Here is a 217,854-nt window from a genome sequence, read left to right on the forward strand (position 1 = left end):
CCACGGGTCTCACAGATTTATAACTGGACAGTTGTATTACTATTAAAACAATATTTAAACTACTACTAAACAGCTACCCGCTTCTTGCTGAGAAAACACTGTCGCAATTTTTAACTCTCCCCAGAGCAGGCAATCACTCTGACACATCACCTAGTTTTACCTTGCATTGTTTCATATTGTTTCAAATCCCAAATATCCCAATTTAATCCCAAGACAATTGTTTTTAATAAACCTAAAACTTATTAATTGCAGAATGCTAACACTACCTACCTTTGACATGTTCTGAAAGTTCCTGGCAGATTTCTAGAAGACCCTTAACCAGCTCTTTCTCATGGTTCACAGCCTTTAGTTCAGCTTTTCTTTGATTCAGCAACTTTGTAACATTTCTGCCATTTTTACAATGACCATCACCACACAGACCATCTGGAGGAACACAAATACTGTGATGAAAACAATTATATAAGCACAACTACTGTGAAGCTCAAAAATCATTAACACTCATTGACAATTTAAGCATTAACTTGTGATTTTCAAGGCCTGATTCAAAAATTATTATTTTCATTTTTATTAACTTTTCTAAATGCTTATTTAAGTGAAATATTCACTATTCCGAATTTTTTGGACATAAAAAGCTTAGATGACATCATATGTCTAGAGGACAACTCATTTCCAGCTGTCAGTTTTCACCAGAAAAAACACAAATTTCATTTGTTTTAGGGTTGTGTTAGGAAGGGCATGAAGAGCATAAAAAATTTGTATAATTGGGCAACTGAAAGTGGCTTTTTAATTGTATTTGAATTGCAGCACAAGTCTTACTACTGGAGATATCAAAACCTAAATAACTTAAATAAAGTTACAGGTATCTATATCCCTAAGTTCTGGACACTTACATTCCTGTATTACTTGAATATGACTGGAAACTTTTTAAATTTACTTTTTTTATACACGTGTTACACATGAGCAGGTAGCAATTTGACAAGAGTTGATATTAAAACACTACTTCAGCTAAAAGGGTGGTGAACAGGCACATTGTTAAGCAACAAAGAGAAAAAGGCCAACAAAGACATTAAAAGAAAAGAAGTGTACTCACCAGTTTTTAGCAAATTAAGAAATTCATATTTTTTCTCAAAAATTTGTGTCAATGTTTTGATCTGTATTTCTCCACAGAGGAGCTTGTCTGTTACAGATCTGAATGCTGAAGTTGCTGAAGTCATCCTGATTTGTGCTTTATCTGACAATTTATCAATCAGCCCACTCCCTGGAAAAGGAGAGAACAAACAAAAACAAAGTAAAATCATGTTTTATTTACATATAAAAATGAACAAAAATTGCTTAAGCCCCCAAAATAAATTGGAGACAGTACTTGAACAAAACATAGAGGTGTCATGCATGCCTCGGTGTCATGATATATTTAGCTCCTGGTTACAGTCTTTCCAGTCATCCATTTTCTCCTATCTGATTAGTGCTAGTGCTGATAAAAGTGCATATGAAGCTAGACCAGGCCAGAGAAGGAGACTAATGTTACATTATTTTGGTTGATTTATGTTTTTTGTCAGGGTCCTGGGTCGCTCCCTGAGCAGTTATGGACTTGTTATATTATATGTATTTTAGATGTTGCTGCCCCTCTTCTCCATGCTTGTAGATATGAGTGTGTGTGGGTGTGTGTATGGGTGCAGGTGCGTCTGAACACTTGTTTACAGGCGCCTTCAGGCCTGGTGGGTGTGGCCCTGCTAGGGGACTGGCCACACCCGAAGCCACACACCTGCTGCTGATCAGGGCTCGTCGGGGGAGCTACTTAGGAGAGTCTTGGAGCTCCCACCGACGCGGGATCATTGAGTTAGACTCCCAAGTCAGTGTGTGTTAGTCCAGGAAGTACAGATCGTGTTTGCCCGCAGGGGTCAGTGTCTAACAGCTGCTTCCATTGTTTTCCTGCAGGAGGAGCGTGGAGAGGAAGGACAGCACGCACAGGGTGTGCAGAGTCACGACAGCGGGGAGCACGAACACGGACGCCACTGGAAGACACACACGGGAGTCTTGCGGAGCACGGGGATTAATTGTGCATCAATATTTACCACACTGTAAATAAACGCACTGTTTACACACAGAGCTCCGCGCCTGGGTCCTCCTTCCCTACATCCCCACGGTTTGCTCTGCCGCACCGTGACATTTTTTTTCCTCCTTTGTTTGTTTTTCCTGTAGCTCCCTTGTTTTTAGTTCAATCATTGCAAGCACTTATTTCTGTATTAATCAGAATCAGAATACTTTATTAATAAACTTTGTGTGGGTTACAGTTGCTCCAAGACAGTAACAGACTAAACTATTTAAATGATACAATATGTTACAGTTTACAAATGTAAGAAATATCACTAATATACAGAAATTGCTCAATTATAAATATCAGTCGACTTTTTTCTGTCTTCTCACTTCTACGTTTTTGTCACTACTATGGCATTACATGGGCTAATTTCCTAAACTATTACTTATAGGGAAAGTGTTTGTGTTTGTGTTCCTAAAGTACTCATATTATTATTAATATTAATATTATTAATATGAGTACACGCTTGTAATACACATTATGTTAGAAAGTTATAATGCTTTAGAAATGAATGAAGAACAGTTTCACAGTCATTTTTGTTATACTTTAATATCTCAGTATTTACCTCGCATCTGGAAGAAGGTTTTGGTCAAAGGCCAGTTTATAAGGTGCTCAAATATCAAGTCATCACTTTTAATGTAGTCTCCGGTGCCATCTTTGGGCCATGACCTCAGCACAACAGCAGACATAAGACTCCCAAACTTTGTGATATCATGTCTTGCAAATAGAGTCTTTAGTGCTTCACTAGATTTATCCTGAGCAGAAAAAGACAAAATAAAATCAAACCAACTACAACTACCATTAAAACTACCAACCTCAAAATCCACTGTTGTTTGAGATAAACAACAGATTATTAGTCCTAAAAAGTTAAGAAGATAGGGGATTTAAAAAAAAAACATCTTGAACATCAGCATTTGTATAGATGAGCTTGAGGAGAGCAAAACATTCACTCATATACTAAAAATAGTAGAGATGATAAAAATACAAACCAAGACATCAGCTGTAAATTTTGTATAAAGCAAAATAAAACAACAACAAAGACTAACCAAGAAATATCAATAATTTTCCTCAAACTATGGTATGATTGGCTTAATCACTCAAGTCACAGTTCCAGTTGGAGAGGAAAATTAAGTCCCACCCCCTGTGTTGGTGGCTCTTTTGTTCTTTGTAAGAAGTCAAATAGAGTGCTGCTGAATTAGAAGCTCATTCAGTTATAACAAGCTGTTTTGGGTTAACTGTAAAGTGGGAAAACACCTATGCGGATTGAAAGAGGAGATTCCTTAACATGTATGTGAGGAGTGTTGGAATATTTCTGGGCGAGTTTAGCTAAGCCGAGTTAGTGTGGCTAATTAGCCTTGTTGTTTGTTGATACGTTTTTTCCCCCCAACCTTTATTTAAAGAACACTGTGTAAAAATGACAAAAAACAAAAAGTGAATGCAAAAGTGCATAAATATTTATTTTACGTGTTTGATGTGTGTGGCGGGGCGTGGTCTGCAGTGCCGCTGCAGGGGAGGTGGACCCACCTGAGCGGCATCTGCAATCATGCCTTTCAGGCGTAAAGTCTGTGCTCTCTCGGCTGTTTTTTGGGTGTGTGTCGGGCTGTGAGATGAAAAGCTACAGCCGGCTGTGTGGGTACACCAACCATGTGTGAAAAGTGGTCCATAAAGTAATGCTACAAAGCGTGTTCATGCAAACATCGTCGGCTCTGCCGTGGTACAATGGGACTTCTGCTCATGAACCTCTGCGCACAGCGTCTGTCTAATCTAATCGGCTTAGCTTAATTGAATTCTGTATCTCAATAAGTCATTTGAAATTCTTCCAAATGATATATCCTTATTGAATTAATATGAGTGTAAATAAGTATAAATAGTGTTTCCTGTATATTTTATACATTGTGCACTGGAATTATGAGATTTGTGAGGAGGGTGAAGTTTTAGGAAGGCAACTCTGCCACTGGTGAGAATTTATTTTGTTTGTGAGGTCAAAAACTATCAAAGCAAAATATCTTTTTATGTTCAATTCTGGACAAATTCCTTCTGCACAACCCTGGGAATTTTGTAAAACAAAAAACAAAACAAAGAACCAAGCACACTTCTGTTCAGGTTCCTAATAATGGAAACTATGATGTGAACTGAAAGTTGCTGGTTAATTGCTGGGACATAACCAGATACCTTGTTGCCATCAATAGTGATGGTTTTCCACAAAGAATATGATGCTTGCTCTCAGTGCAAGTTAGCAAAGTTAGTAACGCACACACACACGGCAGCACCAGAACAAGCTCTGAGCACAAGATTATAGAGGCCGGGGTCTATCACACCAGGCAGGACCCCAGGTGCAGGCTGTGTAAAGATGCCCCTGAGACAATCCAGCACATAACAGCAGGGTGCAAGATGCTAGCAGGCAGGGCATACATGGAACGCCATAACCAAGTGGCCGGCATAGTATACAGAAACATCTGTGCCGAATACGGCCTGGAAGTGCCAAGGTCAAAATGGGAGACGCCCCCTAGGGTGGTGGAGATTGACCGAGCTAAGATCCTGTGGGACTTCCAGAAACAGACGGATAAAATGGTGGTGGATAACCAACCGGACATAGTGGTGGTAGACAAACAGAAGAAGACGGCCATAGTGATATATGTAGCGGTTCCCAGTGACAACAACATCAGAAAGAAGGAACACGAGAAGCTTGAGAAATACCAAGAGCTTGAGAAAATGTGGAAGGTGAAGGTAACGGTGGTCCCAGTGGTAATCGGAGCACTAGGTGCTGTGACTCCCAAACTAGGCGAGTGGCTCCAGCAGATCCCAGGAAGAACTTTGGAGATCTCTGTCCAGAAGAGCGCAGTCGTAGGAACAGCTAAGATACTGCTTTTTAGCTAAGATACTTTTTAAATTTCCTACTAAACCGCTATAAAACTTTAAATGATTTTCACAATTTTCTAATACTTCACAGGGTGTATTTGTCATATTCAAACTCATACCTGGCAAATGCTTTCCACTGCATCCACTGCACATTTCTCCATTGCTCCGCATAATAATGGACTCTTCTTGCTCAGTTCCTCCATTATCTTACAGTATATTTTAATTTGATCCACAAGGCATTCCTAGCACAAGCAAACATCCTTACTATGTTTCTCAGGTCCATATATAATTGTGAAAAAGCAAATAAAAACCTTGTCTTACCTTTTTCAGTTTTCCTTCAAAATCATTCAGGAAAGTGGTTCTCCAGAAGGACGTTTGTTCTTCATAACTAAAAGATACTGAGAGTAAACTGGTCCATACCTACAAAAAACAAGATCACAAATTTTAACAGACCAGCACAGTGCCTCATTGTAACAAGCTGTTTAGTGATATCTGAACTAGGAGCATTATCATATGATAACAAAGAGACTGACTTCATCAGTGAAGTCACACATGAGGTTACTGTGCTTTTCCCTAGGAAGTTGGGAAGAACTACAGCGCAGATCCAGTGCTATGTGGATGGGGCAGCAGTAAGAGGCAGAGGCTTTGGTGAATTGTTGCTGAAATTGGTTCCTGAGACATGAAACATCGTAAGAATAAAGGAACCCAAGCCTTCAAATGTCTGACTAAAGGAGTCCTATGGAGTTTGGTTTGTGGGACTCTGGAGGGAGCTAACCAGTGTTGCCAACTCCTCAGTAAGGAAAATCGCTATTGGTTGTCCTAAAAGTCGCTAGAAGTCGCTAAATGACGTCATCACCTAATTTGCATAATTGGTCATGCTAATATAATTGTAACCTATGTTGTTGAGAGAGAAATAACATCGTGGAAGAGACATAAAGTGAGTAAAAACGTCCTAAATGCATTTAGAGTTTATTTAGAACTACAAATTAAATTTCTTTTAGCAATTATTGTTTTTTTAATGTCACAATTCCAACCCTGCTCCTTTACCCGGGCTTGGACCGGCAAAAGTGACCCGAAATAGGCACTCTGGTGGAGTTACTTTGTGTGTGTGTGTTTATAAGTAGTTTTAAACCTTGTGATCCACAAAACAGCATAAGAGTAAAAGAGTAAAAGAAGAACTGACTGTGTTACAGCACCCGCTGCTTGTTGAGAGTAAAGGGATACGTGCTTTCACGTGTTTTTTTTAGCGACTTTTTTAAGAAAAAAAGTCGCTAGGGGGTCTGAAAACTCGCTAAATATAGCGACAAAGTCGCTAAGTTGGCAACACTGGAGCTAACAGCCAACTGCCCAAACAGAGGAATCTCGGAGTTTTGTTTGTGAGTGGACTGACAGATGGATTGGTGCAGCATCTGCAGTGTTGCAGATGTTCTACTAGTCTGTTGTGGTGAAGACAGAGATCAGTATGAAATCAAAACTTTTGCTGTACTGGAATCTACTGGTACCATGAGCTGGGGATAGTCATCAAAAGAATAAGATCATACAAATGAGTGTTCTCTGAAGGGTGTCTGGGGTCACCCTTAGAGATTGCATCAGGAGCTTGTCCTTGTGAAGGGACTAAGAGTAAAGTTGCTCCTTCTCCACACTGAAAGGGGCCAGTTGACGGACCTCTGGCATCTAACAAAGATGCCTTCTGGACGCCTCATAGATATGTATTTGGCTGCTTGAAACACACCTGCAACAGATTTAAGACTTGCTGGAGACACTCTGTCTCTTGGCTAGCCTGGAATACTTCAGTGTCTCCCCATAACAGCTGGAAAATGTTGCTGTTGCAATCACACAAATATATATTACTTCTTACTTTTTGCTTACCGTTATTTCATTGGGTACAAAAAAACGAAAATGATTCCATTCATTAAGCTGTTTGTTGAAGGTGTCTCTCCGCCACTCCCTCATTATTTCTAATGCCTCCCCAAATGACTCTTCATGAATTCTCTTTCGTTTCTGTAATTATATAGTAGTTATAAGTTGATATAAATGTCTTTTTGAAAAAAACAACAACATTTTACCTAGTCAGTTTGATACATCTAAAACTTGGCTTGTATTTAATTTTCAGTAGCATTTAGGTAGTCTGTATTTGAACAAATAAAAGAAAGTATTCTGGACAAATGATCCCAACAGTTCAAACTTTGACTATAGCTTTGTATAGTGCCTCCAAAGTATGACCTGCCCACCAGACTTAGAGACAAGTCTCACCTGAGAATCAGTGGGGTCATTAGCTTTAGCAATCAGACAGACCAAACTGAGCAAGTTAAGAGGGACATCACAGTAGATTGGATCTTTGATGCAGCAGCAGACAGAACCAAGAAGCATTACTGCAGTTTTCAGGCAACACTCTCCATTTTTGTCATCAAAACTATGAGAATAAAATATACATGTTATTTTGTGAGTATGCATGAAGATTGCTTATGAGAATGAGGTCCTAGTATTCTAGTGACAGTCAAAATTTATTTTTTTTAATTTAACCTTTTACTGCAGTGGCTTTCTCTTTCCATGAGATGAGATGTCAAATCTTTCCAAATCTGTTATGAGAATAATAGCAAACATTTAATATGCAGACACAAGGTTAAAGTCAAGATATGTAACATTTCAGCATACTATAATTTAAGTGTTCTGAGAAAGACAGAAGCTCCCCATCCTCTGGTTTCTCCTTTTAGGCTTTAGATTCTCTAACCCATGATATAAGAGTTAAACCAGATTAGATGAGTCTGGATTTGGGGGCATTGTCATTCTAACTTCCTTTTATTTTAAACAATGACTATATGGGAAACCAACTACTTTTCATATTCTACTTCATACAGTTTTTTGTGTCTTTAAGGATACATACCCTGTTGTCAGAATGAGTTTTGTATGATTTGATTTTGTAATTTAAATACTGAAGAATATCTAGAAGTCCTGCTGGCACACTGGAAATGAAGCTCATGAGATCACTGATAGGCATCAGAGACATCCAAGAGTGCACAAGAAGAGGATCAACATCCACCAGGTATGAGTGTGTTTGCATGATCAGGTTCCTAATTTAAAGTCAACGGTGATTATTGAGCCAGATACATTTAAGCAAATTTCAACATGTTTATTGGAGAAACACACGTACTGTGCATGGTTAGTATAACTGTCCCAAGAAAAACCTGTGGCTTCAAATCCGCTTAAGCCAGTCCAGGAGTCAAACTGTGGATTTAAGACAGGTGGGACCGGCTCAAATGGTTTACTTTCGCCTTTCAGAAGATGAATCAAAGGAAGGACCAAGACCCACTTCTCAATACGGCGTTGTCTAGCAGATTGGCAAAGGGTCTCAACCACATCTGCAACTCTAAATAAGAGGTTGATGATCAGACAAGTCACTGAGAAGTTCACATTATATAAGCTACATCAAACAGACTATACAGGCCTGGATATCTGTTGGCTACACTGGAATCCCTAAAACATTGTTTCACCAAAATGTAGTTAGGTTGATCAGAGCATACATTATGGGATTCTGGATTAGGAAAAGGTTATCATTATTATCATTATGTTGACTTTACACTTAGAAATCGGTTACATATCAGGTACCTATTTTTATCAGCCAAAGGGTTTGCAAAATGTTCCCAGAAGGAAAGAAAACGATCCCGAGGCATTTCAGGCAGGCAAAGAAGATCACATAGATTAGAGAGTCTGTCTGCCATGTTTTCTTTCAGATACTTGTTGTAGACAAGCAAACCAATAAGTCCTGCATGCAGAGGTGGAAGAAAGGATTGTGTGTTTTCTTTCTTTTTTCTGTCCTTAGGAATGATTATTTCCTCCACAAATTTTTTCAGCAGCATTTTCACCTAGAAAACGCAAAGGGTGAGTGTGAGGAATGATATACATGTAATGCATAGTATGCTTGGTTAGGTGCAGATGCGTTCTGCTGTGACCTGTTGTAGAATAAAACACTTACCTGTTGGGAATCGTACGGTACTCTCCATGGTATTTCCCTACCATCATGAAGTACAGGGTGGCTGTATGTACAAAAGAACTGTTCAAGCAGGATAAAGAAGTTTTCCACATTTTTTGCATTCCAGGTTGTGAGAAGATCAAAGATTATTTTTAGCATTTCCCATCCAGCAAGATTTCTCCCGTCTAGCACAGTTTTTTCTGTAGTATTCCAGGTCCAGGTTCTCTTCAGTGTGAGATGGATCATATCATCATATTGGTGCCACTCACCTTTGAAACCCAACAGCACAGAATTGACAGAGGTTAGTAGTGATTATATTTATTCTTCTATTGTTCGCCACATACTATTTTTAAGTAGGTCCAGTTACTAATGATAGATTCATTCTTTGATGAAGGGAAGCTGAAGCTGCCTTTATAATAATTACATTATTGTTGAATGCTCATTGTGATATTTAGAAAAGACTAAAACATGATCATACTTATGTTTAGTCTTTTCTAAATAGCACAATCTATATAAACCTTGATTTATTAATGCTATTATCAGTGGATATGAAGTGTTTCATCAAAAGAATATTACATTAATGTATTTTTTAACCTAAAGTTAACATAAAATAAATTAAATAAAATTCGTTAAAAACAACTGAGCACATGAGTAGCATTACAATTCACCCTAACATTATCGAAACTCAATAAGCAAAAAATCTTGAGCTTCCTCTCATTTCTCTAAATTTTGCTTTCAAACAGCCAGAAGTTCTTAACATTTTTTAAGTGTTCTTGAGTAGGAGTTCTCCAGGCTTTCTGTGGATCTTTATTCTTTATTTTTTTAAGCCACTTAACAACAATCTAAAAATCATTCAAGCACCGAAAAGCAGTTAACTGAAGAGACTGACCAGTGTTTTGTCAACACATAATAGACAGCTTAGCAAATTTTTATCCATCATCCATTCATTTTCTTCCACTAATCCGGGGCCGGGTCGCGGGCACAGCAGCCCAAGCAGAGAAGCCCAGACCTCCCTCTCCCCAGCCACCTCCTCCAGCTTGTCTGGGGGAACACCAAGGCGTTCCCAGGCCAGCCGAGAGATATAATCTCTCCAGCGTATCTTGGATCTGCCCTGGGGCCTTCTCCCGGTGGGACATGCCCGGAACACCTCACCCAGGAGGCATCCTTGTCAGATGCCCGAACCCCCTCAACTGGCTCCTTTTGATGTGGAGGAGCAGCGGCTCTACTCCGAGCCCCTCCCGAATGGACGAACTTCTCGTCCTATCTCCAAGGGAGAGGCCAGTCACCCTTTGGAGGAAGCCTATTTCCACTGCTTGTATCACCAATCTCGTTCTTTCGGTCACTACCCACAGCTCGTGACCATAGGTGAGGGTAGGGACATAGATCGACCGGTAAATTGAGAGCTTCGCTTTTACACTCAGCTCTCTCTTCACCACAATAGACCAAGCTCTCTCTTCACCACAGCATCCGCACCAATCCATCTGTCGATCTCCCGCTCCCTTCTCCCGAGATACTTAAACTTCTCCACTTGGGGCAGGAACTCATCCCTGACCCTTAGTGGGCACTCCACCCTTTTCCCGCCGAGGACCATGGCCTCAGATTTGGAGGTGTTGATTCTCAGTCCCACTGCTTCACACTCGGCTGTGAACCGTTCCAAGGCAAGCTGGAGGCCATCACCCAGTGAAGCCAACAGAACCACATCATCTGCAAAAAACCGAGATGAGATCCTGAGACCACTGAAGTGAAAGCCTTCCACCACTTGGCTACACCTAGAAATTCTGTCCATAAAAAATATGAACAGAATCGGTGACAAAGGGCAGCCCTGGCGGAGCCCATCACCCACCAGGAACGAGTCCGACTTAATGCTGGCTATGCGGACCAAGATCTTGCAATGGTCGTATAAGGACTGAATGGCCCGTAGCAATGGGCCAAACACCCCATACTCCAGGAGGACCCCCCACAGGACCCCCCAAGGGACACGGTCGAATGCCTTCTCCAAGTCCACAAAACACATGTAGACTGGTTGGGCAAACTCCCATGCACCCTCAAGTGTCCTTGATCGGATGAAGAGCTGATCCAGTGTTCCAAGCCCAGGATGAAAACCGCATTGTTCCTCCTGTATCCGAGGTTCGACTAGCGGACGAACTCTCCTTTCCAGCACCCTGGCATAGACTTTCCCAGGGAGGCTGAGGAGTGTGATTCCCCTGTAGTTGGAAAACACTCTCCGTACCCCTTTCTTAAAGATGGGGACCACCAACCCGGTCTGCCAATCCATGGGTACTGCCCCTGATCTACACGCAACATTGTAGAGGCGTGTCAACCAAGACAGCCCTACAACAACCAAAGCCTTCAGGAACTCGGGATGGACCTGAGAAATAAACTTTGAAAGATCTACTCAAAACAAATTTTTAATAAAATTTAAAAATTTAAATTAGTTACTTGTTAGCAGCCTGTCACAATCACACATCGTTTTTTTTCCAATTTCTTTATGACAAATTGAAAGAATAATAGTTTCAAAGGCATAAAATAGCATTTTTGCACCATAACAAGGTGAGTCCCAAAGAGCTGTTGGTCAAAAATGTGGTATATCTAGGCATGCAGTGTGTGCTTAAAAAATGTAATGTAAATGTAATACCTAACAAAAAACACAAAGAAATGAGTGGTAGTTTTTTTGTGCAGTACTTTACAGTAAATGTGCCTTTAAGCATAACCATAATCTCCATCAATAAAGTTATTTTTGAATACCTTCAGGTGTTAAATCCTCCTCTTTGACTGACAGGCATCTGTTGATGTGTTGCTTTTTCTCATTCAGGTAGATAGTCTCATAGACAAGGTGCTGTTCACTGTGTTTGTAAACTACATATTTGTAGGGTATGCTTTCCTGAATTCTGTTTTTGGGAATCACAGAATGGCACTCGACAAGATATCTATTGTTCTCGAGAGTCCTATTAAGCAAAAGAAGTTACTGTTAGAGATGGAGAAGTGTGAAACTCACAGTTTAGACCAATCACTTCATTTAAGTTGTCATGCCGGCAGAAATAGGAATATGAGCAATGTTCCCTCTAATTTTTCATGTGTCTGAGCGAACACAAACTCCCTGAGCGATCCCTTGGACCACTGTGAGCGACATTAGACGTGTGCACTGTGGTCACGCCAGCATCTAATCCATCCAAGTTACATGGTTTATTAAAATCAAATCAAATTACAGCCGTTACATTTATGTTAGACTACTTTTAATTAACTGTTTTAGCCATTTACAATGAAAATGTAAAAAAAAATCTAGTCATTGCCCTGTGCAGTATGTTAACACTATTGGAAGTAAAAATAACTTGAACTCCAATTTCGAAAACACAACTTTCTTTTCTTTTTCTTTTTTTTTTTATAAAGCTCTGACTTGTATTATGAGTATGAGTCTGTGGTCTGGGAGAGTCCTGTAACTCTCTGTCTGCAAAATACAGTATATAATGACCAATGCTGGGCAATTAATTATATAGTTACTTCTTCAAAAAAGTAACTCACTTTGGCAAACAACAAAGTTTTTGCAGCTTTTTTTTTTAAATGCATGCAGGCGTTTTAAATAAACATTTCAAACTATTTGCAGAACAATCAGCTGTTCTGCATCAAATCTGATGCCACACAAATATATTAATATTTGGGTATATAATATTTGTGCCACTCGAAAAAATAATTTCTGTCCACTATGAGATAAAGGAGAACAACAGCCTGATACCTGCAGGCCTGACAACAGGAGATGTATCACTCCTGTAACACCTGTAACATTCAGCAGTCGCCTCATTGTTCTGACACACACAACAAAACTATCGACTACACTACACACTAACTACACACTAACTACACAAGATTTGCGCTAAACGTCTCAAATCTCTCACATCTCAGAACACCGCCGTCACTCCTAAAAATTCCCTTTTCTTAACAACTAGATGCCACGTTGCCATATCATTTTTTGATTGGTCGACATGGTACTTTTTTGGACGAATAGGAAAGGGGAAGTGGGGGGGTGGAGTTTGTTTTTGCTCACAGGCGGAGAGTGCTTTCGAGCCTTTTTTCTTATAAAACGCAGTTTTTACCATTTCGTCCCGCAGTAAATATAAACAACGATAATATTCAGGAAGAAAACCAAACATTGCATATTTTTTTTAATCACAACCCTGGTTTTACGTGGCCTATCAACACAATTTAAAAACTGGTATAAAGTCCACACTTTTTCCGTCAATTGTTCCGTCTGTCCTGCTCACATCTCCAATGGTTGTACACGTTGTCATTAATGTGGCTTCACTGCACATCAGCCACGCCGCTTTGCTAGCTAAAACACCGGTGTCGGCACATAAGGACGCTGTCATAGCCTGTCAACGACGTTGATTGGCTGCGTATATACGAATGTGAATCGCATTACTGGCTGGACTATAGGATAAGGTGGCATCGTTCTAATCCCATACGGGAGCAGCCAGTCACTTACTGACTAACACTGCAAAACAGAATTGTTAAAGTATTAATTCTAATTTCAATTCAGGTTAGATTTTTTTTTTGTGCGCAACGCAGATTTTCTGTGCGCAGAGACCATGCCAGCAGTGCGCAATTGCGCACGTGCGCAGCTTAGAGGGAACATTGAATACGAGTAAAAGTAATCGCTCTCACTTTGCAAAAGTTGTAAGGAATTAATAAGCTATACCTTGTGGACATTTTCTTAGAAGCATCCCAGCTTCCAAACAGTGCTTCAGATTTTAACATGACATCATCCTTCACAGGATCAAAATTGAAGTCTTTAGAAATGACAGCATGAAAATATGCAGATATTCCTTCACTGACTGATGAACTAGAAAAAAAGGAGCATTTGTAAATTAATGTTAATTTCAACAATATATAATATAATCTTTTAATTTCAATATATAGAGAGTTCATACATAAAGTGTCAAACACATATGAGTTTTGTAACTTACATTGGTTCAGTGGATGTCTTCAAAATATTTGCTGCCACTAGATGGGGTTCCTCCACATCATTATGACTGGGAGGGCAGGATAACATTTGTGGGCTGGAGACACCAATGTCTTTGTTGCATGAGTCCTGTTCCCGTCTTGAATTTGCATCAGTAGCCTTTGAGAAAAGTAGAGGTTACAAAATAAATTAAATCCTGATCCTAATCCTAAATTGAAAAACTAATATCTTCCTTTATATGGAAAATGGGATCAAATGTGGGTTTTTACAATGGGAATATTAAATTAGTGGACTGGCACTCCCAAATTTGAGAAATTATTATTGCGTAGCCAACATACAAAAAATGGACCTCTGGATTCGAAAGTTGACACTAAATTGGTGTGAGACCGAGGCTAGATCACATCCTTCCACTTCACTTTTGGGTTTGCTCACATCTAAACTACCCCTTCAGTCAACCCAATATACAGGCAACCCTATTGATATCACTACTTTAAGGATCTGGTCTCAAGTTAGGCTTATTTTTGGACTCAAGGGGGGATCTAACCAAAGCCCCATTTGCAACAACCACATTTTTCTTCCCCACTGTGTTGATGCAGCCTTTTCCTTTTGGCAAAGCTTGGGCCTTACAAATTTAAGAGACCTCTATACTGATAATTGCTTTAATAGCTTCACTAAACTCTGTGAAAGGTTTAACATCCCCCAGTCACATCTTTTTCGTTATTTCCAGATCCATAACTTTGACAAGCTAAATAATTCAGCTTTCCCAAACTCCCCACGTAATTCGGCAGTCGATTCAATTTTGAACATCCCTGCCAGTCAAAATGGCCTAATCTCAAGTAATAATCTCAAGTACAGTCAAAGTTCAAAGTCAAATAAGATAAGATATATACACAATCTAAACTAAGTAATAAAAATTTTCCTTTACTATGTCATCTTGGAAGGGTTTTTGACGTTAATAGCAGGCAAACCCTCCAGCTTCCAGCTCTCCTCTCTCTTGTCTTGTCTCTTTTTTCTCTTACTTCTCACTATCACCCTTTCTCACCTTTTAACATAAACCAGTGACACACTCTGGGGCCTGATCAACCTTGGCAGGGTCATCTTGGGTCAGGGTGTCCAGTGATAATGGCCGAAACACCCAATAAATCCAAAGTCCACTACTGATGATGTGTCTTAAAAATCTTAATGCTTTAAATATTATACTCTAGATCAGATTTCTAATGCCTAAACCTAACCAAGGAAGTAAAAAGAAATAAAAGTTGGTAGAATGATTAGTGATAAAAGCCTGAAAGACCGTGTGAAGTTGAGGCACAAAACTGATAAGGTGTCCCGCTGGTGAAGCTTCTGGGCTGCCTTTCCTCATAGTAGCTATCCCTTAAGACTTTCTCCATTTGAAGCAATGCATTAACAATGCATATTGGGATTGTAACATCTAGTCCTTTTATCGAATTAAACATTAATGCAATTGATTTCATATAATATTTTATATAATTTCACTGTCAGTCTGAAAAATATTACTAAATATTACTAACTCCCTGAAATTAATATGATCTAGTACACCCCATGGCCCCCTTTACACTCTCCCCTGCTTGTTGCAGGTATCTCTTCAATGTAAAACAGGATGGCTGCGGTCAGCTTTCAGCAAGCTGTATAATTTAACCAGTATGGTATCTGTTAGGTATTATAGTGAATAACAGCTTAAGAATTTAGATGTGTAGATGGTGCTTAATCAAAAATAATGACAGTAGACATTTCAAGGGAAAGGGGAGCTATCTTCTATAATAAGTAGGTCACAGCGGTGAGATAAGGACAGGGACAGCACCCAGTTTGCAATCGGACCCAAGGTCTATAGAACAACAAGTTATCAGTCAGTACGTGAGAAAATGGAAATAATCTAATACACGCGTAGAAGTGTAGGAGCCTTCAATGTTAGGAGAAGCTCCCCAAAATTGGAAAAGCGCTGAGAGGCTCGGACCAGCCTTAGCACCAGCGAAGGGAGGACTATGTCTAAACCACAGTTCCTCCTCACCAGTAGTTACCAATCAGATAGATGCACATTCTCATATAAAACTTGTGCTAAGATAGGTTAACCTCTTTTGGGAAGTTGGCTGCAGCTAGCTGCTTGCAGACTTCAGTTTCCTGAACAAAAGGGGTCCATGTACCTGCTCATTTTTGATCATCCAATGTTTTAATAAATACACCAAAAGATGAAGTGTCTGGTGATTCCTAAAGGTCAATAAATTATCATGCTAACATATCAGACTAAGTTAACAGTTCAGCTGGATATTTTAATAGAACTTCTGGAGGCTGACTGCAGATTTTTCTCTGTGTAAGATAAGTGGCGGTGAACAGAGCAGCTACAATTTGTGTTTATTCACATCAGAGTTTGTTGATCAGGTGCCTTTATGAAGAACCCCTGTTAGCTTTTTACCATTAGAAGTTTTAATTTTGATTACAGGAACAGTGCTGCTGTTATAGACACTTGAAGCACATTTTCTTTCACCCTACATGAGCTCACCGTCTCGGTAACAGCTCCACCTCTTTGCTCTTCGCAGTGTGTAAAGACTCCAAGCTGTTGTGTTGTTTTTTGTTTAAAGCTGGCAGCTGTGGGGCCTTAATGTTGTCAGACTTTTTATTCATATGCTACCCCTAAATACGTTTCTGTTGCAGGTCTGCGTTAGCTGCAAATGTGGAAAACTCATGTTTATATCTTTTAACACATCGGCGCGCTATGCACCTGTGCATTACATGAAGCATCGAAGCAAAGAATTTGAGTCGAGAACTTTTTATAATTGAATTATTCAAATTACTTGATGAATCATTGCAGCCCTACAGGAAGCACGCAACAGAATGAATGGGAGTGCATCTTGTGCAAAGCTTAGTTTAATGTTCAAGGTGATCCACCATTTTTATTTGACCAACTTTCCAAAAAGTAACCCAATGTCACAAACAACTGTAAGAGATGCCAGTTATTTGCAGATAAAAACATGACACACATGTTTTGGTCTTGTCCTTGCTTCATCATCACTGGGCAAGTATGTTCAATCACTTGTCCAAATTTCTAAACATTAGTAGAAGTTGGCATCTTTGGGCTCACACCAAACCATGAGAATTTCAGGAAGTGGACAAAGGACAGCATTGCTTTTGCATTGTTACTAGAACGTAGGAGAATACTAACTAGGCTTGCCCCCACTGCATCCACGTTATCATGGTTCTGGGTTTAGTGCTTTTCCTTTGTTATTGGACACATATGTGCAGAATTCACAGCTGTCTGTTTTTTGGGGGGTTTCTTTCTCTTTTTTTCTTGTTTTGATCTTTTGAGATGTGATAAGAGATGTGATCACTAACCACAATGGTTACATTGCATGATTGAAAAGTATTCATAGAAGCCATAACAGTTAGCCTCTCTTTCTCCTTACGTCTCTATGACGTTTGTGATGATATTGTCTAACATTGCCTGATTGGGGGATGAGGCTGTGGTTTTCCTTTCCACTGTGGCTGGGGTTTTTGTGTTTTCCCATTGTGTTGCACTGTGACGGCATCTACACAGGTGTCCCTGAAAAAATCTACATGTTGAAAAAAATCTACATGGCTTCAAAGAATTATCTGGAAGGTGAAATTACACCTTTTGTATTTTTGTGTTTAATGTTAACAATTTATTATTTGGTATAAACAAAGTCCACAAAGGGCACAAGTTGTAAGGCTTTTTAGATAAATGAAAAAGAGGACTGACTAAAACTCATACACACCCCATCTAAACCAAATAAACATGGTGGACATTGAACTTGAAAGTCCACTGAAATCTTTAGCCCTTCCTTATGAGCTTGTTTACTGACCTAGATAAGAATTTGTTTTATTTTCAGCAAGGCGAAGTTTTCTCTTAAATATTGCTTGATAAATTTAATTTTTACTACAATAACAATTGTTAAAAATACACCTAATTTCTTACCTGTTTTGGGGCATTGTTTTCTTGGTTTTCTTCGACATCTTTTGAAACTTGGTCTTGATCCTCCTTTTGTTTTTTCTCCTCTGTGCTGATTGAAGTCTGTTGTGATGATGTGGCACCATCTGTTTAATAATTACTGTCACATTAGTTACATATATCAAATCAGCATGAATAAGGGTGGGGTTTTTTGGGGGGGGGGAACATTCAAATGTATGTTATTCCATTAAAACTATTTATAACTTCATGGCAAACTGAATTTTTAAGGCTAATTTAGTTTTGTACTTAACAAACACTATCCTGGATTGCAGAGGACTATAACTTGTTCATTTTTTCCTCACTGTCATTCTGGTTAAATAACCATTTATAGTATTCCTTTCTGGTTGCACTAAGGTTAACATAAATCCATCCATTCTCTTGCACTTGTCCTTATTAGGGTCGTGGGTGGGCTGGACCTTATCCCAGTACAGGGTGAGAGGCAGGGTACACCCTGGACAGGTTGCCAGTCTGTCACAGGGCTAACATGGAGATACACAACCACTCACACCGATGGGCAATTTGGAATCACCAGCTAACCTAATCCCACTAACTACATGTCTTTGGACTGTGGGAGGAAGTCAGAGTACCCGGAGAGAACCCACACAAACACAGGGAGAACATGGAAACAAATCTAAGTAATAGATATAAATATTGTAATATTATATACACAGGAAATTTACCTTGGGTCCCATTTTGAGTCAAAACAGATAAATCGATGCCACATGAAGGACAGAAAAAAAATGATGGCTGGACTTTTATTCTGCATTTAGGGCAAAACATGATGTGCCTGTTTCAAAAATACAGAGAGTAAAACATTATAATGTCCATTTGCAAGTGAAATTTAAACTATTTCAAAATGTTATTTTACTAAATGAATTTGCTTATATTAGTTTCCTATATTATGTGTGTATATAATCTTGTAACATGCAAACTGTATTTCTGTACTTAGATATATTCACTTTAGTAAATGAAGGTGTGTGTGTGCATTTATGTCAATCCTCAATATACATACAGTATTTCATATGAACTTAGACAGTATTTTAATCTCAAGCATAACATATTGTTATATTATAGTCATTAAGGATAATCATTTAACCTACAGATAACCAGATAACCTACCTTGTTTGTTCTTCTCACTTACATGCTTAACACTGAATATCTGAGCAGACCATCGATTTTATATAACAGTCAAATACTTTCATTTTCATTTACAGCCACACCTCACGCAGCAATTAATAAATAACCAAACAGACTCAAAAACATCACCGTATACTTGTTTTTTTAAGCCTCTCAGCACTCCACTTTATCTAAAGGTGCAAATGAGGATTAATCTGAAAGGCTTAATCTGCTAGTTCAAAAGTCCACAGCATCATGATTTTGGAGTCTGACATAAAATTAAGGTATTTAAAACAACACTGTACACACAATTAAAATAAGACTAAAAAGATGAGTTTTTAGCTGTATCTTAAAGAGACTACTGAGCGCACAGATCCCAAACTCAAAGGGAGAGACAGATCCAGAGTCTGGGGCCACTGTGGCAAAAGCTCTGTCTCCTTTAGTTTTAGGCCTTGTACAATGTACAGTAAGTAGGTCCTGATCACGAAACCACAGGGATCTGATGAGGACGTATGGCTGCAAAAGTTCAATGATGTAAGTTGGTGCTTTTCCATGAAGAGGTCTAAAAGTCAGAACTAGAATCTTGAAATTGACTCTGAACTTTGTCATCATCAAATAGTGCTACGCCGTATGTGACCTGCAATACAACCTCAAAAAAACTTCACTACTGTCCAGTAGTCAGGTACTCAGGTACAGAGGGAGCAAAAGTACAAAAAGTACAGACATTCTGTTCTTAAAGTAGAAATGCAAATGCTAGTATTGAAAAATACTTGAGTAAAAGTTGAAGTACTGATTCAATTTCTTTATTCAAGTAAAAGTGAAATTGTATAGGATTTGTAATGTACTCAAAGTAAGAAAATAAAAAGTAGGTTTTTGAAGGATGTTTCTGGCAGCTATTTTTGTGCAAAGCTAACTGAACATGAATAATTAAAATAATAAAAAAAACACCAAAGCACTTGTTCATAGGGTGTCATATGATTATTGGGGTTTTCACTGTTCACTGCACTCTTTGTCTCATAAGGTAGGCACCAAAACACCCACAATACCATATTAAAAAAATAAAAAGTACCCATAAATGAATGAATGAATGAATGAATGAATGAATAAATAAATAAATAAATAAATAAAGTAAGTAATACTTTAAATACTATTCCTGCCATTATTTTTGTGAGAAATGTATGATTTAGGAAGTTGTGTTAAATTAGTAAATTACTTTCCCAAATAAAAGAAGGTGTGTGTGTTTTATTGTGTATTTTCCTTATAAGCTTATAATAATAATAATAATGGATTGGATTTCATATAGCGCTTTTCAAGGCACCCAAAGCGCTTTACAATGCCACTATTCATTCACTCTCACATTCACACACTGGTGGAGGCAAGTTACTGTTGTAGCCACAGCTGCCCTGGGGCAGACTAACAGAAGCGAGGCTGCCATATCGCGCCATCGGCCCCTACCGCCTGGTAGGGTAAAGTGTCTTGTCCAAGGACACAACGACCAGGACAGAGAGCCCGGGGATCGAACCGGCGACCTTCCGGTTGCAGATACGCTTCCCAAAGTTTATAAGCTTGATGTTTCCATCCTTTAAAACAAATGAAAAAACTCCAGTAACACCTCTTTGGTTTTAAATCATACACTAAGCGGTAAAACATATAAGCCGAAAGAATAAAAACATATAATATGTTTGACCGTAACTGTCATCTGTAAACTCTTTGTATGTACAAAATCAACTTTAACTTCAGACTCCACACAAATCAGTATTTTATAATGATTTCCTGCTTATTTAACCATAATCATGACTGTGTAGTCATTTGGTGTACTTGTGAGTTACATGACTTGTATGAAATTCAATGTTTTATTTAAATTCATATTATGAAGGTTATGGGAAGACTTATCCTGGAACACCTCAGACCCCTAGCGAACAAGAACAAGTCACAAGACCCTCTGCAGGTTGTATACCAGCCCCAATTGGGGGTGGGCGATGCAGGGATACATCTGCTGCAGAGAGCGTGCTCCTCCCTCGATAGACCCGACACAACAGTTCAGATAATGTTCTTTGACTTCTCTAGGGCCTTTAACACGATCCAGCCCAGACTGCTGAGAGAGAAGTTGGATGGCATGTAGGTGGAGGCTCCACTTGTACATCACAACATGTTTGCACACATAGTCATCCTTTTATATTTATATGTATATTTATGTTTATACCTATATCCCTATATTTATCTATTTATCTTAATATGTATCTATCACAACTCTGTTTCTACACTCATTTTATTTGAGTGCATGTTGTTTGTTGTATGTTTGCTGCTACGACAACTCAATTTCCCTCTGGGAATAAAGTTTCTCTGATTCTGGTTGTGCTCAAAAGGTGACGTTATTGTGATTGTTTATATAGTTATCTATGACTCTACTAATTAGAGGATTGCCAGAGAATCATACGGACAAGACTGACAAGCAATTTGACGTAACCAATCTTCCCGTAGACATTTTCAATTGTGGCCATTAGGTGGCGGCATTGATCAATCTAAAATCCCCCTCAACTGTGTAAAACATAAAAGCGTTCATATTCAGTAGTCATAAGCAATTCAAGTTACATTGCACAGATAGTTAAATTTCAGCTAAAAAACATAAAACAAAACAAGAATGATCACTGACCTCATCTTCAGATAGTTCAACACTTCATTTTTAGTTGAAGCTAAAAATCTTTTCCAACACAGTAGCAAACTACTGCAGAGTATTCTGGAGTGTCTCATTACCTTCTTCGTTATATTAAATGATGAGAATATAAAAACAAAAATGACACATCATTGCAAATCTCACAATGTTCAGCTTTTTGGCGACAGTGTTGGTTATTTGTAAATTCAATGATATGTCTATCACGTCAACATTAAAAGCATATTTATATTAGACTGTAATGAAAAGTACAAAAGATGAGGCTATCCTAGAAGAAAGGACGGCAAAGAATGTGACACAAAGCTTTGAAAAACTAACCATATTGTCAACGAGGTGAAATTTAGGAGGACTGAAATAGAACATCTGCATAGTTTGAGAGCATGTAATTGGAGTGTGGGGAATATTTCTTCCTAAATGTATGCATGCATAACATCCAGGATGGTGTTTGTGAGGGAGGGAAATAACACAATTTTCCTCTGCCTCTGAAGTCACTGCTCAAGCAGCGTGCTAAATCACATCATCTCATTCCTAGGCTGAATTGTTGACCGTGCTAACAGACTTGGACACTGAGTGTGTGTGTGTGTGTGTGTGTGTGTGTGTGTGTGTGTGTGTGTGTGTGTGTGTGTGTGTGTGTGTGTGTGTGTGTGTGTGTGTGTGTGTGCTAATCTCAATGCTGGGCTACTGAGTCCTCCTCCTCTTCTTTACCACCCACACATACACACATACACACACCGCAGCAGTTGCCAGCCAATCACTACCTCTTCTCCTTTCTATTGCCTTTACCTGCGTCACTCTGCATGTGTTGCCATGGTGATCACTGATGCTCCCCCCCCACACTTTGTGTCTGTGCTGTTCCAGTATGAAGATGAAGCCGACTCGTGGCTGGTGATGCAGGCAGGCTGCACACGTCATCACTTCCCTTGGGAAGAAGGCCTATTTTTACCAGTGGGCACAAAGTATACCAAGCTGCCCAACATATTTATGGAAGCGCATCTAATCCCAGCCTGCCAGGAAACATCTCTCCCCACGCTCTCCCTCGCGCTCCATTCATCTCTCAGAAAAGCTCTTCCTTTCAAGGCACAGTTTATCTATTGAGCTGAGGTGACAGTACCTGTGAAGGTTTTGAGTGATCTTGTTAGAATATCTGTTCTTTATCTATGAGACTAAGATGTGATGAAAATCAGGGGTCAGTAGAGCTCCAATCTCCTGTTTTGCTCAAGGTCACTTTAGCTTAAAAGCTTCCTATTTGCTGTGACAGGAAGGATAACTGTGATAACTGACTCGTCATTTTGAAACCAGGAGGCAGTTTATGCGGTTAGTTTTAGTGGAAGAACTGAAATAATGATGTGAGGAGATAAAGGTGAGTGGGATTAGAAAATGTTACAAAAATACCACAAATCAAGGACATGATGGATGCAAAAATGAAAAAGGTCAAAGCAGCCACATACCGCATCTTGCTGTTTATCTTATGTAGCAACAAAAGCTAGTGTGCGCACCCTAAACCCAGGGCGAAGCTAGTCATTTAACACTTTTATTTGTTTAGTCTCCCAACAACAGTAACTGGCAAATGTTATCAATTGTGGTCGCTCTGAATATGGTAAAGACATGATTCCTGTTATAAAGGACACACCCTGACATTCTTAGCAAATGACAAGTAACGCTTTTATGAGCAATACTTTCCAAAGGAGTAGGCGAACACCTGAAAGAGGAACCCTAGCATCATGTTTATGCAGAGGTTAATGTTCCTTTGATTTTACTACAAAATAATGAGTCTGTGTTTGCTCCATTTTCTCTTGTGTGGTTTAATAGTTGAAAAGCGGAGCACTGATTAAATTGAAGAATATACTATACTATACAAGATTATACTGTTATATACTCACAGCATAATTTAGTTATAGCTATGCTATGCTGGCCAAATTAAGGAGAAAAAAAATGAGCTTGCCTGCTGTGGTCTTTCTGTAATAACCTGGTCTTGGTCTGGACAAGTGCCAATCTACACTGCTTCAAAGGCAATCTACATGTAAGGACTTCATCAGTATTCAGATGATTCCTTTAATTCTTTCAAAATGATAAGTTTAAACCAGCACAGGCCCGTGTAAAGTCTTTTTAATTCATGTAAATTTTATAGCTAACTACCTACCTACATCAGTGGGTTTCTAACAAATGTTGGTTACTAACATTTAGATAAGGTCAACTCACCTTATTAAAAGCACAAAGACAAATCAATGCTGCTATCTTTACAGCCTACACAAAACATCCAAGTATAAAGAAGCTCATGGGAAACCAAGAGAACCGGTATGCAAATGTACAAAACAATTATAGCAAATTTGTTTTGCAAATTTCAAGTGAAATGCTTTGAAGTCAGCCTCATGAGCTAATGATGACCTTTTTCAGTAGCTAACTTCCTACTAAAGTCCACTGTGCTCTAAAATCAGTCATGTTGATATGATAGGTAAGCCTTTATTAACTGAATAACTAATATATGTCTGGCTGTTCCTACAGTATCGTTTTGGCTATTTAATATTTTATTTATTAAGCATGACATAAATTTACTTATATTTGTAAAAGTATGCCAGAAAAATCTGAGGGGGTACTGTAATAATCTATACTTCATTGATCCCATGGGGAAATTCCTCTCTGCATTTAACCCATTCACTCAGTGACGCAGCAGGCAGCCACCAATCTAGCACCCGGGGTACCTCTGGTTGGGATTTGAACCCCCAACCTTCACAATCACAGGGCCTTCACTCTACCTACTGAGCTATCGGTGCCCTATACTACTGTGACCTTTTTGGATAGGCCTGAAGCATCTGTCACAGCCACGATCATCCATACTGCACATGCTGGTCAGGTAAAAGCTATCCTGTGTACATGTTTAGAATTAAAATAACAGAAATACACAAACACATTTTAAACATCGGAAGGATAAACTGCAATAACCTGGTGCTGTATGCCTCACAGATCGGAGCAGTTATGTTCCTCTTTCAATGGTCCTTTCCCTTCTGATATACATACATATTTACACATACAGGGGTCAAAGTCAGCTGGAAAGATCTGGCACAACATTCAAGTAACTTCAGTTAATAAATTGTTAAATCTGATAGGTAGGTTTTATACAAATTACTACTGAATGATTTACAGTCCTGATAAAAAGTTTAGTACCACATGCCTTTAAAAGGCCAAATCTGTGCAAAAATGTGAATTCATTGTCATATTTTGTCAGGTAGTCACACTGTCATGACGTTCTGATGGCAAAGGCAAAAAACTTTCCCTTGAACATGGTTGGGTTGTTGAAATGCGTAAGCATAAACTCCATAACCATCCAACGGCAGCTGAGACTGAAGGGCTTCAAAAACAAAAAATGTCTTCAAAGGTCTCGTGTCCTTGAACGCCACAGAACTGACCGTTTGGACTTTGCAAGAGAGCACCAAACATGGGACATTGAAAGGTGGAAGAAAGTTTTATTCTCTGATGAGAAAAACTTTAACCTTGATGGTCCTGATGGTTTCCAATGTTACTGGCATGGTAAGCAGATCGTCAAACGGCTGCTGGATATGTCCAGATGTTGCAGAGAGCATCACTCATGACTGAGGGCCCTCGTCTGTGTGGTAACGACGGGGTTTTTCAACAGGACAACGGTACAGTACACAATGCCTGCAGGACAAGGAACTTCTTCCGTGAGAATAACATCACTCTTTAGGACCATCCTGCATGTTCCCCAGTTTAAATCCAATAGAGAACCTTTGGGGATGGATGGCAAGGGAAGTATACAAAAATGGACAACAGTCCAGACAGTAGATGCCCTTCATGTGGGCATCTTCACCACTTGGAGAAATGTTCCCACTCACCTCATGGAAACTAATTTTTGAAGTGATCAACAATAACGATGGAGCTACTCATTACTGAGTTCATGTTTGGAACTTTGATTCCTATTTTGGGGGTTTATGGGGTTTTTTTGAGATGTGGTCCTAAACTTTTGATCAGCTGTAAAACAGCCTGTTTCAGTTTAAGCGTTGTTTTCAATAAACTGCATGCTCAAAAAATGTTTTGTCTCACTCACAATTCTTCTTGTTGAATGTTGAAGCTCTACTTGGAACCTTGTTAAGGTCCAGCCATGCAAAAAGCGGTCTTAAACTTTTGATCGGGACTTTATTTCATGATATGCTCCAGTCTGGTGTTGTTTTCAGTATTACTTTCATTATAATAAGAAAATAATGGCATCTCAGAGCCGACTTCACCACATTCCTTTTCACTACTCATCCCTGTGATTTGTTCACAGTGCAGATGTAAAGTTGTAGTTGTTGTAGTACTTTGCCAACTACATAAAGGGAGTGAGCATAAAGGCAATAAGTAAACAGCCTAGCAAACATCACCAAGCACAGAAGCTGCTTCTGTGCAGTTTGTCACAAAATGTTAAAAGCATGTACAAATGTACAGCTGCTGTTTTTCACTAACTTTTTTTTTTAGTCACACATTTTACTAATGTGGGACTCTGAGATAAAGAAAGGTGTAAGAGAGAAAGGTGGCAGATGCTCGAGGATGTTCACACTACTTTGGAAGAAATTTTTATAAAATGGAAATTAAAATATTACACCTAAGGTTCACATTCACTTTAGTTTTTAAATCTGATTTTGGATCTATACAGGACATTTTCCTGTCTGATGTTGTTTTTGTGAAAAAAGAAAATTAAGAACTTTCTTTAGAAAAAAGAAAATTCAAGCAAACCAAGTCTGCATGAAAATAGTGGTTAGTTTGCAGTACTGTGATAACGTTTACAGTCATGCAGGATGTTAGACATACTTAATAGCAGACATTACTTAATATTTGTAATGATGCTGATTAGATTCACTCACTGAATCCTGCCAAACATCTGAGCATAAAAACGTGACCTTCAATAACAGAAATAAATACATACAAGTGAACTAAAATATCACTGATAAAAGTTTTGAGCATTTGCTTTTCTGCGTTTTTAGATATTTGAGTTAAAGTTAAATCAAATTTACTGTTTGTAACAAATATCAGGGACCTCAAGTCAGTCTCCTCTGATCAAGTCAAGTCCTGACCGTTTTATCGCAATACTAAAAGGAAAAGTTGTCAAAACCACGAACAACATGAAACTAAGATATAATTAATATAAACAGAAAAACATGCAACTTCTGCCAAAGGGAAGCTTTGCTGTTATCGTTCTCATTTATTGCTGAGAACCTGACTTTAAAATCCAAGATTCGAAACAACGCCCCCTAAATGTCATGATCGTGTCACACCTGATGAACAGCAGTGCACTCCCACTACAGACTGTTATCATGTCAGGCAGAGCTGCTGTACAGTAATGAGAGAAAACTGATTGACTGATTGATTAAATCTATTGTCATGCTCATACCACGTTATGATTGAACAGAAACATGCCAAGGGAAGCCTGCAGCCCTATAGCATCACACCAAATAACTCGTAATATATTATCAGTGTCAATGAATAACAGTTAGCCACCTGGAGTATGGATGGTGGGCCTTGGGGGGTTTGCTAAACTGCTACAATAGACTCTTATGAAAGGCCTATGCTAAATGGATCGGGCCGGTTATACTGTCTGTAAACGATAACTAAAGGCATAGATAGGCTACATATTGGGAATAATAGGCATTATTTTTAAGAAGCTGTGTATACTGAGGAGTGACATACTGAATGAACAGATTTAAAAAAATAAATAAATAAAGCAAAACACACACAGCAAATCGTCACTTCAGGTTGAGTTTTATTAACAAACATAGAAAATGGACCGGGAAATTTCTTGTAGGCTGATTCTGGCAGAGAGTGGGAGGATGTAACTACTTTCGTGATGCACTGTGATGTGAACCTATATGTGCCAGCCTGTGGGCGACTTAAAGTAGTCATATCACCTGACCTGCATGTCTGTGGATTGTGAAGGAAACCCACATGAGATGCCGAAACACAGAAACCATCTGGACCGATTCTCAAACCCAATGCTTTCTTGTTGTGAGGTGGCAGTATCAACCACTGAGCCACTAACACTGAGCAGTTGAGTTTCTGTTCACACGTGAGAGACAACCCGTTATCGTCCTACTGTTGTGCTTGAGGCTTTAATGATCTTTAAAGACAATCACGATAAAGACGTGAGGAGCAAAACCTGTTGCTGTTATTTTTAGAAAGCGCTAAATGTCTTTGGGCTGACATTCAGCATAAAAGTTTTGATTAAAAGCCTCAGCCTTAGATTATTTTTTTCACAGAATGCAATTTACATTTTTCAGTTTCAAAGCTGATCTGGAAAATGGATGGAAATCTCTGTCTGAGATCACTGAGACTCTTTGTGAACACTTTACCGCTACTAAGGGAAGCATCATCGAGAAAAACAGCAATGCTGTACCAGAAACATAATGTAATAGGACTGTTAAACTAAAAGGTTGAACCCAATAAGAACTGAAAAATATGACTGGTTTAGGGTTAAATGTTTTGTTCCCTCATAGCAGAAAAAAACATCCAGTGGAAAACAGTAGCATGTAGTGGAAAATAATAATAATCAAATATCAAATGCTACCTTTTTCTTCATCACCTAATGCATTACTATGAAAAGGTGTGGGCCCGTGAGGTTTTGTGGTTACCTGCTTGAAATTGTCAGAGCGTGTTTTTGTGGATGCTGGTGTGTTTTATGCCGAGCAGCGTTACAGACGCACGCACGCAGTTCCTACATCCCCCGTGAGTGTGGAACTTCACCTACACTTTGAAACTACGTCAGTAGGTTCAGAGGAGCAGCTTAGTGGAACTTGTATGCGTGTCTGTATTATTAAGGATTGTTACTGAACTCCATCTAATGCTGAATGTAGAATACTAAATAGACACTAAATAGATCAGTTTATTTCAGCAAATACTGGAAGCGAATCTTTAAGATGCTTTTAATCACATTGAAAAATCCCAGGTGCTTCAGTAGGGAACAGAAAAAAGTCAATATACAATTCTTAACCACTTCTCTAACTTTGGGTCATGGAGCGCTGGAGCTTATCGTCGTGTTCATAGGGAAAAACGTGGTGTTTATCCTGCATACATAACAGATTATTAGACTGGGGGAGGAAACTAACACGGGTACTGTGAAAACATGCAAACTCCACACAGAAAAGTTCCAGTTAATCCGGAGGTTTATACCAGGAACCTTGGTGTCGTTAAGCATTAGTGCTAACCACTTCCCAACACACTGAACCTTTGTTTCTGTTTAAGTGTAAAATATTTCAATCTATGATTTAAAAAAATAAAATAAAATGAAACAAAGCGTATGTGATAAGCTTGAATCCTGCTAACTGTTCACCTCCACATGCCTGGCTCATTACCGTATGAAGGGTTAAGGTATATTTGATGGTTGCTGGAAATTAAATTGCCTGCCAATTTTGACATTTGTGTAGGAGGAAGGCAAATGCTGTCACAGTACCACAGATACTAGTACAGTATATTTCTATGAAACCAGAATGATTATGCATGAAAGATAAGTGCTACAAAAGGAAATGAGATCTGAGATACGTTTTTTTTTAAACATCTGTTTTATTTTTGAACACAGATGCCCACAGTGTCACATGCAATGCAGGCAGTGTCGCACTTACAGAGATCAGCACGAGCAGCTACAAATGCAAACGTATGCATCGTTTAATAACATTTGAGTTAACTGTTTCCAGCAGAATCACGTACGTTTTCATTTATTCAAACTTTATAGCAGTAAAATGAAGAAGTTGTTGAAAACAGGAGGTTAACACAGATTTCTTGTAAGACCTTCAAAGGGCTCATATCTGTGCTACTCTTCTCCTTTATTCACATTTAATGTTTAAAGTGCAAACCACACATCAATCATATGTTGCTCAATGCACCAATGAGCTCTTTGGAGTACAGAGGAATCATTACAATACATAATACCAAGCATTCCTGACTGCTCATAGTGGTTTGCCTTAACATGCAGCCTTGAAAATTATTCTTGGAGACCTGAGTTTGCTCCACAGCGTCTCTGTTGACTCATGCTGAAACACTCCAGAACATTCAGAAATCATATGACAAGCATGTATTACAGTAAAAAGGCTCTCAGCCAAGTTCTGTTTACTGGAATACTTTCCAATGAGATGTGAGGAACCTGTATCAGAATGAGGTTAGTGTGTAAATCAATATGAGATTGGATCCTGGATCCTGCATGTATTTATCTATTCATTTATGGTTTAGTCTACACTATATTTTTTTGTTTTCCAATTTTTTATTTTTTTTTAGATCAATTTCTTACTTACCAACCTCCACATGGCAGGAAGTCGATGCTCCTTATCTGAACATACTGTTTTCAGCAGGCGAAACCAAATGACTTTGAGCTCAACAATTATTAAACCAGTTTTATCAAACCAGACATACAGATTAACGTCGGCTAGACGTCAATCCGTATGTCTAGAACAGCTTGTGAACAGACAGTGCTCCTTGTACAATACAGGTGAGATTTTAGTGAAACTTGCACACAATGCCACCCCAAGGATCAGGTCCCCCGACACAAACAGAATAACATAGTGTACGCTGTTAAGTGCCAGGAGGATCGCCATGATTTATACATCAGGGAAACCAAACAACCTCTGGCGAAGCAGTTGGCACAACACAGAAGAGCCACCTCGTCAGGCCAGGACTCCGCAGTCTATTTACACCTACAGGCCAGTGGACACTGTTTAAAGGACGAGGATGTACACATTCTGGACAGGGAGGAAAGCTGGTTTGAGAGCGGAGTCAAGGAGGCCATTTACGTGAAAAGGGAAAGACCATCTCTGAATCGAGGAGGGCGCCTAAGGGTACATCTTTCACCATCTTACAATGCTGTGATTGAAGCCATTCTCCAACTCTCTGTGAATGGTACTCATGGCCATTGATCAATGAGCTTTGATCAGTGGTTGTTGTTTAATGGTCATGAGAATTTGCATATTAATGATTAAGGAACTGACCTCCCAACCCATTGTTCAGCAGAGAATAGCTAAACACACTGCCTCCATGCAATCATTACACACGATGGATAAAAAGCTAACGTGTTATGTTCGGGACAAATTCACTTTAAATATGTCAGCATTTTTTTTGTATGTTTCTTTTAGATTAAAGGCAAGAGAAAATGTATGTCTGTGCGTGTGTACCATGTTTAGATATCTTTGTGAGGACCAAAACTTGTAATGCTACTACTCTTGTAGTGACCAACAGTCACTTATGGGGGCAAAATGCCCATCCCCATGAGTTTGAAGGCAATTTTGAGACTCAAAATGTGGTTTTAGTGTCAGGGTTACCCCTAGGCTGAGGGTGAGGGTTAGGCATTCATTTTTGTCCTCACTAAGATATGAAAACAAGTGTGTGTGTGTGTGTGTGTGTGTGTGTGTGTGTGTGTGTGTGTGTGTGTGTGTGTGTGTGTGTGTGTGTGTGCGTGTGTGTGTGAAAGAAAGAGCGAGCTAGAGAGAGAGAGAGGTACATCCTTTCCCAGCTAGCGCCTCCAGTCTCAGCACCCCCACTCACTTCTTTCATCCACGAAAATATCTCTCCTCTGTTGGTTTACTCCCCCCCCACCTCCATTTCCGCCAAGTTGAGAGATCTGACATCACAGGGTCCATCATGTGATCCACCCGCACAGAGCCTTGCAGAGATGGATGGGGCCTACCGGTGACGCACATACCCACTTTCTGTAACCCTTTAAAAGCCAGACAACTGTCGATGAGTGAAACCAGGGTTTCTTCATCAGCTGACTAAATCATGGTCGGTTCAGTCGCCCCTCTGTGTTTTTATGAACAAAGCAGAAACAATCACATCTACCACATGAAAAGGAGGGTAAACAATACAGGCTCCTTCAAGCCATAATTACTCAAACTAATTTATTGCATCGTTTTCAGTTGCTGTTGAAGTGGCAGCACTGTTGTTTGAAGTGTTGTTGCTGTACACAGTATTGATTTTATGGAGGTTTTTAAAAATTGTCTTGCTTTAAAAATCTCTTTACAAATAAAAAAAAAGAAAATTGGGGAATGTGTGTCAGAAAATGGAACCTCCTGAGTAGAGATGAAATGAACAAAATGCGAGACCAAAACCAAAAGTGGGAAACTGTTCACTGACCAGAGGAAATGTTGAAATTGCACCAGTTTCAGATTCAACTTCCCCAAATTGATGTGTCCTAAAATCGCCAACTGAGAGCACAAAACAGAAGTGGACGCTCTTTTCTGAGAAAAGCATTAAGTCTGAACACACACATTCACCAATGAGTCATAACAGCTCGTATCCAGAATTGTGCAAAGGGACATTTCCATTTTAATGTGCAGTGTTGCTGTTATCATTTTTTTATATATTTTATAGGAAAATGAACCTGGTACAATACGATCTTTAATCATTATTGGGTTTGCTTTACATGTGATTAAAGTTTAGATCATATTAAGCTTGAAGTGCCGTTATCGTCGAGTTACATTATTTGTTGTTTACTGTGGTACATGTTGTGTTTTTGTTGATTTCGTTTCACACGCAAGAGGAATGACGTGCACTCTGTTATTGCCACTGTTGCTGTGTTTTGGGAAAACCCACTAAACCCCTTTGCTCAGTGAGTGGTTTAAAGGCCTGTCCAGCTTCCTTTCTACAGCAAAAAACAGCAACAATTGCAATAACATTTAATCCAAGTTTTAAAAAATAATGTGGCATGATCACTTGTGGACAGCAGGGTTTCTGTAAAACCCCAACAAACTCATGGTTCACATGTTTAATCACATAAGTTGACTTTGTCCCTCACTGTGACTGGAGTTTATGGTAGAAAGCCAGAGTAAAAGCACTACATGTTTAACAGCATACATAAAATCTGGAATATTATATAAGGCTTAACATATTCTACTGTTTCTCTTGAAGACTGAGTTAAAAAAACAAACAAACAAAAAAAAAAAAAAAACGACCAATCGATCAACATTTATAGTTTGTAGACTTTCAGATATTTGTTTTGGAATTAAAGCCATTTTTACTCACAGTTCCCTCATTATCACAGGCTCAACATTCATTCAACAACTTAACGTGATTTTAAATATAAGGATTGTTTTCAGTGCGTGGATGAAAAATCTTTCCTCCCTTGAGGTGCTCTGTCAGACCTTCACTGCAGCCACTTTTTTTGCTGATTGGTTGTGGGTTTCTGTGCTTTCAGTTTTGTATTTAATAACTGAAAAGCATGTTGGGTTGCGATCAGGTGACTGACTTGGCCATCGAAGAATATCTCATTTCTTTTCCTTGAGCAACTCTTGGGTTGCTCTTGCAGTATGCTTTGAGGCATTATGTCCACAGTGTTTGACAGATAATGTGTTACTCTCCTGATCATGAGCTGTTTCTTTTCCCATCATTCTTGTCCAATTTAACTCTGGTTTCATGTGTCATGTTTATAGAACTGTGCAGGCTCTTTGTCTAAAAAGTTTGATCTGGCCTTCCTGTTCTTGAGTGTATTATACATACACACACACACACACACACACACATATATATATCTATATATATGCAAAGGCACCTACACACACACACATATATATATATCTATATATATGCAAAGGCATGTAGACCTTTACAATTGTGCGCCTACCTCCTCAAGTTAGTGTCCCTAACTTTTTCTTAACCTTCAGCTCTTTTGGTGGTGCCAGGTTGGTCAGTACATTCCTTCTTGACAAGAATGAACCAAATAGTTTGTTAGTTTATTTGTTTTTCAGCCTCATCCAGGCTTTTCTGACTTTGGTCCTCATATCTAAAATTACAATAAAAAGCTATAAAATGCAGTTAAAGCAAGATTTTTTAATCCCTCAAGTTAGAGCTGAAAGTCTGCTCTTCAGTCTTATATTGAGCATTTGATTTAATAATCCACTGTGGTGGTGGTGGTGGACAAGTGCACAACTATAAAAGAGTGTGCATTTATCTTATCCATCTAACTGTAATTACAAACTACTTCACTTTTAACAGGGTGACTCAGTCTGTCCACGGCACACATTTCTGAGACACTTTTGTTAGTGATCTGCTTTTAGGTGTGCGTAATGCTCGATTTAAACTGGATGACTCATAAATCAAAGTGGAGACTAAATAAACAGGAGGGGAGAGAAACTATTGAAAACAGCGCAGAGTGAGACCTCTGTCTGTATCCTCTGCTCGGCTCGTCCTTTTATTCAAATATAAGACTGGAAAACGTAATTTCTACCCAATACGCGCGCTCCGGCGTGACATAATGGAACGTGCCTGGCTAGAAAAGCTCGGGGCGGTGCGCGCGGGCGTGTATTCAGATCCTGTAGGAGCGGAGAAGAGCGGCACGGGGTGTTCGCACAAGTGTTGCAAAGTATTCATTTTAAGAGCAGATCATTCCCGGCGCGGTTCGTCTCTGTGAGGTTATGGGCAGGACACAGTTCTGAGGGAGTGTCGAGCAACGCCACTTGTCATTGTACCCACGGAAATAATGATGAAGAAGGATATTAACTTGAGCTTGGCGGACGACGCAGACCTCAAACCGCACCTCCGCGACGCTGAGAGCATCCTCAGCTCCCCGGACCTTGGGCTGCTCAAGCTGGCCTCTCCGGAGCTGGAAAGGCTAATCATCCAGTCCAACGGAATGGTCACCACGACTCCGACCAGCTCCCAGTTCCTCTACCCGAAGACGGTGACGGACGAGCAGGAGTTCGCCGAGGGCTTCGTGAAGGCGCTGGAGGATTTACACAAGCAGAACCAGCTGAACGGAGGCGCGCCGCCCAGCAGCACCCTGGATCTTGGGGCTAACATCGCCCCGGTCACCGTGCAGCCGGATCTACCGGTGTACACGAACCTGAACAGTTACGGCAGTGGGCCGCTGGGAACCACTGTCAACTACACCACGGACACGGTCCCTTTCCCGCCTCCTCCGTCACATCATTTAGGGGCAGCCCCGCCGCAGCCAGAGCTGTCTCGGGTCCAGCCGCTGAAGGAGGAGCCTCAGACGGTCCCCGACGTTCAGAGCTTCGGAGAGAGCCCGCCGCTCTCTCCGATCGACATGGACTCTCAGGAACGCATCAAAGCCGAGAGGAAGAGGCTCAGGAACCGAATCGCAGCCTCCAAGTGTCGGAGGCGCAAACTGGAGCGCATCTCCAGGCTTGAGGACAAGGTCAAAACGCTGAAAACCCAAAACACCGACCTGGCCTCGACAGCTAGCCTGCTGAGGGAGCAAGTGGCCCAGCTGAAGCAGAAGGTGCTCACCCATGTGAACAGCGGTTGCCAGCTGCTGCCACACGAGGTTCAAGTGCACTAGTCGGAGGGACTAACCTGCTGTTGGGCTACTGACCAGCTTATAAGCTCCTTGGACTTTGTTAATGTTGGGGTTTCCGTGTGTGTCGTAGCCCAGATGTGTGCTGTTACGCGCAAGGGATGAATGCCAGGCCACGTAGGCCAAAACTGTACATTCATGTTCGTCTGTTTAACAAAAAAACGAAAAGAAAACTGAACTTTTATGATTGGTCAAACGTAAAAGACACCTGGCACAAAATACATCAACACGATGGACCTCAGCGCTTATACCAGCCAGCAGCAAGTCAAACTGTGTTTGCGTTCCTCGACCATTTGTTCACACTCGCCCCCACTTGGCGGACAGAACAAATCAATATGATGTATTTGATTTTTAAGTCAAATTGGTGTATTTATTTTGGGGCTTAAATGAAGGGCATTTGCCTCTAATATATTCTACATAACTAATTCTATGTATGTTTACTGGTGAACAAGGCAGCTTTAAACTGCCAGTATTTTCAATGAAATGATGCCATAGGCTTTCCTAATGGGAGAAAGAGTCGCGTATACGTGTTTACTGACTGTTTATATGCAGTCTTCAGCTGGACCAAAAAGACAGACAGTCTTTCTACGATAATATACACATTTATGATTCAGATATTCTTAAAATATAAGGGATTTGGTTGTAAAAAGAAGAAGGGAAAACGCCAACCACACCCATATTTGATACATGAGAGCTGATCTACACTTACAGCCTACATGCTGTGTATTTCTGTAGGGAACAATTTGCATGTTGCTGACAAACTCGAATGTCGCCCGCTGCTGGGTTCACATGAGGAATTAATCAGTGTTTATTATCTGTAACCTTCACACTTGTGTATTTCTCTTTCTTTCTTTCTTTTTTTTTTTTTTAATACTCTACCGAGTCTTTACTCTAAATGTGTTCTTGTTTTAAATGTGAAGAAGAGTGTAATCTTTCTGTTTGCGCTGACTGTTGCGATCACCTCTAGCCTACAGTTATTTGGCTTTATGCGGTTGTGTTTGAAATAAATGCTGCTGGGCAATAAACACTGTTTCCTCCATATTTTAGTCAGCCTCACTGTTTTTTATTGGGGGGTTTTACCTGCACATTATGAAGGCCACATGTAGGCTGCAGTAAACAAGGTGTTAAACAGGTCAGGCTTCATGGTCAGTTTCATGAAGGGCAGTTACATTAAAGCGCCAATGCAGAGCTGAGATTAGAAGTCTTCGAATGATTGTGAAGCTACCTGTTGTTTACCTGTTATTTTTTTCTCTCCCACTTTATGGAAATGATCAGTTTTAAGGAGTGCAATTTTATCTTGCTATTCAGAATTAGTGAGTCAATGTTGCAATAACACATTTTTGGCAGCATAATTTCGTCTGTTGTGTAGATTTCTGTATAAAAGCATCAGGCTGGAGGATTTCTCCCTCTGCTGGTTATTTGTGCAATTACAAATGAAACAAGAGCATTTTAGGAAAAATGTTTTTGACCTTCGTGGCCATGGAAGAGATTCATCCGGCACATCTATTCAGTTCAGTTTAATCCAGTTTTATTTATGTAGCCCCAAATCACGACAGCTGCCTGAATCACTTATTTAGATGTTGTTAACTCCAGGGCCGAGCAGAATGCAACCAGCTGTTTTGTAGACTTTTGTACCAATATTTTATTCTATAATTATAAGAATCTCCCACGTCCCACAGGTGCTTCCCGTGAATGTTATGAGGCCATGTTCAGTAATGTTCAAGAAACCAGTTTAAGATGATTTGACCTTTGTGAAACGGTGTGTTATGCAGCCATCAGAAGATGAGTTCACTGTGGTGATGAGGGGATAGATGGTCAGAAACAATGCTCAGGCTGTGGTGTTTAAATGAGCCATCAGTATAAGGCAGGATGGATCCCTTTCATGTTTATTCTCATCATATCCTCTCAATCTTGCAGCAGAAACTGAGACTCAGTAGATCAGAGAACATTTTTTTGTAATCGTCTGTTTTCCTGTTTTTTTGAGCCTGGGCGAATAATAGCTTCATTTTAATGTTTCTAGCTGACAGAAGTGCAGTCTTCTGCTGCTGTAGTCCATCGGCTCAGTGTGTTGTGCATTCAGAGATGCTCCTCTGCATACCTTGGTTGTTTAAGATGTAATTGCTGTTGCCCGCTCATCTCAGTTATCATTAAGGCTTTTTGATAAGAGAACTGCTTCTCTTTTGGAGACCATTCTCTGTAAACCCTAGAGAGGAAGGCTGCATGGCAAAATCTCAATAGCTCAACAGTTTCCAAAAATACATCAGGCCAGCCTATCAGCTGCATTTACAGTCACTAATATTACCTTTCTTCCCTGTTCAGACGCCTGGTTTGAACTGTATGCCTAAAATGCATTGAGTTGGTTCTATGTGACTGGATGATTGCGCATATACGTTACCAAACAGTTGAACAAATGTACCTAATAAAGTGGCAGGTGAGTTGTTTAAAATGTAAATGTCCCCCTCTCTCTCTCTGGGTCTTTGAAGGACACTGACTAGTTTCTGAGATTTTCTTCAAATTTCTTTCAAAAATGAAAAGTGAAAGAGTGACATCCTGAGGATGTTGAAGCTAGTAGCAGCTAGATATTTGCCACCAAAATGACAATTTCATGCTAAATCCTGGTGACTCAAGCATGTCATGTTTTATTATTTTAAAGTAATCAGAATCTTAACTTCAGGGTAAAAACCTCACTGGATGTTGAAGAAGTGCCAGCTAAAAGCATTCACTGAGGGCAGAAACACTTCAAAAACCACAGTGAACTGATTGTTAGCAACTTTTTTTTTATTATTGTTTTACCACAAAGTACAGATAAAAACATCCACAGCATATTCTCTCACTTTAAATGGCCCAAACTGAGAGGGAATTGAAGAGGCAGTGATACAAGACCAAATCAAGTCACATGTTATTTCTGCGTGCTAGTAGAAGCTCTACAGTCGGCAACCTCTACCAAGCTGGATGGCGTTTGTTTTTGTGTACATACTGTAGTGTGTATTGCTTCGTAGCTGAGTGACACATTCATTCACAAGCAGGCCTAGAAATGAATGCAGGGTACAGTACAACATGGCTCTTTGGGGCATTTCAGGTCTTTTTTCCTCTTTTTTTTCTTCTTTTTTCAATGCAAGCCTGAGTCAATACAACACAATCCACACATATGACTCAAAGGTAGAGTATTTACAGACAGGGTTTATATGGAGAGGAAGACATATTAGAAAGGAGAACAGTTCAAAGTTTTGGATTTTACCAGAAACGAAACAGTCACAACCAGTAAGAAGAAAAATGTATGCAGGATCAAAATCATCTCCCCAGTTTATAGTCATATTTACTGGCCAAATCACTTCCTTTTCTAATAATAACACCACTCGGAATGGAGACTCAGTTTTTTATAGTATTGAAGTTCCTGCCAAACATGAGACACCAGCTTTACAAAGTCATTCATTACTGATTTTCATACAGTAGCGCTTTGCCCTCTCAGTCCGTAGATGTCATCCCATTCATCAATATGGGTTAACGATGATATGAAATAATTTTGATATGAACAGGATTCACAATATTTCCCTGTGAGGAACTTGTTTCATTACCTGTTTAAACGTTTAAAACTGGTGGCGCTCCTCGACCTGGCACCCCACAGCAAAAACAGCGAGCTGCTTCTTAAGCAATCTTTGGTGAAGTTTAAAGAAGGAATACCCGGTAAGCCAGTTTTAACTGTTAAAACTGTAATAAAACCAAAGTGCAAATACTTTCCCAGTACTGAATATTTAACTCCTGCATTGGCTCGAGCCTTCAGCTGCTTGACGCTTGCTTCATATTTAAACAGTGCGGTCCATAATTTACCTGAAGACTGAGATCACACGCAAACACACAAATAAACCGACGCCCACACAAGAGCCTGCATTTATCTCTAATACTGAGGTGTTAGTGGTATTAATCGCGTAGTGTTTGTTATTAAGCAGATAAACACGAGGAGTCAGCGTGTTCTTTGTTACGCTGTCCCGGTCCAGAAAAGAAACGAGGTCTCTTTCAGAATAATGCAATCAAACACATATAAACTGATATACACCCCACACATGTTGCCATACATGTTTTCCCTGTCTTGAATCTCGCTATGGTGCTGTACCATGTGTCAGCATGATCTCTACTCTCTGTAAGCCTCAACCAGCAAGACAGAAGCTCAGGGCTGTAGTTGTTGAATTATTTTGAAAGCAAGCCAGCATACTGTACTCACCTAGAGGTCAAAGATCAGTAGATCTGCCAAGTAACCACAACAAACTCCGATCTGGCCGTTTTGGGAATCATCCTAATCTATCCTGATGTTTCTTTCACTGCCTGCAGTCAAGCTACCAATAGAAAGCAAAATACCCCGGAATATCAAAGAAGCAACATCGCTCTTGTCCTTCAAAGATTGATGAAATGTTTCAGTGTCTTGATATTTGAGGACAGCAATCAAAGAGATGAAAGCCTGAAGTCTGAAGGTTTTAGCTGTTACATGACGTCAGCGTCAGTATTTTACAAAAAAAAGGTATCTGCAGAATTTTCTCCACCTGATGGAAAATACTTTCAACTGTGTTGCACAAAGATGCTTTTTAGACAGCCTCCTATTTTTCCCTTTATCTTCCAGTGACAAAGACAAAGACGCATTAAAACCTTTTCTATTATACGAACACTGAGAACCTAAATGGCTTTAAGACTATTCTGAAAAAGAAATGCATCTCCTTCCTCTAAAATAGAACTTATGCAACGATGCTACGCGTCACAGCAGTGAAAACCACACCAGACGGATTTAGACTTGTTAGTAATTTAGCAGAAAGTTTCGATTTATGATGGTGCATTATTTCTGAAAGTAGCACGAGACATAACCAAGAGGGAAATTCGGCAGCTCGCAGAAGACACGCTTCGACACGACCTCCAAACAAACTGGCCTTTTATACCAGATACTGTCCTCATAGAGCTTCGCACCGTCTTCATACCTATCCAGAAATGCATACCTTTAGATGTTATATATATAGATATATATATTGCACAACATTTATATGTACATTTGAAATAAATATAAGTAAATAAAATGTGTCTCTTCATTTTTTGCTATTTTTCACTTAGTTAGAATTTGTTCGCATCCCTCCCACCCCTCTAAGTGTTTTGCTGTATGAAAAGAACAAAAGGGGCACCAAAGTACAAAAAGAAATGTAAAAAATGAAAAAAGGCGAAACAGTCAGATGAACAACGGAAAGACAGAACGCTTGCTATCTGTTCTGAAACTTGGTGAGACAACAAAAAGAGACATTTAATGACATATATGAAATGCATTACATTGATACCGAGCAGATCTCAGCTGGATCACCACTCCCACGTAACTGAGCAGTGTGGCCCTCTTGGGCACCAAATCCAAGGCTGGCATCTTTTCCAAGATATTCAACTGACATGAAACAAAGAACTGTAAACATGGGAAGGATTTCAATGGCACTCTGAGGGTGTACGTTACGCCGTCAAATCCTTCTTGTAAAACCACACCGAGGATCAGGGAAACAACATAAGACGGGTTGAAAAGCTTCAAGAACCAGGCTGCAAAGAGTCTGAAACTGCAGTTTGATTTAAGGTGCTTTGGCATCATACCAGCACCTGCACTTTTTGAATGACCTTTTAGCTCATTTGTGCAGAGAAACTAGAAGCAACCACAGCAAAAATACTAATTCAAACACTTTTCAGACGCTTTTCAGCTTGATTCTTGTGACCTTTAGCCAATCTTCCTACAGAGACGAGCAGGAAAAGGAGTGAAACGGGTGATGAAGTACAGACCCAAGGACCTGGGGTCCAGCTGAAAGGAGGACAAGGAGAAGGACAGTGGTCAGCTTTAACATGCACAGTCCTGGTGAGGAGGAGCGGGTTGCTCTGTCAGCTGGGGCCCCTGTTTGGCCCCTGTGACAGCGGGATCGCCGGCATCCAGACTCTCAGACATCTTTTCACAGATGATGTCGACCAGGCGCTCAAAGGTCTGCTTCACATTGATGTTGTCCTTGGCGCTGGCCTCGAAGAACTCGAAACCTGGAGGAGAAACAGAGCATGAGAGAGGTCGCCAAGCCGTGTTCAGTCTGTCAGTCAACAAGGGATACACCTTGCTATCTGCCGGGCAGATTACATTTGGTGGTGCGGTCGGAGCTAATTCCAGTGACTCACAAAGCTAACACACAGAGACAGATAACCTTTTACAACAATTTGACCTAGCGTATTTGCCTTTGGACTGTGGGAGGAAGCCAGAGCAGCCAGAGAAAACCAACACGGGAACAGGGAGTAACATGCAAACTCTGCACAGAAAAGCAACAGCTGGCCGATAGGTTTGAACCCAAAGGGGCAGATAAAGTGCAAACTGCAAACTCCTTCCTGGCTTATCAGACGGTACCAGCCTCAGAGAAGACTCCACTCATGTTCCTAAAACATCACAAGCACTATTAGTCTGCAAAAGAGCTCTGAAAGCTTCCATTTGAATATAAAAAGTTACATATCTTGTGAACTCGCAAGGTTGAATTTTGTGCGTGTGTGTGTGTTCAGCATGAACTCACCGAGGTGTTCGGACAGCTGACGGCCTCTCTCTGAGCTCACCACTCGTTCATCCTCCATGTCACACTTGTTTCCCACCAGCAGCACCTGGGCATTGTCCCACGAGTACGTCTTAATCTGAGTCGACCTGAGGGCGGTCAGAGAGGAAACGCAAAGGCTGTGATGTCTGAATGCAACATTAAAGGGGTTTTTTCCCAAAAATTCAGGATCGCACTGATTGAAGGGGTAAAAAAAATGAATCTGAATCTAAAAACTCTCTTGTTTGCATGCAAATAATAAAAATCAAAGAATCAGTGTGATCTCTTTGATTTTACTGTAAGTCCGTACTGAAACTTAAAGACTGAATTGCCCATAAACACAGGCAATATCAACAACAAAGTATGACCGCGTAGGTGGAAAATAAATGGAATGGTCCTCTGTGATGTTATATAGCAAAACAAAAAGGCGAAGACACCATCTCATTATTCTGCAGAGACAGAAAGCTCATACCGTGGTCTATTAAAATAGACAGAAACCTGAACCGGATCAGTGGCTCTGTTCTTCTATCCCCCTGTATCCCTGCATCTATTTCTAGAGTGATGCTAAATCTCTAGATGCAGTTTCATTCATCATCTGCACAACTCTTCGTCTCACCAGAAAAACAGCGATAGAGGGTGATTTTTGATGCCCAAACTGCACCCAACAGAAACTTAAAAAGAACATAACAGCACTGTTTTTACACAGGATACAGCATCCAAATAATAACTTTTTTAGTGGTCTTTATCCTACTCGCTTATATGTTGTTGTCCCCCTTATCATCAGCACTACCCCAGCCAATGGCATACCAGTCCTGGACAGCATTGAAGGAATCCTCGTTGGTAATGTCATACATCAGAATGAAGCCCATGGCTCCTCGGTAGTAAGCTGTGGTAATGGTGCGGTAACGTTCCTGGCCAGCCGTGTCCTGAGGAAAGAAAAGAGCAATTTAATTACAGTGATTGTTTTTATCATGTTACTGCAGAGTGGCTCAAACAAAGAGAGTCTGGAGATTAAGATAGATTGGCTTTACACATGTGGAGAGGACAGATAGTGGACATATTGGGCAATCGGTGTTAAAGATGGAGCTGCTAGACAGGAGAAAAAAAAGGAACGCTATGGAGGAAATTTAGGGATGTAATGAAGGAGGACATGCAGAAGGTTGGTGTGAGTGAAGAAGATGGCAGGATGAGATAGATAGGGTACGATGGAGACAGAGGATCCACTGTGGCAGCTGAAAAAAGAAGGATTAAAGAAATAATTTGGGTACCAGAAGCAACAACATGAATTACATTTCCTCATACTTCACACAGCAGTTTAAATCAGGTAATGAAAAGCTCATAACATGCAATACAGTTACATCATCTATACTGCTGAATAAGCAGTGCCAAAATCCTGCTGACAATGCGACACAGTGTATCACTCAGGTGTGTGTTTTAATGTCACAGTGCGCTCCCACAGCACTTTCTACGCAGCAGTAGAAAAAGCAAACAGCAGCTCCGTGTGTGTTGATGTAATTGGGGAGTTTATCTGCAGCCCTCACTGCTGTTGGAAAGGTGCTGACGATTCAGAGCAGAAAGTATTAGAAAACGTATCTTTACTTACAGCTTTGACACATCAGGCAAGCACATAACTGTGTTTTAAAGGTTTAATTTAATGCAATCAGTCACTTTGGCGTGTAATACATGTAAACACTATCTTTAGATACACTCGAGCACACTAAGACCTGTTTAGTCCATTTATTTGATTATTTCTACCCTTTCTTTCTACATTTACACCATCCTTCCCCATCGATCTTCTACAATGACTTTCTATCCAGCATTTAAGATATAAATACTGAAACCTTTCAGCAGGTGACAGTTCATCACCTCTTCTCTCAGTTGTTTTTCCATTGTAATGTTTTCCACTTATCCTGCCTCTGCAATCCCCGCTCTCTCCCGTTGGCTGGAGATCCAGGTGAGGTTGGATTTCAGAGCTTAGCCCTGATTATTGCTCAGGGAATTAAAGCACAGTGTTTCTGCTAGCCAACACCCTGCCTCGCCTTGTAAGCTGAGCGGCTTCTGTTCCAACAGCATCCCTCAGCTGTCGGTGCGGAGATTAAAAAAACAAAAGTCTCATGCTGGTTTACACTTCACAGGATGAACTCTTTGTTTGACACTTTGGCATTCAAAACCATTTGGATAGTCATACAGCCAGTGCACACAATCAGAGATGTGTTTTTTTTCTGCAAGCACACATATGGCATTATGGGAAATGTGCTTATTTAGTTTCTTGCCAAGAGTCAGTTAAGGTGACCAATGCCTCTCTCTTGTCTGTTGGGTTAATGTGAAGGGTCATTAGCCAGACAAATGCTGTATTTGGTCAGGTTACAACTTCTCTAACCAAGCACTGACTTTGCCCAAATATTAAAAGTTCTCTCTGTGAACTTAACCATTACACACTTAAATGAAGACATATTTGGCCTGTTGGCCATGAGCCTGGTTCTACAGGAGATTTCTTCCTGCTAAAAGGGAGTTTTTCTTTCCCCCTGTCGGCTTTGGCCTTTATGGGTAGTTTCTGTCTGGGTAACAGCTGTACTATGGGCACATTTTTTATGGCTTAACCAGGAGTTCGACTTAAGGCTTAAATTTCTGACTGTCACTGCAGTCTGTAGCTGGTCACTATCTGCCAGGCGCCAATCCCAGTAAAAATTACCAAACTGTGTTTGTACTATTGTTCCTTTAGACATTTTTAAATATCAGACAAATAACATGTGACTCAGTGTCATGGACCCTGAGTTTTTGTATTTACTTATTGGCTTCTCATATTCACACCGTTCTTTGGGTTTTGTGTTCTATTTAACAAAGTATATATTTGGTCTCTTTATGTTTTTATTATTAGCTTCGCCTACAATCTCTTAGTTTTAGCTTTCAGATCTAGTTTTCTTTGTATTTATAGTTAACGCTGTATTGTCACATACTTAAATTTCTTAGACTTCGGTTTTCCTGCCTCCTGTGTCTCATTGTCAAGTTTCTAAGTTTCTTATGTTACTTCCTGTTTTGGTTTGTCTTTTGTTCCTTGTATTACGTTTTACTTCCTCTGTCTCTGATTATTCCACCTGTGGACTGAGCTGTCCTCTATCCCCCAAATTAGTCCTCTGGCTTCAGTTTGTCTTTGTTGTAATGATTGTTTATCTTCCTGTTGTTCCTCCCTATGTATTTGACAAATTTGGATTTTGTTCTATATTCTATTTCTCCAAATTCTTGAATTCTTGTTTCTTGCACAATTAAACATGAGCTGTATGTTGAACGTCCCTGCCTGTAAAGTCTGCTTTTGAGTCCTTATAGCTGTCTGTTAGTTAGTACTGATAATCAGGTACATGTGTTACCTGTGTTAAGTTTGCTAGCTGTAGCTGCTAACTTAGCACTCATCCTATGTAAATATGCTAATGTTGGGGGTTTAAAACCCTACAAATAAGTCCAGTAGTCTGATGTCATGGTGGCTACATCTATCTTTTAAACACAGTTCATAGGAAAATCATATCTCTTATTTACAAGTTGGTAAGAGTCCTATGTAAGAGTTTTCTCTCTAACATGAACACAATGATACTCCGCCGGATGCATCGAAGAGCAACTTGGAGTTAGGACATTTGTATTTATCTGTTTTTTTTCACTATGCTAAGCTAACCAGCTGCTACCTGAAACTTCAGCTAAACATATGATAGTGGTGTCAGATTTATCAAGAAAGTGAAAGAAAAGAGTGAATTAATCTTATTAAGTCATTTTAGGGGTTTACTTGAAAGAAAGACAAAGATAATTAGCTATGGAAGAAGCTGAAATTGTGTCAAAAGAACTGGTACTTTTAGCCATTATTGTTGCTATATCACACCAGCTCCTATAAACTAAATGCCTACCTTTCAATAATCTGTTGAAAAATTCCATTTCAAAAACACATTTTTAATTAAAGTTCTGACAAACAGATAAATACACACAAAAACAGCATAAAAAACTGACGAGTGCCATGAATATATCTATTGGCTCAGTCATACATTATCACTCTCGGGTCACTAGAAAATTGCATTTTCAGAGAGCTGTAGCTTTGATCTATGCTTTCCAAACTGATGGTTACTGTATAATGTTCTGCAACAGCAGCTTGGACCCTATTTTTGCTCACCCACTAAGTGTGTGCTGCAAGTTGTTCTGGATAAGTGCATCAGCTCTATACCTAAAATGTCAGTGTAGGTAGCACTGAGTGGTGTTATATAATGAACACTGGGCTATTCATATTTGAGCTAAGCATCAAATTTAGAGTGAAGGGCTTACTACGGAATATAACATGATAATCTTTCCAACTGGCAAGAGATAATGTAGCCTATAGCATGTTCATGAAGGAGAGAACAGATCTTTTTTTGTTAGTAGCTGCAACATTATCGTCTCTGCTGTTTTCCCCTTGTGTGTGTGAGCCTAGAGACATCTAATGGAGAAGGAGCTCCAACTAAGGAGGGTCTGAGCACTGGACGGTGTGTATATGTCTGTCTTACTGGATGTCAGCAAACAAATTATATTAGTATGATCATAGTTCATCCTCTCTGTCTACCTTTATAAACCTGGTAATTCTGTAGCCTTAACTTTTTAGAATTGGTCACGTTTAACCAGAAGTATTTACTTTGGACTGCAGCTGTCATGGGCGCTGTGAAAGCAGCAGCATGATTCTCCACACCGCATCTCAGGCCTTCAGTTTTATCTGCAACGTGACGCATTCTCAAACGTGGCCGTTTAAATAACATGTATAAGTATATGTCACGGGTCTGCCCAAATCAACATACACTGGAATAACTGCACACTGTCACACAAATATACGCACTGTGCGCTCATGCCAACATTTTCATTTTTACTCTGCTAGCTGAGCAGTGGGGGAGGAAGTGTGTGTGCGTGTGTGTGTGTCTGTGTGCGTGTGTGTGTGAGACAAAAACGAAAGGGAGGGGGGCATCTTCTGAGATGTGTAGTAATGGGGGAGGGGAGAGCGTCGCCCAGTCATCGGTTTATTCTTCTCCGATTGGCCGATTGTGTCTTTCTTACCAGAGACAAGACCTGTGAAAGGCTGACAACAGAGGCAGCCTTACACACATAACAGATCCACGTTTGCACAGCTACACACATGCAATGCTTTGCTCACCATCACAGCTCTGGTTGCTGCAGAACTTTGGTGCGAAGATGGAAATGATGTAATTGTCTACAGCATGGCACCTAAACACCAGTTTCCTGCAGCTCAGATCAGAGAGTCTGTTTTCCCAGGGCGCTCGTCTCTAGTCTGCAGTTTAGAGCTTCAGCTGTCTTTAACCCTCGCGCCCTCAGAAGCAAATGCACGACTGAGGAAACACCTTATTGTTTGCTCCCGGGGTCGTGTCACCGTAACCGGCTGTGTTTTGTTGTCTTGTCGTTGCTTCACTTCTAATCTATTCTGCTCTGTTGGTGTTCATCTGCACGTGCAGGCTGCAGCGAAGGCACCGGTGTGTGCAAATCAGTGTGTTCACTGGAATCTGACTTTGCATAAAACAGCACCACGGGGCAGTGTCTTACAACTCCTGTTTTTAATTTTTATTTGTTCTATTAAGAGAACCCATCGGAAAACATGAATATCTACATTCCTAATCTGACAATGACAATATTTTTAAAGGCAAGGTTAAAATCCTGACATCATAGACAGGGGCGAAATGGTCTGAATAGTGTGCACGTGCAGGACGATCCTTCCTGGAAGGTATTTGTGGCATTGCACTTGCTTTCAAAAATAGTTGGAGAATGGAGAAAAAAAAGACTTACAGGGAACTGAAACCCAGCTTTATTTCTCACATCCACACACCCTGTTTATGCATTTCACATCTCAGTGCAGAGGAAACATTTCATGTTTGTATGTAAGCCCATCTGGGCATTGCTGTGCAGAAAAGCTAAGCGGAGTAAAGGAAGCATAAATGCTTTTGCGGTATGGTGGGAAAAAACACAAAGTTTGACCAGCAAATGTTTGTGAAACGTGTGATGAAGTGCAGTGCTTCTTGCATTAGCTCATTCCTCACCACAAACACACACACTTCAGATGCATTTCCTTGGTGTTGCTAAGTTAACCTCTCATTGGACAGCATCCGCCATGAGTCACCTATATGTCCTAGTTTGAAATAACTCAAGGAAGTGATCAGATCAACACCATGTATACCAAACGCAAACCAGATGCATTGACTTTTATTTAGCAAATAAATACCTAAATATCAAGTGCCAAAAATTCACAGTCATACTAATTATGGGCAGATTTAGAAAACAATATGAGACAAATTCTCTGTCATCATCCTGGGCATTGGTGTGTCTGGGCTCTGAATCATTTTTGTATTTTTTAAGATCTTAAAAAACTTTATATAGTCTTTAGTTTTTGCTACCTTTGTTACCTGGCTTCTGTCAGTATTTATCACTGTTTATGTTCTGAGGTTAGTTAATCTAGCCTCCTCTTTGGCTTCATCCCCATGATGCCTGCTCCTCCATGAGCCTTGTTCTACAGGAGATTTCTTCCTGCTAAAAGGGAGTTTTTCCTTCCCTCTGTCGCCAAGCGCTTGCTGTTAAGGGAACGTCTGATTGTTGGGAATTTCTTTGTATCATTGTACGGTCTTTACCTTGAGGTCTTGAGGTGACTGTTTGTGACTGTTGGAATTCAATTGAAGTGAAAATTCATCTCTGCTAGCGATTCCATGTTTAGTTACTTCCTGTTTTATTTTGACAGAAGTTGCTCACTGTGTCTTATGTTAGGTTTAACTTCCTCCTGGCTTTAGCTGTGTTCTCACCACTTACCTCTCCCCATGTTACCTGGGTCCATATATATTGTCTCCCCATGTCTGTTGTTGTGTTTTCCCTCATAAGTGTGTATGTGTGAACCTGTTTTTTCTTTACACCTGTCAACCAGTATAATATAAACTAACCAGATACTAGTAAGCAAAGTAGGTATACTTTTTGGTTCGTAGCACTTTTTTTCTTTTCTTGTCATCTTACCCAGATCTGTAATTTGATCCTCTTGTCATTCCTGTAGATAGTCTTCACCTTGAAGTCGATGCCAACTGTGCTGACAAAGGCCGGCGTGAAGGAGTCGTCGGCGTAGCGGAACAAGAAGGAGGTTTTTCCGACGCTGCTGTTGCCGATGATGAGGATCTTGAACATATAATCAAAGTTTTGGTCAGAGGACTCCTTCTGCCCGTAGGTCGCTGTTGCCGAAGCCATCTGTGGACAAAGACAACAGAGAAGGTCTTTAACCAAACTCCTGGAGTGACCTCACTGTAAGATTACAGTAACGTTCTCTGAAATAGAAATGACATTTTTCAGTTTCTTCCATTTCTAAAATACGGTGACAAACTGAGCTTTCTGAGTAAGAGAGATCCACGCTGTTCAGATATGGTGCAAAAATCATGAGCAACAGAACAAGAAAGAGCAAAAATTGATATAAAGCAGGTGTAGATATGAAAATAGAAGATAGATATCAGCAGTCAGGATAATATCCAATATAAGATTTTCTTGTGGTTACTAGAAAACCAGCGTAGAAGATCTGATAAAGCTTTAGGGAAAACAATGCATATCATCTTTGGAGTAAAAAAATGCAGAGATTAGGTGATTAACAAGGAATTAATCAGCTTTAATTACTTTAATAATGTTTCAAGCAAAAATGCCGAAGAGTTATTATTTCCAAAGGTCAATGGGCTGCTGGCAAAACCTCAAAAGCGACAGTTTTAATTTCTCCTTTTACCAGCATTTTAATAAGAAAACCATACATGACTTGATGACACATTAAAAATAGCAACATGTAAGATGTGGAACGGGGTGGCCATCCTTCTTGGTGATGGCAGATGGACCCCCAAACTGTGGGGCCTCCATCTGCACAGTGCAAAGTGCAAAGAACCACAGTAACAATAAGAACAAGGATGGGCACTGCCAATTAGAGAAGGCTCTACATGCTACATTCTGGGTCCGAAAGATACACAGACTAGTCAATAAAAATGAAGGCATTCATTAAGACGCATTAGCAGCTTCTACTGTCAGCCAGGACATTGCGCTAAATTAATGAGCATCGATTTCATTAAACACACGCAGAAGAAGCTGCTGAAACAACAGCAGAGGAGCTGTTTAACACAGAAGAGGTCGTACGTTTAATGCGTGTTAGGACAAACGACGTTGTCAGCATCTGTTAGACTCAGCATAACAGAGGATAGTGATTAACTGGTATGCTTTACACACTGCACATTTGCTTCATGGGCATTAATCACAACCACATATTGCAATATTCTCATTGGTGGATGTACAAGTGTGGGGATGAACTTCATGCTAGCATAGAGTTTTGTACTCACTAGCTAGCCATGTAGTTTAAAGCCAGTCACGTCCATAATTTTCTATTTTAATTATTTATGTAAAACGTGTTTGATCAAAGTTACACTCTATTAAAAATCCCACCCAACATTTACACCAACAGCAACACCATTAAGAAGTAAGCATATGACAGCACACTGCACACCGCATACAAGATGGTAAGCCAAACAGAAGGTGGCTGTGCAGATTTGTAGGGGACACTAAGTCTATGTTAACCATGAACTATGTACAGCATGAGAGCCTTACGTGCAAATGGATAAACTTCAGATTTAATTAATTTCTTGTAAAGCTGTAGCAGGGTGTGGGCTTGAGTGAGCACCGAGCTCACTTGTAACGAGTCTTGTTCAGCATCTTGACTTCATCGGGGTTGTAAAGCCAATATAGGATCTGGTATGGTGCATTTGCTAATACTGAAATGCCGTGTTTTACCTTAAATGATGGATGAAAAAAAATGTAGTCATAATGGCTTTTTGTTCCTTTTGTCTGAAAGAGCCCGTGCAAGCTTCTTTTAAATGACCAACAAAGGCATTTCAAAAAAAGTCCACATTAGGATGCAGGCAGGCGAAGGATGCAGGGACAGATGTGTGGGACAACTTCTAGACATTGATTCAGTGTTTGCCTCCTTTTTCACTCAAAGTTTAGTTGGGTTTAGACACAAAAATTACGAATTAAGAAAATAACCTACTCTAGTCCTTAGATTGGGGTCTAACTATGATGCTGGTTAGTATCATAGTTAGATCACAGTTTAAGTTAGCATCTAACCTAAGGAACTGTAGACACCTCCACTTTCTTGGTTTCCAGTATAAGGTGCTAGGTTCAAACCCATCTAAAGGTGTAACATGCAGTTATTAATGAGACCACATTTCTTTTGAGGAACACAATCTCATAAAAATATAAGACTAGCACTCACTTTAAAATCCAAATTTTCCTCAAAGTTCCTTATTATACATTGAACCTTTTTATGAATCTTATACACTGCATTAGCTAGTTCTACATATTTATTCAGCAAGGTCAAACTACTGCTGTGTTTTAAACTGGGCTGCAGGTCTGCTCTAACAGTCAGCCAAAGAACAACAGCTGCTTCACTGAAACTCACACTGCTGTTACGTTACTGCATTAGCTGTCCAGGACAACAAAGATTCAAACCTACGAGACCTAAAAGGATTTAGAAAACAGAGTGACTCTTCAGAGCACGATGACTGTAGCCCACAGGACTCAGTCCCTTCACCCGCCTCTATATTTAGACTGTTATCTCGACTCGGCTGCAGCGGAACACTAGAACTCAGAGAATAAAGAACAAAGAAAACAAGTGCACCGTCCTCACAGCTCGGGCCTATCGGCTTACACGCAGGAACACAGAGATGCTTGTTAAATAATGGAGAAGCCCCGACCCTTCCTCAACACATTCTGTTATGCAAACGGGGGCTGAGCAGGTGGGTCGAGATGTGATAACCTACTGTGAGAACGCTGCACAGAGGATCACAGAAAACATTCATAAACATTCATAAAGCTGCTTCATGTAAATAGGATTTAGTCAGGTTCCTAAATTGAGAGCATCGGAAAATGCAGCAGCCACATGGCTGCCAGTATCTTTTTAGTTGATGACTTCTGCTCTGCCTGTGACGTCAATAGTTCCTCACAGCTTGGAGGATCTGTGAATACTTCAAGAGTGTGCAAAAATAAGACGTGCATACTCTTCAAAAGAGCCGAACCTAATCAATAATAATTATGGATATGCAGGATTAACTTAGAATTACTGAGTCACAAGTAAAGAAATATAAACTTTTACCTTACAGTATGTATTTTGCAAATATTACTTTAGATATTAAAGGTTTCTTTTAAAAACATACAGTATTGCGCAAAACGATGAAGCAGCCAACCATTTCTTTCTATTTTGCTGGGGAAACAGGAAATGGGTGCAGAGGTTTATTGAAACACATGAAAATATAGAACATATGGCAAAAAAAGATTTTGTACATTTTCACAAGCTTAGTCAGCTTTCTTGTAATTTCCTTAAATAGTCTACAGGAATAGTTCTTCAGGCTTCTTGAAGACATTCAAAGCTCTACTTTGGATTTTGGCCTCAACAAAATGTTGAGATCTGGGCTCTGGGGAGGCCAATCCATGACTGATGCGGTTCCATTGTGTGTGTTTTTTTCTATCCATGTTTGCTTTTACTGGATTGGGAGTGTGTTTGGGTTGACTATCATGCTGAAAAATCAGTACTGGCTGAAACATAGCCCCAAACCATAACAGAACCTCCACCGTGTTTTACCTTTCTCCTGATCCTTTTTCATGTTTTTACCCTACAACCATAACCATACTGAACAATGAACTCGAAAAACACTAACATATAAGACTGTGTTTTTAATGTGCAATATTTATCAGTTCTACATTCTTATTATTTACCTCTGCATGCAATTGTTTTCATTTATATTAATAGGCATGAGTCCAGGATCCTGACACTCACTGGAAATTGGTTAGGTACAAGGACCGGACTGAAAATCTGTGAAAAAGCAGCCAGTGTCCAAAGACAAACCTTCAGAAAGCCTGTAGGCCTGTGGCTCAAGACAACCTTAAAAAATGCCAAAATGGTCAGACTTCTCAGGAGAAAAAAGAAATGAGGGGTGCCTCAAACCGTTTTCACAGTATTGTAATTTATTGAAATGGTGTGTCCTGATGTTGTATTTTCATAAAACACTGTGTAGTCACACAGGACAAATAGTGTCATCTTAGGTAGCTCCCCTGAAACTGTCCTCTCATGTTTTTAAAGGAGATGACTGACTATATCCAGAAACAGTCACAAAAACATAATAAAGTGAACATTTTTCTTTTCCAAATAACTGACAAGCCCTGTCATCCAATGAAAGTCCCACTCACTGAACATCAGACAAAAGGCAGAAAATCACCAAACAAACAAACACAAAGGTAGCAGTCAGGAAAGACAAGGTGACAATTTAACTGAATAAACAAACTTCAAAGAATATGGAGCAAAAAAGGCAAACACTTTGGTTCACTTGTCAAACTGATTTTTGCCCCTTAAAATTGTGTAAAAAGGGTTGTATTCAAACTGAAATAGACATATAAGCACATTGAACTCAGAGCCATTTCTTCATTTGGACTCTATTCTGTAAAAGCCCACAGCTAATAAGTAGTTTAGGGTTCACTGATATCATCACTGTTACAGCTTAATCAACCCTGTTCACTCAATCTGGGATCAGTCAGCTGACTTCAGGTGAGATTGATGCTGCGCAGTTGTACCGTACACGGCTCAACTCTACCCTACTCAGCTGATGGTCAATAGTTGGAGTTTCAGTCACAGCAAAGGCACTGCAGTGTGACTCACTGAGTGTGATGAGCATAATCCACACAAACATTAGAAAATAAAAAGTAAACGTGCAGCTGAAGAGGATGAACAGCGTGTTGGAGTAACTGATCTGCAATCAGTTTGGTTTAGTGTTGCTTTTCCTGTCCCCATCCTGACAAACGGAGGTCCAACCTAAACAACAGGAGACGCTTCCATCCCAGAATTCCTTGCAGAGGTATTTAAGGGAAGATACACCTACAACTAACAGCATTTCATTGTACAGAGTGGTGTCGGTGAATTTCTCTGAGCGAGAAAAGCCCCAAAAATATAATTTATTTATCAGTCATATAATTGCATGCTCATAATGTTTGCTATGCACGCACTTCTGCTTAGCTCTTGAGGAAACTGAGTATTATTTGCAGGCTTAAGTCAACGCTCCGCCTCAGGATTGCCCCATATGTCACTACTTTGATCTTTTTTGTTTATGTGGCCTAGTTTGCATTAAGACCCCACCTTGGATCTGTGTGAGGTTTTCTTCCTGATTCCGGAGTTTTTACTCCCACAACAAGTGGACTTTTTTTGCTAGTTTTTGTCTTTACAATCCCGCATATATTTAATCTTACTCTTACTATGGTACAGTAGATGGTATTTATTATGATTTGGCACTGACACTAACCATCCCTGACTAAACTGATTGACTTCCTGGTTTAAAACTTTACATTTTACATGTATTATCTCAAAAAAAGAAAAGCTGGCTACTAGCATGCTTACTGACGCATCCGTGGGTGGCTGTGGCTCAGGTGGTAGAGCAGCTCAGCTACTGATCGGAAGGTTGGTGGTTCGATCCTTGGCTTCCCCAGTCTGCATGCCAAATATCCTTGGGCAAGATGCTAACCCCAAGTTGCACTCCGATGCGTTCATCGGAGTGTGAATGTAGTTTAGTTTGCACTTAAGTTTAGAAGTGCTTGTGTGAATGAGGAGCGCTTTGAGTACTCCGGGAGAGTAGAAAAGCACTATATAAGAATCAGTCCATTTACCATCAGAGCTGTGTGATATCAGCGTCAGGTTGGAAGAGTCTAAGATTTGACACCTATAACTCAACAGTTATCTTTAGGCTAAGCTCCGGTGAACCAGCTGGAAGTGAGATGGCACTTGATCACAGTCAGGGTTTGGTGTTTGATTTCCTCTTTGGCGAGCCTTATTAAAAATGTATCTGCTCTTGTTACCGCTGCACGACAGGGTCTGCTCAGCTCTGCAGATATTTCTGCCCACGTGTTCGTTATCGATGAGCTTCTCCGAGCCGAGTCAGCAGTGTTACAGTGACAGCGCGTCAGGCAATTACACAAAGTTTTGCTCTTAGAAACATTTGAATCCAGGTCTTGCAGTCCTGAGACCAAAATGCATTACTATACTTTCCTTCCACTGGCTGTACTGTAAAAACCCACGTTCACTCATATTTCTTTTTTCCCCCTCTGGAACATTTGCTACATTTATCCTAGTGCTGTGATTCGCAACCTCTTTTATAACCTTTTTATAAAATCCGGGCTCCAAAATTCTTATTGATTCTTTTGCAGACCTAAGTGTTGTTGTTTCCAGTATTCACAGCAAGGATTCAAGGAGTTTAAAAATGACCAGCCAATGCTGGAAGTGTAGGTCTTGCCAAACGCTACTGCAGGCTTTTTGCTTCTTTTCTGTGACGGTGCGTTGAGATTATTGCTGCCTTTCCTCTGCGTCTCCGAGATTAGCTGCTGAGAAGAGAGTTGGTTTAACCTTCACTAATTCGATACAGAAGCTTATAGAGAAAGGCCTTTGTGTTTAATCTCAAAGTAATTAACAAATTCTCATTATGCAAATGCCTTTCAGCCTCCAGAATGCCGCTGCTTTCTTTTGGCTTCGCTAGCAAATATCCAAGCAAGTCAGGTGTACGTGCACTGTAAGAGCTGCCTGGATATTTGGATTTCAACCTTTGGAGGTTTATAAGCCCATGCCGTGACCCCTGTTGTTATTGCAGCTGTAGTTTCTCCTAATACTGAACCATCAATTATCTGTTGCGCCTGTGTAGGAAATCAATATCTTCTACAGCCCAGAGTGACATCCTCGGATGTCTTGACCAACAATCCAGCAACAGTCTGAAAACTAAAAGAAAGAGGAGACGCTGGAGAACCGGGGACTTTTTTTCTGCCACTTTTGATTAAAAAAACCAAAGCTATAAATAATAATCAAACTTCACTTTGACCTTTATCTAGGTTATTGAGATGAAAGATGGTGACAACATCTGTTAAGCATATGCATCCCTTCCCTCTCACTGTTCCCTTTCCTTTTTTCTGGTACAATAATATTTCATATTGAATTTTTGAGCATATGTTCTTTGAGCTGCTGATTATGCTGACTCACATCCCTATTTCCCCACATGGATCAATCCAGTCTAACATGATGGTCATCGTCTGCATCATCTGTTAAATAGTATAGAAATATAGATAATTATCAACAGAAATGTGAAGCTAAATGGCAGAAAGTATGATATAATAATATCTGAGTCTAAGTCAAGGCTTCACACAGTGTTTTTTTGATGGAAAACTACAATAGCATGCCGATCCACACGGTCAGTACATTTGCACATTTAGGGTCCCATCAAAGTGGCTCTGAAATTTCCAAATCTTCCCCCACAAGCCGAAAAGTTGCAATGGCATTCGGTCTCGAATAAAAAGGAGATGAGACTGAACACCAGGAGGAAAAAAGGATTTCAGAGTTTAAAGATAACTCCTTCCATTGTGGAGAGTGCAGGGAAGATGGAGGAAGGGAAGCACGCTTTATCAGGCAGAGATGGCTAATAATAACCAAATCTGTTACCGCAGCGACTTCTAGTTTTAATATTAGATCAGCTGCTCAAGTCTCTGTTTGTATTTATATCCATGTAAGATCAGGATGAGTCACTAAGAAAACTTTGATATAAAGGAAGAGGATAAGTTTTCTTTATAAGTCACAGCTCTGGGAAGCTTGGTTTTCTGAGTCTTTCTGCTTTGCTCAATAGCACTTTGTCAATAGTTACACCTTAAGACCACAGGCAAAGTCTTTTCCATTTTTTTCCACACTAATCCAATCAGGACTAAGAGTTATAGGTTTCACTGCTGGACAATGACATCACTGTAAACCTGCCACCTAAAGGAGATTGATGTCCCTGCAGGAGTTAAGTGCTCCTGCAGCCAGCCAGTCAGGTTCATCTAATCAGGATTGGCTGGCTTAGTGCAGACGGACAGCTAATCCACAGCTGATCCCAGATCACCTAAACACCTTCCTGCTTAAGATGGTTACTGAGATGACTCACAGAGAGGTTTTCAACATCTCTTAACAACATCAGAGGACGGTTATGTGACCGAGCCTAACATCCCCAGTCGATTTCATTACAAATAACTAAATCAGAAACTTAAGAGTGTCTGTGATTTTTACAGAATAAAAAAAGTCGTCCTCCCTGCAGGTCCCTGTACCAGGACAGGTTCTATCTGTTATTAAAACGGCTCCCATTTTTCAAAGGTTGTCAAGCGCTCAATGAAGAAGCCACGTGTCACTGCTCTGACTGATAGCCGTCTGCTTTGTTTTATTTCTGTTCCATCAAACTGAATCAAGCTACATTTGTTTAGAACATTTTTGTGAGTGTCACAGAGTGATTGTTCTTGTAAGGCTGACATTCAGTTTCTGATTTGTGGCTTTGGCAGAAGCATAAATATCAGTTTTTGTTGGAGTTTTTCAAATCTTAGTCTGGTGTGCCGATGGGGACGAGGAAGCGGATATCAGAATCAGAATCAGAATACTTTATTGATCCCTAGGGGAAATTATCTTTCGTTACAGTGCTCCATTATAAACAAACATTAACAGAGACAGACAATACACTAACTAAGAATAGCACAATAAATGATATGGATATGTGTCACTTCTCCATGAAGCTAAAGGTTTTGACCTTTTTTCACCGAGGACATTTTCTCAGGTTTGTAAAAATATTGTCTCGTTTACAGGTTCACGGTGTTCTCCTCCATAAATCAGTTATTTGGATCTTCTTGTGTTTGGACTGGTACTTCAATAGTGGGGACGATGTTTAACAAATCTTCAAATCAAACTCTTATCTGCTCTGCTGCTCCGCAGTCCCCACCTTGCAGCATCCTTCTTCTTCTCGTCTTAGTACTCATCAAGCGCATTACTTTGAAATGGCGCCATCAATAGTTCTTAATCGAGGGGTCAATGCCACCTTCCTCTTTAACCTGATAAAAGCGGTGAGATCCCCATATCTGCAATAAGGCAAGCTAATGCAACTCCTTCCTTTCTTTATTAGAACAAACAGACAGTGATGGAAACTAATGAATTACATTTACTCAAGTGCTGCACTCAGTGACTTAGCTACACTTCTCCATTACTTACTTTTCAGATTACAGTGCATGACGCATTTATAAACGGACACATTGCTGTGAATCCAACAAACAGTCACATAATCAGCTCCGTATAGACCCAATAATCAAATCAAGTCAAATCTATAAATTAACTGATAAAAGAAGATCTTGTCTTAATGTAGCATTATTACTTTTACCCATAATCTTCACCTCCAGACTCACAACTAGGAGCAGAAGCATTTAATGGCTCCAGTGTTCATCCAGCACTAGACTGAATGCAGCGCGATGGGTGTGTGGATGCTGCAGCAGAACTCTTTCCTTTCACTCACTCGGTCCACACTGGCCAAGAGGCTTGTTAAACTCAAATCTGCGCGATCTGGCAGGATGATCACCATTTAAAAGTGAAGTCAGCAGCCTTTTCACCTCTGACCTCTTTAGCAAAACGCTGCTGTCTGCATCTTTCCTCCTGCACCGCCGTCTTTCTGTGCGATGCTTTTGATGCAGTGGCAGTTAAAGAGAAATCCAGTGTCTCGTCAGTGTTTCTCAGCCTAAAAACGCTGATGTTTACTAAAACCAATGTGACGCAACATTTACAGCTACTAACCAGCCTTATGTGTCAAACAATAACTAACAACCTAGTGAAACAGGACAGCAGTGGTGTTACTCCGCTGCTGTCCTGGCTCTCCTAGTTTTCCTGAGACAGCATTTCTCCCCCCTTTTTCCTCCAATCACGTGCCTCCTTTCTCTAGGAAGCGTGGAGATGCAGATGAGAGGAGGGGAAGCTAAAAATATCATCACTTCATTCTCCACCCCACCCCAACCCCCCGTGCACAGAAAACAGAAAGCAGCAATGAGAGCAGCCAGGATGTGAGAGATGCTTTTTGAGGTTAGAGTCTGCAGGTGAATCCGGGACATTAAAAATTAGTCACGTGTGTTTGTACACAAGTGCATTGCTTAATTTATAATGTTGATTGAAAATGCTTCTCCCCACTTAATGCTGAAAGATGTTATATTTGGATACATCTTTGAGAGCTTGTTACAGTCATTAAAATTGTCTCGCCCCCCTAAATCTGCTGAGCTGTGCTCTGCTTATATAGAGCTTTTGTTCTCAGACATTGTGTGCGTGTGTGCGTGTGTGTGTGTGTGTGTGTGTAATGTTCAAAAGCATCTATAATCATAGTTTAAAGCATCATAATCATGGATTAGCTCAAGAAATCCGATCTTTAAGTCTGTTTTTCTGCATATGTGTTCAGACAGGCACCTCAGACTACTGCTGACAAACTGACTGAAATGTAATAAAAAGGCATCCACCCTGCATATCAGTGGCATCTCTCCCAGGCAACATTAGTGTGTGTTTTGCCATGTGAAGCAGCAGATGCGTCATTTCTGCCTTCAGCCACTAAGTTTATCGTCAGCGAGGACCTTCAGATATGGTCTGCAGGCTGTGAGCTCACTTTGAGACTCTTTAAAAAAAAGCCTAAGAACATGCTTGCAGTCTTATTGTATTATACCTATTGATTATGCTTAAAAGCCAAAATGCTGGCTGATAGGCTGACACAATGCAACCCCACTGTACAGTTTTCAGTAGGCTCCTGTATAAGATTTGAAACAGCAGCTAAACCAGATGAAACTCTATGCATTTCATATGTGTGCTTTCATCCATATCCTTCATTAGCTGCACATAATTAAAATATATAAAAACAATATTTATGATTTAGTCTGTTTTTTTTTCTTGTGAATGAATGAACAGATCATTCAGTACTTACTCCCAGAGATCTGACTCAGTGTTTTACCTCGGCATGGGAACACAACAGTCCTCCATATGGCTGCCGCGTTTCACGGATTAAATACTCCTGTAATCCCGGTATTCGGATTGTTGAATGATTCTCTGTGCCGACCTTTAGTTATGTCATGATGCTTATTTAAATATTAACCTATTAAATGTGTAACCTATTAAAAAAAGGTTTAAAAACCCCCACAGGTTTCATATGTTTACTCTCGTGCAGTGTGCTCTACGTGTGTTTGTACTGTATTCCACTGATTCTGCCTCAGATCCATTCAAACCTGTTTTCTCGATTTAACCCATCGGACAGTGTGAAACGCCTTTTCCTGCAGGACAGGCCGTGAGTCAAGCCAGAGATCCAAGACAGCAGCAGCAGCAGCCCTCATCCATACACACAGATAACAACAATCAGCATGTTTTTTACGGGTTATTCTGACGCCGGTTTATGGTTTTCACAATGGAAACAGCTGTTAAGGCAGGCATCTCACGTCAATGCTTCTGTCATCTAAAATATTTTGCTGGATGATTAAAATAAACTGCAGTTGAGACACTAAATGTGCTAAATTTAATGTACGATTTTATGTCCATCATCTCCAAATTAAGAAAGAAAGAAAACCCACCTTTATAGATTTCTATCTGGCTGCTATCCTCCACGTCCAGCACCCGCAGAAACACCACCACTCACTGTCAAGTCGGAATGGTTGCGCAAAACAACATCCTGTTGGCTTTTTCAAAATAAAAGCAGATTGGTTTAAACGGCACAAAGTGCCTGAAAGATAAAGACGATTCTGATTAACTGATCCGATTGTATTTTTTCACTTAATCCTACAAACGTTAAATATAACTTCATTTTAATGTATTTTGATATATATATATATATATATATATATATATATATATATATATATATATATATAACACAGGAGCGTTTGTAAAGATTAAAACTTACAACAAAATGGACAATTCTTTGTAACGTGAAGAGAAAAACGTACAGTCCTACATCAGAACCGACATGCTTTTCTTCCTTTGCAAAACCTGGTACCCAGTGAACTTTTTAAAAAAAGGTTGGACAATGTACTCAGACCCTTTACACAGGCAAATACCTCAGCTTTCTGCATTAAGACTGTTAGATAAGTGTGTATGCGTTATGAGGTACATGTATTTGTAGCAGTAAAGGTCAAGATGCAGGAAAATAATAAGGAAACAACGAAATTAATTGACAGAAATGAGAAGCCACAGCTCTGGTTTTAAAATTTGTCTTTTTTTATTTCTATACCTCACGTGATTATCAAAATAGTTACTTACTATTTACTAGAATGCCTCAAAAACCAACTCATCTCATTTAACTGCGTCCATCGGTTGAAAAAACTGTTTCATACACGCAGTTGTAATCCCAACGATTGGTAAACAAATAAAGGATAGCCTATCTCACGGTCTTTTTGAATAAAACAACCTCTTTGAGCTTGGCTTTTATTTTGAAAAGGAAAAAAAGAGTTCCAGTCGTTTTGTAACTGGGGTTGTGAAGGCGACATAAATGAATGGCAAGTGGGCGGGGTTTAGGGGTACGAGAAGGATTGACGTCCTGTCTAACGAATCCGGATCCATAATCAGCGTCCTGAAATATTCCACCTCAAACACTGAAGCGGTCCTTTATTATTGATGAAAGCTGCCGGAGAGGCTGAATTATTGATTACGAGGTCTGCAGTAACCACTGAGTCCATTCCCACCCAATAAAAGACACCGGTCCCATAATGCACTGCAAAACCATCACACTCATATACGTTTCATACTGATGCGGTGTAAGGTACAGCGCCTGTTTCATAAGACAGCTGTAAGCGCTGCAGAGCGGATTTTCTAAAGTAACAAGAAACAGATTTTAAGCACAGCTGGATCATTTATACTGAAAGCACATCACCTATTATTAAAGAATAGCCTACATTTAGTAGGAAATTGCACGTGATGATGATGTCACTGGAATTAAACAATTGCCATTCAGTATTTTGTTTGTTTTGTTTTTTAACTTATTAATCATGCTTAGTAAACACAGGGAGAACAACGTAGTTTATCTTAGTGTTTAAGTGTTTGTATTTATGAGCCAGTGAGCTGAAATGAGACACAATAACATTTATTTTTAAAAAGATAATAAGGATTAAAAAAAATATAGAGAAATGTTGCTTTCCTTTAGTCATTAAAATGTGTACATATAGCATGCCACATAGTCACCTAATTGTTTTTTTTTAGTATTAATGCAAATGAAAACATTTTGAATACATTAAAGGTTTAACGACCGAACAGATTAAAACATTTCATTAAAATAGTTTGTAAGTTAAAATGATGCTTTGCATTTCAGCCCAACTAACCTTACTTTCTTAATGACTCAGATAATAAAAAGGTAATATAGGCAGGTAGGTATAGGTATCCTTATCTAACAACATACATTCACTCAGCGTGGCATTTCCATCTTCACATGAGATTAGTTTTGTAATAAATAGTCCCAACAGGCCTTTATGTGTGTCTAAGGCAAGAGAAAATACAGTTGTAGGCACAGTGTTAGTATTCTTGCCGCTGTCTGCCACAGTTTCTGCTGTGCTGTTATTATGTCAGCAGGTGACAGCATTTTACTGGGAAAACTTGTTTGCTGAAGAGGAGCAACAGCTTGTATCCACATTCTGTTTAGAGATGACCTGCTGCCTAAAACATGGTCAGCTGTAAAGTCGATTCAGTGTTATGGTCAGTGTCTCTTTATGAGCATGTATTAATGCACTTATGTTGCTGTTATTTTCTTCCTTATTAAATTCCACAAACACACTGCAAGTGTTCCTGAGCGCACAAAAGTGTCTTTTAAGTGACAGCTGTGCAACAACTGCATAAACAATTTTCAGCAAAGTGAAATTGCAGTTAATCGTCAAGTTTCAATGCTTTATGTATCTTATGATTCATTTGTTTTTAACCATCTTTAATTTTCATATTTTTGTATTTAGACACAACCATCAAATCAGAGTTTTTCCCAACAAGCTACACATGCTCATCTAAAATTAACACCTAATGTTCTCATTTATTTTACTGTATTTTGTTGTCAACTGACTGCTTGTCTGTGAAAAGTGCTTTATAAAAAACCTGCACTTTACTTACTTATTTATTTACTACTGTATGTAGTCTATATAATAGTAATATCATATATATAATAGTAATATAATAATACAATAGTAATTTACATCAAAGTTCAAAATATGGCTTTCATTTCACAATATTTATTTATTTATAAAAAAAAATAACTGGAGAACTCGAACAGTGTCCTGTCCTTGGTAACGGCTGAGTGAAATATTAATGTGTTTGTTATCGCTACTGTTTGCACCTGCAAGTGTTGCATTATAGCAATTTAAATGTTTACATAATGGTGTAATAAAAGGCTTTGTTAATGTTGTGTCTGTACTTAATGGGGCCATTGTCCTGTGTGGAGGTTCACAGACATTAGAATAAGGTGATGCAAGAACCATTCACTGCTGTTTAAAGAACTGGGAGCAGCTTGAGACACACGTTTTACTCTTCACAGCTTGTTCAGCCTGGACAGCAGTAGTATGTTGTAAAGGAGAGGCTGATAAAGTGTTTTAATAACACTATCAGACCATATAATAAAATATAAGCTATCTAAAGCAGTGGAGTCAAACATAAGGGCCAGAAGGTTCCCGTTCTCTATGGCTTTGCAAAGTGTGAATATTAACAACACATTTATGGGGGGTTTTTACTGTGGTGTTTAAACTATTTTTTCACAAGATGTAAAATATGTGGAAAGTTAAAAGCATTTTTAATCTACATCAGTTTGTTCAATAAACAAAAACATAAAATACTACTGTTGTTTCTGTATAGGCTTTTCCACTGTTGTCTGTACATTGTAATGCATGTGTCAGGGCAGTTGCTTTACAGAAAATCGATTTATTTTGGAAGCTGAAACATGTGCAAACATAAATAGAAATTACATATATATATATATATATACAGCATGTCAGTCTTGACTGAAAAAGTCACTTGGATGAGTGACAAAACATTTCTCCATCTGAAATCGCTACGTCCAGATGAACACATTCAACTTTTTGGGATTTCCTTACCAGGATGATTGAACATGCATCAAGACATTCTAAATAACTGCACATTTTTCTGTCCAGTTATGCTTTCATAGCACTGGCAGTGCTGTAGCGATGTCATTATGAAAAATGATGCTCCAAACTAATGACAGTCTTTTGTGCACGTTCAGTCCCCGCACATAGCACTGCTGTCACAATTTTTCATATTTTTTAAGAGCATGACTTTCAGGTGCTGTTATAATGGCTGTAGCTTTAGGCCTGCTACTTCCTCTTTTGTCCTCCACCTGTCCAGTTTGATCAAAACTGCAGAGTGTGCCAAGATATGCCAACCTTTCAGCTTATTGTTATTTGAGAATCATCTTATAGGCATAATAATACTATTTTATGCTATAAAAATGACTTTTTACTTTCGGGGATTCAACTAAAGCAGTAGTTCTTAACCTGGGTTCGATCGAACCCTAGGGGTTCGGTGAGTCGGTCTCAGGGGTTCGGCAGAGCCTCCGCCATGACATGCACGGCTCATTTTGTGCACCAGTAAAAAGCATATCTATGTCTTGAATTTGAAAAAAATCATATTTTATTTTTCACTAAAGAGGGGTTCAGTGAATGCGCATATGAAACTGGTGGGGTTCGGTACCTCCAACAAGGTTAAGAACCACTGAACTAAAGAAATGGGAATGAATGAATGTTATGCAACTAGATGTTTTTTCATTTCCTCCATTATCTCCCTAACCTGTGTTCACTTTTGAGAGCACAGGTTAGGGAGATGGTGGGGACAATAAACACGAGGCTAAATTTGACATGTGTCGGATCACTGTCTTTATTCAAGAATAATTCATCTTAAGTATAAAAACAAGAAATGGGTAATAGCTACATGTGTGTTTGTGTGTGTGCATAATATACATACTTTACTTGTTGTATCCAAATCAGGTAATTAGGAAGATGCAACACAGCTGGGCAAAACAAGGCACAGGTGAACTAAGTGAGACAAATGACAGGGAAAGCAAAAATGAACATAACACAAGCAGGACAATAGACTGTCAAAATAAAACAGGAAACTACCGTGGAGACATACAGACTTAACAAACACAAAGCGAGAATAAACAGGCTCAAAGAGAGTCTGTTGTACTTTGTTGTGCATGCCTTCTAACTGCTGATTTATCCTCTGGATTTCTTGAAGTGTACACTACAGGTCTTCCTGTATTTTCTCTTGTTGCTGTTTTTGCACCTGCATTTCAGTGTATTTGCTAGCCTTCGTTGTGTTTCTCGATGTTCTGAAGCTTGCAATCCATTTCTTTCTGTTTTAATTCCTGTCGCTCTTTCTCTTGAAGAAAAGCTTCATTTCTGTGCAGTGTTTTATCAAGCCTTATTTGCAGCACTCTGCATTTTGTCTCCGTGTCTTGGAGTTTGCACTGCATGTCTTTCTGTTTTATGCCCTGTTGATTTTCTTTGGGGGTTTTTTCCAGGCCTTCATCGAGCTTTCCTTGGAGCTCCTGATTCTTTCTGTACATATTCCTTGGAGATCCAACTTTATTTCCCCAGTAACAGCTTCCCTGTCTTGAAGCTGGTCGGACATTTCTTTTAATTCAGTGCTCTTTTTCCTCTTTTCTTTAATCAGGAACATAATCTGCTCTCATGCTTGACCAAACATGATTCCCCAGCCTTCATTAGTAATCTTTATGTTGGGCTGGCATTGCGTATTGTTAGTTTTTTGGTCTTGTCTGTTCATGAGAAATTCGTTGTGCATTTCTTCCAAGTGTTTATTTTGTGCCTCCATTTGTCTGCACTTCTCCTCTAGTTGACGTTTCTCTTCCTCAGTTTGTTTTTTTTTTCTGTTCTATAGATCGTAGTTTTCGTTCCTACTTTCCTGTAATGCCCTTTGGACGGATAAGACGCCATCTGGGAAAATTGGCTGGCCACTCCAAGAAGGACGCTGGCTGCTGAGGTGGAGCGTTTGTAAGTCTAACTTTGATTCTGATTTTCCTTTTTTGGTTAAACAAATGCAAATAAAATGTAATAAACTTTCCATCTCCCCATCATCACTGTTACAAAAGCACCGGTTTAATTAAGACGAACCTTTTTACTAGGGTTTAACACATTTTCACACACGCACACACACACACACACACACACACAAACAGACAGACACACACACACACACACACACACACACACACACACACACACACACACACACACACACACACACACACAGACACACACACACACACACACACACACACACACAGACAGACACAGGTCCCCAAAGTCAGGGTCCTGCCAAGGTGGCATATTTTGTTAAAAAAGTAAACTTTTTGGCTTAAAATGACGACAGCACAAAAATTGTTCTATAGTTTTAATTTTTATCTCAAGCATATTCATCATCCTATTCCATCACCATATTTTTATGACCATATATTTTTGGGGCATATGATTATTAATTATTACCTAATTATGAACTATCATAATTTTATGATATTCATAAAAAATATAACTGCCATTAACTTTTATTACTTCCTTTATTACTGTCCTAAGTCATAAATGATTTGACAGGGGGCCATAAATCACTGGTTTGACATAAAGTACCAATATCCCTCCTTGTGTGGACACAGCACTGGTTCATCCACTGAATTTGGTAACTTCTATGCCTGAATGATTTATATGTCAGTGTTAACTGGCTTAACAAACAAACAGCATCCCTCTGAAAATGGTCAGGAACAAGGACTCAAAATGGGTGAAAACACAGCCAAAATCCAAGAAAAGCTTTTAAAGACCATCATAAAGTCTGTAAAACGTTTGCTCACAACCACTTTAAAAAATTACATGAGAATCTGTCTCCTTGGAAGCAAAATATAATGAAATGAGGGGTGTCCAAGACTGTGTTGGTGGAGGGTATTCTTTGTACTACGAGTTTTCGTTGTTCCTCCCACCAGCAGGTGTCGCCATCACATTTATCACTGTGCTAATCAGACATTTGCTCACCCGTCAGGTCGTGGATGCAGTCTACGGATAAAAGCAAAAAACTTCTCTTTCCCGTAAGATTTTATCTTCGTATCGCCCTTCACGGCTGGTGGATTAGTGTGTTTGACTGTGGGTTTATTAATGTTGTGTTGTTAAGTCAGGGAAACGTATTATCTGCGCGGAAACGCACACACCGGCTCAGGTTCGCCTCATCTGTCTCCCTGTTGCATGTCGCGTTCACTGGTATCATTGTGAAACTGAATGTAAAATTTCATGTAAACGTCAGTGCCGACCGGGACTGGTTTGTTTCAAACAGAAAACATAAAATGTTCGTCTCTGAGCTGTTAGACCAGAAACTAGCTAACGAGCAGCAGCTGGAGAGTTGAACTTTGAACTCGGAGTTTTTCAGCACTTTCAGAGATTAATAAAGGCTGTAGTAGTGTTTAAACTACACATGTGGTATTTTTCTCACAGAGGTTCGCAGTTTGTGTATATATATAATATACTTTGTGCACATAAAATTGCTTTTAGGTTTTAAGTGAGAAAACAGTGCGGTGCAAAATCAACAAATAATAGGGACCAAGTAGTCTTCTCGCTAAATCTCACGATATTTTAGTATTTGACAAGTAATTTACACAGGCACGTGCATTTACACTCACAGGTGTCTAGCATTATATTTCCTCTCTCCCTGTGTTAGAAGATCAAGTTGTGTCATTTGTTTTACTCCTTTTATGACAGTTTGTTTAGTACAATGAATCTACCTATCCGCTGGCTTTCCCTGCATGAACCCTAACTGTTTATTGTCTTTTTCCTTCTTCTCCACAGATGATTGTACTTTCTCCTGTCTGAACATCATGCTTCCCCGTGCGGGTAAAGAGTTTCTGGTCCGCATACAGTTCTCCTGGAGGCCGTTCTTCCAGGGCCGCTACCTGCTGGTCACCAATATCATGAGTGGAGGGGTGATGCTGTCTCTGGGAGACATCCTGCAGCAGACTCGGGAGAAACACAGGGATCCTGGCAAAATCAGAGACTGGAGCCGAACAGGTGACAGAGTTTTGTGTGTTTAATGTCATACGTCATCTTCTTATTTTGGCTGATATGCAGGAGAGCTCCAGATCTGTACAGTTTCTAAAATAAAAATGTAATGAACTCAAGTAATTTTGGACAAAAGCATCTGCATTGTTGTTAGAATTATCTTTTGATTTTGGAATACAGAGGAGAGCATGCCAAAGAACATATGCAAAAACAAATGTAGTTGTCAGCAGTAAGGATTCTGCCAACAGGATTATGCATAAACACTTTTTAAAAAAATAATTCTTACAAAATAAAAAAGGAACTCCTACTCTTTTGTAATAATCTCATGTTGGGCTGTCATGATTTATTTCATGCACGGCTGTTCTCTGTTTGGCTTCAAAGCTCGCATGTTTGCCGTGGGCTGCTCCATGGGTCCGCTCCTGCACTACTGGTACATGTGGCTGGACAGAGTGTATGCAGGCAAAGCTCTCAAAACCTTGGTCAAGAAGGTTGTGGTGGACCAGCTGGTTGCTTCCCCGACTCTGGGCGTGTGGTATTTTTTAGGTGAGAAAGATTTTACTGGTACTAAGTACGCTCTTCTCCTCCTGCTTCTCACACATTGTTCAGGGTGTGAGCACCTGAACAGTTTGTCAGTGACGCGCACACACGCACACTTCAGAGATCAAGTACAGAGGCAAAGGTTGCGCATAAAGATGTGGATAAGGAAAAACCCCGCGTATGTAATAAGACGTATATGGAGTTCAAAGGGTATCTGTTTCGAAGAGGCTCAAGTTTAGCAGTTCATGTTTATAAGAGAGCTTATCTGAGGGTGGTTTTAATAAAGGGTGGCGCTGACGCACGTCTGACAGAAAACTGTGTTTATCGCAGGTATGGATCTCATGGAGGGGCGCAGTTTATCCGAAGGATGGGCGGAGTTTAGAGGCAAGTTCTGGGAATTTTACAAGGTAAGTATACCGGGAGGTTGAACATTAATTGTTCTTCATTCATCCCAACTGAAATTCTTCTTTGTCTTTAACTGAAGATGAGAATTTAGCGTTTAAACTGTAACTGAACATTGAATAACATAAAATATAACCGTGCTCTACACAGCGAACAGAGGAACTTTACGTGTTAAGACTATAAGTTTCATATAGAAATTTAGCTCTGTGCTCTTCTAGCTGTCTTAAATCTTGAGGTTGTTGTTGTTACTCAGAAGGTTAAAAAAAAACAACAACCCAGCAGGCCAGATAAAACCTCCCAGTCTCAGCTGGGAACCTGCCGGGCAGACGGAGCACACTTCCCTCCTCCTGTCTGTTTCTGCAGTGTTTGCTCTGGGTAATTTGTACCTGCTTGTTTATCTTAATGTGTGTTGTTCTTGCTGACAGGCAGACTGCTGTGTTTGGCCCGCTGCTCAGATGATCAACTTCTACTTTCTCTCGCCCAAGTTCCGCGTCGTGTACATCAACTTTGTCACCTTAGGGTGGGACACCTACCTCTCTTACCTCAAACACAGAGTAAGTCAACCACACAGGAAGTTTTTGGTTTTGTTACCTCTTATTTTACCAATGAACAGCTGTACAGTGCTGTGTGCAGCTCCTCCCAGCTGTGTGTGTCTGTCTGCATACACATTTCCACTGGGATGGCGAATGGAGCTGAAACTGTGTGTCGCTGGAAGCAGATGGTATGTGTCTGCTCTGTGCTGATTGGCTGACAAGTGGGCTGAAATATGGAAGAGCGTGACAGTGGAGTTCACCAGGAATGGAAGAACTATGGAGAAAATTTCAAAGATTAAGAAAAGCAGTATGGAAAGCGCAGGCAGCTACAGTGGACACTATTCATTGTTTGTAACAGTTTCACTTCAGCTCTTTGAATGTCAAATGAACTCTCTCTCCATGGCTGGTTGACCAACAACAGCACAAGAGAGAATGATCTACAGACCGGTTGCACCACATACTTTGTATGCTGCCTCCATCATACAGCAGAGCTCCCTGCAGATAGACAGGCCATCCCTGGACTGCCAACGCCGTCCCTGCTAAACCATAGGTTCCAGTATATGGGCAACCAGTCGGAGGAAAGCTGCTTTAAGCAGGAGGCTGACAGTGGGTGAACTGAGGGGCTCTACAAAGGCTCAGTATGAGCTCAAAAGGATTAATACGGTATATTGGGACTCTTACTCACCAGCGCTGCCCATGAGGTTTATTGCATCTCTGACTTGTCTAATCACTTATGTGCAAAAGTGAAGTGATGTTGATCATGTCAATGCATCCACTGATTAGTTTTGTCTTGACAGAAAGACGACCCCAATGCTGAGCTGGCATCAGACAGCAATGGTGCGGATGTACAGAAGGAAGTGCTGCCACAGTCCGAACCGTTGGAGGAGAAGGCTTAAAGAAGCTCAGTAGAGATGATACGTGTTGCTGTTTTTATGCATTTATACTCTTCCTCCCTTTGGAACTGCTGCGGGACTGTTGTGTGCATGCAACAGTGTGTGGTCCTGTGTTTGTCACTCAGATTTAAACTGATGCGTCTCTGGGAAGTTTGAAGTTAAAGTGCTGGTACACGTCTTCTTAACTCCCAAATAGTTTAAATGTGTCTGTTTATGTGTGAATGATGTGAGCATGGATGAGAAGCTGTTTCACTGCCCTCTGGTACAGCACTTACTGTCAGGGTGAATTGAGCGGCCATTAGGGTGAAGGTTTAAAAACTCCCAACAGTCATTGGACCCGAAGTTTAAACCTGACTCTAGTAATGCTTTTACTTTATTTTTTTAATATGCTTTATTTAAAAAAACAAATCAATATTGATATGAGAGAGCTCTACTAAATAACTGCTTCAACAATAAACCGTGTCTTTGAACATTGCCTTAAGATATCATCCAGTGCTGCGCTTGTTTTAATATCAATCGCTCCATTTAACTTGTCCCTCTGAGCTCCAATGAAGCATGATTCTGGATCTATCTGTATTTTGTCATATCACATAGAATAACTGTTGAAAATAAGTAATTTTTAACTGTGCAGTAGTTTTTCACTAGTTACTGTAAAATTGACTGTTTCTATCAGTTTAATTTATTGATGATTTTTTTTTTTTTAGCTTTGGCAGGTCCAGTGATGATTTAGTTTATGTGATGATGGGGGGAGAAAAACCATAAATGGTGTCAGCATAAACACTGTGAGGGTGGGGAGCGACACATATTTATTATATGAAATATTTTCCCAGAGTTCTCCACATAAAATGTATCATTGGTGTACTACCGGTGTAAAAGAGAAGCCATGTATCAGAGGTCTGCTGAGATTTCTGAATGCTGAAGAATTTATTTTCAAATAATTTCAAATGAAATAAAAAAATTTCTTTTGGCACTTTTGTGGCTCTATCCTAATTATCCATACAATTTAGTTTAGACACATTATGTTACAATGTATTATGAATATTCAACCAATTGAGAATTAAATAGGATAAAGAGAAAAAACAAAGAGAAAACTGAATATCTACAGCAGATGAATGGTGTTTGAAAGTCATGTCCTTTTGAAAAATGAAAACATCCAGAAAAGACCCGAAACGTTACCTGAGAGACACACCTGACCCTTCAGCTGATCACTACTGTTCACTGAGGCCTCATCAGAAATGGTCTCAGGTGAAGGATGGATGCCAAGAAGTCAAATTTACACAACAACTGGTCTGTATGTATAAAGTTTAAGTGATGTACACAATATCAAAAACCTTAAAAAGCAATGAAAGAAAGTAAAGTTGAAGACTGGACTTAAAAAGAATAACATGCGAGGCAGAAATAAACTCCACTGCACCTGATTCAACAAAAGTGTCAAACGTGCAGTGGACAAAATGATTTTCTTGTTGCATTGAAAATAAAGTGTCCAGCTGTGTGCTGCAGCATAAGCAGCCTGCACAGTAGCAGAGTGAAAGACCTGGGATAGCATGGGTCATTGCAGCTGGCAGCATGAGACAACTTTCATGTTTAAAATCTATTTTAGAAGTAAAAACTAATCTGCAGCTGCCTGCAGCAAGAATAGAAGCAAAAGCAAACACACACAACCTTGTTTAAATATTGACTGATAGTGTGAAGGGTTTAATGCTTGATATGCAACAGCCTGTGTTTGGAACACATCCTGCTGTCAAGGATGTAGTTACCCTGCGTGTATGTGTGTGCATGCGCGCGCGTGTGTGTGTGTGTGTGTGTGTGTGTGTGTGTGTGTGTGTGTGTGTGTGTGTGTGTGTGTGTGTGTGTGTGTGTGTGTGTGTGTGTGTGTGTGTGTGTGTGAATGTCACTGATATGACTGTCAGCCACTTCCCCTCTCAACATGCCCGCAACGATGCACCTCACTCTCCTGGTGTCTCTGTTAACAGCGATAGTCATCAGCGGTAAGTCAGCATTTTTCAACAAGTTTTCACTTCTCAAACTTTTGTGTTCAATATGTTTGAGAACCTGAACGTTAGGCTGAAGTCTTGTAAAAGTGCAAATTTATGCAAACAGGAAGCTTTGTGCAGTGAGAGACAGTCCGCCAGTTTGCCTGTGGCAGTGTGGCTCTGGCTTTTGTTTTAAGTGTAATAAGAAGCAACCGTGTGTTATCACAGAAACATTTGTATTCATCCTGTTGCTGTGCATTACTACAAAATTCATATCATAAGTAAAACGTGCAACTGTAAAACATAAGGGGAAGTTAAGGTATATGGGAAGTTCACACCTGGGTGTAGACTGGGGCTAATATTTGATCCGTGAAAGTGAGCCTAAGTCGAGCCTCCTGTAGCAAACACTTTACTGAACACACGTTGCAATTGCTTTAATATTACCTGACCCGCTGCTCCGCGTCAACACAATCTACTTTAAGACACTCGGAGCATGTAGATCATGTCGTACTTTTCTGAAATTTACTTTGTTTTTGTTCTTTTGTCAAGTTTAAAGCCGTTTCTTGCCTCAGAAAGTTGTCACAGCAATCTTACCTTAAGCTCCTCTGGATCTTTGCCCACATCGCTGTGTACAAGTACAGTTATGTGATTTAAAGCTCCTAAACGCTCATGTATTTACCACTTCAAATCTCAGCTTCATCACAGTTTGAAGGTTTTCCGGTGTGATTTCTTTGTACACAAAGCGGATTTTAGGGGTAAAACAATAACAGGTGGAGCAGCTGCAGTGTTGATCAGGACCCCAACCTGAACCCTAAAGTGCCTACACTCAAACACCTGCCAAACTTTGATCCCACACGGCTCCGTAAAGAAATCTGAAACCGCCTTTATAAACAGTCCGGAGCCACAAAGATGATGCACAGATAGATTGTTATTGTATCAGGGGTGTGAATCTAACATACGTAGCTTCCTTAAGATGATTTTATGATAAACGTGGTGTGAGTGGGTGTGGGCGGTGACTAGAAGATGAAACTTACAGAGTTCCACGATGGAAACGAGCTTTGGGTAATGCATCATTACTATCATGTTAATTATGTGTGACTTAAGTAATAGTGGCAAAACTCCAGAATAGTGAATTTAAAGGTGTAGCATTCAAAATTTCTAATCTGTGATAATAAAGCTTATATTTAGGTTAAGGTAGGGTTACTTGATTAAAATGAATCAAATGTGAAATAAGAGCCCACATGACCACTTCAGAATCTCGTGGGATTTATTTTTGTACAATATCTTGCACTCAATAAAACGATTGTTCACCCCTGTCAAGCAATAATTTTGAGTAAAATGCAGCTGAAATATATCCTTATTATAGAGTTTACCAAAAACTTAAATACCAGCCAGGTCCTGTTAGTCTGTGTCAGACATCAAATATGTATTTTGCTATTGAAACTCTGGAAAATTCAATGATCTAAAAGTTGGTTATAGAAAAAAATCATACAAAGCAATTATTTCGTGTCGGAACTGATGATTACAACAACACCATGCTCTGTCGATAGGAAGGGTTAGGGTTAGTGCACAGCGTTAAGCCATGCTTGCCTGCATTAGTGCTCTCATGCATTAAAAACATCCAGTGCAAATATGGAAAAATTTAATTAAAACTTTCTTTGTGGTTTGTTGGCACCTTTAAGATGCCAACAAACCACTTGATCATTACCTCGATAAGGTGTGAATGCAGCATCTTATAGTTATGTGCTGTTTGCTGCTCTGCAGAAACCCCCACTTCCTTCCTCTCATCCACTGCACAAACAACCGCCACCAAACCACAGTCACAAACAACAACACTCCAGACTACCAGTGAAACAACAACACATCCGACTACAGCTGAAACGACAACACTCCAGACTACCAGTGAAACAACAACACATCCGACTACAGCTGAAACGACAGCAGTGCAGTCCACGACCGTCATCACTTCGGCTTCACCAAAAACGCAGCAGACAGACGACACCACTCCCAGCCCACCTCCTCAAACCACAGCAATCAACCAGACATCAAATGAGACAGCTTTGCCAACTGAAACAACGCTCCCATCTGCGTCAGCATCACCAAACATCACTGCAACCACCACTGTGAACACAACCGACACAGGTCAAAAAACATCCAGTCTGCTCTTTTTTGCAATTTTAAAAGAAATTAATGAACTTTTTGGGGTTCAAAGCCAGTGAGAAACAATACAGAGAGACAAATTTATACATAACAGTGCCATACTTTATGACCTAAAGCAAACAAAATGCTTTTGCGTGCACCAAAGATTAAATTCATTCGCATGTTTTGGTGGATTTCTTCTCAGGTTTCACTGAAATCTTGATGACAAGATGCTGAGATAGTATGTGCATTAGATGAGTCTACGCACAGAGAACAGTCTTTTGGGCCAAAAGCAAGAGGTGCTCTTCATCTGCTGCTTAGTTGGACATTGACTCAAACATTTAACCTTATAAATGGGTTCAAATGGACAAGCCTACACGGGCCCCCATTTGGGGTCTGCATGTGGCTTTATTCTGCTCAGAAAGCCCCACAGGAGAGCCACAAGTACCCCACACGGGCATGTTTGCTTCAGTGCAACCTACAGCCGTCATCTGCTGGTACAGCAGTTAATTCACAAATAAATTCCCCTGGGCAGTTGTTTGTTTAAGTCCATTAATAAATGAGGCATAAAACCAATGGTGTGACTTGTGCAATGCAAATATGATTTCTTCTTACATTAGTATAATTTCAGTTGTGTCCTGCAAATATTGCATTTGTTTATCTCATCGTTTCTCTGTTTGTCTCCCCCTCAGGTTTTTCACCCGACTGGGGAAAAGATGACCTGGCGTCAAACCCCGGCCTAGTCGCTATCATTTGCATCTTCTGTATTGTCCTCGCCCTCGTTATCGTGGTATTCACAGTGAAATGTATCCGATCGCCGAGATCCAAATTTGAGAGGCTCGAAGATATGCCGATGGTAAGATAGAAAACGTGACAGATATTCACAGTTCCAGAGGGTGAATCCTAATCTTAATCTTACTGTAGGCCTGGTATACCTCTTAAAAATCAGCACTGAAACACACAAAATGACAAACTTCTTGAATATTGTTTCAAGAATATAATTCATGAGTGAAAGTATGAGGCTCTGCCTGCTATAGGTAACTTCTCCCAGCAGGGGGAGGCACATGCTGGTTATCACGTAGAAAACATGGATTTGCCCGTAACATGGATTTGGAGCTAGGCCAGCACGTTCCAGGATTTTGCTTCACGGGGATGTTAACTGTCAACCCTGCGCCATGAGTAACAAGTGGCACGTAAAAGTTTCCCAGCATTAAATGTCGCCTTCTTCCTGTTCATGTCTCCTTAGTAATGAGGACAGTGGTTTGCTGCATTCTCATTTACACGAACAGGAAGTGTGAGTGGATTGTCAGTGTGTGAAAAGTGTGGTGAGGCTGTCATGACTAATCATTTCTCAAGAGAAGCTTATCATTAGTCCCATCAGTGCGTCCCCAAGTACTTTTAAAATGTTGGCATCTCTCAATCTCTGCTGCAAAGGCCTACTCAAGAATGAGATTTCTGAAAAGCAAACCTTTTCTCCCACACTCACGGAGCACTTACAAGTTCATGTATGTACTCTTGTGTGCAGAGGAAATATCACAAAGGCTTTTCAGATGACCCACAATGAGGCTGCCAATAAGTGTGAAATAGAATTTTTGCTATTCTGGTAACCGCTGCAAAACTAGACCTGCAGCGCTGTACAGACCAGTGTTCTTTATAAGGTGCTCGACGAGTGTAAATCTTTATTGCTGCATGACTGGGCATTGTGCTAGAGTGTACTTTATACCGTACGAGCAACATATCCGACAACATGAGCTGAAAAACAACTGATCCTCCAAAATGAGCAGGTCGGGACTTAATGATAACTTGCAGGGTTAATAAATGACAAACAATTCCCTGTAAAAATGATCTAGATTATATCCATGCATGACCATATCCATGACGCCTTTTTTCCTCACACATTCTTAGCAATTTCCTGACATTATGAGAAAAGAAAATAAGATTAGTATGACACATTTAAGCTTCCCTTCCCTGGAGTTTCTCAACCTCGTCTTCACATGGTAATCCCTTCTGACATTCACCAATTTAACATTTTAAAGCGCGTAAAAAGACGATTTTTTTAGACGCTTGTGTCAGTCAGCTGATTGTCAGTCCTTAACGTTAATTACATTGAATGTGCCTAAAGCGGGACGGAAAAGACTTCACCTCCTGTTAAGCTGAACGGAAAAAATAAAAAATAAAAAAATATGCCTACAGGCAATCACTGTAATCAGATAAAAGAAAAACAACAGAACATATTGTACTGTAAAAGAACCACTTCAGTTCAGATGGTAAAGCAGGTACCGCTGGACATTCAGCGCAGGCACTTTATCACCACACTGACTGCTGTTTAACTGTGAATGGGTTGTTTGTTTTCTGTGAACTCTCAGGGCAAAGTGAATGAGGAGTCTCCGTTCGCCCACTACTCGAAATAACAGAATGCGCTTTGTGGACGCTGAAGGCCCGGGACGAGTCCAACCTGCCGAACGACTCTGACATCATCAGGCTCTTCTTTACGTAGCACTTTATTCAATGCCAGTGGAATATTTTGGCCTCAGCGTTAACCTTTGACCTGCTTAATTCATTTTGGTTTCAATTAAGTGTAATCAGCTAACTACAACTGTCGCTTCCTCCATAATAAAATTTGAAAATCAGCCCTGAAAGGTAAACCTTCATATATAATGTTTGCTAACATTATATATGAACATTATATAACAGAGCTTCTTCTTCTCATCAGTCCCATCGTTGAAGCGCTTCTTGTAAGCACACATAATCTTGTAAGCACTACAACTCAGAATTACACTGTTGATTTAATAAGAGTGCAGAAGTTTTCGATTTTACATAACGCTTTAACAAAGTCATAACTGGAATGCACAAGTCTACAAATGTGATCTTATCTGGAGTGTCATATATGACGTACAACTAATGGGGGCTGAGGTCTTCTGTGCAACCAAAGCTCAGACGCAGAAAGTCACAGTGCTTAGCACATGTTTTAGACCACCAGCCAGTGTAAGGTTTATGCCATAGCTGTCGTAAATTAACAGTTCTGGTACTTACCAAAGTCATTTTTTAATGTTTCTGTAATAGTTAAACCACCAGTGTGCCCAAGCTCTTAAATCAAGATCTTTTTTTTTAATGCTAAAATATAAATATTGTTGTCATGCATTAATTTTAAAATTTACTGGTATAAAAAATAGAATAAAAATAGTAAAGTCATTATTAGTTTAGATTAAATTAGATTAAATTACAGTTACTTACTTGCATTCCTGAACAGGACAATTAGTTTCACTGCATGAACGTCATGCTTGATTAATTTCTGACTTCCTAGAGACTTCCTCAAGTGTGGGTATTAAAAACCTGAATGCAGTTTTTCCATTTGCCTTAAAATACTTTTTTTTTTTTGATTTGTTTTAAATTTTGGCATATTTCTAAAATATTTTTCTTTTGTTTTTCTAATGGCAGGTGGTCTAATAAATGTGTTATGCACTGGAAATATCAGGAAAAACTGTGGGGCCACTGACAGAACCTTTATGGCTAAAAACACTAAACAATAGGCTTGTGTTCTTATTACTGATAAAAAAAAATAAACTTTGTGTATTTGTATGCACTAAAACACCACTAATTATTTCCTATGTTAACTCTAAAACTAATATCAGGTCGTTCACATTAGTCACATCAGAAATGTCTCCAGGTTCAGGACAATCTCGGGACTCTTTTCCAACAAAAAAACGTGCAATTCTGCTTTGTCTTGCTAATCTTGGTAAATGTAAACAGATTTGCTTATGCTTACAGACAGATTCAAATATAGAATTGGATCCTTTCTGCTTTAAATGCTTTAAATAATCAATAACCCTGAGCTAGCCTTCACAAAAATGATAAAAGTCATATTTCTAGACATTTTAATTGTGGCTCAAAGTAACTTTTTTCATGAAATGCTGTCACACTGAGTCTGTGTGGCAAAGCTGCTATCTTACATTAAATTTTGCAGTGACTTGAATGCTTTCCTGCCATTTCAACAAAATGATTTAATAAGTCAGTGTTTTGTAAATCGGGCGATCACATGCTGTGTGCCAAGTACATAATTGTGATGTTTTAATAAAAATAAAAACATTCATTTGGTGTTTTTCACTTTCCTGTAATGTGTCCCTTGTTGCTGCCTCAGGTTAAGATTGCATAAACCTTTTAACCAGCCAGTTATCAGGAGAACACCACAGGCAACTTCCTTTAACCTACTAACTGTTGTCTTCAGCCACGCACCAACATGCCAGATCTCCTCAGACACATGACTCACACTCCAAAGATAAAGAGAAACGTCTCCAGGGCTTGATGGTGAGGATTATCCAAAAAGGCCACGACCATTTAAGAGGACCGGAGATTGAGCCTAAAAAAATGAGTGTCTGGATAAGAGTGTGGTTGGGACCTCATTACCAGGACATGCTGCTGATGAAAAATGGGCTAAGTGAAAGTGTCACCACTCAAGCGGTTTTGTTTGTGTTAGAACTGTAAATATGAGTCATATTTTGCGAGGAAAGCCTTTAACCCTTTAAGAGAGACACAAAGCCACAACTGTGGGAATCTCAGATGTGAGGCGTTAACATGAAAGCCTTGTTTGGTTAAAGCATAAGACCTTTTAAGGATTCAAGTGTATGAGTGTAACTGAACTTTTTTGGATCTAAAGAGTTGCACAAGCTGACAGTGGAAAGTAAAAGAGAGGTTTAAATTCCAGAAAGAAAGACACACTCAGTGAAAAAGACTCTATGTGTGCGAGAGAACAAACACAGGGCAAATTAGGACTGGCTGAAAGATCGATCTTGTTAAATTCCTCAGATACCACTGCACTACTCTTGTTTTTATTGTTAATGCTGAGATAAGAACAGGGAAAAACAGCACTGCAATCAGGTCAGATGGCATATCAGGGAAAGAGCTATTTAAGTATCTCTTAAACTTTGATCTTTTGTTGTAATGACCCAAATCTGCTGATGAACTTACTTTGTGAAAAGTAATTTCCCATAATTTTCTGAGAACGCACACAATCATTAGGAACGCAAAACACACTTAGTAGCCTTGACGCAAACAAGTATTTAAAACTTTTTTCTTTTTTTTTTGTAAAATCTTCCACTTTTTTTCAATACTGGACTCAAACATAGACAAATTCACAACGATGGCTGATGGTCACTGGCCACTTTGTAAGGTACCCCACAAATTTAGCCAATCACATGGCAGCAACTCCGTGCATTTAAGCATGTATACATGCTCATGACAACCTGATGAAATTCAAACTAACCATATGAATGACGTAAAAATGTGATTTAAGTGATTTTGAACATGGTTGTTGGTGTCAGATGGGCTGGTCCCAGTATTCCAGAAACTGCTGATCTGCAGGGATTTTCCCACGCAGTCATCTCCAGGGTTTGATTGTGCAACAACCGTGTGTCACCCTCTCGTGTCAATACGGACCAAAAATCTCACAGGAATGATTCCAGCACATTATTAAATCTATGCCACGTATTAACTGAATTATGAACACGTGTTAATGCAAAAAAGAGTCCTACCCAGTAGGCCTACTAGCAAGGTGAGCGCAAACTGACAGAGTCCATAAATCGTAGTTTTAATAAAAAAAGTGGAGAAAAAACAGAACCATATCACCGCTGATAAGTTTAAGTGACCTAAATAAATGACAGATAAACAAAACGGAATCAGGTGTACGTGCCAGATCAATGGAGTAGTAAAAAGGTACAAAGGCGCTTCAGCAGCCAAGTGCAGCCACCTGCACCGGGCGTGAAGCTGGCTTGCTGAATCCAGGCTGCTACCGACCTCGTGGCCGGCATAGTGGGCTTGTTTACGTCTCGCGGCTTCGCTTCCTGCCATGTGATCCGCTGGCTGACGTCGCAGTGACGGAAGGGCACGGAGCTCTGCATGCAGCAGAGTTTGAAGTCTAAAAGTAAGTGACTAATTTGCAGCAATAAAAATGGAAACGGGCGATAAGTGCAGTAGTGTTACCTGAGCAGGTTCGAGCAGTATTTCACTGTAAAGGCAGACGAGACGAGACAAGACGGCGGGTCGCTGCGGTGAGTTTAAAATAAGACTTTAACTTCCAGACTAACTGTAACCTGCACCTCAGATGCGCTCAGATGGGTAACTCCTAAACAGCTTTTTAACGGAGTAAACGGACGTTAAAGACTTCAGGGCTGACAGTTTTCTCATGAGAGAGGACATTTAGAAGAGCACCAGTTTCCCTTTCACACTCAGACTCTTGCGGTGGCGATCAGAACCCTGCCCAGATACGCATTGATTTCAGAGCGATCATAAAGAAAATAACGTCGCCTCTGATCAAATATAACACACTCATCTACTTCTAATGATAGTAATTCTGTTTAATAAAAAAAAAGCAAACAAACAAAAGCAAATATAAAAAACCGTCTACTCCATAAATGTTTCCATAGACGTTCTTCATTGTAATCATGATAACATTCTGTTGTAGTAGTATAGTACTGCTCTGTTATATGTCAATAATACTGTGAAGTGCAGGATTTATTCAGCAGTTCGAGGGGTAGTTTCAACTGTGTGTGTTAAACTTTCTGAATAATTCATCTTCCCCAGCAAAGCCACAAGGAATGTTCCCTCCTCCCTCCTTCTACCTTTATCTCCTTCCTTCCTCCATATCTGCTTCCTTCACTCTCTCTGTATGACCCCCGCACAGACACTCAGAGCGTCTTCCTAGTTTTCACACAGATCTTCCTTTCCTTCTATCTGTCTCTCTTGCTTTCGCCCAAAAACTGAAAGCAACAGCTGAAATGCTATCTCGCCTGATCATCACCTGTCGTTATCTCCCTTTTCTTTCTGACTTGTTTTCTCACATACAAACGCATACTTTCCAAGCCACGAGTTACAAGGAAAGCAGTCTCGACATCCTCATGTCTCAGCATGCACACTTGTCTTTGCTGTAAGCTTCTAATTGGATCCTGCAAATGTGGGTGATTTCTTATTTCTCTGCTGCATTGCTTGTACTTTGTTTACTACTACCACTTTGCAGCATTTTGGTGCCTTCCTGTAAGTACTATTATAATTACAATGCTCATACAGATGCATGCAGCTGTTACCGATTAGGAATGACAGATCAGAAATTACTTTTCTAAATATTTGAGTTTTTAGAGAAAGCCATGTTTTCCGTGTTTAACTCTACTGGAGTATGTTTTGTGTTTCCTTTTTAAACACCACAAACAAATGCTCTACCTTTACAAAACCGATTTTTAACAATAAAGTCGTGTGCGCTTCCATTTTCCCCCATTTCTGTGAGAATTTTTGAGTTGGGATGAGTTTTTGTTGGGTCAGCAGTGATTCTCTCAGCCTCCATCCATCAACCCATTAACAGGAGTGATAAGGTCTCCCCAGTGAGACATGTGAGAGAGTTTTTCTCTGTTTCAGAGCTTTCATTCATACAAACGGCTGAGTTACATAATTCTACAGTTTTCTTCTTGTTCGGTCAGACCCGTTTTTCTGTCATGGGAAACTCTTGAAATCCTGCAGTATCATCAGTTTGAGAAACACAAACAAACAAGGAAGAAAATGCAGAGTGATCCGTGCCAGCTGGAGTCATTCGAAGCAGCTTAGGGTTCAGCGTCTTGCCTAAGGTCTCCTTGAATAAATGAATCCCGGGCCCTAAAGTTAGGGGGCTGTATGACTGGAGGCACAGCCACCCGAGTGAGACCGTTCTCTCTGCATCCATTAGATGGCAGCCTGCCACACTGCTAATCTTCCTGCCTCCTGCTCTCCTCCTCTGAGCAGACTCACAAAGCTTGGGCCTGAAACTGTATGACTCACACTGTTTGACAGAAAAATGAGATTTGTCTTGTCACTTTATTAGAATTGACAATGGTGAGAAGAAGAAGAGGAGGCTTTGGGGAGAAAAAAAAGAGTCACCGTGCCATTTATTGATATCTGACTAATGTACAGACTTAATTTTATCAGCAGCATTTCTTTCATGTAATTACTATTCTTAGGAATTACGTCGGTCATGACTTGATGGTGACCTATGTCACATTTATTGCTAGGATGTATTTGCGTCATTTTTCAATCATTTTAGATCAACCTCTTGATTTGGGTTATAGCGCAGTTTGTAAGTCATGCATGGTTATTGCACAGACTTTTTCTGAGTCTTATCAGCCTAGATTGAAAGAAGCCTGTCTGCTATCTGCTGTGCGTCACCACAAATACCAGCATCAGAAGACGCCTTGGGTGTTCACTTTATGGTAGCAAGATTGGAGGATGTATAAGAAGGTGCCGCCGCTCTTATAGTTAATCATTACATGCTGTGCTGTACAAGAGTGGGGAGTTCAACTAACGTGCAACGTGCGATCTTAGTGTAAAATGAGAGGTGTTGATGCTGGATTTATTTAAGCGAGCGGAGAAATGTGCGCAATATTTTTATGCATGATTGCACCGAGTAAAAAGCGTAACACTCGATCTTGTTATGCTCACTTTGCCTGATAGCAGACAGAAGTTGCAACTTGTTGCACTTCCACCTTCAGTCTGGCGTCGCTTCCAGTCTAACTGATGTCTGCATAGAAAGACGATCTCCTTACTCCTTGGCCCAACCCCACAGTTTGACAAAAATAGTGACGGGTAATCGTCAGCCGTCACCCAGCTTCCATTGGGTCAGCCATGTGTGGTTTCGGCCCAATTTTATCTGGCAATCCTGGACCATTAACTCAGTGGAGTGCAGCGATGCAAAGGTCTGGAATTAATTTTCAGCGTCTTTAAGTGGTTTAACCTTTCTACCACGCCTGCATTTAATGAAGCACTTATTAAACAGTCATCTGGGCTCTGAGAGTCTGCCAGCTACGCTTATAAACAGAACCATCTTCCAGCACACATTATAAATAGCCATTGCAGACAATTGCACACATAACTGAAAATGCTATTCGTGGTTCTATTCAGTAGTTTTGTCAGGGAGCCCAGCTTTTTAGAAAGTTGATAGCTAACACCTTACTTGGGGTCAGGGTGTTCCCAAGTAAGGATTCACAAGAGATTTGTGCCTGAGAAACCCGTCATCCTCTGAGCTGAAAGTCATCTCCTGGCAAGTAAAAAAGCCACCTGACATTATTTCAAGAAGTGACAGATTGCCACAAATAGACAGACCTTTGAGGAATTGTTTCTGCTCTCTACCAAAAAGCATCTTGAAACCAGAACATCAAAAAAAAAAAAGAGGAAAAAAAACCTCCTGTCGGGGTGCCTTTCAAAGGGCAAAGGGTTTTCAGGTCTCAAGAAGGTCATTTTTACCCTTTTGTAGGCAAAAGCAGATAAAGACTGCAGCATCACAGTGAGCTCTCCAAAGATTAAAAAATGTGGAAAGATCCACTTGCAGTTACAACCTGAGATGAGAATCCTTCTGTCACAGCGTCTATCTTCAGTGATTCTCAATAACAGGCCTTTTTCACAGCACACATATTCATTTGTCATGCAGTTGTAAAGTGGAAGCAGCTATTTTGAGCGTAAAACTCCCATTCATTTTTCTTTTTTCCAGTAGGTAGGATTTCATGACTCACACAGAGGCACCTCTGCAGCGCTCTTGGTTGAATCATCGGTGCAATTAAAAAATATATTGACTGTATAGGAATCTGTAAATTGGAGGTGGGGTTGGTAGTTGGGGGGGCATTTAACGATCTCTTCCAAGGTGCATTTTCATTGCAAACTGCTGCTTTTTAAACCTTGAGATGTGCCCTAACGACACGCACACGCTCACTTTATTGTGTTGTGCTATCTTTGGATGATGGCTTCCCCTCTATAGAAATTTTAACTGGATCTCCACACTTTCCTCATCTATCATATTTGTGGTTATGGTGGTGTAAAAAATACACTCAGATACAGCAAGTGGATGCAGGGATGATGAAGGGGTGGAATCAGCGGGCACACACGTCACAGGGAAAATTTACAGCTCAAATCGAGAAGTCGTGTTTGGTCTATTGTTTGAGGATAATGAGGCGTGCTACAGTTTGATCGGGCCATCTTATTTCTGGTAATAGTGGCTCTGTTTTATTCAATAACGAGGTGGCGTCTGTCATATCAGCACCCTACAACTGATCCGGTAAAATGGGATTCAACCTTTCTTGCTGTGATGTGTGAAAAAGGCCCATAAACAAGTTCTGGTGTACATCAAAACGAAGATCACATCCTCAGAACTAGTCCACATGCCCAGGCCCCTACTGCCTTGCTCATGTTGCTAATGACCCCAGTGCCTGCCCCTGTGGGTGGTGTCTTTCAGGGAGAGAGGCCTGGCTCCGGGCATGGTCAACCAGCTCCATTTCCGGCATCTGGTTAGGATGATTCCTGGTTGCCTGTTTTTGGAAGTGTTCCTGGCACGCTGAGAAGAGACCCTGGGGTAGAACCAGAACGCCTTGTAGTGGTTATATTTCTCTCAGGGGAAAGTGGAAAGTCTGGTGGGGAGAGAGATGTCTGGATTTCCCTGCAACATGACTGTGGATAAGCAGAAAATAATGGATGTGTGCATCAGAACAGATAGGGATAGGTCTGAGTTTCTGAGTAGTGTAGTGTAGTACTTTCTCTTAAACCGGTAAACTGAATACACCTACATTTTGTGTTTTTGTTAACAGTCATACCTGCTGCTTTATTACTTGTAGCTTTACACACAGCACACTTCACAGAATTACTGCTGTCTAACAAACAGGAAAGCCAGCATCACGGAAACTTTAGACATCATGCACTTTCTCCTTTTTAATTAAGTTTAAAGTGAAACTATCATACTATTGTCTGTGCAAAACCCACAAACTCTGATAGTACGTGTGTGTCTCAGAAGAGTTTCCTGTTTAGATTAATGATTAATATGCTGAGCACAGTTTGTTTTTCTCATTCTGTACATTCCCATCACTTTCATCTATCAGAATGCGCACGTAAGCACGACGGCCTTTGTAATGCTCCTCAGTCTAATGGCTAATTCCACGTCTCTGGCTCAGAAACTTCAGATGTGTATGCATGTTTTATGGGATTGCTAAAGGTGCAAGGAAAGAACAGTGCCTTGTGGACAGGAGGGCTGTTCACTGAAGCAAAGGTCCAGGCTGGGCTAGAAAGGAACATGCTGGTAGAGCATTTTGTCTGACATTGCCGCACTTGTCTTGTCTTGAGTAGCAGCACTGGAAGATGATGTAAAAATTAAAGGCATCCCGCAATACGATATTATCACAGTACTTTATTCACAACTTTTTACTTTTTGCAGTATGCAGAGTATTGCAGTATTGCAATAACACTCTCTATCTATCTATCTATCTATCTATCTATCTATCTATCTATCTATCTATCTATCTATCTATCTATCTATCTATCTATCTATCTATCTATCTATCTATTCATCTATCTGTCTGTCTGTCTATCTATCTATCTATCTATCTATCTATCTATATATATATATATATATATATATATATATTGCAATACTTTTTTTTTTTTTGCTGCAAATTGTATCCTGAAAGTTAAACTTTGTCACTGTTGGTTTGATCCAGTAAGATAAAGTTATCTCAATTTAGTCATTTTCCTGTTGTTCTAGCAAAATTGTTGTTGAGCTTGTCAGGCGTACCAACACTGTCACTAAAACCTGCCATAAATGTTGATATAAGATAGAGTTTATAGCTGCAGGGAGGGTGCTGTCCTATTTTTACGAGCGTGACTGAGCCATTAGCTTGGCAGCTCTGTCAAGCTAAGTGTGTCCAGTGTTGGATGGATGGTTTTTCAATTGAGTCAGTTTAATGTAAGTCTGCTCTGCTAACATTATGCACGAGATGAGCCCTCTGGTTTTGTAGTATTCCCAGAGTATTCTCATTTATTTAATAAAGTAAAAACATTTGGCATCCCTGCATAAATACAATATTTTCAATTCAATTCAATTTATTTTATTTATACAGCGCCAAGCCACAACAACAGTTGCCTCAAGGCGCTTTATATTGCAAGGTAGACCCTACAATAATATATACAGAGAAAAACCCAACAATCATATGACACCCTATGAGCGAGCACTTCGGCGGTGGCGGGGAGGAAAAACTCCCTTTAACAGGAAGAAACCTCCGGCAGAACCAGGCTCACCACACAAAATATTTGAAAAGTATGTTGTCTTGACTTATTTTTTTCTTCTTCCACCACTGGTAAAAATAGGCCATCTTGGATATAGAAAGGTCAAAATGTAAAACAATTATCTAAAAGTAACATAAAAATCATTTTTATTGGCAAGTTTGTAGACAAATCAGGAATTTCTGTGGTACAGAAATAGAATATGGAATATACGAAATTTACAGTGTATATGTAATCTATTCATCTCTATGTAAATATTAATATAAATGTACACAGTAGGAGTATGTACTAACTACTTCAGATATTAGAATGCAAAAGAAATTGTTGAGTGGGGTGCAAAATGTGAGAAGACCATAACGTGCAAAGCACTCATACTGAAGTTTAGTAAATGTGTGAAGTAAGTGTGAGCAGTGAGCGGGGTGATGTTGGGTTCTTGGTTTGAGCCATAGTGTCTTCACAGTCTCCCTCTGCTCATGTGAGCTTTCTCCAGCAACCTCTAGCAGTCCAGTGATGTGCATGCTAGGTTCCCTTGTGATGTGAGTATGTGGGTGTGAATCAGCCCCAGTGTTCCTATCAGCCAGTGTAAGCTCTATTCCCACTGTGACCCCAGTTAAACACGCTGTTAAGAAAATGTTGCACTGTGTTCATGTGAAATGCTGCAGGAACAGTCACCTAAAATGAGCCGCAAGAAGATTGAGCTCCATCTCTGTCGCCTCTCACCTACACACACCTGGCTGGTCGCAGTGTGAAGTGAGTGCCAATGCTAGATTGTCAGTTTGGGGGAAAATCATAGAAATAGTCAGACACAATCTGAAAAGCAGCTCAGACTGGCTTCCCAAATGTGGGCATGCAAGGGGCTGGAAAATCACAAGAAAACAAAAATTGCAATGCATGCTTTGGCAGGGCTAAAATTTGCAAATACGTAGTCTTTAAGCCAGAATTATAGTGCACATGTGCACTGATCAGTTTCATAATTCTATGAAATCAGCACAGGAACGTTTTCAGTTCTGTGGCAAATTGAAACGGAAATGTACGAACTTGAAACAGAGAAAACTTCTGTGTCATTGAAACAAAGAGCACAGAAGAAACAGTAGTTGTGACTCCAGTGTAATCATAAATTAGTCACATTTACCTGCAGAGATAAACCAGAATTTACTGTCATACTCAGCAAAGACAATTAGTCAGTTTTTACTTTATAACACTTAAAAGCAATAAAAAATGACAATGTTCAGCTAAAATAGGGTAGCAACACATATTTGCTGAGTTCAACTCAAAAGAGTTGTATACATTTATATGTGTGTATATATCTACATAGATAGATAGATAGATAGATAGATAGATAGATAGATAGATAGATAGATAGATAGATAGATAGATAGATAGATAGATAGATAGATAGATAGATAGATAGATAGATAGATAGATAGATAGATAGATAGATAGATAGATATGGTGCAATACTACTATATATAAGTAAACATGTGAAGCTCTTTGATGAAAGCTAGTCCATGTGTGTGAAACACAGTGTTTAAATTATATGTAGACCTGTGCTTTCTGGATCTTACAGTCAGCAGAAAATAGGACAAAAGTTAGACTGATGGGGAGAGTTAGCGACACAGAGGAAAGAAATATTCAAAATCTTTGGTATTGATTGGTTCTGACACCAGGAAAAAATGTGTTCATATTAGATCCTGGGTGTTCGCATGTGCCAGCTCCACTTCTTAGTAAGCTAGGTGCTACTAAACATTGGTACTGACAGTTTCTACACATATTGTCTGGACAAACATGAAGCCGAGCGGTAGATTGAATTTTCTATTACGGCCCAAAGGGAAGTTTAATAATCCATGATCTTCTTTCTCTCAAACCGACTAACAGCAGGAATTACAACAGCTCAAACTGGTGCTTGAAGCACAGTTTTCCAGTCCAGCTCTCCACATCTTGTCCCCCTGAGCTACTGCAGCTTGTAACTGACAGGCGTAATGGCAAAGCCGAGCGGCAAAGAGTAATAATCCGATGAACTCTAATCCAGTCAAACGCTGCTGGAGGACGAAATGGCTTGTGTGGCGTGCAACTTTAAAAAGGCAGCAGGATCCTCTGCTGAGGTGATGATTTTACCAATTTTACACATTATGAGGAACACTTATCCGTCTTATGGGCTCAGGAAGAGATAATGTTACAGTGATGGAGGAGCAGAGTTTAATCAGGAGATTTCTGATTTCATCTTTAACGCCCAGACTGCACTACAAACTGGAGGTTTGAAAGAGGCTCCAGAGGGTGAATGCCATTTATGCTGTGATATGTTATGGGGAGTGTAAAGACTCGGGGTTTCGGGAACTTGACCTAGACTCACTAGCCACTATACTGGGCCATTACTGACCACGACCTTCTTAGTAGTCAATAACGGACCCCCTGCATAGATTCATCAAGGTGCCACATACATTATTCAGGGAGTTGTGCTGCTGATTTGCCAGCTGCAAATCCATCATGTGAATCTCCTGTTCCACCACATCCCAAAGGTGCTCTGTTGGAATGAGTTCTTGTGACTGTGGAGGCCATTTCAGTACAGTTAACTTATTATCACGTTCAATAAACCAGCTTCAGATAATCTGAGTTTTGTGACATGGTGTGTTATCCAGCTGAAAGCAGCTATCAGACGATGGTTACACTGTGATAAAGAGATGGACAGCAACAATACCCATGTAGGCTGCCAAGTTTAAACAGTGCTCAAGAAGTCCAAAGTGTGCCAAAAACTTTCCGTCTTTACAGATCACCATCAACCTGAACATTTGACACAAGGCAGGATGGATCCATGCTTATATTTTGTTTACGCTAAATGTAGATCCTGCAATCTGTACATTACACCACAAATCGAGACTAATCAGAGGAGACAACATTTTCCAACCTTCAGTCAGCTGGTGTGGTCGAGGTATGGAAACTAGCATTCAGAGATGCTCGTTTCCATGCCTCGGTTCCAACAAGTGATTATTTAAGTCACTGTTGCCTTCCTGTCAGCTCAAAGCAGTCTGATGCTTGGTTCAAACTTTTGAGTTCTTGGCCTATGATTGGTTGATTGGGTGTTTGCATGAACAAGCAGTTGAACCGGTGTACCTAATAAAGTGGCCAGTGAGTGTGTACCACAGTAGAAAAGTAAAAGTATCTTACTTTAACCATTAACTAGAGTTTAGTTAAGTTTGAGGTACTGGGAGTCACACACACACAAAAACACTGAATCCCAACGCCAAATTAATGTTATCTTTTTTAAAGTCATGTATTTATTTTTTATTACCTCTTTACTTTAAGGCCGCCTGATTTATTTTAGCTGGTTGTGTACGTCCTCAGAAAATTAAAGCGCATGGCTGGAGGTGTTTTCACAAAGTAAATTCAGCAGCAGTTTTGAATCATTACAAGTTTTAAGAGAAGTTTAAAGTGCTCATCTGCCTGATATGCCATCTAAAGTGATTGCAGCGCTGTTTCCTCCTGTCCCTATCTCAACATCAACAATAAAACACAAGAGTAGGACAATGGTGTCTGTTTATGTGGTTTCAAAGCTGATTAGGCCTGTGTCACTTGCTAGATGTACTATTTAATCTTACAGGTAAAAAACACATTTGTTGTCTCCTGCACAGTGCATGAAAAAAAGGAAAAGAATCGGTGGCTTAAGAAGTACAGCAGAGTCATTTGATTGAAAAACATCTGTAAATACACAGTGTGTTCTCTTAACTGCGTAACTGGCAGTAATAAAATAACATTTGTCGGCCTGAATTCCACCCATAAGTTTATGTGTTGAGTCTAAATATTTATTCCTGAATATGAGATATTGAGAAGCAGTTTGAGTCAGTTAGAAACTGCACCCCAGCCCATTTCCAATTTTTTGATTTATCATAGTTTATATGAGGCGCTGAGGAATGTCCATGTCTGCTAATTTAATCGGCCTTTGAAGGGGAGACGGCACATTTTGTCCCTGCTGTTGTTTGTGTAATATTTTCTGTTTATTGTGCTAGGTTTTATTTTTACCGCAGCATCCTTGGAACCCACGTGGGCTGAACACTCTGCGAGAGAGAGAGTCAAGAGTAATAATACAAAAAATCAGCACTTCAAAGTAATAAAAGTGCTTTATCATGCTCTTTTCTGGCTGGAGAGAAAAGCTCATTAGGCCTTTTGATGCCTCTGGCATGCTCACCGATCATCAGCACGTGGTAATGCCAGGTGCTGTTAATGAGTCGCGTGAAGTTCAACAATATTTTTTTATGCTTTTATACTTTAAATCTCTTGTTTTTATTAATGGGCTACTATATTTGATTTCTCTCATCTCTCTTTGGAGCCGAACCCCTTCTGTTAATGATCAGCTTGGACTTATGTTGAATGTAATAACAAGTTTGATGAGTGTCACTTTAACACCGCCTCTCTATTGTTTGTTTCTTTCTTCCAGCTACTGTTTGGCTGTTGCAACGTTCAACCAGCATCAATGTCTCGGCTTGAGGTAAATAATTTGGCCCTTTTCTTTGTGCACACACAGAAATGCAAACACACCCTTTCTACTTGCCTTATCAAGTCTGTTGACTTTAGCGATAAGTGTATAATATCCAAACCTCATTGTGGCTCTGTTGCATGTGTGACACAGCACCTTCCTGTCAGATGATGACTGGTTTGGACTGCCCCACAAACGTAAAAAGGTTTATCTGTGCTTCAGGGCTTTGTTCGCAGTTAGTTAATAAAGACACTGAGGAGGGGGACCGCTAACAAACGCATGCACATTTAAAATCAGTTGAGCGTAGAGAGAATCAAAAAAGCGAGAGCTTGCTTCAAAAGATCTTAAACTGGATTGCAGCCACACAGAAAGGTTTAAAAGTTACACCGGTGAAAATTGTTAAACTCCACAGAGAGGTTGAGTTAATGCTGTGAGATTATTGAAAGGTGATTTTCACACTCACTAAAACTTCACAGCAATTCAAACTGAAACATTTCATATTTCCACCTACTGACCTACCTAACATCCGGATGATCTGTTGGGTTTGGATTTTAATGCAGAGCAATTTTACACCTCAAGAATAAGAACAAGAGTAAAAAGGTTGAAAACTGGTATTTTGTATGTTTTCTGAAGCTTTAGTTCCACCTTTGTCTAAATGACACCTGCAGCGATAGAAGTTAGTTCACAAAGCCGAAAACATGAAAGCAAAGCAGTAAATCCTGTTAGAGTCAGTAGATTGTAATGTAATTTGTCCAAGGACGTGGCCACGTGGCCACAAAAACAGGCACAGAGATGTCTGCGCGGACCCTCATGCTCACTGTCTGATAATGAAGTTTACTTAGTAACTCAGACCTGAGGTTAGAAAACGTTTGTTTTTTTGTTGTTAAGGGTTTTTTTGGTGAAGTTGGACGCTTTCAAATGAACAGAACACTTAACATGTCAGCTCTGACAGATAAAGTTGATTTCAGGTCGGTCCCAGGAGTATGCCTCAATTGTTGGTGCCCCATTTCCATCGTACTCTGTGTTTGCAGAGGGTGTTTTTCTAAATGCACCATATGTTTTCTGCAGTTGTCCTCTGCAGGCTCTCAGGAAAGCCACAGTAACATAGCACCTTTTACTTGAGGCTTTACAAGCAGTGTTAAGGTGTTTTCTGTGCGTTCATGTATACACACACACACACACACACCCAGCAGGGCAGCACTGTGCAAGGTGCTTTCCTGCCATCACTATCAGTATCCTGTCCAAGAATACTTTGGCACACTTTGAATTTGGAATTGAACCAACAATCCTGCAATTAAGCAACTGAGCACAGACTCCTGTGCTCAGTGCTGAACTGCACACAGGTACAGTTAGACACCAAAATCAGAGCTTAGTTGTGCTCACATCAAGTGATCTGTTACGGAAAGCACACACACATGGACACACACAGTTGCTGCAGAGCTGCACTTGGAATAAAACGACTCTCAACAACAAAAACAACAAAGTCTTTTTCCAACAGGTGGAGGTGGACATCTGTTACTGGCCTCCTTTTTCCTCCCGACTATCACTAAATCCTTATCAAAGAGTAAATTACTGGGCTTCTTTTGCTAAAATTGTAAGATTTTGACCTCATTATGCAAAGAGCTTTCAGATAACAGATGGTATCCTACTGTAAAACAAACTGCAACATCTCCCTGTGTAAGTGTTATTTAACCCTGCATGCAGTGCTTGCTGTAATATTTTTAACACTAAGCTTAGAAAAGTAAAATTGCTCTATGTTTGAATCCTGTTTACGGTTGACTAAATTACAGACGAACAAGCTGCAAAACACTAATCTCAGAAATGTAACCACCCTACAGCCTCTGGCTGTAGCCCCTGGCTCTCATGTAAGTTAATTTTTGAAGTGATGTCTGGAAAATTCCAGCTTTCATGAAAACATCATGTTTTTCTATCTGCCTGCAGAGTTAATCATGACATACACGCACCCTCAGAGGCAAAGAGAGGTGTGAGGGGGAGAGGTCTGATTGGCTCTATTTCTGGAGCGATGCTAATCGCGCTCTTTGCACCTCCAGGTGGCATTAAGCATACAGGTGAACGTTGCCAGTTCTGCATCAGAGGAGCAGATTTCCTCTGGCTTTCTGCAATGATGCACACATCACAGATCACACAATGGGAAGGTTCGCTGAGCTCCCCTACCCTCACCGTTATGATGGTTGGATTCAGTATTCATTTTCCCATTTTGAGAAACGGCATTGGCTGTGATTGCTTTCATGAGTGCAAGAAGGATCAGCGTGTCCTGATGACACGCTCTTGTTATCCCTGATTACATCATTGTGCTATTAACAGGATGTGATGTGCGTGTGCTGTTTCTTTATGTACCTGTGTTTCATGTGTGAGAGCACAGTGCATAGATGCTGTGCTGTGAAGAGCAGATGGGAGCCCAGTGAATCGTGGGATACCTGTGGCGTTAAGCATCGGATGCTTGTTGGTCCGTGGTCAGAGCAGCAAGGTGTCTGGCCTGCTACAATTAGCACTCTTAACACATGCTAATACACATTTTGAATATCAGGTCCTGCCTCCCTGTATGAAACCCCCCAATGTGAGATTATCTGACACTTCACAACTTTTGTTGCCATTTTTTAAAATTTTATTTGACCTGGGCATCTGAATTTGTTCAAATACTGTGGCAAATATACGTCCTTCAGTCAGTCATAAACAAAGCCTGCCAGATCCTAAATAACGCACAGCGTCCTCCTGATGAAGAATGACACGCTTGTTTGTTATGAACACCAGGAGATGGATTATGAACAGCATTCCAGTGTTTATCTGGAGGAAAGTGATTGGTTGAAGGGGTCCAGAGCCAAATTACAAGGAGCTGTCATGTGACTGACACGCAAGCTTTTGATTGACTACGGTTGATGCTGATTGCCTCATTTACGCAACAGGCTAATCAAGTCATTTGCCTAATCAAAAGCTAGACAAGCAGAGAGAAACAGAAGGGCCTAGATGTAGTTTCAGTTTATAAAACAAATTATAAGAGCATAAACCCAGAATAAAAGCCCACACAAACTATCACAATGGAAATAAATTTGCCAGCAAGACTTGCTCGAAAAGCCACAGCAGATTGCAGACAGTCTTTCTTTGGATCTTTCCACTTGGATCATTTTAACAACAGCACAGAGTGTAATACTGAGAAATTCAAGCTGTCCCAGCTCAGACTGAAAATGTTACTTCAATGTTCTGGGTAGATTCAAATTTATAACGTGTTGTGATATGTGTGAAACACCACATCATGAGCAACCATATGCATGAGATGATGTCAATGCAGCAGTATGCTTGCTGATGCAGTGGCGCAGCCAGTGGTTCCTCTTTTTTTTGAAGTGTAAATGACCAGAAAAGTCTTTTTTTTTTTATTCTTGCTGCATTGATCTAGAAGTGTGCCTCTCAGTTTGTCAGCTTACCATGACTACAGCTGGGTGGTAGTTACATTAAAGCACACTTGTTACTCCAACCAGCACTATGTGGGTCACATTGAGGTTCACAGATTTCAACTCATCACCTGCAGCTGTTTTTATAACCAGTCTGGTTTTAGCTATCAATTTTCATCATTCTTAATAGACAGGGAGACAAATTATCTTAAAGCGCTAAAAAAAATTCCCCAGTTCAAAAAGAAATTAGCTGGTGGTGACTCATTTGCTTTCTTGGCCTTACTGTACAGTGGAAGTCTTCAGTGGCTCTTTGAAGGCAATTATTGTGAAGAAGAAGTGGAAAATCTTGAGTTTTCTATAACAGCCGACAGTGACCAAACTTATTCTAGTACATACTGTATTGTAGTAGTACTAGAGTATTGCTTGGCCACTGTTGGACTCAGTTAAACTGAGAAAAGCAATGCAATTTTTGCAGGTAAAAGATATTCATATACCGTTTATATGCTAAAAAGGAGGTTATTTTAGCCTGTTGCTAGGCGGTTGCTAGGCATGAATCATAAAAATTTTTTATGGATGAGATGTTATAGGATGGCGTTGCAGGTGTATTAAGGCTAAAAAACATCATTTTTGCTAGTTGCTAGGTGGTTGCCAAGCAACGTGATGACATGATAATATCTGATATAGATGAGAACCTTCAGGGTCCTAAGTTGTACCTGTGTGCCAAGTTTGGTTGCTGAGTCCCTGAAGGTCTTGGCGGACTTCATGGACAAAGGTGAAAATACACAGATATATAATATTATTGTATTTTATATGATGCTTAATATTACTGTTTTCCAAGCGTCTAGTCATAAATTGAAGTGTAGACAGGTAAAAGGTTAGGTGATTTAACCTTTTAGCACCTTGAATGTCTGTAAAATTTCAACTACTTGAAAAGTTAAAAAGATATTTCAGTACGGATTCAAGTGGAGGGCTGGGTTCAGATTCGTATTGAGAGTTTTGCATTGTGGCAGGTTGGTATTGATCAATCACAGATTTGTAAATTTTAAACTATTAAACCAGTAAATAAATATTATTATATGAACTAGCTGATCTCCTTGAAAGATGAATAAGCTTGAGCTACAAACAAATCTGTATGTAGCTCAAGCTGCAGTTTTAGGCCCAGTAATTTTTTTTTGTACACTGGAAGCTTTAATGCACGACTGTTGATTTATCAGTTCTACTGTTCACTACACATCCATCTGTACTTAACACTGAGCTGTGTTGAAGCACTACTTGAGCACAGATGCAGTTGTGCTTTGGGTTTTGATTCTCGCTGTGTCCTCCCGCACCGCGCCGAGAACACGACAAGCACTTCCAGAGAATGGGTGAGTCATAAGTGTTCATTCGTACCCTTGATTAAAGGGAAAGCGTGGCGCCATTGGGATTCAGCTCATTGGTTCTTTAGCAGCAGAGGCCTGCTGAGAACCCACCATCCCATCTTATCACGCACGAGGCCTACCGCCACCAACTCATTTTCACTTCCTGTGTGTGGCGTGGCAGGAGATCGGCCAGGTGATAACAGAGCCAGATGCTTCCTCCCCGCTTCCGATTGGCTGTGGGACATGTGTGTCATGTCAAAAAACGTGTTTAGGAAAATCAGAAAAGAACTGCTGTCAGGGGAAATTTCACCTTTAGAAGAAAATATTAGATTTGTGTAAAACTGGCAAATGGCTGTGTGCAGGGACCAGAGAGAAACTTTGGTTTTGTTGATCAAAAGTCTCTATTTAGTAAACCAGGTTAATACGAGCAGTTAAATTAAGTATTGCATACAGGTGTAGATTTCCCAAACCTCTGTGGTGTGCTCACAGGCCCTTAGATAACCGGGTTACAATCGACCTTTTTTGAACATGTCAACACGAAACCACAGTAGACTTTATATTAAACAGCTGAGCACAGTCTGAACAACACTGAGTGTGCAAACACTATCAGAAATGTAGGACTTGTTTCTGATACCTGTATGTAACAGATTTCCTATAGCTGCTCGAAGAAAGTTAGGAAACAACAGAGTAACTGACAGGGAGGAAACTTGACAGGTATTTCTTTGGTACCCAAACCAATCGTCCGCCCGTTACCACGCATCCCGCGTCAGTAGAGGAAGGCAGGCAGTTCTTGAAGTTTGCATTTTTGACCACTGAACTGTGGTTTTAAAAGAGCCAGCAGCAAAACTTCTGGCAAAACAGCAAATGACAAAATGATTTTAATTCGAGATCTGTACTCGCCGGGCCAGCAGGCACAAAGAGACAGACCAGACTTTAGATGCAGCACCAGGTCCACATTCAGGAACATTTAAGCTGCCAAGATCTGAACAACTTGTCAGATGGTTGGGCAGCTTCAGAATCCCCCACATCTTTACAATCTCTGTATTCTGCCAAAATCAGCTGTTTAACATTCACGCCCGCAGCCTGTTGCAATCCCATAAATGTGTGGAGGTGAAAAAGGAGCCGTGGATTTGAACTCCTGATAAATTACATTTCCAACAGGGTCAGCTAATGCCATACGGGGTACATTTTGAGTACGAGATGCATCGGTTTCATGTCAGTCTGATACAAAGGTTGAAGCTGTTTGTTTGTATTGATTGGGAGAAAATAGGCGAAGGTGAGACAGGTGGAGAAAACCAAATCACTGGAGGCGAAGCAGTCTGCGATGATAGGTGCACGCTGTAGCCCGAGGTGGGCAGCAGGCCTGACAGTCATGTCATGTTTGATGCTTGACAGCACCGATCAGGGAAAGGAGACTTGCTGGATTGCAGATCAATATCCATCAGCTCCCACCGAACTCCACTCATGAACTCAGTCGAAGCGCAAATTACAGCAGCAGAGGCTCAGAGCGACCAAAATGGACATGGATTTTTGGAGAATGTATATTTCCCCGGGTGCCTCATTCTCATTTGACCCTTTAAAGGGGAGATTTGGTTATGTACTGTTTAAAGAAGACTCACAATCATATGTAGTTGTTTGTCAGGCAGAGCAAGCTGCTGTCTGCCTGCTCGCCTGTTGAGTAATCACTTTCCACTCATTGGATATTAAATGGTGAAAAAAAGTCAAATTAATGCTCGGTCTGAAACCTGGAAAGAGTTCGTGCTGTGCCTGCAGTATCCTCGGGGCAGATTGGGCAGATGCCACGTGTCCCTGGAAAAATACACATACATTTATTTTAGTTATTTATTGAACTATTTCTAATTGCGACAGTGAAATAATTTCAGCTTTCAGTCTGTCATGGGTACACGCTTATGAATCCTATTTTCCATCCTAAACTGTGTATATGTCCATGCATCAGCTGTGACGCATTGCAAATATATGGTAATTGTAACTGATGAGATGATATTTCAGAACATTTAGGCTATTGAAGTGTCGTCTCTGATCTTTTATTAATGAATCTTTGAGTGATTTGTTTGCCTAATTTCATAGAGTTCACTGTGGAGGCTACTCAGCGGGAACCCTGTGTGGCCATTTGTGAAGCAAATTTAAAGTGGTATACAGAAGGCTTTAAAATGTACATTTCAAACGCACTATGGGAGGTTTATCATGAGCAACAGCAAGCATCACCAGGAATATGTAGACTTGCACGTAGCTCTGTAAACGCTTTCAGCTGAAGTCTGTCAGCGGGCCAGGATGCTGATTTTATCATGTTTAATGATTACTTTGCAAATCATCATGAAACACAAAATAAAGCAAAGTGTGATGAGAGTTTGGAAAGGCTACTTTTTGGTTTTGGCCTATTTACAGCTTATTACAAAGTATTTCTAGGCAGGGCCAATTTTTTGCCAGTCCTCTCGATGGTTTCACTCAGAATCACAACTGCAGCCTCCAGCGGCTGTGCTCCAGTTAGCTACAGCATTAAAAACAATATAAAAAGTGAGTAAAATGATTATCTCATTATGATGACACTTTTTAAGGTCTCAGAGTTGTTATCCACCAAGTGCACAGTCAGTTCTTGTAGTTAATCTTTGAGAAACACAAGGATCTGAGTGGTGAATCACTGAGCCTCAGGCATCCATCAACAGTTCACTGGAAGCCCACCCTTGACCATCTTTGGTAGCCACTGCATAGGCTTCCAGTGAACTGCTGATGGATGCCTGAGGCTCAGTGATTCACATTTTAGCAGGCACCCTCTCACACTTTGGTCAGGACTGGATTGAGGAGCGTGAGAAAGAGTTAAAAGTCTCGACTTAGTCACCAAATTCTCTTGAACTTTAGATGATCTGGAAAAGCAGCTCAGCTCTATCGAGTCTTTACCTTTCAGCTGATAGGACTTAAGGGATCTGCTGCTAACATCTTATGCACACTTTCAAAGGGCCAATGTAGTCCATGTTTTGGCAGCACAGCACACCGTAATGGGTGTTTTAATGTTGTGACTGATTTATGATCAGCTCTCAAATAGCTTAAGTAAAATGGTTTAATCCTTTAAAGAGGCGTTCTGGACTCTTGTGTTGTGCTGCATTAGTTTTACTGGCTGTGAGTGATTAAACTTTCAGATGAGTGTGTATTCTGCTTGTTTCCACACATGTCACCTTGATTGGAGAATAACATTACATTGAAACTTACCAGTATGTTTTTGCTTTTTTCTTTGGGATGCAGCATTTTCGAGATTCTATACCAGTGGGCAACCATGTGGTACGGCGGCGTTTCTCAGGCCCACTGCTGCTGCCTCCGCTGTGGAGGAGACACTCCCATCAGGACCACTCATTCGAAACCCGGCGACCACATCCGGCACACGCACTACCGCTAGCCCGGCTAGAAGAGCTGTACAGTCTAGCACTGGCCACCCATGATGAGCACCGGTCAGTGACACACACTGTTTGTTTGTATGTTTCTTTGTTTCTTTGTTTTGCGTCTGAGGAATTCCTTCAGTGAACTGTGGATGTGGTTAAACAGGGAAAATTGCAGATCTTCCTTTTTCTGTGGGGCTTTGTTTATCTGTTAAGCTTCATCAGATGAAGCTTAACGCACAGATGATTCACACAGATGATGAACTCTGTGTGAAATGGAGAATAAGATTAATAATTTTGACACAACTTCTTTCTCTGTAAAAGTTTTAACACACCCATAATTTCATTTTATTTTGCTTCCAAGCGGCCTGACTTTCTTACATTTTTAAGTGCGCTTGAGCAACAGCTCTCAAGGCTTTCTGAAGGTCTTTTTCATTCATTTTAAGTCCTTTCCTGTTTAGTTGCTTTTTTTTTTTGGTTAAGCCACTTAACACTGACTCAAGGAAGGAACATGTTTGGTGTCTAAGCATAAAAGACAAATTGGGAAAAACTGTAAATTATATCTTTAGGAACTTGTTACAAACAGCCAGTAACAAAAAACACATCGACAGGCATGGCATAACACTTTTGCACCAACAAGTTAAAAAAGGCCATTTTAAGGAAGGGAAACAAAGAGAAAGGCTATCATGGTCTGTGTTGCATTTAGTCAGTGGTGATGGGGATCTTAAAGGGCAGAAAAGTACAGTGAGATTTTGACTCACCGTCCAATACCATCGGGAAAGCAATTCATTGGCAGCGGGTCATTTTTCAGCATGGCAAAGATCCCAAAAACACTGCCAGTGTATGCAGTAAAAGCATACCTGGATAGAAAAACACACACAGTCATGGACTGGCCCAGACCTCGGACCTCAACATTATTGAAGCAGTGTGGGATCATGTTGACAGAGAATGAAACAAAAGGAAGTGAACATTCAAAGAAGTCCTTCAGCATGGAGAACTATTCCTAAGGACTTCTTAAAGAAATGACAAGAAAGCTGCCAAAGAGAGTTCAGTCATAATGAATACTGAATTTCACGTTCATTAGAATTGCACAAACTCGGTATGTGTCTCTTTGCACGTTTTAACAAATCACCATAACTTTCCCAGCAAAATATAAAGAAATGAGGAGTGACTCCAGACTTTTGCATAGTACTTTAGTTAAGTTTTTTTCATTCTAATTAAAAGTTTTAAGAATCATGTTTTTCTTGTTCACAAAATGAAGTCTTGTGTGTTGCAGCTGTTGTTCCTGTTTCATTAACACAAATTATGTGAGTCAAGCTCAGCACATAGACATTTGCCTCGTTCGTCTGTACCACATTCCTGTCACATGGTCATGTTTTGGTGATTGTTTTGGTAGGTCAGTGCTTGTAAGCAGCAGACGGAGGCTGTCTGTGTGACACTGAGACAAAAATAGAAATGTGGACTGTTGTTTTGCGGTTTCTGGTGATAATGAAAGGCATCTCCTGTGTTTAAAAAAAAGAAGCCTAGTAATTGCAACAACAGTTAGAAACCTCCCACTGAAAGGTCATGCGTGTGGATGTGGGTGTGGGTGTGCACTTGTATCTCCCCTGACTCCCTTTTAGACATAAAAGCTGACCATTTTCATGTTTGAACATCTACAAACATGTGTGTGCTGTCCAGGCATTAATTACCAAAAAATAAATAAATAAAAAGGCTGATCTTTGTAACGTAATCGTGCTTTTTTCAGACTGAAAATCCTTTTTGGATAAACAGCTCGTTAGCTAATGATACAGCCCCTATTTTTCCTACATAATAAAAATAAGTGGGTTTGGTGACATCAGTAATTTGAACCAGCCCTGTGTTGTTTTCCTGTCGTGCCTATAAACCTGAATTTATTCGAATTTACAAAACGCAACCCAATCTTCCAGCTGGTAATGGGATGTAGGGTACAGAGTCTGACATATAAAATTTACTGCAACCTTATAGGAAGCTGCATTGCACATTAAACTATAGGCCTAATGATAGCTATATACCAACATACAACCACTCCTCCCTTCAGTTACACACTGGTTTGCCTTTGTTTGTTAGTTTGAGAGCTTGTACACAGTGATTTCCTGAGACAGGGTTAATGAAATATGTTAAACCAGTGCTGCTCTGACCAGTAAAGATATCTCTACCTTCATTATGTGAAAAATCTGTCTGACTGCTCTACATCTCTTATATGACGCAAAAGATAAAAGATGGATTTTTCCAAAAATCAATTACAAATAATGAACAGGCAATTTTGCTCTACCAGAGTAAATACAGTAAAGATAAGGCAATGTTGTGTAATGCTGATGATTGGCGCTTTGACAGATAAGACAGCGACAGACAGGGAAACAGATGGAGATGGCAGGAGGAAGCTGGTCGAGAGAGCCACAGTAAGAGGTGAGGATGGAGAGAGAGAGAGAGAGAGAGAGAGAGAGAGAGAGATAAAAGGAGGGAGAAACTGAGAGGGAGAGAGGGGGAGGAATCAGGAGGAAACAGAGAGATGGAGAGAGAGAGACGGGGGGAGCTGGTACTGACTGAGAGGCTCACAGTCGTTTCAGCACTCCGCCTCGTGGACAGCAGCGCACCATGACGCCGCGCGCGCCTCTCTGAAGCGCGTGCCTTCCTCCTCACAGTCCCCGCAGACGAGCTCTACGCTGTTCTCCGAGTCTGTTTGTCGCTCAGAAGTCGCTTTTTAAAAAAAAAAAACAGACAAAAACAAAAGCCAAAAAAACAAAAATCCAGCGAGCACGTAAAAGTAAAAAATGGAGTGCACCACGCTGAGCAGAGAGGGAGCGGGGCTCGCCAAGCCGCCCAAACACCTGTGGCGGCAGCCCAGGACTCACATACGCATAAAACAGCGCTTCAACTCGGACACCGAGCGCTACCTGTGCCGCAACCGGACCCTGGAGAAGCTCCGTCCCGGACTGAGGAAACCCCGGATGTCCTGGCCCTCCTCGCTGAAACGGTAACCCTCTTTAATCTCCCGAGTAACTAAAGTAAAAGCAGGTGAATTGTTTTCCACCGCTTCGGGAATGAGAGTCAATTTGAAAAGCCCAAAAGTTCAGAACACGCACTGGAGCGTTGCTTTGACTAATTACACGATGAAATAATGGCGTGACGATAGTTTTAGTTGTCAAGTTTCAGAAGAACCCGCAAACCAAAGCTCTCTGAAAGTCGATTAAGCTCGACGAGCTGTGTAGCTAAAGTGAAACTGTGTAACTTGTCATAATCTTTACACTTAAAAGTGCTCAGCTTGACAGCTCCCTGTTTATGTAGCTGAGCAGAGGAGTGGAGCGGTGATGGCTAGATGTTAGTGTCTGAGAGATGATGTTAGGCCATCAGTCTTTGCTGCCTGTTGCAGTCATGGGTGGTGGGGCTGGGGGTTAGGGGGAGGCTCTCCGCCCCCCTCAGTGTTGTTTCCCACCAAAACCTTTAATGCTGCTGACACAAACGGGTGATGACTGTCAGACCCTGAAGCACACAGTGCAAACATATTAAATGGGTTTTAGATTGTATGCAACACCGGGCCCTGAAAACTCCCTTTAACATCCGAAAAGGTTGATTCTGTTTATCTGGACGTTTTCAGTGGGAGAAATGTTTCATCCAGGTGACTTCTGCAGGTTTCCCCAAACTTATAAACAGTACATTTGCACAATAATTGAACCTAGAACACTGAACGAACAGTGGGCTGAGAGGTCAGTTCCTTGATCATCCCTGTAAGGTCATTATAGATAATTTTTCATTCACATGTAGAAAATATAAGAGCTGTGAATCAGTAATGGACCTGCAACAGTGTCTGTGTTGTTGAAGAGCTTGTTTTTTTTTCCTATACTGACTTGTTGAAAACCTGCATAAATTGTATCCTTGCAAACATTTCAGAGATAAGGCTCATATGACTTTTTAGTTTCAGGCTGTTTCTGACCTGTTACGCATTTCCTTGTATGTAGGAGGGTTTCAGAGGTGATTGCTGGGGTCTTTGATGCTGTATCCTCAGAAAACATGAAATTTTGCTATTTATTACAAGTTCATAAAAACACGTAACATGCAATTTTTGAATAATCTTCTCCCTTGATGGCTCATCTTAATTTGATTCTTAACATATAAGAAAATCAAACATAAAGCCTTTTGATCATGCCATGAGAGGTGTTTTGGATTATTCAGCCCACGAAATAACCCCCTGTGACTGAGTGGGTGTCTCCTGCACAGGCTGCCTACCTGTTCTTCGAGCTTGACTTTGTGTTCTGCACCTTTCACTTTTTAGGAATGATGGAGGAGGGAGGATGTAGTTAACGGTGCACTCTGAAAACCTGCTCAGGAAAAGGTTCTGACTTCCCCTCCCTACTTGTTTGCACCCAGAGATTGCCAGGCAAGAGATTGATGGCTGGTGTTTGTGCCTCACCCTTATTTGTGTGATTTTACTGTATTGAGTTTGAAAAGAGCCTCAAGGATGTGCTTTTAACTCAAGGAGAAGAAATGAAAAAGCACTAAACTTGAGAGCCTTGTAAATTGCATTTTATTTTAAATGAGTTTTGCGAAACTCATTTTTTGTTCATTACTATTCCATTTTCTCTGTTGAGATTTAGTGCCATGATAGTTTAGACCCCGGCTCAGTGTCTTTGCATTGCTAATAAGACTGTAGGGAAACATTGGCGTGTTTCTGTAACACGCGCTGACCCTCGGTTTTCGGTATTTCCTATAGGAAAGAAAAAGCTGAATTATAAAGTTCATAAAATATTTCGGTGATTGGATGCAGCAGAGCTGAACAGGCATGAAAACCACTGTCAGTTCTGCTCCGTTCCCCAGACGCTGTCAACAAGCAATGCGGCAGCTCGTCTCGCCTCAGAGCTTTCTCACACTACACTAAAGTGCTTTATTTTTGTCCCCTGGTAGTGCACCAAGAGAATAAGAAGAAGATAATCACCAACAAACAATTGTTTCTGTAACAAGGCAGAAAAAGGCCGGAGTAAGATGTGTATGGCATGTGCTGACAATATAGACTATGCATAAAGATGGCAGTAGCAACAACTGGTTTGTGGACTCGGGTTTCTGAAGTCTCGACTTTAGAGCTTCTTGTTTTCTGAAAGCAGAAGTAACAAGAGGGTGGAGTGCTAACTTGGTTGTACCCTTGGTTTGGCACTAATATCTGCCAAATAGTCAATTTTCAAGCATCAGAACTGAAGTATTTAGTCACTGGATAGTCTGAACCATACAGCAAGCCATATTCGTTTAACACCAACAACACAAATTCACTGAGAGGCTAGGTTCAGCCGTGCCCAAAATTCAAACAGGTAAGTATGTATGCACACATCTGCATGCATGCTTAGTGCAATATTTGGTTGGCGTGTTGACATAATGTAGCTGAACTGAGATTAATTCAGTGTTTAACATGCCTTGGGTAACACTGGGAAATTTCTCCCTGCACTTGCAATAATTTCAAACATGTCTCAACAGCTCCTGGCAATAATCATTAATGATTCAATTTGTTCCAACAGGTCATTTTTCCTTTTCTGAGTAGAAGTGCATGCTCTACACTTGTGTGCAGGTGTTGCATTCAATTCTCAAATTTAATTTGCTTCCAGTTCAGTGATCTAATGCGAGTGTGCAGTGTCTCAGGTCACAGGTCACATGAAGGCAAGCAACCAAATTAGAATTAGCAAACATTACCATCTAAACTGTGAGATAGGGATGTCACCAGAACTGATGCTTACGGCAGCATTCGATACAAAAATTCTGAAAACACAAGAACACTTTTTTTGCATGTGTGTCTGTTTTGTTTTGGGGGTCTTCACAACCATAGCATCATATGTACTGAGTAGGACTCCCAAAACAAAGTGTCATACTTGACTACTAGCTAGTTTCAGCAGGTTCTTTGTTTAAAGTGGGTCACTACAGTGGGTTGCTCCACATTTGAGTTGGTAGGCTTTTTATGCAGAATGCTTCTTGATACTAAAAACTACTGTCAGGTTAGATATTTGCAGGTTTGGAGATTTGACACCAACAGTGCTGTCTTCACCTTCTCTAGCTGGCACACAACCTCATTGCTGCTGATAGGTAGCCACACAGCCCCTCCCCTCACTAGCAGCTGAACATGTGAACAGCAACTCAGCAAAGTGAAGCATCTTAACATTATGAGGAATTCAGGAGGTCAGTAAAGCTCCTGTTTCAGCAGGATTGAATAGTTAATACATGTTAACATTAGCTGTTTAACTATTAGCAGTTACCCGCATTGACTGTTAAGTTACCATTAAGGTAGCAGCTAGAGGTTAATAGCAAAATGGTAACATTAATGTGGGAGCTAGGCAGCAAACGTGAGAGCAGCTAAACTGAACATGATCTATTATGAATCGACAGACAGAAAAATAAGAAAGGCCACAAGCCAGACAGAATTTCTTTTGGGTCACAATCTGACATTAAAGTGAAGGAAAGATGACAAAGGTTCAATAAAGACTCATTGTGAAACAGACGGGAAATTCTTTTCTGACTGTTCTCAGTGAAGCCACATCAATTTGTAAATGTCAGACCTCAGAGTACCAGAAAAACTAACCTGAAATGAAAAAAGACAATTATAGTAGAATATGTAAGAAGAAGGTAGTATGCGCGCTGACTGGCAACGATCTACTTTGGCAGCGATACCGTATGTGTTTGTGGAGGTTTCTGTGTATATACGTGTGTCTGTGAAAGCAAATTATAAATAGAAATGGATTGTCCAAGTTCACTGCGCTGTAGAGACTCATGGCACAGTGGACTGGACAATGAAGCCTGCTGCCGTCTTACCCTCAAGCTCTTTCGTCACCCTCACTGTAAGCCTGCTGCTTTTTCTGTATCCGTTCCCCATACGATCCTGCCAGTGTGAATGCCGGCTGCTCACTTTTCAATGATGATCGAGAAAATGCAAACAGTTCAAGGTGTAGGTAGGAGTAAGAGCAATGAGTCAGCCCGCTCTATAGCCACCAACGACAACACCGCTGGCACTGCCTTTACCCTGCTCTGAGTATGTATTTCCTTTTTTCTTTTTTGTCCCAGAATGCCTCTGATTGTGGATCATTCTGGATGACTCACATTATTTTTAAATATAAATCATCTACAACACACGTGGGCTAAAATTTTATGTAAGACCCAATATAAAACATAATGATTTATGAAGCCACCTGTTTTATAAATTTGAGTCTGCAGTTAAAAAAAAGAATAGAAGGATAATAATAAAAATGAGTCAGTAGACAAAACTTTAATTTTTGGTGACTCTCTCTATGCCAGAATCTCTATGGAATCATGGCCACTACAGCTGTACCCAAATATAATATTAATTGGATCTTTTTTTCATTAGGTATAATAATGTGGAGCTTAATACTGTGCTAGCAGATCTCTCTTGTGGCAGGAACAGCTCTTTCTTGGATTGCTGTACTCAGTCAATGACAGATAAGAGTGTTCCTCTAACTTTCTCTCTGCATCATAATTTTGCTTTTAAATACAGCCGACATCGGTGTACAGCTGTTATACAACCTCTTCATTAGGTACACCTGTTCCACTGCTGGTAATAGGCAAATATCTAGTCATCCAATCACATGACAGTAATTCAGTGCACTTAGACATGTAGACATGGTCAAGAGTACTTGCTGAGGTTCAAACCAAGCATCATCATGGAGGATTTAAATGACTTTAAACACGGCATGGTTGTCGGTGTTGAATGGGTGGGTCTCAGTATTTCAGAAATTTCTGATCTTCCTCGATTTTCCCACCCTCTAGGGTTTACAGAGAATGGTCCAAAACAGAGATGTCAGACCTTGAAGCAGATGGGTTACAGCAGCAGAAGATCACGCTGCTTTGTTGCTGCAGTGGATCGGGCTACTGGTGGTGTTATGATGTGGCACACTTTGTATTTTGGATTTGGTGAAAGAGGAAAACATCACTAACGTATAGCCAAAAAATCAGCAGCAACTTTGTCTAAATCTTTCCCTGAGAAATCTGAGTTTCCAGCACCTTGTTGAATCTACGCTAGGAAGATTTAACCTCCTAGGACCTGGCGTCCACACATGTGGACATCACATTTTGGGTTTTCTAGACCAAAATATTAAATTTTGCTCTACAAGGGCCTGATAACCACTTATGAGGACATTATACTGCCACTGTTCTTTCGAAATTTAAAACGAATGTCCTCATATGTGGATCTCATTTTTCTCAGAAACAAAAATGAGGTAAAAAAAAAAAAATCAGGTAATTCTTTTTTTTTTTACATTTATCAGGTCCCAATCAGCCCAAATAGCAAAAGAGTTCAGGTTTTAGGAGGTCAAGGCAATTTTCCTTTTGAAGGCAAAAGGGGGTCCAGCAGGATGATAACTCTGTTTGCCATCATTGTCCTTGGGACAATGATGGCAATGACAATAATTTTCTCTTTATTAATCAAAAGAACAAATGCCTTTCAAGGTTTTAGTCTTTTGGTGAAAGTGACAACTCTTTATCAAAACTGAAATTCACCTAATACTGTTAATAGGTGTAACTGGGGTCCTGCTGACTGGCTCACAAATGGCACAGAAAGACAGGGGCCAGATGGATACGACAGAGTGGATTGTTTGTCAGGCTGAAGGCCGCGCTTCAGGCTGAATTACAATGAATTAACAAATAGGGCTGCACTGTCTTCCTCGGGGGGTCTTCAGCAGCACAGTCCTGTTGATGCGAGCGTGTCAGCTCCCAGGGGGAACGGATTTTTGGCTTCGTGGCCACAGGATGTTCTCACGTCATTAGGTCTGCAGTGTGTTCATGCATTACCAGTGGCTCCACACTCCAGGCCATGAGTAGCGAGAAAAGAAACTGTGATCTGGAGAATTGGTCAACTTGAAATGGGAACGGGCTGCTTTGAAAGCACTTCTTATGGGGTGATACTGAAAAATTACACTCGTTGCTATGGAGCCCTGCTTTCCAGTGATAATGGCATGAAGGGTTACCCACTAGGTTATCAGAGAGTGAGGGGCAGCTTGCCTGAATGTTATCTAACCAGTCTCATGTTGACAAAAGACCCAAAGCAGACTGGCTCCGTCACTAAAGCGAGGATTAGTGAAAGTAATGTTGTCGTGTTTCATACCTGCTGTGTGAGCTGACCTGCAGGTGCCACTTATTATGTGCATGTTGCATTAATCAAGTTCCATTACTTAATCGACACCATTTAACCACTGCTACCCCTGCAGGGGAGGATTTTCCAGTGAAATTAGAGGGTGCTGATGGGTCGTGTTTTCACCATCCGATAACAGCTAATGTGTTGTCATTTCAAGGAAGGAAGCTGAAAAACCTTTGGGAATTTCAGTTTACTGAGCGTTTCTCTGCTCTTTGATAATGAATCTACTCTAACAGAAGCTATGATGGAAAGCTAGTAACTGTGTCTCTTTCGGGCCAAGACGTGAATTCATTAGTGTCTGATTTTTACAGTGTCAGTAAATGGTTAATTTATCAGTCAGCAGTGCTTGTGTTGATAGTCCAAGCAGCGTGGTGCTCCTTTTGGAGAGGCTTGGAAAAGATTTGTTATTGTAAAAGGTGAAGATGAGCGTTCAGTGGCAGGAACATCGATTCATTATCGCTGCAGTCTATTGAAAGGCTGACAGAGGCAAAGCGAAGCAGCCTGCATTTTTCCTCTACACTGTCAGCCAGACAATCAGAGTGTTCCATGGAGACACTGTTCAGTCTTTGAATTTGTTTTTCACCAAATATGTTAGCCAATAACAATTAGGGTTAGGATGCTGGAGCCTTCCTTTAGAGAAAAGACAGCTAAAAAACTACTTCTAACATTTCTGTATTCTTTGGTCTCCTGCTGTTATTTGGCTTCAGTAAAAGGCCGAGTCCAGCAGATAACTGAAACAATTTTCACAAGTGGATACGAGCACCAGAATCTGCAGGTTTGTCTTTTTGGAGTCAGTAATTTGAAAAAAAAAATCCCATTAGCCACTTGAATTTTCAACATTTAAAATTCCAATATGGCCATTATTTCCATGAAACAGCTCCAGAATTAAATTACAGAGATTTTACTTAACTTTTTAAATGCTTTTGACTATAAGTAAGTGAAATTAGTCACACAGAATAACTGTAATGACACATATGTTACATGGAGCTCCAACGGTTCACAGACAAAGTACTGTACAGCCATCCTTTTGAGAACATGCATACAGCTAGGTTTGGAGATTCAAATTTCAATTCAGTGACTCTTGATGGACTCCTCTACCTTTGGTTCAGCTCTATCATGCTGGCACAAATGTTCATCAGTTTTAGTTGTGACTGGAATAAAGTTCCACTGCTGATAGAACCGTTCAATTACATACAGGTGACGTATATTTAACCAGGCACGGTTAGGCGACACACAAAACATGCAAATGAAGACTGTGACATCGCATTTGTACAGGGGCGATGAAATGAACATATTATTTAAGAAATTCAAAAGAACTGAGATTTAAAATAATCTTTTTTAAAAGCTTATAGCTGTTTTTGACTTCTACGTGATGGGACATACATGATTTCACACTAAAATCATTCAAAAAAGGGTCGTCTAGGAAATAAAACAACATACATATATATATTTTCTTCCCTTTTTCGGCAGCCATCTTGAAAATTGCTAATAGGCTTTATCAAAAGATTAAGCATAACAGAGTATATGTACCAGTTTTGGCTTTTGGATCCACCCGTGAGTGATTTTCCTGTAATGCTTTCTTCTGCTCTAGCCACATTGAGTAGGAGTTGAATGAAATATTGATGCAGTAATGGATTTATGTCTTCCTCTTGCAAATATAGATTTTTGTTTTTAATAAAGCATGCAGGGCTTCTAAACCGACTTCTCTGACAAATGACTTAACCAGAGGCCCTACTTTATGACATCTGTGACAGAGTTTGTCAGATAAATGAGGTAAACTGACCTGAGCTGCAGTGAAGGAGTTATGTGACGGTGGGAAGCAAAATGAGCTAACAAATTCAGCCAGATATTGTCAGCAAATGTTTTTTCCTAATGTAGCTAGTCATCGTTTGTGACATTCATTCATTCATTGTTGGATCCATGTCAAAGTACAGTTTGTTGAGTACCTTGTCCTATATTTAATGCATTAATCCACTGCACAGAAGACAGACATTAAAAATCTATTTGAAAGGACACTGATGAATTAAAATGCCCTAAGAAGTGGAGGTGTACCTCTGTGCTTGCATTGCTTATTAAGTTTCTTCAAAAAGACTCAGAAGGTATAATGGATTTAATTTACGCTCGCTAGAATAAAGAAAGGCAAAGGCCCCTCCTCTTGCTTTGTCTCTTATGAAAGAGCCTCACATTTAATTGTTTTACCAGCAAAACAACCTGCCGCTCACAGAAAATCTGGCACATTTTCTGACATTTCGAAGTTGTCTCTGATTATGAAGACAAACAGTGGACACTGCTTCTGAGGTTTGCGATCCCATCTGTGCACTTCAAATGTTTACTTTTCTTGATTCCTGATGATCAGCTTTTATTTTATTCATTTATTTGTTTGGCTGCATTAATATGCTTTTAGCCACATTACATTTATATATTCATCCTTTGACTACAGTCTTTTTGACCACGCATGGCTTCTTATTTCATAAACCATAGATCTTTAAAACATTCATTTTACCGTTTCCCTACAAGGTTTCCAGAACAATGCTTGGTCACGTTCTCTTCCACAGGCACAGTTAGTATCTGTCAGAAATGGAGCCAGAGCATAATCAGACTGCAGAGATGTTTTAGAAAATTCTGCCCACCATTGACTTAAAGCTAAACAATTAGTGCAGTGTGCTTTGTTTATTTGTGCAAAAACATTAAAAAAATGAACATTGTAGACTGTGCACTGACTTTTGCCATCTTGTTGTCTTGCTATCACAGTCGGGCTGTTAGGACAATGGGTAGACTCATGTCAAGACATAATTAAACTTAGCAGCTAACTAAATCTAATTACATCCCAGGATGTCTGTTCACTTTCCAGTAATCTAACACTCATATCACAGGGTGTGGTACTTTGGGCCAGCGTAGTAAACACACAGTTTTACTCTGGGAGATCAAACATGTCGATGATTGGATCCTTAAACTTTCTCTGATTCCATGGGAAACACAGTTTAAACCTTCATTTCTGCACCTTCGCCTGATGTAGATTTGATTCTGGCAGAACTGTTTGTCCTAAACTCAGATGTATAGCTGTGATGTGAAGGCACATCCATTTAACAAACGATTGCTGCCTTCTTGCTTATGGTGCATTTGCCTACAGCTGGTGGCCGGACACACGCAGAGATGACAGTGCTTTTCCGTTTCCCAGTCAGTGGTGTCGCCTGTTTCAGAAACGGGTCAGGTGTTTCTCGGAAACCGCCGTTGCTGCCTTCTTGATGAACTTGTTTGTTAATTTTACTCAGGATGTAATGTTTAATGGTGCTCTAATGCTTTCAAAGATAAGTTAATCACTGTCATAATTTCCTGAAAAACAAAATTAACAGTCTGAGTTGCATTTTCATTTCAAGTGTCGAAAAATAAATTATCTTGAGGCCATACTTTGCAAAACTGTGGGTAAATATGACTCATACATTGTCAACAGATTGATTCAGTCAAGCGTGTGCGCTTATACAGACAATTAGGGCGGCTACATTTTATTTGATTAGGGAAATTAATAAATGTAAAGGAAAGGAAGCAAGGAAGCTTTTATTAAGTTACACAGAGAAAAGATAACATTTTCCATGAAGCCCTTATTTTCCACTAACAGACTTTGTTTATTGTAAATTAAAAATTAATCAAACATGCAGATTAGTTCATCACTTTCTCCATCTCAACCTACAGTTGGGTACAGAAAAGGATTAGAGGCACTCAAAGTTCTAACTTTGAGAATTCAGATTTTTTATTATTTTCATGACAACCCCAAAGATTTTCAGTGGCCTTAATCCTCATTTCTGAGAGAGAAGTGAAAATTATTTTTCATTTTCTCTAATCCTCTTTCATACTCATGGTCCTGTTTTTAAAAATCTCATCTGAATTTGTCATTTTCTGCCATTTGATCAGACATTCTTTGTAAACCCGGAGACTTCACAATAAAACAACCACATAATGCCCTGACATTTTAGACAGGGAACAGAAATGAGTGTCAGGCATGACATTTACACATTTTATCCCTTGTCCTCTTCCTGCCAAAACATAAACAGCCCTGTCACTGTGGCATATGTGTGATGCAGCATAACATTGAAATAGCGCTTTTATTGAAGGCTTCTATCTTAAAATAGCGACTTACCCACGGTGGCTTGCTTCCCAGTCAGCCTGCAACAATTAATTATAATTGCCAGACAAACAGAAAGTGAAAAATTAAATGAGTCAACAGATGCTATCTGTAATGTGAAGAATCTCTTTTATTAGTTCTCCAGTGACAGAAGACGGATCCGCAAGACACAATCAGGTGGTGAAATCTTAGAGTCAGCGAGCTCTGTGACCTCACAGTAGGAAGGATATGCCACACATACTGTATGTTTGCAGATTTCACATTAGAAGCATGAAGCCAAGGACTATAAATATTTAGAAATATTATTTGAGTCCTTAAATGACATGGCAAGAAATGGAAGTTACTTTCTCATCTATGTTGATTGTAATTACTAAGAAAACCTAAAGGCTGTTTTTCCCTTTATCTGCAGTAGTGTGGGTTGTGAGGTGACCAAGCATTTCTAAGTAGCTGGCAATCACAGTAGAAAATAGGGTTTCTGATCCATCTGGCAGGAGAGCAGCGATAGCTCAGCGATTGAGCTCTTGAGATGAGTAAAGCGGCGCTCGTCTGTGTGCATACAGTGCCCGCTGATTCAGTCGTGGTACAGCAGGTCAGAGAAATGAATACAGGAGCACTTGATAAACCTCAATGAATTACCGAACCATCCTCCCGCCTTTGTACTGACCTCGAGCTGAAGCACGTCCTGTTTCATTTATTTTGCCACCCTTGGTAGTGGTAGAGTAGAAGGAAAATTGCATGTCTCCCTTGTAGTTTTCATCTGTTATGCAAAAGAAAACTGTCAGATGGCACACACACCTGTGCCAACAGTTTCTAAACATGCCGTTATGTCACTGCATGACCATGCAACTTTTTTGGTTTTTACATTTAGGAGCCAATCTGTTATGCCAGTTTAATAGCACAGGCTAATAACTCTCTCATACAGAGAGATTAGAAATTATGGTAACAGCTTCCAAACTAATGTGGTCCATTATGACTTGCAACATTCATCTCCCAAAAATTATTGGATGGGACTGAGACGAGGATGCCACCATTTAATTAATGAGGAACCTCTTTCAAAACAAGTCATGCCATTTGAACTTTGCTTCACTTGAGATTGCAGCTGAGAGACGTTTTTTTCTCGAGTTCCAAATGCTGTATTGGGATGACTTTATTTTGGATGCTGTGGCTCTGGATCTCACACAATTTGAAAAAATTAAGAAGGAAATCACATAAACCATTTGATTTGGAAATTATTTTATCCCTATGCAAAGTCTAGCCTTGTTTTTCCAGACTGTTCCCCACTAAAACAATCTGAAGTTGAAGTTTTGAATTGTTACCCCACTAATTTCTGTTAATTTCTGTTATTTTCTTCTCAATATAACTGCACACTCCCTATATGCTCATGTAAATCTGAGGAGCACGAGCCAAAGAATTTCATTATGGATAAATGTGGCTACACTGTTTATCTGTACATGACAATAAAATTTGAAACTTGAAACTATGTGGCCATGTTGCCACCTAGTAATCACTGCCTCCACCAACTTGGAAACACCTACGTGGAAACACTGAAGCGTTCCCAGGCCAGCCGAGAGATATTATCTCTCTAGTGTGTCTTGGGTCTGCCCCGGGGCCTCCTCCTGATGGGACATGGCCGGAGCACCTCACCCAGGAGGCATCCTAGTCAGATACCCAAACCACCTCAACTGGCTTCTTTCGATGTGGAGGAGCAGTGGCTCTGCTCTGAGCCCCTCCTGGATGGCCTAACTCCTCACCCTACCTATAAGGGTGAGGCCAGCCACCCTTTGGAGGAAGCTCATTTTAGCCGCTTGTATCCGTGAATGAATTCACAAGCTCGTGACCATAGGTGAGAGCAGGGATGTAGATTGACTGCTTTTACGCTCAGCTGTCTCTTCACCTTGATTCACAGAGGCTATCTGAACCTGAGCGGTGTTCTGAATTGAAAATTAAATACATATACATAAACAATGATTTTGCAGCCCTTACACAGAGAGAAAACTATACAAAGGATGTTATAAAAAACAATCGAGACTGTCTGTATTGGGTTCTGTGAAAGCGACGTGTTACTGTGAGCTGTAGCAGCTGTATATTTAAATGAAGTTATTTTGGAGACACTTGCCACTTTGCCTTCTGCTTTCCTGTTAGCAGCTGTACCCTTCCTCTTTCACTCTTTGCCACTTCACACAGAAATAATCTGTCTAAATAATACATCTGTAATATCTGTAATTGTTTTAGTTTGACCGGTAATATGAGAAGCATGGACTACAGATCAGTTCTAGGAGCAAAACAGGAGGCGGTAAGCATAATGACTGTGATTCATCACAGCGATGCAGATCTGTTGGTGTGTTGAGTCAAGGGGAATCACTGTGCTGATTAGTCAGACAAAGCAGAACGGGATGATTTTCTTCTTCCTGTTTTAAGCTGGAAGGTCTGGGCTTCTGGCTGCAGACAGTAGTCCCCCTGCCACTCATAATGTTATGTTAATCATTTTTGTGCTATTGCTAAATTAACAGTGATGCATCCGTTTAATTGTCAGAAACTAAAGAGACCGTGGAGCAGACAATAAGTAGCCTCCAGCTCACGTCTGGTGTGCTCGGTTTTCTTTTTGTCCTGTAAAAATCAGATATGTAATAGAAAATATGAAGAAACAAAAGTTTCAGAGTTATGTCATTAGAAGTAAAACATGGACAGTTTAAAAAAAAAGTAAAACATGGTCAAAATGGTTTGCAATCTGTTCATTTCGGTTTATTGTCTGGCTATTGTACAGAAGCAATATGAAGCTGAAGACTTATTGCAATTATTAATTGGTTTTCCTAATCCAACTTAATGTCTCCTCCACAAGCGTCTGTGTTGTAGGAGGTCTGGGATATTTGCTTTGTGTAGCCAGCAATCGAAATCTTTGCCTCGGGAGATTTTTATTGTTTGATTAAAGTAATAATTTGTGCTTTCATTTATTGCAAACAGAATTAAAGCTGCATTGGAAGACTTGTGTGTTGAAATACACCCACCTAAATGGCCTAAATCACAAGCTGTTAAAAAAGAAGGCTGGTTGAGGGGTTGTTGATCAGATGTTATTTAATTCTGGTGTGGCATACGGAAATCTCTTTCATACACAGAAAGAAACTATGAAGCTGAAGAGCGTAAAACTACAAATAACTTGCACTCTATTATGTGTATACGTTGTCCTGACCCAGCTGCTGAGAGAATTACAAAGATGGCTGAGCTTTTTTGCAAGAAAGAAATTAATTAACACGTACATGCAGACTGTCTCTTAGTTCTAGGAGGGGGTCAGTAAACATCTTTCGCTGTCTTCTTGATTTATTGCCAACCAGTGATAGCAATATTGATAATATTTCACGTCAATAAATTTCAGACCAGTCTTTTTTATGACCTTAATAATAATTGCCCTCTCATAAGCACAGCAGCAGTTGATCTTTAGTATGCTCACACTGATTGTAACCTGTGACCATCAGGTTAGGGTAGGTTTGTGATCAACTCTTTCATCTTATAGGATTTTTTTCAGTCGCAGGCCTCTTGAGGGGTTTTCTTTTCTCTTATTTACACTCTCAGGTTTTCAGGAGGAACACTGCTCACACACTTGACTGTAATCCCCATGACAGACTAACGCTGTCAGACAGCCGAACACACGGAGCATGCACAAAAAAAGCTTTTTAAACTGTCAGCCACAAAGGAGAGGGGATAGAAGAAAATCTTCACCTTATTTTCAGTTCAATTTATCCATCCTAGATTGCAGTACATTAAATAGTGGCAAAAGCAAGAAAAACTGCTTAACTGGAGTGGCAACAGCTGGTATTTTGAAGCCATGATGAAACATCCAGAATGGCAGCCGGTGTGGCACGAGTCGTGGTGATGCTCTTTGTTGAGGAGCAGCTGCAGAAAGCTCTTGTTACCACTGAGAGCAGAGCTGTGTCAAAAACGTGCATTGCTAAAGAGAGGGATTTATTCATTCCAAGTTAGAAACTGCTCTTTAGAAGAAGAACAGGCTGCATACAAAACATTACAATGCACCAGAGGCGTGTTTTCTGGTGACATTAGTTTAAATGTGATAGTCATGCACGGTGAATAATAAACGAAGTGGCCTGCTGAACAATATTTAGTGTTGGTTCTGATGTTTGCATTTTCTAACAGCAGGTGAGTCTGTAAAAAGTAAGTGATACTACACCTGTTAGCTTTACTGCTAGATGTTTGGGCTGAGCGTAGATGTTTGTTGACATTAGCGAATGTCAGGCTGCTCCATATTTTGGCTCACGCAGTTACTGACTATAACATTCTCCTGTTAGCTTTACTTCTGTATGCCATTATTATTGATAAGGCAACCATAGCTAAAGGGATTTGTCCGTCTTGATTGAATTTGTTTGAAAGAGAAGTGCTCGCGACACCCTAGCGTCTTCACTTCTACCTGTACTTACCTACAGGCTATAGTGTGTCTCAAGTACTTTGTTTGGTCTAACTGACAGTATATGTGTTACATAAGGATTATGGAGGCAGATGAAAATGTTATTCTCCATCCAGTTACATTTAGTTTCCTAGGAGTGTTACAGTAGTGTTTTTATTGTTTCTTGTTGTTCACACACTTTTCCAGAAAATAACTACATTCAATTTGAAAGGAAATCCTGCCAGTGCAGCACAAGCAGACACATCGCTGGGTGGGTTTTACATATGAGATTCTCCACGCATCACTGGGTAATCAGGATATGGATTCAAAGCTTTATTTGTTTACTTCTTAGAACTCCCAAGTAAATTATTCTTTAGCACGAATGTGATGTGACTGTTATCATTCAAGGCAGTCCCACATTTGCATTGTGTCTCACTCATTTCTATGCTATTTTCTATTGTGATTGTGGCAAGCTTTCTAGGATTCAATACTATGTAACATTTACCTGGATTTACCTGTCATCATAAACTGGGTCCTAATTCACTTTAAATGGCAATATGACGATTGAAGGTTGAGCCAAATTTCTTTATATTTTGTTTCCTTGGAGGTAGACTTTCTTCCTTTTCTTAAAGTGTCCTTCAGCAGAGTTCTCCAGGGTTGCTGAAGGTCTTTCTACCATTAAACCTGCCAATTTTCAGATGATTGGCTTTTTCGTTTAAGTTACTTAACACTGACCTATGAATCATTAAAAAAAGCACCTAACTCAACATATAGCACACAACAGGCAACTTAGCAACATGCCAAAGATAACTCAGTTTGAGAGGCATGAAATAGGATTTTTCCACCAATTCCTACAGAGCTGTTAGTCAAAGACTTGGCATATCTCAGCATAATGGCCTTAGACGTGTTCTTAGAAATCTTAGAAATTGAAAAACTCAACAAGCCGAGGAGAAAAGAAGAACTGATATACCTAAAAAAAAAAACTATCTACAGCATGTTCAGATACCTGAAAATTGTATCCTTAAGAAACAAGACCAGGACCTGAAATGCACCCGCCCCTTCAGTTGATCGGCTACTGTTCATGAAAGCCTTATCAGAAATGTTCTCAATGAAAGTTTGGCTGCCAAGGCACAATTCTTAAAGAGGATCTTGTTACAATTGATGGAATTATGAATGCAGAAAAGTACTGTCAGATTTGGATCCATATGGAACGCATCTGATTGGCACTGGCTTAATGATGCCAAATACACTCCAAATGCAGTAAAAGCATACTTGAATAGAAAAACACAATATGGAGCACTATCAGTCATGGATTGGCCTCCCCAGAGCCTGGGCCTCAAAATTAATGAACCAGTGTGGGATTATCTTGACAGAGAACGTAACAAAGGGAACCAATGTCCAGAGAGGAACTTTGTAAGTACTTCACAAAACCTGGAGAACTGTTCCTGAAGACTACTTAAAGAAATTTCAAGAAAGCTTGCCTAATACCTCATATACTGTATTCTCTTTATGTTTGCACATGTTTCAATAAATCCATTACCAATTTTCCTTGCCAAATATGAAGAAATGCGTTGTCATTTGTTTTTCCTCTCACCACCACAACATGAAGACTTTTCTCTTTACTTCTCATGTTGTTGGATTGTATCTCAAAACCAGATGAGTTCATTCTTATTAACAATTTATGGACTAAATGGTTACAGGCACAGCAGATAGGCACAAACTCTTGAAATAGATATTTGGGCTTTTTAATGCAGTTTTACCGTTAGTACAGTTTGGTAAATGCTACTAAATACTAAAGTTTTGTCACTCCATTCTAATTACAAAGGACATACTTCTCAGGAGGAAACAAAGTGATGGGGAGTGGGATGTCAGCTCATCCAATCAACCTTTCTCCAGTGTCTTCTATTATTTGCTGTGTTATTAATTTTAAATATCATAATTAACCAATAAGGTCAGTGTTGCTACCTTTTTCCATTACTTTTACAGGTATCACATAAAGAAAAATGGTACCCTGGGCCTCCAAATATCATGATATTTATTTACTTTCATGGGAGACAAATGGTCTCCCAAACAACTAAGAACCCCTGATGATTTTGCTCTCAAAGGGTCTTCATCGAGAAGAAAAGTTTGACCTTCTGTTTGAGACATTATCAGTGAGCTGCCCCATTTTGGAAAAGGTTTACTCGTCCGTGGTTTCCCATTGTTTTGGATCAGCTCTCCCTCCCTGTGGAGTCTCATGAATGGATGCTTAACCTTTACTGCAGTTTATTTGCTGTAGAGAGCATATATTACTGTTCACAAAAGAGAATCCTGGCACCGAAAAAATGTCACACATGAGTGAAAAAGTGAATCAGACAAATGGGATAAACAGATGAAAGATTCTGCCTCAGTAATTTATTGTGCAGTGAGCTGAATATTCCTGTTGGGAAGTACATTACCACCTTCTGTTCTCAGTCTTGACAGCCACTGCCACACATACTGAAGGAGCTCAGATAAAGCGATGATTAATTAATTTTGACGATATTAATATTGTTGGAGATTTTCAGAGAGCCGTTGTGTTTTCCTTTGAAGATTTTCCCTTTTAACTGGAGGGTTGACGACATGTCAGAGTGTTCTCGCTGCTGCCGATGAGCAAACACATCGTGCGCATGAAGCGGTATAATGGTAACAGAAGCAGATTGGACATGTGTAAATTAACACTCCTCAGCTTTAGTAACACATTCTGGTGCTACTTTGCAGTGTTGAAACAAGCGTTTGTTTTTGTGATGAAAAGCTACCTATTCTCAAGTTTTTGTCTGCATTAAAAAAGAGTTTTATTCTCTAAACAAAATGAGCCGTACATAAAAAATAGAGATTTGCACAGTGAACTTTAGGTAGTGCAGGACAAAATTTTTTAAAAAATACTGTAGGCTGTAGGGAAAAGTTTAAAAGACAGCTAAAGACACTGGAAACAAGAATCATTCATCCTTTATGTACGGTCAGGGAGGAGACACTTGAGTCTCTGCAGATATAGTTAAACCTGAAAGATGTTCCAAACTCTGAAAAAGCCAAATGCATTGCTTTATTGATTAGCAAAGCTGTTTTGAGTTTTTCTAAGGATCACCAGGGTTCTTAACATGATACATACTTCCACTTAATCAGTTTCTGAATAGACATTTTAATAAATAACGTGACCGTGTGCAATGATTTTGCATTCTTTAAAATGATTGTTCAAATATCAGGACCAGATCTGCAACTACTTACAATTCATGGTCTTCAAAGCAACTTTGGCACATCAAGATAGAACGGCAATCAGGTGGAGTCAATCTGTTGTCAGTGTGGAGTTGATTGGGATCGATCTGGCAGTTTAATGCAATCTGTTTATTCATTAACTGTGATAATTCAGTGCAAATCTGTTGCCATCTACACACAGATTAATTCTAATTAAACTGAAAGTCATATAAACTACTTACATTCAAAGTCCAGCCAGTACCTCAAAGATTCGAAACAGAATTTCAGTGACATATTTGTTGTTGGACAGCAATTTAACAACCTTGCTTTTATAAGGAAATAAACTCGTAATACAACCAGTCGACTCCCTTTGTGCAAAGACATGCGTCATCAGAGCAGAGTGACTCAGATTTATTGTAACGTGTTGGCAATCTGTTTGTGTTTGCACTGTGATTGTTTCCAAGCTTCATCAATCAGTTTGACAGGCCAACTCAGATCATGATTGTTTGCAGACAGGTTGTCTCCTGCTGTGCAATCACCTTCTGATTGAAAGTGGTTGCCACAACTACTTGCAATCTGTCTCCGACAGTAAATAATTTGATGTAATGACCAGGCAACCACTGAGTTTCTTAGTCACAAGGAAGTTACTGTCCAATTTTAGTTCTTGTGTCTAACACATGAAACACAGCAAATGAGCTCAAGCATAGTGCTGCCTAATTTGATACCTTCTTTTCAACTGCACCTGCTATTGTGCCAGACCGAGCCAATAATGAATTTGTGAACATTTTAACAAAGTGTTCAGTGCAGGATGTCCTTGTTCTTTTCGAGGCCTTGCCTGTCTGTTCTCACCAGGTGAAATGTGTTTTGTGGAGTTGTCTAAGTTGCCAGTCAGCTGAGTGTGATTGCAAAGCTTCCAGAGGGCTTTTGAGATTGCAGTTAGTGGGATGACGATGCTGCGAATACAGAGTTGATCCTGTCAGCGAGTCAAGGAAAAGCCAAAAAGAGGCTTAATAAGAGAGATAGGGCAAAGGAAATACACAAAACTATTAGCTTACTAAGGCAACAGAGAATCACTTTTATAAGTTGCCTAGTTTAGCTGAAAAAAGAATAATTATTTTTACACTATTAACACTGCTCTTGTAGAGCAGAGCTGCTGACAGGCTGACAGACCATGAGTGTTATTTCATTTCATTACAATAATATCCAACTTCGACACAGATCACACTTTGGTTAACAGGAACAAACATACATTACAGTGAAGTAAATAGAAGGGAACATAGTGATACTGTACTGGTCATGGTCAGCTTATAAGGATGACACTTAACACAGTTTTTGTGTATTTCTCACAGACGTGGGTGCCAAAAAAAACTTTCAAACTCTTCTACCAACTCGTTAGAGATCACATCTCAACTTCTCTCTCTTCAATTTGTTGTAAAAACCCACATCCAGGCAGTGCGTCTTCCTCAGAGCCACTGTGAGTGCTGACATTTGCCCGTTGGTGGATTCTTATAAACACAAAGCAGTAGCAATTTCTTATAAAAACAAGACAATATTTGCAGAACAAACTATGTGCCGTATGGGCTTTTTCCCTTGTTTACTGCCTTTGCTCTGATCTTTGCCTTCAGCAGCAGATTAAATCTTAAATTCCCTCAGCTGTTTATTTCTCTTCACTCCAAACCTTTTATAAGGTGATTTCTCAAGAAATCCTCTTGAAATCTCCTGAAGGCTTGTCAGTAAGAAACCGCGACAATATCAAGATAAACTCTAACTATATTAATATGTGATATCATCTTAGTAGTTGCTTTACTTGAACTTTGATTATTTTTTATACCTAAATAATTATTGGATTTGAAGTGCTAAACTACACCATCTCTTTGGCCGTAGGCCCAACTGTGTCCAAGGGCACCGAGCGTAGGTAGAGCCTTAGATGACGAGATGTTTAATAACAAGACAGCGCTTGCCTTTGAGGAGCTCCTGGTTGCCTAGGAGATGCAGCAGACCCTGACAGACAGTTGGATCGGATGCCGTGTGATCAAGGATGCGATGACTGAGTCTGTCATCATCACAGTCACCTGGTCGGTACAAAAGTGAGAAAATCCTATGCTAAAAAGGCTCTGACTGTTTTTGTGAAATAACCCAATGTGGTGTAGAACTGTAGTGTTTTGTTGCTTTGGTGGTTTTGCTTTGTATAGACTCGACTTTCAGGAGCTCGTGGAATTTATTGAACCTTGTGCCGGCGCATAAAAGGAGTGCTGAAACGCTGCCAGCAAGGTTGTGCTTTGAAAAGACAGCCAGCCACCTTCATAAGTGAGAGTCATGTCATCGTGTTGAACATTATGATATATGAATTACTGTAATTCAAATTTACAGCATACTGTAGGTCAGAGAAGCTTATGTTAGTGCAAAGCATCTGTCACTCTTCGCTTTTCTTCTTACTCCAATTTTAGTGGAAGGTGACTTACTTGTCCTGGATATGACTATCCGTGGACCTCCTTGACTTTGCAGTGGATGTTAATTCCTATTCGTTTGTGCAGTGAAGCCAGCCAGTGGCAACAGAACTTGTACAATCCTCTTTGTACTTCATACATTACAATTATGTGAATTTTGATGGATTGTGAGCTGGATACGTTACTATGTCATTGATGTTCTGGTTTTGTTACATTAGCATAATTGCTTCAGTGTCAGATTAGCGCTCTTCTTGTCTGCAACCAGCTAGCAGTTGAAAACCTAGAGATTAGAGATATACTGATCAAGACTGTCTGATTAAGATAGAGACTGAAATTGGGCAATTACCAGCGTGCTTAACCCAGTCTGGTAATTGACCAGTCAGTCCAGTCTGTGCACAACATGCACACAGTGGTGCAATCAAATAGTTGCACGCACACTTTTAGCGTGTCGCTGTGGTTGTTAGCGAGTTCTTCACTGTGAGTGAGGAAGCTTGCCAAAGTAACCCGTGGCGCAGCCACCAAGAAGACGCTCAGAACAACAAGCCCAATGAGACTTGCCTCACCCTCACTCAGCTGAAGAAGCCCAGTAAGAAGAAGGTATCAAAGGGAAAGTGGCTAAAGCTAAGCTAGTCAAAAGTCAGCCACCTTATGAGCAGTGAAAAGATCAAAGCAGCTTCGATGAAAGTCATTGCAATGAATGAAAAAGCAGAGAGATCTATGTCCTGTTATCTTGTGTACTTGTAAACACACTGGAAAATGATGTAACTGACATTTGTTTTGTTATGCAAATCTGATGTCTCGTCGCTTTTGTGTGGTAAGGAAAAATGTGTCGGGTAAAGGTGGCTGTGCAGCACCTCAGTTCATTATGTGTACCTCTTTCAGAGATGTCCAGCTGAGAGAAGATGCTGTAACTTAATACAGTTTGGGTAAAGAGTAAAGTTCAATTTCTGTTATCATGAAGATAACAGAAAATGTAATTTTTGCCCTGCACAGTACAGAGTCATAGCACCAAAATGTGGAAATAAATCTTACAATGATCATAGAGGCCCTGACTCTGCTAAATTCTTATATAGTTGTATTGAGTAATTTTGTGCTGATCGACTTCTTGTTCCTATATATAATATTGTCTGTATTTGCATTTGTTGTCATGAATGTCATTAACTTCTTACGAGATGCTTTATTCTGGCTAAATCTAAGGGTTGGCTAAGTCTCATGTTGCTTGGTAAAGTATTGTAATATAAATACTGTAAGATCAACATGTTTTACATAAAAGATCCTCAGAGGACAGTCAGCTATTATTAGGAAATACTCAAAGTAGTATAATCGTTTAATTAGTGCTTCCTAAAAGTAAGCATTCATTGTTGATATTTTATAATCTTTAGTAACATAATTGCCTGTCAGCACTGAACACTGGCTACAAAATATGATGAATGAGTCATTTTGAATGAACAGCAGTCTTAAGCAGCATAAACTGAGAAACCATTAATCCTAAAGATTAAACTGAAACATTGTCTCAACGTGGTCTGAGACAATCGTCTCTCTCACACAGGTTGCTGGCTTTGATCTGATTGTGGCATTTTCCAGAGAAATTTCTCCAGACTGAGCCTCTTCATATTCCTGGCAATATAATTCTTATTGAATTATATCACCGATTATTAGAGCACAATAAAAATACACTAAACTGCTAAACCGCTGGGCCATTATGGAAAAACAGCAGTGATTACACACACTTAATGAAACATAAGATGATGTTTCATCATTATGTGAAATTCTATGATCTAATCACAGCCTGATGATCTGTAATTTGTATTATACAACCAGAGCCAACAACTAAGTCATCATACAAACAATTGGCTGCAAGCCTCAGCCACTGAACATACTATTTTCACATCTGTGTGGAAAAATGTCCAAGTGAACACCTTTGACCGGGTCAATGACCGGCCAGACGATGGCCTCATCTGGCATTGTGAGGTATGTGCGACATGATGTTGGGCACCTAAATGATGCTGATTGTAAAACTTAACTCAATGTTGATTATTATCAAAAATGCTACTGGACCACATAAGATGGGTCTTCGGTTCCTTTCCTGTCACTGTAAGCAGTATGCAATGTTTAGATACCGTATTTTTCAGACCATAAGGCGCACTGGATTATAAGGCACATTAGGGACACAAAACAGTCAAATAAGTCAAACTTTACTCAACTCATTCTTCTTGCTTCCTCCACTTCCGTACCATTGATTCATTAATGCTGAATTCTCTCGCAGCTGCTGTATTCCTATGTTGTTGCAGTATATTAGTGACTAACCTCGTATTGTGGATGGATTATCTCAGTTGTTCTCCTGATTGAAGTTTGGTTCGTTTACAGCATCCTGAAATGCAATTGCATTTGTCCCAAACCATCGGGAACCCTCACGTTAACTTTTATCAAGTGGAAAAGTGTTAGCATTCATCCTCCAGCTTCACTATGTTTGTTATGCTAACATAGCTGTGTTGCTAGCTATCACGTAGCACATCATTATATACCAGCTATCCCAACTTCAGTAACCCTACAAACGTCACTGCTGTTTAGTTTTCTGTCTTCATTTATGTTGGAAGTGATAGCAGAGCTGTACTTTTTAATTTTTTTCATGTTTAGGTGGAAACTAGAAAACTAACTTCCTGCTAACTTCTAACTTTCTAACTGTTAAATTTTATAAATTCTGGATGCCTGGATGTTAAACTTATTTGTTACACCTGGTAAAGCAGCAATGCTGATCATTTTATTACAGATGAAAGAACTTAGACAGTTTTAACTGTGAGTCATGCCGCAGTGTTCGTTTGACTTTGGGACCTGAAGCGGAGTTTGGACCTGGGCCTTAATGCGAACTTCGAATTGGAACAGTAATTGGTCTCCGACTGAATCACAAGTCCACGAGAACGCAAGAACACACAAGTACGCATATTGAGACACGGCCCCAGATTACTCCGTGAGGCTCCTGACTACGGTAGCCATAATGCTCTGACAGTCTATGAAGCAGTGCGGCTTTGTAACTTACCAAAGTCGTACTAAAACATTTTTGACAGATTTTTGAGTGCCGTGTACCACATAAAATCAGTTCAAGGTCAGTAAGCACAACCACAATTCATACATAAGACGCAATGGATTATAAGGCGCACTGACAATTTTTAAAAAAAATTAAAGGATTTTAAGTGCCCCTTATAGTCCGAAAAATATGGTAAGTGTTACACTGAAACTTGAGCCCATCTTCATACTGTGGCAGCTTGGCATCCTCTTCACAGTCGATAAAGATTTTCACCACACAAAATTGACCCATTTTGTGTGGTGAAAATCTTCTTTACAACACTGGCCAACAAGAGCGTTGTTTTAAAGGGCAGGGTGCCCCAGCACAGTGCTATCACTGTGTGTCCTTTTATATATTGCACATTGAGTACGTTTAATTTTTAAGTGCAGAACTGAGATTTTAATACACTTAAGTTTAGTTTTTTTTTATGACTGTGTAAGTACAGACTGGTCAGATCACCAGTCATGCCCCCTGACCACTAAAAATATATTTTTTTGCACTTCATTTATTATTAGTGTTATTCTTGTTGCTGTTACTCACTAAGTGTTAACCTGAACGCCTGCCAAGCACCACTTGAAAAGAGTGAATATGTAATCGTCTTTAGAGTGGGCATTCATTTCTTTAAGTGTCTGAGTAGAAAAATAACTATTTCCACCTCACCTTGCCTTTTTTCTTTATGTATGAATATATTATGAAGGTTTATCATTTTCACTTGGAAATACTGTGAAAGACTGTGGTTTTTCTGCATTCAAGGAGAGGACTTATTGTATGTGTGTTTCAGCCACAGTTTGTTGTATGTATAATTCAGTGTTCCAGCTTTTATGGCTTCGTTTTATGCTGCACTTTATCGAGGTGTCCCATCTTTGCTTTTGCTCACGAATAAATGTTCAGATGTGCTTCATTTCTTAAATGCCAACCAGTGATGAAATTCTGCCCGGCAGCAAACATTAATAGTTAATATGTAGATAAATCGTCACATTGAAAAGGCTGAATTTGATGGTTAGGCTGAATAATTCGATTTCTTTGTGTAAGCAACTGCAAGATGTTGAAATCAAGCCATTCTTCATTACCAGTTACAAAATGCGCTTTTCTCCTTGATGGAGTGAAGTATTATTTATTCAGCCTTCATCCCTTTCAGTTTGTCAAGTTCCCGCTCCTTCTCTTGTCAGTCACCTTGATGAACTATCATCTGTCATAATGCTGCCTACACACATACTAGTGTTATTTAGTTTGAGCCTCATGTACCGCCCATCTGAGCAAAATCACTGCAAAGTGCTCAACTCAATGGTGCATGCATCCTTTTTTATCCCAGAAGGAAAAAAAGACGACACACATTGTTTGAAAAAAACAAGCAAACACAAAAACAAGAAATCATCTCAAGAAACTCATCTGCACTTAATGCGCTTTGAAAAGTAGTGGGAAAAACCTTTAACGCTAAGAAGTTGAATAATTTGAATACTGAATGCATAAAAACTACAGTTATGGATTTGAGACTCATCAAATAAATGATGCTAGAATTTGGTAATGGGATAAAGTTTTTTTTGTTTAGTGCTGTCACATGTCGATGCTGGAGAAAGGGATACTGAAGTGTGCACAGTAATGTTACACATCTGCATTTCTTTAAATTTTGTTTCTAAGAAACATGACTTTCTTCTTTCTTTTTTCATGTGTGTGGTCTTGAGCAATAGTTCTCCAGACTTTCTGAAGGTCTTTGGGCATTTGCTGCTTTTATGCTCATTCTCAGCACAGTCTGACCTATAAATAATTCAAGCATAAAAAAGGCACCTACCTCAGGGATGAAACTGAAAGAAGGAAGGTGAAAAAGTGGCAGGCCTAAGTAAGTAAGGCCTAAGTAAGTAAGGCCTCTGCAACAGGCGAACAGTCTGAAATTCATGTTATTAAGATATCCAGAAAAGACTGAAGCAGTGTGTGATGATCTTGACAGAGAGAACATAACAAGAGGCAGCCAACATTTGAATGTTTGAATCTCCTTCAAAAGCCTTGAGAACTATTCCTGTAAACTACCTAGGGCAGTTATAAGAAAATCAATACCAAATATTGACTTTCAAGCTTGTACGAATTGTGCAGACTCAGTTGTTGCATTATATACTGTATTTTAATGTATGTTTTCATGTTTCAATAAATCACTGCACCCGTTTCCTTGTAAAATAGAAAGCAATGAGGGGTGGTTCAAGACTTTTGCACATTGCCGGACCTACAGAGTGAACAGGGATACAGCTGTGTTTATAGAACTTTTAATTAAATTAAATTAAATTAAATTAAATTAAATTAAATTAAGGAAGTTAAAAAAAATAGAACTATGGCAGTGCTTTAATGCTGATCTAACTTAATAATTCTTCATTTCAGTAATGAGTAATGCCGTTACTAACCTTAGCAAATTAAAAAATGCAATTACTTGGGGAAGTGGAGTGATGGAGACTTGGCCATCGCTTGGCCTCAGCAAGACAATTTGAGGTCTCACTGTACAGCTCTTCTTTTATACTGAACACATTAATCCAGCAACCCACTGCACACATGTTGTCACAGTCTTGCTTTTTGAACACAAAGATAAATAAAACACAACTGAGCTGCGAGAATAATAGAAAATCACTTCCTGACACACTCACTAAAGACATTGGACATTAATGAATCTGTATAGAATATCAGCTGCTAGCTGATCATTAGCTTTTGCCTCCCTCTTACTTGCGTATGGATGCTTTCCTATTACCCTCTGCTGCTGAAACTAATGTTTCTGCACTGTAAAATATAACTTGTTGTTTCAACTTAAAAATATGAGGTAAAGGGCTGCCTTAAAATTTTAAGTTAAGTCAAGAAATAGAGTTTGTTCTTATAACACAACCAATTGTTATCTTAATGAAAAATCACATGTTGTCTAAACTTTCATCTTAGTTTAGTTGACTGAGATTTATTAGTCAGTTCAACTCCTTTAATTGTCATCTTTACTTGGGAAAACCCTTTCAGCTAAATTAAAATAATCTATTGTTTAAACTCTTGTCCTAGTTCAGTTGACTTGGGTTTTTTAGTTAATTCAAATACTTTAGTAGTTCTTTTAACTTAGGAATCTATTTTAGCTTAACTAACATAATCTGTTAGCTAAGTTGATTTAAGTTTATTAATTAACTGAGCTCCTTAAGGTAGCTGAGTGAACTTGTAAATCAGTTTCATTTTAATTATCAGAGTTGATTGACTGGATGTAAAGAAAAATGTGTATTAAACATCTTAAGTTTTGTTTTGGGTTTTTTTGGCTTTCTAACATCCATTTCAGCAAAACTACCTGTTAGGTGTATCTTAGATCTCAGGTTTAAATATCTACATTCCTTTAAATAAATTTTCTGTTGTTTACAGAAAAAAAATAAAACCCCACAGATTCCATTAAAGTCTATCTGATCATTTCATACAGAAAGTTTGTTTTAAGAACATGACAAGACAATTACTCATGAGCACCCAACATTCACCATTTATTGTGCCATCTTAGTCATCTGAGAAACAGAAAAATCAGTGACGTAGCTCATCAGGCTCACAATCCATCAAAACTCAAAGGCTGCTCCCTGTGAAACAATAAATTTGAACTTGGTCTTGAGCCCAGTTTGGGTGAAGATGAAATTCTGACCAATACTCTAGGAGCAGTAGTGATTCTTGTGAAGTAACAACATAAAGTCTGCATTAATGTAATGTATCAATGGGACACTTGCTATTTTAGAAAAGTTATTCTTTACATTTACAAAATTTTAAACTTCATTGTGCTCAGTCACACCTGTTAGCATAAAACTTGAAATATTGAAATAGTACAAAACCTTTGATAAGTGACAGTAAAGATCAGTTTATAATAACTAAGACATCAAACTCTTGTATTTGTCTTCGTTTACAATTGCAACAAATTCCACAGAACCAATATCTCTGAAAATGACTGCATGCTTCTGAAACATTTGATAATATGGATATTTCAGAAACATTAGTTTGAGTCTGCTCAATTGCAAAACAAAGGAAAAACTACTGACTTGCATGAGATAAGCATCTGCAAAGTCCAGCATTATATTGTTGTTCACATAAGTTTCTTAAACCATGAACAAATGAGTAATTGTCTAATCTGGAATGTAAAGTGTAGTCATTTAGTGACATACAAAAGTGAGAATGAGAACTTGCAAGAATAAAAAACAAACAGTAAAATAAAACTGTCCTTAACACTAAGGATCATACAATTACAGTTCTGCATGGCTTTCTGCAAGAGTCTGTTTCTTAGACCATGCACTAGTGAGATGCACTGCCTTCCACCAATGTTCATTAGGATGTTCTGAATGACTTCAAAGATGTCCTTAAGTTCCTTTGGATAGTCTATGTTGAGGGCAAAAGAAGGCCCATCAGCATGGAAATGGCACTTGAGACATCCCTCAGATTAGACAGGATTACTGCCGCCTCAAGGACAACCAACACATCGATGTCTTCTTCTTTCACCATCGCAATGCCAACTTTCATCCTCTTAGAAAACGTGTCTTCAATACCTGTCGGCTATAAAAGGGTTCAAAGACAAAAAAAAAAAAAAAAAATTACACAATTACAATTACACAATATCCCTTGTGCTTAACAATTCATGTCTTTCCAAAGAAGAGCCATACTGATGCTTTGGATGATGGTGATTGGCTTTGGGTAACACTTATTAGTTGTTAAAGTTTTTTCAGAATGAGATATGCACCCCATGTTACAAATCCATTTCTTGCTTTAAACAAAGACCATGTTCATAAATAACTGAGCATGTCTTCAATTGCAGAATTCAAACAAAATTTTCAATTTAAATGGTAAATGGCCTGTATTTATAGCGCTTTACACATTTCAGTCATTCACACACATGGGTGGATGACTGAATCGTGACTCAAGAGTTGACAGTTCGTCTTATAATTGGAAGGTTGCCGGTTCGAGCCCTGGCTCCGACAGTTTCAGTCGTTGTGTCCTTGGGCAAGACACTTCACCTGTTGCCTACTGGTGGTGGTCAGAGGGCCCGGTGGTGCCAGTGTCCGGCAGCCTCGCCTCTGTCAGTGCGCCCCAGGGTGGCTGTGGCTACAATGTAGCTTGCCATCACCAGTGTGTGAATTTAAATCTACTTATGCTAAATATTGGCTGTGCTCTAAACCAAATCTGGCTGAGAATACATGAAATGTGCAAACTGCAGCTACACTACAGGATCAGATTATGGCTCCATAGACAATGCTTCTTTAATCAGTTTATTGATTAAAGTTTATTTTTTCCCCTATATTAACAGCATGAAAAAGAGCATATAGACATGGCTGAACAGGTTGCATAATTGGCACTGAATATCAACATCCACCTTTACCCAGCTGCCCAATGACTCTCGGCCAGTAACCTTTAATTGCTTACCCAGTCTACACAGTCTCTTTTCCAGGGTCCAGGACATTTCACCAAAGTATTGCCCCCACAGCTGTAGCAGCCACTGCAGCCCCTTAAATATCCTAATATCTCTGCCATTACAATATACAATGTGAGAAATCAAACGTAAAGCTGAAGTGAACAGTACAGCAGCGAAATGTCAAAGACCCTGGTGAAGACATGAATAAACACAAGACACTAATAATATCAATGCTAGCTTGCCAGTTAGTTTCTCTGAAACCCAGACCAAATCCAGTGTCAAAGATCTTGTAATAATACATTTGGTGAGGAAAAAGTACACATGTACTTTTTAATTTAAAATCCACTGTGGTGCTGTCATTATTAAATTTACTAAAAGAAACAATGCTAACCTTCACAGTCTTGAAAGTGTGTGAGGGATCTTCCTTTAGAAAATGAGGTCCTCTGTCCTCTTCCTTTGTGTAGGGCTCTGGTCAAAGAAGTCAAAAAGAAAACAAAAACACTTTTTAAACAGTGTTTATGAAGCATGTAGACAGCTCCAAATTCACAGCTTTTTGATGCATAATTCCATCAATATATGATTATCATTGGAGATTTTGAATCAGGCTTATCAGGACATTCAAGTAGAATATGATATCCAACCTACCATCAATATACACAGATTCTGTAAAAGTTACCACACTAAATGTCCAGTTGTGAAATATGATGACAGACTTTACTTATCAGCTTTCTTTCAATGAGTTCATCAGTTGAACTGGATAACCTAAAACTTAAACAAAGGATTAGATTTCGCAGTTGAACACTTACATCATCTCCGAAGCATCTTATGAGCCTAGTTAGCCTTTCTATGCCGCTCTTGATTTTGTACAGCTCCACGAACCTCTCCATAATGGTCAAGCACAGCAAAAGGAACCCTTTCAGGTCAACAGATGTAAGACGGGCAAATTCTGCTTCAACCTGAGCAATAGAAGAAGAGGGTGGAGAGTACAGGCAGAATTAAAAAGATTCTTTGAGACCCAAATTTAAGCAAACAGTCATCTGAGGCCCATTAGAGAAAAAACACAAACACACAAAAGCAAACAAACAAAAGATGCACTTTACCTGCCGTTCAGCGAACAAGGAAGTTCAGAGAACAATAAGCTCTGTCTTGAAATCTTTTAAAGTAGAATGATTGTGAAAATGACTTATGTGATGTAAAACTTTAGTAAAGCGTGCGATTAAAAGAACACTGAGTAAAAGGACAAGTAACAATTTCCTTATTCCTCAGATGTTTACCTTGATGAGCAATACTGTTTTAGTCCAACTGCCTCATTAAAGTTACACAACAGGCTTTTTACATTAAAGCCAGCAAGTCCATTACATACTCCCTTTTTAGATCTGAAATACTGTGCAGATTCTGTGTATATGTAGTGGACAGCAATTTACCCCAAAGAGCATAAAGTTTGCAAGTCCACCTCATTTAAATGACAAAGACAGATGTGATCATCTAGACCTGTGAAAATAAATTAATGACAAACTTGCAGTTATGGATGTTATTACAACCACAAGAACCTAAACAGTCTGCTCCATTGCTTTTGTTAATGAATCATTTGTTGGTAACACGTCTGAATAGTTAGTTTATGCCACCTGCATGTGATCATCAATAGTGCCATATTACTTCTTAAGAAGTACCCTGACACTACAATCTTTATATCATTTGTTCTACAGAGCTATTAAATTACAATATAATCTGAGGTGTTTCCAGTATGACAAAATGCACAAATTATAACTTACCATTTGACTCCACTGACAAAAATAAATCCCCAGCATCAAGTTTGGCTTCACAGACCTAAAATAAGTAAAATAAAAATATATGTTATAATTATATTGTTTTCGCCATTTATTCATGTTTGCTAATTTTCTGACATATAAACAATGTTAGTTTTGTTACAATACAGAGAATGCAGTTTAATTAAAAGGTAAATTATGCAAAAAAAAAAACTTCTGCAGTATACCATGCCAAAAATCAGTGTCTCTGATGCCAATTATTTTATCACTACAGCTCGTTTAGTATGGAAACTCACACAATCTAGTCATACTGATCACAAGAGTTCAAAAATAAGTCAAAATAGTGAGCTGTTGTTAAGCATAAAGCATTTCAGGGTAACAAATAACTGCACAATATAATTAAAGCAAAAATAAGCACACTGGAGGACTATCTGATAAAAACTAATATAATGCTGGTTTGTAGACCATATTTTGTCTCAGTCCTCAGTGCACTCTTGCAGCTTAGCATGCAGCAGTTAATAACACCTTAAGTGATTACATAGGGGTAAACAGATGACAACAAGCATCCGAGTCCTGCCAAAAAGTTCTTTTTGAACCCAGCCAGTTATTGGAAATATTGCCAAAATGAACTTCCACCAAAATACAACAGCCTGTGAACTTGAAAGAAATTTACAAGTACAGAGACAATATGAAATAAGCTTTATTAATTAGCTGAGTTAGCTTGCTAATATCGCAACAGGGTGAGTGCACAACCTTAAAGCTAGCGGCACAATACTTGTGATTTGCTCAGCGCCACATTAAACCCATAAAAAGGCCATGTGTCAGTTTATTAGGTCAAGTTTGGTCATGACACACAAGCTGGACCTTGTCGGCTAAAGTTACATTAGCTAAAGCAAACATTTCGGTAAAGAGAAAACACACATCATGCCATAAATTCAAAACATGTTCCAACTTTTGTAGCTCTCTTTCCTTATAGTTATAACCAATGTTACTCACCTTGAAAGCATATTCCAAAGAAGACGATTAGAAAACGTCCAAGTAAAGTGAGCATGTCGTTAACCGCCAATTCCCCATGATGCACCTCGGTAGCAGTCACGTGAGGCAGTTTTGAATCCTGCTGTGCTCAACTTACCCGCATTGTCAAGTTCACATAAGTTTCTGATTTAGCTGGACATGAGTTTTCAAGTTAGCTTTTTTTGGTGTAATTGGGACGTTTTAAACTTGTAATTCTATGTTATAACAACAACTTCAGTCATCTATCGTCAAACTGATATAGAATAATATGTTGAAATAACAAACAGCTAGAATTACATTTTACAGTGTGTTGTGACTGATGTCAAGCACATGTTCATTTCTAAACAAGAGAAAGAGACGTGCAGTTAAAATAAACGATAAAAGCCACGTAATAGTTTTGAGATCTAAATTTAAACATTTGAGTCTGCAGTAAAATATGCTTTTATTGTGAAAAATCAGTTTTCTCTTCTCAGGGTTGCTGGAGCATATCCCAACTCTCAAGAGTATGAAAGGTGGGGTAAACCCTGAATAGGCTGCCAGTCCATCACAGGGGTAACACAGACAAAAAGAACACTATTCATGCTTTGAAATTAAAATCACCAGTTAGCTTAACAAGTATGTTATAGACTGCTGGATGAAGCCAGAGAATATGTAAACACATAGGAAGAAGATGGATTTGAACCCAGAACCTTTTGTGAGGCAGCAATACTAACCACTGCATCACTGTGCTGCCCAGGAATTTTTTTTATGTGTCTATAAAATCTGTTGTGGTTCTTACAGATGCTCGTTGGACTTGTTGTGTCTTTGTTTCTCTGTTTAAATATGTATATTTACAACCAAATCTCCACCTACTGTGAAAGCATGGATCTGTCACTGTCATCTCCTGAGAAAACAGATTAATAAGAAAATAGTCTCTTTTTATTAAAAACATATAGTAGGTAGCCTTGAAAGTCAAGCTCAATGAGAGTTGTTGCTGGCTCATAGAGGGAGTATTTTCTCGATTAAATATAAACTGCAATTGTCTAGTTAGGTTGTTTCCATCGTTTTTATGTGAGAGGCAGTATGATGCAGTTACACTTATATATACTGGAGCTTAATTGATAAAGCAGCATGCGTGCTGTCTATTCCAAGGCTTTTCAGGTGCTGAAAACCAGTTTGTTTGTGTGTTTTTAAAATGAATTAATGTGTCCGTGTGCATGCATGTCTATGTCAGTGTGTGTGTGTGTGTGTGTGTGTGTGTGTGTGTGTGTGTGTGTGTGTGTGTGTGTGTGTGTGTGTGTGTGTGTGTGTGTTTTCTGCTGTCAGCTGTGTGTGATTGCATGTGTTTGATCTGGTGTTGCTGGTGGGAGGAGGATGGGTATATGACTCAGTCTAATAAATAGTTCCACATATCCTGGCATTAGTCACTTAAAGAAAAGCCACGGGATTCATCTCCTTGTCTTTTCTCCCCATTGACTCATAATGGCAACTGTATGACTGAGTCGGCCCATGCTGTCTACAGGTTTTTAAATTACCTTTCAGCCGAACCTTCACTTAGTCACAACTGTATCAGTAGACTGTGTTGGCAAATGATGTGGGCCATTTCCAGGGTTAAGAGGATCAAAGTGAATTGGGGTTTGCATTATGTTGCTTTAAAGAAAATGGCAAATGAATGATCCAGAGCTCAGTAGCTACAACTCAAAACCCTGTAGAATAAACTGACATTTCATAATGCTGAGTTTGTGCATGTGTGTGTCTATTCATGTGCATTTGTGTGCTTGTGTTTGTGCGTGGGTGCCACCTGCTGGTCATTTTTAACAGCACTCCATACAACAGCTGTGTTTTTGTTCATGAGCTCATTGCAGTGACCTCTTGCAGCCCCTCCTGAGTTAAATCAGTACTTTGGCAGGCAGCCCCTCAAACTCAAGAGCCCTTCTCTGTCCTTACTTTAATGCATCATTAAAATGGATGCAGAGGCAAAGAGACATTATGGCAGTGGGCATAATTATGGCTGGATGTTTTTTGGCGGGGGGGATTTTTGGTGAAGGTATTATTCCCATTTAGATGCATTATGGTGCAATCACAAAAACAGTAACTGTAGGTTTGAGTATTACTCACATACTGTAACTCCAGCCCTCGTGGCACCGTAGCTTAAATAGCTCAAAGGTTTGCTGTCATAGTCACTCCATCTGTGCAGGTCTCATGTTTTTATGATGAAACAGATGAAAAGAAAGAAAGAAAAACGCTATCCACAAAACCCCAGAAACTAATAGTGTTGCATAAAGACTTTGTGATTCCACTATTTGATTGACAAGCAATCTGTGGTGATTACAGTGCAGAAGCAGTGCAGCACTCAACACTTTACACTTGAATAGAGAATGAAACATACACATTTTGCTTAATTTGAACTGTTTAACTACTGGGTGAAGCTCCTAATAATATTTGAGATTCGGCATGCGATTTGCAAATCCCTTTTCTTGATCTATTTTTTAATTTGTGGGCTGTAAATCTAGAAAGACGTGTACTGATCAGTGATAAATATGGCAATGATCCCTGATTATCTGAATGTGAAACTGTCCTTTAGATGTTTAACAGATTGGGACCGAGTATTAACTTAAGCACGATTAAGGCACATGCAGCATGTATTTACGGGATGCTTGTTATCGAGGGGAATGTTTAGGCACAAGCAGTACAGTTCAGTTTTGTTTTGGGCAGCGGAGGGTTGGGTCACTGGCTGTCTAGGGGTCAGAGATGAAACTCGAGCTGATCTCTGTTTTTCCATCACCCCACCCCAGTGGGAAACGCCACTCAGGCAAGATACCAGTAAAGGTTTAAGTGACATTTCCAGGATTCTCGTTATCTTTTATCTCAAGCAGGCTCTGCTTTTAGACACAGTGTCGCCCCCACCCACCCCCACTACCCCCACTACCCCACTACCCCACCCCAGTGACCAGCATAGTGAAAATCTACCCAGACTGTGGCCTCTTGACACTGCACAGCTCTGGCATGTGTCTACACAGTCAGAGCTGTAATCACTGTCTAATGTTTCTGTACTGATGAGTTGAGGAAGGAAGCCGACGTAAAACAGTTCACTCCTCTCTGAAGTGTGCGCCGGACGCAGCTAGTTCACCCGAGGTACGAGCTAACAACGTTATAATTCAGGCCTGGCCATATTTAGGCAGAGCTCAGTGCTATGTAAACAGAGCTTACTGCCGAGGGGAGGGTACACTCCTGCACTCGTGTCCATGTCCATCAACAGGGCTTTTAGGTGGCTCCGTAGAGAAAAGCCATGAAGCTGTAGCGCAAAAGTGGCTGTGAAGAACTTAGAGCCTCGTGCGAGCTGCTCCGAATGTGAGCTGCATCATCGCAAGACGAGCTTGAGAGCTGTTTACCTAATTCACTTGATAAATGCTGCTGTGCTGAGATGGATGACTTGGACTCCCTGTCAGGGGTTAGAAGGTCGCACCAGAGAGCAGCGTAAGAAGAACATTTTGTTAAACTCCTACACGACAGCATGAGTGAAGCCCTATTGGAAAGCTCAGGGGAGGCTGGCTCCTTCCCACTCAGCAGTCCTCAACCCATCAAGCTGAAGCCGCAGTCACCATCCGGCTCGCCTTATGGATCTCCCAGGATGTCCCCCGGTGACTCTCCTCGGAACTCCCCCCGCCACTCGCCGTTGCTGTTCCGCAAGCTCCTCATGAACCGTAACATTGCCCTGCAGCGCCGCTTCACCTTGGCGTACACACCCAGGTAGAGTCAATGACATGGATCTAAGTACTGTCGTTAGCTTATGTGGAAAGTCGTGTGTAAGGGGTGGCTCAGGAGGTAGAATAGGTTGTCTACTAATCGATCCCTGGCCGCTTCAATCTGATACTGAAGCCCGGGTTGCTCCTGATGCGGTCATCGAAGTGTGGCTGTTAGGTAGAAAGCACTAAGACATAGTGGGGTGAAGGAGACATGTTGTATAAGTTCTTTATAGGTACAACTTTCAGCTGTACATTGATAAGATAATCAGAAGGTTGGGATTCAGAGGTCATCTTCTCTGAACTCTGCTGAACTATAGGCCCACTGTTTGTTCAGCAGCTCTGAGGTAACGTTGCAGAGCCTGCTTTTTCACGTCATCACGGTATGTGTCATGGGTTGGCAGCAGCAAAAAAGCCTCATTGTCTGATAAGAAGGTAACTGTGGGAAATCACAGTTTTGTTGACGTCGGGACCGGTGTCATCTCAAAGGACCTTATTGTTATGGCGATGAAAGAGAGGGTCTTGTTTCGTGCCCAAGGTGTTCAGCCATCCCGGTGAAGCCAAAGATGAGAAAGGTTCCTATACCACCAGATGTGGGGTTTCTGTGTAGCAGAGACAAAGCTAAAGTCTGGAGGGATTCGGGGTGGCTCACCACAGTAAACACAAGGATGACGCTTACTGCTGCACCATCACTTCGTCAGTCCTCGTGACTGAAAACAGGCAGCCTGTGTCCTGCTTTTTGTTTTTACGTCAGAAAAGATGGAGCTGAGTAAATCTTGTTCAAGCTATGACGGAGCCTAAATGTTCAACGTTTGATGGATGAAACTGTTTAAATAACAGAGTGATCTATGAAGGCATTTGCTGATTTTTTTTCCAAAGAGAACCTCACTATGGTAGTGTAAGAAAAACAATAGCAGCAGTGCTGGGTAGTGACGTATTTAGATTTTCCACGGACGTAATCGTGACCAGTAGGTCAATTGAGGAAACTCTGAGAAAGCTGTGAAAATTACCCTAGAGTCTAAAGCCCTCATTTTTCTCTCATGTATGTAAACACTCCAGAAAAAAACTATTTTCGGGTCACGGAGATGCAAGTTTACAAGCGTAGAAGTGTTTGTTAGCATTAAAATCAGTTATATGTAGTAAATAACTGATGTTTTTATCATTTTGTAGAGCAGTCACAGTGTTGGACGATGAGCTGAGTTTTAACAGGGGATGATCATTTTATACGGCTTTCTTAACAGGGTTGCCTCTGCTGTCACCACCTTCATGTGGCTGCAGGCTGTTTGCAGCAATATTGGTGGTTTCTTCTTGTGGTTTTCATTTTCACCCTTGTTATTGTCAATTTTGCACACAAACGGCATCAGAGCTGCCTGGAGATGACCACAGATCCCATACACACCTTTCTTAATTCTTTAAATGGTGATAAATGCTGTCTTATGCTTGAGTTTAAAGCATAGCATCAAAAAAAGCTGCAATTCACACCCAAATATTTAAATTTGTAAAATATGCCATTGTTAAAGATGAATTTCCCAAAGATAATGTGTTGCGTAATGATCCCACGTTAGCGGTAAGATGTCAGATTATATAAAACAACTAACCTTTAAGTTGTCATGGTACTAAAAATTATGATCATGCTCTCAATAAATACACATTTCACCAATCAGTTTAATTATAGAGGCTGCGAATTGATGTCATACTGAAAAGAAAGCTCCCACACACAGTCACGAACCATTTAGTCGAAAGTTAAACTGTCTTTCATCAGATAAACATGAAACCTGGGTGCTTTTGCCCCCCCGCGGCCCTTCCTGCTCTCCAAACCCCCTGACTGTTTGCCTGCCTGGCAGCCTGCCTGTAACTATGTAGAGGAAGCGGCCTGTAAACACGTTGCGTGTACTTACGTCATCAGTCGTGACATTTTACTGATGTCATTCTGATGCCTGCCCGTGTAATGTTTAAACACCCCATTGTTTTAAACTGTGAGCCTCCCCGCCACCCCACCCTGTCAGGTGTGCGAGTCTCAGTGCCGGCATGAATAAAATATAAACCACACTGAGCAGAAACTAAAACCCAAACAAGACTGCAAAAGAAGGATGAGGACAAAAGTGCAGCTTAAAGCCGTTTAAAATTCAGAGTTTTTCAATCAATTCCTTCTAATTAAAATGCTTTGGAGGATGTGGTGAGTTTAATTTTTTGTCTAACCTTTTCCTTATCATTTTTTTTGACAGATTAAAGGAAAGGGAGTTACAAGAAATAAGGATAACAAGAGTCACAGCAGGGTGGTTGTAATGACAAAAATAAGCCCACAGGCAATAAGGAAGACGACCTTTAATGCTTATTTAAATGTTTAACAGAAGAAAAAATAACATTAAGGACAGATATTCATTAGTATTATAAAGCCCATGCACTGTCAGGTGAGAGCAGCACCTTTCAGAAGGATTTAAATGAGCCGGGACCATTTTTACTGTTTCTTTGTCTTCATTACATCCTGTTTGGTTTATTTGGTCTGTTTTAACTTATGAGCCTCTTTACATACATGTGCTCACCACAAGATAAATGATCTATCAGCACAACGCCCTATTTTAGTTTGCAGTTCATGTAGTGCTTAGGGAAGTGGTTGTGGTGTCTTTGGTTGTTGCCGTGCAACAAGTGTCTGTCAGTCTGAAAGTGAATTGGCATGTCAGTATCTGCATGGGTTTTGTCCTCACTGCTCTCAAAGGCCAGTCCCCTCTGCTGTTAGCAGTGTGGAAATAAAGCCAGGAACATGTGACATATGCATTCATATATCTTATATAGTTACACTGGCGTGCAGTTTATATCACTTATCACTGCTATTACGCAGTTCAGTTAGTCAGAAAACACACAACTGATGTTCAAAATTTTAGCCTGTTTCGCAATGACTGCAAAAGTGATGAAAAGGATCCCGCAATCTGCATGTAAGATGTGCAACAAATTGCCCTGATCAATAACTTAAATTTTTTATGTGACTCCATCAGTCTCTCAGATCACTGTGGAGGAACTGTGGCCTGCTCTTTTTTATACCCTGGCGTCAGTTATCTTTAAGGTCCTGCCACACCATTTCAGTCAGCTTGCGTTCTGGACCAGGCCATCGCAGCACCTTCTTTTCTTTTTCAGCCATTCTGTTGTAAATTTGATGCTTTGCTTAGGATCATTGTCCATTGCGTGACGCAGGTTCGCCCAGCTTTAGCTGACAGATGGCCTCGTATTTGACTCTAGAATACCTTTGCTATACAGGAGAGTTCATCGTCAACTCAATGACTGCAATGTGTTCAGACCCTGTGGCTATAAAAGCAGCCTAAATCGTCACCCCTCCACCACCGTGCTTGACAGCTTTCTCCAAAGACTGCTCCAGAAGTCTTGTGGTTTGTTCAGAGGCCATTGTGAAAACCAAAGCTGTGCTGCCATGTTCTTTCTCCTGGCAACCTTTCCAAATAAGCCATACTTCATTTAGTCCACTCATTTTCTAATAGTGCTAATATGCTACCTGAGACCTACAGAGTCTGAGATTGTACAAGTCTTCTGTCTGATTACATTGTGCAGTCTGACCTTGGGGTAAATTTGCTGGGAAATCCACTCCTGCAAAAACGTTTGTGTTTTTGACATCTTGACCCAGCATCGCTTACGATCAGTTGAGTTTGTTTAGCAGCACCTGTTGAATCACGAGTTGTACTCACTTTCCACAGCACTGCAAAGACTGAATTTCTCTATTTTTTCATTCCATAAATTAAGCAATTGATTGATTGAGCAAAAATAATAACCTGCAGACAAATCTGTTAGTTGCAGCCCTTTTTTGATTGTCTTTGAATCTGAAACTTGCCGGTGATAAAAACTGTACGAGTTGAAACTCAGGGCTTTCTCCCTATGGTTAGTTTATCCGAGTTTTTTGCCGTAAATCCTAACATGTGTTTTGTCAGGCCCACCCAACCCCTGTTGCCACCCTGCCCAGCACCAACTCTAACAATAACCTCTATAATTATGTAGCTGCAGGGCAACAGAAGGAGGGTATTGGGTCAGGCAGCATGTTGATCTCACGTGTCAACGAAGGCTGCGTCAAGCTAGCTCTGCCAGACATACAAAAACACCCGCCAGCCACACAGTCGAGTCAGAGCTCCCTTTAACAAGTTGGGACACACCGAAATGCTGTGCAGCCCTGTAACTCTCTAAATGTGAGAGCATTTTCTGTCTTTGAGGTTTTTCTTTGGAAAGCTGCAAGTGTGGCTCGAAATGCAACCAGTTTGTAACTTGAACATCTTGACATTGGATATCCTGTACTAGACAGACTCTGGAGCTCATGGTGGTCTGTCCTCAGCTCCCACAGCGACCTCGGGGGATTCCTGCAGCGTTCGCACTGCCAAAGGAAGAGGTCAAACCCTCACTGACGCTACCCTGCAGTGTCACTGCTCTCAGAAGTGGCTCAACCCTTCCCCTTTCCTGCGAACAGTGAGTGAGTGCCTGACAGAGAAGTAGAGAAACAAAGATACTTTCAAAATTTTCAGACTTCTCTACAGGTCGCCTGTATTCTCTCTGTTTTGGAGTTGAACTACTGAAAACCCTTTCAGGAATGCTGTCAGTGTCATGTCTAGGATTAGTTTGGGTATTTACAACAACAAATCAATGAGAATGGACAGACAACTGTGGGAAATCCTTCAATTCAGTTGAGTCTACAGTTACAACAGCTGCATGTGTGCTTCTTGCTTTTGGAGACTAATTGAATATCACACTCCTGTCTGCCTTGTTGGGGCTTGCCTAAAACCTCGGCGCAGGAACTCTGCAGCATTCCATGATTTCTCTTCCTGCATCCCGAGGAACAGAAGATTGGGCAGATCTGCTCTCTATCTGATCCTTTCCATTTTCTTTTTGCCTCTCACCTGGAATCTTCATGAGTTATGGTTTATCGGCGTGCAAAACCTCATGGAGCCTATCCAGATACTCCCGGAGGTTTACGGGAGAAAAATAACTAAACTGTGAAGAACTGTTGTAAGAGGCTCAGATCAGATGTGCAGTTTATTTTCATTACAGCCCAAAGTGTCTCATATGAGTCAGGCGCTCGAGGGACAATGAACAAAGACCTCCGATTGACAAGGAAAGGAGGGCTGACTGGTTTTGGACACGGTCGGAGACACTCGTGCTTGGGGTATGTTCCTAAACTCTGCATCCTGCATCTCCTCAGCGCTCGTATTCATGAGAGGGAGTGTTCAGATAAGCTCCTCAGCGAGATTGGCTCAGAGATCTAAACTTGTAGTGTCACTGCGACAGTAAGAAACATGGAAAATAGACTGTAGATAATCATTTTTTTAAACAAACACACGTGTCCTAGACAAGGCTGTTGTTGATAAAGTAGGCACTCTGGCATGAGAGCTCACTTTTTTTTTAAACAGCAGCAGAGAGCTGGCATGTAGCAGCTGATAAATATTCAAATGATTATACAATTTTGGGAACTGGAACTTACATTTCATAGTACCAATTTCTTGGACAATGCCAATGCATTTTTTACAAAGTTAAACTTGTGTTTTGGTGTTTTTTAAAATGCAATTATTTTGTATTTGCTTGCATTAAAACCAGCAGCTTTCAAGAGGAAGCAAGTTGCGTTTGTGGCAAGTTCCAGCCGACAGACTTCCTGTTTCTGTTGCAAGTCACGCACATTTTATTGCACGATGACCCGACACAAATGTCCCTGACTGAACACAGACGAGTGTTTTATCATCTGCAGATGAAGCGGCTCAAACAGTCGAATGAGTGCGTGCGCTCCAGTTCATGAATAACAAACTTTTCTGACTGATGTTTCTGAGCAGGAGGCAGATGTTTTGGACAGATGTGGCGTTAGTTGTTGCTGACATCACAATGAGGAGCTGACTTTGATGATAATCCCTCACTGGCTTCTGTGCGTCTGCACATGTCTCTTAAGTTATAAGCAAGTTTTCTGCACATGTTTGCACTGCACACACGCTTTCTGTAGATCCTATTGTGCTGTGTTTGTGTGTATTCAAACTCGATTGCTCATGCCTGTTTTTGCGCTCCCTGCTGGTAAACTGAGGTGAAATCTGAGGGCTGAAGGTTTCTTCTCTTCTGTCGTCCACACCACATCTCAGCAAAGCCACACCTTTACCTCCGTGACCATGATCTGCGAACTAGGAGTATTAATCCAATTAAATCCTCCTAAACATCTTTACATTTAATGTTACTCCCAGAATTACTTTTAGTGGATTTGTCGGGGTTCCTTATTTTAGAATTATGGCTGTTGTCACATAACTCAGTTTTATTAATACCATAATAAGAGAAAATCTTTTTTAAGCAAATAGTTTCAGCTTCAAAGCTCTAAGTTGTGTGAAATGCTTTAATTTTTGTGTTTTTAAGGTCAGGGATATTGGAATATTTACTACTTCGTGATTTGGCAGGTTGACAGAGAATATCAGTAACCAGTTACCCATTAGACCCAATTTGTAACGAGTAAACTAATATTAGGACTGACTTTTGACCCAGTGTTGCCACAGTTGAGTCTAAGCAGGGCAGGAGAGATGTGGGGTGGGGGCTTGAGGCCACAATAACACACCAGACCCCCAAAATAAACCCCCCGAGCCTAAATTTGTTCGCCCAGCCCCACCAGAGGCTGGCAGCACATAACACGTGAATGTGACACGTGTTTGTCGTTCCTTGCGTGCACACAGCCATAGCCACCAGTCACAAAATCCATACTGATTTTTCCACCAAACAGTGTTTGAGGTCATCTTGGGTCGGCAGACTGGGCTACAGGCCGTGCATTAAATCAGTTCTTGAAGTAGAGATGTGATATTTTTTTAGAGTTTATTCCTGGATTATTGCTGATGATAGGCTCTTGTCCAGAGTTTTGTTTTGTTTTTTAATAATTCACTTTTCACATCACGTACTGTCGATGTTTACCCCGCTATCCATCAGTACAAAGAAACTGTAGCTGTCACGATCCTGACTCTTTAAAATGATTGCAATTTCTACCCTCATTTGTGCTAATGAGTGCAGAGATCTGTTGCATTGTTTATATGATTGTGTGTGTGTGTGTGTGTGTGTGTGTGTGTGTGTGTGTGTGTGTGTGTGTGTGTGTGTGTGTGTGTGTGTGTGTGTGTGCGTTGTTTTCCTCCATTTAGTTTACAGGCAAACAGCAACCTCTGCTGGGCTGTCAGCTTAACTCAGTCACAACTGTGGCTTTACAAAACTCTCCTGTTTGCACGATGTCTACATTTCTTGATTCATATTCATTCATCATCTTATTAACTCGTGTTGGACAAGTAAACATAAATGTAAAAAAACTGATGATAAGAGTTGTTGGTATAGATAAGACTGTTGTGTGTGTTATGGGAGATGCAGGACCTGAGTCCAGTGTGTGAACTGCTGAATATGCATGTAGCCAAAGATAGTAGTAATAGGTCTAAAAGAATTCTAAGGCTCCATTATAAATGATGTGGTATGAATGCATTAGTAGAAAATAGTATTTTAAAGTTTGTGCGTGCACATCACTGTGTCACCACGGATTTCTGCACAAGGTGGCGCAAGAATCTCTGCACTGCTGTCAGAAATGGATGCTTGTTGGCAAACCATTCATGTCTTTAACTGTAGAATAGACTCTCCCTGCTTTCCGATGCAGAGTGCACTAAAAGATCCTTAAAGGAGGAGTTAAACAAATCTTCATTGTACCAAAAAGTTCCACCAACACTTTCTCACACTTTCAGACACACACGCTCATGACACTCCTCCCTCACAGCTCATTCTCATTAGCAGAGGTAATGTCATAGGAGCCAGCAGCCAGCTGGGCCGTGGAAGTCATTTGGCCGGTTGGATTTGGTTACACAGCGGCCTCACAAACACCTCATTCTCAGCAAATCTCCACGCTGGCATCTGTTTAGAGGTCCAACACAGGAACATTTCACAAGGACAGATGCCAGCATTGGAGGGGAGCAACAACAGGAGTTTTCATTTAGTTTAACTACAAATATTTAAATATGATACCAGAAATCACAGCATGCGGAACAAAATAAGTTTATTCTGTCTTTCCAGATATTAAAAATGGCCTTTAAGACAGAGCGCTGGAAAAATGCAGGAGTAGGGAGGAGTGAATTGTACCTCTGTGCTTTAGTTTTTCACCTTTTTGAAAATATTCTGCATTCTAGTAATGTCACGTTAGCTCTGTGAGGCCTTCCTTTTCAATTTAATCAACTCAACAAAATTATAAACTGGGAATCTGCATTCCGAGATAAACTGGAATATGGGAAAATTAACAAGAAGCAATTGTGAAAATAAGACTTCCCAGAAAACACCAGGCACTCACTGACGTCTGATGCCAAAAAGTGTAACATGATTATTAGCCAGACGCCCAGAGGAGCTGCTGCTGTTCCAGTTAGACCGTCCTTTAGAAACCAGGAAATATTGATCATTATTGTTGTGGACTAAGCAGATGGATTAGTCTTTGTTTTGCCAAACGCAACATCTGAACATCTGAATTTGATGGTGTGTGTGTGTGTGTGTGTGTGTGTGTGTGTGTGTGTGTGTGTGTGTGTGTGTGTGTGTGTGTGTGTGTACTGATCAGGCATAACATCATGACCATTGACGAGTGAACTGAAAAACACTGATTATCTCTTCATCGTGGCACCTGTTATTGGGTGGGACATTTTAGGGAGCAGTGAGCAGTGAGTTGATGTGTTAGAAGCAGGAAACACTGGCAGACGTAGGGATGACAGTAAAGGCCAAACTGTCATGGTTAGACGACTGGATCAGATCATCTCCAAAAACTGCAGCTCTTGTGGGGTGTTCCAGATCTGGAGTGGTCAGTATCTGTCAAAAGTGGTCCAAGGAAGGAACAGCCATGAACCAGCAACAGGATCATGGGTGGCCAAAGCTCAGTGTTTCATGTGGGGGGCGAAGGCTAGCCCGTGTGGTCTGATCTAACAGATGAGCTACTGTAGCTCAAATTGCAGAAAAATTAAATGCTGGTTCTGATAGAACGGTGTCAACAAGCACGTTCCCTGTATCTCAATCCAGTCGAGCGTCTGTGAGATGTGCTGGACAAACAAGTCCGATCCATGGCCTCACCTCGCAACTTACAGGACTTAAAGGATCTGCTGCTAACTTCTTGGTGCCAGATACCACAGCACACCCGTAAGGGGCCGTGCTTTGATGGGTCAGGGCTGTTTTGGCAGCAAAATATTTGGCAGGTGGTCATAATGTTAGGCCTGATTGATGTATGGTTCTTGGGCTTCTTGGAAAACCTTATGCCAGATGGCTGGAAGGGAATTCAGTCTTAATGTGTTTTATGGGTTTGCAGGAGGCTTGCTTGTAGGGATGTTTTATGTCTTTATTGACAGTGACAGTTTAGAGTGCGCTACTCGGTCTGCATTTACAGGAGAAAACCAAACGTGCTCTTGATTGTTTGATTCCAATAAAACTGTTGCCAGTTATTGTGTTTGCAATTATAATTTCCACAATGAATGACGGCTGACCAGTTCGATTTATTTATTTTTAGTTTGCTTTATTCACGTGAATGGAATCACTGACTTAGGTGCAGGGAAAGTTTGCATCTGGCTATAACTGTGAGACAAATAAAGACTGAAAGTGTCAATTCCCCTTGCAGGAAAGTCACCAGAAGATCTGTAGGGTTCCCCATGGTCTTTTTTATGAATGAGGGTAATGCAACAGATTAATTTAACACTATTTTTATAAGTGTGTTGACGTCATTATTAGACTGCTCTGGTTTAGAGGGACCAGCGTCTGACCCAGTTCTGCTGGGAGGCTAGAAGGAGGTCAGTTATGATTACAGTCACACAGGATACAGCATAATGGTATAATAACCTGGTAAAAAATGTGGTTCTTATGTGTCCACGGACATGTTCCTGATCACCTTGAATTATTATGTTTTTCATAGATTTGAGCAGCCCATCCGGCAGCGTTGTCCCAGACAGAGACAGGTGGTGTTTGGAAGGTTTCTTAGACCCATTATTTACACTGGAGTAGCACAGAAACTGCAAGCTTACCTGCCATGAATAATGAGCTTTTCTTTTTGTTTTAATCTTCACTGATTAAAAAAAATTTGTTGCTGAAGTTAAAGATGATTGCTGTGCTATTAAAGTGCAGTTTTGTGGGGACAGCAGCCATTGAGAAATAGCTCCGCACAGAAAGCCTTCGTCATAACTAGCCACTTAAAAGTTCAGAGATCAGGGTGAAACATCTGCGTCCCCCCTTTGTGACTACGTCACAACATCTGGCTGCATCATTAGCCAACCATTTTTTTTAAAAACGGGTTGACATTTAAATCCCCCTCTGCTCCACCTCCTCTCCCGTGTGCCTGCCAACACGTCTGACCCAGGCTCCTGCCCACTGTCTCAAAAGACAAATATTTGCCTGCAGTGTCGACAGCAGCAGGCCAGCCAGTTGGTGAGATCACCGAGTCCAGGAAGTCCACCGCTCTGTGTCGTGAGACTGACTGGTGCTGGTGTGCTAGAGTTGCTGCAGGCTGAAGTATTTTACTAAAGGGGGAATATCTAATTACACCTGCTCCTGAATGCATATGAGATACTTTGTTTTCATTTTAAATTATTCAAAATAACATATTTACCAAAACTGACGTGAATCCCTGACACACTGCTGTTTGAATGTTGCTCCTCAGATGTGACTAAGCGAGTTTGCTCGTTTTTCTTTTGAAAATACTTTAAAAGTACTTCATACTTTCCCACACGAGTCTGCCCATCATGTCGTCAGAGTGTCCATCGTTCCTGTTGCACGTAGATGTAGTTTTCTAAATTTGGCTCAAATGATCACTTGGACTCGAGGAACTGACTAGATGTTCTCCTTAAAGGCCAAAGGTTATTGTGACCTCACAATAGCAATAATTGGAAAATTCATACAGTAAGTAGGGGGAATTTTCTCATGAGTATCTAGTGTAACTAATGAAGTGATGACATTTTTGAGGTGTGAGGCAGGAATGCTTCACAGACCTCGGCTTTGTGACTCATGTGTGTTTGTTGATCCTGCAAATAAGTAAGATGGGAGACACACCTCTTCTTTTACGCACACGCATACTGCTCATACAGTACACATACGTACATGTCTTTGTGCCAGCATTCATTTACATAACACTTTCCCTCCCTCCCTAACAATCAAACTAAGCTCGCAACCCTGCCCTAAACCAAAACTGAAGTCTTTAAAGGGGTCTTAAAAGGTGAAAGCTGCCTCACAGTTCTCCCTGAAACTCAAACTGATCCTCGCTAAGATATATGGCAGAAGTATATCCACATGCACACGATGCAGTTACTCCAACCGAAAGCAAACACGCCCCTATCAGTCTCCCTCTCTAACCCACACATACTGTACATGCGCATGTACATAGTTCATGTCTTTTTTAAAGCCTCAGTAGTCCATGTGCCTGGAAGGAGGGGACAGAGTGAGACAGAGGGAGGGAGAAAGGAGCGTGTCTCCAGAGGGAGGGAGAGTTCAGCTCTGAACTCCTCAACGTGGATTAGAAAGAAGCCTCCTCACGCTCTGCTCTTGTTTAGCTTTTCTGTGTTTCACCGCATGAAACAGCGGCATGACGCTGAGGAAATGACTCTTTAAAACCCACACTGCTTTGATCCCTTTTCCTTTCTTCGCCCTCTCCTCACGCCGGACTGGAGTCATGTCGCCAAAACACACCGAGGAGGGCTTTCCTCCATCTGCCCGCGTGTCAGTGGAAACCCGGTGCGGCGTGAAGGGAGAGGAGAGAGCACGCGGGAGCCGAGGAGCAGAGGAGCGCCCGGAGGAGGAGGAAAAGGATAATTAGTGGAGAACAAAAGCAGCTGAGAGACAAACTGTAGACATGAGTTTACCGACTAACTGTGTGTATCTGACCCCCTCAGTCCAGGATCGCTACTTCAAAATGCGGAACGGGAATATCTGCGGGTCGCCATGTGCCGTCAACCGTCCCATCGACATCGTTCAAAAGCGCAGGCGGTAGGCCAGATGTGGTTTCAATCCAGATGTTGTTGTTGCACAACCCTGAGCACACTGCTGTCTGAACCTTTTTTTTTTATAAGAAAGCTTGTCAGTTCTTTCACACAATGTAAAGTTCTTTTATGTTAACATATTAACTTAAAATAACTAAAGTTAGGGGTTTAACTGTAACTTGGCCCCCAGAACATAATGAAGAACTGGAGCATCTTTTTAACCTAAAATAGCATTAATGCATCATGTTATTTTATGTGTATTTATGTCTATTTAGGTTAGAGAGATTAGAATGAAATTCAAAGCAGTGTATCCTCCAGTATGTGGCATTTATAGAGACCTTGCTTTCGTGTTTTCTTTAGGTCTTCATATCATCAAGCTGCACTCTCAGTACTTGTGTTAGTTTCACTTTAAAGCAACATACAATGAATACTTTGATATTATTATTTACATCAACGCCAAGCCCCTGATGTTCACATTGTGCACAAATGTTCTTTATCTCCCAGAATCTCCCAAATCATTTTATTCCAGGACATTAACGGAATAGAGAGTGACATGTGCATATGAGTGGAAAATATGCAATCACACCGTGGCTTTTAGCTCACAATGACAAAGTCATCAGAGTTTTTCTCTGCTGTTTGCAATTCTAATGGTGAGTCAGATGGACTGATGAGATCTTTGGAATTTATGAATCAGTTTCTTGCGAATCGGTGCGTGTGTGTGTTTGTCTTATACAGTCGTCATTTATACATGAGTTTCAGCTTAACCCGCTGCTTGACCACCTCAGCTCTTTTCCTCTGATACTTTAAATACTGACTGTTTAGAGTATGATAATCGTCCATATTTGTAGTGATTTTACAGAACAGAGAAGTTTTTTTAAGATGATTGAAGAAGGAACAGCTGACGCCTGAATGTGCAGAATCTGGATGGATGGATGTAGAAGTTGTAGAGAAATATACAGAAATATGTAACTACATCTCTATATGACATTTAAAAAAACCTGTATAGTTGACACATCCTCATGTGTTACAACGTGTATGAGTATACCTGAAAGTGTCCGCTGCCTTAAGAGCCACAGAAGGAAATATGACTAATTCTGCAGCTGACCTTCCAGAAAAGTAATGACGACATAAGCCGTGTTTGACAGGGAGGGGGATCAAAGTGATTTTATAATGTCAACCCACCAATAAAAACAAAAAACCTTCAAAGGCAGATACCTAATGAATGCCGAGCTGGACGTATTTATAGGCCTGATGGATGAACCGCATAAAGGAGAGCTCACCGTGGAGTGTAATCTGCCAAATCTGTTTAACAGGGAAACCTACTACTTCCACCATCATCGAGGTAGTACTTTTACAGAGAGGCTTCAGAGAGTGCAAATATTTAGCTTTTGCCTTTAGGGTTATGATTAAGGGGGAGTTGGCTGAGAGTGGAAAAGCGTCAGTGACGATGTATCACTCACCTCCCTTCTAATTATGTCCTGATTTATTTTATTTTTTTCCCCACCGACACTGACGCTGCACAGCGACTCATAGCACCGCGTTACGTCTTGTCTTTTCTTGTTCTGACCTGCACTGTACACATACTATTAATACTCTATTTAGTACTTGAGTGTAATATACATACTACTATATAGTAGTATACTTGGACCCGGAACAACATTTTAGTTATTGATTAATATTTAATAAAATATTTGTCTGATTAATTGTTTAGTTTACAAATTTTGTTTCTATAGACTAATGACTATGATGCGATAATTTTTCAGTTCAAAAATAGTCCACATGCAACTGACTTTTTTTTATTATTTGTGGCCTCTTTTCAGTTTCTCCAGTGTAAAGATTTGCTGTTTTTGGCAGCCTGAATATCTTTTTGTTTTGGGCTTGAATATTTTCTCAGTGTCTCTGCTTCTGTTCTTCAACCATAGCATGTTTGCAAGGTTGTCTGTAAGAACTGAGCAGGCATAGTACAATTTTTTAAGTGTATCGTGTGGCAGTGGCAATTGTATTTATATAGCACATTTCATTACATGCAAACTAAATGAGGAGAGCAGTAAAAACACCTTTACAGTTCCTAAAAGGAAACAAAATATAATACTAATAATAAACAAAAGAAAAAGCTCCTATTTACTGTAGCGCTGCGTAGATAAAAATAGATTTTTATTATGCTTTTGATGCACAGTTTAATTGATCAGCTGTTCCAAAGAACAGGACCACGGTGACTAAAAGCACCTTCAGCTCACTTAGATCTGATTCTGGGAACAGTTCAAAGATCTGCACCCAATGACCTGAGAGGGCTGACCGGACTGTGAACAGTAAGCAAGCAGGAGGTGTACTGAGGGGCCAAACCACTGAGAGATAAAAGTATTTTAATTGTAATTGTGCATTGAACTGGGAGCCAGTGAAGTGCCTTCAATACTGAGGTTCAAACCAAGCCCCCGTTTGTCACTGACAATTTAAATTCCAATAGTTTGTTTTTTTTTTTAATGAAGGAGACTGTAAGGCCTGTGGTGGCAAAAAGGAAAACAGACATCATGACTTCTTTCTTACTATTAGATTGCAGCCTCGTCAAAGTAAGCATTCTGACCAATTTGGTCATTTTCAGTCATTTATTTAAATTAAATTTTTAAAAAAGCAAGCTACATCTTACATTATGTTGTAGCTGTAATCAGAATATAATTAAAATATATATAAAAAATCAAAATCTTGGAAATCTTGCTAGATGTTATATTATCTTGATTTGATCATAAATGTATATTTTAACCCTTTAAAGCCAAGAATATCATATTTGGTACATGTGCTTTTTGTGAGTTTTTGAGACTTCTACATCATCAGCGTGACTTTTTTTTACCCTTAAAACTGATATAAATTGCATGACAAATTTTTAATGACTAAATTGCAAAATTATGGCTAATGTAGCAAATGTTTGTACAAATTAAAACTGCAGATTGAGCAGATTAAGATTTGCTATGTGTGTATATATATATATATATATATGTATATCTATCTATCTATCATCTATCTATCATCTATCTATCTATATATATTCTCTAAAGATTTGAGAAAAGGTTAAAAACTACATAACTATAATGTCATATTTCTAAAAACTAGCAATATTTTTGTAATTATATATGTATATACATATATTTATATAATAATTATTTAATAGATATGTTATTTTTTTTACATATAAATAGATGTAATAGGTTTTTTTTTTTGTTTTTCAGTGAGTTTCAGTGTGATCTCTGTTGAAGGTGAGAGCAGACAGGTTTCAGTGGATAGACTCAGAGGTGTTTGCATGAAGGTGACAGTCATGGTGAAATGGACACACTTTATAGTGCTGCCTCACAAAGTCACATCCATACTACAATGCCGACTGTTGCATTGCACTGAAGACGGGTTCCCGTGTTGTTGTAAAATGCCAGCCCACTGTGTTACGTTTCTGAATATGAGCATCTACTATCAGATTCATGTGCAGATGTTCCAGAAAATCAAATGCCAAACCACTAACCTCATAGGCAGTCATTTGTAAGTAGTAAAACTGAGCTGATATCTTTTTATTGTGTCCTAGCTGCAGGTGGTAAGAGTTGAAAAAAGTACTCTTATTAGATTCACACATTAAACATATTTATCTACTTAAACATGATGACCAATTAGCTCATTAAAAAAAAAGATTTTATCAACATCCGTCATCTGATTTATATCTTTTTTATTCACAAAAAAAAAAATAATCAATATCAGACGTGGAATCAAACAGCAGCATCGTCTCAGAAAAGGTGTCGTGTGACTTTTCGTGCTTTCTGCGTGTCCCCTCCCAGTAGTTCAGCAATGAGAGCTGACCTTTAGTGGCGTTGCAGCAGCTTGGCCGGCGCCATGGGCCCCAGGCCATGTCAACACACGGCGACGTGATGCACAACTCGTTCCCCGTGTGGTCACAGGTCACCGTGAGCTGCCAGGATGTATTCCCACATAATGTAAACAGAGAGTAACGTTAGCTGTTGCAGTTGTGGAGTCGTGCTCACTGTGAGAATGAGTCAGCAGTGAGTATCAGCCGACAGTATCAGTGCTCTCATTATGCCCCTGCAGCTGCTTTAGCTTTACTCACCTGCACCACCTCCATCTTTGTAACTTATGCTTGTCACAGGCATATCTCAGCCCGTGTTTGCCATATCACACTGATATGTATATCTGCTCTGCTGGCTCTATTTTTGCAGGGTTTTTTTAACTGCATGGATTTGGTGGGTTTTACAAATCTTAACAATAGCAACAACTCTTCCAACAAGTGTAACGTGGCTTATATTGTTCTGGTTAAGTTCAATCCTCTGAGGACCTGGGTGTGCTACAAAGCAGAGCCAGCTTTCCACTTAGATGGAGGTGGCAAGAAAGCTGAATAATTTGTTTTTTTTTAAAAAAGTCACTTACTTTCCAAAGGCTGGTTACGAGTTTTTACCTGAGCTTTCAGGCCTTTTTGAAGCTCTCCAGTTTATTGTAAGTATGTAACTAAGTTAGATATTGTACTGGAACTTTGGTCTTGTGATAATAGTTGGTTGGCAAACATGGCCTATCTATAGGTAAGGTTTTCAGTCGACCCTATAAATGTTTATCCGCACTGACATTTGACCCCCTCTCGGTTGGTGCTTTAGTCTTCTGATCTTGTGTCTGAATTCACTCAATAGCTTTTCGTATGTGACACAACGATGATGCCATACATCTTTACAACTTCTCCTCTCCGATTGGTTCTTGTCTTACATAGAGGTTTATTTAGCACCTTCAAGACAAATTTCACGGGCTCCATCATTAATCTCCCATTTTTTGACAAAGGATGTGCCCTGATGTGAGGACTGGAAATATTGACGTGACAATGGCTGCTCCCTGGACATGATCCCAAATCATTTCCAGTTCACAGATGATGGCTCAGCTCGCTGAACCGCGGGACGCCTCGACTCAGAGTCCCCAGAGTCGCTCCTCTCCGTTCCTACAACAAACACGTGTCGGCAGAAATCCCACCGCGTCCGCAAGCTCGGCCAGCTGGTTTCTCTTTAGCGTGTTTCATAGCATCCTTTGTGTTTGGTGGAAAAACAAAACTGCAGTGAGCGGAGCGTTGGGCTGGGAATAATTGCAGGCCTGCATGCTGGTCGATCGGCATTGCAGCGACAGCTATGAAACCACAACTGACGTCAGCAGTCAAGTGTAACTGTGTTTCTGTGACTGCGTGTGTGTGTGTGTGTGTGTACTCGTGTTGAATATCACTACTAGAATAGTGGACTGAGTGTTATCCTGACATCTGTGTGATTCCAGGAATGATGATCGACTCAGGGCCAGGCAAACACTCAACAAAGAGGCGCTGTCCAATTGTTTTCTCGCAGTAGACAATAGTTTGGTTGACCGGACTTTTAACGAATGAGGAATTAAGGCATCCACATGCAGCCTGCTTCTGCTCAGTTTGTCACAGGTGAACTTCATCACCTACATAGACTTGAGGGCTCCGCCTACACAGCGGGAGGCCAGGTAGGGAAAGCCCGGGGATCGCACTTGGGTTGGCTTGAGAGGTAAAAATAAATAATATTCCAGCTATATGAAAAAAGATGACGCGACTTTTTTTGGAAGTGGAGTTGCGAGACAACTGGAACAATAAGGTAAAGAAAGAAATACTAACATAGAGGAAAAGTGACTCAGTCTGCTTGTCTCTTGTTTTTTGCTTTGTGGAAGTTTAACAAACACGTTGAGTATGTAGGGGAACGGATATCATCTAGGACCGCATTTGTGCCAAAGATATGCATGTAAAATATGAGTAAAATATGGGAATATAAGACTTTCTGTCTACCAACACCAGTGCCTGAACTTAGGGTCCCTGTTAAGCCTAAGAAATAAACTAATCCGTGTGCTTGAATGCACTGGGATCATTTAATGTAAAACTACAACAGGCCTGGATTGTGAGTCTGTAGCCCTCAGTGATGGTAACAGACATGGCGTTAACATGAACAGGTGATGTTGTGACTGGCACCTCATACACTTGGAAAGGTCAGTATCTTGCCTGTTCCACTTGAGTATATTGCATGAGTGCATGTCTCATCAATAAATACATAGTAAGTAGATTTTACTCTCTTTTTATTTGTCCTTTTAATGCATTACTACAGTATGTAGTATTCATGGCTGTTACATTTATTAAGTGTGATTTTCCATCCTTACGGGAAACAAAGAGTTAGAAAAAACACTGTCTCCATCTTGTTGTGTCCTGCTGATCAGCGATGTGATTGGCTGCTCCTGGGCTGCCCTTGGCTAATTAGAGGAGGAAGTTGCATACTCCTGCCTCACCACTGGACTCAATCACTGTATACTGAAAGGCGCCAATTAGTGGCGTACGAACTTGATTAGAGGGGCACCCAGCACGGCCTGTTGCTGGGCAAAGACGATGTGCGTGCGTGCGCAGGTGCGGGTGCGTGTCTGTTCGTGCCCCGAACCGGCCTGTCCGGTTGCGCACCAGTGTGATTTAAGGCTGTTCGATTTTCAGGTCGATGCTGGAGCCAAATCTGGATCTCTACCGCTGGGCTGTAATCACACACTGCCTTCGCGTGTGTGTGTGTGCGTGTGCATGGTGCTCTGGGTTGTTCTGGCCTAGTGTGTTACCCACCTAACCAGTTTCTAATGATGTTAATGCCGATCAGCCACTGTATGGATTTCAGCCTGGCTGGATGGACAGAGATAATCACTGCACATAGACCTCCATGATCAATACCCGTCCGGAGGAGCGAATCAACCTTTGAGGCACCCTGAACTCCAAAATTTTAACCACTTCAGCTCCACACCAGTAAAAAGTCTGTAAAAAAGCCAAATTTCTTACTGTTACGTTAGACGGCACACACTCTTGCAAAATTATCTTTAATTAAAATGAGGTTAAAGTGTTTAGAGTTTCAGCTTCTCAAATGTGGATGGAAGGGTGTGATCCTAGGACAAGAAAATAATACTAGTTCTTATTCTAATTGTCTGATTGGAGTGTTTTACGTCAGTATGTGTGCATTATGTTTATGTTATGAGATGATTCATGTGTGTGAGATGTGTTGCAGTAGTGCTTAATAGCTGCACCGTTGTACTGGCTGCAAACAGATTTCACAAAACGTTGTGTCACACTTTTTTCTTTTTGTTTTAGATTTATGCACACAGCCCCAGACACCAATTTTTCTCTCGCTTTCTTCCTTCTTTTGTCTCTCGTGACAGCAATTAAAACAGAGCTCTACTGTTTTCAGAGACAAGAGTCCTTCCTCTGCCTGTAGGTCAGAGGTGACACAGAAAAATAATAAATACAGCAGCTGGTTTGACTCTCGGCAACCTTCTCCTCCCCTTGGCTATATTTAGAGAGACACGAGCTGCTCTGAGATCAGATGTTGATGTTGGACGCAGAGTGCGTGCTCTGTTTGGACAGCGATCTGCAGTGGCTGGCTGGTCAGGTGAATGGAAAGAGCAACTGGCTCTTAAGGAAGGTGCGGCTCCAGTGCAGTTTTATAAAAGAGAGGAGCTGATAGATTTGTTAGGGTTGTTAGGGTTTCCACTGATGGTACAATATGCTTGCGGCAAAGTGTAAAGTGATATTTTACTGTACAGCGTGTGACCAGAATGAATAGAAGACAAATTCCACTCATTAAATTTACCTTTTCTGCTCTCTGGAAACTGTGAGCTGGCAGTGCTGTAACTGATTGCAGTTTGGGGTTTCAGTTTAGCTCCAGGATGCTTAATCAGAACACCACATTTATTTATTCAGTGCATTTACTGTTAGAAACGACAGAAATTTGGGGGTTTGGAAAGCTTAATTTGATTTATACACCATCATTAATGTTAATACATTCTGGTTATGTTCTGTATGTAAGTTGTAAACACTGTGCATGCTGAGGCAAATCATATAGAGAGCTGAGAGTGAAAAGTGTCCATTCAGCGACCACTCTAAACCTGCTGCTAGCTCCACACACTGATTAACTCTTTTGGACTGTTCCCCTGTGGGAGATGAGCCTGAGGCTTATTGCGTGGTGATATTTCTATTTCATTTGTTATTGTCAGAATAAATGGAGATCATTTCCAAGATCACCTTGCGCGATCCTGCGACTCTCGCAGGATTGCTACTCCCTCGTAAGATAATGAAGGGCTAAGAAAAGCATCAGTGATATCACAAACAACTGGAAGATATCTAGTGTGTTGTGTGTTGCCCGTGTGTGGCTAAGGTATTTTTCTTTCCAGAAAGAAAACCACATTTTTATCAACACAGAAAAGGATGTTCAGCTCCCTAATGTAGAGCAGCATGTTTATCATTAACTCACTAGAATTCACAGTTGGTGCGGGAGAAGAGTTTGAACACAGGGGCCTCCTTTCTTTTTGCAATGCTCAAATCTGGGTTTGCACAAATACCTTCACTACTTGTTCTTCCCCTGCCCTGCCCTGCCTTGCTGTCGTGATGACGTTCGCACACGCACAGAGCGTGCAAACTGCACAGAGTGACAGTGAGAGGAAAGATCTGTGGCAGGCTGCTGGACGAAGGGAAGCAGGCTGTTTTTCTGCTGCGTTCAGATCAAATATACAATAGGCTTGAGGTGTAAAGCAAGCAAACCCTCTTTACTCCCTGGACTGTCACACAGGTCTTTCCTTTCTTAGTGACATAATGCTACAAGAAGACACATACATACTTAATGCTAATCTGAGCCTTGGAGAAAACTCTGTGTCACTATTTGCTAAGACTAAGACTCAGTGGTATAAAATATTCCCTGGTCTGTTTTCCTCCTCTTCCCCTCACCTCTTGCCTCCTTCCTGGTGTGATGTTTGAGGCCCCTTGGCCAATTCCCACGCTACAAGGAAAGAAAACAGGAGGGAGGGTGTGTGTGCATGTGTGTGTTTTGACCTCCAACCCCCGGCTCTGTGTCATTCACCCATCAAATAACATCTGGACTCTGGTCACTCTCACACACACAACAGAATGTTTTCTGAAATCCCTCAGCCTTGTTTCCCATGAGCACATCACAAGCAACAACAACAACAAACGGACAGTAACTGGAATCAGTTCTGCATCTCATTTCATGGCGTACGGACACATTTTAAACTTTTTGCTCAGGTAAAGACTCTGTCAGATTAATTTGAGGTCCACTTATACAGAGTATATCTCTACTTAGACTCAAACGTTGCTCCAAGATTAAGGAAACAAATGCACTAAATTATTTTTAAACAATTTAAAACCAAAATATTTACTTTAGAATTAAAAAACTCAGCAAATCCTCACAACTGGGAAAAATGAATCTGAAAATGCCTGGCATAGCTGCAGTTTTCTAGCAATAGAATAACTGATCATAAAACCAGAAAAGCAGTTCTTTTTAATTTAGTTTACAGACAAAAGATTTTTCCCCCCTCTTTGATATAGTGATAAGGGGAAAAAATAAACATCCTGGGAACAAAAGCAGAGCTTAGGATGTGGGTGTCAAGGGATGTGTTTGTGTGTGAGAAAAGTTCAGTCAAAAACACAGTTAAGGACAGAAAAGGGAGCCGTAATGTACGTCAGAGAAAGGAAGAACAATGTTCGAGTCAGGGGACAGACCAAGGTCAGCGTGTTATGTACGCTGTAACTGAACAAGACGCCAGTGTGCCTGGCTGAATGTCTGCCTGTCATTCTGTTTAAAGGGTGGATGCCCATTCAGTTGTTAACAGTAGCTGTGGTGCAGTGAAAAAGGGGACACTTTCTACATTTTCTGCATTTTTACAAATACGTCATTTATTTATAATATTAACAAATTCTACTATTCACCTTAAAAAACTTAAAAACACTTCCAGGACTGAGCCGTTTAACTTAACTCTAACATCCATCTGTCTGCTTCCTCGGGAGTAAATGGTAAATGGTAAATGGCCTGTATTTATATAGCGCTTTGACTATCACAGCTGTCATAGGGCAAAGGTCACAAGTCTAACACAGCTCAGCGTAACAGCACATTTAAGTGCGTTTAAGGTGTATCATGGTCAAATCTGGTGAATACCACTCTGCTTTACTGGTGATGGAAGGAAGTATAATCACACTGTATTAAAACTGTGTTACAGAAGACACAGAAAGTGCCAGATTACTGTGAGTCGGGTCTATCTATCCATTTTCTTTCCTGTTTTTCCAATTCAGGGAAGCAAGAAGTGGCTGGAGCCTATTCCAGGTGTCATAGGGAGAGCGGTTCTGAACAGGGCGCCAGTCTCTTGTGTGGAGAGTGTTTTACAAAATTCTGATAGATCCAGATGCATTGTAGCTGGATCAGGATGCAAGAGATGAGATATGAGTTGAGCATTAGGATTATTTTATTTTAAACCATAGCTTGTCTGCTGTGCATACCACAAAAGCAATGGCCATTGCAGTACCTCTCGTTCCTCAGTAGTGGGAGTTGTCTCACTATCAGCAGCCTTCTGAAGTGAGCTGCAGCTGCTGAACAACTTTGTATAGATCTTTTGTATTATGTTTTTATTTTATGCCACATGAAAGTTCTCTTTCACAATTGTGCCATTGATTTGTCATATTTTAGGTCTTGCTGTGCAGCTTTCCTCATATAAATTAAGTCCACTTTAAGGAGTTAGTGTTTGTTAAAAAACGTCTGTATCTAGCCTTTGTCATTTGACCCTAAACATTATGGAAAATATGATGTGAACACAGATAAACATGTCATTTTCTTGTAAATTTCAGCAGAAATATTGAATTGCATGAAATTCTAAATATGGGATCCTCTGGTCTGGTTTAAAAGTAAAAAAACTATGCAGAGACAGACTCTTGCTCATAATGAAATTCAGCAACAGTTTAAACATGCTACGAATTGCCGTGTCACCTGCACGATGTCCTTGAGAAATGTGCTTCAATGCCATCGTACTTGCTCACACCAATATCTGAAAAGAAAATACAGACTGTACGATTGGAAGGAAAAGAGCTGTATGGCTACTAGGCTTCACCTAGTAGAATTTAAAATATCATCCTTCATAAATATATTCATGCGGACGGGTGAAATCATCTGCACCCTGCACTGGGATGAAGGGGTGGGGGGAGCATCTACGTAAGCGCCATCACAAGTCTCCCAGTTCCCCTATTTCCTGTCAGCCAGGTCTATTTTTAGCTTCTGACGTCACTGGTCTCCTCTGATGGAGCCTCGTCACGGCCGATTACACCGAGCCAGGGGTGGAGGAGGTGTGGAGTGGGGCTGAACAAGGTGTAGTGGTGGGGTGGCATCATTGAGGTAAGCCCTGCTGCTGCATATCACCCCCACAACCCACCCTCAGGGAAGTTGCACCAATCAGATGCGAGGTGCTGAGCACATCACTGTGCTGGATACAGCCCTCCTCATCACCACCCCCACCTCCCCCAACCCCTCCTAATCTCGCTGTATCTCGCTGTTTCTATGAACTGGGCCCATTTCATTCAGCATCGATTGCTTAATGGCCATCTTTGATTTATCACGCAGTATTATTGCTGGGGTGCCGAAGGCAGGCTGCACTAAAAATAGACACAGGAGCAAGCTTCCATTGCTCGACTGGTGCACTGTTTTCAGCTATTATGAAAGGGGGAGTTTGCATGAATGAGAATGCATCTAATTGATAAAGCCAGTCTGTTAATCGTACCCATGCGGCGGCCGCATAATGGAGCTCTGAGGTCTCAGTCAGGTGAATTCCTTAGAAGGAAAGAGGTTTAGCCGAGAGGACGCTGGCTCACGGTGAGCTTCAAATAGTGCAGAGATCAGCAGAAGAAGATGAATTTCCGAGCTGATAAGCTTTGACCCCCCCAGACAACACTCAAAGTCGAGTTCTCCTCCACTTCCTCTCTGCTCACGACGGTTGTAGCGTCGCGCTGGCTCGTGCTTGGACAGCGTGTTATGAAAAGTGTGGTTTGGTTCAAAAGCACTAGGAGGGAAAGGGAATTTACTGCCATAGTGAAACCTGCAATTGAGAAGAATTCAATCTGATCATTTGTAGCTGGGCTGCTATTTGCTGACAGAAGCTTTTCTGGAATTGACACAATCCCATTTATTTCATGCCAATAAAAAAAATCAAAATTTTCCAAATATGGAAAAAAAAAAGCTGTGTGGTTATTTTCAGCAACTGTTTGTTGAGCACTTGGGGGCATATTTCGATGTCGCTGCTATGACGGGCAAGAGCGCGAGTGGCGGGGCGGGTTATTGGTTGTCGTTGCACTGAGGCAACGTGCCAGTGTTGACGTCAAACAGAGATGGTGAAGGGGAAAGATGTGCGTGAGTGTGTGCTAGATTGTGAAAGCAGTAATCACAAGGTCACCTGTTTAAACTCAGAGGAGACAATCTATCTGAATACCTTTTTTCCCATTGTGCTGCCAACAAAAGTGGCATCCTGTGCTTTGTATTACTGTAATTTTCAGGTAGTCCGCGTGAACCCCGTTCTTGTGTCACTTTATAATTGTAGCTCCTGTGTGTCTGCTGTCAGAGATTCCATTATGATGATTTGGGGGCACTTTGGGAAATTGATTTGGATTTGCAGCCCTCTGCATTACTGTACTTTCAACTTCAGCCGTACCATAGAGGTGTAATTGTACCCTGTCTCACCACGGTCTTATCCTTTCTGTCTCTACATGCAGATCAGCAGCTGCTGCAGAAACTGTTAGCGCTGTGCATCACATTATTTGTGTGTTTGTCTGAGATTTATATGTGAAATCTTTTTTGCCTGTCTCATGTTTTCATATATTTCTTGTGCTTTTTTCCTATAGTAGGGCTTCTTTGTTTAAAACAATACATTTACTATGCATTTCTTTGTTATTCTGGCTAGGTTTTATGCTCAATATTACATATAGTAATCAAAGTAGACAACAATTATAGCATTTAATAGCAGCTAATACTAATAGATAGAGGAATTAACCTGACCTCTGAGTCACTTTAATCATGCCAAAAATTAAAATAAAATAAATAAAAACCAAACAATTAATTAATAATCAGTGTGAGGCTAGTTTGTGGGTCGGAACAACAGAATACTTATTAATTTTTTCTCTCTTCTCTTCCTTTTCTCTGTAGTTTTGATGTGGAGAATGGCCTGTCGGTGGGTCGCAGTCCACTGGACTCTCAGACTAGCCCGGGTTCTGGTCTGGTACTTCAGGCCAACTTTCCCCACAGTCAGCGCCGCGAGTCCTTCCTCTATCGCTCCGACTCAGACTTCGACCTTTCGCCCAAAACTATGTCCCGCAACTCGTCCACTGCCAGCGACCTGTGAGTATTCTTGGACGCTTTCTGTATTGTTTCAGCAACAATAAGCCGAGAGATGTGGATCTTCTTTTGTTTTCTGTTTTTTTGTTTGTGGGGTTGCACAGCTGGATTAGGAGGAAAATATATAGTTTGCTTGAGAGCACAAAAACTTATCTAATCATTCCAGAGAAATCAAAACATTTCAGAAAGAGGCTGAAGATATGAAGGCGCTGAATACCTACAGATCATCTAATCTCTGAGAAACTGCACAGTAAAACAAACTATTTTCTGAATGAAAATGAAAACTTTAAAGTTAGTTTTAAATTTGATTCCAGCAATATGTTTTAAAACTGTTAGTTAGCTATGTTATCCACTTTGTTAGGTTCACCAGTTATCTAGTCAGCCAATCACATGGAAGCATGTAGACATGGTCAAGACAAGCTATTGAAGTTCAAACTGAGCATCAGAGGAAGAATGGTGACTTATGTGACTCTTGACATCATGTGAGGCTTGTCTGAGTGTTTGAAAACTGCTGATCTGCTGCGATTTTCCTGCACAAACATCTCTAAGGTTTACAGAGAACAATCTGAAAACAGCAAAATCCAGTGAGCTGCTATTCTTGTTGATGCCAGAGGTCAGGGGGAGAGTGTTCCAGTTTGCAAAAGAGCATCTCTGAATGCACATCAAACCAGATGCTCTACAAGAGCAGAAGAGCACAGTGGACCCTAAAAACAGCTAAAGTTTGGACAAGCTTAACAAAATTAGACTATAGAAATTTGGGGAAGAAAAAAAGGGAGAATTGTGTCTCTGGAACAGGAGATCTACATCATGGATCTACAGCTTACAAATATGCAGCATCTGATGTTACGCTATCATGTCAAAATGGATCAAAGTCTCGGAGGAATGATTCAAGCACCCTGTGGAATCAACGCATGAAGAATTAAAGAGATCTGAAGGCAAACGAGGGTCAAACCTGTACCATGAAGGTGTACCTAATAAAGTGGCTAGTTGTGTATTTCGTTCAGCATTTTTTAGTACAATAAAATATACAATTTCCATTTAAGTCAAGGTTTGAAATGATTTCCAAATCACTGCCTTTTTTTTACACTAAGCCTGTTAAACTCATTTCATGAGATCACATTAATTGTGTCAGTGTCATAAACACAATAAATTATAATAAATACATTTAAAACTATTTCTAGTAAGCTCACCTAAGGTCCTATTTACACTCGAAGAACTACATGCATTTGGCAGCAGGCTTTAAAGACACTTCAGGCAGCACAGCTAGAGTTTAAAAATGTAAACATGAGAGCAACCAGTTGTAGGTGTAAAAGCAGTGAAGTCGCTAGCTAGCGGGAAACATGCTGGTAACGCTACGCTAGTTCAGCAACTAGTTTCTGTCTGTTTATACAGCTGAAGATTTCTCTTGTGCAGCTAGCAGTCTGTTTGAAGCCAGAGTGTAAATGGGGCCTCGACCACCAATAGCTGTCGCTCCTTTGTTTTGAAGGGAGGAGGGATTGAAGCATTGGGAAGTCAATTGGCTACCTCGGTGAGACAAAGTGTGAAGATTGCTGTGATTTTTCTGTCTATCTCTTTGGGCTGTGCCACACTGTCATGAGTCACGTCTCCCATGCTTTTCCTGAACACGATCTGAACAACTTTATCTTGGATGCTCGGCTCCGAAAGCATCACAAGCTCAAAAGTCTGAGAAACAGTCCCAGCAAGCATTTGACAGATGCTGATGTGGCGCCACCCGTGTTTCAGTCGCAAACCTGACGACTACAATGGATTTTGATATTTTACTAAACAAGGTGGCGCTCACAGTCATGCATCAAAATGTTTGCTGGACGGTGAAGGCCAACTTAGTGTTTTTCACAGTTAGCATGATTTCACCCTGAGGTCTGGAGGTGTCTGTGCATGTTGTCACCCTAAAGCTTCCAGAAAGCTTTAGCTGATCTAAAACCAGTTTCCCAAGCATCCAAAGCATGAGCTCTGCTCCTCACCTGCATGTTGTTCTAGTTATACAAATAAGTCTTAGAGGCATTTTTTGTCCCTCATAGATAAACTTAATATCCCATCATTTCTAACCTTTAGTGGGATTGGACTTTTTTAACATTTCCCTTGAGATACAGCTTACTCGTAGCTGGGTTTATTTGTGAGACGCATTCTTGTTGTTTAAATTTAAATTTAGAAGTTGATCAAAGTGAATACTAAAACATCACTAAATGCAAGTTTAACTAATTAACTTAAACTTTAGTCCTTAGATATATGAATACAATATGAATAGGGTTTTTTTGCCTAGCAACTAGTGCTAGCCTTTCTAACATTCATCCTGCTCCTCTATTCCTTATTGCCAACTCTTAATTACCACGTAGTCACAAAAACAATATATCTATGAGGTGTAGCACCTTTGCCTCTAAGAAGGATTTTGTGTAACTAATACAATGTGTTGTTCTCCTTTCTTTGTCCAGTGTGATATTCAGACCAGTCACGGTCTCATCCAACTGCGACGTTCCTGTTCAGTCAAATATCCCAGTAACAGCAACCTGACTGTTGTCATGATTTGTGTGTTTGTGGTTTGAGATTTTGGAATCACACAATACATCACGAACCGCTCTGTCTCCTCTCACATGGTCTTTTGTTTTTTTAATTTGCAGGCATGGAGAAGACATGATAGTGACTCCATTTGCACAGGTTAGTCACATATGCTTGTTGCTGGTCCTTTAAGAGTTTCCTTTGTTTGCTGTCATTGAATCAAAGCCAAACTCAGGATCGAGGGTGCCAGCACTGATATTATGACAGGCGGAAGCCGGCAACCTGTACGGCAACAGGCCAAACACAGCATAGGCTTCACAGTTTAGCAGACATGGCATCAAAATGAATGTTTATACACTTGTTACTTGAAACAGTTGTTTGAACTGTGTGAAGATCTGCGGATGAATGCATTAAGCCAGCAAGCAGGAAGATACATGTAAGCAGTTCATAAAGAAACAGCCCACAGTGAAAGCATGGTGTAAACAGCTAAGCAGAGGTGCTTCCATATGGTGCATATTGATTTAATCATACTACACTATTCTCTGAAGTCCTGGAAGCCCTGTTTTCACAGTGAATTACATTAAAGCTACTATAGATCCACTGATGATGTATTTAAAAATATATTTGTTTACCGAAGTGTTTGTTATTTATGACAGACCATCTGTCTCGTGAAGTGAGATGTGAAATATAATTGTTTCCATTCAAAGTAAATCCATCTAATTTGGGGCATGACGCTGTCCAGATACTCGGCGTGGCTCCTTGCTGGCCCTTACTCATCAGTTTGAGAAATAAGACATGGTTCATTTTTCACAGACAACACCCACACACATTCTCTTTGTGCTGAACAGCTTGTTCTTATGTGTGTGTGTGATCATCGGCGACCTACTAACATGATCTGTGTACATGTGATAATTTCAAACTAAAGTCCAATATTTACCCTATAAAAGTTTATCATCAGTAAACGTTAGATATGAGAGAGAGCAGAGCTTCAGCATGCTTCCTCTCTTACATCAGGCTTTTGGAAGTTAGTTGAGCCCAGATAGTACTATCAGCAACATAAAAACCCTTGCATCCTGTGCCTGTAAAGTGTGATGTTTTTAAACCACTTAGCTTTTCTATTCTTACTCAAAGTCCATTTTGCATTTTCATTTAAATGCTAAAAGCTCCAGATAGGGTCTTTGAAAATGGTTAAAAGTTCCAAAACAAATATCAAAGTCACTATATTCACGGTAACAGGTTAAAAAAGGTTCAACCATCTAAAAGAATGGTTCTTTATTTTGAACGAAAATCGGTTCATGTATTTTGTTTATTCATATTTTTAGGTTCTTGCCAGTCTACGAACGGTGAGAAGTAACTTTGCTGTTCTGACACATCTGCAAGATCGTGTGGGAAACAAGTAAGAGCACGAGCACAATGTGGAGCAGATGACTAATTTGCTCTTTTGTTATTCTACCGACACCTCATCTGTTTTGTGTTTCAGGCGGCCGTCAAGCAGCAACCAGCCGCCCATGTGTAATCCATGTCTTACAGGTCAGTGTTAATACCCCTGGGTGATGGGACACTGAGAGGTTCTAGTTTTCTGTGACTAATGGTGCCTTTCTCATAGACAATGAACATGTTATTGTCTTTTTAATTAAATAGAAAAAGAATAAAGTGATTGTTGATTCAGGTAAATCTGAAAGATGTGCTTCTTACAGTTAAACGCATGCAAATATAACAGTGCTGATAAATGAATAGTAAAGACATTAACAGTCAGGACAGGTGCAGCATGTCAAGAACAATTTTCTCCTACCAAGTTCAACAGCACCCATGATTGTTGGGTTTTTCTCTGTATTTATTATTGTGCTATCTACTGTACAATATAAAGCGCCTTGAGGCGACTTTTGTTGTGATTTGGCGCTATATAAATAAAATTGAATTGAATTGAATTGAACAGCAGACGCATGCAACATGTTAAAGATGTGGATGTTTCCACAGCAGTCCCAGGCGTAAACTGCAATGTGTGTTTGTTTGCCCTCTGACCTTTCAGAGGAGCCTTACCAGAAGCTGGCGATGGAGACCCTGGAGGAGCTGGACTGGTGTCTGGACCAGCTGGAGACCCTGCAGACGAGACACTCGGTCAGCGAGATGGCATCCAACAAGGTGAGGTGATTCAACTCAGCTTTGTCCGTACCGATCATTAATGCTGTGAAGAAGTGCGGGTGGAAAACAAAAACCTCCAATCTATGCCCATTTGTTTACGTGTTTATGTATTTATTCATCCGAGTATGCAATCTGTGCTGTTTGACTGTCTGTTCGCAGTCTAGCATCCAGTTTTCAAGATATCATTTTCAAATTTTGTGTGATGGTAGATACCGATAACAGCTCCAGCTGAGATGATTTGGTGCAAATTGGGTCACACAAAAATATAAAAATCCATAAAAAACTAAATATTACTCATTTACTAACTTTTTTCTGGAATACTACATTGACTAAAATCTTTTAACTTTTTCTTTGTACTTTAGTTTGTAGAGTGAGTACACAGACTGGCTGTGACTGGGTTATAATAAAGTAGATGGAGGGGGGAAAGTCAGTGTGTGCTAGGAGCTTTGCAATCTAACATCATGCATCAGCTACACATGAGATTTTCAGCTTTTTCATTGTAGTGCAAAATTCCTTTCACTGTTCACAAATTAACTTTGTACAGGACGAAAATTAGATTTGAGGTGTGCGTAAATAACACTACTGTTCATGAATGGCGCCTCTCTCCACTGAGCGCACGTCCTTGCTGGCTCTTCCTGCTGTCTGGCTGCAAACCTCCTCCTTCCCTCACTCAGCCAATCATATCCCTGTCCTCCACTCAGCCCCTTAAGCTAGACTAACGCGATTGGTCGAAGAAGGGGGAACAGCATGCGGGGCAGGGGGGGCAGGGGATCCTCACAGACTCTCCCTCACTCTAGCTCCTGCTCTCCCTCTTTATGTTTATCATTGACAGCGTGTGACAGTAGTTGGATGAGAGACTGCAGTCACACCCTGATGGCAGATCTCTTCTCCTGCCTCCTCTACCTCAGCTATACCCCACCCTATCCCTCTAGCACCGCCCCCCCTTCATCTTCAGGACTGCAGCTGGGAACTGTGGGAACTTTAATTTTTAAAATGGACTTTTTTTTTCATGTCCAGACCATCTCTGCTGAGCATGGAGCAGAACTGAGTGGGCAAATTACAGCCTATTACTAAGCAAGCAAACTTGGATTTTAGCCTCCACTCACATCAACATGCGTGGGCTGACATGCCTGCGTCGGCTCTCTGGGTTTATCTGTACTGGAGACTCAGACAGGTGAGCGATGGGGAGCCCTGCTGGCTTTCCTTGTTTACAATGGGATCTACTGATCAGCAGTACAGGCTTTGCAGTGGGCTGAATGCTGAGTGAGCCCGCCTGTCGGATCTGACTCAGGACAAGATCCACAAAGGGGCTGAACGTTGTCTGTGTGTGTGTGTGTGTGTGTGTGTGTGTGTGTGTGTGTGTGTGTGTAGGACAGAGATGGCAACAAAAAGGGCCAAAATATCCATGCGTATTAGAGGAAACAGCTGTCATGATTGTCAAAAAACAAAGCACGAAATCTTAAGAGGAATGATTCATAGGCGAAGGAATGGCTCACATGTAAACAAGTGTGTATGTGTGTGTGTGTGTGTGTGTGTGTGTGTGTGTGTGTGTGTGTGTGTGTGTGTGTGTGTGTGTGTGTGTGTGTGCGCACGCATGCAGGAAGTACTGCAGCGCAAAGGGGGAAGCCGTGATGAGAAGCTCCAGGAGAAATCAAACAGATGATAAGCAGTTATGTAGGCTGATGCATGTGTTTGCATTGGCCCGTATGTGTGCCACAAAGTAGCCATGCAGCCACTGCAGCATCACACTCTCACCCAGATCCCCTCCTTCCTCCCTCAGCCTCCACCTGCCGAGACTGTTACATAATCAGTGTGGAAACTACCGCTGCCATCAAATTCAACGGGGAAACACTGAACTCTTTTAATTTTGTAAAACTTCATGAAAATTTTACTTGAGGTTTTTTTTTCCCTGCAAACAGTGCACGTGTTTTTTTTTTGTGCCTTCTGACAGAGGAGTAAGCAATATTATAGCTTGTTTTGATTTTTGTATAGATATATATGCATATATGGAGGTATATCAAAGGGTATTCATGGACTGTAGGCTGGGAGCATAATCCAATAGTGCTGCACTGCTGGGGTTCCCCCACATTTTGTTTCACTCTTAATCGAAGCAAAAACAATGGAACATTTGATTTGGCTGTGAAGTTTTTTGGGCTTTAACAGTAAAAATGAATAAGGAAAATACAGATGTGGGTTGTGCCCATTAAAAACTTGCCAGCTTTTCTCTACCAATGCCAAACAGCTTGGCATCGTTTAGCTTACTGGACTGAATTATGGAAGTCTGAAGAAACGAGGCATACTGACAGTATAACAGAGGCCTCAGTAGCATGTGGAAGAACCATACAGTGCCACAGCAGCCTGGCACTTCCTCCTCATGCTGGTCATCATCTTGGTCACACACTACTGTGGAATGGCATCCCATTCTTCAACCAGCATTTCTCGTAAATGTGGTTGTGTTGGTCGCACAACCTGCATCTCTCTGCATTGAGATAACAAGCCTTATCTTTCAGTGAGGGAGATGCCGCCCCGCCCCATCACACTACCTCCACCAGAAGCTGTTACCATATTGGTCTACCAGTCAGCACAGTGTTGTCCACGTCCTCTTAAAGCTTTGACCCTACAATCCAATAGTTGCATGCAGAATCTGGACTCATCGCTGAACATAATGTACCTCCAAGTGTTCAGGTCCCAGTGCACATTTTGCCAACACCAGCGTAATGGTGTAGTGTCATCTTCTTAGGACACCCACTTCATGGCCTGTCTCTGACATCCCAGACACCAGCTTGAAGTTGCCCTATGGCACGGGCCCTTTCCAGATCAGTCAAATGTGGCACTTTTAGAGCAGACAGACACCACCTGACTGCTGTAGCAGGGACCTTGCTCACAGCTGCTGCTAAGGCGCCCGAACTCAATTTATTTGACCCATTTAAAAGAGGTCAAATAAACAGAAACTCAGTATAATAAAGTAGATACAAAGAGATTAAATCAAACCAATTTAGATACTCTGAGCAGGGTGGGGGACAAACACTTATTAATTATCTAATAACAAAGAAAAAAATCAATATTGTACTTAGTAGTTAGTTTAATTTATTGTAACAGCAGTTAAATCCAAAATTACTCAATATCTAACTCAGGAAATTAAGATATATAAAGAATAAAGACTAAATGACTCTAGCTATCCCTATGGCGTCACAACACTTGGTATGTTCTGATCAGCACCTCCTGTATTTAATAGCACCGCATGCTGGAGGAACAGCCCAGAGGCCTCAGCAGCCAAACAGACTTCTAAAAACCTATAAAAAATAACGATATGCACACACTAAGTATAAAACAATTTCAGTAGATGCAAAATAAATGAGCGTGGTGTATGATGTTTTTTAGTTATGCGATGTTTCGCCTGCCTCTTCACATTTCTCCCACGTTTTTGCAGTTACAAAAATCTAAGCAAATTAGTAATGTGCAATTTAAAAGCTAAAATATGACATTCATCCATTAGGTTGTCTGTAGTAACATATTAGTCATTTTTTTCCATTGACCTTTCATGCACTGTGGGTTTGTTTGTTTTTGTTTTTGTTTGTCCTTGGAAACCTTTTTGTTTACCGTTTTGTCTCCATGTTTAAAACTTGAAACAAATTTCATTCAAATGTTGGAAAGTGCTTCAGTGTTTGTTTTGTTTGGTCCTTCTGTTTGTTTGTACCCATATTTTGGTAACGTAGTTTGCTACGTGTTTCCTCTGTTGTTCTAAGAGTCAAATGAAGGGAAGGAGGCATGTTGTTTTAGTGTTTACAGTTACAGGAAGGATTTTGAAATAAAATGCCTTGCTACACACATGCACACCCATAATTGGTGTGTGTGTGTGCAGACTAACCATGTGTTGTTTATGGTTTTGTAATGTCTTCACAGTTTAAGAGGATGCTGAACCGCGAGCTGACACAGCTATCGGAAACAAGCCGCTCAGGGAATCAGGTGTCAGAGTTCATTGCCAACACCTTCCTCGGTAAGTCAGAACTTTGAAATTTTTCTCAAAGTCTTGTGAATGCAACACCTAAAGAAGGAGTTTCAAATTGATACCACAGGTGTATCTACTACGAATCTGGGGGGAAACACTGCCAGTAAGCTAATGTGCTTCTTTGCATCTCCTGTTTTTCTTTTTTGCTCTTCAACATATTTGAATGTTAGGATGTCTTCTTGCATTTTACTGGAGTGGATAAAAATGTGTTTTGAGGATGAATAGGGACAAAAAAAAGAAGACAGAAAAGTCAAATGAGGCTTTTTTAAGAAGGGAAGGGAAGGAGAGGATGACTTTCCAAAGGAACAGGGAAAAGGGAATTTTACTATATAGAAGAAGGGAGTCATTGTGGGGGAGAAAGGATGTGGGGGTTTTTTCTTGTACATGGAAATGAAAAGAGCGTGTTTCTGAAAGAAGGTGAGGACTGTGTTAACAGGACAGATGGAGAAGGTGAGGATTTTTCCTTTTTCTGAAAAAGAAGGAGGCGGGGCTGCAGACAGCATTCCCGGACACATTGTGTGGCGTTGTCACGGCAACAGGGTGCACATTATTCAACGGCGTGCTGTATGAATAGGAGGCTCAGTGTTCAACAGCCCTTCCGGCAGGATGGTCCGGCTGAACGAGGATGGCGCTGTCAGTCGGACGCCGTTTTGATATGAGTGCCTCTTCTTCAAGTCTGGCTGCATTTGGAAATGAGCACCATGGTTTTGGGTGTGAGGAAGAGAAGGCACTGTGAGAGAGGTGAGAAAGGCCAGACAGCGCCTCATGTGACGCTGCCACTCAGATCGCTGTGCATCCTTAGGTGCCGTATGCTCGTATCTGGATTTCGTGCCTCTGTGCTAATGAAACACAATGAATGGAAAATACCGAAGAGGATGTGTGGACGTGAGGTAAAGCTGGCTGTCCGTGATGTCACAATGGTATCATTATTCCCTTGGTTTGTACCCCCCCAAAAATGGATGAGTCGTCTCCAACACAGACGTGTCTGCTGGGACAGTACCTCTGAGTCAACAAATCATGTTGAGATGATGCTGATACCGTCAAAGGAAACCTTTTGGTGTTTTTGTGTTTTTGCCTCAAGGACTACGCTCTCTAATTTGGGTTGAAAAACAAAATCTCCTGCCTTTGATCTTAATCAAGTGTTTCGGAAAACAAAAGCACAAGAGCTTTGTCATCAAACTGCTGGGAAACAGATGGTTTTTAACCATCATCGTTACATTTTTGCTGCTAGTGTTCTCCACCTGCTGCCATAAAATCTGTTTTCATGGTGTTTTTGTGCGATACTTACATTAATTGTGTTTAGTTGGCCAGATCTCACTGGCCAACTAAACACTGCACTGCAAAACCAGCAATATTGTTGCTCCTTTTAGCCTTGTTTTATTATCTCAGCTAAGAACGAATAGATTTCGGGTTTCTGATCAGGTGGTGTGAACTGAGTCTGCGTTATTCATACCGGCCTCGCTTATGTGTCATTATACTGCTGATGAAGATGGGTTTACACGTGTTTTCCATATGTTTAAGTGCCTTTGTGCAGGAATTCATGTGTTTACGAAAATGTTAGGTTGCACGGTGACGGTTTCCTGAATTTTAGCTCTGTGCACCACTACAGTGGGTTTGAAATGAAGCAAAGGATGCAACTGACATGCGTACTTTAACCGTTTAGGATTTGCCACTATTTTTATACAGTCTTTGTAAGTGGAAAACAATATCACAAATGTAAATTAATTGCTTAAATTCATGGATATCACCAAAACGTGGATTTCTGTCTTTATGATGATTTACTGCAGGCTTTCTGTTTGTTCAGTAGTCTTAGCTTAGTTTGTAAAATACTCTACTTCTGCATTGCTTTTACACTGGTGAACCCTCAGTATTTTCTCTTGGTCACGTGTCTATACAGTAGCCCTGGGAGTGGAGTATTTTGCATCCTGCTACATGCTGTGAAAAAGTTTTTCTTTACCATGGACAGGATCCTGTGAAAATCCTCTGTAGTCTTTCATGGATGTCCAGTCTTTTCTTTTTTTTTCTCAGGTTTTCCATAAACTGTTGGTTGTTGAGGTGGGCTTGTATTATCTATGTTAATAGCAATTGTAGAAACAGCGACTGTTCACAATTTATCAACTAAAGTCATAGTAAGTGTATAAAGTACATGTAGTGGATGTGACTGCAGTAACAGTTGAAGAATCACAAGTTCCAGCTGCAGTATTGAGAATTTGCGTGAGCTGTTGCAGTCACACTATGATCTAATACTTACAAAGTTAAGTGTTTCTGATGCAATGATTACTAAAATATTGACAGTATTAGTAGTAATTGTAGCAGTAGCTAAAAGTATGCAGACGTTGACACATCATCATATACTTCCCAATGTCTAAGGCAGATCTACAATAGTTCTACAGTGATAGGAGGCCACAGCAAAAGCAAAATTATTGTGATTTTGTGCAATAAACTTGTAATGTCATTGTCTCTGAAATGGTTGCTGCAAAAACAGGGACCAGGTCTGTAGCCACTTAGAGTCAGTTCCTGTCTTGAAAGTAACTTTGGGCTGTTAAGGCGAAGCATTGTGATCGAATGGCAATAAGATGGAGTCAGCCTCCTATGGGTTTGCAAATGAATGGGGTCGAATTAGAAATTACATCCAATATGCAAAGTGTTTGTGATAATATGGTGATTGACTGTGACAAACTGGCAAAAAATTGCAAATCGGTTGCAAATCCGTCCACCAATAGTGATGTAGTAACTGCGCAGTAACACTAGCATTCAGCAGCCTTGCTTTTACTAGGAGTGCAACCACTTTGCAACCAATTGAGTTCCCAATTCCAAAGAAGCACATCACAAATGAGGTGCGCTCATCGGTGCATGCTCACTCAGACTGATTGCACCGTGCCGGCTGCATCTGTCTGCATTTTTAAATCCGACAGTACCTTTTTTAAGAACTTTGCCAATCTCTCTGCGAGTGATTGCAGTGAGGAGGTTGTCGTCCTGTTTTTAGGTTCATGAACAGTTGCTAACAGCAGTGTGTCTAAATGACAATCAGACCCACATTATGTGGAAACAGGGCTGCTTCATAGAAACGGCTACATTATGGACAGTTTGGTGAGTCAGCTTAACAGATCTGAGAGAACTTGTGATTTTTTTGCGTTTGTCAGAGTAAAAAGCTTTGCAAAGATAAGAAAACCAGCGTGATTATCTCCCTTTAAATGTAAGGCAGGTAGAACTGAATAATCAAGTGGCTGTGTATTTTAAATGGGTTGAAGACACAAGTGGGTGCGGTGAGCACTCTGTCATTGGTTTTTCTAACACCTACAGATCTAATGAATCACATGTGGCCATAACATTACGTGTGTGTTCATGTTGCAGAGAAACAACATGACGTGGAAATCCTTTCTCCTCCTCCGAAGGAGAAGGAGAAGAAAAAGAGGCCGATGTCACAGATCAGTGGTGTGAAAAAGGCCACACAAAGCCCGGGTTTGGCACCTGCCTCCATCCCTCGCTTTGGAGTCAACACACCACACGAGAACCTGCTAGCCAAGGTAGGTTCACACATACGCTGCAAAGATAGAAAGACACAAACACACCTACAAATGCGCTGTGTCATTTACATGCTCTTTTATTTCTGCAGCAATTTGAGGATATCGATCGTTGGGGCATGGATATATTCAAAGTAGCAGAATATTCTGGAAACCGTCCACTTACAGTGACCATGTACACCATTTTCCAGGTAGAAATCTGTTCGCTTCACCAAAGACCAGAATCGACCCAATTTGTGTCTCATGTTTATTTTGAATGCTCCCCATCAATGTGACAGGAGCGAGACCTTCTGAAAACCTTCGAGATCCCAGTTGACACCTTCATCACCTTCATGATGACCTTAGAGGACCACTACCATGCAGACGTAGCTTATCACAACAACATCCACGCAGCTGATGTGGTGCAGTCCACCCACGTCCTCCTCTCCACCCCGGCTTTAGAGGTGAGCAAATAAGGCATTTTTTAACCCTACCAGCTCCAGGGCTCTGATCTCTCAGTGGACCGAGCAGAGCTCCACCTACTTTTTCTTCTGAATGAATTAATTTTCTCTTCCTCGTTCACCTCAGGCGGTTTTCACAGACCTGGAGATCATCGCCGCTCTGTTTGCCAGTGCTATCCACGATGTCGACCACCCAGGAGTCACCAACCAGTTCCTCATAAACACCAGTAGGCTTCTGTTTTTCTATTTAAACAGCATACAGCTTGGGGTAAATAAGGACAGTTTAAAAGCCGAAAGAAACTGTAGCTAAAATCTTGGGATTAAAGCCGCCTTTCAAAGAGGAATTCCACCAAAATGTCACTAAGGATCAAAAGATGGCATTTTTGTATCAAATACCAGAGATGAATAGTATTTTCTAAGAATACTGATAACTGCACCAACCAGGTGTATCACAATTAGATGGCACAAACCATCCCCAGCGTGCATGACAGCGGGTCGAGAAGATACAGTAGTACATATATCAGAATGGAACGCCGTATTCCCCGAGACCTCAGGATGATATATTTATCAAACGGTTGAGGCAGACTGATCTGAGTTAACTCACAGACCCGAAACAATATGCATACCTGTGTGTCATTATTTCACTTTCTCATACAAATACACACCACAGGTTTTTTATTTATTTTATCTATTTTTGTTATTTTTGTTCCTTTAACCCTTTCATGCATGAATTATGACAACCTCAATCGGGATTTTTTTTATTTAAGTATTTTTACTGATCTTTAAGCATGAAAAAAAGATTTTTGAACTTCATTTTTTTAAACAAAGAGGTTTTTTTACATGTCCACTTAGGTGGAAAACATACGTTTTGACTTTGAATTTGGTATGGAGTGACACATCAGTGTCCAATGTAGTGGTTTATGTGCAAGTATACCATCAACACTGACACAAATACTAGAACACAGCCTTTGAACAGCTGTCCACTGTAGTGACCACATTGCATGAAAGGGTTATTTCCTTTATTTTAATTTGTCTATTTTATTCTATATGGATCTCCGTAATCTACACATTTATTTTAGCAGCTTTGTTCAGTCGTTATCATTAATAATAGTTTAGATGCAGCTCAGAAATGTAAAAACAAGAGTCTGAATTGACGATGCAAATACATTAAAGTTGAAAATTAGCTAAAAAAAAAAAGACGTACAGATTAAAATCAATAATGATTACAGCCAAAATATTTTAACATATTTCCTGAACTTTTCCACCCTTTAAAATACATAGTAATACATAGAAATGATGCCACGTCTGGTTCTTTATTATATTTGCACACTGTGGCACAGGATTTAATTCCGAGTGGGTTGCTGTGAACTTCGATTTACATCAAGCTAAATAAAGTAGAATTATGTTCAAGGTGTCCTGCTGTTTGTTTTTATGGATTTCTACCTCCGTTTCTCCAGGTTCAGAGCTGGCGCTGATGTATAATGATGCGTCGGTTTTGGAGAACCACCACCTCGCTGTGGGCTTCAAACTGCTGCAGGAGGAAAACTGTGACATCTTCCAGAACCTCAGCAAGAAACAGAGAGACTCTCTCCGCAAGATGGTGATTGACATGGTGAGAGCGCTGCCCTTTTTATATGATGTAATTATATCATTAGCTATACTGTCCCTTTGAAATGTGATCTTTTCAGTTGAGTTTTTTGTTTGTCTTGTGAATGTTGCTGATACACTGAAAAATCTTGTTGGTAATATATTTTTTCCTGAGAACAAAGTTGCAGCTTCCTTTTTTTTCCATCTACAACTGGACGGAACAAAGAAAAGCAAAAAGTTGTGAGCTGAACTCAGAAACATAATTTTTGCTGTTGCACATCACATTGACATAATGCTTTCCCTAGCCGCTCACCCTAACCCTAAACATCAAAAATGAGTGCCTAACCCCCACAAACATAGTAACGTTCCAATTTTTGGTCCCCACAAAGATACGTAAACATGGTACACACACACAGACACACACACACACATACACACACACACACAGATCAGGTGTTGCTCAGGACTGCTGCAGTGAATCTGATAGATGATAAAACAGCCTGTGTGCATTTGCTTTGTCAGCATTACATTTTGTAACCCAGGCACTGTAAGACAACACTTCACTTCCTGCATCTATACTTCCTTTTCCTTGTAATCACAAGGAAGTCTTTAGGTTGAGCATGAGACCCTTACATTTGTAATGCATGGTGTGTGTTTGTGTGGTTGTTGTCCTCTGTAGGTGCTGGCCACAGATATGTCCAAACACATGAACTTTTTGGCAGACATGAAGACAATGGTGGAGACCAAGAAAGTCACAAGTTTGGGAGTCCTTCTACTAGACAACTACTCTGACCGTATCCAGGTTAGAGCAACTCCTGCTGGCATTACACTTTAATAGTATATATATGTTTAAAAATCATTATCATACATATCTCTATACATTATATATTTTTTTAATTATATACATGTGCAAACCATTTGTCCATTCATGCAATGAGCAGAAGAGAGTTCTGCTCTGAAGAGTTCTTCTCTGCATTTCACCATTAGGTCTTTAAAAAAAAGGATTTTGGTACTAAAATTGCTCCATGTGACAGCTGAAAACTATGCAGTGGCTCAAAGACACTGGTGTCAGCGTGTTTCCATTTTGACCTGTGCACACCTTGCACGTTAAACCAGGCTGTCTGTGTGAAGGTGCTGCCACCTACTGGACAGATAAGTCATTACATCTGTGCAGTTTTGCTGAGTATTGGGGTTCTGATGGGAGTGAAAGGTTTCGATCATAGTAATAAAGAATAAAGTTGGGTATTTACCCTCTCAGTCCAATATATGAAAATCTATATTGTTTTGTTCTGTGTTCATTTTGTTTCTAAGTAAAAAATTGTGTAATTTCATTAAAAAAAAAAAGATAATAAATACCCCGCCTCCTTGACAGCCCATGAAAAGTGCAGTTTGTTTGAATAAACAGTAGATGGGTTTTTACTGTCAGCAGTGACTGCTGCCCTGAATGGACAGATTTAACCCCCCCAAAAAACCGCATGACAGTCACATTGACTTAGTTTTATGAGTGACAGTTGCCAAAGCTCAAAATGTTTTTAGAACTGAATTTTTTTCTGGATTATTGTTTAAAGGTGAGATTTTAAATTAAGTCACTGCTGCATTGCATCTCTAACATTGCCCAGCATGACACGCCAAGTCTGACTGCGTTTTCCTCCTCCAGGTTCTGCAGAACATGGTCCATTGTGCAGATTTGAGCAATCCAACCAAACCGCTGGAGCTTTACCGCCAGTGGACGGACCGCATCATGAAGGAGCATTTCACCCAGGGAGACAGGGAGCGGGACAGAGGCATGGAGATCAGCCCCATGTGTGACAAACACAACGCCTCCATAGAGAAGACTCAGGTGCTGACAGACAGCAACCTTAACAGATGTTTTAGTCTCATAATAGCCTGTCTACATAATGCATAATACAATACAGTACAATACCCTGTGTTGTGTGTTGTGAAGTTAAGAGTTAGCAATAAGCTAATATACACGCCTTCATAGGCTGAATCTAAAAGTACAGTGCTGTGCATGTCTTTTGCCACCCCTCATTTCCTTGTGTTTTGCTTCCAAGGAGCCGAACTTTATTATAATCCTTTTAAAGTGCTCTTGAGCAAAAGTTCTCCAGGATTTCTGAAAGTCTTTCAAAGTTTTTCTTTAGACATTTGGCTGCTTTTTCACTCACTTTCAGTTCAGGCCTTGAACCTGACCTTTTCAGAGGGATGTGCTGTGCAATGCATCGGGCTCTACAGCTGATGCAGTGAAAGAGTGGCTGTCAAGAAGCCATTCTTAAGGAAGGGTAACACAGAGAATGGCTGAGGTATGCCAAACTACACAAGAACAGGACTGATGAGAGAGCGAGAAGTGCCACAGTGAATATCTGTAAAACACAATGGAGGCTCTGTTGGGACTCTTGTCAGCATTGATGGAATTATGACAACAGAAAAGTAAAGTCAGATTTTGATCCATCATGCAGCACCATCTGGAAAGTGTCTAAATGGCACCTGTTTTCTTCTTGAGCATGACAAAGATCCCAAACACGTTGCCAATGCAGTAAAAGCACACCTGGATAAAAAAAACACATAATCGAACACTATCAGTCGTGGATTGGCCTCCAACGTTACTGAAGCAGCAAGCAATCTTCACTAAATTGTTCAGTTGTTTTTGCCTCATATACTTTATTTCTATGTATATTTGAACATGTTTCTAAAAATTGCTGCAGGTATTTCCCATTTTCCAGGCAAAATACCAAAAAAATGAGGAGTGGCTCAAGACTTTTGCACAGTTTATTATTCTTCCCATGTCTCCAGAAACCACCTCTCCAGTATTTACTCTGCAAACGTCATCCAGTTTGTCCTTTATGTATTATACTCCTGTCACGTTTGCTGTTGTATTATTGTTAACATTATTATCATAACCAGGTGGGATTCATTGACTACATTGTGCACCCACTGTGGGAGACCTGGGCCGACTTAGTGCACCCCGACGCTCAGGACATCCTGGACACGCTGGAGGACAACAGGGAGTGGTACCAGAGCATGATCCCCCGCAGCCCCTCGCCTTCCACCCCAGAAGAGCACCATGCTGAGGTGGGACCAGCAGCTGTGGGAGCAGGAGCACCCATCCCTTCTGGAGGAGGAGGAGGGGACAAGTTCCAGTTTGAATTAACTCTGGAGGAAGAGGAGGAAGAAGATGAGGAGGCAGATTCTGACCTGGAGAGTCCCATAGAGGATCAGTCTCAGTCTGCAGGGGAGAGGCACCGAGACTCCTCCCCCCCATCTCTATCTCCAGACCCCCGCAGCAGCAGCGGCAGCAGGTACCGTCCCCCTTCGCCTCACCCATCTCGGACCTTGAACCTGGCTGCCATGTCGGTGCGGAGCCCCAACCCTCACAGAGCACTGGCCTCCCCAGGGCGGGAAGGTGTCGACAGGGACAGAGAACTGAGCCAGGAGGGCGACGGAGTGGCCTGCCTGCGTTTGGGCACATAACGACCAGCACAACCTGCCCTGCCTGAGAGACACGGGTGCTGGATGTATGTCGATGGAGGCAGGGCAAGCCTTTACCAATAATGTCTGTAAAATCACCACAGTCCCTTTACACTGGAGACACCCACTCTGGAGAACAGAGGAATGTTCCCCCTCTGTTTTATGTTTCGTTTTTCAGCAAGGAGAATAGTTTTTGCCTATCTTTGGGTGCCTGATAGGCCGTCCTGGTTTGTTGTAGCTTCAGTTTGGAGAGTCCCAGACAGAAAAAAAGAGAACGAAACTGCTGCATTTATTCTGGGAAGAAGAACGAAGCTGAGGCCTGTACTCTAACAAGAGGTAACAAGGTAAAGGAAATGTCTTCCTTCAAAATAACTGTGACATTTGGACGCAAGCAGCGAATGAGGACCGCAGTGGTGTGACAGGGTCTTGGAAATTATTTTGCACCATAGTTTTAGTTTAAGGTATAAAATTATTGAGTCCTCGTTGGATTAAGTGAGTCTGATTTCTTTAAGAATGATGTGAGAGATGAATCATTTTACCAAATACAGGATGTAAATGAGAAAAATCGATGGACTTTAACCTCAGGGTATGAAGAGAAACATAAATCTAATGTAGCACAGATGTACTGGGTACCCCCTAACCTGACCACCCCACCCCAAACAGTCTTTCCAGTTTGATTTACCTCCAAGCCGGACAAATGAGACTTTAACCCGCGGCATGTCTCTACATTTAATCAAAACCCTTTAATATAAAATTTGGCAACTTACATACTTAAACCAGCTTGTAGCACCACAGAAATTGAACACTGAAGAAGACTTTACCCCAGTCTCACCTGTTGAAACTATAAGACACCACCTGTATAATTAGTTTAAGCTTTATTTTATTTTGTACCTGTAATGAATTTTAATGATGTCATTGTTCTGTTTTGATTTTCGACCTGTTCCTTGTTGTACATTAGCTGATCTCGTCTGTGGTTAAGTGCTTAAAAAGCATTTGTTTTGTTTGGTTTTTTAAATCAGGGTGCCTCCAGTCCGCAGTAGCACTTTACTGTCTCGGCCGTTTCAGCTCTTCTGTTCAGTCACAAAAAAAGGGCTTCACCCACTGTAGGCCTGCTGATCACAAAAACACAGTACAAGGCATTTGACTAAAGGTACCAGAAGGCAGGGCGGGAAACTAACCAGCTTTCACAAACTAGTGTCTCAACAAAGGATTTGATGGCCTGCAACATTATTAAAGTTCCTGTTCATCTACCGGTCAGATAATATTGGAATTCTAGGACTGCATCTGTTTGTTTTGAGACAGTCCAAAGTTGCGCAAACTCCAACAACTGTAGGTGAAATATAAAACCCAGCCTCCCACCTCAGACCCAAACTGAATCCAATTCTGAATATTTATTCTTATGAAAGAATAATGCTGGCAAAAACCTTTTTTTTTTAATAATCAGCCAACAATGAACCACTGCTATAACAAAGTATTGTGTGGCATCATATTCATCTGTTCTATAGATGTTCCACAGATGCACATGCTCCCTAATTTTAATTTAGTCATTTTTCATTCAATCCTATTTCTACCATCCTGATGAAAATGTGTCCAACAAAGAAACTGTTCATTTTTTAAAGGCTCCCACATGTTTGTTGGGAAAAACTATTCATGCAGTCACATTATTTCTGTCTGCACTGCTACAATTAAAACCAGCAGCTACAGCTACTACTGTTTTGAAGCTCTGTGAACTTCTATGAAGTGCTCATTCAAATTGTTTGTTTTGTTTTTAAAACCAACATTTGTGTAGTTGTTTTTGTGGTTATATTTTATTAAACTGCTTATAAGAGATTAGAGAGATTTGTGCTTATGTCCAGGGAAATTTAAGATGTACTGCTTGTGACTTGTAAAAGTAACAAGTAATCTACTATATTACTTCTGTAACACGTGTATTCATCATGTCTTTCAGATCATAGAATTCCCAAAACTCTGCGAGCATCCTGTTAACTTGCATCCAAGGAAGCCACTTGGATGTTTGACAAACTATCAGTGTGTGCATTTATAATGGCTGATAGATGGAAATTTAAAAGCTTCAGCCATGTTATGAGTCTAGATGTTGAGGGCACCTGAGCCATCAACCATCTGATCTGAACAGAACGGGGAAGACAAACCAGCAGTGTAGTTCATCACAGGCTTTGACACCTGTTTGATTAAGTCACACTTGAGCTCAGAGCTCTTTATAAAAGAGGCCCTTGCTGTTGATTTTGTTTTTGTAGGTATTTTAGAAAATGTAAAAAATGCCAGCCTTATCCTTTAATGGTAAAATGTTTTTACGACACACAAACCTTCAAACCTCAGTCAAACGTAAAACATGTTTGCACATCTGAACTAAAGATGCTGCTTCTAAATTGCTTTATTTTCCCAAAAAAACAACGAGGATCTTTGAATTCTAAAATCCCAGCGGTGTGTTTTCCTACCCTGCCGACAGATACCGATGTAGAGATCAGAGAGAGCTCAGGTGGCAGAAACAAGTCACCTGTAGTTAATCCTAAACAGAATGTGCTCCATCAGCTCTTATTTGGTAGATAGTGCTCGACTGGGATAAACGTGTGCCACAAGTGTTGACAACACACAAACACCTGCCAGCCTACAATGCTGTACATTTTTACACTAGAGATTTTAACCTGATGATTGTATCAAAGTCATTAACTTTATAGTGTTAGTTTTTACAAATGATACATGTTAACAGTATTTAAGGCAAAAGATTCAATAGATTTTGTGCAGCTTAGGATCCGTCTGTTCAGTTCTTTCCTAATCAGATAGCTGAGACTCGAGGATGTGTGTAGTTTCAGGTGTTTCATGACTTTGTCTTTCTGTACCAAGTACACATTCAGCCTAGAACAGTGTTTGTCGCCGTCACTGAGGTAGAAAGACCGGGAAGTAAGCAAGCACTACGCAACATACGATGCACTTCCCAGTCAGGCAGTAGTAGAAAACACTAGTCCAACAGTATTTCATTATTTCAGCTAGTAAGCTTTATTGATCAGCCTTACGTGGTTTAGGAACGTTTTGAGCCTTGTGCTAAAGGACCACTGTGATGACTTTGAAATGCTGATCCTCAGACTGTTGTTCCATTCATTTTTCCGTGGAGAAAGAGGAAAGTGGGAAAACTGTTGCCAGACATACATTTTTTGAGAACGTTTACAAAGTGTGCAAAAGAAGAAGGCTCCAGATTTAGAGACAGTTTAGAGGTATAATAAAAATAATTGTGAGTAGATATGCTGTCATATTATAAAGGTCTCCTATTAAACCGTTCACATTGTAATCAAAGCAGTTCAGTTTTTACAGTAATTTTTACTCATTAGCATATTTAGATTTCAGTATCCAGCTGACCACAGATGCCTTCACATGACAGAAGTCTCTGCTCCTTCCGCATTTGGCTAGTTTTATTAATTATCTAGAGTGTAACAGGCTGAAGTAAGCCAGTGAACCTCAAAGCCTTTGAGCATCACCCTGAAGAGCAAACATTTTTTAAAACACTGCATTTGAACGTCTGTTTTTTGTTACGTCATGAAAAAACTTCAACATGTATCGTTGCAAAAGTTGGTTTGTGGTTCATCAGCCACGAGTCAAGATCCTTTAACTGGATCAAAACCAATCAGTGCTAAACAGCTTTCTATGAGGAGAAAACATATTTTAGCTACATTTTTGCATAATGTAGCCATGTGAACATGGCTACATTATCAAAGAGCACAAACAAACAGCAAAAAACAATGGTTTTACCACCACCCCGCAAAGAAGTTTATTATATTTATACTACATTTAATTAAGGAATAATTGTCCAAAAATGTAAAAATACAATAAAAAATTTGGCTTCTAAGATTAAACTGATTTTCTCAGATGTGGCACAACAAATAATGTGTTTCTAGTTAGTAAGTCATTATTTTCTCTTATTGTAACACAAAAATGAACAAATTAAAAACTGATATTTTTATCCTGTGTGATACTTTAAGTAGATATACAGCAACAGTTTTCTGACAGCGGGTGTAATTTGCTCAGCACTGAATAGTCTGAGGAGTTACAGCAGTTTAAACTCAGCACCGTGGCTCTTTGCAGGAAGACGTCAGTGCCATACAGCGCCATCTGTGTCGGTGAGCGGGAGCGTTCGTGCTTCCACACAGACTGTGTTGCACTGACTCCGCCTCCACCCACGTCCATGCAGTCTTGTTCTTTCAGCCTCTGTGTCGTGCAAACTTCTATAGAGATATTTATTCTTCAGATGTGTCTGTCGATACAAAGTACTGTAACATAGGATGTCTGATTTTATGTTCTGGAGCCTAAAAATCAAGTATACTTTACAAGTATGTATCCACCTGCCACTCCAATGTTTTTGTCAGAGAAATTAAATCTATTTTTGTTTTGCATTTTAAGCCAAAAGAGTCTTGGGAGTTCAGGGTGTTTTAAGTGGAAAATGCCAATAAATTATATGGAAATTTTTATCCTGCGTTTGGCTGCATTTGTTGTTATAAAACAGATTTGAATTAAGAGACAATTTAGTTATCTGCTCTGTTACACAAGAAAGTTATAATACTCTGCCTACATTTTCATAGTATTAACAGCAACACTGAAACAAACTAAACATTAGTATGGCTAATTTAATGTGTCACATTTGGCTGTTTTCCTGTAGGACTGACATAACTTTCAGTTTCAACTTTTTTCATGCTCAGCAGACGCTTCTGTCGAGCCGGACCGGAGCTCCAGTGCAGGCTGGAGGTTTCACCCCCTGTAGAGGCAGAAACGTGCACAGAAAGTCAGACGCCAGTTTTGTGTTTGAATCAAAGCACTTCATTCACAAATACATCTACTCACCTTGTAGAGACGACAAACCAGTTGGAAAAGGGACGACATTGCCTTGTCTTCATTCTCTTCTGTGTATTCCTGTAATAAGGACAGCACTTAGCCCCAGCATTTCCTTCTGTAAACCCAACAAAAGCTATTAAATTCACTTGAAATATTTGATTATCCAAGTTTTCCTTTTTAAACTTTGCACCCAAATTATGAATTTTAAACTTACAACTCTTTCCACAGTAATAATTTCAGCTTAGTCATATCAGTTAAGAGTTTAAGCAGCTGATAGGGACTACATGATTTTTGTGCTTTTAAAAGAAAAAAAAAAAAAAAAAAAAAAAAAAGATCCTTTCACTTCAGCTCTTACAGATTTGGTGTAATCTGAATAACTGTAGAAACTAGGTGTACAAAGATGCACAAGCCTTGTCTGAAAACATGAGTTAGTTCATATTCTCTGCAGCTCCGAATTAATTTCAAATTCTAGCATTTTAAAATCAAAAGCATATATCAGTATATTAAATAAATCTCAGCTCGCATTTTACCCCATTGAAGGTGATCCAGGGCACATGTGTGTGTGCAGGGTTCAGGGCTCTGGTCATAAGAGCGTTGGCACGCATCAGCTGGTATCCCAGATCTCCTTTGACACACGAGTCAACTCTGGACCAGGGCACAGAGGGAGCATACAGCCGGAGACACTGAGACAAAAAGCCAGAGAAAAAGCAGAAGGGCAATGACATAGCCGATGTGATGTCACCCATCAGTCCGTTCAGTTTTTGAGCTGAGCATTTATGATTGCCATTTTTGCTTTTTGATGTCAGGAGCTGTTGCAATCCTCAGTTAAAGAGTAGGCCGTCCTTTTCTCCTTTGATTTGTTGTTTTTATTTAATCAGCATCAGAGTGAACATCATACTGTATACAATAAGAGTTGAAACCAGGGATTGAGACCATAAACTCATCAAGAAACAAATTTTCCAAGGACATGAATCAGGTTAGCAGGGGGGTTATTTTCTTGATGGCCTGTGCTGGCTCCTCAGGACTATGAGCTCAGCTATGACAGTAACAGTTGTGATCGTTGGAAATGAAAACGACCCTTATATTATATAAACATTTTTTTCTGAAGCTACTCACAGACTGTGCAGTGCTCAGAACATCTGCAGATGCCTCCATGCAGTAGATGATGTGAAATGCGAGAGAGTGTTCGGTTAAATGGAGGATGCAGGCCTGAGGAAGAGATCGATCAGTCTAGAAGACCAGGCAGGGGGGAAAAAAAAACAAAAAAAACAAAACCAACAACAACAACAACAACAACAACAACATGCAAAGCTTAAGCTGTTCAAACCTCGATCATGTTTCCTCTGCATTCAGGCTCTCCGTGCTGACAGGTGAAGGGAGAGTTTGCTGAGCGAAGCTCCTACAAGAGAAACAAAGCCCAGGTTTATTCAGGTGAAACATCTTTGATTTTGAACTGCATGCATCAACAGAGGGAGGACTGATGGACCTTAGCATTCCCATAGGGCACCAGTGTGACAGCCATGATGTCCTGCAGCATTGTCCAGGTGGGGAAAAGCTGCTGGGTGATAAATTCTCTGCAGTCTGGACACAGACTCTCATAGTACAGTGTGACAGATACTCCAGGGACAGCCTGGTTTGGCCTGGTAGCATTAACCTCCATACACTGTTTCTCCACCTACAAAAACAGAGTTAATTCTTACTGAAATCGGATGACATCAAGACAAATAAAAAGTGCTTTTCATAGCTGCTGACATGTTTTACATTTACAGAAAACACTTTTCTGAAGTGCATCAAACACGCTCACATACAAGTTCAGTGCTGAAGAACATTTCCATGACATGTACCATGTACAAGGATTAATTTTTAAAAAGTAACAAATGTGACTTGAACCATTTTGCAAATTTAAAGTTTAAAACACAATCACTGGAAAACTGAAAAGAATAGCTCTTAGGTGCTCTGAGCATTTTCTACATTATTGACATTATAAAAAAATAAAGAGGAAGGACAATGATTAACATTAATAAAAGAGAGCTCAAACTGGTCTAAGGAAGCGTCACTGCACATTCATCTCCTCCTCCAGACTCTGTTCTCTCTAAACTGATTAGGTGTTTGCATGATTTGACCTCGAGCTGCTCTGTCAGTCACATGAACAACCTCTGGTGTTCAATTTCTGAGGCATGACTCTTATTAATGTCCAGACCAGGGAAACTTTCAACTCCACAAAAACTGTCCTCTATAGGTACAACAGTGATGAATGATACCATTTGGGTGCACAGTAGCAATATTAAACATTTCCTGTTGTTTTCCTGCTAGTCTTTTGCTTCAAAGAGTTTACATTAAGAAGACGCTTTCATATTGAGAAGACCATTTTATATTCTACTGAGTAAAAGCACATGAATAATGTATGAAAATGTAATAAACTTCTTAAATCTCGCTCAGCTGTCCCTACTTGTGCCTAGCCTATACTAAACTAAATTACTAGTAGGAGCATAGATGACCCCCAGTGTGGTCAGACTTACCCTGCATTCTATCGCTATTTCCAGGGACCTACACCACTGAGAGGGTGGGTAGCGACAGGCCGGTTTGGGATGACACATCCCGAAACCGCTCCGTTCAGTATAGACGAGGAAAAGCACAGCCAGGAATCCCGAGAGCTTCATGTTGGCATCTGCAAAGGAATCCACACAGATCTGAGAAAGTAGGACGGAGGATATCGAAGATGCTCCTCACTGGAACCGCCCAATCAGCTGATTGACTACAGGTGTGAATGCTGCCTTCAGTAATCCTCGGACATCCCCGTTTCTGGCTCCGGAGTATAAGGGAGTAACAAAATAATAATCTGAAAAGGCTGACAGTTTAACCCTCTGAGTCTGATCAAAATCACTACCCTTTCAGCTTGTTCGTGGCCAAAAGTGGCCACCTACAGATTAGGTCTGTAATTTTTATTATTTTTGTTTTTTTGCCATTTTTTTCTGCATAAAGCTTTTAAGTAACTTCAGTTCTTTCCATAAATATAAAATAATTATTACTTTTATATTTTTTAACCCTTTAAACACCAGTTTGTTTGTCCACTGCACCAGCTGGACGACAACCTCAAATCTCGCAATTTTATATAATTGCATTGCTACTGAAATTTCTTGTATTATTAATAGTAGAGTCTGGGGCATATAATTGATTCACATCAACATTGATTATAATGCATTGTTATTTTAGTGCAGAGAGAGCAAAAACATAAAAACTCCCTCTCAGACTGTTCGTGGCCAAAAATGGCCACCCCTTGTTTACATTTACAAAATGCTATAAAATTCATATATAGTAAGAAAAATGTCCAGTTTTTTTTACATGATTTTTTAGATTAGCATCAGGGCTGTTCATGAAAATCAAAATTCCATTAAAATTCTGAAATTTAACCCTTTAAATACCAGTTAGAGCACATAATCATAACAACTCATGAATAGAGAAAATCATAAAATCCCAGTTTTTTTCTAAATAATACATGCCATCTGATTTATTTGCTAACCATGATGACGGTTAGATGCATAGCAATAATTAACAGCATCAATGACATTTATGCAACATTGGGTTTTTTTCTGCAGTGGCAGAAAAACAAAAAAACTCCCTCTCAGACTGTTCGTGGCCAAAAATGGCCACCCCTTGTTTACATTTACAAAATGCTATAAAATTCATATATATTAAAACATTTTTCTACTTAGACCAACTTCATTTTTTAAATGAAAACCAGTCCTAGTCATGAAAACCAAAATATAATTCAAAATTAGAAATTATACCCTTTGAATACCAGTCAAATTATATGTTACTACTATGTTTTTTGGGGGGAAATAGCAATAAAGTTCAAATTTTTTCAGCAGTTGAATGACAAAACCTTTTTTTTTCTTTTTAAATCATTGCAGGTCAGTGCCAGTAACAAAAAGAATTATCATTAATATTAATATTTTGTATTATTCCTGTGAGTAATGACCCCAATAAAAGAAACTCCCACTTTGTTAGTCATGCCAAAAACGGCCTTTTATTGCTTGTTTGTACAAAATACATCCTCTTTCTGTGTGTGTGTGTGTGTGTGTGTGTGTGTGTGTGTGTGTGTGTGTGTGTGTGTGTGTGTGTGTGTGTGTGCGCGCGCGCACTCAGGGAAGGCAGGACACGCAAACCACAGCAGAGTGATCTTTGCAGACACTCTTTCCACAGCTGGAGCAAGTGGTTGCCGTTCTTCTTCTGTTTATACACAGTTCGCACCTTTTCCTCATTTTGTTGATGGGCTGTGGGTCATACTCTGATTCCGATCCTGACTGCTGTATCTCAGCAACAATTGCAGCGGCTGCTTTTGAGCGTGGGGCACAAGGCCGTCTTGCAATTTCTGGAGTCACCAGCATGTGGCCCAGCTCCTCCAGGAACACCCTTCGTTGGTGGGTCTTGGTGGACTCCCACTCAGGATGCACTGCTTTCCACAGGACAAAGGCATTGTATGCTGAGACGTCCAGAAGATTGTAGAACAGAGCCAGTGGCCAGCGACCGGTTTTCCTCCGACAACTGTAGGTGCCAACAACCTTGTCTAGGTTATCCACTCCACCTTTACACCTATTGTAATCAAGGATTGCTGCTGGCTTCTTCTTTTCCCCATCACTGACTGCTGGTTCCCTATGCTTTGAGCTCAAAAGAAGCACATTCTTCCCTCGCTTGGGCATGTAGGAGACTGCCATGGTTGTTTTGGTGAAGGCAAAGAGAGATGAAAGAATCTTCCTCTGTCTCAGCTGAACAAGCTGGGGAGGGAGCTCTGGTTTGTTTCTCCTGATTGTGCCAACCAGAGCTAGTTTTCTTCTGAGCAGCTCCTCTGCCAAGCTGAATGATGTAAAGAAGTTGTCACAAGTGACAGTGTGTCCTTGGAGCCCCTCTGTCAGTTGTAGCATAACTCTCATTCCCTGATTAACTTCCCGGGAACTTCCAGGTGATTTTCCTGTGTAAATTTCCATCTTCCAAGCATAGGAGGTTGCCACATCACAGGTCACCCAGATTTTAATGCCATATTTTGTAGGCTTCTTGGGCATATACTGTCGAAATCCACATCGACCTTTGAATCCAACCAGCTGCTCATCGACACACACGTCAACTCCTGGATTGAACAGCAGGGGGAGACGAGCAACCCACTTTTCCCACAGGACGCGAAATGCAGCAAGCTTATCGTTCCTGAAACGTCCCGGGAGGGTGAGCTTGTAATCAAAGCGGATGTTTGCGCTGATCTGGGCGTAGCGGTAGAGGGGCATTGTAGCACGGAATATTGCCCGTCCGGTCTTGTCAGCCCACAAACCACGCGATGCTTCATGCCTTGAGCGGTAGACACCAGCGAGAATCAGAATCCCAATGTACGCTCTCATCTCCACATCATCCACATCCCTCCAATCCTCACACTTTCGCCTCCCATGCAGGTTTGTGTGGGTGCACAGCAGCTGAATGATCTCTTCTGTCACAAACAGGTCAAATGCAGATCTCAGGGTGCTAATGCGGGCAACTGCATACAGGGTGGGCCCGCGCATGGTCTCCTCAGCAGTGGGAAACCACTCAATATTCCCAGAACGAGACATCCACTCAGGCACCGGCGCCCCGGCGTCTGCCGCTTCTCCTACCGTCTCTGCCATTAGCTGCTCTGCCTCGACTGCTGTCTGTGTATCATTCTCACTTGCTGAAGAAGAGGAATCGGGCACTGGATGGTAATCCTCATCACTGGTAGTGATGCTGTCATTCTCTGAGGAGACTGAAGAAGAAGCCTCTTCTTCAGATGCAGCGGATTCCTCGTCATCTTCGCTTTCTGAGCGCATCACATAGTCAAGTGCTTGAAGCAGTGAATATGACCGTCTTGCCATCTTGCCAGAGCAAAAATGATCTTGAAGCTGCTGGGTTTATTTATAGCTTTACAAATGACTGCACCTGTATAAACCCCAGGACAGAATTACAAACAGTTCCAGTTTGTTGTTGTTTATGCTACAGCTACAGCTTTGAACTTTGCAGTGTCCTGTGAGTTCTTTCTCTGTTTTTTTTTTTGTTGGGAGAGTAGATATTTTGGTGTGCATTTTTTTAATGAAAAGAACAAAGTTAGAGGTGCTTTCATCATGAACATCAAAGTTAAAATTCCCCAGGAAGCTCAAAGCTCAATAGCTTGCATCAAGAGACATTCACATGAACTTGGACGTATGGCAACATAATTTATTTTTCTCTCTTGCAAATGCAAAGTTGTGCTGCAATTTCACACTGGCACTTTTTTTTTCATGCACAAACACAAACCTTTGTCTAACATCTTTAAGATCAAACCTGAATCAAAATTGTGTCATTCTTTTGGTCCACTGGAGTGCAGTAAGCCATCAAACACCCCTATAGAAAACTCAGAATATTACATGAAATTGCTTGCTTGGGCAAAAATGGGTAAATGATGAAATTTGGTAAAAAAAACATTAAAACTACTATTTTCATGTGTTGAGTTTAGAATGAAAGCAATTTTACCTAAATCGTATGATACAGTACTGTCAGTAACAAGGAATCAAAAAAGGTGGTTATAATGGGTTTCAATTGGCCACAAATGGCCACGATAGAGCCAAGAGGAACAATTTAGTGTATAGTGAATATTATTGACATTATTAAGGAGCTGATGTTGAAAATTAGAAAATCTGAAAGAAATACACACCTTTGGGAAGTTTCATTTTCAACAAAATGGTTGAAAGACGAAAAGCAAAGTGGCCACAAATGGCCAGGATAGGACTCAGAGGGTTAATTAATATATATTAGTATTTACTTTAAAAAAAAAGCCCAAAATTCTAGCTTTAACTAGTTAGCCACTTAACTTAAATTTAAAAGAGAAACGCAGAGCAAGGTTTGACGGTTTTTCTTCTTTTCTTTTCTTTGCAGAAACAGCTAATGAAAGATGAAAGGCGGCATCTTGGATTTTGACCTTGGATTTTGATGTTATTAATTTGCAATGTGTAAAATTCTATGAACTGCTTATGGGCAGATCCACTGTTTGCCTTTTTAAATTCTCAGCAATTGCACTGACACAATTTCGAAGCTAACCGTTAGCATTTCTGTGGCTATAAACGAGAAAGTTCTGCTATTTTCACTATTACTGAGATCAAAGGGTGGCTAACATTTGCGTTTGAGAGTAAGGCACAACACTGAATCTGTTCTGTGTTCTGTGTTTGGGAACTGGGTGCTTATGTTGCAAGGCTCTGGTTTAGTACAGGTATCAATAAGCTCAAAAAGTCTCTCTTAATGTTCTTTTGAATACAATGACAGATGTCCATAGTTGTGATCCAGCTTCATATTTCTTGTACTCTGTTGCTTGCTGGTTGATCGTGTTTCTTTCCCCTTTCACAGTGATTGGAACTTACTAAGAAGCTAAAGGGTGAAGAAAAGTTCAAGAGCAGATGAGTAAGACGGTTGCTCACACAGTTGTCTCTGTCAATTTGGCGTTCATGGTGTGACTCATTGACACATAATTATGTAATTCACAAGTGATTATAGGACCAAAGCTATTGTATGCATAATGTCATACATACAGTGCCTTGCAAACCCCTTTCACATTTGAAAATCTTAATTCAAATGATAACAGTGTTGAAATTGAATATCGGCTGCTGCTGGATGTTGACACGTACTGTAACATCCTTTTGACTTGCTCTCACTGGATCTGTACTGTTAACAAAAAAGACAACAAAAAATAAACAAATATTAAAGTCCACTATGACCAGAATATAAATAAAATAAAATTATAAAGTACTCTAGCTTGTATGACAGCAGTCTAATGGCTAATAATCTGTAAGCCGTTACAGATCCATTAATATTGGTGACCTAGACTACATTAGCTGCTGTTTTTTGACGCCATTTAGAGAGATTCAACAAGGTGCTGAAATGATTGGATTAAATAATACTCCAAACAACCCATGAAGCTATAATCTCAAATTTATTTGGGATCTGAAAGTGCATACATGAACAGTACAGTTCTGAAGTTGGTAAAGTTGGGGTTTACATTTAAAAAAGGAAGAAGAAGAAGTTTAATACCACTTTTCTTCTATGACTCCTCAATAGACGCACAAGCTGATTCTGATTCATGACAACAAGCTGAATGTTATTGCATAATCAATACAGTAAATAAACAGTTACAATAACAGTATTTTATCACAGCAATAGTCTTACAACTAATGCAGCTAAACCCTTTAGATCAGATACAAAAAAAAGAACAAGTGTATACAGCCACAATGGAAAAGATTAAAATGAAAGATACAGAAACATCATTTTAACAAATACGATAATGCATGTGAGCCAGAGACAGAGGTATCGGATCAAATGCACAGCTCGTCATGAGAAAGAAAACAGATATATATTCTATACTAAGTAGTTCCACATCACGTGACCTGCTAGATCCCATCAGGTTACGGCATGAAAGAAAGGACAACAGCCAAGAGATTGGGTGAATACAAATATCTCACCAGCCTCCTTCCACCTAATCCATCCCCACATACCACCTCCAACTGACATACTTACTAACCTCCATCATAATACTGTACATGAACACATGCCACACCATCTTTCTTGCCCTACATAACTAATACCTCAACATAACTGTTTCTGCTGTTACTTTCCCATAAACTAATTACAGTAGACCAATTTTCTCTTTCATGCCACAAATCTGTGGTATCTAGCATAAACGCCAACAAACTTTTGGAGGTTCCTGAAGGGAAAAAACAAATATTACTGGTACTAAACCTCAGTATGATTCGCACATATAAATTCAAGGACTACACAGTTCTAAAGGTCAAACGCTAAATGGCAATCATTTGTTTCTTTTATTTAGTTCTAAACCTCAGCAGGCTGGTTAAAGAGCCTACCTTTGATAATTAACATCTGTGTATTTGTAAGATATGTGAATATCTGTAAAATTTCTGTAGCTGTGTATATTTCTATTCATATACAGCAGCAGATACAACATGGTAATGGTTGTTGTATCATTAGGTAGCAGATGATGACACTTCATGATTCCCAGCAGGGATCATTTCACCATCTCTATTTTGTTTTTGTTTGCACAGTGATAAAACATTAAGATACACAAAGAGACAGAAAAAGACCGAATTGTGCAAATGCTAATTACAAAGAGGCATGACTTTGCTGAAGTACATATCCTATTAAGTGGTCAGCTCAATGAAGATGCCACCAACTGAAGATAAATATATATATATATTTAAAAAATCAGTGCTACTATGCATCAATCTCATGAGCAACTTGACGATATTTACAACTCCCACATGTCCACCTGCCTTAGTAACAGGGTGAAGACAGTCACAGCATCTCCACCTCAAATGTGGAGTTACGTGTGTGCAAATGCTATGCTTTAAACCTAAACTCCACAGAGCAGTGGTCTTTGTGCACATATAACCTGTGTAAATTGATTTCATATTTTAAATTCTTGCTACAAAATTTACCGAGATAGCTAACACTTCATTTTTAGAAGTTATATATATATTAAATAAATATATTGCAGTTATATACTTTAGTACAGAGCCCCTCTGATGACATGGTCCAAAAAATAAATAAATTGTGGCCACAAAATACTACTTTGTGCCCTCGAAATAGTATAACGTGCCCACAAAATACTTATTTGTGGCCACGAAATACTATTTCGAGGGCACGAAATAGGTATAACGTGCGCACGAAATGCTAATTTGTGGGCACAAATTGGGTATAACGTGGCAACGAATTACGCATTTGTGGCAACGAAATAGATAACGTGAGCACATCATATTGATACAATTCCTGGACAGCTGCGTGGAGACATAAGCATAAGAGTAGGCTAAACCTATACACCATGGACAGAGACAGTATAATTGAGTTTTATTTTAGGCTGGGAATGAGCTACAAATGCATTTTGAAAAGCCTGGCAATGCAAGGAACCATTATTACGGAGAGACATTTAAACAGGATATTGAGAGCCCAGTTACTTTACAGACATAAGTACGACCTGGAGCCGGGATAGATTTTACTGTCAACCAACTGCAAGGGCCTGGGAAGGATCACGGTTATGTTATGTTGTAGTGTTTCGTGCCCACAAATTAGCATTTCGTGCGCACGTTATACCTATTTGGTGCCCTCGAAATAGTATTTCGTGGGCACCATAACGTGAAGTAGTATTTTGTGGCCACAATTTATTTATTTTTTGGACCATGTCATCAGAGGGGCTCCGTACTTTAGCACTCAATCTATTCAGTGTGCAAAAAATACAAAAAAGACGACGACGAGATAACGTGGCGGCGAAACGGACGCCTACATTTTGCTTTCAGTCCTCCTCGCGCTGTCATGTGACGATTGTGGCGCACTCCGTCTGCGACCTGTGCAATGCAGCGATGGACAGTTTACTACTGTGCGACACTATTTCACAGACTGATGTGGTTACGAGCACGACAGACCACAGCCAACACGAAACCATTTCCATTTGCTTTGATAAAGAACTCGTCACAGTTCGACTCGTACTGACAGGTGATCGAAAGAGACGCAAAGGAAAACTACAGCAATAAGTGCCTAGCACCATTAATGGAGGCTAAACAAAATCAATTTTATAGCTGCTGGTGTCATTCTAATACCAGAACTGGTATCAAAACAGTTTCCAGCCATAATATTCTGATTTAGTAATATGCATTATACTTTTTAAAAACCTGTTACACAATAATGGCATGCAAAAGTCAAACATATACACCTTTTCACTGCCACAAAGTAGGAACCTGACAGTTTGTCTCTCCCTTCGTGGCAATAAACAGTCTGACATTTAATTTCAAGTGTACATACGCAATGACAATCAAGAACGTGTGACCATAAAGAGAGAAGTGCATTTTAATGTGACCCGATGACACAAGAAAAAATATATACAGGTCACGATATGTAAAATTAACTCTTCATATCTTTATATATGTTTAATCGTTTCTTAATTCATGGGCAGACCAAGTCGACTATGCTAGGTTTATTCACTGCTGTGTTCTCCTCTATAAAAATAGTTTAATTGATGATATCCACAAGCACCACTTCATCTCTGCTCAAAAATTGCACAATCAAAGAAGTCCCTGGGTTACAAACCTGCTACTTATCCAAGGCTGCACACACCTGGATAGGTCTGAAATGTAAACAGTTTTAATTTTAAATGATACTTTTATCAATATAGACACAATTTTCTGCCGTGTATATATCTCATTTACACTTAAGAGGAAAAAAAAACTTCTCAGGTATGATCTGCTGGTGTGGTTCAAAAAACTAAAAATCATTACCTATCTAATTTTATTATAACATGCTGTTTTTGGTCCCCATAGTTGGAATCTTTACATTATTAGTTAATACCTAGCTAGTGAATATGCCTGCAGAATTCTAGCAGTAATGATAAAAATTGTTACAGCTGTTTGGTCAGTTGTAAGTCTCTATGTTATGTGCTAGGGGTGCTGAGCTAACCGAAATTTGTTAGTGGGTACCAATCCCACATGTTTATTTGTTTTTTATCATTCTCAATCCAAAAAAGTAGAAAAATGTAAAATCTAAACTCAATATAAAGCCTTTAAAAAATGCCACAACACACCCACTGCTTTCACAAAACTATCATACCTGCTTCTTTTTTCTTGTGTCTTTTGTTGACAGTTTGTAGCCACCAGGGTCATGGCTAAAATCATTAAAATCATTAACCTTCGTTTTTATAATCAGACGCCATGCATTTAGGGAAGTAGCAACTACCTTGTTATAACATATTCAACTAGAGATTGGTTTGTCTATCTGTTTGGTTCATCAGACTGTTGTTGTCTACATGAGAAACATGTTGGTTGGAAAGAAGCACTTAAAGGCACTATTCTACAGTTTGCTATGAACCTGGAAGTCCTGTGGTATAACCTTGTAAGGTCACCTCAAATCAGGCTTCTTAACTTTGTTTTTTATCCCATCTTCCTTCTCTCTCCCCAACCGATCACAGCAGATGGCCGCCCCTCCCTGAGCCTGGTTCTGCCGGAGGTTTCTTCCTGTTAAAAGGGAGTTTTTCCTTCCCACTGTCACCAAAGTGCTTGCTCACAGGGGGTCATATGATTGTTGAGTATTTCTCTGTATGTATTATTGTAGGGTCTACCTTACAATATAAAGCGCCTTGAGGCGACTGTTGTTGTGATTTGGCGCTGTATAAATAAAATAGAACTGAATTGAATTAAAAAATCTCCTGGACTCCAACCAAAATCACTTCAAACCAAATGACTGTCAAATTTAGATTTCTCACTGAGCAGGTCCAAATCCTGTCAAATTCCTTACTGACCCTTATCAAGGTTAGTTTTCATAACTATAAGTTGTAGTAATGTAGTTTTATAATGTCATGGTTGTGCCACAATAAGAGCTGTAACACACTCACACCTGGTATTTCACAAACTTTTTGATCCAAATTTGGCGCTCCTTATCAGAAAATGAAAAAAATCAATATCATCTAAATGTGAAGGTGAACTGGAGAAATCTTAAAATACAGGAATCCAATCCTCTGCGTGTATTCAGGCTATCTTATTTTGAAAGTGTTTGTTTGGATGCTCTGGCCTTAAAATAACCATAGTCAGTAATGCAGGGTGGTTGTGTCCCATACTGGGCTTTTTTTTTCTGTTCATTTTGTTGTTGCTTCACTGTTTCTATGCATTAGATGATTAAGAAGCTTAAGAAATCAATTTAAGAAACACACACACTGGTTTGTTTTTGTTCAAACAAGTTGAAACAAGTGTGGTAGAGGTCAGGAGTGGCCAACTATAAATACAAAAACTTGATAGCGGTGAAGCTATTTTATATTTGGCTTCTTCATTAAAATAGTAATTTCTTGTGCTTGCATCTAGATAAAAATACAGAAACTTGTGCTGGATTGTTTTAGCTTCAGGACAAAAGAATAATTAAAATCAACATTGCAATGCCAAATTTTGTTATTTGTGTTTTCCTAAATATTTTGTGTGTTTTCTTCAGTTACTCTTTTACTGAAAGGGTTGTATTCAGAATCCAATTCACTGCACAGCTTTTTGCAGCACATTTGGGAAAACTAGTGAGGCTGAATTCTGCACTGGGACAGTTTGGTTGAATATTTACTGCTGACTTCTGCAAAAGCTTCCTGCAAACTTTAGGTGCTGCTGAAAAGTAAATTGGCTTTTTAACCACATAAATGATAATAATAACAAAAGAATAATAACAAAATAAAAAGCTCCAGCCTGGCTCATAAAAGCAGACTAATATGCTGCTGATTACATTGTCAGTGCTGTATCAGTGTAACAGCGTCAAACAACATTCTCAAAACTGGATCCCCGTTCACCGAAACTGGTTTACAGGCTGAAACTACAGGAAACAAATATTCCACATAATATGCATAAACCGCTGAAATTCTCTTGACTGTATTTTACGGATGACTTTTGTTTGGCGTAAAAGCAATGTTTAGATTATTATCTAATTTTAGCACTGAATATTTTAGTGCGGTGATGACACTAACCGGTATGCTGTTTTGAGCCTGGTAATAGTGTCCGTTCGGGTGTGTCCACAGTACTGTTACTGGGTGTGTGCTGGTGTGTCTCAGCTGGGCTGCTGGCTGAGAGCGGGCCAGGCCAGGGTTACATTCAGCTGCTGGTTGTGCTGGATCAAGGATGTGTGACGGTAGTGAAGGACGAGCTCTCTCAGTGATGAGTACAGGTTGTAGGGCTCAGCGAAGCCGTATCCCGTGGACGTCCTGTAAATTACACAGTGTTTCACTTCCCCGTCCACACTGTATGAGAGAGGAAACTGATTATTTGTTATCTACAGGATTGATCTGCAGAGCATCCAAATGTTAAGTACCTAAAACACTCACACGACAGAGCAGGCAAAGGAGCCTCTCTGAGTCTGGCTGTCCCTGATTAAGAATGTCCCATCTCTCTTCCCTCTCAGCAACTCCTCCGCCTCCTTTCGTCTCATAGCACCAACGTACCAGCTCCTCTCCTCCTGGTGGGTATCATCTGCTAGGGTGTATGGGCTAGCAGGTGGAGAGGGAGCGGTATGATGATTTGAAGCAGTTGTGCTCAGTTTTGTTGAGTGTTGGTGTTAATATCGATCATATGAACCAAAAATAGCAACATGGGTGGCGTGATGAGCCACATATACAGTATGTGTGTTGTCAGTGAACATGCCTTTGTGACATTTTACTCTGAAACTATAAAACATTTGACTAATGTGTCTCTTACATCCTTTCCTGCCGTGTGAACACGTGTAGTATAAGCATGTTTCAGGTTTTGAAGTAACTAAGATTGTGTATAAGGGATTTATGGGATTTCTATAAAATCTGCACTTTTTAATTCAGCTGACCACGCCAAGAGAAGGAGGATACTTACTCTTCTTCTTCACTCCTGATACCGAGCCAGTCATTTATCTGGCTCTGCCTGGTGCCTTGTTGAGTTAGCCAGCTGAAACATGGACAAAAAATAGTTGGAGTGCTGTTGCATGTTTATCGGGGTAATTTCCAGGATTTCTTTTTTAAAAAAGGAACACCAATGGGTAATCAGGCTATTTGATCAGAAAATACAAATAAATACAGGGCAGTAAATTGGTATGGAAAACATTGGCCATGATTTTCAGACTTAATGGCATCCCTTTCGCCTAATACTGATGGTATTCATAAAAAGTGCCGCTGCAGACCATTGACTTTACTCTTTAAGTGCTCAGTCCCTTTACTTAAAGAAGGATTGTGACCACTGGTTAAGTAATAGTGCAAATCTTTAAGCTTTAAAATACACTTAAAGTGCTAAATGTATAAGCACTTATTACAAAGAACCACACACATTATATTAGTGGATCATTATTGATTCACTAATGTCACTTTAAAGTTTCAAAAGAAGATTATTTCACCTATATGCTAGAAATCCAATCCAGATCAACGACACTGATCAAAGGGTTACACAGTAAAATGAGAGATACAGTATACACGTTTATTTGTTTTTGTACTGCCCAGTAAATTAAGTAAATTTACAGTTGTGCTTTAGGCTAACTATATTGATACTTGTTCAGGTTTACTACATGTGAAAGGGCAACAGTTGGCTAGAAAGACACGCACTACCAATCAGGCCTATGATAAAGCTCCATACCAAGCATAGTAGAGCCGCACAGCTGTGACAACATGGAGAACAGCTGATTTATTTTCTATGTTTATAACGCAGCTGTGTTATTGGTATGTGATGAAATGTAAGAATCAGATCGAGATACTCGTTTGACTGAGAAGTCACAACGAGCATCTTTCAGTAGCTGTGACGCTGTGCAGGACACACTGTGTTTTGTCTTTCAGTCCTTTGCTTCTCTGATGCACTGATTTTAAAATCCAGCGCTGATACAATGTTTAAAGTCATAGTTTGGCCCGTGCTGATACCGATCTCTTGTTATTTTGGAAATTTTGGGACCTAAATTGGAACCACTGTACATGAAGCCTAAACATGGGACAGTGAAGGGTTGAACTTACACCAGGTATTGATCTCTGAGCTTCCGGAGCTGCACGAGGTCAGGCTTCAGTTTGTTCATTTTCCTGTCGACCTCCATGTGAACCAGTGCCTTGTTCTTCAGCTCTTCCTCTAACTTCTTCTTGCTGCTGTGGATCTCTTCCACCCTTGACTGTAGTTCATCTGAATTGTTTTGAATCCTGGAAGTAAAAATGAAGGAATTACTCGACTAAACTAGCAACTATATTAATACAACTTGTTTTTAAACAAAAAGTGGAAAACCAGGTGTTTTGTGAACGTACTTGTCGGATTCTGTACTGCTGTCTAATGTGAGGAACATGTCGATGTATTCCTTGCTGTAGCGCTCTTGGGTTTCACATTCCTCCTCAAAGATCCGAATGATTTCGCTGAAAGCCTCAATGGCAGTTCGCTTGCTCTGCAGTTCCTAGGAAGAAGAGAAAACAAACTGTTTATTTTTAAGTCTTTAAAGAAAAGGGCTCTGAAAAGAAATGAGTACAAATTTACATGGTGAAAAGGAGACTGCGATTAAGATCATGTACCTGGGAGGTCAGATTCAGCTCCTCAAATAGGCGGTCATACTCTTTGCTTTTTTCTTTATATTGATCCTGAAATATCCTTAGCTGTTCTCCAGCTGCATCAATGTCAGCTTCCATCACAACCTGCTGCTGTATGCACAAAACGGTAAAACAGGATGATGGATTTAGTCTGGACATTAGCACGGCGGTTTTGTTCCAATACCAGTAACAGACCATGCAGTAAAAGTCTTCAGTTGATTATATTTTGTGGTAATGTAAGTAAACAAAAGTTCACAGTTAAATTGCCCCAAAAAGTTTACCTGCTGGTTTCTGGATATTGGATAAAGTAACCGTGTATCCAGTTTAGAGTTGTACTGGGCCAATGACTTCTTCTGGTAATACTGGATCAGATCCGCTACAGAGGAAAAAGCCAGTGGCTCAGAGAAGCCGTACTTGCCCCCATTATGGAAGATTTTAATTAGTCTGTTTGAAGCGTCTTTTCTGCAAAAGTCAAAGGATAGTTGTTCCATAAATAACATGGTACTTATTGTCATTTTAGGCTAGCAAGTAGGGAGCCTTGTTCCCCTTTGTTCCTGGTTCTGTTTAGTCACTCTCGCTTTTCCCGACAGGAGACTTTTAGATCTCTAATATGCAGCCTATGCAGTGTATGCATTTTGGAGGAATATCGAGTTGAAAGCTAAAAAGAGCTGTGGGTCACAGTTTTGCCTATAAAGCCAACTGTAATGTGTGAGAAAGACTGGTGTGTGTGTGTGTGTGTGTGTGTGTGTGTGTGTGTGTGTGTGTGTGTGTGTGTGTGTGTGTGTGTGTGTGTGTGTGTGTGTGTGTGTGTGTGTGTGTGTTCTTTCATCCAAATGTAAGATGGATGACTGGAAAAACACTCGTGAAACACATCTTGTGGGGACAGGGTGTTATGTTGCTGAACATTGGAGTCTGCGCCAAACTCTAATCAACAAAGCTTTATATCTGAAACCTGGTCTGTCCCGATTCCGCTAAAATTAGAGCAAAACCACAAAACGTATAAAGTTACACTTTAAAACCAGTAAAACTAAATTTAGACTCCGAGACCAGGAAATAACAACTAACCTTTGACTACAATATATATATTTAATTTGGGGTTAACTTTGTTTTCACATGAGATACAGACAGATGACTGGTTGTAATGCAGCAATAAAACTCATAAAACCTGGTACAGTCTTTAACTAGTTGTGTTTGATACACTTTATGAAAGTGTAGCCATATGCATACTTGTCACTAATCTTCTAGTAGTTACCTTAATGTCAGCGTGTATTCCCCTTTAATCCTACTGGAAGCATCTCGGACCAGGAATGTACCATCAGGAGTGTTTCTCATCATCTCGTTTACTTCCTCCCTGAACAAATCAAATGGACATGAAGGTTTCTATTAAATATAACAGTCTGAGGAAGACAACGTCAATAAAATTAGATATGCTGTAACAGTGGTGTTGGCTGAAAGAAAGAAATAGTGATAGAAATATAAAGTACCTTGAGATGTTGCCCCAGTACCACTCTGCTTCAAATAGCCGGTGGTCATCAGCGCCACAGTCACATTCTGCCATAGCTTTGTATATTTTATTCTCTGGATGAATTTCTGAAAAGAAAAAAAAATGCAGTTACATTTTTAAGTAGGATTAAGAATTTTACCTTAACTTGAAACAAAACTGCTAAGCAGTAAATAGTCAGTTGCAAATATATTAGAGCGTACCTCCTTCCTTGCTGCTGTTGGTTTTTCCTGGAAGAGACGTACCATCATTATGATCATGAGAGGAAAGGTCCTGCAAGAACGCTGCCAGGGTGTCGGACTGCGCCTCACTTTCACTTTGGCCCATTTCACTTTCCAAGAACTCTGAAACATCAACCGTAAAACAACCCAGCGTTACCCTCCCTGCCTGTTCACATCAGTCTGTATGTGGCGATCTGCGCTCTGCGGCCGTTCTGCACACACTGCCGTCCTCCTGACGAGCCGCTGAGAGGGTGATATCGTTGTGTAGCTTATTCTCGCACCACGTGGGAGACCGTGTCTAGACTAGTTCGCTGACAGGTGACAGTGTCTGACTGCCTAAAATACCAGAACTGGCACTCCTCACTCAGGCACACTCGGGTAGACTCATCGCTGCTTAGTGCCCGACCTCGCCTTGCCTCGCCTAACAAACAACAGCTGTCTACAGCAAGATGCAGTGTTGGCCTGAAGGACCAGAGCTGATGCTCCACTGTGGGTGCTTGTGATTTTTACCCCTGTGCGTGTGGTTGTGTCAGTGTTACATTAGGGTAGCAGGGAAATGTGAGACCCCGTCTGTCAGGCATATTCCGCAATCATTACATTTATGTGGGAATTCTTTGTGTTTCCCAGCATGTAAACACACACACACACACACACACACACACACGCAACACGAGCACTGAGTGCAATAAGAGGTGTGCTCTAAGCAGTTGACATAAATCGTCCCCTCACCACTTGTGAAGGCATGCCTGGAGATGCTTGAAATCGTTGCTCCAGACAGAGCTGTGTGTTGGGGGAATCATACTTATACTGTTGTAAAATTAGAAAGGGCGTCAACTCATTAACCCAGGGTCTACACACAGTAAAGCTCTGTCAAAACTTGCCTGGTATAAAAACCTAATAAAAGCTGTTCAACTAAAAAAAAAGCCAGATAGTAGATGGTAGATTCATTAACTTTAGGAGGTTTCTTTGCTTTATTTTCCTCTTCAACGTGGTGTAGCTTGTAAGGTTTAAAAAAAACTATAGGAAAGGGGTTATGTTACAGCGTGAAAAACTAAGCCCACCTTTACTGCTGCCATAGGAATTAAGACGGTAATTAGCAGCTGGGTGCTGCTAATCAGATGCACTTGATCAAGCGATCATCAGCTAATGCGAGCACCTCTTTAAAAGCAGAAGTTTGTTTGGAAGGATTGCCAGGAGAATGCTTCTTCTCTTTACCTGGTTCCAGTTAAAAGTCAACTGGTCTTCTGGGCTAAAAGTGCTGCTGGCTTTTTTACACTTCTAAAATGCATGTTTGGTTTTTTTTAAATAAAGGCACTGTAGCATTCGTAAACCTATGAAGGTTCACTGGCCTGGGTGTGCCAACTTCTCTAAACAACTGCATGTAGAACTTGAAATACTATTTGTAGTATTTTTTGAGGTCAGCAGTAGCAAAACAGAGGTCCGTGTCACTCGGTCTTAGCACATCGAAGGGTAAATTCTGCCATCTGCTGGTTCTTTTCCAAAGCATACGCCCCTGTTTATAAGGTTGGGGAAACCTGCAGTCAGCTGAGACTGAAGAAGTCACTTGGATGAGTGATGAAACATTTCTCCTACTGAAAACGCTTCGTCCAAATGAACAGAATCAACCTTTGGGGACATCCCCCACATGTTGCAAACTAATCTTAACATTTTGTTTGATAGTGTTTCAACAGCCTCCAAGCTTCCCTAAGGTGAAAGTGTTTCAGCCTTTGTCCACTGGCTCCTAATAATGATCTTTTCTTTTATCGTGTAATGTAGCCATGAAAATATTTACAAGCTAAAAAAAGTCAATATATTTGGGCCAAACATAAGTACTTTTTAATCCCCCAACTTTTTTCAGCATCTTTGAGCTCTCATAACTTCAACATTAGCTAACCACATGAAAGCCTCAGAACTGACAAACACATTTAACCTGTCTGTCTTTGTTTCTTTGGTTTTGAAACTTTATCTCATGGGATGTGTCATAGTTTCATTAGCAAAACAAAGCCAGTGTAACCTATCACATAGAGTGAAGGTTATACACATCAATACACTGTTTGATGAATCTGTTTTCTGGTAACAGGAGAAAACTTAATGTTGAAGATTTACCCAGAATACACTTTTTTCACATAACAAAGTGGCCGGTCAACAGAAATGATAGACCTCGTCTTCTAACCTTCGAGCCTCCTGATTCCTTCTGTGCCAAAATATTTTTTTAATTTGATCATTTTCACAGAAATGGTTTTGTTTGTTACCCCAAAAGAAGAAAACCCAGCATGTCTGTTCTTTTTTTATTGTTTCTTGATCATTCTGTCATCTTTTTTTGTATAATTGCTAAACTCATAATAATTGATATTACTGTCAAATTGATTTTTGATATTAAAAAACATTTTTGTATTTTATGTTTAAATCTTACCTTGATCTGTTTGTTGAGGCTCAGGCATGATAGCCATGGATATGTCTCCCTGCTGTTGTGATTGGTTAAGCATTGATGACATCACCACAGGATATACTAAATGGGTCTCAGGATTATCCCCGATTTGGTTGGTGTTCTCATTTGTGACGACAGCCTCGTCCCTGAGATGGAGCGATGCTAGTGATGACGTTGGGTAATCAGCTGGCTGAAGGTTGCTGTCCTCTGTGCTGTGCTGTAAATTCTGATCTGCCATTTTGAAAGCGTTAACTTAGTATTGTTGTTGTCCAGCTAGGATTTATTGAGAAGGTGAAGCAGCAGGATGTCAGCCCCACAGTGTGGTTGATCACATACTATCAGCTTACAGATATACTCATGGCTGAGGAGAGAGAGGGTGGCAGTGCAGAGTTCATGGCTGCCCAGTGTTGTGGAGGTAGAGCATGTTCATCACCTGGAGTCTTGGTTTTAAGCATATCATATAGTAGATTGATGGCACTGCCAATAGATCCAGTTTTCACTTCCTTATAATCAGTGGAGTTTTCCTTATTCAGGTACTCTTGTGCTTCATCGCTGTTTGCTTAAAGGGATTCATATCTGGGCGCGATGGAGAACAATCACAGTCTACGGATACGAGCGCTTCTTGTATACCTCAACACTAGTAGCTAACTTGTAAACTGCTAAAGAATGGCAGGCTGAGGAAAAACTAACCAATTTGTGCTTCGAGGATCCGTGCATCATCTCATCTCAGGAAACCTAAATCAGAAAAGGCACAAATTTTCAGTTATTCTGACCAAAATCCTTGTACACATTACTTCATAACTATCCTGCAAGCTATACACTTGTGTAGCTTACACTTTTTCTATGGATAGGTAAAAGGGGAACTTTCCAGATTTCCTGAGCCAGTGTGCATTATACTAAGAACTTGTTTCTGCAACCAACAGCAGTGCAACAAGTATTTGTAATGTGCATGGCAGGTAAAGGAGACTTATTTAACTTTTTGTGAATTATCAAATTCAGATTTATTAACTGGATCTGGGACATCACCTCCCAGGTCACTGGGAGTCACTATAGCAGTGAGACAGCCAATAGCCAAACAGACAGCCTTAGATGTTCATTGGAAGGTTTGTAGTTTTCAAAATTTGAGATTTGTACACATTTGCAGAAGATGCTTCCATCAAAATCATTGCTATCTTAAATTTGTTACAGTATTTAGTTTTTGTGGGGTTTGTTAGCAGCCTATATATATATATATACATTTTTTTTTTTTTTTTTTTTTCCCGCTTGGTTTGTTTTCAAGAAATTCCTAAGAAGAAGGAATACTGTGACTAATTTTGGTCCGTCTCACACTTTCGTTGTCGCTTGCTCTGCTCTGCTCAAGTCTGGACAGCAAGCATCAAGGCTTTGGTGAGAGTAGCATTGCTTCAAATGTGGTGTGAGCAGGTAAAAAAAAATAAGTGTCATCCTTTATTTTACTGGTAAATGTAGTCAAAAGTGTGGCAATTATTGCAACCATTGGCAAAGCCAGTGGTTATTGGACCTGTTATTAATACAACTGGCTGAATTTCACTGACATGAAATGATATTTGGTAGCCTTTTGTCACTGCTAGACCTCTCAGTGTAAACACGTCCTGCACATCATTGAGAGAAATTTGAGCTGTGTTTGGCAGTACTGCGAAACTGTGCTCTTAAAAAATAATGCCACTAATTCTTTTAACGTTAGGAAAAACTCATTACTTACATATGAAGTGTTCAGTGTGCCATCTGATGAGTCAGATGTACACATGTCAGCTGTGAGGGCTTGAAATGTGATGCAGCTTGCGAAAACCAGGCTAAATGTTCATCTCTTTCATTTTTATGTGCAGATTTATTGTTTATTTTTTAACTCGCAGATGTTAACTTACAACATCTGTCCCTTGAATTATTGTGGGTTAGAAACAATGTAAGTAGAAATACTCAATCGTAACACATTCATAAATAATGAAACTTCTGATTTAAAAAATCCACTATGTTTACAAGAAAATGGTAAATTGACCACAAATCACACAACATTATTTGCACAGACCAAAGACTGAAAACCTCCCTACATTACTGAGGGCAAATTTCCCAGGTTGATGTGTGGGGCTGTACTCGTCAGGACTTGGGCAAAAACGTTGCGTTATTTGCAGATTTTTGCTACGCGTTCATTGAATGAAATGAATCCAAATGTAATGTATCAGTCAACACTAGTGTGTTTCTCTCATGCACAGAGACACATACACAGACCAGACGAATCGAGAAAAGTAAGTAAAATCATAAATAACCATAAAATAAGGGGCAGGGGTCCCTTTGGGTTATAAAATATATCTTGCATTTTTTTTAATTTATTAACTTTTTTCATAGTGATGAAGTATTTTGACTTGAAAAGCTCGTTAGACAATTGCAACAATTTCTGACACACTCTTTTTCACAGACATACTATCATATAAAAACACCGGCATGTATTTTAGAAAATAGTTTCTAATTTTTTTATTACTAAAATACAAGGCAGCGTGAAATCCTTAGCCCTAAAAGATATCACCCTGAATTATTCAAGAGATACCTGGTCAGATTTAAATATACATCCAATTAAAAAACATTAAATATCAAATATTCAACTATTTATGTAACAGATCGTAACATGTAAAAGTAGATCATTGAAAATACTAATAATGCTGCCTACAGTTGTGTTCTCTCACAAGACCTTATTTAAGGGAACTAATGTGGCAATATCACATAGTTGACCTTGTGTTTATCTTTGAATAAAGAATTGAAATTGTTTGGAAATGTGGTAGATCGACGAATAACGTCTTTGACAATAGAGAAATCGCCGTTGCTGTCACTGTACGCTGCAACTGAAAAACAAATCGGCTTCATTTAATTTATTATACTAACAAAACCTTAGTAGTTATGAATGTGGTAAAATGAGAAGAGTGATACTTGTCAGATTTTAAATATATGTACTGATTTTATGTTGTGTCAAATTTTGTTTTCGAGGTTACTTAGAACAGGAAAAAAAGCATATGTAGTTACTAAATTGTTAAATGCAATGTCTCCAAGTTATGCAACATTACGGACATTACAGATTTTCAGACCATGGAAAATGGCGTTGTATGCAGTACGCAACCATCATAGATTGATGTTCACCGTACATTTTGCCGATTTCCAGTTGAGATGAGATACTAAACATGATTTTGCCCAAACTTACAAAAGTGTCATTATTGCATCCAGCCAGTTTTGTCATGTTTTAATACTTTCCGGTACCAATCCATCTGGGATGGCACAGCTGTACCATAACCATTTATTTGGTTCACAAGTCAGAAAAATGTCCTATCTGAAAAACTAGCAATCTTTCAATCGTGACCTTATTATTTACGCCACTTGAAACGCCACTGACAATGGCCAGTTTGGTCACACAAATATGTTGCATTACACAACGTCTCATACTTTCACGTAGTCTGCGACAGTTGGTAATCAGTTCAACGTCTCTCAGATAATACTGGAGAAACTGGTCATATGTTACCGGTTTGGTTTTGGTAGTTTTTTGTTTTTTGTGTTATTTGGGGGAGGGGTTGTTTCCTTTTGCAGCTTAGCTTGTGTTTTTAGTGTCTTATCAATGAATGTTGAACCCCACACCAAAAACGAAACGGCTAATATACGCCATTTTTTTTCTTCAACGCCTTCAAGCTTCTCATCCTGTACCCGACCTTCGACAACGAAGAGACGTGAAGGCTAAACGTTAACAGAACTTTCAAAATGGCAGCTTCTGGTAGAGCTAACGTCCAGAGAACCTGAAAAAATGAAAGATCATTATCAAACTTGGATGTACAGGACAGTACGCACCTACCTGGGCTCAGACAGAAGGGACCGGGCGACATGGGAAACCAGCGTTTCATCGGTATCCACGAAGCAGCAAAGAGACGTGGCTGGACGCACACGTGGCTCAGATCAAACCAACCACTGTCCTCGGTCCTCACGCCATTCTCTGTCCCTCCATCCCCCTCCAACCGCAACTCATCCTATCCCGTACAGCTTCTCCTCCTATATCCTCCATCTTTTAAAGATCCTCTCCATTTGGTAGTTAATGGTCCCCTCTGAGTGCCATCTTTTTCCCACGCTGTCATTCCTCTGGGTTTTTCCTCTCCTCTTCACTAAAACATGTCCTCCTAAAAAATGAAGCCTTCTTGAGACATTCCCCCAGTTTGAGTTTACTTTCACGTGCAGTGCGCAGGAAAAACTCCAATGATCAGTGGGATGCAGTGAGGAAAGAGGGGGAAAAAGTGTCTATAAAAATATAAACAAATATGAAAAGCCTAAATGTACTATGTACATTTCAGAGCTTATGCTGCTAACAGAAAAAGCAAAACTAAAAGAGCAGCACTGTAACTCTTTTGCACAGTTTGACAGCGCAGTATGGCTGCACACTGGGGGGACAGAAGCATGAGAATGAGTCGGTGGGAGAAAAAACTCATATATAAATAAATAAGGGAAGGATGCCACTGTTGCTATACAGAGCGAGGGGCTTAGTATTCTCCTGAAATCCAATTGGTCGGCCTGTTGCCATGTGCTCAGCAGACAACAGAGATGCTGCTAACAAATCAAGGAAATGTTCTAATATTAGACTGTATGTATCTAGGCAGCAGGAGTCCCTGACCTCTCAACTCCTCCAGCGTTACTTTCCACTTCACGGATCAGCATAATGAAAGAAGTGGTGTGGAAGTAACTGGTTATAAAAAAAAAAAAAAATGTTACGGCACTGTAGACAAAACAACCCCCCTCCCTCACCTCCACCACCCAAGCTCCCTCCGTGATGTCCCAGCCAGTACAGTTACAGTAATGGGGAAAACAGATTCATGTTCTCTCTAGAATTTTTGTATTTGCGTTTTAAAGCATTTTGCTTCTATCTACAGTTTGCACATGGTGTTGATGAAACTTATATATAACTTATATATTGCAGCAAATCAGGTCCATGCATTAAAAATTAAACAAACGGAGTGCTGAGGGGAAAAAATAAAATAAAGATCATCTGCTATTGTGCCCTATTTACATTTGTGGTATGACTGATGCTCAGTCATCTCTCTAATATGTCTTAAATTACACTACTACTGCATTTCTAGCACATTCAACAGAGTGGGGACAGTTCCTTGTTCTAGATGAATTTGTGCTCATTATTAAAAGCAGGAAACAGAAATATTCATATCATAAATATTATTATTTAGACTTCATAAACTCAAACATTGTTTGGTAGTTAGAAAGGGGTGTGATGTATTTGCCTTTTTACTGTTTATTTAGAAAATATGATTTCCTTAATAATATCAACGATTTTTAAAGATGCATTTATCTAATGTGTTCATTATTTATCTTGCTTATCGCCCTTTTATGCAGTCAGTAATAGGCATCAGATTCGATGCATGGTCTGAAAACCATTTTCCTCTTTACACATGGCAGGTTTATTTACTGTGATGTGCTCTGAAGGTCTGCCTGTGCAGGGTTGTATTCATTTCAATTGTGAAGTCTTATCCAACTTTAAAAGTGTGATGAGGACGGATAAAAAAAGAAAGACAGACAGAAGAGTAATCTGAAGAAGTAAAAGATGGCTTTACCAAACCAACAGGGCATCTTCTAAAAAATGCCGGATGAGTTTGAATTTCAGTGACCTCAACCTCAAGGTCAAGCTCAGAGGTCAAGTTTCAGAAAATCATCTGAATGAGATAACTCAAGAAGGAAGTTTGCCTAGTATTTTCAAATTCCCACCATGGTACAACTCCTTAATTTTTTAAAGTTAATTCTGTTTCACATGGTTTCCAGAACTGGGTTTTCATTTTAGTTTAGTAATTGTTGTTTAGAATGTAAAAATGTAGTTAAGTTTTCATTAGCTTCAGTAATTTGAGTCTTTTAACATTATAATTTAGAGGGTATAAAAAAGGTTTCAGTTTTTAATCTATGTGTGTTGAATAGAAAGAACTTGTGAGCCATGTATTAAGTGCTTGGGTAGAAAAGCGCTATAATAAGAACCAGTCAGTTTGATCTTCTTTCTAATTTAAAAGTTTGCACCCATTTCTATTTAGTTAGTCATGATGTTTTTCACCATGCCTGAAAACCATAAGCATGTGTCCCTTGTAATCCTTCTTTTAGAACATAATTAACGTGGACCACATCTCACACAGTGTGAGCGAGAAAACAGACGCTTGTGGGAACTCGTGTGAAAAAGCACTGTGTATTTGTTCCTCGGCGAACTGGGCGGAAACATATGGCGTCTCGTGTGTCGGCGTAGCACAATGACTCACACACACACACACAGAGACACATATATATAAATTGTAGCCCCAGCTATCTCACACACACTGTGACCCCTTGACTCTGGGTCTGAAGCCCAGAGAGAAGAAATCCCCTCCAATGGGAGAAGCAAACTGACAGCACAGTGCAGCCTCTTATGCTCTCTGGCCACTGCTCTCGTAGCTTTACACAATGCCTTCTACACTTTGAGATAAGCTGGTGGTAAACGGGGGCTTTGTGTCAGGCAAGTGAATCAGCAAGAAAAATAAAAGGAGGAGAATCGAAATTCTTGAGAAGTCCCAGTGAATTCATGTGGTGAATGTGGCTTCAGTTTATTCCTTCTCCAGTTCTCCAAGCTGCCTAAGAAGTCGAAGGAACTTATAAACTCTCCTGCACACACTTCCCTCTACATACACACACACACTACACCAGTTCCATTTCCCTACATGTGTATATGCTGACACATATTACAAGAATGACAATGCATTTTTTTAGTCTTTTATTTATTTTTTTTAAGTAAGGCAAGCTTTGCACCTAACGGACACCCAGCTGAGAGAAATCCGCTATAGCAGCCGGTCTCACTCCTCAGATAGGCTTTTTGGAGCAAGAAAGCCGGCCACCCACAGTCTTGACATGGAATGAGGACCGTTTGTCACAGTTTGAGGACAGCTTGTCATGGGTCAGTGGCTTAGATTTAGCCGCGCAGTAGGTCTCCAGCAATTATTCCCCTCTTAAGCAAATGTCTCTGCTTGTCCACCGGATGCGCAGGAAGGGTTATGCAGCAGCTCTAGCACCGACCAGTTTGACACAGTGTCATTAGGGACAGGGAGAACTGAGAGAGTGGAAAGCAGTCCCATTCTCAGATGTATGAATGTGACTTATGAAATTGCAAGTCTGAGCATCACACTTAGATCACACTGAGGTCAAAATCAGCACAGATGCAATTATATGTTAAATACATGAGTATATACCTTCAAGTCACGCTAGTATACTTACATGTTCATAAAGAGTACTATTATGTTAAATTGATCAAATCCATATTTTCTGTCTTAGATTCTGCTGGTAGCTCTGCAAGTAGCCTTGCATATTACATAGTTTCAAATAATTCTTATTTATCTTACTCTGGTCTCAGTGCAGCCCCTCAGTTTATCATCTGTCTGTAACAACGTCATGGTTCTGCTTCTTTGACCCACTGTTTTATGTTTTTGGACTTTCAAGTTCAGTTTACTGTTAAATATCTTCCGTTTGATTCTTAGTTTGCTTATTGTTTAGGTTTTCACCTTCTGTGTTTTCAATCTTGAGGGTTTACTTCCAGTTACTGTTGTGTTTATTGTATTCCCTCAGTGTATGTCCTCAGTGTTTCCTGCTTTTCCTCTCAGTCTCAGTTCCCCCATGTTTAGTTTAGTTCTGTGCCTGCTTCCCACTTCCTGCTTTATTCTGCTGCCATTTGTCTCTTGTGTATTATGTTTAGCTTTACTTCCTCCCCTGATCCACTCTGTCAATCATCCACACCACAAGTTTCCCCAGCAGTCTCTTTGTTGTCCCTTGGATTTTGTAGTTTTAATTCCTGGACTGTGACTTGGATTTATGTTAGGATTTGGTTGTTTGTTTTTTATCAGCCAAAAGAAAACAAGGGAAAAAAAACCCTCACTTTTGTTTTTCAACACTGTCTTTGCATTCTGCATTTTAGCCCCATTTTAGTCTCCCTCCCCACTCACTTTAACCCAGCTACAGCTCATGGAGGTTTGAACAGCAGGTGGAGCCATAGCTGTGTGAGTGACAGACTCACAGTCCAGATCAAAAGTTTAAGACAACTTGTATAATGGCAAAAAACAAACAAACAACAACAAAAAAAAACCTTCTTTTTTTTGCCATGTGGTCCTAAACTTTTGATCAGCTGTAAAACAGCCTGTTTCAGTTTAAGCATTTTTTTCAATAAATTCCATGCTCAAAAAAATGTTTTGTCTCACTCTCATTTCTTCTTGTTAGAGGGTGAAGCTCTACCTGGAACCTTGTTAAGATCCAACCATGCAAAATATGATTTTTTATTTATTTTTTTTAACCATTTTTCAAGTGGTCTTAAACTTTTGATCGGGACTCTATTAAGGACACCCCCTCTCAGTAACATACAGATCCAAGCATAGAAAACCTGAAACAGAGCTTGCAGGTTACAGGGGGAACTTGGACAGGTTTGTTTTGGTTGCAATTAAATGTGTGAACTCATCTGTGTGTAGATTTTTTTAAGCAGTTATAGTGAGCAATACATAAACTTGCACGTATCGCAATATAGAAATGGCTTCTTAGTTTAATGTTAATAAGAAAAAGTGTTATAGAGCCATACGGTTTAAAATAAAATCAAGTGCAAAGTGAAAAGAACAACAATAAAGGGAACAACATTTAATTGGCTGGTTCTGTATCCGACAGATACACCAGCACAAAGACAATAAAACGACACTGAGAATAAACTAATAATATAACATGTTTGGCCTTTTATTTCAGTAAATGCTGACTTAGTTTTGTCAGTTTTTCTAACAGCTATATCCGATTTGAACATTTTGGCAACATGTTCAGGACCAGTCAACTAAAATGATTAAGTCCAAAAATGAATTGTATCAACAATCAGCTCGATACACCAGAGCTGACACATTTCTCAGATCCGAGAAAACATTTCAGTTAGCAGGAACACAAAGCCTTACGCTAAGCTGCACACTTAAAATTTTATTAGCAGGAGCCAAACTCTTCGATCCACTTTTCATACTTTTCCAGGTCAGCTGCAGAAACTGATTTGGACACTTTCCTCAGAGCGGACTCAAAGTCCTCCATGGTGATGGGCTTGTCCACCTCATCCTGGGAAAGTCTGCGCATCTCCTCTGGAGTGAGGCCTTTGATCCTTCGCCTCATGGCCATCAGAGATGCGTCCCTACGCAACACACAACAACGGTTTGTCAGATTTCACTTAATACTGTTCATCACATACAAACCTTTAGGTGGGAAGGTTAGGTTAAATTGAAACCAAACTCGTGAATGTTTTCAGCGTGCTGAAGATAATTTTAAAACACTATGATACTGCAAAATTGCACCCAGGTGTGGAGATTATTCTTGTTGCAGAGTCCCTTGCATCAGCGTCTCTCTTAGTCCCCAAGAAAGAGTTATAAAGCAAGCAACACAGCCAAAGAGTACCGTAACAGTCCACTAATAACTAACATCAAACACACATGGCTACCAGCACAGCAGACTTTAACACAAACTCACAAAACGATGTGGTTTCACATAGGAATGTGCTAGCCAGTCTAGAACACAAGAAACCTAGAATTAGCGAGCAAGCAACAATTTGTCCACGTTAGCCGCTAATTTATTATTAGCTAACAAACAGGAGCTTCGCAAGCATCAGCAGAGTGATCACGATTCCTTCTCTCTCATCTGGTTAGTGTTAGCAAATATTAGTTTTACTGCTAATACGGACAAATTGCAAGACATCTTATGTAGCAAAGTACCATATTTTTCAGACCATAAGGGGCACCGGATTATAAGGCGCACTGTCAATGAACGGGTCTGTTTTCATACATAAGGCGCGCTGGATTATAAGGCGCATTAAGCAAAACAAAACAGGCAGATAAGTCAAACTTTATTCAACTTATTCTTCTTGCTTCCTCCATTCATTAATGTTGAATTCTCTCGCAGCTGCTCTATTCCCATGTTGTTGCAGTATATTAATGACTAACCTCGTATCTTGGATTGATTATCTCAGTTGTTCTCCTGACTGAAGTTTAGTCCGTTTACAGCATCCTCCCATGCTATTGCATTTGTTAACTTTTATCGAGTGGAAAAAAGTTAGCGTTCATCCTCCAGCTTCACTGTGTTTATGTTATGCTAGCTGTGTCGCTAGGGATCACGTAGCACATCATTATATACCAGATAGTCCAACTTCAGTAACCCTACAAAAGTCACTGCTGTTTAGTTTTCTGTCTTCATTTATGTTGGAAGTGATAGCAGAGCTGTACATTTTAATTTTTTCAGAAATCTCTCAGTCATGGTATATCACGTTTAGGTGGAAACTAGCGAGCTAACTTCCTGCTAACTCCATTAAATTGACTAAATTCTATTTTCATGGATGCCTGGATGTTAAACTTAATTGTTACACCTGGTAAAGCAGCAACGCTGATCCTTTTATTAAAGATGAAAGAATTTAGACAGTTTTTAACTCTCAGTGATGCTGCAGTGTTCGTTTGACTCTGGGACCTGAAACAGACGGAGTTTAAAACCCTGGATTACTCCGCGAGGCTCCTGACTACGGTAGCCGTAATGCTCCAACAATCCATCAAGCTTCGTAGCTTACCAAAGTCGTACTAAAATGTTTTTTTGACAGGTTTTTAAGCGCAGTGTACCACATAAAATCGGTTCGAGGTCAGTAAGCACAACCAGAATTCATACATAAGCAAACCGGAATATTAGGCGCGCTGTTGATTTTTCAGAAAATTCAAGGATTTTAAGTGCACCTTATAGTGCAGAAAATATGGTACTGCAAATACCAAGACTACAGTTCATTTAACTACCAGGGCCATCAGTAAATATCAGCAGTTATCTGGAAGTTATGCTTAGTGTATTCTTTAAACTTCATTGTGAAATATGCCCTGACCTGCTCACGTTAGTGATGTCAGCTCCTGTGTAACCCTCCATCTGCTCAGCAATCTTGTCCAAGTCCACGTCGCTGGCCAGCTCCAGCTCCCTCAGGTTCGTCTTGAGCAGCTCCACTCGCCCCTTAGCTGCAAACAGAGGGCCAACAGCAACTAGAGCATGCTTTCTGCTTGAGTAAATGGTCATTTCATCAGCAATATTTACACGAAGAAAGAAGGTCATCATTTACAGGGAGTGCAGAATTATTAGGCAAATGAGTATTTTGTCCACATCATCCTCTTCATGCATGTTGTCTTACTCCAAGCTGTATAGGCTCGAAAGCCCACTACCAATTAAGCATATTAGGTGATGTGCATCTCTGTAATGAGAAGGGGTGTGGTCTAATGACATCAACACCCTATATCAGGTGTGCATAATTATTAGGCAACTTCCTTTCCTTTGGCAAAATGGGTCAAAAGAAGGACTTGACAGGCTCAGAAAAGTCAAAAATAGTGAGATATCTTGCAGAGGGATGCAGCAGTCTTAAAATTGCAAAGCTTCTGAAGCGTGATCATCGAACAATCAAGCGTTTCATTCAAAATAGTCAACAGGGTCGCAAGAAGCGTGTGGAAAACCAAGGCGCAAAATAACTGCCCATGAACTGAGAAAAGTCAAGCGTGCAGCTGCCAAGATGCCACTTGCCACCAGTTTGGCCATATTTCAGAGCTGCAACATCACTGGAGTGCCCAAAAGCACAAGGTGTGCAATACTCAGAGACATGGCCAAGGTAAGAAAGGCTGAAAGACGACCACCACTGAACAAGACACACAAGCTGAAACGTCAAGACTGGGCCAAGAAATATCTCAAGACTGATTTTTCTAAGGTTTTATGGACCGATGAAATGAGAGTGAGTCTTGATGGGCCAGATGGATGGGCCCGTGGCTGGATTGGTAAAGGGCAGAGAGCTCCAGTCCGACTCAGACGCCAGCAAGGTGGAGGTGGAGTACTGGTTTGGGCTGGTATCATCAAAGATGAGCTTGTGGGGCCTTTTCGGGTTGAGGATGGAGTCAAGCTCAACTCCCAGTCCTACTGCCAGTTTCTGGAAGACACCTTCTTCAAGCAGTGGTACAGGAAGAAGTCTGCATCCTTCAAGAAAAACATGATTTTCATGCAGGACAATGCTCCATCACACGCGCGTCCAAGTACTCCACAGCGTGGCTGGCAAGAAAGGGTATAAAAGAAGAAAAACTAATGACATGGCCTCCTTGTTCACCTGATCTGAACCCCATTGAGAACCTGTGGTCCATCATCAAATGTGAGATTTACAAGGAGGAAAACAGTACACCTCTCTGAACAGTGTCTGGGAGGCTGTGGTTGCTGCTGCACTAATGTTGATGGTGAACAGATCAAAACACTGACAGGATCCATGGATGGCAGGCTTTTGAGTGTCCTTGCAAAGAAAGGTGGCTATATTGGTCGCTGATTTGTTTTTGTTTTGTTTTTGAATGTCAGAAATGTATATTTGTGAATGTGGAGATGTTATATTGGTTTCACTGGTAAAAATAAATAATTGAAATGGGTATATATGTGTTTTTTGTTAAGTTGCCTAATAATTATGCACAGTAATAGTCACCTGCACACACAGATATCCCCCTAAAATAGCTAAAACTAAAAACTACTTCCAAAAACATTCAGCTTTGATATTGAGTTTTTTGGGTTCATTGAGAACATGGTTGTTGAATAATAAAATTATTCCTCAAAAATACTTGCCTAATAATTCGGCAATCAATTGTAAAGGCCTAGATATGCTGTAATTTTCAGACAAAACAAAGGTTACTCTTTATGGCGTCTAACCATATCGACTCCTTCTCATTTTTGTCCAGCATATGTTCTTCAGTGCAAATGTTCAACAAATGTATAGGACTGCTGTCTTTCATCAGCACAATATCGCTAAAATTAGAAACATCCTGTTTCAGGCTGAAAAGACAGTCCACGCATCAATTGTTTCTAGGCTGGACTTCTTTATCAGGAGTACTAACAAGGATTACAGAGAGCGACCCTAATCTTTAAATATTATCTTCTCTTTATTGGCTCTATATTATATCCAGAATTGAAATTAAAATCCTTCTCCCTGCATACAGAATGATCGTGTTCAATCATATCCTAAATACCTCAAAGTACCACATTATCACAGTGGAATGCGTTGCACTCAGACTGCAGGGTAACTTGTGGTTCCCAGAATTTCTAAATGGAGAATGGAGAACAGAGTCAGTTATCAGACT

General features: G+C 40.2%; 9 protein-coding genes across 18 annotated transcripts; 4 read left to right on the top strand and 5 right to left on the bottom strand.

The window, feature by feature from the left end:
* The first annotated feature begins 33,889 nt into the window (after positions 1-33,889).
* Positions 33,890-35,961, top strand: LOC116318425 (transcription factor jun-D). Its single transcript, XM_031737432.2, has one exon. The coding sequence runs from the start codon at positions 34,084-34,086 to the stop codon at positions 34,903-34,905; it is 822 nt and encodes a 273-aa protein (XP_031593292.1). The 5' UTR covers positions 33,890-34,083; the 3' UTR covers positions 34,906-35,961.
* Positions 35,962-37,680: 1,719 nt separating this feature from the next.
* LOC116318419 (ras-related protein Rab-3A) lies at positions 37,681-60,016 on the bottom strand. The gene is made up of 5 exons (XM_031737423.2): positions 59,940-60,016; positions 48,489-48,713; positions 42,291-42,409; positions 41,469-41,593; positions 37,681-40,953 (listed from the first exon to the last, which is right to left on the bottom strand). Exons 2-5 carry the CDS (start codon positions 48,711-48,713, stop codon positions 40,763-40,765), a joined length of 660 nt encoding a protein of 219 aa, XP_031593283.1. The 5' UTR covers positions 59,940-60,016; the 3' UTR covers positions 37,681-40,762.
* Positions 60,017-66,360: 6,344 nt separating this feature from the next.
* On the top strand, positions 66,361-70,336 carry mpv17l2 (MPV17 mitochondrial inner membrane protein like 2). Of its 3 annotated transcripts, none has more exons than XM_039598504.1 (6): positions 66,361-66,491; positions 67,188-67,406; positions 67,779-67,940; positions 68,265-68,341; positions 68,762-68,890; positions 69,667-70,336. In XM_039598504.1, exons 1-6 carry the CDS (start codon positions 66,398-66,400, stop codon positions 69,763-69,765), a joined length of 780 nt encoding a protein of 259 aa, XP_039454438.1. In that variant the 5' UTR covers positions 66,361-66,397; the 3' UTR covers positions 69,766-70,336. The 3 variants fall into 3 exon arrangements, with proteins under 3 accessions (XP_039454438.1, XP_031593265.1, XP_031593273.1); XM_031737405.2 differs by having other exon boundaries at positions 66,361-66,436; XM_031737413.2 differs by having other exon boundaries at positions 66,454-66,564.
* A 1,275-nt stretch (positions 70,337-71,611) lies between these two features.
* Positions 71,612-77,962, top strand: LOC116318232 (integumentary mucin A.1-like). Of its 2 annotated transcripts, XM_031737188.2 has the most exons (4): positions 71,612-71,750; positions 73,500-73,877; positions 74,567-74,730; positions 76,241-77,962. In XM_031737188.2, the coding sequence occupies exons 1-4, from the start codon at positions 71,690-71,692 to the stop codon at positions 76,283-76,285; spliced, it is 648 nt and encodes a 215-aa protein (XP_031593048.2). In that variant the 5' UTR covers positions 71,612-71,689; the 3' UTR covers positions 76,286-77,962. The 2 variants fall into 2 exon arrangements, with proteins under 2 accessions (XP_031593048.2, XP_039454354.1); XM_039598420.1 differs by lacking the exon at positions 73,500-73,877 and having other exon boundaries at positions 71,620-71,750.
* Positions 77,963-79,745: 1,783 nt separating this feature from the next.
* Positions 79,746-184,120, top strand: LOC116318379 (cAMP-specific 3',5'-cyclic phosphodiesterase 4D-like). 7 transcript variants are annotated; one of them, XM_039598792.1, is made up of 18 exons: positions 79,746-79,791; positions 90,355-90,405; positions 98,417-98,619; positions 161,773-161,964; positions 163,448-163,489; positions 164,598-164,634; positions 165,798-165,871; positions 165,956-166,005; positions 166,505-166,617; positions 170,521-170,614; positions 173,981-174,153; positions 174,243-174,341; positions 174,429-174,593; positions 174,718-174,817; positions 176,048-176,202; positions 176,857-176,979; positions 177,835-178,017; positions 179,079-184,120. In XM_039598792.1, exons 2-18 carry the CDS (start codon positions 90,391-90,393, stop codon positions 179,643-179,645), a joined length of 2,385 nt encoding a protein of 794 aa, XP_039454726.1. In that variant the 5' UTR covers positions 79,746-79,791; positions 90,355-90,390; the 3' UTR covers positions 179,646-184,120. The 7 variants fall into 7 exon arrangements, with proteins under 7 accessions (XP_039454726.1, XP_039454725.1, XP_039454728.1 ...); XM_039598791.1 differs by having other exon boundaries at positions 79,761-79,918; XM_039598794.1 differs by lacking the exon at positions 163,448-163,489 and having other exon boundaries at positions 79,761-79,918.
* Positions 184,121-184,256: 136 nt separating this feature from the next.
* On the bottom strand, positions 184,257-187,233 carry LOC116318397 (gamma-interferon-inducible lysosomal thiol reductase). The gene is made up of 7 exons (XM_031737393.2): positions 187,001-187,233; positions 185,968-186,156; positions 185,809-185,880; positions 185,598-185,690; positions 185,012-185,164; positions 184,491-184,559; positions 184,257-184,404 (listed from the first exon to the last, which is right to left on the bottom strand). The coding sequence occupies exons 1-7, from the start codon at positions 187,139-187,141 to the stop codon at positions 184,345-184,347; spliced, it is 777 nt and encodes a 258-aa protein (XP_031593253.1). The 5' UTR covers positions 187,142-187,233; the 3' UTR covers positions 184,257-184,344.
* Positions 187,234-188,623: 1,390 nt separating this feature from the next.
* On the bottom strand, positions 188,624-190,354 carry LOC120433015 (piggyBac transposable element-derived protein 3-like). Its single transcript, XM_039598457.1, has one exon. The coding sequence runs from the start codon at positions 190,352-190,354 to the stop codon at positions 188,624-188,626; it is 1,731 nt and encodes a 576-aa protein (XP_039454391.1).
* A 6,779-nt stretch (positions 190,355-197,133) lies between these two features.
* Positions 197,134-202,353, bottom strand: LOC116318253 (phosphatidylinositol 3-kinase regulatory subunit beta-like). The gene is made up of 10 exons (XM_031737209.2): positions 202,240-202,353; positions 202,020-202,125; positions 201,788-201,886; positions 200,817-200,997; positions 200,521-200,646; positions 200,263-200,405; positions 199,984-200,160; positions 198,866-198,937; positions 198,349-198,510; positions 197,134-198,264 (listed from the first exon to the last, which is right to left on the bottom strand). Exons 2-10 carry the CDS (start codon positions 202,091-202,093, stop codon positions 198,075-198,077), a joined length of 1,224 nt encoding a protein of 407 aa, XP_031593069.2. The 5' UTR covers positions 202,094-202,125; positions 202,240-202,353; the 3' UTR covers positions 197,134-198,074.
* A 10,914-nt stretch (positions 202,354-213,267) lies between these two features.
* On the bottom strand, positions 213,268-215,851 carry LOC116318227 (katanin p60 ATPase-containing subunit A1-like). Its single transcript, XM_031737177.2, has 2 exons — positions 215,595-215,851; positions 213,268-213,878 (listed from the first exon to the last, which is right to left on the bottom strand). Exons 1-2 carry the CDS (start codon positions 215,816-215,818, stop codon positions 213,680-213,682), a joined length of 423 nt encoding a protein of 140 aa, XP_031593037.2. The 5' UTR covers positions 215,819-215,851; the 3' UTR covers positions 213,268-213,679.
* Positions 215,852-217,854: the final 2,003 nt, after the last annotated feature.

This window comes from Oreochromis aureus, linkage group 15 (genome assembly GCF_013358895.1).
Source record: "Oreochromis aureus strain Israel breed Guangdong linkage group 15, ZZ_aureus, whole genome shotgun sequence".
In the NCBI taxonomy this organism is placed as follows: domain Eukaryota; kingdom Metazoa; phylum Chordata; class Actinopteri; order Cichliformes; family Cichlidae; genus Oreochromis; species Oreochromis aureus.

Excerpts from the sequence above, each read along its gene's own strand:
- LOC116318425 (XM_031737432.2), top strand. The coding sequence starts at position 34,084 with ATGATGAAGAAGGATATTAACTTGAGCTTGGCGGACGACGCAGACCTC.
- LOC116318419 (XM_031737423.2), bottom strand. The coding sequence starts at position 48,713 with ATGGCTTCGGCAACAGCGACCTACGGGCAGAAGGAGTCCTCTGACCAA. Across the intron at positions 41,594-42,290 it reads TTCAATGCTGTCCAGGACTG|GTCGACTCAGATTAAGACGT; the intron begins GTATGCCATTGG and ends GACCGCCCTCAG. Across the intron at positions 40,954-41,468 it reads TCAGCTGTCCGAACACCTCG|GTTTCGAGTTCTTCGAGGCC; the intron begins GTGAGTTCATGC and ends TTTCTCCTCCAG.
- mpv17l2 (XM_039598504.1), top strand. The coding sequence starts at position 66,398 with ATGCAGTCTACGGATAAAAGCAAAAAACTTCTCTTTCCCGTAAGATTT. Across the intron at positions 67,941-68,264 it reads GGGCGTGTGGTATTTTTTAG|GTATGGATCTCATGGAGGGG; the intron begins GTGAGAAAGATT and ends TGTTTATCGCAG. Across the intron at positions 68,342-68,761 it reads AGTTCTGGGAATTTTACAAG|GCAGACTGCTGTGTTTGGCC; the intron begins GTAAGTATACCG and ends TCTTGCTGACAG.
- LOC116318232 (XM_031737188.2), top strand. The coding sequence starts at position 71,690 with ATGCCCGCAACGATGCACCTCACTCTCCTGGTGTCTCTGTTAACAGCG. Across the intron at positions 73,878-74,566 it reads TGTGAACACAACCGACACAG|GTTTTTCACCCGACTGGGGA; the intron begins GTCAAAAAACAT and ends TCTCCCCCTCAG. Across the intron at positions 74,731-76,240 it reads GGCTCGAAGATATGCCGATG|GGCAAAGTGAATGAGGAGTC; the intron begins GTAAGATAGAAA and ends GTGAACTCTCAG.
- LOC116318379 (XM_039598792.1), top strand. Across the intron at positions 170,615-173,980 it reads CATTGCCAACACCTTCCTCG|AGAAACAACATGACGTGGAA; the intron begins GTAAGTCAGAAC and ends TTCATGTTGCAG. Across the intron at positions 174,154-174,242 it reads ACGAGAACCTGCTAGCCAAG|CAATTTGAGGATATCGATCG; the intron begins GTAGGTTCACAC and ends TTATTTCTGCAG.
- LOC116318397 (XM_031737393.2), bottom strand. The coding sequence starts at position 187,141 with ATGAAGCTCTCGGGATTCCTGGCTGTGCTTTTCCTCGTCTATACTGAA. Across the intron at positions 185,881-185,967 it reads TGCCCTATGGGAATGCTAAG|GAGCTTCGCTCAGCAAACTC; the intron begins GTCCATCAGTCC and ends TTTCTCTTGTAG. Across the intron at positions 184,560-185,011 it reads CCTGGATCACCTTCAATGGG|GAATACACAGAAGAGAATGA; the intron begins GTAAAATGCGAG and ends TCCTTATTACAG.
- LOC120433015 (XM_039598457.1), bottom strand. The coding sequence starts at position 190,354 with ATGGCAAGACGGTCATATTCACTGCTTCAAGCACTTGACTATGTGATG.
- LOC116318253 (XM_031737209.2), bottom strand. The coding sequence starts at position 202,093 with ATGGCAGAATGTGACTGTGGCGCTGATGACCACCGGCTATTTGAAGCA. Across the intron at positions 200,647-200,816 it reads CAATATCCAGAAACCAGCAG|CAGCAGGTTGTGATGGAAGC; the intron begins GTAAACTTTTTG and ends TTGTGCATACAG. Across the intron at positions 200,406-200,520 it reads AGCTGAATCTGACCTCCCAG|GAACTGCAGAGCAAGCGAAC; the intron begins GTACATGATCTT and ends TCTTCTTCCTAG.
- LOC116318227 (XM_031737177.2), bottom strand. The coding sequence starts at position 215,818 with ATGATGACCTTCTTTCTTCGTGTAAATATTGCTGATGAAATGACCATT. Across the intron at positions 213,879-215,594 it reads GACATCACTAACGTGAGCAG|GGACGCATCTCTGATGGCCA; the intron begins GTCAGGGCATAT and ends TGTGTTGCGTAG.